This window comes from Carcharhinus amblyrhynchos, chromosome 13, assembly GCF_965287045.1.
Source record: "Carcharhinus amblyrhynchos chromosome 13, sCarAmb.v2.hapA, whole genome shotgun sequence".
Taxonomy (NCBI): Eukaryota; Metazoa; Chordata; class Chondrichthyes; order Carcharhiniformes; family Carcharhinidae; genus Carcharhinus; species Carcharhinus amblyrhynchos.
This window is the reverse complement of record NC_137336.1, coordinates 11,554,999-11,818,773: the sequence shown is the minus strand read 5'-3', so window position 1 is coordinate 11,818,773 and position 263,775 is coordinate 11,554,999. Positions and strand designations below refer to the sequence as shown.

Here is a 263,775-nt window from a genome sequence, read left to right as displayed (position 1 = left end):
AGCAAGATTGGTCTTTGAAGGAATGTGAGACCCATCTACCAAAACATAGCCAGGGCATCGAGAGTTAAATTATGGAAAGAGATTCCAGAAACCAGGCTTGTATTCGCTGGAATGGGGTAGCGAGGGGGTAGCTGCAGGGTGCAGTCAATGCAGGCCCCGAAGACCAGCCAGCCCAACTGGTAAAATCGACCAGGAAGGCAGTTCAGTGAAGGTTCATTTGGTTGACTGATGGGATGAAGGGGCTGTCTTATCAGGAAAGGCTGAGCATGTTGGCCTTTATTCATAATTTAGAAGAAGAGGTGATCTTATGAAGCCAACAAAATTCTGAAGGGACTTAACAGAAGTTAAAGGAAGTGGAAGACCTGTCTACATCAATGGGCTCAAAGTAGAAATGGTCAAAAGCTTCAAGTTTTTAGGTGCCCAAATCACTGACAACCTGTCTTGGTCCCTCTACACCAATGTGATCATTAAGAAAGCACTACCAACATTTCTACCTTCTCAGGAGGCTAAGGAAATTTGGCATGTCTGCTATGACTCTCACCAACTTTTACAGATGCAGCAATATGATGGATTCTTTCTGGTTGTAACACAGCTTGGTATGGCTCCTGCTCTGCCCAAGATTGCACGAAACTACAAAGGGCCGTGAACAAAACCCAATCCATCATGCAAACCAGTCTCCCATCCATTGACATTGTCTACATTTCTTCCTGCCCTGGAAAAGCAGCCAGCATAATCAAGGACCCCTCGTACCCCAGACATTCTCTCTTCCACCTTCTTCCATCAGGAAAAAGATAGAAAAACCTGAGGTGATGTACCAACCCACTCAAGAACAGCTTCTTTCCTGCTGCCATCAGACTTTTGAATGGACATTTCTCGCATTAAGTTGATCGTTCTCTACACCCTAGCTATGACTGTAACACTACATTCTGCACTCCCTTCTTTCCTTCTTCTCTATGAATGGTATGCTTTTGTCTGTATAGCATGCAAGAAACAATATCACTGTATCCCAATACATGTGACAATAATAAATCAAGTCAAATTTTTAAAAAGTTTTTCCACTCGTGAAGGAATCTAAACCAAGGAGCACAGGTTTAGAATAAAGAATTGTCCAGTTAAGATGGAGATTAGAAGGAATTTCTCCTCAGGTGTTGTGAATCTTTGGAATTCTCTAACCGAGAGTGTCTTGGAGGGGGAATCACTGAATATATTCAAGGCTTTAACTGTAAAAAAGTCAGGAGTTATGGAGAACAGACAGGAAAGTGGAGTTGAGGCTAAAACGAGATTAGCAATTAACTTATTGAATGTGGAACAGACTTGAAGGGCAGAATGGCCTCTCTTGCTTCTGCTTCTTATATCATTTGGCTTGAGGGACTGAATGACCGTCTCATATTACTAGGTTGTTATGTTCCCATTCAGGACTTGTCCTCAATCTGAAGTTTAGAAGAAAGAATCTCAGGATTGTTACAGCACAGGCGGAGACCATTTGGTCCACTGTGTCTGCATTTACTTTCCAAACGAGCATTCTGGCTTAGTGTCATTCCCCGTATCCTTGCATATTGTGAGCAATAGGTAAAGATGCTGTTAACACATATATTTGTAGAGCATAGAGAAATAGCTTAAAAGTTAAATAGATTGGATATAGTCAGGCACATTGATAACCCACTTTATGGAAACAACTGTGAGTTTAGTCACAAACATAGGACATAAGGTTCGATGCTGCTAACACAGCAATAATTAGGGATAATAAAAAGACTGCCTGTAATGTAGAGATAACATCAGAGATGTGATGTGCAGTGAAGCATACACCACATCCTGCAGGAATGTAAGAGGCCCACGTTATAAAAAGCAAATGGTCTGCAAGATGTGTTGTTTCTACAACTAAGCATAAAAGGGGAAAAGGTCACTGAGATAGTTGGGACAGCAGTGATTAAATTGGCAAAGGATTGATTACCGCCAATCTGAACTGGACATGTAACAGTATTGGATAAGATGGATGAGTTTGCTAATGCACTCTTGTGATAACAGGAGACATTGTTAGATGGGGGTAGAGGGGATAACACCTCAAGCCAATAGGGGAATGACAACACATAGATGGGACAGGGACCACCAATTAGGGGAGAACAACATATTGCAAAGCCATTACAATGCTTGTAAAAAAAGTATAAAATGTGCTGCCAATTTATGTAAAGTGTGCCTATTTTGTTGGACACCCAGTCTTGCAAGAACGTCAAATAAAATCTTGCTCCTTCAGAACTTGACTTGACTAAATTGTTTAACTGTGAGCTGTGTTTCTCACAATATTATTCAAGTAACCACCAAATGTCCATTTAATGCCTCAGTTGAACCTGCTTCCACCACATGTGCAGGCCCAAAGCACTCGTGAAAATGTTTTTTTCTTTTTTGCTTCTTTTGAAAATTATTTTAAGTTCGTGCCCTCTCATTCTTGATCCTTTAATAAGCAGAAGCAGTTTTTCCCTATCTACTTTGTCTAGCCTCCTCATAATTTTAAGCATCTCTATCAATCTCCTCTCAGCCTTTTTCCTTCCAAGGAGAACAGACCCAACCTCTCCAATCTATCCTCATCACTGAAGTTCCTCATTCCTGGAAACATTCTTGTAAACTTCTTCTGCGTTCTCTCCAATGCATTCATATCCTTCCCATAGAGTCATAGGGTAATATAGCGTGGAAACAGGCCCTTCAGTTCAACCAGTACATGCTGACTATGGTGCCATCCCACCTGGTCCCCAATTGTCTGCATTTGGCCTATATGCCTCTAACCCTTCCCCACCCATGTACTTATCCAAATGCTTTTTAAATGTTGCTATTGTATCTGCCTCAAGCATTTGCTGTGGCAGCTCATTCCATATACTCACCACCCTCTGTGTCAAGAAGTTGCCCCTCGGATCCCTTTTAAATCCCTGCCCCTCTCACTTCAAACCTATGTCCTCTAGTTTTCAATTCCCCTTCCCTGGGGAAAAGGCTATGTGCATTCATCCTATCTATGCCCCTCATGATTTTATACAGCTCAATAAGGTGTACACTTCATTCTCCAGCATTCCAAGGAATAAAGTCCGAGTCTAGCCACTCTCTCCCAATAACTCAGGCCCAATACTCCTGGCAACATCCTGATAAATCCTCTTTGCACTCTTTCCAATTCATCAATATCTTCCCTGTAACAGGGTGACCAAAAGTGTACACAATACTCCAAGTGTGGCCTCACCAACGACTTATACAACAGTAATATAATGGGTGGAATTTTATGGCTTCACTCGTCCTGGAACTCAAAAACCCGCCTCTGGTTAACGGACCTTTCCATTGTCCGAATGCCATGATGGGCAGGGCGGTAAACTTCCGGCCAACATCCCAATTCCTTTATCAAGGCCCTGACTGATGAAGACGAGTGTGCTAAATGTCTTCTTCACCATCCTGTATACCTGCGACACAGCTTTCAATAAACTGTGTACTTGTTTGTACTCCTGGATGCCTCTGTTCCTCAACACTCCCCAGAGACTTACCATTCGTTATACAAGTCCTACCCTAGTTTGACTTTCCAAAATGCAACACCTCACACTTATCTGTATTGAATTCCGCTTGCCAGTCCTCAGCTCGCTTCCCTAACTGATCAACATCCCTCTGTAATTTTTGATAACCTTCTTTGCTATCAACGATACCTCCTAATTTAGCATCGATCGCAAACTCACTAACCATGCCTTGTACATTCACATCCAAATCATTTATATAAATAACAACAAGGACCCCTGAGGTACACCACTATTCACAGGTCTCTTGTCCAAGAAGCAACCTTTGACTATCATGCTCTGCTTCCTACCATCGAGCCAATTTTGAATCCAGTTAGTTAGCTCTGCCTGGATCCCACGCAACCTAACCTTCCAGACTAGCTTGCCATACAGGATCTTGTCAACATCTACTACCTTACCCTCATCCATCCTCTTGGTTACCTCTTCAGAGAAAAACTCTGAAAGATTCATCAGACGTGACTTCCCACGCACAAAGCCGTGCTGCCTATCCCTAATTAAACCTTGACTATCCAAATGTTGGTAAGTTCTGTCCCTCAGAAGTTCCTCCAGCATCTTACCCACCACTGATGTCAGGCTTACCGGCCTGTAATTCATTGGCTTCCCTTTGCCACCCTTCTTAAACAACAGAATAACATTAGCCGCCTTTCAGTGCTCCAGAACTACGCCAGTGGAAAGAGATGAAGCAAATATCTCTGCAAGGGCCTCTGCAATTTCTTCCCTAGCCTCCCACAAGATCCAAGGATGCACTTGATCAGGCCTAGGGGATTTATCCACTTTAAGGTGCAAATACCTCCCACCTAGTAATACACATGTGACCCAAGACATCACCACTTGTTTCCCTTGTTTCCTGAGTACCCACAATACTCTCCACAGTAAACACCAAGGAGAAATATTCATTAAAAATCTTACCCACCTTCTGCAGCGCCACACACAGACAGCGACACTGATTTTTAAGGGGACCTATTCTCCCCCTATCCACCCTTTCACTCTTAATATAGCTATAGAAACCTCTTGGGATTTTCTCTAACCTTACCTGCCTGATCTATATTATACCCTCTTTTTGCCTTCCTGATGTGCCACTTAAGTGTATTCTTATACTTCTTATAGTCATTGAGGGATTCACTTGACCCTGATCGCTTAAACCCAATGTATACATCCTTCTGTAGTGTGGTGACAAGAACTGTCCACAATATTCCAGCTGAGTTCTAACTAGTGCATAACCTCCTTGTTCTTGCACTCTATGTCCCTATTAATGAAGCTCAGAATGTTATATGCATTACTAACTGCTCTCTCTAAATGTCCACCACCTTCAATGATGCCTGCACACATACACCCAGGTTCCTCTGCTCCTACACCAATTAAGGTTTTTACCCCTTATATTGTATTGTATCTCCATATTCTTCCTCCCAAAATGTGCTTTTCCATGTCAAACTCCATTTGCCACCTATCTGGCCATTCCACCATCCAGTCTATGTCTTTTTGAAGATCCACACCGTCCTCACAGTTTACAATAATTCCAAGTGTTGTTTCATCCACAAACTTTGAAATTGTCCCCTGCACATCAAGATCCAGATCATCAATATACATCAGGAAAAGCAATGGTCCCAATATCAACCCCTGGAGAACTCCACTACAAACCTTCTTCCAGCCTGAAAATGTCCATTGACTTTTACCCTCTACTTCCTATTATTTAGCCAATGTTGTATCCATGTTGCTGATGTCCCTTTTATTTCATGAGCTACAACTTTTCTCATGAGTGTGTGTGTGGCACTGTATAAAATTCCTTTTAAAAGTCCACCACTTCAACAGCATTACCCTCATCGACCCTTTCTGATATCTCCTCAAAAAACTCCAGCAAGTTAGTTAAATAAGATTTTCCCTTTAGATCCTTGCTGGCTCCTTCTAACTAACCCACATTTTTCCATGTGACTACTAATTTTATCACAAATTATTATTTCCTGATGCTTGCCCATCGCTGATGTTAAACTGACTGGTCTGTCATTGTTGGGCTATCTTTACAAACTTTTTTGAACAAGAGTGTAACGTTTGGACCTCTCCAGCCCTCTGGCTTCTCCTCAGATTCTAGAGAAGGCTGCAAAATTATGACAGGCATTTCTGCATTTCCAATCTCAAAGAACAGTACAGAACAGGAACAGGCCCATCGGCCCAGCAAGTCTGTGCCAACACAGATGCCTCTCTAATTCAATATTTTCTTGCCTCTACGTGGTCCGTACCCCTCTATTCCCTGCCTATTCATCTATCTATCCAGATGCTTCTTAAACATTGTTCTGGAATCTGCTTCCACCACCTCCTCCGGCAACACATTCCAGGCATTCACCACCCTCTGTGTGAAAAACTTGCCCCTTAAATCTCTTTTAAACTTTCCCCCTCTCACTTTCAATCTATGCCCCCGAGCAGTTGACCCTTCTACCTTGGGAAGACTCTGGCTATTCACTCTACCCAAGCCTGTCATAATCTTGTATTAGGTTCCCCCCTCAAACTCTGACACTCCAATGAAAACAATCTAAGTTTGTTCAACCTTTCTTTGTAGTCCATGTCCTCCAAACCAGGCAATGTGCTGATAAATTTTTTCTACACCCTTTCCAATGCATCAACATCCTTCCGATAGTGTGGTGAGCAGAATACTCCAATGCGGCCTAATCAAAGTCTTATACAGTTTGCAACACGATTTTCCTCCAATATCCTTCGACGTATCTCATCTAATCTTGGTGCCTCGGCAACTTTTAGTACTGAGAGTCTACTCAACACTTCCTCTTTATCAATTTTGAACCCTTCCAGGGACAGAATTTTCTTGATTGTCACCATGTCCTGAGTAGCTAATATGGAGACAGGGGTCTATCTGTAGAGATTGTCGACACGGACCTCCAGAAGGCATTTGATAAGGCTTCATACAAGGGATTATTGAAGTCAGTGTAGAGGAAAATCAAGTAGCGTCACGAAGACAGCACTTAACAGGAAATGTGAACGTGTAATGGGCGAGTGCATAACAGGTGGGATAGTGTACAACCACATGATCAGTAACAGGTGAATTTAGGGGTCACAGGGAGACATGACTTACAAAGCAGCCAATCCCTTGTTTCCACCTCCTCAGTAAAGATGAACATTGATTTTTTAAAATAATACAATGCAAGATTCTGAAACATAAGATTCTGAGTGGGCCTCACAGAGTAGATTCTGAATGTACCCCCCCTCCCCCGACGGAATCTAGAAGGCACAGTTCAGGATTTTCCCACTTACTCAGTGAAGTGGTAACAGCTTCATGTCACATCCAATCCAATAAAGCTTCCCACCTGAGGAAGGTGAAGATAGCCAAGACTCACAGCAGGAAATGAAGCCATGTTGCTGGGGAATAAGTAACTGCTCCAGGCTCTGGACACACTTGGGTTCCAGGTGCATTTGGAATTGCTCAGTCCTGTAAAGGTACAGAGTTACATACACACACACACTTACAAATTAGGAGCAGGAGTAGGCCACTCAGCCCCTCAGGCCTGCTCTGCCATCCAATAAGATCAGGGCTGATCTGATTGTAACTCCAACCCTACATTCCTGACTACCCATGATAACCTTTCAACCCCTTACTTATCAAGAATTTATCCAACTCTGCCTTAAAAATATTCAAAGATTTCTTCCACCATCTTTTGAGGAGGAGAGTTCCAAAGACTCACTGTCAGAAAAAAAAATTCTCCTAATCTGTCTTAAATGAGCGACTCCTTATTTTTAAACAGTGACCCCCTACAACAGGAAACATCCTTTCCGCATCTCCCTTGTCAAGATCCTTCAGGATCTTATCACTTTCAGCGCTGTCGCCTCTTAGTTTTCGAAACAGCAGCTGTTGCGGGATTAGCCTGAGCACAATCTTTCCTCATTAGCCTCTCCAATTCCAGTTATTAGTCTGGTTGCTTCAATAGATATAGATAGCACTGGTGGTGAAGGGGATCAAAGGAAATGGGAGGGAAGACAGGATCAGGCTGTTGGGTTGGATGATCAGCCATAATCATAATGAATGGCGAGCGAAGCAGGCTCGATGGGCCAAATGGCCTCTTTCTGCTCCTATTTTCTACGTTTCAAACCTTCTCTAAATTGCTTCTCTACCATGCATTTACATTCTTCCTTAAATAAGGAAAGCAATGCTATACACAGTGCGCCAAATGTGGTCTCAACAGTGCCCTATATAACTGAAGCACAACCTCCCTATTTTTGTATTCAATTCCCCTCATAATAAATGATAACATTTGATTAGCTTTCCTATTGATGTGCTGTACCTGCATACCAACCTTGTGACGAGAAGTTTTATGTAATTGACTTATGAAGAATTTTTTTTTGAGGGCGTCACTAACAGGGGCCTCTCTGTCTGCAGATGTTGCCGACATGGACCCCTGGAAGGCATTTAATAAGGCTTCACACGAAGGGTTATTGCAGAAGAAAATCAAGTGGTGTCATGATGTCAGTACCCAACAGGAAACGTGAATGCGTAATGGGCAAGTGTGTAACAAGCAGGGTAGGCGTACGACCACACGATCAGTAACAGGTGAGTTTAGGGGTCACAGGCAGGCATGCCTTACAAAGCAACCAATCCACTGCTTTTGCCTCCATCAAAAATGAATTAGCCTTTGTCCCTGGAGTTACTAGACTGAGAGAGGGGAGAGAAACCAGTCACAGGAGTGAGCCATGTTTTTCAAACCAATTGACAAATACAAAAAAAAACTTCATTGCAGTGTTAATGTAAGCCTACTTGTGACACTAATAAATAAACTTTTAACAATTCCAAATTGGATAGGCGAGGTCAGGCACTTAGCTAAATTATTGCTTCCGGAACATAAACTGAATTCCGCAGTGGATCTTGTTTACATCACAGATGGACTGATTCTTTAAGTTTATTTATGTGGCTTTTTTGAACAATGGAAACAACATAATCACTTTGTTCCACAGGGATTTACTGTGTGCTGACTGCTGTTTGTTGTGTGCAGTGTGTTCCAGTTCCCTGTGTATCGTGCAGACCAGGGGGAATTAGTGTGTTCAGTTGCTGTACACACCACGGAGGTGGACAAAACTTCCGTGTTTTGTTATGACCAAATCATAAGCCGTCTTCGGAAAAAGCCATTATTCCCAAATCAGATTATTCTGTCACCCTCACCTTCCTCATCACGTCTCCTCAAACCCACCTCGCCCTCTTCCTTCTTGACCATCTCCCTCAACTTCCCTCCCTCTCGTCTCACTCAACCCTGCCCCGCACCATATCCTTCAATGTAGTAAACTAGCAAAACCCTCTTCCCCTTTAGAATGTGAACAAGATACTCTCCCACAGAAGGGACTGCAGGCGATTCCAATCCTGATCTCACCATGCATCTACATTTTTTTAAACAGGTGTCAGCAGACAGTGGTCATGAGGAGACAGGGGAGGTGATGGCCTAGTGATATTATTGCTAAACTATTAATCCAAAAACTCAGCTAATGTTCTGGGGACCCGGGTTCGAATCCCACCACAGCAGAAGGTGGAATTTGAATTCAATAAAAGAAAAATCTGGAATTAAGAATCTACTGACGACCACGGAACCATCGTCGATTGTTGGAAAAAGCCATCTGGTTCACTCATGTCCTTTAGGGAAGGAAATCTGCTGTCCTTACCTAGTCTGGCCTACATCTGGCTCCAGAGCCACGGCAACGTGGTTGACTCGCAACTGCTGTCCAAGGGTAATACAGAATGGGCAATAATTGCTGGCTAGCCAGCAACACACATGTCCCACAAATGAATTAAAAAAAAAACCTGGCTGATTTTCATCCCTCTTAACCACAAAGCACAAAGACCACCTGTGAAAATCAACTAACTCTGCACAGGGCTGGGAATCGTGTGGTTAGTAGGAATGACTTACTGATCGACTCCAGAAGGTAAATTCATATGAAAGTTAAAACATTACAGTTCATTTTTATTATTCTGTAGAAACTCTTAACAATAATAATGTCAAACTTTTGTTGTGGCTTGCTTCAGTTTGACTTTAAGTTAGCTGTCAAATGCACTCAGCACTGAAGGAATCATAATGCATTAACAGGGACACATAATACACCTTTTATAAAAACAATAGGTACAAGCATGTTACAAAAATATATATCAAATAGAAAAATACAAACTGGACTGTTTTCACCTTGTCCCTTCAGGGTGTATTCACAGATGGAATTGAGAGTCCTAAAGAATAGGGATTGAATGTGGGGCCCGACAGAACTGGACTCACATTCAAAGCCAGAACTACACTTCAAAGTAAATCGAGGCAGAAAGTGTTGCCAACACTCAGGAGAGCAGGCAGCACCTATGGACAGAGGGACACATTGACATTTCAGATCGATGGCCTTTTGTCTCTCCATGAATGGATGCTGCCAGACCTGCTGAGTTCTTTCATAGAATCCCTACAAGGCAGAAGAAGGCCATTCAGCCCATCGAGTCTGCACTGACCACTATCCTACTCAGACCCTATTCCCGTAGCCCCACGTATTTAGCCTGCTAGTTCCCCTGACACTAAGGATCAATTTAACATGGCCAATCAACCTAACCTGCACATCTTTGGACTGTGGGAGGAAACTGGAGCACCCGGAGGAAACCCACACAGACATGGGGAGAATGTGCAAACTCACACAGACAGTAACCCAAGCCAGGAGTTGAACCCAGGTCCCTGGCGTTATGAGGCAGCAGTGCTAACCACTGTGCCGTTTTCTGAATTCTTTTCAGATTTCCAGCTTTTGCAGCATTTTGCTTTTCCTTGGCCCTTAAATTCTTGCCTGTGTTTACCAATATGCCTTACTCGATGAGAGCTAGTTGCCCTTCTCAATAGCAGAAACCCTGTCTGACCTTCGCTTCCCAGTCCATGTCAATGTGCTGACTGGAGATTTACTATCCCAGCCTAATCCATTCAGAGAATGTAAGAACAGGAGGCCATTCAGCCCCTCTCAAGCCTGTTCCTGCATTCAATAAGGTAACAACTGTTCTGTATCCTAACTCAATCTACCTGCTTTGGATCCATATCCTTTTATACCGTTAGTTAGCAAAAATTCTAACCAAACTCAGATTTAAAATTATGAACTGAGTTAAACTCTGCAGCTAATGCGGGACAGAATTCCACATTTCTACCACCCTTTATGTAAATAAGTTTTCCCCAATGTCCCTCCAGAATGGCCTGGCTTAATTTTAAATTTATGTCCCCTCATCCTAGAATTTCCATCTACTAATTCAATCCTTTCAAAATCCTCAATAAAATCATCCCTTAATCTTCAAGATTCTAGGAAATACAATCAAATAATCTTTCCTCGTAATCAAAGCCTGAGCCTCGGTAACATTTCACTCCAGCACCATCCGATGATATTGAGATTAAACAAAGCATCACTGGTGAGGAAAGATGATTCACTCTGAAAGGGTTGCGTTGCTTACTGAGATAATCCGCACTCACTGACTTTATGGGAGTGACTTAAATCAAAACACAGATAAGATGATTGAGAAAGGCCCTTTCCCCCTTTTCCTCAATTTTACCTCTCTCCCACCCATCCCACACATTTTCATCTGTCACAGTTTACCTTCTGATTTCAGTTTCTTTGTTGTTTGGCCACTTGCCGCTTCTATTCTCTCTATGGACTGCCATTAGCAGCTTTTCCCCTCATTTTTGTGGCTTTGACTGACCTTTCATTCCCTCACCCTCTGTCAAATATCTCTCTCTTTCTCTGCCTTTTAGCTTTGACAGAGAGTCAGCTGGACTTGAAATGTCATCTCTTTTCTCTCCTTACAGATGCTGCCAGACCTGCTGAGATTTTCCAGCGTCTTCTCTTTAGGTTTCAGATTCCAGCAGCAATTTGATTTTATCCAGTGAGGAGGCTGTATGGGTTAAAGCCCCACTCCAAGATTTGGTGCAGAGTCTCACAGCTGTGCAGTACGGAGGGAGCGCAGTACTGGTCAATGTCTTGGTCTGCGGGGCTAAGTCCAACTCTGGTTGGTGTTTTCCAATACACACGCACATGGATAGGGGGTCAGCAGCAACAACAATAGTTTAATCCTCCCTCCCTAGATTGGGGCATTGAAGTGAACATACACTGCCTCTTCGGTTGAGATGAGCTAACAGCATAGGGTGACCTGTTCATGAACTTGAACCCAGCCACGTGCAAGCAGTATAATAAAATCTGAAGATCAAACTTATTGACAAGAAAGTCAGCGAATTGTCTCTCATAATAAATGGGGGAATAAACTTATGGACTAAAATGGATTGGAGAATGGGATAATTTCACATGTAAGCTGGTTAAATCACACAGCTGCCCACACATCTGGCTACTTGTGTTTCTGGTCAGGTTGACAGTTCCTGTTCGAGTACCCAATCCTGTTCAGAGTCCAGAGTCCAGCTGATCATGGAGATAATTCCATTTGAAACCCATCCCAGATGCAAGGGGCCTTTGCCCTGGTTTTAAGAGGGTGTAAAGTGTTAAGAGGCATGAGGAAATTGTTCAGCTGATTCAGATTGTCATCTCCAGCCGCAACATGGGATTGGATAGGGACGGAATTGAAATCCTGTGGAAAGATCTGACCTTTCACCAGTGAAATCGCTGGGTCATTGGGCGCAGGTAGTTCACATGGTGAGAGGCTGCATCAAAACACTAAATAGTTTCACAGTTCGCCCAAGTCTGGCTCTCACAGTAGCACTTGTATTTTCGTGAAATTGCCTATAAACCTAAAACCTTCACCCATAAATAACAAAGACCCTGGGTTTCTCCTCAGTGAACACTGCATTGTCTGTGCTTTCTATAAGGATGTGCTTGTCATCTAACTTCAGCATAGGAGTGACGCAGACTCCCTCCTGGGCCCGCAGCACCGTCGGCAAGTTCTTCAGGCTGAAATTTAAGTCTTTAAAGACGTGAAGCATGAAAACACCAAGAATGATGGTTCCGAAGCCGGCAATTGTGCCCACAATGTCGATCACAGACATGCTGTACCATTCCTTGAACAGAATGACAGAGGTGGTGATAACCACAGTGGTGAAGAACACGTAGTAGATAGGGTAGACCACCGAGGTGTTGAAAATGTCAAGGGATTTGTTCAGGTAGTTGATCTGGGTGATGATGGAGGCCAGCAATGAGCAGATGAGGATCCAGGTTAATGGGTGTTTATACACTGGGAGATTGGCGAAGCATCCTCGGATGGCAATGTCAATCCCCTTCACAGAGGAGACAGAGAAAGCGCCGATGAGAGAACAGATGGCAATGTAGACCAGGATGTTGGTGTGCCCGTGCCTGGGGGCCGTGTAGAAGATGAGGAGGAGCACTGTGACCAGTAAGAGGCAAGCAAACACCAGGAACCCTGCAGGCACAAAACATTCATTCATTCATTAATCACTAGACTATTAATCCAGAAACTAACATTCTGGGGACCCGGGTTCGAATCCCACCACGGCAGATGATGGAATTTGAATTCAACAAAAAATATCTGGAATTAACAGTCTACTAATGACTGTGAAGCCTTTGTCAATTGTTGGAAAAGCCACCTGGTTCATTCATGTCCTTTAGGGAAGGAAATCTACCATCCTTACCTGGTCTGGCCTCCATGTGGGAGGTTGGAGGATTTGAGGAAAACCTTTTTTATCCAGAGGGTGGTGATGGGCTGGAATGAGCTGCCTGGGAGGGGGGTGGAGGCGGGATGCCTCGCATCCTTTAAGAAGTACCTGGACCTTCAAGGCTGTGGGCCAAGTGCTGTCAAGTGGGATTAGGTGGGTAGGTCAGGGTCTTTCAAAGTTTTAAAGTTTATTTATTAGTCACAAGTAAGGCTTACTTTAACACTGTAATGAAGTTACTATGAAATTCGCCTAGTCGCCACACTCCAGCATCTGTTTGGTTCACCTAACCAGCACATCTTTCAGAATGTGGGAAGAAACTGCAGCACCCAGAGGAAACCCATGCAGACATGGGAGAATGTGCAAACTCCACACAGACAGTGACCCAAACCAGGAATCGAACCTGGGTCCCTGGCGCTGTGAAGCAGCAGTGCTAACCACTGTGCTACCATGCCGCCCCTGTGCATTGGTGTGGACTCAATGGGCCATAGGGCCTCTTCTGGACTGTAGTATTCTGTGACACCTGTTGACTCCAGACCCACTGCAATATGGTTGATTCTCAACTGCCCTTGAGCAACTGGCAACGGGCAATAAATACTGACCAGCCAGCAACGCCCATATCCCATGAATGAATAAAAAAAATTGTCTGCTCCCAACCTCAGCTCTCCCATCCATCCGCCATCTCCTGTCCTGTGGTGAAATTGGGGCTTGAAAAATAGACTTTATTTTCGTGCTGAATCAGGAGTGTTTGGTGATTTGAATACCTTCAGACCCCTGGATGGGAGTAGCCGGCAGACCAGGTTAGCTGTCCCACAGGCCAAGAGCAAAGTAAGGAGGTCGAGTAGTGTCGTGGACTAAATTACTTCCAAAGGTTATAAATCTTTGGAATTTTCTGAGGAGTTGTGGATGTGCCATAGTTGAATCTATTTAAGTTTGGGATAGACAGATATTTGGTCTCTCAGGGAATCAAGGGATATGGGGAACGAGCAGAGAGGTGGTATTGAAGCCAAAGATTGGCCATTATTGCATTGGATGGTGAAACAGGCTCAATGGTCCATGTGGTCTACTCTTGCTCCTATTTCTTACGTTCTGATAATCCAGAGCAAGTAAATTCAAATCCTACCAGAACATTAAGAATCTGAACTCAATATTTTTTAATCTTGAAAATAAAAACCTGGTATTAGTAAAGGTGACCACAAAGTTGTTAGATTGTTGTTATAAACCCAATCAGTTCACCAATGTCCCTTTTGGAAAGGAAACCTACTGACCTTATACGTGTTTTACTCTTAACTGCCCTCTGAAGTGACTCAGCAAGTTCAGTTGGTATCTAACCCATTACGAGTGGTTTAAAGAGGTGACCTACCTCCAGGCAACTAGGGATAGGCAATAAATGCCTGTGACACCCACACCCATGCATGGAATTTAAAATAAGAACAAAGTACAGCACAGGAACAAGCCTTTCAGCCCTCCAAGCCTTTGCCAATCATGATGTCCTAATTAAACTTAAATGACCTTCCACCCTTACTCGGTCTGTATCCCTCTGTTCCTTCCCTGTTCATGTACCCATCCTGATGCCTCTCAGATGTTGCTAATGTGCCAACTTCCACCACCTCCTCTGGCAGTGAGTTCCAGGCACCCACCCCTCCCTGCATGAAAAATTGCTCCCGCACATCTCCCTTAAACTTTTCCCCTCTCACCTTGAACCTGTCCCCACTTGTAATTGACACTTCCACCCTGCGAAAAAGCCTCTGGCTAGCCACCCTCTCTATGCCTCTCATAATTTTGTAGACCTCAATCAAGTCTCCCCTCAGCCTCCGCCTTTCCAGTGAATACAATCCTCGTTTATTCAATCCCTCCTCATAACCAACACCCTCGAGATGAGTCAACGTCTTGGTGCACCTTCCTTGTACTCTCTTCAAAGCTTCCAGTCCTTCTGCCCACAATACTCCAAATGCTGTCTCACCAAGGTTGCAACATGATTTCCCAACTCTTGTCCTCAATGCCCAACCAATTAAGGCAAGCATGCCATATGCTTTCTTTACCACCTTGGCTATTTGTGTTGCCACTTTTAGAGAACTATGGACCCGCACACCCAGATCTCTCTGTATGTTAATGTTCCTAAGGTTATGCCATATAATTACATTTACCATATAATTTGCACCTGAATTTGATCTTCCAAAATATATCTTGCATTTGTCCGATTAAACTCCATTTGCCATTTCTGTGTCCAAGTCTCCAAACTATCTATATCCTGTTGTATCCGCTGATAATCCTCTGCACTATCAGCAACTCCACCAATCTTCATGTCACCTGCAAACTTATTAATTAGAGCATCCACATTTTCCTCCATATCATTTGTATAGACTTCACACAACAGACGTCCCAGCAATGATCCTTGCGGAACACCACCAGCTACAGATCTCCATTCTGAAAATCATCCTTCCACCCCTACACTCTGTCTTCTAAAACCAAAATGTGGAGATGCCGCCGTTGGACTGGGGTAAACACAATAAGAAGTCTCACAACACCTGATGAAGGGGCAAAGCCCCGAAAGCTAGTGGCGTTTTCTACCAAATAAACCTGTTGGACTTTAACCTGGTGTTGTGAGACTTCTTATTGTGTTCTATGACAAAACCAGTTCTGTATCCAGCTAGTCAGCCCATCCCAAATCCCATGTGATTTTAGTTTTTGTACAAGTCTGCCATGTGGAATCCTATCAAATGTCTTATTAAAGTCCATAAAAACTACATCCACAGCCCTTCCCTCTTCAATTATCTTTGATACCTCTTCAAAAAACTCAGCCAAGTTGGTGAGACGTGACCTTCCCCATACAAAACCGTGCTGCCTGTCACTAACTAGTCCATTTCCTCCAAATGTGCAGATATCCTGTCCCTCAGTATCTTCTTCAAAAACATCCCCACCACAGACATCAGGCACACCGGCCTATAATTTCCTGGATTATCCCAGCTTCCTTTCTTAAACAAGGGAACAACATTGGCTATTCTCCAGTCCTCTGGCACTTTGATTGTGGTCAAAGAGGAAGTGAAGAAACCTGTTCAGGCCCCAGCTATTGCCTCCCGCAGTAATCTGGGATAGGTCCCATTTAGCCCCGGGGACTTGTCTACCTTAATGCAATTTAGGATACCCAACACTTCCTCCTTTGATAAATTGACATTCTCTAGAGCATTCACATACCTATCCCTGACGTCAACATCCATCATGTCCTTCTCCTTGAATACCAATACAAAGTACTCATTAAGGATCTCACCCACTTCCTGTAGCTCCATGCATAACTTCCCTGCATTGTCCTTTAGTGGACCTCCTCTTTCCCTTGCTCCTAATATGTGCATTAAAAAGCCTTGGGATTCTCCTCGACACTGATTGCTGAAGATATTTCGTGGCCCCTTTTAGCCCTCCTAATTCCACTTTCAAGTCCTTTCCTACTCTCTATACTCCTCAGGGGCTTTGTCAGCTTTTAGATGCCTCAACCTATCTTATGCTTCATTTTCCTTTCGACTAAGCTTACAATTTTCCTTCATTTTTGCGAGATATGCCTGTCCTGCACTTCTATCAACAGTAAGTAGTCTCACAACACCGGGTTAAAATCCAACAGGTTTATTTGGTAGCACGAGTTTTGAGAGCATTGCCCCTTCATTAGGTCGTCTGATGAAGAGGCAATGCTCCAAAAGCTTGTGCTACCAAATAAACCTGTAGGACTTTAACCTGATGCTGTGAGACTACTGATGCTCACCGCAGGCCAATGCTGGCAACTCCACATCAGTCTATCGACTGGCCTTTAAAAGCTTCCCACATACCAGACGTGGATTTGCCCTCAAATACCCACTCCCAATCCCCATTCCCCAGTTCCTGTCTAATTTGGATGTATTTGGCCCTTGTCCAATTAACCACCCTCACCCAAGGACCATCTTGTCCTTATCCATAACTACCTGAAATCCTATGGAATGATGATCACTAAGCCCAAAATGTTTCCCCCACTGAAACAACAATCACTTGAAATTCATTCCCAAACTAACCTGGTTCCTTGAGTTTCAGTGCCATTTCTTCCAGTGTTTTGATCTCCTCCTCTTGAGGTGCATGGATCACCATGACGGTTGACCCCAGAATGCAGAGCACACATCCCATCTTCCCCAACAGGTTCAGACTCTCTTGCAGAAGGTAAGAAGACAACACAGCACTGGACATGGGAGTGGGGAGGGAGGCAGAATAAAGAAAGAAAATCAGCAACAAAAAGGGATTCCAAACATCTTACTGGAATAAACAAACATCAACTAGGCCATCTCCAGTTTGATTTGGGGAAGGGATGAGGTGGGAAGGGGTGATTGGCAGTGTAGAGTATAGTGTCAGAGGAGGAATTGTTGTGTGATTGGACTGCAGGATGTTTGGGGGTGGGGGTTGCTGTGTTGGGTCAGAAGGGAAGTTCTTGATAAAAGTACCCCAGGGAGAGTTTGACTTATTTGCTGCTACTCCTATCACTTCCAGATTAATCTGGATGAAGGGAAGAAATTGTGGGCTTTGGTATTTCACCTCTTTGTGGGCCCTCCCTTATTAGCCCAGTTAACCCCCTTCCTCTATATTTTCACCCCTCCTTTTGTGATTCACTCATCAGTTATGGGTACGCAGTGGCCTAGTGGTATTATCACTAGACAATTAATCCAGAAACTCAGCTAATGTTCTGGGGACTGGGTTCAAATCCCATCACGACAGAATGTGGAATTTGAATTCAATATAAAAGAAAACAGGAATTAAGAATCTACTGATGACCATGGAACCATTGTCAGAAAAGCCCACCTGGTTCATTAATGTCCTTTAGAGAAGGAAATCCACTGTCCTTACCTGGTCTGGCCTACATGTGATGCCCGAGCCACAGAAATGTGGTTGACTCTCAACTGCCCTCCAAGGGCAACTAGGGATGGGCAATAAATGATGGCCAGCCAGCGAACCCATGTCCCACAAATGAATAAAAAAAGTCTTTACTTTATGCTCTTTGTGGTTAATATTAATGTATGTTGAATGTTTGCAATTTTTAATTGATCCAATGCTGACATCATGCCAATGTGGTTCAGTTTTTGTGACATGAAGTGAATCTGCTGTAAGGGTCTTTTTTAACAGGTGTTTCTAAGAAACTAACAGGATTGAAAATTCATTTTGGAACGTTAAAAAGGAGTTGTAGCACTCAATTCTGCCTCCAGTTCCTGCATTTGGTCCTATTAGTTGGTTTAGCTCATTTAGATGGACAGCCGGTTCGTGATGCAGAGTGACAGCAACAGCGCAGGTTCAGTTCCCATTCCAGCCGAGGTTATTCATGAAGGCTCCACCTTCTCAACCTTGCTCCTTGCCTGAGGTGTGGTGATCCTCAGGTTAAACCACCACCAGTCAGCCTATGGTCATCAGAGACGATGGCGACTTTGCCATTTACCTCCTGGCGAACCTTGCCAAGTGCAAACTGGTTGTCAGAATTCCCTGCATAACAACAACTGACGACACAAGTACTTCACAGTAGCTGAGGGAAGCGCTTTTGTGACATTGTGAAAAACACTCGAGAAACCAATTGGCAAGCAAAGTGGGACCTGGGCCACACCATCAACTCAACGGAGGAGGGGTCAATACTGACTAAGCCACGGATGGTGGAGTAATTTCTTTGCTTGCACCATCATTACATCTCACACCATTCCAATTATCTCGTCTAGCTACAGGTTCAGGAGTTCATGGAATAATTTATATTCCTCTGACAAAAATCTTCCAATATATTGAGTCAATCTTGGCAATGCGACTGAAATAAAGCTGTGGAAAGTGACTTATAGCAACACTGAAGAAATCAGTATCCTCTCAGTTAAAGATTATTGTGCTTTCTCATTTATTAATGAAAGAAATATTGCTCAGCAGTAAGAATGAGTCGATATGCACTTGTCTAAAGAAATATATAGATTCACAGTTTAACATTAATTAGAGGAAAGTTTAATGTTTATAAAATGGTGGTTTTAACTCGTTTCATTACATTTAAAACAGATCCTACATCAGACTAGAACCTGTCAATAATATGGCTTAATTTAAGATTTATTTATTTATTAGTCACAAGTAGGCTTACATTAATACTGCAATGAAGTTACGGTGAAATTCCCCTCGTCGCTTGTTGGGGTACACTGAGGGAGAATTTCGCATGGCTAATATACCTAACCAGCACGTCTTTCGGACTGTGGGAGGAAACCAGAGCACCTGGAGGAAATCTGTGCAGACACAGGGAGAATGTGCAGACTCCACACAGACACTGACCCAAGCCTGAAATTGAACCCGGGTCCCTGGCACTGTGAGACAGCAGTGCTAACCACTGTGCCACCGTGCTGCGCTGAAGGATGCTTCTTTATGTGGTGAGTTGTAAAGAGTAAGACAACAATGTCAAAATTCTAAATGACCATTCATGTGGAAATAGTCAAAACTCAAAGCAGACTCTTCAGGCCAAGGGTGGGCTGCTGTGTTCAGGAAGGGCCAGGGTAACACCATTGTCCCGGAGTGGAGGGAGAGGGGGAAGGTTGGGAGTGACAAGAGCCAGGACCAGACCAATATCGATGGACTATGGAGAGGTCATGATGGACCAGGGGCCAAACCCACATTCATCATCCAGTTGAGGGAAGACTTGGAGGAGAGGATGGAAGGGAAGGGCCAAGGCTACGGACACCATCACCGAGGGATTTCAAGGAGAGGCTGGAAAGGAATGGCCAGGGCCAGAAACCGAAGGATTCAGAGGAGGGGCTGGGAGGCCAAGGGCCTTGTGGGTGTAAAGTAAACATAGAGGCACTTTGCCCTTTGCTTGATCTTACTCCCAGCAACCTCCAGCCAAGTCTGAGGAAGAGTGATGAAAGCAGCACCCAACAACACTCAGACAGAAGTCCCTGAGGTAAGCAAGAAAGGAGCAACAGGGATATCTAGTGCTGTTCAAAACAACAGCAAGCATTGGTGGAGTAATCCGTCAGTTGGGATGGTGTGCGCGCCAGATTGGCTTCTTCGGACTTGGGCAGGTTATTTGGCCAATGAGCCAGGGCCTCCCTGCAACATGGCCAATAGTGTTTTGCACTGAGCACACCTGCCTCTGCCGCTCTGGCCAGCACTGAGGGAGTGCCGTATGTCAGAGGTTTGTCTTGACTGTAATGGCTTCCACACTGGATTATAAGGACACAAGAACTAGGAGCAGGAGTAGGCCATCTGGCCCCTCGAGACTGCTCCGCCATTCAATAAGATCATGGCTGATCTTTTTGTGGACTCAGCTCCACTTACCCGCTCACCATTATTTTGCGGACGTGGGCAACACCAGAGGGGCAGTATTTATTGCCCATCCATAGCTGCACCTTGAGAAAGTTCAACCTCTGCAATCCATATGCTGTAGATAAATCTGCAACATTCACAGAGGAAGTTCCAGTGTGGAAGCCCGCTCACCATAACCCTTAATTCCTTTATTGTTCAAACATTTATCTATCTTTGCTTTAAAAACATTCATTAAGGTAGTCTCAACTGCTTTGCTTGCAACAATTCACAGTCCACTTGTACCTGCATGTTTTAACGTAGTAAAATGTTCCAAGTGGAGAATAACCAAACACAAATCGATATCGGGCCACTTTAGGAGGTGTTGCACAAGATTGGCTCTTTGAGTGCGATAGCAGATGCCAAAGTGCTGTAGTGGACCAGAAACCCAGCAAGAGGTCAGCACCATCTGGAGAGCGGGGAGGGCTGGAAAACTGAGACGATGAAGGAATACAAATGGAAATTCTGGAAAAGGCAGGATTGCGTTCACGCCAGATTGGTAGGTTGGACGTACCTGACCAGGACGCTGAGCGCTCCCAGTGGGGTGACAACTGTGGCAGGAGCAAAAGCATACGCTGCAAAGTTCATCGCTTCTCCAATACCCACTGGAAGAAACAAGACTCTGGATTAGTACATTGTCTGGAATCAAATATCTTTTTGAAAAAAAGCAGTGGATTCATTTCAGACGTGGTCTTGATCGCAGCCATTTTCGGGCTTTGGTAAAGGGGGAACTGGTGTGGAGGAGGGCGCGGACCGTGCTACTCATCTCATGCTCGACTTTACCAAGTTTTTATGCCTGAAAATGGTTAAAAATTAGACCCATTGGGTGGGATTCTCTGACTGCGTTCGCCCCAAAACCAGAGAATCTCGTCCGAAGTCAATGGAGCTTTGCGACCCACTAAGATTCCCGCGGCAATGGGAGAATTCCCCCCATTGACTGATTCTACAAGACAACTCTACCAGCTGTTAAGGCTTCCCTTTGGTTACCCAACTTTGTAACAATGGCCCTTTAGAATTTACTTTATAAACAATTTATGTTTATACAACCGTTTTAACATGATATTACATTCCAAAGTGCTACACAAAAGCAGCATCAAACAATTTGATACCAAGCCGCGAAAGGAGATAGGACCGATATCTGAAACTTAGTCAAACAAATAGACCTGAAGGAATATCCTGAAGGATGCGAGAGGTAAAGAGGTAGAGAGAGATAGGGAAGGAATTTCAAAACTTGGAATCCAGGCAGCTGAAGGCACAGTGAGACTGGTGAGGCCAAAATCGGGGATATATATAAAGCCAGAAGCAGTGCAGAGATTGGAGGGTTGTAGGGCTTAAGCAGATTGCAGAGATGGTCAGGGGGTGGGTGCAAATCCATGGAGAGACTTGAAAAGAAAGATGGGAATTTGGAAACCGTGATATTGCTGGGCCAAGAGCCAATGATCAGAGACCACAGGATTGATCAGTGAACAGGACTTAGTGTGAGTTAGGATTCAGGCAGAGTTTCAGATGTGCAGACACTGATGTAGGGTGGAAGAGGGGAGGCTGGCAGGAATTGTTAACTCTCGAAGCAATAAATGCAACACCTTAGCAGGATAATTAGCAATACGTGGAGTGTCTTAGGAAACCATAGGTACCGTAGAGCGCAGAAGGAGGCCATTTGGCCCATCGAGCCTGCACTGATTGACAATCCCACCAGGCCCTAACTCCATAATCCCACCTTTTTACCTGCTAATCCCTCTAACCAATGCATCCTGGGACACTAAGGGTCAGTTTAGCATGGTCAATTCACCTAACTTGCACATCTTCGGAACGTGAGAGGAAATCAGAGCACCCAGAGGAAACTCACACAGACCTAGGGAAATGTGCAAACTCTACACAGACAGCGACACAAGCCAGGAATTGAACCCAGACCCCTGGACCTGTGAGGCAGCAGTGCTAACCACTGTGCTACTGTGCTGCCATATTGTTGGTTACTAATGCAAGCAAAGGAACAAATTGCTAGAGCTAGTGACATTTGACAGATTTGTTTACCAATTGTTATCAACTGTGAATATTGAAAAGGATTTGTTGGTTCACTCTTATTCTGGCATTTACAGTAACCTAAACACATGCACCTTGCAACTTTGCATTGATTTCAAACTGATTTATTTCAGTGGTTTCCATATCAAGGTGCCTTGGATTGCAACTGAAAACAGTTGATGAGGATATTATTTCAACGGATGTAAGCACCTTTCCTTTAGCTATGTTTGCATTATGTTATATCTGCAAACCAGATGCATACACATCAACGCTTGATACAAATAATCCACTCGAACATAACAAATAATAAAAAAAAATCAAGAATTGCCAAGGTTTTAAAAGCCCAAATAAATCAATTCAACCAGGAAGTTTGTCTCACAATAGTGAAAATATGGAAATCTCATTCACGAACTGTGGTAGATGCTTTTGTTTATTCTTTAACAATCTATGCTAGTATTTATCACCCATTGTTAATTGCCGTTGAGAAAGTGGTGCTGAGACATCTTTTTCAATGGCTGCAGCCCATGTGGTAAAGGTACACCCACATGCTGTTAGGGAAGGATTTCCAGGATTTTGATTCAACGATATTGAAGCAACAGCAGTATAGTTCCAAGTCAGGATGGTGTGTGACCTGAAGGGGAACTTAATGATGTTCTAGGTGTTAGAAGTCATGAGTTTGGAAGGTGCTGTCAAAGGAGCCTCGGTGAGTTGCTGCAGTGCATCTTGCAGATGATAGATAGGTCATGGTTTGTCGATGGTGCAGGCAGTGAATATTTAAGGGATTGATAGTAGGGCGATCAAGTGGACTGCTCTGTCCTGGATGGTGTCAAGCTCCTCGGTGTTGTTGGGGCTGCACTCATCTTAACAAGTGGAGAGTATTCCATCACACCCTTGGCTTGTGCCTTGTAGATGATGGATAAGCTTTGGAGAATCAGGAGGTGAGTTATTCATTGTGGAACTCAAGGCTCTGACCTGCTCTTGTGGGCACAGTATTTATATGACTGGTCAGTTGAATTCCTGATTAGTGGTAACCTCCAGGATGATAAGAGTGTGGTATAGCAAAGGTAATGCCATTGAATGTCAAGGGGAGATGGTTAGATCCTCCCTTTTTGGAGATGGCCATTGCTTGGCATTTGTGTAGCGCAGATATTACTTGCCACTTATCAGCCCAAACACGAATGTTGTCAGCCTTTCTGCATAAGGACACAAGCTGAAGATGGTTGGGACATTGACACTATTCTGAGGAACTCCTGCATTGATGTCCTAGGATGGAACCCCCAACACCATAACCATCTTCCTTTGTGCCTGGTATGACTCCAGCCAGCAGAGAGTTTTTTCCCCATAAGAAATAGGAAGAGGAGTAGGCCATTTGGCTCCCATATTCAATAGGATCATGGGTGATCCAACATTCCTCATATAAACTTTCCTGGCCTTTCCCCATTATCCTTGATTCCCTTACTAATCTAAGATTTATCTCAGCCTTAAATATACACAAAGACTCTGTCCCCAAAGCTCTCTGTGGCAAGGAGTTCCAAAGTCTCACAACCCTCAGAGAAAAAAAATCCCTTCTCATCTCAATCTTAAATTGGCACCCCTTTATTCTGAAACTATGCCATCTGGTCCTAGACTCTCCCATGACAGGAAACATTCTCCCAGATTTACCCTGTCAAGCCCCCTTAAAAATCCAGTATATTTTAATGAAATCATCTCTCAATGAGTAGAGTCCCAACCTGTTTAACCTTTCCCCAAAAGACAATACCTCCAACCCGGGGATCATCTGAGTGAACCTTCTCTGAACTGCCTCCACTAAAACAATGGGTGGGATTTTCCAGCTGTATGTGCCCAAGGTCGGAAATTCCCGCCTGAGGTCAAAGGACATTTAAATGATCCGCTGAATTTTCTGTCCCACCCGTTATGATTCCTGTAGCAGGCATGATGGGAAAATTCCAGCCAATATCTTTCCTTAAATATGGGGATCCAAACTGCTCACGGTACTCCAGATGTCTACATGTCTACCTTTAGCAAGGCCTTTGACAGGGTACTGCAAGATAGGTTGTTGCATAAGGTTAAATCTCATGGAATCCAGGATGAGGTAACTAATTGGATACAAAATTGGCTTGATGACAGAAGGTGGCTGTAGAGGGTTGTTTTTCAAACTGGAGGCCTGTGACCAGCGGTGTACCTCAGGGATCGGTGCTGGGTCCACTGTGATTTGTTATTTATATTAATGATTTGCAGGAGAAGTTAGGAGGCATGGTTAGTAAGTTTGCAGATGATACCAAGATTGGTGGCACAGTGGACAATGAAGAAGGTACCTAAGATTGCAATGGGATCTTGATCAATTGGGCCAGTGGGTTGATGAATTGCAGATGGAGTTTAATTTAAATAAATGCGAGATGATGCATTTTGGTAGATCAAACCAGGGCAGGACTGTCATTTTCACCTCACCTCTGGAGTTCAGCTCTTTTGTCCATGTTTGGACTAAAGCTAGTTCAATTATTAATTAATTGATTAATTAAGTTAATAACTGGGACAATTAATTAATTGGGTTATTAAGGGAAGTGTTGTTAATATTGGTAAATGGAATGAGGTCACAGATCAGCTGTGATCTCACTGAATGTTGGAACTGGATTGATGGGCTGAATGGCCACCATCTATTCTAATGCAAACCTTAAGTTTATTCCAATTGTTCATAATACCCACAGGCCTTGCCCGCCAAACTGGGCGCCACAGGATTCCTCCCCAGCACCCCGCAGGCACACACAAAGCACCAAAGAACAAAAAAGAACAAAGAGAATTACACAGGAACAGGCCCTTCAGCCTGCACCGACCATACCGCCCATAATTGGGGTTAATCAGAAATGAGCCAATCGCCAGCAGGTAAGGCAAGGGGTTACAAAAGTAATAAAGAGACACAACTAAAAGGTGTGTATCTGAATGCACACAGAATTCATAACAAAACAGCCAATCAGTGCAGATAGAAAAGAATATACATGAGATATTACAGAGACATGACTGCAGGATGACAAAGAATATTTAAGGGTACATAGCATTTAGAATGGACAGGAAGGTTGGGAAAGGTGGAGCTCTGTTAATTAAGGACGACAATAGAGAGGTACGATAGAAAGCATGACTTTACTTGTGGAAATCAGGATGTAGAATCAGTTTGGGCAGAGAAGACGAATAGTAAAGGAAAGAAGTCACCTGGAGTGGATTATAGATCCCCCCCCAAACAGTAACCACATTGTAGGACAGGGTAAATAGAAAGAAATAATGAGGCTTGTGAGAAAGCCATCATCGTTAATCTACATGTAGTTTGAGCAAATCTGAATGGCAAAGGCAGACTGATGATGAGTTCATAAAGCGTTTTTGGAACAGTTTCTTCAAACAATGCACTCCAGTCCCAACCAGAGAGCTGGCTATACTATATTAATGTGCCACAAGATCGGACTAATTAATGGTATCTTAGTGAAGGTAGAAATGACCATTATATAATTGAATTTCATATTCAGCTTGACGGAACAAGGAATGGATCTAAGGATTTAAATAGTTTTAATCTGAAATGAGGGCATGAAGACACAGCTGACTAAAGTGAACTAGAAAATTGGCTTAGGGGATAGGTCAGTAGAGATAAAATGGCAAATTTTTAGGAGCTATTTCAGAATTCAGATAAGTACTTCCAGCGAGAAAGAAAGTCTCTGATGGATGACGCAGCATTCGTAACTAAATAAGGAAATTAAAAACAACATCAAATTGAAAGAAAAAAAATGTATAATTCCGCAAAGGTGAGTGGCAGGTCAGAAGATTGGAGAGAACCTGAAATACAGCAAAGGATAACTAAAGAATTAATGGAAGAGGAATTAAAAGTTATAGCGAAAGCTAGCTGGAAATATGAAAACAGATTGTAAGAGTTTCTGTGGGCGTGTAAAAAGGAAATGAGTCAGTAAAGTGAGCGTGGTAATTTAGCGTGAGACTCTGGGGAGTTAATAATGGAAAATAAGGAAAAAGCGAATGAACAGGTATTTTGCATCTGTCCTCATTGCCAAGGATACAAATAACATTCCAGAAATAATTGTGAATTGGGAGGTGAAAGGGAGGTAGGAACTCAAAACAATTACAAGTCATCAGGGAAAATTACTCAAACTAAAAGCTGAGAGGTCTCCAGGTCCTGATGAAGTCTTACAAGAAGTGGCTGCTAAGATAGTAGATGCTTTGGTCTTAATTTTCTAAATTTCCCTAGTCTGGAAAGGTTGACTAGACTAGAAAATCACAAATTCACTCTTCTATTCAAGAAAGGAGAGAAACAAAAATCAGGAAACTACAGGCCAGTTAGCTCAACATCTGTCATGGGGAAATTGCTGGAGTCTATTACTAAGGGGGGTTACATTGAGGTAGGTAGAAAATCTTAATGCAATCAAACAGAGTGGTTTTGTGAAAGGGAACTCATTTTTGGAGTTCTTTGAGGAATTAACAAGCAATATGGATAAGGGGGAACCGAGGGATGTGGTGTACTTAGATTTCCAGAAGATATTTAACAAGGTGTTACATCAAAGATTGCCACGCAATACAAGAGCTGAAGGTGTAGGTCTTAAAATTTTAGCAACGATAGAGGATCGGTTACCTAACAGGAAACAGAGAGTAGGTAAAAATGGATCAATTTCAGGTTGGCAAGGTGTGACAAGTGGAGTGTCACAGGGATTAGTGATGGGGTTCAACTATTTAGAACTTACATCAATTACAAATAACACTGCAATGAAGTTACGGTGAAAATCCTCTAGTCGTCGCACTCCGACGCCTGTTCAGTTACACCGAGGGGGAATTTAGCATGGCCAATGCACATAACCAGCACGTCTTTCGGACTGTGGAAATCGGAGAACCCAGGGGAAACCCATGCAGACACGGGGAGAACGTGCAGACTTTGCACAACCTTGCTGTCGGACTGCTTCGATCAACAGGCACAGGTGAGAAAAAGGAGTAGGATTTGATCGTGCAGGCTCCGTAGAGCTCTGCCCATTTTCTGCTCGGGTCATCCCATTTCTGCTGTTACAATGGAGAACCAGCAGCAGGAAGTCCGGACCTATCTGATTTAAAGTAAAGGGACTGTTCAGTCCCTTTTGTGGAGGTGAATCTGAATGCACCAGGTCACTATGCATCCAGGTAAAGCAAAGGTAACCAGCTTACAGTCTTCCGCCTGGATGAACACAGCTGCAAAACAACGCAAAAAAAATAAAAAAAAGGATGATTCACAATAACACAGCACAGGAAGAGGCCATTTGTCCCATCACTGCCCGTACTGGATTAAGGCCAGGAAGGAAAATGCTGCAGAATTACTCGGAGGAGGAATGCCAGGATGTAAAAATGGCAAAGTGACAAAGAAAAGTTTTGAGTTGAATTTGGCAAGAGAGGTGAAGGATAATAAAATTACATTAAGAGAAAGCAAAAATGAAAATGGAGGGTGGAGCGCAGCCACAGAAGGAAGGGCTGGCGAGTGAGCAAGACATCTACGGAGATGATGAAACACTAAATACGTTTTTTGCTTCAGTCCTAATGATTTCAACGATGCACAGGTTAGATGGATTGGCCATGCTAAATTGCCCCTTGGTGTCAGGGGGGATTAGCTAGGGTAAATGCATGGGTTTATGGGAATAGGACCTGGGTGGGATTGTGGTCAGTGCTGGCACAATGGGCCAAATGACCACCTCCTGCACTGTAGGGATTCTATGATTCTGTGGGTACAACAGAGATCTGGAACTAGAGTATCGTGCAGAAGTGAGTTGCTGCAGCTTTCATGTTGTGACAAGTGAGTTTGCTGAACAACAGTGCGAAATGTGGTAAATAAACCGCAGGGGCTGAAGTGGATTTAATCAAAAACCGTTTCGAATCCTACAATCCCTACAGTGCAGAAGGAGGCCATTCGGCCCATCAAGCCTGCACTGACAACAATCCCACTCAGGTCCTATCCCCGTAAGCCTACATCTTTACCTATCTAATCTTCCTGACATTCGGGGTCAATTTGCCATGACCAATCCACCTAACCCCCACAACTTGGGACTTTTTAGAGAAATTATCATAGAATCTTACAGCACAGAAGGAGACCATTCGGCCCCATGCTAGCTCTTTGGAAAAGCTTTCCAATTACTCCCATTCGTTTGTTGTTCCCTCACAGCTTCAAGCTGTGATCCAATTTGACTTTGAAAGTTACCATTGCGTCTGCTTTCACCATCAATTCAGGCAGCGCCTTTCAGATTTCCACAATTCACCTCCAGATACCTTTCCGAGGAGAGGCAATCATTGTCAGATCTGCCCTCTGCTCGAACTTGTCGACACTCCCCTGGCTTTACCACAAAGTGCACAGAGTCCCTCTGAGAGCTCCTATGCAGAGCTGCTGGGGCAGAAGGACTGCGCACACCCCCTTTTTTTTACAGCACTCGCTGCTATATGATAAGTTCAAAGGTCAAATATGAACGTCAGTGAACGGGTAAGTGAGTGTGTGAGGTGGCCAGGTGGGTGAGTGTGTGAGGTGGCCAGGTGGGTAAGTGTGTGAGGTGCCTGGGTGGGTATCTGGGTGGGTGAGTGGGTGAGGTGTCCGGGTGGTTGAGTGGGTGAGGAGTTAGGGTGGGTGCGGTGTACTGGTGGGTGAGGTATATGGATGGGGTGTACAGGTGGGTCAGTGGGGGGGGTATCTGGATGGATGAGTGTCTGGGTGGGTGAGTGGGTGAGGTGTTTGGGTGGGTGGGTGAGGTGTCTGGGTGGCTGAGTGGGTGAGTGAATGAGATGTACGGGTGGGTGAGGGGGTATCCAGGTGAGGTGTTTGGGTAGGTGAGGCAGCAGGTTGGGTCGGAGACTGCTGGGTTGGGTGGGGGCAGCCAGGTTGGAGAATCATCAGGCTAGGTCGGGTGATGGGGGTTACAGTCTGATCAGAAGACAGTGGGGTGGTCAGTGAATGGGAGTCAGGTGGTTAGTTGGAGAGTAAAGGAATACTCGGGTTGGGAGGGGGTCAGTGAATGTGACTGAGGGTCAATTCTGGAATTACCCAGGAGTTAATTAGGTTTCTCCGAGCTAATATTTCCTGGCTAACTACCTGAAATCCGACTCCAACCGAGTCAGAGACACTCGTGGCGGGGGTCTGGGGACTTCCTGTGCCCATGGAGGTCTGTGCATCAGGACTTTCACAGGATCCCAGTGAATGTCGTGGATCGTGTATCCGACAATCTGGAGGCCAGAAGACTTGGACCATTCTACAAATCTCTTTGGCATTAAAGTACAATATGAAGCATTGTACATGTTTACATTCAAACAGAAATACCTGAGAATTAATGGAATAATAAGCACAACCGTTCCTGATTACATACTGGGACATATTCCTGAACAGGATATGGCCTTCTCCTATTTCTGCAAACACTGAAGCTGCGGTCACCCATTCTCTAGGCTTGTTACTTACTTGTTAGAAGGCCGGCCCACCACATCCAATCCTTCAGGTAACCATGGCCACCGTCCCCTAGAACAGACAACAAGGAAACGAAACACAATGTCAAGGCACAATGTTTACACAACTGTGGATTCTGGAGCTGAGAAAATAGCAATTCAGAGACAGCCTCCTCTTGATTCAGGAACTTTTGTGAATCTGCTAATATTTATCCCCAGATCCACATTACTAATCTGATCATTGCTGATTCTGGAATCTTACTGGGCACAAATTGTTAACAGCCTTTTCCTACATTACAATATTGACCACACGTCATTGGCAATTTGGGTTGTTTGGAGGTGGCGAAAGATGCTTTTTGAGTTCAGGAAAAAAGACCCACCAAGGATTTCCCAACAATGGGCCAGCTCTGTGACGAATCACTCTACGCTAACTCGGGAATTACAGATTAATCTCCTGGACACGTTTGAGGAAGAAAACATCAGAATATTAATCAAATATGTGTTTTGTCAACCTTCTGTGAAAAGAGATGTGGGGGAAGGACATTTTTAAAATTTGTTCATTAAATTTGGGTAACACTGACTATGCCTGAACTTATTGCCAATTCCTAATTGTCCTCGAGAAGGTGCTCTGCCTTTTTCAACTACTGCAGTTCATGTGGTGTTCAGGAGGGAATTTCAGGTCTTTGATTTAGCAATACAGAAAGAATAATGATCTATATCCAAGACAGGATGGTGTGCAACGAGAGAGGGAAACTTGGTGCTAATGTTGCTTTTCCTCTGATTCTGCTGCCTTGACCTTCTAGATATTACAGTCAGGCGATCGGGTGAAGTAGCATGGACAAGTTGCTGCAGTGCATCTTGTGAATAATACACACCATAGCTATGGTGCACCGGTGGTGGAGCGAGTGAATCTTTAAGGTGAAGGATGCGATGCCAATTAGGCAAGTCATTTTGTCCTAGATGGTGTCTAATTTCTGGAGTGTTGTTGAAGTAACGCTCGTCTAGGCAAGCAGAGAATATTCCATCACACTCCTGACTTGCGACACTGGCGGTATGGTGCGCAGTAGTTAACATTGCTGCCTCACAGCGCCAGGGACCCGGCTCCGATTCCCGGCTTGGGTCACTGTCTGTGTGAAGTTTGCATATTTTCCCCATGTCAGTGTGGGTTTCCTCCGGGTGTTCCAGTTTTTTCCCACAATCTGAAAGACGTGCTGGTTAGGTGCATTCACCCGAACAGCCGCCAGAATGTGGTGACAGGGGAATTTCACATTAACTTCATTGCAGTGTTAATGTAAGCCTACTTGTGACTAACAAATTTAACTTTGCACACTGTAGATGGTGGAAACACTTTGGGGAGTCCTGAGCTGGCTTGTCACTGAATGGCCAGTCTCTGACCAGCTCCTGTTGTATTTATGTGACTGATCCAGTTAAGTTTCTGTTCACTGGCAACATGCAGGATGTTTATGGTGGAGTATTCAGCAATGGTAATGCCATTGGATATCCAAGGTAGATGATTAATTTCTCCCTTGCTGGCGATGGTATTACAATACTTGACCAGACTCCAGGTTGGGGAGGAGATTTTGTTAGAAACCAATAATGTTTTGTTTAAAGTAGATAAAGGTTGGGGCAGTTCTGTGGTTAGCACTGCTGCCTGACAAGCCCAAGGACCCAGGTTCGATTCCTGGCTTGGGTAACTGTGTGGAGTCTGTACGTTCTCACCCATGTCTGCATAGGTTTCCTCCGGGTGTTCCAGTTTCCTCCCACACTCTGAAAATTGAGCTGGTTAGGTGCATTGGCCAAGGTAAATCTACAGGATCCCTACAGTGCAGAAGGAGGCCATTTGGCCCATTGAGTCTGCACTGACCACAATCCCACCCAGGCCCCACTCCTGCAACCCCACACATTTACTCTGTTAATTCCCTGACACTAGGGTCAATTTAGCATGGCCAATCAACCTAACCCGCACACCTTTGGACTGTGGGAGGAAACCAGACAACCCAGAGGAAATCCACACAGGCGTGGGAAGAATGTGCAAACTCCACACAGACAGTGACTCAACGGCAGAATTGACCCCTGGTCCCTGGGTGTACCTGAACAGGCGCCAAAGTAGATAGTACACACTGCTGCTACTGAGCGTCGGTGGTGAATGTTTGTGGATGTGTTGCCAATCAAACAGGCTACTTTGTCTTGGATGGTGTCAAGATTTTTGAGTGTTGTTGGAGCTGCACGCAGGCAAGTGGAGAGTATTCCATCGCACTCCTGACTTGTGCCTTATAGATGGTGGATAGGCTTTGGGGAGTCAGGAGATGAGTTCCTTGCCACAGTATTCCTAGCCTCGGGCCTGCTCTTGTAGCCACTGTGTTTATCTGGCAAGTCCAGTTGAGTTCCTGATCAATGGTAACCCAAGGATGTTGGCAGTGGGGGATTCAGTGATGGTTGCACCATTGAATGTCAGGGGATGGTGGTTAGAGTGTCTCTTATTGGTGATGGTCATTGCCTGGCATTTGTGTGGCACTTGTCAGCCCAAGCTTGGATATTATTCAGATCTTGCTGCATTTGAACACAAACTGCTTCAGTATCTGAGGAGTCACAAATGGTGCTGAACATTGCACAATCATCGGTGAACATCCCTACTTCTAACCTGATGACAGAGGGAAGATCATTGATGAAGCAGCTGAAGATTGTTGGGCCTAGGACACTACTTTGAGGTACTCCTGCAGTGATGCCCTGGAGCTGAGATGACTGACCCTCTACAACCACAATCATCTTTCTATGTGCCAAGTAAGAGTCCAACCAACAGACAGTTTGCAACCCTGATACCCACCGATTCCAGTTTTGCCAGGGCTCCTTGATGCCACACCCAGCCGAGTGCAGCCTTGATGTCAAGAGCTGTCACTCTCACCTCATCTCTGGAATTCAGCTCTTTTTTCCCCATCTTGTGGTTTCCCTTGAACTCTCTTCTCAGCTCTTTCGAGCTAACAGTAGCACTTTTCCTGCTGGAGTTTTTGCCTCCTGCTCCTGACTGTCCCAAAAACTGACAGCCAATTGCTGTTCGCTGATTCCTGAACTGACCTGAGGACCTATCAAAACACTCAAGAGAACCCCACCCCTGTTACTAGGCACCAATGAAACAAGCATTGGAACATTCTGTGCCTTAAATACACCTCGATTGAAAGTTTAACATCCAGATACACAGTCAATTGAATTCGGAACAATGGTCATTACCTCGCTCTTGTGGGCAGTGCATCCTAATTATCATTTCTGAGGCCAAGGTTGGATGTTATCCAGATCTTGCTACGTACAGGCACGGACGGCTCCATCAGCTGAGGAGGTTCAATGGCACTGAACAGTCTGCAATCGTCAGCAAACATCCCCCACTTCCTGGGGGGAGGTCAGGTACGGAAGCAGCTGAAGATGGTTGGATGTAGGACACTACCATGAGCAATTCCTGCAGTGTCGCCTTGGGGAGGGGTAAGACAACTGACCTCCAACAAACACCAACCATTTCCTTCGTGCTAATGGACAGGCTCTCAAATTCCCATTAACTTCCACTTTGCCAGCTCTCCTCATGTCACAACAACAGAAAATGCTGGAAAATCTCAGCAGGTCTGACAGCATCCATGGAGAGAGAATTGAGCCAACGTTTCGAGCCTGGATGGCATCAAGAGTCAGAGCAAAAGGAAAAGAATCTTCATCAGAGAAAATAGGAGTTCCTATTTTCTTTGTCTTTTACTCTAACGAAGGGTCATCCAGACTCAAAACGTTGGCTCTATTCTCTCTCCACAAGCGCTGCCAGATTTTCCAGCATTTTCTGTTTTTGTTTCAGATTCCGATGTCCGCAGTATTTTGCTTTTATAACAATAAAGAATCATCAAGTTGAATAATGAGAAGTCTGTCCACTTTCCACTTGACTGTGGGGAGGCAGGGTACTAAGAAGATGGATGTGATGGGTAGCCAATAACGAGGGTGTGGGGACAGGAGGTCATGTAAGGAAACCTCCAAGAATTAGGTTCTTTACTCAGAGGGTAGTAAGGACGTGGAATGCCCTGCCTGCAGCAGTTGTGGACTCGCCAACTTTGAGGGCATTCAAATGGTCAGTGGATAGGCACATGGATAACACTGGAATAGTTTAGGTTAGAGGGTCATTAGATTGGTTCCACTGGTCGGCGCAACATCGAGGGTCGAAGGGCCTGTACTGCGCTGTAATGTTCTATGTTCTATGTTCTAATACAGGAGCATGACTGAATATTGGCAAATCAAATTGATCATCTTGTGCACAGACCTATCCCCATCCCTCAGTGAGTGTGAGCTTGGGGTGACACTTGTGGACTCTGAGCCAATAATCTGTTCTCACATTCCAGAATGTTGCACTGTCGGAGGGTCAGCACTGAGGGCGTGCCGCACTGTCGGGGGGTCAGCACTGAGGGAGTGCCGCACTGTCAGAGGGTCAGCACTGAGGGCGTGCCGCACTGTCGGGGGGTCAGCACTGAGGGAGTGCCGCACTGTCAGAGGGTCAGCACTGAGGGCGTGCCACACTGTCAGAGGGTCAGCACTGAGGGCGTGCCGCACTGTCGGGGGGTCAGCACTGAGGGCGTGCCACACTGTCAGAGGGTCAGCACTGAGGGCGTGCCGCACTGTCGGGGGGTCAGCACTGAGGGCATGCCGCACTGTCGGGGGGTCAGCACTGAGGGCGTGCCGCACTGTCGGGGGGTCAGCACTGAGGGCGTGCCGCACTGTCGGGGGGTCAGCACTGAGGGCGTGCCGCACTGTCGGGGGGTCAGCACTGAGGGGGTGCCGCACTGTCGGGGGGTCAGCACTGAGGGCGTGCTGCACTGTCGGGGGGGTCAGCACTGAGGGCGTGCCGCACTGTCGGGGGGTCAGCACTGAGGGCGTGCCGCACTGTCGGGGGGGTCAGCACTGAGGGCGTGCCGCACTGTCGGGGGGGTCAGCACTGAGGGGGTGCCGCACTGTCGGGGGGTCAGCACTGAGGGCGTGCCGCACTGTCGGGGGGGTCAGCACTGAGGGCGTGCCGCACTGTCGGGGGGTCAGCACTGAGGGGGTGCCGCACTGTTGGAGGGGGCCACCTTTGGGTGGAGACTTAGAGCAGACTGTCTCAATTTATCAAACGGATGTGAAGGAGCCACAGTCACCGTGTTGGAGAAAAGCAGCAGTGTTCTCCCTCGTGTTCAGAACCAATATTTATCCCTCAACTAAAATGACTCAGATGTTGTGGTTATTTGTCATTTAGTTGTTGCATTTCCTGCAATATAACCGTGACTACACGTTATAACGTCTACATAATTTCATGAGTCACTTTGGAATGGCTTGACATGGTGATCGATACTGTACAAATGCAAGTTCTCTCTGTTATGGTCCCAGCAAGGCGGGGAAACAAGGTCCACGTGTACCCTTCTATGGCTGATTGAAAGGGTAATGACCCAATTGATGGAAGTGAGAGGATCTTCCTCCATCAGCCCTGGGGACAGAGTGAGAACCACGAGAAAACTCCTCACCTGCTCTGGTGCCGCCATCTTGAGCTAATCGCAGGAGGCCTTTCTTCTTGAGAATGACGCTGATACCGATTAGACAGCTGGAGACGATAGCCAAGGCCAGGCCAATGTAAAAATCAGGAGATCTCCCCGCTGGGTCCTGTGCCAGAGAAGCATTCAGGGAAGAGTTGTCTAGCTCCTTCACGTGGACAATCTGACACAAGGCCTCGCAGGAAGTCGAAGGGCACACCAACGTCACATATGACCCTGTAGTGAGAGAAGTGGATGGTTGAGAAAGCCCAAATCTGAGAGGGTTTCTTTCAGACTCCTACCTTAATTTTAAGAATCCTCAAGCAACAACCCCCCTTCCCCCTCTCCCCCCTCCTCATCCCACTCCACTCTTTTGGCTTCTGATGCAGTTTCCCTCAACATTTAGATGGCTTTACACTCTGTGTCTTCCATCCTCTTACATGTTAACCTCTGGGTGCGGTGGCCAGCATTCCATTGGCCAATCTCATAGAATCCAGAAGGAGGCCATTCGGTCTGCACCGACCCCAATCACACCCAAGCCCTACCCCCACGTCCCCGTGCATTTACCCTAACTAGTCCCCCCTGATGCTAAGGGGCAATTTAGCACGTCCAATCCACCTAACCTGCACATCTTTGGACTGTGGGAGGAAACGAGAGCACACGGAGGAAGCCCACGCAGACACGGGGAGAATGTGCAGACTCCACACAAACAATGGCCCGAGGCCGGAATTGAACCCGGGTCCCTGGCACTGTGAGGCAGCAGTGCCACCTACTGTGCTACCGCGCTGCCCAATAAACCTGCTTATTTTTGTGGTTGTTAGTGACCCTTGAATGAGCTGTTTATATAGAAATGCCCCCACCCTCCAACCCCTCCACCCTCACCTCATTCCTAGCTTTTCACCCTATAATCACAATGCTGTGTACTGATTGACTGCCTCGTTTCATACAGCAGTAGCTAAACTTCAGACAGCACTTTGTTGGCTGTAAAGTGCTTTTCATGACCTCAGGATATCTGGCTGATATCCTGAGGCCATGAAAAGCATCGTCGGAATGCAAGCCTTTCCTTCTCACAATTCATTTCTCGAAACCTGTCAACACAGGCGCCAAAGAAGAAGATGCTGCCAAAGTTATTGTCACAGATTTGAATAGCATAATAGCGAAGGAGATAGTAATTTGATAAGGAGTAAGTGTTGGAAGTGGCTGGCTGCATCTATTACTGATAAGTCACCAGAATCGGATGGGATCTATCTGAGGATGATGAGGGGAGTGAGGGTGGAAATGGTGGTAGTTCACCCCGATCCAATCCTTCTTAGATACAAGGGTCTGAAGAACTGCAAATACTACATGCTTGTTCAAAAAAGGCTGTAAAGAGAAATCCAGCAACTACAAGTCAGTCAGTTTAACAAAGCAGTGAGAAAGCTTTTATAAACAATCTGTGGCAAAATTAACAAGCATTTAGACTAGTATGTATTAATATTAAAAAAACACTGACACATTTGATGGCACTCCAAAGATGTACAGGTTAGGTTGATTGGCCATGCTAAATTGACCCTAGTGTTGGCACAGTGGTGAGCGTTGCTGCCTCACAGCGCCAGGGACCCAGGTTCATTTCTGGCCTTGGGTCACCATCTGTGTGGAGTTTGCACTTTCTCCCCGTGTCTGTGTGGGTTTCCTCCAGATGCTCTGGTTTCCTCCTACAGTCCAAAGATGTGCTGGTTAGGTTGATTGGCCGTGCTAAATTGATCCTAGTGCCAGGGGGATTAGCAGGGTAAATGTGTGGGGTTACGGGAATAGGACCTGAGTGGGATTGCGATCAGTACAGACTTGATGGGCTGAACAGCCTCCTTCTGTACTGTAGAGATTCTACGATTGTATGTCAGGGGGATTAGCGGGGTAAATGTGTGGGTTACAGGTATAAGGCCTGGGTGGGATGTGGTCGGTACAAACCTGATGAGCCGAATGGTCTCCTTCTGTACTGCAGGGATTCTATGGTTGTCTGTCAGGGGGATTAGCAGGGTAAATGTGTGGGGTTATGGGAATAGCGCCTGGGTGGGATGTGGTCAGTACAGACATGATGGGCCGAATGGCCACCTTCAGTACTGCAGGGATTCTATGATTCTATTCTATGATTTGTATGAAGAACTCTAACATTTCACAGTCCTTGCTACTTGCTTTTGAACATGACCTCCACATTCAATCTATCCATGTCTCCTTGTAATGTTAAGCTCCGGTCCCTGACCAATACGTCCGTTAAGGCAGTCCAGTTTAAACTTGCTGCAGTCTGCATTAAATGAGCAGTTTCCATTCAACCATCTTCATGCAATAAACTACGACCAATACAACATGTAAGAGGGCAAATCTACCCACCTTGCCAGTGGTGGCTATTTCAAAGCGTTATCCATCAATCCCATCCCTCTTGTTCCACTGCTTGGCAAATATTTACTTCCCAAGTATTTATCGAATTTCATTTTGAATTTGATTATTGAATCTGCCTCTTTTCAGGCAGTGCCACCTAGACCAATTGGCAGCGGTTTATTTTCTCCCCACCATCCTCCAACTGAAAAGTTGGAAGCTTTTTCCCAGGGCAGAAATGACAATTACAAGGGGGTACAAGTTCAAGGTGAGAGTGGAAAGGCTCAATGGAGATGTGCGGGGGAAGCTTTTTTTTTACACAGAGGGTGGCGGGGGCCTGGAACGCGCTGCCAAGTGAGGTGGTTGAGGCAGACACATTAATGACGTTTCACTTATGTGGATAGACAGATGAACAGACGGTGAATAGAGGGATACAGGTGTTTGGACTAGACAGGACAACATGATTGGTGCAGGCCTGATGGGCAGAAGGGCCTCTTCCTGTGCTGTACTGTACTTTGATCTTTGTTTTATTCCTGGTCGTTTTAATTGGCATAGTTGCTGGATTCATCCTTACACCCATAGCGTGTGGCCAAATTCCCCTCCAGTTCGATTTTCAAGTTTGTGGACAACAGCACTGAAGTGGGTCGGATCTCAAGTTGTGGCAACACAGAGTACAGGATCGAGATAGAGAATCTAGTGAACTGGTGCGGCAACAATAATCTCTCCCTCAAAGTCAACAAAACGAAAGAGATTGTCATCAACTTCAAGAAGCGTAAAGGAGAACATGCCCCTGTCTACGTCAATGGGGACGAAGTAGAAAGAGTCGAGAGCTTAAAGTTTTTAGGCGTTCAGATCACCAACAACCTGTCCTGGTCCCTCCATGCTGACACTATAGTTAAGGAAGCCCACCAACGCTTCCACTTTCTCAGAAGACTAAGGAAATTTGGCATGTCAGCTACGCTCTCACCAACTTTTACAGATGCACCATAGAAAGCATTCTTTCTGGTTGTATGACAGCTTGGTATGACTCCTGTTCTGCCCAAGACCGCAAGGAACTACAAAAGGTCGTGAATGTAGCCCAATCCATCACGCAAACCAGCCTCCCATCCACTGACTCTGCCTATACCTCCCGCTGCCTCGGCAAAGCAACCAGCATAACGGTTGCTGGACATTTTCTCTTCCACCTTCTTCCGTTGGGTAAAAGGTACAAAAATCTGAGGTCACGTACCAACCGACTCAAAAACAGCTTCTTCCCGGCTGCTGTCAGACTTTTGAATGGACCTACCTTACATTAAGTTGATCTTTCTCTACACCCTAGCTATGACTGTAACACTACATTCTGCACTCTCTCCTTTCCTTCTCTATGAATAGTATGCTTTGTCTGTATAGCACACAAGAAACAATACTTTTCACTGTATGTTAATAAATGTGGAGATAATAAATCAAATCAAATATGAAATCCTATCCACCTGGATGGGGATGGGGGGGGGGTGGTGGGGGAGAGGAAAGTTTCCCTAGACCCTTCTCCAGCCCTGATGGGGGCTCAACGCATCCAGATAGTGACCTTCTCACCTTCTTGTCCCAGAGACCCAGTTAATAGCAATGTTGCTTTCATTAATGTTCAGCACTTGTCTGACTGGGTTTTTCTCAGCCCCTGCGACTATGAAATCCCACCACCGACCTACCCCTCCCACCCCCCCTGCAATTTACCCCCTCCTGCCCACCCAGTCTCACCCCTCCATCCTCCTGTTTAAACCATCACACCAAAACAGAAGACAAACAAAAAGTTTGGATACAATTGTTCGGGGCTCCAGAGCGATCATCACTTTGTGTGTCAGTTAACCCGATCAATTTGGAACAGCACAACTTTAAATAGAGTGAGCAGAAGTTCCCAATGGAGATGGTTTTAGCCCTGCTGAGATTTTCCAGCTTTTCCCCCCATGCCTAATCTGCTCAAAAATGCAAGAATTTGAAGGGTCTCAAAGCAACACCCGGCTCTCAGAACTCTACAAGACTTGCCAACCTTCCCACACACACACACACACACACACACAACACTGGCTGACTTGGACAGAGATTTACACAAGTGTTAACATGAGGTGTTGTACTCACCGTTGGAGCAGTTGTGTCCTGACATGACGATGGCTCCTTCCATCGTTTAAAGCCTCTGTACAGCTTCTCATGGAAACAGAAGCAGACAACAGGCTGAGTCTTTGCCCTCGAAAGCCGCTGTTGTGAACTCTGTGTGTGTGTGTGTTTCACCTGCCCGGTGAACCACCTCCCCCTTTGAGCTGATGATGTGTCACAGCAATCCTCCTTAAAGGAACACGATTCCTCTCCGCTGACACTCTCGGTGAGGACAGGGCATCAAATTTCCTCCAAACTGGTTTTGCAGCTGACGAAAGCCAGCTTCTTTTACGTGGGGAGAACACAACACCGAGGGAATAACCAGAAAAGCAACTTAAGGTTTTGTCCCTGAAAGTGAAATGTTCAGTCCGCCCTGGTACGAGGAAATGCAAATGCAAAGATTTTTTTAAAAAATGTGTTTCCTTTCGACAAAGCAGAACACACGTAGGGTGATTGTTTTTTTATAACTCCTGGGTCACATTTGCCGGGGGGGAGGGTGGGGGGTTCAGTGTTTCTAGAGGTTTAAATTTAAGAGGCACCTTATAGAGATTTGTAAATGAGACGTTGATAAGGTGAATACAGCAAGCAAGGTCCTTTCCTCAGGGTAGGGGTATCAAAACTAGAGGGGCAAAGGTTTAAGGTGAGAGGGGAAAGATTTAAAAGGGTTTGACAATTGGCTCGTTGGTCTAGGGGCATGATTTGATTTGATTTAATTTGATTTATTATTGTCTCATGTATTAACATACAGTGAAAAGTATCGTTTCTTGAGCGCCATACAGACAAAACATACCGTTCATAGAGAACGAAATGAGAGAGTGCAGAATATAATTTATTGTGGAGTCCAATAGGCATAGATAAAGGTCATGGGTAGAAGAGGGCACTCACAATGTTAAGATGGCGGTGCGGGCTTGTTGGGCCGAAGGGCCTGTTTCCTGCGCTGTGTTGTTCTTTGTTCTCTTTATAGTGTCACAGTCATAGCTAGGGTGTAGGGAAAGATCAACTTAATGCGAAGGTAAGTCCATCCAGAAGTCTAACAGCAGCATGGAAGAAGCTGTTCTTAAGTTGGTTGGTATATGACCTCAGCTATATGCTTAGGGTAACATTAACATGCAAGAGACCCCGGGCTCAAATCCCAGACAAGCCCAGGAATCAGGGATTTTCAGGACGGCACCGTGGCACAGTGGTTAGCATTGCTGCCTCACAGCGCCAGGGACTCGGGTTCAATTTCAGCCTCGGGTCGCTGACTGTGTAGAGTTTGCACATTCTCCCCGTGTCTGCGTGGGTTTCCTCTGGATGCTCCAGTTTCCTCCCACAGTCCAAAGATGTGCGGGTTAGGTTGACTGGCCATGCTAGATTGACCTAGTGCCAGGGGGGTTAGCAGGGTAAATATGTACAGTTAAGGGGATAGAGACTAGGTGGGATTGTGGTTTGTGCAAACTTGATGAGCCAAATGGCCTCCTTCTGCGCCGTAGGGATTCTATGATTCTATGACCCGAGGGGCAACTTTTTCGCACAGAGGGTGGTGACTATATGGAATGAGCTGCCAGAGGAGGTGGAAGACGCAGGTACAATTACAATATCCGAAAGACATTTGGACGGATACATGCATGGAAAAGGTTTAGAGAGTTACAGGCCAAACTCAGGCAAATAGGACAAGTTCAGGATGGGAAGCCTGGTGGACATGGGCGAGTTGGGCCGAAGGGCCTGTTTCTGTGCTGGATATCTCTGTGACTCTGTGAGTCAAAGGAGCTGCTAAAGACTGACAGGTTATTTACTCAGCTTGTTGTGATCTGGAATGCAATGTTGGAAAGGGTGGTGCAGGGCAAGAGTCAATCTTAGAGTTTTGGATAAATATTTGCCTGGCTGGATTTAGGGGGAGAGGGAAGTGGGGGTGTGGCACTAATTGAATAGTTCTTTCAAAAGCCTGCACAAGCACAGAAAGGCAGACTGGATTTCTTCTGTGTTGTATTATTCTACGATTTATGTTTAACTCTATGATTTAACACAGAAGCTTTTGATTTGATTCGATTTAATTTATTACTGTCACATGTACTGTGGTACAGTGAAAAGTATTGTTTCTTGCACACTATACAGACAAAGCATACCGTTCATAGAGAAGGAAAGGAGAGGGTGCAGAATGTAGTGTTACAGTCACAGCTAGGGTGGTGCAGAGTGTAATGTTAAGTCACAGCTAGAACAAACCTTGTTCTCACAGAGAGTATTTACCAGGCTGTGAGATTCATTCCCAGGTTTCATGGGTGGGGCAGAAACCGTGTCAGCTTTGAAGATTAGATTGCAGAGCTCGGTGAAGTCATTGGCAATGGACATACCCCAAGGCACTCACTTAGCTGGTCAACCTGTGATCCAGAGCTCCTTCCACCTGTCCGCCTCGCCCCTGTCACTAACTCCTGTTCCTCAAATGCCGTTTGACCATCCCTCACTCTAGCAACTATCTACAATCGAGCTGCTTGCAACCTCAAAACATTGGGTTTTGTCCGGAAATGAGTGGCACGGTGGCACAGTAGTTAGCACTGCTGCCTCACAGCGCCTGGGACCCAGGTTCAATTCCAGCCTCGGGTCACTGACTGTGTGGAGTTTGCACATTCCCCCTGTGTTTTGTCACAGGTTTCCTCCAGGTGCTCAGCTTTCCTCCCACAGTTCAAAGATTTGCGGGTTAGGTTGATTGGCCATGCTAAATTGACCCTAGTGTGGGGGGGATTAGCAGGGTAAATATGTGGGGTTATGGGAATAGAGGCTGGGTGGGATTGTGGTCAGTGCAGACTCGATGGGCCAACAGACGTCCTTCTGCACTGTAGGGATTCTATGGGCTTCTGACTACACATTCTTATTCTGACCGCGTTTCACCAAGACAGCCTACTCCCACCAATCAACCTAACCCGCACGTCTTTGGACTGTGGGAGGAAACCCGGAGGAAACCCACGCAGACACGAGGAGAATGTGCAAGCTCCACACAGACAGTGACCCGAGCCGGGAATCAAACCCAGGACCCTGGAGCTGTGAAGCAGCAGTGCTAACCACTGTGCCACCGTGCCTGCCCCATTGAACCAAGCTAACACCAACCCACTCGTGACAGGGCAGCGTCCCCTTTCCCACACTCTGTAGTGGAGGAGGGAGAAAAAAAACCAGGAGGTGATTCTGTTCCCAAAGGAATGAAGCTGATGTAGAAGGAGGAGTAACACACCTCCTGGAACTAGCACTGAGACAGTCAACAGCAAGACTTTCCAAAGCAATCCTGGGCATAAACATGACGAGTGCTGTACAAAATGCAGAGTATTGGAGATATTTCAATTTCATTCTGTTAATTAAGGAGATCTGCGTTTTGCAATGTACTTTAATGATATGTATAATGAAATATTCCTAATTGTGCAATTCTTTTATATTTTATTGAATGATTATTGGTATCGATATTATAAATTCTGATCACTTGTTTTAGTTCTATCATTATCATATTTTGACACCTGCTGCTCTGATTATTTGTCAATAAAGCAGTTATTCAAACAGCAGGTCGCTGGGATTGGTGAGGTCAGAACACCACCCCAAAGCACACAGTGCTCCGGGGAATATTATGCAGTAAACAGACTGCCACAGCTTTGTGAGCTTGTCTCAGCTCCTGCTCCTGCTCCCACTACCAGCAGGAACCAGCTGACTGTACGCTGGCCAATCCCCCACTTCTCATGGACAGAGGCACGAGGAGCTCACTAGGCAGCAACAAGGGGGAATCAACAGTCCCCAATCTATCACAGGTCAGACAGTGCTCCTGGAAACAGCCACGGTGACCTTCTTCCTTCTGAACTGAAAACTAAAAGATAAATACAGCACAGGGGAGACCATATTGTGAGAGAACACATAGGGGATACTTAATTCCCAACCCCATTCCCAGATCCTAGTGACCCTTCACTATTCCCATTCCCAATCCCACTCTCTGATCCCGATGACAAATCATTATTCCCAATCCTCATCCCATTCTCACAACCCATCATTACTCATAATCCCACTCCTACACTCAGCTCCTAGACACCTACTGCTGTTGCTAATTGTAATCCTATTCTATCCTATCTTGAGGTGAGTCTTGTCTCCTGAAATCTCTAATGCTCTGGCCTGAGTACAAATCTCAGTTTGATGTTGGATTTGTGTGCATTTGTACATGTGTGTATATGTGCTTATGCATGTATGTGTTTGCATTTGTGTGTTTGTTGGTGCACATGGGTTTCTGTGTGTGTGTATTTCGAGTTTGAGTTTATTTATTAGTGTCACACAGGCTTATATTAATACTGCAGTGAAGTTACCATGAAAATCCCCTAGTCGCCACAGTCCAGCGCCCGTTCGGGTACACTGAGGGAGAATTTAGCATGGCTAATGAACCTAACCAGCACATCTTTCGGAGGATACCAGAACACCCAGAGGAAACCCCATGGGGAAAATGTGCAGACTTCACACAGATAGTGACCTAAGCTGGGAATCGAACCTCTATCCCTGGCACTTTGAGGCAGTTGAGGATACAGCGTTTGCTGTAGAGCTGGTATATGAAGTAGCAGGATCACTGTGCCATCATGCCACCCCATTTCTGTGTGCATATCTACGTTTCTGTGTGTGTGTGTTTCTGTTTGTTTCTGTGTGAGTGCATGTTTTTCTATGTGTGTGTGTGTTTCTATGTGCGTGTGTGTGTGTATGTATGTATGTTTTTTTCTGTGTATGTGTCTGTGTGAGTATTTCTATGTGTGTGTATGTGTGTGTGTGTTTTTCTGTATGTGAGTGTGTATGTGTGTGTATGAGTGTGTGTGTTTTTCTGTATGTGAGTGTGTATGTGTGTGTATGAGTGTGTGTGTTTTTCTATGTGTGTGTGTGTCTGTGTCTGTGTGAATATGTGTGTTTCAGTGTGTGTGTGTGTGTGTGTGTGTGTTTCTATCTCTGTGTGTATTTTTCTGTGTGTGTGTGCATGTGTGTTTCTATGGGAGAGTGTGTTTCTATGAGTGTGTGTGTGTATGTGTGTGTGCTTGAGGAGACCAGTCAGACCAGCAGAATGGGTGATGGCCTGTACTCAGTGTGGAATTTCACTCCTTGCAATGAGTAATGGAGTGGAGGGGAGGGGATTGGGCCAAGGGAAAGATCACTCACTGTTAAAAACCTCCTTCCCTTACCCTCGGGGACTTTTCGTGTAATTGAGTTCCGTATGTTAACTTGTGTCCTGTGACAACAAACAACATTCCTTGTTGAAATGTGGAACAGTTTCCAGTGTTCCCCAGAGACGGGAGAGTTGTATCTGAATGTTTCCATCTAAACTGAAATATTGGAACCATTCCTCCCTCCCCTTCAGCCCTGATTTTAATATCAGTAGGTTTAGGCATCAGGTTCTTGTATCAAGCTTGGTGTGTTCCCAGACTGCCAGTGCAAAGATCCTGCCACCATGTAATGTGAAGAACCCTACGCACCACCTCTCCCCTGCCCCTGATCCCCCGACTGTCCTGGGCCAATAGCCCAGATCACTAAAATAGATGATCTGGTTATCACATTGCTGGTTATGGGATCTTGCTGGACCCAAACTGGCATTGCAAAAAAAAATACGAGGCTTGGAGAAGTGTTTCTGTTGGTCTAAAGCTCCCCGTGAATGATCAGAGAGAGCAGCTCATCCCTGTCACAGAGTGAACAGCTCAGTGTGTGACTCAGAAGAGGCGAGTCAGGTGAGATGAAATCATTCTTTCCCCGCCCCTGTCGACAGCTGTGCAGACTTGGTGCGGGAATGCAGTTCCTCACTCTCAGGTGACGCTCTTATGCAATAACCATCTACCTAGAGAACATTGCAGAACCCTGGTGCGATGCCAGGGTGGCATGGTGACATAGTGGTCAACACTCCTTACTGTGCCCCACAGCACCAGGGACAGGGGTTCGATTCCATGCTTGGGTCACTAACTGTGTGGAGTTTGCATCTTCTCCCCATGTCGATGTGGGTTTCGTCCCAGTCTGAAAGGCACGCTGGTTAGGTGCATTGCCATGCTAAACTCTCCCTCAGTGTACCCAAACAGGTACCGGAGTGTGGTGACAAGGGGATTTTCACAGTAACTTAATGTAAGATTACTTGTGACACCAATAGATAACTAAATAAATGCACACCTGGGTTCCTCTCTCCCTCTTTTTTCATCTCTGAGCCAAAATGTCATGGGTTCAAGTCCCATTCCAAAATCCTGAGCACAAAACCCAGGCTGGGATGTTCAGTGCAGTACTAGGAGTGTTGCACTGTCAAAGGGTCAGTACTGAGGGAGTGCTGCACTGTCAGAGGGTCAGTACTGAGGGAGTGCTGCACTGTCAGAGGGTCAGTACTGAGGGAGTGCTGCACTGTCAGAGGGTCAGTACTGAGGGAGTGCTGCACTGTCAGAGGGTCAGTACTGAGGGAGTGCTGCACTGTCAGAGGGTCAGTACTGAGGGAGTGCTGCACTGTCAGAGGGTCAGTACTGAGGGAGTGCTGCACTGTCAGAGGGTCAGTACTGAGGGAGTGTTGCACTGTCAGAGGGTCAGTACTGAGGGAGTGCTGCACTGTCAGAGGGTCAGTACTGAGGGAGTGCTGCACTGTCAGAGGGTCAGTACTGAGGGAATGTTGCACTGTCAGAGGGTCAGTACTGAGGGAATGTTGCACTGTCAGAGGGTCAGTACTGAGGGAGTGCTGCACTGTCAGAGGGTCAGTACTGAGGGAATGTTGCACTATCAGAGGGTCAGTACTGAGGGAATGTTGCACTGTCAGAGGGTCAGTACTGAGGGAATGTTGCACTGTCAGAGGGTCAGTACTGAGGGAATGTTGCACTGTCAGAGGGTCAGTACTGAGGGAGTGCTGCACTGTTGAATGATCAGTGCTGAGGGAATGTTGTACTCTCAGAGAGTCAGCCTTGTGGAATTGTGCCTGACCAGAAGTTCTTGAAAGGATCTCCTTAATGGACATTAAATGATCTGAAAAATTGTTTTTGACTCATTTGGTTGCATTCTGACTTCTGAATCACATGGTACTGAGGTCAAGTCCCGTGGCTAGAGCTGCAAGACATTCCTGTGTCATTGGGGGAAGTAGTGAACTGTCAAAGAATTGCTCTCTTTTGGATGAGATTTTAAATCAAGGCCCCACCTGCGTACTTGGGTAGATGTATCAGATCCCTCGGCGCTATTTTGAACAACATGGGAGTGGTCCTAGTGTCCTGGGCAATATCTATCCCTCAATCAACATCACACAAAAATTGATTAACTGCCCATTATTACATTGCTATGTATGGCAGGTTGCTGAGAACAAATTGGCTGTCATATTTCCTTCACTACAGCAGAGATAACACTTCTAAAAGGATTTCATTGTCTGCAAAGCAATTTGAATAGCCTTCATAGCGAGAGGATTTGAGTATAGGGATAGGGATGTTTCACTGCAATCGTATAGGGAGATGGTGAGGCCACCCCTGGAGTATTGTGTGTTGTTTTGGTGTCCTCATCCAAGGAAGGATGTTCTTGCTATAGAGGGAGTACAGCGAAGGTTTACCAGGTTGATTCCTGGGTTGGCAGGTCTGTCATACAAGGGAGACTAAGTCAGCTAGGATTATATTGACTGGAGTTTGGAAGAATGAGGGGGGGATCTCATAGAAACTTCTAAAATTCTCACAGGGTAGATTTAGAAAGAATGTTCTCTATGGTGGAGGTGTCCAGAACAAGGCGTCACAGTTTGAGGAAGAGGGGTAAACCTTTCAGAACTGAGGTGAGGAGAAATTTCTTCACCCAGAGGCTGGTGAATGTGTGGAATTCATTACCACAGAAAGTAGTTGAGGCCAAGATGTTGTGTGATTTCAAGAAGAAATTAGATACAGCTCTTGGGGCTAAAGGGACCAAGGGATATGGGGGAAAGGGGGTTCAGGATATTGAATTCAATGATCAGCCATGATCAAAATGATTGGTGGAGCAGACTCGAAGGGCTGACTGGCCTACTCCTGTTTTTAGTTTCTATATAAATGTCTGCAGGTTGTGAAAAGTAATACACAAGGGCAAGTTCTTTTTTTCTCTATGTAGAGATGGGGGTACAGGAAAGACCAGAATCCTCTTTGTGCTGCTCCTTACTACGCTGAAGTTGAAGTCTGTTGCTGCATCTCCCTTTCTCAATCACTCTCCATAATCATACTCCTTTCCCCCTACCAATTAATCACCTCCCTCCCCTTTCCAATTGCCCCTTCCCTCCTGAACCTCCACTCCCATCCCCATTCCCAGTCTGGGGATAATCAGCCGTCTCAAGCTTGAATGATGTAGTCAGAGGCAGCTCAAACCCTGACTGAAACTACAGAGAATGAGAAACACTCGGGGAATGCACCTATTTCCACATCAGAATTCCAAGGCTTAGTTCATCAGGGCCAAATTGGGAGGTCAGATTGCAGAAACCTGGCTCCTATTTCCTGGTGGTTAGAAGGTTAAGCAGTGAGCTAATCACAATAAAGGATAGGGTAATTCCAGAAAATTCCTTCCTCCAGTTGGGGAAGTCCAGGCGCCAGGGCACAAACTTAAAGACCATTCAGGAATGATGCCTTCTTCACACAATAGTTAGAGGTCACCTGGAACTCTTCCTAATCAAAAGGTTATTGAGTTGAGATTCCAGAACTGAGATGGATCGATTTTTGTTTGGTAAGAATGTCTCAGGTCAGCATTATAGACCAAGAACCATGAGGCAAAGCTTAAGAAGCAAGTCCAGCCAAGTTTTGTAGTTAATCATTCCAAGAATAAGTTCCCAATCTGGACTGTCCAGGGCCTTAGAATCATAGGAACCCTACAGAGCAGAAGAAGGCCATTCAGCCCATCAGATCTGCGTCTACTCTCCAACTGAGTATCTTAGCCAAGCCCTATCCCTGTAACCCCTTTGTATTCTGCCTGCTAATCACCCTAACCTACACACTTTGGGACAGTAATTGAGCAATTTAGCATGGTCAATGCACCTAATCTGCCCATCTTTGGACTGTGGGAGGAAACCGGAGCACCCAGAGAAAATCCAAGGGGAGAATGTGCAACTCCACACTGGCACCCAAGGCTAGAAGTGAACCCGGGTCCCTGGCACAGTGAGGCAGCAGTGCTAACCACTGTGCTGCCTCGTGTTAGCTGTGTGTGAGGCCCTTTACTGGACAGCATAGAATCCCTACAGTGCAGAAGGAGGCCATTCGGCCCATCGAGTCAGCACTGACCACAATCCCATCCAGGCCCGGGCAATTTAGCCTAGCCAATCCACCTCACCCGCACATCTTTCCATGTCTTTTGGACATGGGGTTAATACTCTTTAAAATGAAGTGGATAAATACTTGAGAGGGAAAATATGATAACAGTATGAGAATGAGAAAGTAGGGAGACAGATGGACGAGTATGGAAGTGTGGAACTGTTGTGAGGGGCCGAATGGACTGCTTCGGTACTATAACATTCTACAGCCCTGATTTTAACACCACTGCCCAGTGCCAATGGGAATGAACTGGGGGTTAAAATGGGGAATGGATTCCTCCACTCCCCATTCATACCGTGTTCCCTCTATCTCACAGATAACCCTGGGTAAGGTAGGCAGGGATTCACTTAAGCCCTGCCAGGGTGGTGAGGATCCTCACAGACACAGCAGAGAGGGAACAAACTCAACAAGGGAAGCACTTTGAAACTTTAGTAATTCCCTGGGGCGCTGGGAGGAGCAGGAATTCCTGCACTGGATTAGGAAAACTGTGGGTCTGCCAAAGTCTGATCTGTATCTGAACATAATTGAATGGCTCTGTGTACACAGGTAGCAGCCTGAGTTTCAATGCGAGGTGCAGTGGGGCTGAACTGGCTCCTGCCTCACCCGGACACAGCCTGGAATTTTGTTGACTGAGTTAAGATTGCGGTTTACGATGCGTGAAGAATCCTGTTCTCAATCTCTTTAAAAAGTCTGACAACACCAGGTTTTAGTCCAACCGATTTATTTGACAGTAAACTCACAAAGCTTTCGAGGTTTCCCTCTTCGTCAGGTGACAAGGTTTACTGTCAAATAAATCGGTTGGGCTAAAACCTGGTGTTGTTAAGACTTTTTACTGTGTTTACCCCAGTCCAACGCCGGCACCTCCACATCATGACTCAATCTCTTTGTCAGCTGTGATTTCACAGAATACTACAGAAGAGGCCCTTCGACCCATCGAGTCTGCAACATGAAAGGCCCTGACCTGCCCACCTAATCCCACTTGCCAGCACTTGGCCCGTAGCCTTGAAAATATTTATAGGATCAAGACAAACCAGAGTGTTCTTGAATGTTACGGCGTGCCAAGTGCTCATCCAGGTACTTTTAAAGAATGTGAGGCGTCCCGCCTCCACCACCTCCCCCCCCCCCCCCCCCCCCAGGCAGCGCACTCCAGTCCACTCTCTGGTGACTTGAGTAAGCAGCATTGTCAGCTCTGATGCTGGAGGTCATGGGTTCAAGTCCTGCTCCAGAAACTTGGGCTGATGCTCCTGGGGCAATGCTGAGGGAGCACTACGCTGTCAGAGGGTCAGTACGGAGGAAATGCTGCAACGTCACTGATGCTGAATTTAGACATTAAACCAAATCCTATTAACTCTTGGGTGGAAGTGAAAAGATATCATGGCACAATTCAGAGAACAAAACATTCCTCTTGATGTTCTGGCCCAATATTTCTATCTTAATCAAGATTATCTGGTCATTAGGGGGCGACACATTGGCACAGTGGTTGGCACTGCTGCCTCACAGTGCCAGGGATCTGGGTTCAATTCCAGCCTCGGGTCACTGTCTGTGTGGACTTTGCACATTCTCCCCATGTCTGCGTGGGTTTCCTCTGGGTGCTCCAGTTTCCTCCCACAGTCCAAAGATGTGCAGGTTAGGTTGATTGGCCATGCTACAAATGTCCCTTAGCATCAGGGGGATTAGCAGGATAAATAAATGGGGTTACAGGGATAGGGCCTGGTTGGGATTGTGGTCAGTGCAGACTCGATGGGCCGAATGGCTTCCATAGGGATGCTATCCTATGATTAACATAGAAACTAGAAGCAGGGGAAGATCATTTGGCCCTTCGAGCCTGCTCCGCCATTCATTTTGATCACGGCCGATCAACAAATTCAATATCCCAGTCTCCCCTTCCTCCTACGTCCCTTGATCCCTTTAGCCCCAAGAGCTACATCTAATTTCTTCCTGACGTCAGACAATGTTTTGGCCTCAACTACTTTCTGTGGTAGCGAATTCCACACATTCACCACCCTCTGGGTGAAGAAATTTCTCCTCACCTCCGTCCTAAAAGGTTTAACTTTTATCCTCAAACTATGATCCCTAGTTCTGGACTCCCCCACCATTGGGAACATTTTTATTTAACACATTGATATTAGTGCGATCCTGCAGTGCAAAAATTGTTTGTGGTGTCCAAATTGTTTACTTGGCTGCAAATGATTGGGGAGCTGAAAGGTACGAAATAAATTGAAGTTCTTTCTCCCTCTCTGAGATTCTCACTGGGAGGCAGTAACTTGTAGAGGCAGCAGGTTTAATATTCAAAGGGATTTTTTTTTTGACCTTAGTGACGGGATTTGATAATGATACAGCAATACACACAGTCATGGAGGTTAAACTGTTTACATTCCAAACAAAGACAACGGCATAAACACCAACTTACACAACCGCCTGCTGGCTCACGCAGAGTGACACACTATAGTGACTAGTATTCACGTCTGGCCCTGCTTACGGGTTTATAATTCATCCCCATTCACAGTGAAAGGCAGCAGCCACAAAAACTGCTTCACTTGCTGCTAAACCCCTGAGCAGGCGGGCAGCGGGGGCTCAGGTAGCTCAGCAACAATCAAACCCAAACCGACAACACCAAATCAGTACAAGCACCCACGGATTCTCAACATCACCGTTCGCCGAGAGCAGAAACCGCGGTTAAAAGGAAAGTACGTTCTTCCTCCAGGAATAACTTACGTTCAAAGCACAAGGGTTGTACGTCACACATAACTTAGTTCAGCTAGTCTTTGTTCGCTCCGGCACACGCGTCTCATTAATCGCTATCCACACTTTGATAAATATTTTATATATTTTGTTCAACAAGGACGAGATCAAGATCCTGAATCCTCTTGTTGCTTGGGGTATCTGCGAAATAATATGTCTGTGGTCGGAATTTTACCGCCCCTGCCCCGCGTCCCACAGGAATCGGATCGGGCGAGGGGTGGGGGTCCGCTGACCTCGGGTGGGATTTTGTGGTTTCGGGACGAGCGAGGCTGTCACATCCCGCTCGACAGACTTCTAACAAGGGGACTTGACTTGTTTGCCCTCGATCCCAATAGTTTGATGAGTACCTTTTCCCGATCGATAGACTTTTAACAGATAAATTGGACAGTCACAGAAGGGGGATCGGCCGGGGATGGAGAGGGAGGAGCCCTAGGGGGGTGGGGGAGGGAGTTGGGGGTTTGGGGCACAACTCAGGCTAAAGGGACCATCCTATAAAACAGAGATGAGGAGGAATTTCTTCAGCCAGAGGGTGGTGAATCTGTGGAACTCTTTGCCACAGAAGGTTGTGGAGGCCAGGTCATTGAGTGTCTTTAAGACAGAGATAGATAGGTTCTTGAATGACAAGAGGGGTCAGGGGTTATGAAGAGAAGGCAGGAGAAGGGGATGAGAAAAATATCAGTCATGATTGAATGGCAGGGTAGGCTCGATGGGCCGAGTGGCCTAATTCTGCTCCTATGCCTTATGGTCTTATGATATCTAGGCTGCTGCATTCAAACAACTTTCAAAAAGGAACTCTGAGTTTTTAGCTCCTTTTTTGAATGCGTTGCGTCACAGTTCCTGTTGCATCGCACACACATCTTTGTCCCTTCCCAATATGAGGAAGGGTGCAATGGAATCTACATCCCCAGGACTCTGTACCGTGTACAATGGAGTTAGATATTTAGCCCAGCCCCAGCCTCCAGCCAAGACCAGGAGCGCCTCAATGGGTCAGTCTGCTAATCAGGTCCAAAGTCATGAACCAAACTCCGTGTGTGAAGATTGCCCAAGAATGGGATGGCCAGAGAGAGCAAGGGTGGGGAGGGGAGAGCAGGAAGCCCAGTGGAATTCTCATCCAAACCCCATCCTCGGCTCTGTACGATGTAGCCAATTGTTTTCGCTTCTGTCTGCTGGGTTGGCACAGGGGGCCATGCCTGGATCAGTCTAACCCAGAATTGGGCCTGAACTGGGCTGGAGTGGATTGTGGAGGGGATAGAGAGGGAAAGAGGGGGCGTGGTTTGGTTGGGGGGGTGTGGAGGATGGGATAAGGAGGGGAATACACATGACTGTAACTGGGTTACAATTGCCCTGCACCAAGTGGTAATTCTGCTCAGTTTAACTACAGTCTGGACCTGTCAGAATGTAGAGGCTGGTTGGGTCCAGTGGGATTTTCCCACATTTACAAACACTTCTTTAGGGAGGGAGTTCCCTGGTCACCTCAATGCTTATTGGAATATCGGAAAACCAGACAGGAGAGAGCGCGTGCCTGTGGAAGGAGGCCAATTTTCCGATATTCCCTGTGCCCTGGTGATTGTTACTCATTTTTAATGTGCGCATCACTGACAAGAGTGACATTTATTATTCAGCCTGGTTGCCCTGAGGTGGCGATGGTGGGCCATCTACTGGAGTCACTGATAGCTGGTTCAATACAAACTGGGTGTCTAACCAGGCCACTTTGGTGGACAATTAAAAGTCAACCACTTGGATTTGAGATTGGAGTCAGTATTGGCCAAGAACAGAGAAGGATGGCTGGTTTCCTCCCCTAGCGAACCTGTAATTTGTTTTATTCTCTGGATTACTGGACTAGAAAAAAGCAGCGCACCATTGTATTTGATGGTCTGGCCATGCACAGGAAAAGCTCCCCTTTCTTTTTGAACTGTTATTTAATTTAATTATTATTTATTGGCAAGATGAAGCCACCTCAACATGAAAAGCTGTGAAGTGTAGGGGTCAGGAAAGGGTTAGCCACTGGTCCACATGTTGTTCAAAAACTGAGTGAGGACATCATTGTTCCAAATGCCACTTCAGGGTCCAGAATCCAGGCTGACATCCCTAGTGTGGTAACTGAGGGAGTACAGCACGGTCAAGGTGCCTGTATTCAGATCAGATATTAAACCATGACCCCTTCAGGTGGTCTTTCGGGTCATGACCCCTTCAGGTAAAAGCATTGTTTCTAAGAGCAGGGAGATTCTCCCTGGTGTCCTGTCCCAATAAAAAGTCTGACAACACCAGGTTTTAGTCCAACCGATTTATTTCATAATAGACTCACAAGCTTTTGGGGTTAGTCCCTTCGTCAGGTGACTAACCCCGAAAGCTTGCGAGTCTATTATCAAATAAATCGGTTGGACTAAAGCCTGGTGTTGTCAGACTTTTTACTGTGTTTACGCCAGTCCAACGCCGGCATACCCACATCATGAGTCCTGTCCCAAACCAGGAGCAGTAAAACAGATGGTCAATTGGGGTGCCACGGTGGCACAGTGGTTAGCACTGCTGCCTCACAGCGCCAGGGACCCGGGTTCAATTCCCGGCTTGGGCCACTGTCTGTGTGGAGTTTACACATTCTCCCCGTGTCGGCATAGGTTTCCTCCAGGTGTTCCGGTTTCCTCCCACAGTCCAAAGATGTGCGGGTTAGGTGGATTGGCCTTGCTAAATAAGGACTAGCTGGGCTAAATGTGTGGGCTTGTGAGGATAGGGCCTGGGTGGAATGGTGATGGGCTCAGACTTGATGGGCTGAATGGCCTCCTTCTGCACTGTAGGGATTCTATGAATAATTTCATTGCTGACTGTGGGAGTTTGCTCCAATACAGCTATACTTCAGAAAGTAGCTGGTTACTAATTGCATTGAATTGTATGAAATGGTGGGTAGGATTTGGGCATTGCCTCGAGTCCAGGTAAACAGACACAGACTGAAATGATAGTTGCTGTGTTAGGAGGTGTACGCATGTACTGTGCAACCGCTGTAAATAAATATTAAAGCGTGTAAAGGTTGGCTCCAGTTCTACCATTCACCAACTGACTTCCTGGACTAGAATGTTGGCTTCGCAATATCCCAAGGATTTGGAAGATGCTTCCCTCCAGGTGCACAAGGAGAAGGAGCTTTTCCAGGGGACGGTTTGTGAAGTGACAGGCCTCGAAATTCCACTGGGAATTTCCAGTGTGTTCAATATTTCTGACAACATTGCAGAACCCCCAGGGATTTCCCACTGCATTGTAACTCAGGCACGGCAAAGTGCTTAGATACGGCAGGTGGCGAGGTCTGGTGCCCAGGGAGCGTCAGGTTACAACAACATGGTATTAAACCAACCCAGGACACGCTGGGTGGGTAGGACAGCAGAAATGACCACTAAAAAAAAAACATCAACATCAGCCCTCGTCTGGGTCTTCTTATCAGTCATCTCAATTTCACCTCCGAGTGGCCTCCAAAAAAAAAAAGCAGCTCACGTTCCACTTTAGAACAGGCCGCAAAATTCAAGAGGTCAAGTAGACATTTTCACTTTATCTCCAAACGGCTCCGTGGAAATGAATTGGTGAAGAGAGGCTAGGAGATTAACCCGTCGGTCAGGGCTAGGATCACCAGCGAATGCAGATACTACCGAAACCACAAAACCAGAATTTGCTCCACCACAGATGTAAACTCAGCCCCACGTCTGGCTGATCCGGGGTTATGTCTAGCAGGTGGTGGCCAGGGATTGGTGAATCGGCGGCTGGAAGCAGCGCACGTGCTCCACCGTCGAGCTGTCATTCTCCACCGATTTCAGATACTTGTTCAACATGGCGAAAACCTCGTTATTCAGGATCTGGTACTTCCGGATCCGGTCCGCCATCTTCTTCAGGGGCTGGAGGAACACAGAACAAATGAGACTCAGACACAACCAGACTCTTGAGGTGCTCATAGAATCCCTACAGTGCAGAAGGAGGCCATTCGGCCCATCGAGTCTGCACCGACCACAATCCCACCCAGGCCCCGTCCCCGTAACCCCACATATTTACTTCGCTAATCCCTCTAACCTACACATCCCGGACACTAAGGGGCAACTTAGCATGGCCAATCCACCTAACCTGCACATCTTTGGACTGTGGGATGAAACCAGAGCACACAGAGGAGACCCATGCAGACACGGGGAGAGCATGGAGCATGGTAGCAAAAAATGAACTGGGGGTTTTGGTCTCTGAAAGTCCAGCATGTGGTAAATGGCCTACATCCTAAAACTCAACCAGTACCCAAGCCAGACTCACTGTGCGTCTTTGACCCTGAGCTGAACAGCATGTTGGTCCCAAGGGTGATACATAGGGTCAATGGGTCATCACCGTGTTGGCCATCTGGTGGTGGTACCGATTCCCATTGGAATTCAGATTGGCTCTATAGCTCTGGTATATTTACCACAAGCTATATTAGTGCATATTAGAAGGTTAAATCATGAGAATGGGATCCACAGATGAGGCTTACGTTCCCTTGAGTATGGTTTATTAAGGGGGTGATGATGAAGGAATTTGATAGGGAAGATAGTTGGTTCCAGAGTCCAAAACAAGGCAACACAATCTGAATCATGAAACTAAACCAGTGCCCACTGCAATGTGCATCAGGGTTCCTGTAGGGAACACAATTAACTCTCGAAAAGCTGTGATAGAGTGGACGTGGAAAAGAAAGTTTCCAGCTCAACAAAATCAGAGGCCCTGAATGAATAAACTCAGTCAAGAATTTGGGAGAAACGTCTTGACTCAGAGAATGGTCAAACTCATTAACACAAAGAGCAGCTGAGGGGAAAGTATAAATTCATTTAAGAAACTAGGTAAGGACATGAAGGAGAAAGGAGGGAGACAAAGAAGGTAGAAGCTGGTGTACCAGGATGGCACGGTGGCACAACGGTTAGCACTGCAGCCTCACAGTGCCAGGGACCTGGGTTTGATTCCCTGCTTGGGTCACTGCCTGTGTGGAGTCTGCACATGTTCTCCCCGTATCTGCGTGGGTTTCCTCCGGGTGCTCCAGTTTCCTCTGAAGATGTATATAAGACCCTTATCTGATCCCACTCGGAGTACTGTGTGCAGTTCTGGTCGCCTCACTACAGGAAGGATGTGGACTCTATTGAGAGGGTGCAGAGGAGATTTATAAGGATGTTGCCTGGATTGGGAGGCATGCCTTATGAAGATGGGTTGAGGGAGCTAGGTCTCTACTCCCTGGAGAGACGAAGGTTGAGAGGCGACCTGATAAAGGTTTATAAAATGTTGAGAGGAATAGATAGGGTGGATTCTCGGAGGCTATTTCCCAGGGCTGAAATGGTCGCTACGGGAGGACACAGCTTTAACGTGCTGGGAAGCAAGTACAGAGGAGATGTTAGGGTAAGTTTTTCACTCAGAGGGTGGTGAGTGAGTGGAATCGGCTGCCGTTGGTGGTGGTAGAGGCGAACTCGCTGGGGTCTTTTAAAAGACTTCTGGATGAGTATATGGGATTTAATGTGATTGGGAGTTACAGATAGTTCTATGGCCTGGTAGGTATGGATATGATCGGTGCAACTTGTGGGCCGAAGGGCCTGTTTGTGCTGTAGTGTTCTATGTTCTATGTGCAGGTTAGGTGGGCTAAATTGTCCCTCAGTGTACCTGAACAGGTGTGGCGATTAGGGGACTTTCACAGTAACTTCATTGCAGTGTTAATGTAAGCCTTACTTGTGACACTAATAAATGAAAACAGAAATACTAGTCGGAGTAATTGGGTTGAATGGCCTGTGCTGTAAAATCCTATGTAAATTAGCTGGTTTTAGGTCTTTAGGTGATTAGCTTCAATCATTCATTATCCTTTGCCTGGAGTGCTGAGATCAGGGAAACATGGATGGAATTCCTGAGCTTTTGTCCCGATGCTCCCACTTGGCACAAAGGGAAAGGGGAGAGGGGGGAATGGAGGATATCCTGCTCCTGCCCCAATGCTCATATACCGAGGCAGAAATCACACACATTCTGGGAACCTGAGTTCTGACTCCCCACTCTTCCCACTCCCTCCCCACCAACTCCCTTTCCTTCTGCAGACAAGTAACCAAAGCCACGGCCCCCTACTTTGCACTTTCAGTGGGTTCTGGGGCCCAGGTTGATGCCGGGGAGCAGGTACTAACCACGTTCTTTATAATCTCATCCTTTCCATCTTGCCTCTGAACCTTCAGTAAGTGGTAACAGAAGTCAAACAAGTCGAAGCGCCTCTGCTGTCCGAGAAGGACGATGATGGAACATCCAGCCCAGTTCAGACCATCCCCAAAACACTGCCTGAGGGAGGAAACACAGACAGTAAAACATAGCATTCCTGCATCATGATGTGGCGATGCCGGGGTTGGACTAGGTAAGCACAGTAAGAAGTCTCACAACACCAGGTTAAAGTCCAACAGGTAGCACAAGTCTACCTGTTGGACTTTAACCTGGTGTTGTGAGACTCCTTACTATTCCTGCATTAGACAGATTCCCCCTGAGCTTACCTACATTCCAACCGTGACTGAACACCTAAAGTATTGTGATGTCTGCAAAGTGCTGCGGGACATCTCTGAGGCGTGGGTTGTGCGAATAGGAGTGCAAGAATTTTCTTTGAATTCTGAAGCTTGTTCAGTCTTACCCGTGACTTAGGGTGAGCTGGTTTGATGCTGTTTGTGGGAGCCTCAGGTGTGAAAATTGACTGCCACGCTTCAGTAAGTTTAAGGTTTATTTATTAATGTCACAAGTAGGCTTACATTAACACTGCAGTGAAGTTACTGTGAAACTCCCCTGGTCGCCACACTCCGGCGCCTGTTCGGAGAATTTTTAGCATGGCCAATTTTTAGTCAGCACGTCTTTAGGACTGTGGGAGTAAGCTGGAGCACCCGGAGGAAACCCACGTAGACACGGGGAGAACATGCAGACTCCACACAGACAGTGACCCAAGCCGGGATTCGAACCTGGGCCCCTGGCCCTGTGAGGCAGCAGTGCTAACCACTGTGCCGCCGTAACAATGACTCTTCAGTGATCCTACAGAGAGTATATGACTGGCCGGGGTAGTGTCAGGTGCTATAGAAAGGTAGGCTTTTTGTGCCAGAGGACAGGAACCTGGCAGTTTTTCCAATTTGAGCTTTAATCCGTCAATCCCCAGGTAGGATGGATTTCAGACTGGATGAGACAAAATTCCTGGAGGCAGAGGGGTTGACGTGAGGAGGGATACGGGGATTTCTGTGATTGGCTGGAGTTACGCAGTGAAACTTTATAATTACCGCGTGAAGATAAAGGATTACAGCTATGAGTCTGACTTCCACCATGGGTATTTTAATCAGTTACTGAACAGGCGCCGGAATGTGGCGACTAGGGGAATTTTACAATATCTTTATTGCAATGTTAACATAAGCCTTACTTGTAACTAATAAATAAACTTTAACTTTAAAATTCTGCAATTAAAAGTTGTGCATCAGTGAAAATGACGATTTAGCTGTTGGGTTGTCATTAAAAACCCATCAGCCCTTTCTCAGAGCCACTACGGACTGGTAATAAATGCTGGCTCTGCTACTGAATCCTGGTGGGTAATAAATGACGGCATTGCCACCCAATCCTGAGTGATTAATTGTTAATTATCATTTTAACTGTATTCAGACAGCAGTTCTGAAGATGAGTGGGAGCAGTAAATACAGTAATTAGTGAGGAGCTGACACCGTGTTGGAAATCAGTCCTGGCGGGCAAAGTGGGAAATCTGCCTTTCGTTGTGGCTCTTGATTGTAAATTGGTGACACCTTGTGGGAAGAATGTGTGCAGTGTGACAGTGTACACGGGCCACGAAGGTGCAGCCAGCAATTAGGAAGGCAAATGGCTGGTTCCCCTTTATTGCATTATTGGAATTGGCTTGCTACTGGGCTTTAGTGATACCACAAGTGAAGTAGTGTGTGCAGTCTTTAAAAATCCAGTCTTGGGATGTAGGTGTCGCTATGCCAACATTTTAAGAACATAAGAAATAGGAGCAGGAGTAGGCCATCTAGCCCTTCGAGCCTGCCCCGCCATTCAATAGGATCATGGCTGATCGGAAGTGGATCAGTTCCACTTTCCCGCTTTCTCCCCATCACCCTTAATTCCCCTGTCTATCAGAAACCTATCTACCCGTGACTTAAATATATTTAGCGAGGTAGCCTCCACCACTTCAACGGGCAAAGAATTCCAGAGGTTTACCACCCTTTGAGTGAAGAAGTTCCTCCTCAACTCTGATCTAAACTGCCCCCCCCCAGAAATAATCTGCCTGTCCCTTGGAAAGGTGGTGATGAGATGCTTGCTTGAACTTTCTGCAGTCCCTGTGGCCTCCATGTTTAAGGAAGGATAGACTTCCTTGGAGGCAGTACAATGAGGGTTGACTAGCTTGGCCACTGGATGTCCTTTGCTGAGAGATTGAGTAAATTGGGTCTATATTCTCTGCAGTCTAGAAGAATGAAGGGCGACCTCATAGAAACCTCAAAGCTTCTGAAGGGTGTTGATAGGGTGGATGCTTAGAGATTGTTTCTGTGGGTTGGGGAAGCTAAAACGGGGACGGGTCCCAGTTTCCAGATGAGGATTGTTTAGGACTGAGATAAGGATGCAAGTCTTCACTCACAGTGTTGTGAATTTTTGGAAGTCTCTAACTCAGATGTACAAAGTCTCACAACACCAGGTTAAAGGCTAACAGATTTATTTGGAATCACGAGCTTTTGGAGCACTGCTCCTTCATCAGGTGAGTGACTCACCTGATGAAGGAGCAGCGCTCCGAAAGCTTGTGATTTCAAGTAAACCTGTTGGACTGTAACCCTGGTGTTGTGAAACTTCTTATTGTGCCCACCCCACTCCAATGCCGGCATCGCCACATCATGGCGACCTCAGATGGCCATCATTCAATATATTTCAGGCCAGAATCGAGAGTTTTGGCCTCTCAGGGAATCGAGGGGTATGAGAAGGGGGCAGGAAAGTGAATGAATGTCAGCCATGACCATACTGAATGGCAGTTCAGTTGGACATCCCGTTCCTGTGTATATGTGTCAGTGTGCTCAGCGAGTACATGGCTGTCATAGTTGTCCTATGGACCCAGCTCCTCCACCAGGCACTGGGCCGCTCCCTCCCTCCCTCCCTCCTTCCCTCCCTCCTCTTCACGCTCCAGCACTTACTCCGCCGTGAACTCATTCGTCCCCACGGGGATGCAATAAACGAACTGCATCGCACTCCACAGCCGATGGAACTCCACGCACTCATCTACATGCATGACGCCATTGGTCGCGGGAGGCCCCTTCCACACCGGGTCCTGCAGGTAGTTCCGAATGCGAGTCAGGATGACCTCAAACATGGATAGGCCGCAGCACAGACGCTCCTTGGTGAGCAGGTCCCCCTCGCGAGCGATGGCTATTTGCTGCAGACACGGACACACAACATGAACACCGGTAACACAGCGAGAAATCCAACTGTGAAATATTCTAAACCAGCACCACACATTCGCCCGATTACTGCTACACAACACAGTTAACAGATATCTTCCTCGATTAGATCAACTTCTTTAGCTCATCTGCTGAGTGCAGCTGGGAACAGCATTACCCACTCGCCCTGACTCTCTGTCTCAGTGCAAGGGGTGCATAGATCCCCAAACTAGATACCACGTCACTCAAAACTGTTAAGACATTCTTACTCCTTCATTGTCACTGACACGCAAGCCTAGTGCAAGGCTGCAGATTCCATCCATGGCAGGTTTCCTGAGGTCCCATCTTTCTTGCCCACCAGCTTCTGTCCTCCAATACTCTAGATTTCTCACTGGGTACGGGTTCTATACACACTGACTCTCACTGGGGTACGGGTCCCACACACACTGACTCTCACTGGGGTACGGGTCCCACACACACTGACTCTCACTGGGGTACGGGTCCCACACACACTGACTCTCACTGGGGTACGGGTCCCACACACACTGATTCTCACTGGGGTACGGGTCCCACACACACTGACTCTCACTGGGGTACGGGTCCCACACACACTGACTCTCACTGGGGTACGGGTCCCACACACACTGACTCTCACTGGGGTACAGGTTCCACACACACTGACTCTCACTGGGGTACAGGTTCCACACACACTGACTCTCACTGGGGTACGGGTCCCACACACACTGACTCTCACTGGGGTACGGGTTCCACACACACTGACTCTCACTGGGGTACAGGTTCCACACACACTGACTCTCACTGGGGTACAGGTTCCACACACACTGACTCTCACTGGGGTACGGGTCCCACACACTGACTCACTGGGGTACAGGTTCCACACACACTGACTCTCACTGGGGTACGGGTCCCACACACACTGACTCTCACTGGGGTATGGGTCCCACACACACTGACTCACTGGGGTATGGGTCCCACACACACTGACTCTCACTGGGGTACGGGTCCCACACACACTGACTCTCACTGGGGTACGGGTCCCACACACACTGACTCTCACTGGGGTACGGGTCCCACACACACTGACTCTCACTGGGGTACGGGTCCCACACACACTGACTCTCACTGGGGTACGGGTCCCACACACACTGACTCTCACCGGGGTACGGGTCCCACACACACTGACTCTCACTGGGGTACAGGTTCTAAACACACTGACTCTCACTGGGGTACGGGTCCCACACACACTGACTCTCACCGGGGTACGGGTCCCACACACACTGACTCTCACTGGGGTACGGGTCCCACACACACTGACTCTCACTGGGGTACAGTTCCTCACACACACTGACTCTCACTGGGGTACAGTTCCTCACACACACTGACTCTCACTGGGGTACAGGTTCTAAACACACTGACTCTCACTGGGGTACATGTCCCACACACACTGACTCTCACCGGGGTACGGGTCCCACACACACTGACTCTCACTGGGGTACGGGTCCCACACACACTGACTCTCACTGGGGTACGGGTCCCACACACACTGACTCTCACTGGGGTACAGTTCCCCACACACACTGACTCTCACCGGGGTACGGGTCCCACACACACTGACTCTCACTGGGGTACGGGTCCCACACACACTGACTCTCACTGGGGTACGGGTCCCACACACACTGACTCTCACTGGGGTACAGTTCCCCACACACACTGACTCTCACTGGGGTATGGGTCCCACACACACTGATTTTGACTGGGGTATATGACCCCCTTCACACCCTCCCCCAACCCCAAGGCTGATGTCTGCCGCAGCCCAGGGGCTACCTCGGCTGCGATGAGCTAAAGGTTTTATGGAGTTTACTTACACTGACCGGTAGATTGTCTTTCCATCGCTGCGAAAAGTTCTGGGGGGGTAAAACAATTTTTATTTAGGAAAGAAACTCGTTAGAGGCCAACTTTGTCCGCTGGTCACGGTGCTTCAGCTGCTGGAGATGCCTGAGGTCGCGGCTCGGGCAGGTCACAGGGCAAAGGTCAAGCCACGTCCTCAAGCATCGAAATGTACAGTTGGGTGGGGGGTGGGGGGGGGGGAGATTTCCTGGATAGTTCCACAGTTGTGTGGATGTAGAGCTCGTGGCTCAGCAGGGCAACCTGTGGGCACTCTGCCAATATTCAAAAGTCTTCGCAGAAACTAACCCCCCCCCCCCCGTCCCAACTGTTCAGTTTGCTTACGATCAGGCGACAACAACAACTTGCAATTACACACTGGCTCTAACATAGTCAAACATCCCAGGATGCTTCACGGGAGCGTCGGTCAGACAATTTCGCGCAAAATTACATGAAGGAGATAGCAGGAATGTTAACTAAAAAAACCTGGTCAGACAAGGAGTAGCTTTGGAGGAGTAGAATCAATGCAGGAGACTCCTTGACTCCGATCAGGTGGATAGGGATGGAATCCCATCCATCCGGATAATGGTGGAGTGGAGTTGGAGGAGGATGAAGTGGTAGCCCACGTTGACAGGTAGAGAAAGGCAGAGACGTTTACCTGTGTCACGGTCACAGGCAATGCCATTTGTGGCTTTGATATCAGATGCTTTGTTACAGTGACAGGGCCTGAAGCCTGATGAGAGTGACCCAGACATGGGAGCTACGGGAAAGGCAGGCACGGATGTGGGAGATCACGGACTTTGGAGAGGAACGGGAGGTTTGCAGGTATGGAGATATCAAGGGATTAGTGTTTTTTTTGAGGGGAGTGGTGACGAAGGCAGATTTGAAGGAGTTAGGAATGGAACTCATGGAGAGAGTACCGTTAACAATGTCAACCATGGTGGAGGTTGGGTGGAAGAATTGTGGTTTAGTGAGAATAGAGTCCAGAGAGGAGGCTGCGGGTCTCACATACAAGAGGTGCAAAATCATTGCTGTTAACTTGTAATATGTCAAATTCTGGCAAACTAGTAACTGGCCAAGGGGGCATGTAATGACTATTGCTGGGCAGTCATCCCGCTGGGTTAGTATCCCTCTGGGTGAGACTCCTCTGGGTGAGATTCCTTTGGGAGAGTCTCCCTCTGGATAATGCTCCACTGGGTGAGTTTTGCTCTGGGTGAGGTTCCCTGATTCTCCCTCTGGGAAGTCTCCCTCTGGGAAAGGTTCCTCTGGGAGAGATCCCCTCTGGGAGGGTCTCCCTGTGGGAGAGGTTCCTCTGGAAGAGGTTCCTTCTGGGAGAGGTTCTCACTGGGAAAGGTTCCCTCTGGGGGAGGTTCCCTCTGGGAGAGTCTCCCTGTGGGAGAGGTTCCTCTGGAAGAGTCTCCCTCTGGGAGAGGTTCCCACTAGGAAAGGTTCCCTCTGGGAGAGGTTCCTTCGGGGAGAGGTTCTCACTGGGAAAGGTTCCCTCTGGGAGAGGTTCCACTGCCAGAGTCTCCCTCTGGGAGAAATCCCTCAGGGAGAGGTTCCTCTGGGAGAGCCTACCTCTGGGAAAGGTTCCTCTGGGGGAGGTTCCTGAAGATATGTATCCTGCTGCCAGTCTCTACTCAGGAAAATGATCAAGTGATCTGGGGAACACAATGTTAACAGGATAATCGCTCCTTACCTGTGGAGTCCCCAGTCTTTCGATTAAAGGAACAAGATGGAGAGGAGCGTATTTTGCTTCCAAACGTTTCATTCGGACTTCTAAACGTTCGCCCTCTGTTAACAAAACACCAAACCACACTCAGTTTCACACCACTCACCACTCTGCCTTCTTGCACTCACCAGTTCAATCTTTCTTTCACCAGGATCTGTATCAATCCTTCATTTTCCAGCCAGATAGACCTGGTGTTGGCTTGCTTACTGATACAGTTCCACACCATTTCAGTCCAAAACCACTGACTGCATCTTTAATGAGTGACCCACTATCACTTTGCAAACTGTCCACAGCATGAACTGGTATAGCTGTGATCTACAGTTCTTGTTAACTTTGTCACTCTCCCTCTCAGCGTTCTTGGGAGTACCAGTCTTTTCACTCCGGGCATCCTCTCAGATAGCTTTTCTTTCCATTCATGCATCGATCTCTCTTTCCGAGATCATACATCTCATCCCTGACCTCCATCCTCTCCATGTTATCTTTCATCTTTTTTTTGTCTCTATCTTCTAAGAGGAGAAAGGAAATATTCCACTCCTTGTGCAATGATCTCATGAGGCCCATCAAGTTGGCCTCTTGAGTATGAGCTCCCTGATTGAGGTAACAATTGTCTGCCCAAACAGGGAGTCTCACCTGTGTATATATTGAGGGTGTCAGGGTTACTAACACTCGGGATTCTGACTCTGTACCTGCAATACTCTTAGGAGTGGAATTGAGTTTGGAAATAAAGGGAATCTGGGGAGTTCCTCGGAGGAGTTATTTCACATGGTTACCCCTGCCACAAAATGGCCAGAGGCCAAGGCAAATTCTAAACTTTGATTCACCTTTTCTTCCAGTCTCTGAACCACATGGAAAAGTGAAGTGGAAATGTGAATGTGGGAAGCAAGGTTTGGCCTTGTCATCATTGGGAAGATGTAAGATTGGGATTAAACTTTGGAGCATCTATTTCCACTGGGAGAGGCAAAGTTTGATCAGGGAGAGTCAGAGGGAGGCCATGCCTAGCAAATTTGATTAAGTTTTTTGAGGGGGTGACCAGGTGTGTAGATGAAGGTAATGCAGTCGATGTAGTCTATATGGATTTCAGCAAAGCCTTTGGCAAGGTCCCATATGGGATCCTTGTAAAGAAGGTAAATTCACATGGGGTACAGGGTAATTTGATAAAATGGATTCAAAATTGGCTCAGTTGTAGGAGACAGAGCGTGACGACAGAAGGCTGCTTTAGTGATTGGAAGCCAGTGTCCAGTGTCGTACCATAGGGGTCTGTATTGGGATTCCATTATTCGTCATTTATATAAATGACATTGATGACTCAGGGGGTGAGGGCAGGGTAGGATTAGTAAGTTTGCAGATGACACAAAGATTGGGCGGGTGGTTAAAGTGAGGTGGAGTGCCTTGGGCTACAAGAGGATATAGACAAAATGGTCAAATGGGCAGGTAAGTGGCAGATGGAACTTAACCCTAAAAAGAGTGAAGTGATACACTTTGCAAGGAGTAATTTGACAAGAAAGTACTCAATGAATGGCAGGGCACTGGGAAGTGGTGTGGAACAAAGGGACCTTGATGTGTTTGTCACAGCTCATGGACATACGAGAAATGAAAAAGGCATATGGGATGCTTGCCTTTATCGATCAAGGCATAGATTACAAAAACATTGTAACATTCAGGGCTATGGGCCAAGTGCAGGCAGATAGGATTAGATGGGAATCCAGATTTTCTAATGTGTTGGTGCAGACTTGATGGGCCAAAGGGCCTCTTCTGCGCTGTATCACTCTATGCTTTTATGAGAGTATGATCAGAACAGGAGATGGGTGGCTTGGATAGTGAGGAGGATAAACTCTTCTATTGCAACTGAAGAATAAGATTTATGAGAAAGATGATCTGTTGGAAGCTTATGAAGTGTGGTCAGCCTTTGATAAATTTAAGAAGATAGACAGTCAGTCCATGGAAGAATAAGTTATGGACTTTGATAGTTGTGTAAGAGATTGACAAAGTTTGCCAATGGTTGTGCTCAGATTTCACATAGAGACAAATTTCTGATATGAAAGGGGGTTCAATTTCACAGACAGGGCACCCTCTTAGACCAGATGGCTGCTTCCTGAAAAAAGATTTTTGGAAAAGCAGTACATTTGCAGCCACTTCCAAATCAAATATAGGTAATTCTGCAAAGTCTGGAGCTCTCCGCGGCTGCTGAGTTTCGAGATCACCTGAACATCAGGCACGGGCATCAAGAAAGCCCACCAATGCCTCTACTTTCTCAGAAGACTAAGGAAATTTGGCATGTCAGCTACGACTCTCACCAACTTTTACAGATGTACCACAGAAAACATTCTTTCTGGTTGTATCACAGCTTGGTATGGCTCCTGCTCTGTCCAAGATTGCAAGGAACTATAAAAGGTCATAAATGTAGCCCAATCCATCACGTAAACCAGCCACCCATCCACTGACTCTGTCTACACTTCCCGCTGCTTCGGCAAAGCAGCCAGCATAATCAAGCATTCCATGCATCCCGGACATTCTCTCTTTCACCTTCTTCCTTCAGGAAAAGGATACAAAAGTTTGACAACATGTACCAACCGACTTAAGCACAGCTTCTTCCCTACTGCTGTTGGACTTTTGAATGGACTTACCTTGCATTAAGTTGATCTTTCTCTACAACCTAGCTATGACTGTAATACTACGTTCTGCACTATCTCGTTTTCTTCTCTAAGAATGGTATATTTTATCTGCATAGCGCTCAAGAAACAATACTTCTCACTGTATGTTAATACATGTGACAATAATAAATAAAAACAAATCAAATCAAAAGACAGGGTTGCTGACTGGCATTCTGAAGATGATTGCACTTCTGGCCAATTTACGAATCAAGACCAAAAGATCTGGGAATATGGTGACCACAGGCACTTGAACCCAGGAAATGAACACAATAATTAACTGGTGTTATCGCTGTGAGGCTAAATATCAAAAATGAAAAAATGGTGTCTTTGAAGTAACGCATGGAACAGACAATTCTCACATTGAGAATGATGATGATAATTGTCCTGAAGGAATTTTACTGCTTACTAAGCTTGAGTTTAATGTTTATTTATTGGTCTCACAGGCAAGCTTACATTAACAGCCAATGAAGTCAATGTAAAAGTCACCACACTCCGGTGTCTGTTCGGGTACACTGAGGGAGAATTTAGCATGGCTAATGCATCAAACCAGCATGTCTTTTGGACTGTTTTGGGTTTCTTCTGGGTGCCCATTCACAAGAACGTGCAGACAGTGACCCAAGCTGGGAATCGAACCTGGGGCCCTGGCACTGTGAGGCAGCAGTGCTATCCACTGTGCCACCACACCACTCAATTTGAGCCCGGTGATGAGCGTTTTGGTCACTGATTCATTTAACTATGCGGTGCTGGATAGCGGGTGCACTTCTGCATTGTGTTTGGTGGATTGGCTCCATTGCTACTTGGAATCTCCTGATAAAGAAGATTGAAGTAAGGTTAAAGATTATAAAAGCTCCACTTGCTTTAGATTTGCAGACAGCAACACACTAAAGTCTTTCAAAAGAATAGTCATCCCTTGCTTGTTAGCTATCCTTCATTAGCTGAGGAAAATGGATAGGGAAGATGACAAAGCAATTTTATTCAGGAAAGTTGTGGATTTGTATTTTACACAATGCACAGCATTATGGAAATCAGATGTGTCTCGTCGAAAAGTTCTAGAATTATTGCTAACTTCAGAAGATAAAAGTTGGTGGACAAGAACATAATTATTTGGAAATTATGTAGAAAGTTTGTGCATCCTTTACCATAGAAATTAACAGCTCTTCTGAAGGATGGTGTAATTGACAGGGAAATGAAACTCTTATTCAGCAAGTTACGACTCAATGTGACATCTGTGTCAAATCCAGTGGATAGCAACATATCCCGCTCTAAATCTCCCATTAGCAGAGGTTTTAATGACTTGGCAGCAATGGACTCAAAAGTATACACAGAATTACACACACATGGAGTTACAGACATGGTGATACAGACATGCACACAGAGTTAGGCACATGGAGAGACAAACATTCACATGGAATTACACACATGGAAATACAGACATACACGTGGAGATACGGACATACACACAGAGTTGCAAGTACATGGAGTTAGACACACAGTATTACGCACTCAGACAGACAGAATTACAGTGTTACAGAAACACAGAATTACACACAGTTATACATAAGCAATTACGCACACGCATGCATGTGCACACACACACACACACACACACACACACACACACACACACACACGTGTGCATTCACACACGTATATCTGCCGTCTTCACCCGTGATTCCAGACCCACAGCAATGTGATTGACACTTAACTGCTCTCCGTAAATGACTCAGCAAGCCATTCTATTCTAGGGCAATTAAAAATGGGCAACAAATGCTGGTTTTACCGGCAATGCCCACATCCCATGAAAGAATTTTAAACATTACACACACAGAGTTGCACACATGGATGTACAGGCATACACAAACATGGAGTTACATAGACACACATACAATTTCACACCCACAATGGAGATGCAGACACATACACACATGGAGTTACACACAAGGCATTAAAGATGTACACACACACACGCACATACACACACATATATACATGGAGTTACACACACAAAGATACATACATGCACACATGGAGTTACACACAGGGAGGTAGAGACATACACATGCATGGACTTGCACGCTTTAAGAAACAGACATTTACACATACATGCACACATGGAGTTACACACAAACACATATACACACACACACACACATGAGTTATGCACATGGAAATAGAGACATATACACACATGGGATGGGATTTTCTGGCCTCACTCGTCCTGAAACCGTAAAATCCTGCCTGAGGTGAATGGATCTTTCCGTTGTCCACCCCTCACCCCCTCTGATTCCTGTGGTGGGCGGGTCAGTAAAATTCCAGCCATTGGAGTTACACACACAGAGATACAGACAGACACACGGTCATGGAGACACAATGTTACTTTGAAACTGCTGACCTTTGATGTAGACTCGGGGTAGAATGTTCTGGAAAGGTGCTGCATGCAGAAGATCACAAACCTCTTCCTGAGACTGGAATTAAGAGGAAATCTAATCAGGTCTTTGAACAAACTGAGGTCACAAATCATCACTTCCAATTTGCAAAACAGCAGAAACCCAACAGTTACCAACATCAAACCAACTGAGAAATTCAGAATCACAAAACTCAGAATGGCACCAACCAATCTCTACTGGCTAAAGAAGTGATTTGTCAATAAAAGCCCACTGTCAGCTTCCCTGGAGAACTAATAGAACCTTAACACTCCCTTCAAAACCCCTCCAATTCTATCACCTGGTGTAGACTGTGAGGTTCATATTTTTCTACAGTGCAAAAGGAGGCCATTCAGCCCATCAAGTCAGCACCAACTCTCCGACACAGCATCTTACACAGGCCCACAGCCCTGTCCTATCCCCATAACCCCATGCATTTACCCTGCCAATCCCCCAACCCACACATTTCAGGACACTAAGGGGCAATTTATCATGGCCAATCCACCTAACCTGCACACATCTCTGGACTGTGTTGACATCCTCACATCAAAGCCCATCTATCCAGTCCTACAACCCCTCCATCAAAGCCTACACCTCCAGTCCTACAACCCTCACATTAAAGCCTCGCCCTCCACTCCAATGACCCTCCCATTAAACTCATCCCTCCAGTATCCTAACTCCCTATCGTCCCATTTCTCTCACAATCTCAATGTTCCCATCTTTCCAGAGCCATTGAAGACCACCTCTTTGAGCCTGACTGAAGTTGTCTTGCTGCTCTCTCTATTTCACTCCAGTCACTCCTGAATGAATTTGCTTGAAATCAATCCTTTAAATTTTAAACACCCCGAAATGTAATGTTTAAAATGCTTTTGATCCGTATTTCCAAATGTTTTTGGAAGCATGGGAGGTTTTAAATATTGAATAGTACCTCACCCATCCTCTGGATCAGTAGCCCAATACTAATGTTACCACTCATCCTGGGAAGTGTGACACTGAGATTTTCTAGAGTATTTCACCCCGTTGTGCCTGTTTCTCAATGCTTACCAAGGCTTGCTCGATCAGCAAACAGAAAAGGATTGCATTGCCGACCTCCCGTAGACTTTGAAACACGTCAGTCTTCAGTTCTGCGTACTCAATGATGTCCTTGAGTTGGTGGTGGAAAAACTCCAGGATTCCTGCAATAGAGAGGTCATACACAGGTCACCGACTTCCCTGTCATCTCATTACATCTCTGAGTTTCACCATACTGTTCAAAACTCCCAATCGCACTGACCCTTAACGCCTTCAACACTGAAACCTGACCCCATCAACACTGACTCCTGACCTCATCATATTGTCCCAATCAAACTGACCCATCAAACTGACCAAATCACACTGATGTCTGATCCCATCAACACTGATCCCTGACCCCATCAATAGTGATCTCTGACCCCGTCAACACTGACCCCTGACCCCATCAACACTGACCAAATTACATTGATGTCCGATCGCATCAACACTGATCCCTGACCCCATCAACACTGACCAAATCACACTGACCCCTGAACCCATCAACACTGACCTCTGATCTCATCACACTGATCCAATCACACTGACCCCTGAACCCATTGACATTGACCCAATGACACTGACCCCTGAGCCCATCAGCACTGACCCAATCATACTGACACCTGACCTCAACAACAATGACCCAATCACATTGACCTCTGATCACACTGATCCCTGAGACCATCAAAACTGACCCAATCATATTGACTGCTGACCCCCATCGAAACTGACGCAAACACAATGACCCCTAACCTCTTCAACCTGACCCAACCACACTGACCCCTGACCTATCACACTAACTCCCAACCCCAACAACACTGACCCAATCAGAGCTGGCTCTGATGAAGGGTCGTCCAGACTGGAAACTCTATTCTCTCTCCCGCAGATGCTGTCAGACCTGCTGAGATTTTCCAGTATTCTCTGTTTTAAAGATTAGATTGGAGAGCTCGATGAAGCCATTGGTAACAGCCACACCCCTGGTCACTCACTCAGCCCCCTCCCATTGTATCCGTCGCCCTGGTTTGTGTGGGGGTTGCTCAGAGTTTTATGGTGCCAATTGCCAGGGGTTTCTGCTGCATGTTCTCTGACCTGGTACCCCAAACTCGCTGTTGACTGACCTGGGGATCCATACTCATGCCGAGGCAAGCGGCAGATCTTAGGCATCACCTCGATGAGGGTCTTCACGTATTGCAAGATGGTGCCCTGTAACTGCAAGAGAGAAGCAGACAGAATGCATTAAACACACTTGTAGCTTACTGTAAGATGCCCGTCCCAAACCTTATCTAGCCCTGCACTGAATCCATAAATCTTACCTTCCACAGTAGCTCCACCTCCCACTGCTCACCCACCATCCCACAAATCCACCCAGAAGGATAAGGGCAGCAGATGCATGGGAACGCCGTCACTTGTAAGTTCCCCTCTGAATCAAACACCATCCTGACTTGGAAATATATCGTCGTTCCTTCACTGTCACTGGGTCAAAACCCTGGAACTCCCTTCCTAAAGCACTGTGGGTGTACCTACATCATGTAGACTACAATGGTTAAAGCAGGCAGCTCACCACCACCTCCTCAAGGCAATTAAAGGTGGGAATATTGCAGGTTTGGAAGGTGTTGTCAAAGGAATCTTGGTGAGTTCCTGCAGTGTATCTCACTGCTGCCAGTGTGTGCCAGTGGGCTGGGAGTGAATATTCAAAGTGATGGATGGGGTGCCAATTAAACACACTTGCTTTGTCCTGGAGTTTTCTTGAGTGTTGTTGGAGCTGTACTCATCCAAACAAATGGAGATCATTCCATCACACTCCAGACCTGTGCCTTGGAAATGTTAGAGAGGTGTTGGGGAGTCAAGAGGTGAGCCACCTGTCATAGAATACCTTAACCTCTAATTCTCAGAGACACAATGTTTGTTAAGGAATTTGCGAGCCCCAAGTGCTGTGGCGGGACAAGGCTTGTAGCACTCCCTCATTACTGCCCCTCTAACAGTGCAGCACATCGTCAGTACAGCCCCTTTGCCAGAGCAACACTTCCTCCATACTGGCCCTCTGACAGCGCAGCACTCCCTCAGTGCTGACCCTCTGGCAGTGCAGCACTCCCTCAGTGCTGACCCTCTGGCAGTGCAGCACTCCCTCAGTACTGACTCCCTGACAGTGCAGCACTCCCTCAGTACTGTCCCTCTGACAGTGCAGCACTCCCTCAGTACTGACTCTCTGACAGTGCAGCACTCCCTCAGTATTGACCCTCTGACAGTGCGGCACTCCCTCAGTACTGACCCTCTGACAGTGCAGCACTCCCTCAGTACTGACCCTGTGACCGTGCAGCACTCCCTCAGTACTGACCCTCTAACAGTGCTGCACTCCCTCAGTACTGTCCCTCTGACAGTGCAGCACTCCCTCAGTACTGACCCTCTGACAGTGCAGCACTCCCTCAGTACTGACCCTCTGACAGTGCAGCACTCCCTCAGTACTGACCCTCTGACAGTGCAGCACTCCCTCAATACTGACCCTCTGACAGTGCAGCACTCCCTCAGTACTGACTCTCTGACAGTGCAGCACTCCCTCAGTACTGACCCTCTGACAGTGCAGCACTCCCTCAGTACTGACCCTCTGACAGTGCAGCACTCCCTCAGTACTGACCCTCTGACAGTGCAGCACTCCCTCAGTACTAACCCTCCAACAGCACAGCACTCCCTCAGTACTAACCCTCCAACAGCACAGCACTCCCTCAGTACTGACCCTCTGACAGTGCAGCACTCCCTCAGTACTGACCCTCTGACAGTGCAGCACTCCCTCAGTACTAACCCTCCAACAGCACAGCACTCCCTCAGTACTGACCCTCTGACAGTGCAGCACTCCCTCAGTACTGACCCTCTGACAGTGCAGCACTCCCTCAATACTGACCCTCTGACAGTGCAGCACTCCCTCAGTACTGACTCTCTGACAGTGCAGCACTCCCTCAGTACTGACCCTCTGACAGTGCAGCACTCCCTCAGTACTGACCCTCTGACAGTGCAGCACTCCCTCAGTACTGACCCTCTGACAGTGCAGCACTCCCTCAGTACTGACCCTCTGACAGTGCAGCACTCCCTCAGTACTGACCCTCTGACAGTGCAGCACTCCCTCAGTACTGACCCTCTGACAGTGCAGCACTCCCTCAGTACTGACCCTCTGACAGTGCAGCACTCCCTCAGTACTGACCCTCTGACAGTGCAGCATTCCCTCAGTACTGACCCTCTGACAGTGCAGCACTCCCTCAGTACTGACCCTCTGACAGTGCAGCACTCCCTCAGTACTGACCCTCTGACAGTGCAGCACTCCCTCAGTACTGACCCTCTGACAGTGCAGCACGCCCTCAGTACTAACCCTCCAACAGCACAGCACTCCCTCAGTACTGACCCTCTGACAGTGCAGCACTCCCTCAATACTGACCCTCTGACAGTGCAGCACTCCCTCAGTACTGACCCTCTGACAGTGCAGCACTCCCTCAGTACTGACCCTCTGACAGTGCAGCACTCCCTCAGTACTGTGGCTGTTGCTGGATTTTCCAGTCCTGCTGAAGACAAAGGCCATTTGTGTGGCTCCCCTGCCCTGTTGCCAGCGAAGCCGCCCTGAGTGGCTGCTTCCGATGGGATCTGCCGGTGGGAAGGGCTGGAAAAGCCCATTCAATATTTGGACTAAGTTTGCGGAGGTTTCCCCTGAGTCCTGATCAATATCTACAAAATGAACCAAGGTCATTATCACATTCCTGTTGGTGGGAATTTGCCAATTTCGGAGCACAAGTTGTCACATTTCCTACATTCCAACAGTAATTACTGTGTAAAAGTCCATCATTCAGGGTGCAGTGCTTAGGAGAGTCCTGTGTTCTCTGTACGAGCACGTTTATCCTTTCTTTAGACTCGCTCAGGTTGGAGACTGTCCCTTACCAGACTTTTGACGATTTTCAGCAGCTCCTCCATCACCACGGCGATCCCCTGGTAACCCAGCAGCCGGCAAATGGTCTTGAAGTGAGGAGGGCCCACAAAATTGCGGAAGACACTGTAGATGTGCGTGAAGGCGATGTTGAGGGGCTGAGGGGGGAGATTTTGGAGCAAACACACCGGTTAGCAAGAACAGAGCGGGGCCTGTGGCTTAAAATGTCAAAATTCACCAGTCTGAATCAATTTACTGAATGTGACTCTTGGGAAGTGGGGGGATTGAATCATTGGATCCTTACAGTGCAGAAGGAGACCATTCAGCCCACTGAGTCTGCACTGACTCTCCAACAGAGCATCTTAGCCAGGCCCGATCCCCATAACATCACATGTTTAGCACAGCCAATCCACCTAACCTGCATACCTTTGGCATGTGGGAGCAAACCGGAGCACCTGGAGGAAACCCATGCGGACATGGGGAGAATGTGCGGACTCCATACACACAGTCACCCAAGCCAGGAATCGAACCAGGGTCCCTGGGGCTGTGAGGTACCAATGCTAACCACTGAGCCACCATGCCGGGCTTGTGTTATTATCTGATGTGGAATGTTCCTTCCTGTCACAGACAACAAGAGCGCAAACTCAGCAATCCCAGACCCCTGGAGCTGCACAGGTTGGATGGAGACTGCGTGGCAGCCACAATCCGTCGACTTGCTCCCCCCGTTGAGAGTAGGGGGACTGTTCAACTCCCAATGGGATCTCCTCGATTCCAAATCCGTGTGGGAATGTATTTAAACCGCCGTGTATCATTACTGAAATTCACCCAGAGAGTGGCGAGAACGTGAAACCTGCTACCACGAGGGAACTGTCTGAGTCATGTAGCAGAGATGCTTTCAAGAGGAAATCAGGTCAGTAAGTAAATGAAAAAGGAATAGAAGGATTGACGACATGGTGGCACCGTGGTTAGCACTGCTGCCTCACAGCAGCAGGGACCTGGGTTCGATTCCCAGCTTGGGTCACCGTCTGTTTGCATGTTCTCCCCATGTCTGCGTGGGTTTCCTCCAGGTGCTCCAGTTACCTCCCACACTCCAAAGATGTGCAGGTTGGGTTGATTGGCCATGGTAAATTGACCCTTAGAGTTAGGGATTTAGCTGAGTAAATACGTGGGGATAGGGTGGGATTGTTGTCGGTGCAGGTTTGATGGGCCTCCTTCTGTATTGTAGGGATTTGATGATTGACAGGACTAGATGAACCAAGGTGCAAGGAGGTTCATGTGGAGCGTAAAGACCAGTTAGCCTGGCTTACGTCAGTGGTATAGATTCTAACTTTCTGCATGAATGGAGTGTTTATTTTCCGATTGTGGTGTGAGTATTTGCACGGGAGAATAACAAAGGTGGATTGTAGAGCTTTGGTAATGGACAATAGGCCTTTGCTCTCTGTAATCAAAGGACAAAGAAAATTACAGCACAGGAACAGGCCATTCAGCCCTCCAAGCCTGCACCGAACATGATGCCCGACTTAACTAAAGCCCACTACCCTTCCAGGGACCATATCCCTCTATTCCCATCCTATTCACGTATTTGTCAAGGTGTCCCTTAAAAGTCACTACCGTATCCGCTTCCACTACCTCCACTGGTAATGAGTTCCAGGCACCCACTACTCTCTGTGTAAGAAATCTGCCTCATACATCTCCTTTAAACGTTCCTCCTGGCACCTTAAACCTGTGCCCCCTAGTAATTGACTCTTCCATCCTGGGAAAAAGCTTCTGACTATCCACTCTGTCCATGCCTCTCATAACCTTGTAGACTTCTATCAGGTCTCCCCTCAACCTCAGTTGTTCCAGTGAGAACAAATCAAGTTTCCCCAACCTCTCTTCATAGCTAATGCCCTCCATACCAGGCAACATCCTGGTAAATCTTTTTTGGACCCTCTCCAAAGCCTCTACATCCTTCTGGTAGTGTGGTAACCAGAATTGAACACTATATTCCAAGTGCAGCCTAACTAAGGTTCTATAAAGCTGCAACATGACTTGCCAATTTTTAAACTCAGCGCCCCGGCCGATGAAGGCAAGCATGCCGTATGCCTTCTTGACTACCTTCTCCACCTGCATTGCCACTTTCAGTAACCTGTGTACGTGTACACCCAGATCCCTTTGCCTATCAATATTCTTAAGTGTTCTACCACTTACTGTATTTTTCCTATCTGTATTAGACCTTCCAAACTGCATTAAACATGAAAGGTAATTTCCTGATTCCGCACTCTCACAACTAGGGAGATCATATCAAAGCATCAGGAGAAATGCTGCAATTTTAAAGCAAAATAGTCAGGAAATTGCACACAGCGTGACTTTGAAATTCTGATACACGCCTCTGAGCCGTTCAACATTGGAAGACTGTGCGGAGAGCCACACAAACATTAGCCCAGGAAAAACCAATTAGCACATTAAGTCCACACTTTCCTCCACATATAGTCTGTTTCCAGCCTCCTGTTTCTCTACCTCTGTTTCCAGCCTCCTGTTTCTCCCCCTCTGTTTCCGGCCTCCTGTTTCTCCCACTGTTTCCAGCCTCTTGTTTCTCCCCCTCTGTTTCCAGCCTCCTGTTTCTCCCCCTGTTTCCAGCCTCGTGTTTCTCCCCCTCTGTTTCTCCCCTGCTGTTTCTCCTCTGCCGTTTCCTGCCTCCTGTTTCTCCCCGTCTGTTTCCAGCCTCTTGTTTCTCCCCCTCTGTTTCCAGCCTCCTGTTTCTCCCAGTATCCCGGCCAATGTTCTTCCCTCAATCAACACCACCAAGGGACTAACAGATTCTGCAGTCATCCATCTTGTGGCTGCTAGAGGGAGATGGCTGGGACAAAATGGCTGCCATATATTTGCCTTCACAACAGTGAGAGAGCTTCAAAGAGTTAAGTTCCACATTGGGTCCGTGAATACACCCACACTGACTGGTTAGAAAAAATAACTTTCTTCTTAAACAATATTCAGAAACATGTTACATTTAAAACTGAACAAATATTCCTCACAAGTTTCCGGATTGAGAATCCAGTAAAGGTGTGTATTTTTTCACAGCATCGCATCATTAACTTGCCAGTTAGTCAGCTCCCACTCACCTTTGACCCATACAGGTAATATGGCTGGACACTGGCGGGCTTATCCCTCTGTGGCTCATCTGTAAAGGGAATTGCTGTCCGAACAAACCTGGGTTTGCAAAGAACAAAATGGATGTTTCACTGCAACAGAAATAAACTTGACTCCGCGATGATTTTGCTCACTCAGGTTCAGATATCTCAGTGACAAACAGAACACATTGCAGTTCAGGTGCAGCATGTAGCACAGTGGTTAGCACTGCTGCTTCGCAGCGCCAGGTACCCGGCCTCGGGTCACTGTCTGTGCGGAGTCTGCACATTCTCCCGGGTCTTTGTGGGTTCCCCCCGGGTGCTCTGGTTTTGTCCCACGCTCCAAAGGTGTGCGAGTTAGGTGGATTGGCCATGATAAAACGGCCCCATAGTATCAGGGGGATAAGTGGTACAAATACATGAGTTTACTTGCATAGGGCCTGGATGGGATAGTTGTCGGTGCAGGCTGAATGGGCCAAATGGCCTCCTTTTGCACTGTTGGGATTGCATGATTCTAAGTTCAGAACATTAGAATCAAACACTCCCAGGACAGGTACAGCACGGGTTAGATACAGGATAAAGCTCCCTCGACACTGTCCCCATCAAACACTCCCAGGACAGGTACAGCACGGGTTAGATACAGGATAAAGCTCCCTCAACACTGTCCCCATCAAACACTCCCAGGACAGGTACAGCACGGGGTTAGATACAGAATAAAGCTCCCTCTACACTGTCCCCCATCAAACACTCCCAGGACAGGTACAGCACGGGGTTAGATACAGGGTAAAGCTCCCTCTGCACTGTCCCCATCAAACACTCCCAGGACAGGTACAGCACGGGGTTAGATACAGAGTAAAGCTCCCTCTACACTGTCCCCATCAAACACTTCCAGGACAGGTACAGCACGGGGTTAGATACAGAATAAAGCTCCATCTACACTGTCCCCCCATCAAACACTCCCAGGACAGGTACAGCACGGGGTTAGATACAGAGTAAAGCTCCCTCTACACTGTCCCCATCAAACACTCCCAGGACAGGTACAGCACGGGGTAAGATACAGAGTAAAGCTCCCTCTACACTGTCCCCATCAAACACTCCCAGGACAGGTACATAGAACATAGAACATAGAACACTACAGCACAAACAGGCCCTTCGGCCCACGAGTTGCGCCAATCACATCAACACCTATCTATAACCCCCAATCCCATAAAACCCCATATACTCATCCAGAAGTCTTTTAAAAGACCCCAGCGAGTTCGCCTCCACCACCACTGACGGCAGCCGATTCCACTCACTCACCACCCTCTGAGTGAAAAACTTACCCCTAACATCACTCCTGTACTTTCTTCCCCGCACCTTAAATCTGTGTCCTCTCGTAGCGACCATTTCAACCCGGGGAAATAGCCTCTGAGAATCCACCCTATCCATTCCTCTCAACATTTTATAAACCTCTATCAGGTTGCCTCTCAACCTTCGTCTCTCCAGGGAAAAGAGACACAGCTCCCTCAACCTAACTTCATAAGGCATGCCTCCCAGTCCAGGCAACATCCATGTAAATCTCCTCTGTACCCTTTCAATAGCTTCTACAGCACGGGGTTAGATACAGAGTAAAGCTCCCTCTACACTGTCCCCATCAAACACTCCCAGGACAGGTACAGCACGGGGTAAGATACAGAGTAAAGCTCCCCCTACACTGTCCCCATCAAACACTCCCAGGACAGGTACAGCACGGGGTAAGATACAGAGTAAAGCTCCCTCTACACTGTCCCCATCAAACACTCCCAGGACAGCTTGGCTATTTCACACACGGAATCAACTATGACAAATCTCCCATACCCTCCTCTGTAAGCCTTTCATAGAATCATAAGATAGAATCTCTACAGTACAGAAGGAGGCCATTCGACCCATTGAGTCTGTACCAACCACAATCCCACCCAAGCCCTATTTCCTGTAACCCTGCATTTACCCTGCTAGTCTGCCTGACATTAAGGGGCAAGTTAGCATGGCCTAACCTGCACATCTTTCAACCATGGGAGGAAACCGGAGCACCTGGAGGAAACCCACACAAACATGGGGAGAATGTGCAAATTCCACATGGAGAGTCACCCCGAGGCCAGAATTGAACCGGCTCCCTGGCACTGTGAGGCGGCAGTGCTAACCACTGTGCCACCGGACCGCCCATCGTTGACAAGAGACACAATCAGGTACAGGGAGCTGGAAGGATCATCAGGAGCAATCTCCAGGATTGGGAATGCGTAGGAGAGAGAGGAATGATTAAATGCAAAACCTGCCCCTCCCATCAAAATGTGAGACTGACCGATTGGTTGATCCATTGTAGCAGTAATTGGGCAGGAAGTCAAAGTTGAGTTCCCAGAAGACATGAAGAGTGATTCGTCCGTATGGGGCAGACACGTTGTGATTGGCCTCTCTGAACATGGCATCAAAGCTGTCCAGGGTCATGTGTTTGGAGAGGAGGCGGTGAGTGAGTCGATTTACCTCGAACAACCACTCCAGTTCCTGTAGGGTAGAAGTGAACAATTCATTCTAACACCCTATTCCGACAATCCTAATCCCATTTCTGTTCTCTTCATTTTTAAGTATTGTTTTATGGGATGTGGGCGCTGCCAGCAAGGCCGGCATTTATTGCCTATCCCTACCGGCCCACGAGAAGGTGACAGTAAGCTGGCTTCTTGAACCATATGCTCAAGTTGCGGTAGTAGGTACACTCATAGTGCTGTTAGAGAGGGAATTCCAGGATGTTGACCCAGTGACAGTGAAGGAATTGTGATATATTTCCAAGTCAGGATGGTGAGTGGCTTGGAGGGGAAGGTGGTGGTGTTCACATGTCTTCTGCCTTTGTTTCTCTAGGTGGTAGAGTTTGGGAGGTGCTGTTGAAAGAGCCTCGGTGAGTTGCTGCAGTGCATCTTGTAGATGGTACCACTTGGTGGCTTTACTATCAAATAAATTGGTTGGACTTTAACCTGGCGTTGTGGGACTTCTTACTGTGGTATCACTGAGCCAGTCTTGGTGATGGACATTGGAGTCCCCCCTCCTGGAGTACATCCTGGACCCTTGTCACCCCCAGTGCTTCCTCCAAGTTGTGTTCAAACATGGAGGGGTACTGATTCTTTAGTAGAGGTTTTGGGGGAGTGGAGGTGCATGCTAATTAGGAGGTTGTTTTGTTGCCCATGTTTGACCCAATGCCATAAGACTTTGTGGGATTCAGAGTCGACACTGTGGACTCTCAGGGTATCTTCCTCCCGACTATATCCCACTGAGCTATCACCTCTGCTGAGCCCATCCCTGCCAGTGGGATAGCCGACCGGCTTTTATTTTGTATCACGTGCAAAATTTCTCAATCACGGTCCTTAATTCAAGTTCAAATTGAATTATATCACAAAAGTCGAAGGACTCAATACCGAGATCCCGCAGAACCCCCGCTGGAATTTGCCTCTCAGTCAACTATCTGAGCCGTCACAAGCACGCCCAGGTTTGTTTCCACTCACACACAGATCAGATGTGAAGCAGGAGCCCAGGCTGGTGACCCATTGGTCAGTTCCAACAACCTCAATCAGACAGGGAGAGAGAAGACGGCAAACTTTAGCTTCCATATTCTTCACTGACTCCCCTGACAGTGCTTAAATACAAAGATGGTGTGGACATCCATGCAACCAAACAGCACAGGAGGAGGCCATTTGGTCCATCATATTTGTGCCAGCCCTTTGTAATGGTCAACCATTATTAGAATGGTTATTAATAATTTGCAAGGCTAGTGTGAAGTGTTCAAACGCTGCAGGGGGATCTCTTTGCTTCACTCTTAAGAGTCTGGTTCTCTTCACCATAACATCAAAACACATCAACACCCGCAAGCCATCTCCAAAAACAATTTCCCAGCTCTCAGACATTAATGACCTTACCACAACAGATGTCAGGTCCTCACTCTCGAACCTGCTGATGGCGTGATCCAGCGACTTATACATAGCAGCTGAAATCCTCTGGGTGATGAGCCTGTTCAGGTCGATGGACCTCCCCAAGAGCTGGAAGGGAAAAAATAAAACAATTGTAGGTTAAACCCGGCCAATTAGGCCATCAAATCCTTTGCCCCTCTCCTTCCAAAGGATTGCTCGGTAACAGTGCCACTGGGGGACAATGCACCTCAGAACCTCACCCATGTGACCACCGGACAAATATTAGCCCAGAGCGCACTCACTTCCTGACAATGCAGGATTTGAGAAGCCCATTTTGATTTGATTTGATTTATTATTGTCACATGTATTAGCATACGGTGCATTGTTTCCTGTGCGCTATACAGACAAAGCATTTGTGAGGAAGAAAAGGAGGGAATGCAGAATGTAGTGTTACAGTTATAGCTAAGATGTAGAGAAAGATCAACTTAGTGCAAGGTAGGTCCATTCAAATGTCTAATGGCAGCAGGGAAGAAGCTGTTCTTGAGACAGTTGGAAGTTGACCCCAGGCTTCTGTATTTGGCTATTGATGGAAGAAGGTGGAAGGGAGAATGTCTGGGGTGCATGGGGTCCTTAATTACACTGGCTGCTTTGCCAAGGCAGCAGGAAGTGTAGACAGAGCCAGTGGATAGGAGGCTGATTTGAGTGATGGAAAGGCTTCTGATGGTGGATTATCAGCCCAAAGACTTAAAATCCACCCTGGACATGGATGGTTGTTAAAGAGGCAGATTCTGGTTTGAAAAGCTTCTAATTCTTCATCTCATAAAGGACATTTCCTTTCTCCTTGGCAGGGGTCAGCAAGTGTTTCATACAGAGCAATACGAGAATGCAGAGGGATACGAGAATACTGGACTAATAATCTAGAGAACGAGGTTCCAAAGCCCACAGTGATCAGGAGAGGTGATGGCCTCGGGGTATTATCACCAGACCATTAATCCAGAAACTCAGCAAATGTTCTGGGGGCCCTGGATTCGAATCCCACCACAGCAGATGGTGGAATTTGAATTCAATGGAAAATATCTAGAATTAAGAATCTACTGATGACCATGAAACCATTGTCGGAAAAACCCATCTGGCTCACTCATGTCCTTTAGAGGAGGAAATCTGCTGTCCTTACCCACTCTGGCCTACATGTTACTCCAGAGCCACAGCAATGTGGTTGATTCTCAAATGCCCTTAAGCAACTAGGGATGGGCAATAAAATGCTGGGCAACCAGCGACGCCCACGTTCCACAAATGATTAGAAACAATTGAAGAAGTTTACATAAAAGCAAAATATCCAGGGAAGGAAACCTGCCGCTGTCAAAAACACTGGGATAAAATGCAAGTTAAGGAATCTAATAAATAGGAATTGGTGAGGTGACTGCCTAGCGACCCTATAAACAGCTATTTACCAAAGTGAAGTGGACAACAATAGAGCATGCGTTTTAGGAATTAAAATGAATAGTAAAATTTCAAAAGAGAAGATGAGGGTGAATTTTGCACTTACATTCTAAAAAGATGAGCCCATGTAAGAAATATTATTAAGACAAGTAGTTGAGATAAGAAAAATCAAAAGGAAAAACATTGCATCAGTAGCAGGGTTAATCCTATAAACGGAGATGAGTTGAGCTGAGCAGGGCTGCTCTAAGATTACAGCAGGAAGCTGTGTTCACTCCCAACAAGCCATTGTCTGGGGAATCATATTTGAACCACCAGTTGTTGCCATTCTAAACCAGAAGCAATCCCCAGAAGAGGTATTAGTGCCGGGTGTGGTAACTATTGCTGGATTTGCTTATAGTGTGAAAACCTATTGGATGATGTTTGGGGATGTTCAGCTCTGAGTTTAGGAAAATAGAGGGGTTTGGAACTGGGTTGAATTCATGATATTGTCTGTAGTCATTATTGTAGTTAAGTGTATGTTTTTAGTTGCCTTTTTTGTGTGTTTTGCTGTTTAATAAACATTTATTTTGCTTAATAATTGCAACAAGGTGGAAACATTCCTCACTCATTGCCACATCTTTCCTCACATCATACCAAATTGGAAAAATATACAGTTAGGAACCAGCATTTTGAGTTTTCTTTCTGGGATCACCCTTACCCCATCTGGGCCTAGATGTCCCACAACATTGTGATTGACTCTTAGCTGCCCTCTGAGGTGACCAGGCAAGACTCTCACTTTGTCCCAAACCCACTGTCAGTGCTTTATAAACACAGCCCACCATCACTTTCCCTGTCAACCTTACTCACACATCCTGAGAACGTGGGCGGCATGGACAAGTTGGGCCAAAGGGCCTGTTTCCATGCTGTAAACCTCTACGATTCTATCAAAATTGCCCCAGTTGTGTATGACCCAGATCTCCACACCTGCTCTTTCTCACATCTGCCAATGGATAAGAATCTGGATCGGGATCCCTGGTCAGGTTTATCCCTCTCCTGGGTGCACAGAGGTTAAATTTAGCAGAGATCTCAGGTCAGGGATCGAGACTGAATGTCAGTTTGTGGGGCTAAGTTTCACGATGAGCGGGGTGAGTTATCAGGACAGCTTCTAACTGGAGGGAAACCTCTGCGAACAGTACCTGTACGTGTCTCTGTTTCAGTAACGTCTCATAGCGATTGGACGGGGGATAGGGGATGATGACTCCATAATTCTTGCATTCCGCCCGAAATCTTTTATCCAACAATACACTTTAAAGGAGACAAAAAGAAATGTCAATACTTCATAACTTCATCCGTGACCATAGACGTTACAGCTCTGAGGTGATTCCAAAGCTCCAAACAAAACACAGAGGACGTAACAGGAACGACACATAAAGTGTATAAATTTAAGTACATAAGAAATAAGAGCAGGAGTAGGCCATTCAGCCCTTCAAGCCTGTCCCGCCATTCAATAGAGTCACACTTGTCTGAGCCCCACAGTCACTGCCTTACCCCCACCCCCCATCCTACACCTGACCCCCCCTAATTTCTATTGTTCAAAACTCTGCCTTGAATTTATTTTTAAAAGTTTGTTTATTTGTGTCACAATTAGGCTTACATTAACACTGCAATGAAGTTACTGTGAAAATCCCCTAGTCATCACACATCTGTTTGGGTACACTGGGGAAGAATTGAGCATGGCCAATGCATCTAACCAGCACCTCTTCCAGACTACGAGAGGAAACCGGAGCACCTGGAGGAAACCCACGCAGACACTGGAGAGCTCTAACCACTGTGCCACCATGCCACCCATTTAAGATGGAGATAAGGAAGGATTTTTTCTCTCAAAGCGGTTGGCCTTTGGAATTGTCTCCCCCCCTGTGGAGGCTTGGTCGGTATGGTGACACAGTGTTTAGCACTGCTGCCTCAACTGGGTTTGATTCCTGGCTTGGGTCAATGTCTGTGCGGAGCCTGCACATTCTCCCCGTGTCTGCCTGGGTTTCCTCCGGATGCTCTGGTTTCCTCCCACAGTCCAAAAGATGTGCTGGTCAGGTCCATTGGCCATGCTAAATTCTCCCTCAGTGTACCCAAACAGGCACCAGAGTGTGGCGACTAGAGGATGTTCACAGTAACTTCATTGCAGTGTTAATGTAAGCCTACTTGTAACACTAATAAATAAAACTAAAATAGATAGATGGGTGATCTCTAAATCTGAAATTATGCCCTGTGTTCCAGGTGCTCCAGGAGGTTAAATTTAAGGTTAGCAAGAGAAACAGAAAGAGAATTGATCATTACAACACAATGTGAAGTGATTAAATTTAATAGGAAGAATTATTAGAGGCAATATAATAATAATTAGAAAGGGGTGCACAGAGAGAGAGATCTGAGGCCTGTACTCATGTCTTGAAGGTAGTAAAACAAGTAGGGGGCGATGTGAGAAAGGACATGGGCTCCTGAGCTTTAGAAACAGAGACATGGGGCGGGATTTTCCATCCACGCTCACCCTGAAACTGGAAAATCCCACCCGAGGTCAATGGATCTTTCAATGGTCTGCCTCTCGACTGCTCCAATCCCTGTGGCCAGCAGAATGGGAGAATTCACCCCATTGAGTATAAAATGAAGGAATTTAGATGAAGAAACTGGTTAGATCCCAGCCGGAACAGTGTGTTCGGACACCACACTTTAGGACGGGTGTGAAGAGAGCAGAGGGGTTCACCATGATGGTGCCCAGGGATTCTAGTTACCATGGGAGAAGCTGCAGAGACTGGTTTTGCTCTGCTGAGAGCAGACAATCATAGAATCCTACAGTGCAGAAGGAGGCCATTTGGCCCATCAAGTCTGCACCGACCTCAAACCCACCCATCCCCGTAACCCCACATATTCAGCCTGCTAGTCCCCCTGATACAAAGGGCCCATTTAGCACAGCCAATCAACCTAACCTGCACAGTTTTGGGAGCATAAGAGATTGAAGATTGTAGATTGTTGAAGATTGAAGAGAAGAAGATGGTATAGAGGTGATTAAAACGGTGAAGGGATTTGATGGAGTGAATAAGGAGTGGCAGAAGGGTTGGAAACCAGGGGACACAGATTAAAGGTAATTGGTAAAAGAGGCAGAGGCAGGGTGAGGGGAAAGTAAACAGCAGTGAGTGGTTTTGATTTGGAATGCACCACAGGAAAGAGCAGGGGGAACAGATTCAATAATAACTTTCAAAAGTGAATTGAAAAACAGAAGGGGAAAAGACCAGCAGGGTCAAAGCGAAAGAATAAGAGAGGGGAGTAATTGGACAGATCTAGTCTAAAGAGCCAGTACAGACTCAATGGGCAGAATGGCCTCCTTCTGTACAATGTCACTCCACCATTCTACAAACATAGAACGCAATGTCACAAATGCCTATGGAATGGGTGCTGCCAATTCAGGAACAAAGAGGTTGATACTGTACCTGCCAGCCATGGCTTTGTAATAAGCAAAGATTTGATCTGCCAACTTGTAAACAAACTGGTCAAAGCAGAGATTCACCTGGAAGACAAGTGAATAAAGTTAAAGGTGGAACTGCTCGTGCAGTGACTCCCGACTCAATAACCTGAGACAGTGGGGTGTGTGTCACTGACGTTGTCAATGTATCAGTGAGTACACGTTGTGACAATTACATTGTGAAGCTCACTGCCTTACTAAAGGAAGGTAATGGCTATTGGCTCAACCTTCTAAAGAGTTTAAATGGACACGGTTGGGATTGTTGCTGTGGGTAATTACATGGAATTTGCAAAGTTTTCCTGTCCCGCCCGCCATGGGAATGGTAACAGGCAGGACAGGGCCATGGAAAGGTCCATTAATCTCGGGCAGGATTTTCTGATATTGGAATGCAGCTGGAGAATCCCGCCTTATATCTGTGCTGAGTTGGGAGCAGAATAAACTCGTTGAGGGTAAAAGACAAGTTGTCGTAATATTTCTCTGTCATATACTCACGGTAAGTAGTTACACACATTCCCAACACTGACACAGGCCGGGAGGCACCAGGGTGCGTGTAAGCTACCATTAGGTTACCGGTCTCCTCTCTGACCTGGAGACCCTGAGGCTATCTGAGGGGTTGGGATCTGCCAACTCAGTACGCATTCAGCTACCACAGCTGGGATCTTACGGGTCAGTGCAGCGCACAGCCACACCGAGCGGGGTTCATACAGAGGGGAAAGATCACTCACCTCTGCTTCAATCTCATCATACAGGAACTGTTTCTTGAACTTTGTCAGAGTGTAGTACGCACTGTCATTGTACAGATCCAGTGGGTACAAAACATATCTGGAAAGGCGAAAGTCAACAAAAGAATTAGAAATATCCGTTCCAATTATACTTTCATCATTTTCCTCAGTAACAATGCTGGGTTTCAAAGAGCAAAAAAAATTGCAGCACAGGAACAGGCCCTTCAGCTCTCCAAGCCTGCCCAACTTAACTAAAACCCCCCACCCTTCCGGGGACCATATCCCTCTATCCCCATCCTATTCATGTACTTGTCAAGATGTCCCTTAAAAGTCACTACCGTATCCGCTTCCACTACCTCCCCCGGCAACGAGTTCCAAGCACCCACTACTCTGTGTAAAATATCTGCCTCGTACATCTCCTTTAACCCTTGCCCCTCGCACCTTAAACCTGTGCCCCCCTAGTAATTGACTCTTCCACCCTGGGAAAAAGCTTCTGACTATCCACTCTGTCCATGTCCCTCATAATCTTGTAGACTTCTATCAGGTCTCCCCTCAATCTCCATCGCTCCAGTCAGAACAAACCAAGATCCTCCAACCTCTCCTCATAGCTAATGCCCTCCATACCAGGCAACATCCTGGTAAATCTTTCAGCACTCTTTCCAAAATCTCCGCATCCATCTGGTAGTGTGGCGACCAGAATTGAACACGGTATTCCAAGTATGGGCTAACTAAGGTTCTATAAAGCTGCAACATGACTTGCCAATTTTTAAACTCAATACTCTGGCCGATGAAGGCAAGCATGCCATATGCCTTCTTGAACAACCCCACATGATGAGTTTGGGGGTGTCATCGACACCAACCCAATGCAAGCAGCCTCCCATCCGCTGACTCTGTCTACACTTCCCGCTGCCTCGTTCTCCCTGTGTCTACATGGGTTTCCTCCCCAAAGATGTGCGGGTTAGACGGACTGGCTATACTAAATTGCTCCTTAGTGTCAGGGGGATTAGCCAGGGTAAATGCATTGGGTTATGGGGATACAGCCTGGTTGGGATTGTGGTCAGTGCAGACGTGATGGGCCGAATGGCCTCCTTCCGCACTGTAGGGATTCTATGATTGTAAAAAGCAAGTGAAGGTGCGTTTTCCCTGTAGCGGGTCGACGAGAGAAGCTGAAAAAGGCAGAAGGTAGGAAGTAAACTTTACTCCATCATGGACGGTTCTTTGGTCTCCAGAATGTGGTCAGTCAGGATCCACGGCATTGACATCTCAATGGGAAACTGGATGCGTCGGCCCATGGTCAGTTCCAGGAAGAACTCTCTAAACCAGAGCTGGGACAGGTCGCAACACTGCTGGAGCGATTCTGAAACAATGACAGCACATAACAAATCAGCACATAGCAACTGCATTCACCGGCCTGGGTATAACATCACTGAGGGGGACAGGACAGAATGAAAAGAGAGCCCCTAGCTTGTCAATCCCTCTCCTCCCAGTGTCCATTTACACTCTACACTATCATAAACTCTATCCATCTATTTAATCTTCCCCCGAGTCTATGTACACTCTACCCTGTCATAAACTCTACTCGTCCATCTCAATTCAATCTTAGCATTCATTTCTTGAGGGCTAGAATGCAAGAGCAAGATGTACTGAGGCTGTATACGGCCCTGATCAGACCCCATTTGGAGTACTGTAAGAAGTTTTGGGCCCCACACCTAAGGAAGGATGTGCTGGCCTTGGAGGGGGGTCCAGAGGAGGTTCACAAGAATGATGCTAGGAATGAAAGGTTTATCATATGAGAAGTGGTTGAGGAGCCTGGGTCTATACTCGATGGAGTTCAGAAGGATGAGGGGGATCTAAATGAAACTTACAGAATACTGAGAGGCCTGGATGGAGTGGCCGTGGACTGGTGGGAGAGAGACTAGAACTCGAGGGCTCAACCTCAGAGTGAAGGGACGCTCCTTTAAAACAGAGATGAGGAGGAATTTCTTCAGCCAGAGGGTGGTGAATCTGTGGAACTCATTTCCACAGAGGGCTGTGGAGGCCCGGTCATTGAGTGTCTTTAAGACAGAGATAGATAGGTTCTTGATCAGTAAGGGGATCAAGAGTTACGGGGAGAAGGCAGGAGAATGGAGAAGAGAATCATATCAGCCATGATTGAATGGCAGAACAGACTCGATGGGCTGAATGACCTATTTCTGCTCCTATATTTTGTGGTCTTATTTAATCTCCTCCAGTGTTTATAAAATATGTCCCACGAATTTAGCAAATCCTGTCCACCGGTAAACTTGAAAGATGTAATGCCAACCAATTTCATCATGTCCAAGGTTTACACTTTGTGAAGTGTGGGGTTCGGTAATCTACAATCAGCCTGTCTCAATCAGACACACTGCGATTCCTGAGATACGGCTCGCAGTTTTAAGCAGGACATCTCGAGACTCAAAAGGGTGTCTTGAGCTTCCAGAATCTTCCACCGTGGAAATCATTCTGCTTGTTTTCTTCCTCCCTCTCTCCTGTTTAGCAGGTGATACAGGAATAGTGACCCAGGCAACATTCTTTACAAAAACAAATTCGGTTTAGACTAGCACAGTGTTTTGTAGGCAGGATAGTTACTTGGTTACCGTAGTAACTATCTCATTTCCAAGCGACAATGCAATGTCATTACCGATGTGATATTTAGATTTTTCCTTTTTGATACTTTATTCAAGTCAGATTAAATAAAGCACTTATTGAAATTTCTCCCCTGTATCTTTGACAATGAGGTTCCAATTTAAATCCACACTAATGAGGCAATGCTAGGTTTCAGAGGGTTACATATAATTGGAAATTAAACCTTGTGAATCTCCTTAATTAGTCCATGAATGAGAATTCAGTATTCGGGACCTGTAATGAGGGAATGAGAGGCAGCCATTCAGCCCCACGAGCCTGTCCCACTATTCTGCCTGATCTGTATCTCACCCCTATTTACCCACCGTTGCCCCATATCCCTATATCGATATAAAACATATATCCCCAAATCCATCTATCCATACATCCCTACATATACATATACATTTATCCTCATATCCCCATCTACGTGCGCGCACACACACACAATCACACACCCATATCCCTATATATGCGTGCACGCACACACATACATACATGTATTTATCCCTATACATACACATATATATCTCCATTGTATGCATTCCGATTTCCCTATGTACATATATATATTCCATATCCATATCTTCTATATGTATTTATTGATATTCCTATATATATCTATCCCCATATCCCTAGAGATATACATATCCCCATGATCCCATATCCCTAGACTTACATACATTATATATCCATATTTCTCTATGCATATATATACTCCTATATCTATGTCTTATATATCCATGTTCCTTGTACCCCTTTGTATTGTATATGGGCAGCGTAGTGGCACACTGGTTAGCACTGCTGCTTCACAGCGCCAGGGAGCCAGGTTTGATTCCGGTCTTGGGTCACTGTCTGTGTGGAGCCTGCACATTCTCCCTGTGTCTGCATGGGTTTCCTCCAGGTGCTCCGGTTTTCTCCCACGCTCCAAAAATGTGCAGGTTAGGTGGATTTTCCATGCTCAATTGCCCCTTAGTGTCCAAAGATATGTAGGTTAGAGGGATTAGCAGGGTAAATGTGTGGGGTTACAGAGTGGGGGTAGTGGGCCTGGGTGAGATGTTCTTTGGAGAGTCAGTGCAGACTCAATGGGACGAATGGCCTCTTTCTGCACTGTATGGATTCTATGAGATATATTTTTTCCGTATCCATAACTCTCACCAATAACCCAGCAATCTCAGGCAAGAAAATTTCAACTGAACCCCAACAGTCACAGGCTTCTGGGGAGTGAGTCGCAGATTTCCACAGCTGTTTAGTGTGAAGACTTGCTTCCAAACATCACTGCTTGTTGTACCAACACTCATTCTAGAATTACCTCTCCCTGTTCTAGACTCCCCACACCGCAGGAAACATTTTCCCACCCTCAAGCCTATCGAATTCATTAATCGTCTTCCACACTTTCAATAAATCACCCTTCAATCTTCTCATAAAGTAATAATGAAGGGGATAGGTTGTGTCTGAAGGTTCAGGACAGCCACATGTATAAAGGAGGTCAGGGGTGACTCGGCTAGACGTCAGGAGAATGTTCTGTTCCAGACAGTATTTGAGCTTTGGAACTGGTTTCCATCTCACGTAGCCAATTCCAACTTAATACAAACCTTCAAAATGGAACTGGGCTAGTTCATAGCTGGGGGTGGGGGAGGAGAAACAATGCAGTTAAGGATCCGGAACCCAGTCTGTGATAGGATGGGGGAATGAGAGCCATGGGAAATTTGTAAAAGGCAATTGGACATATTCTCGGCAAGGATTAATTGACAGGGATATGGGGTATGGAGCTCAATCCGAAGCCCTTTCACAGAGCTAGCATGGGTATGATGGGCCAAATGGCCTCCTTCTATCAGATTCTACAAGTGTACAAAATAGTTGGAATAATAAGGCAAATAGCTTGCAAGCTCTAAGTGGATTAGGTGGGTTAGGTGGACTGACCATGCTAAATTGCCCCTTAGTGTCAGGGGGACTAGCTAGGGGGAGTGCATCAGGTTATAGGGATGGGATTGTGTCGGTGCAGACTCGATGGGCCGAATGGCCTCCTGCACTGTAGAATTTTATGATTTTAGTTTTGATTAATCAGAAAGGTTTTTTCTTCCTGAACCAATCAATGGGTTTTAAAATCTGATACATTTTTCCACTGCAGGGAATCACGCAGTGATGGGGAGTGCGAGAAGTGATGATGCTCTGGGATGGAGAGAGCAACGCCAACAGTGTGGGTTCAATTCCCGTACTGGCTGAGGTTATTCTCAACCGTGCCCCTGGTCTGGAGCGTGGTGATCTTCAGGTTAGAGTCATCACCGTAAAGGGCAGAGCAGTCTGCGGTCTGGGGGCAACCTCACCTCGACATGGCTGTGATGTGGGCCAGGTTGATTCGACAGGTCTCCTGGAATTCCACATTCTCCTGGCATCTCGATCAATATCCTCCACTTAACCCAACAAACACAGAGGTGGCACGGTGGTTGGTACTGCTGCCTTGCAGAGCTGGGGACCTGGGTTCAATTCCAGGCTTGGGTCACTGTCTGTGCGGAGTCTGCACGTTCTCCCTGTATCTGTATGAGTTTCCTCCAGGTGTTCCAGTTTCCTTCCACAGTCCAAAGATGTCTAGGCTAGGTGGATTAGCCATGGTAAATTGACTCTAGTGTCAGGGGGACGAGCAGGGTAAATGGGTGCTACAAGAACAGGGCCTTGGGTGAGATTGTGGTCAGTACAGACTTGAAGGGCTGAATGTCCTCCTTCTGTACTGTAGGGATTCTATGAGACACACAGCCTGATCACCTGACTCAGGTCTCAAACTCTGCCAAGTTCCACCCCCACATATTTCAGTCTGAATCTCTTCTGTCCTCTACCCAATTACACCCTTTGGTCCTGTCCTCCGCCCACTCCCCCCTCCTCCTCCTCCAGCCCCCGGCACCAACCCCCCCTCCCCATTTTCCCCAGCCGCAGGCGAGTCTAAAGATTCCTGGTTCTGACAAAAGACTTGAAGGGATAACTCTGTGTCAACTTTGACTTTGAACATCTATCTTATCAGGGAGAAATGCAAGTTACTCCCCACATCCCTCCCCCCCCATTCCTGCAAAGGTTGGTGCTCAGTTCAAGTTAACTCTGAGGTTCTGGGGTCACGACAAACCGCAAATCTGTCACGCTGGAGATGGTGAGAGGTTGGGAAGGAGGTACTTACCACTGAAGTTTAAGAGGTGGGTGTGGAAGAAGGACTGTTTGTGGAAGTCCTCGATTGCGATCACAATCGGGCCATCAAGGCTGCTGCGGAGGGTCTTCTTCGAACCACTCTTGTCAGCGATGAGTGACTCCAACATTGTCCTCACCATGTACAGCTAGAAATACAGACAACAGTCAATAGGGGCCCCAGAGAGGCAGCGAGCCATTAAGAACATAAGAACATAAGAAATAGGAGCAGGAGTAGGCCATCTGGCCCTTCGAGCCTGCCCCGCCATTCAATAAGATCATGGCTGATCTGTCGTGGCTCAGTTCCACATTCCCGCCCTCTCCCCATAACCCTTAATCCCCTCTCTTATCAAGAACCCATCAACCCGCGTCTTAAAAATATTTAGCGAGGCAGCCTCCACCACTTCAACGGGCAGAGAATTCCAGAGATTCACCGCCCTTTGAGTGAAGAAGTTCCTCCTCAACTCCGTTCTAAACCGCCTCCCCTTTATCTTGAGGCTGTGCCCCCTAGTCCTACTGTCTTTTTTGAGCGGGAAGAGTCTCTCCACCTCTATCCTATCCATCCCATTCATCATCTTATACGTCTCAATGAGATCTCCCCTCATTAAAAGCAGACACTCGCCCCACATGAGAAGCTTCGACATCATTTTAATGTCGGACAGGCAATTTGTGCACAGCAAGATCCCACAAACAGCAATATGACGATGGCCAGAAAATCCGTTCTCTCAGTCCACAGAAACCATAGAAAATTACAGCTCAGAAACAGGCCTTTTGGCCCTTCTTTGTCTGTGCCAAACCATGTTTTGCCCAGTCCCACTGGCCTGCACTTGGAATAGAAAGTCAAGGGATCAATATTGATTCCAGACACCAAGGAGACGCCATTAGTCTTCCGAGAAGTACAAAAAAGAGACAGAGAATCTGGTGAACTGGTGCGATGATAATAATCTCTCCCTCAGTGTCAACAAAACGAAGAAGATTGTCATCGACTTTAGGGAGAGTAGTGGAGAACATGCCCCTGTCTACATCAATTGGGGTGAAGTGGAAATGGAGAGCTTCAAGTTTTTGGGCATCCAGCTCACCAACAGCCTGACCTGGTCCCCCCCATGCTGACACTAACGCCTCTACTTTCACAGAAGACTAAGGAAATTTGGCATGTCAGCTACGACTCTCACCAACTTTTACAGGTGCACCATAGAAAGCATTCTTTCTGGTTGTATCACAGCTTGGTATGGGCTCCTGCTCTGCCCAAGACCACAAGGAACTACAAAAGGTCGTGAATGTAGCCCAATCCACCAAGCAAACCAACCTCCCATCCATTCACTCTGTCTACACTTCCCACTGCCTCAGAAAAGCAGCCAGCATAATTAAGGACCCCACACACCCCATACATTCTCTCTTCCGCCTTCTTTCTTCAGGAAAAAGATACAAAAGTCTGACGTCATGTACCAACCAACTCAAGAACAACTTCTTCCCTGCTGCTGTCAAGACTTTTGAATGGACCTACCTCACATTAAGTTGGTCTTTCTCTACACCCTCGCTATGACTGTGACATTCTGCACTCTCTCCTTTTGGGAAGCACATTGCTATCTCACAGCGCCAGGGACACAGATTCGAATTCTGAGTTGGGTCACTGTCTGTGCAGAGTCTGTCTCTGTGGGTTTCCTCTGGATGCTCCTGTTTCCTCCCACAATCCGAAAGAGATGCTGGTTAGGTGCATTGCCCGTGCTAAATTCTCCCTCACTGTACCCAAATAGGTGCTGGAGTGTGGAGACTAGGGGCTTTTCACAGTGGCTTCATTACAGTGTTAACGTAAGCCTACTTGTGACAATAATAAATAAACTTTTTTCCTTCTCTATGAACAGTATACTTTGTCTGTATAGTGCGCAAGAAAAAATACTTTTCACTTATGCTAGTATATGCGACAACAGTAAATCAAATCAAAATTAAAATCAAAGAGAAGGTTCCAAGGTTTCCATCTAAACAAAGGATTATAAAGGGTTATACAGACTAAAACTGGTGTTTAATCTCAGTGATTGGGCCTGGTATAGTGCTGCCACTTGGTGGCTATCCTAGGAACTGCAGCAATAAAGAGCTCACGTTGAACCTCGTGTCAGCCCAGCAGAGCCCCCAGGTGTTCCTCAGCCTGAACTACACAGTGGTGGAGAACCTCACCTCCTCTGCTGAATGAGGTGAAACAGATTAAATTGTGGCCTGACTTCATCCATTTCGCTTCTGTTTGTCAGTGTCTCACTTTGCACTTGCTGTCTCCATTGTGCAGGTTCGGGGGATTGGCCATGGTAAATACGTGGGGCTATGGGGATAGGGTGGGGAGAGGGCCTGGGGGGGAGGCTCTTTCGGAGAGTAGGTGAAGACTCAATGGGCTGAATGGCCTCCTTCTGCACTGGGGGATTTTATCATTTTATACACAGGGTTATGGAGAAAAGATGAGAGAATGGCACGAGATGCATTGCTCATTCAAAGGGCCAGTACAGACACAGTGGGCCGAATGGCCTCCTTCTCTGCTGCAACCATTCTGTGGAAAGTTCTCAATGTTTGTGCCACTCACTTACAAGATGGGAAGCACAGGATCGCGTGTCAGGGAGTTCAGCACAGGGATCCTGCCTTTGGGATTGATTATCCATCTACCCCATCCCGCTATCCCCTGGTCACAGATCTGGGAAGTGGAATCCTTCTGCTGTTACCGAGATGCTGCTGGCAGCTGTGCCTCTCACACACAATCTTCGCTCAGTTCCAGCAACAAGTCCCACATGAAGCAAAAAAAAATATTCTGCTATATAACAAATTTGTATTAAAGGAACCTCGATTGTGCTCCAGACTGTCACAAATTTCTCTCTTCTCTCTCTAACTCAGCAGCACAATGGTTCAGAACAGTCAACACCTCCAACAGTGCAGCACTCCCTCAGTACTGTCCCTCCAACAGTGCAGCACTCCCTCAGTACTGTCCCTCCAACAGTGCAGCACTCCCTCGGTACTGTCCCTCTGACAGTGCAGCACTCCCTCAGTACTGACCCTCTGACAGTGCAGCACTCCCTCAGTACTGACCCTCTGACAGTGCAGCACTCCCTCAGTACTGACCCTCTGACAGTGCAGCACTCCCTCGGTACTGACCCTCTGACAGTGCAGCACTCCCTCAGTACTGTCCCTCCAACAGTGCAGCACTCCCTCAGCACTGACCTTCTGACAGTGCAGCACTCCCTCAGTACTGTCCCTCCAACAGTGCAGCACTCCCTCAGTACTGTCCCTCCAACAGTGCAGCACTCCCTCAGCACTGACCCTCTGACAGTGCAGCATTCCCTCAGTACTGTCCCTCCAACAGTGCAGCACTCCCTCAGCACTGACCCTCTGACAGCGCAGCACTCCCTCAGTACTGTCCCTCCAACAGTGCAGCACTCCCTCAGCACTGACCCTCTGACAGTGCAGCATTCCCTCAGTACTGACCCTCTGACAGTGTAGCACTCCCTCAGTACTGACTCTGTGACCGTGCAGCACTCCCTCAGTACTGACCCTCTGACAGTGCAGCACTCCCTCAGTACTGACCCTCTGACAGTGCAGCACTCCCTCAGTACTGACTCTGTGACCGTGCAGCACTCCCTCAGTACTGACCCTCTGACAGTGCAGCACTCCCTCAGTACTGACCCTCTGACAGTGCAGCACTCCCTCAGTACTGACTCTGTGACCGTGCAGCACTCCCTCAGTACTGCCCCTCTGACAGTGTAGCCCTCCCTCAGTACTGACCCTCTGACAGTGCGGCACTCCCTCAGTACTGACCCTCTGACAGTGCAGCACTCCCTCAGTACTGACCCTCTGGCAGTGCAGCACTCCCTCAGTACTGACCCTCTGACAGTGCAGCACTCAGTACCCTCAGTATTGACCCTTTCACAGCACTGGGACTGTCAGCCTGAATTTGCTGCTTTAATCCGTAGAGTTGGATTTAATCCTTTGATCTTTTGAACTCCATGGTGTGAACTCAGCACCCACTGAGCTAAACCAGAGGAGGAGCTTAGATAGTGATCTCGAAACGAACCCTACCTGTGTACTGGAGGGTCCAACCGCACGCCGAGGGACTTTAATGTCGAAACCACCTTTGGGATCCTTGTCCCCCTTCAGACAGGGATCATTTGGAGGTTCCCTCCCACTTTCCCAGTCACAGATAGTCTTTCTGATCGCCTGAAGGACACTGGAGGGGGGAGGAGGGTGGGTGGGGGGGGGGGGGGTGTTAAATGGGAAACAGGTATCAGTCACAGCAAACACTGAGCGTCCTAAACACAGCCCGTTCCCCAGTTTGAACATCTCACACCCTGAGTTGGAGCCAAACTCAGAGTAAGGTCAAGCAGTGGGTCTATTTCCCAGCCTGCCCCAGGCAGACAGTTTGTAATAATTCGATATCAAAATAATTCATACAAAGAAAAATCACACCAAGAGCTCAATTATACTTGGGGACACCTCAACTATAAATAGATTGTGTCTCTCTGTTCTTTCTCCTTTAACTTTCTCTCTATCCTTCCACTGTCCTCATCTCCTCCCCTCTTGTCCATCACTTTCTCTCTTCTTGTCCGATCCTTACTCTCCAGCTTTGCTCTGCTTCCTGCTCTGACCCTCACTCAGTCCAAGCCTCTCCCTCTCTTCCCGTTGCTCCGTTCCGCCTTCCATATCCTTCTTCACACTCTCTCCTATTCTTCTCCCTTGCCCCCGTTATCCTCCCTTACCCGGTGTTGTGCCCACTCCTCAAGCCACCTTCCTCATCCACTTCCCCTCTGTTGACCACCACCCTCCCTCTCTGTCCCCCCTACCGACTGCCCACTCCCTTCTGACCCTCCCCTCCCTACTCCCCATCGCCTGCCTTCCTCCCCCCCGCCAAGCTACCCCACTCCTGACCCCACCTCCTGCCCTAATCCCCATCACCTCCTGCCTCACTTCCCCTTAAACCCCATTCCTCAGTCCTGCGCCACTTTCCCTCCACTTCCCTCCCTCCCGACTCCCCGCTACACCCCTCCACTCCCCACCCCCCCATTCCCCTCCCTCCACATCCCACCTCTCTCCAGCCACCCCACTCCCCGCCGTGGTCCCCCCCCGCCGGGTACCTGATGAGGACGTTTTTCTTCTTCCTGGTGGCCTGTCGGAGTGGCTCTCTCAGGGTGACCTGGGCAAAGTCCTGCAGGGCGGCGTAGATGGTGTTGCGAATCGCCTGGTTGAAGACACTCTCCATCCTGCCCATCAGAACCTGCAGCCCTTTAATCATCGCGATAACCTGCAGGGGACAAGCAGAGCCACAGCCCGGTGAGCGTCCCCCACCCAGGAAACCTTGCGTGGTGCCCCACACCCCTGCTCGTGCTCCCCCCCCCCACTTCATCCCCCTCCCCCTGCAGACTGAGATAGTGAGGGGATCTCCCCCATTACCCGAGGATGAACCCTACAGTGCAGTAAGAGGCCCTTCAGCCCATCAAGTCTGCACCGAACACAATCCCACCCAGGCCCTACCCCCCTATCCCTACATATTATACCCACTAATCCCTCTAATCTACGCATCCTGGACACTAAGGGGCAATTTCTTAGCACGGCCAATCAACCTAACCCGCACATCTTTGGACTGTGGGAGGAAACCGGAGCACCCGGAGGAAGCCCACGCAGACATTCTCCTCGTGTCTGCGCGGGTTTCCTTCAGGTACTCCGGTTTCCCCCCACAGTCCAAAGGTGTTTTTGCGTAGCACGGACTCTGGAAAAGCTCAGCAGGTCTGACAGTATCTGTGGAGGGAGGGACAGGGCCGGGATTTTCCAGCCCCGACGCCAGCAGCCATCACTGCAGGCAAGATGGGAAAATTGGGAGAGCCGTAGACTTTTAGCCGGTCTACAGAATTTCCCATCCCTCCCGCGATGATGCCCGTGTCAACACCGGAAAGTTCCGCCCAAAGTTAACACTTCCAAACTTCCAAAGAAGACTCGCATTGGACGAGCAGTGTTAACTCCGTTCCCCTCTCTCTCTGCAGCTGCTGCCGGACCTGCTGAGTTTTTCCCACATTTGCTGCTTTTGTTGCAGCATTTCCAATGTGTTCTAATCTCATCGTCGAACAGACAGGGGTGAGGAAGTGAGACTTGGCAATTTGGGCAAGTGTCTCAATACTGACCCTCTGACAGTGCAGCATTCCCTCAGTACTGACCCTCTGACAGTGCAGCATTCCCTCAGTACTGACCCTCTGACAGTGCAGCACTCCCTCAGTACTGACCCTCTGATAGTGCAGCACTCCCTCAGTACTGACCCTCTGACAGTGCAACACTCCCTCAGTACTGACCCTCTGACAGTGCAGCATTCCCTCAGTACTGACCCTCTGACAGTGCAGCACTCCCTCAGTACTGACCCTCTGACAGTGCAGCACTCTCTCAGTACTGACCCTCTGACAGAGCAGCACTCATTCAGTATTGGCCCTCTGACAGTGCAGCATTCCCTCAGTACTGACCCTCTGACAGTGCAGCACTCCCTCAGTACTGCCCCTCTGACAGTGCGGCACTCCCTCAGTACTGACCCTCTGACAGTGCGGCACTCCCTCAGTACAAGCAGTGAGAATATCAGGCCAGATTATGAGCACACAATCCAGGTTGATAATCTGACTGCCGCACTGAGCGGGTGCTACACTGCCCCCAGAGCGGGGCTCCAATTTCCTGCTTCACTCGTGCTATCCACTCAGCCACAACCATGATAAAAAGTGGGAAAGCAGAATCCTGCTGCCAGGCGTCTGCCAATCGCTCCGAGTTACCTCGACCAGGGCAAACTTCTCCTCACTCGTGTAGTTGTACCGTGTCGCCCTCTCGTACTCCTCTGCAGTCCCCGGGCAATCCTTGTTACAGAATTTATCAGTGGGATGAACCAGCTTCCAGGAATACTAATAAAAACAAAACGCACTGTTAAATGTGGACATTCATCTGAGATTCTTATTTATTTCATAGAATCCCTACAAGTACAGACCGAGGCCATTCGGCCCATCGAGTATGTACTGACAACAATCCCACCCTGGCCCAATTCCCATCACCTTCATTTACTCTGCTAATGTCCCTGGCATTAAGGAACAATTTAGCATGGCCAATCTACCTAACCCACACCTTTTTGGACTGTAGGAGGAAACCCATGCAGGCACGGGGAGAATGTGCAAACTCCATACAGACAATGATCCGAGGCTGGAATTGAACCCGGGTCTCTGATGCTGTGAGGCAGCAGTGCTAACCACTATGCCACTGTGGACTTGACACCGTTGCTGATGCTGGCTTTTATTGCTTGTCCCCCGATGCCCTGAGAACGTGCTGGTGAGCCGTCTTCTTAAACCACGGGTGGCAGCTTTGACACGAGTAGGTCGTCTACAAGATGCACTGCAGCCACTCGCCAAGATTCCTTCAACAGCACCTTCCAAATCCACACCTTTACCATCCAGAATGATAAGGACAGCAGGTGCAGTGGGAACACCACTGTCCCCAAGACACAAAGCCTCCTGACTGGGATTAGATTGGCTGTTCCCTCATCACCAAAGCCTCGGAACTCCCTGTCTAACAGCACCTTCACCACACGGCCTGCAGCGGGTCAGGAAGGCAGCTCACTGCCATCTCAAGGGAAACTGGAGATGGAGAATAAACGCTGGCCCCGCCAGCGACTCCCACATCCAAGAATGAGGAACTTGATGGGATTGAAGGATATTGAGGAATATTGAACTCCTACAGTACAGAAGGAGGCCATTCGGCCCATTGAGCCTGCACTGACCACAACCCCGCCTAAGCCCTATCGCCGTAACCCCAAGTATTTACCCAGCTAATCCCCCAGATACTAGGGGGCAATTTAACATGGCCAATCAAACTAACCCACACATCTTTGAACTGTGGACATGGGAGACGGTGAAGGTATTTGGGGAAGAAACTGGTTCCCATTGAAAAATATAGTTTTAAAATTTAGCACTTTTCATGAGTGACATCAAATGTGGTTCATCTGTGTGGTTGGCTGGAAATCTGTAACACTGACCACTCTAACACTGACCCCTATAACAATGACCCCTCTAACACTGACCACTCTAACACTGACCCCTCTAACACTGACCCCTCTAACACTGACCCCTCTAATACTGGCCCCTCTAACACTGACCACTCTAACACTGACCACTCTAACACTGACCACTCTAATACTGACCCCTCTAACACTGCTCCCTCTAATACTGACCCCTATAACACTGACCCCTCTAACACTGACTGCTCTAACACTGACCCCTCTAACACTGACCCCTCTAATACTGGCCCCTCTAACACTGACCACTCTAACACTGACCACTCTAACACTGACCACTCTAATACTGACCCCTCTAACACTGCTCCCTCTAATACTGACCCCTATAACACTGACCCCTCTAACACTGACCGCTCTAACACTGACCGCTCTAACACTGACCCATCTAACATTGACCTCTCTAACACTGACCCCTCTATCACTGACCACTCTAACACTGACCACTCTAACACTGACCCCTCTAACACTGACCACTCTAATACAGACCACCTAACACTGACCCCTCTAACACTGACCACTCTAACACTGACCCCTCTAACACTGACCACTCTAATACAGACCACCTAACACTGACCCCTCTAACACTGACCCCTATAACACTGACCCCTATAACACTGACCCCTCTAACACTGACCCCTCTAACACTGACCCCTCTAACACTGACCAGTTTAATAGACTGGTTGATGTGAACAGATATATTATTGTTCCACACTCACCACCTCCATGACGTGCGTGCTCCATTTGGACAAGAGCTGTAACCCTCGCAGTGCCAGATCGAAGAGCTCTCGGTATTCCTCATCAGATTTCTGACTGTCCAGTCCCGATCCTGTAACGACCTGCGCAGTGAGGGAATCAGGTCAGTAATGGGCAGGAGGCCAAGCTGAGAGACAATCTCCCGGTACCACAGCAAAGTGCACAGAACAAGAGGTCCCAGCCTTTGACGGGCAGCGCTGAACATCCAGCGCTCCCCGTACCCCCTCACCAGCTCAGGCTGAAGAACGATGGTTTGGGTGAAGTCCCAAGTAGGTGCCCAAATCCCAGCCATCCTTGATTCCTTGAGGAAGGGCAGCTTAATAAAATACAGGTTAGACTTCAACTGGGACATCGGAACCAATTCTGGGTGCCACACTTCGGGAAGACTTACCAGAATGGGTCCATCAGCCGTGCGGGGAGACTGGGATCATTCTCTCCAGCAGAGAATGTGATTGAAGAGGTGAAAATCACAAAAGGTTTTGATTGAAGTAACATTAAGCAGATTCCAGAGGCAGAAATATCTTTAACCAGAGGACACAGATAATAATTGGCGAAACAAGTCAAAGGTGACGAGAGGAAGCATTGTTTATGCAGCGAGTTATGACCTACCGGTCACCGTGTGAAATAATGAGGAGGCCAATGCTATGGCATCATTCAAAATGGAATTGGCTTAAATCTCATTAAGATTGGTTGGGGGTGGGGCAAGGGTTGGGTGGGTGGGTGAGGGGGGATGGTGGTGTTGGTGTGGATGGTGGCAGAGTGGGAATGTCGCTGGTCTGGTAATCCAGAGACCCAGACTAATACTCTGGGGACATGGGTTCAAATCCCACCACCACAGAAACTGGTGGGATTGAAATTCAATTCGTGAGATCTGGAATTGAAAGCTTGACTCAGAAATAGGGATCTTGAAATTGTCATCAAACGTTGTTACTCATGGTTCTTTAGGGAAGGAAATCTGCCGTCCTTAGCTGGTTGGGCCTACATGTGACTCCAGAGCCACAGCGATATGGCTGAATCTCAACTGCCCTCTGAAATGGGTGAACAAACAACTCAGTTTAAGGGGCAATTAGGGACGGGCAACGATGCCAGCGATGCCCACACCCCAAGAATGACTTGGGGTGAAAAGCTTGAAGGGAAAACATTCCACAGTCTTAATGGCACAGAAAGAGATAATGGAGTTCATACTAGAATTTGCTGGGACAAAGATAGGGAGGATAGCTCTTTCTAAAGCAGGATGTGAGCTGAATGGTCTGTCTGTGTGCCGGGAGATTCTACGGTGTTCAGCAGGCTCTGTCGGACACTCACCTCACTGTTGCTGTAACGGGCGAGTTCAGAGATGAAGCGAATGTGATCATCTCGGATCTGCACCATCTGTTCACAGATGTTATACTGTGGGCTGCTGCTGCTCTGGGTGCATGTCCACCTGTGTGAAGAGACAGAGTGTTAAACACACAGACAGTGTGTGTCCTGGACTGGGAGAGGCACCAGCCACAGACTCGATCCGGGCTGAGCCGGTCAGCAAACAGAAAGACCACCCACGACGGAATTTTAACCCGGCTCAAAGGGGGAGCCACTAAAACCGCAGTGATATACGGTTAGGATCCCATTGCCCCAAGTTCCCGCTGCGGCCCCTCGCTGGAATCTCCCCATTTTCCCAGTCGGAATCCAGGAAAGCCACCCACCTCAGGAAGACCAGGACCTAATTAAATGGGACAACCACGGGGAATCGCTGCCATTGGCTTCACAACTCTACCTGCCAGGATCCACGCTGAACTGGTCAATGCTACATCAAGGCAGGAGAGGCTGGGTAACCCCGGTTTGATTTTATATTTCCTGAAGGTTCCATGTGTTGTGGGAGGAATGGGCATGTACCCCCACTAATCCAACAAGAGAAGCCTAGGGTCTCCGCTCCTTGGGGGTCCACCTTACCCTCCTTATTACCTTAATAGGGTTATATTTCTCACCCTCCTCCCTGACACCATTTTCTTGCAACTCAGTGAGAACTTGTTCTCAGGAGATTTCCATACTTAGTTTATTCATTTTTAATATCAGTATCACAAGTAGACTTCCAGTCACACTGAAATGAAGTTACGGTGAAAATCCCCTTGTCACCACACTCTGGTACCTGTTCGGGTACACCGATGGAAAATTTAGCATGGCCAATGCCCTAACCAGCACGTCTTTCCGACTGTGGGAGGAAACCAGACCACCCAGAAGAAACCCACTCAGACACAGGGGAGGACGTGCAGACTCTGCACGGACAATGACCCAAGCCGGGAATCAAACGCGGGTCCCTGACACTGTGAGGCAGCAGTGTTAATCACTGTGCCACTGTGTCACTCACTCATTCACTCAAGTAATAGTCAAATGCATGTAAGAGTCGACCTCTGACCTTTGGCCTCCAAAATCCTTTCATAAACCTTGTGTTGGATTTTGGGAGCAGGGTTGATGGGAGCAATCCAGTGAGTCTTTTTCACAAAGCCTCTTTTAACCAGCAGAAATGGGAGAATCACATTGGACTGGAAGTGTTAACTCTGTTTCTCTCTCCACAGATGCCGAGTTTATCCAGCATTCTCTGGTTTTTATTTCAGATGTCCAGCATCAGCAGTATTTTGGTTTTATTTGAGCCTGATGCAGATCCTGTGCTGAGTTCAGGACCATGGACAGCAACCTCTGAGACAGCAGAGCAGGTCGTTCCCACAAACTGGCCCAGATTTCAGCCTCACAATAATTATTCAGGTGGAAGTCGACTCCCTGCCTTATTGTCCAAATATCTGACTTTATATCAGGTAAAACCACTCAATGCCAGGAGCTCACAGTAGGGTGGCGCGGTGGCACAATGGTTAGCACTGCTGCCTCACAGCACCAGGGACCCGGGTTCAATTCCAACCTCAACTCACTATCTGTGTGGAGTCTGCACATTCTCCCCGTATCTGCTTGGGTTTCCTTTGGTTTCCTCCCCCCTGTTCCAGAGATGTGTGGGAGGGGTTGATTGGTCATGCTAAATTGTCAGGGGGATTAGAAGGATGCATACGTGGGGTTACAGGGGATAGGCCTGGGTGGGATTGTTGTTGGTGCAGCATCGATGGGCTGAATGGCCTCCTTTTGCACTGTAGGGATTCTATGATTCCAGCTCGAATTTCTGATTCCTCCCCTCCCTCTGTCTCCCCCTCCCCTTTAGTTCCACTCAGCCCATCTTGAGAGTTATCTCCAATTCCCGCACTCAGCTACAATAGATTTGCATCTCTGATTGTCTTCACTGGGGCAGGCCTGAAGCCCGTCACCACTAACTATTGCAATTTTGTATTTTGCATCTAATTTCCGTTCTGCTTTGATTAAAATTCAAAGTCATTTTATAATTTCGCACTTGACATATTAATCTTCACCCAGTTATGTTTGAGTTTTAATTAACTCATCTATAATAATGAGTGGTGACCTGTTTTTAGACATTTTGTTCTCTCCCTGGCCAGTACAGCTGATGTTCATAAATTTTTCTTTCTCACTTTGTCAAGCTAGAATACTAAAATACATTATTTTCGTATATATTCTGAAGTACTGTTCTACTGCATTCTGTGAGCCTTGAACTGCTGGCCGGGTGCTGAGTAATCTTATCTGGTGTGGTCACCACAAGCATCAGAAGATCATAGAATCCACACGGCGCAGAAAGAGGCCATTCAGCCCATCAAGCCTGCACCAACAACAATGCCACACAGGCCTCTTATTCCCGTAACCTCATGTATTCAACCCTGCTAATCTCCCTGACACTAAGGGTCAATTTAGCATGGCCAATCAACCTAACCTGAACATCTCTGGACTGTGGGTGGAAACCAAAGCACACAGAGGAAACCCATGCAGGCATGGGGAGACTGTGCAAACTCCACACAGACTGTAATTGAACCCCGGGTCCCTGGCGCTGACAGGCAGCAGTGCCAACCACTGCTGAAGTTTAATTGATGGATGCAATGCTGGATTGAGTTAGTCCCAGATTTAATTAAATATCATATACGTGTTGGACAATTATAAATCGAGTTCCTGAGGGGGTTTTCTGTTTCTTGTAGAATGGTGTAGTTCTGTAGTCGGAGATGTTTCTACAGGATCAACATTAACAGGAATTGCAATAATGGGAAGCTCTTCTGGCACAGACAGTTCATTACTGCTCACTTCCATAGAGACATCCATTACATCTATAACAAGCTGATCGGGTACTTTGGTGCTACGGGTTTGAAAACATTTCTTGACAGCAACACTGTCTGGAGTGCCTCTCTCCTCCTCAAATGGGCCATGTGTTTATGAATGATCCGTCGCTCCATACCTCCTGGGTAGGACAGGAGCCTGGTCACAGGGACAATAATTCCAGGAATCTGACTTGACCCACCACCGAAGTTTCATATCATGACACCATGTTATATTATGCATTTAATAAGAACATAAGAACATAAGAACATAAGAAATAGGAGCAGGAGTAGGCCATCTGGCCCTTCGAGCCTGCCCCGCCATTCAATAAGATCATGGCTGATCTGTCGTGGCTCAGTTCCACTTTCCCGCCCTCTCCCCATAACCCTTAATCCCCTCTCTTATCAAAAACCCATCAACCCGCTTCTTAAAAATATTTAGCGAGGCAGCCTCCACCACTTCAACGGGCAGAGAATTCCAGAGATTCACCACCCTTTGAGTGAAGAAGTTCCTCCTCAACTCCGTTCTGAACCGCCCCCCCTTTATCTTGAGGCTGTGCCCCCTAGTCCTACTGTCTTTTTTGAGCGGGAAGAGTCTTTCCACCTCTATCCTATCCATCCCATTCATCATCTTATACGTCTCAATGAGATCTCCCCTCATTCTTCTAAACTCTAACGAGTACAAGCCTAGTTTATTCAGCCTCTCCTCATAGCTCAACCCCCTCAACTCCGGTATCAGCCTAGTAAACCTCCTCTGCACTCCCTCCAAGGCCAAAATATCCTTGCGCAGGTGCGGCGCCCAAAACTGCACACAGTACTCCAGCTGCGGCCTCACCAATGCCCTATACAGCTGCAGCAAGACCTCCCTACTTTTATATTCAATCCCCCTCGCTATGAAGGCCAGCATCCCATTCGCCTTCCTGACCACCTGCTGCACCTGCAGGCTGGGTTTTTGCGACTCATGCACAAGGACCCCGAGGTCCCTCTGCACCGTCGCCTGCTGCAGTTTTTCGCCACGTAAGTAATAGTCCTTCCTACCATTCTTCCTACCAAAGTGGACCACCTCACACTTGCCAACATTAAATTCCATTTGCCATTTCCTGGCCCATTCGCCCAGCCTATCTAGATCCTTCTGCAGACTCTCCACACCCTCCGCACAATTTGCCTTTCCCCCAATCTTGGTGTCATCAGCAAATTTCGACACCCTACACTCGGTTCCCTCCTCCAGATCATCTATATAAATGGTAAATAGCTGAGGCCCCAGCACCGACCCCTGGGGCACCCCACTAGTCACCAACCGCCAATCCGAATAGCACCCATTGACCCCCACTCTCTGCCTCCTATTTGACAACCAATCCTCTATCCACGCTAACACCCTACCCCCAACTCCATGTCCTCTGACCTTCTGCAGTAACCTCTTGTGAGGTACCTTATCAAACGCCTTCTGAAAATCCAGAAAGACCACATCCACCGGCTCTCCTCTATCCACCGCCCTAGACACATCCTCATAGAACTCCAGTAAATTTGTCAGACACGACTTCCCTTTAATGAAACCGTGTTGCGTCTGCCCTATCAAGCAATTCCCTTCAAGATGCCTCGCAATTTCCTCCTTAATGACGGATTCTAACATTTTACCTACCACAGACGTTAAACTAACCGGCCTGTAATTCCCCGCCTTTTGCCTGGCACCCTTCTTAAACAACGGCGTAACATTAGCCGTTTTCCAATCCTCCGGCACTTCCCCGGAATCCAGCGACGTCTGGAAAATAACCACCAAGGCATCCACTATCACCTCCGCCATTTCTTTCAGAACCCTCGGATGCATTCCATCCGGTCCTGGGGACTTGTCCACAATCAGCCCCTCCAGTCTGTCGCGCACCACCTCTCTAGTAACAGTAATGTCATTAAGACCCTCCAGTCCTACCACCTTTCCATCGCTAACACCCGGCAAATTATTCACGTCCTCCTCCGTGAAGACAGAAACAAAAAAGTTATTCAAGACCTTAGCCATATCCCCATCCCCTACCACTAGGTCCCCTTTCTCATCCGCTAAGGGACCAACGTTCACCCTAGCCAGCCTCTTCCTTTTTATATATTTATAAAAACTCTTGCTATCCTTTTTTATATTAAGCGCTAGCCCAGCTTCATAGCTTCTTCTACCCTCCTTTATCAACTTTTTTGTCAATCTTTGTTGACATTTAAACCTTTCCCAATCCTCTTCTCGCCCACTGCTCTTAGCTACTCTAAATTCAAGAATTCTTTTATGTAGCTGTGGTGATGGCTCATTGATAAAATCTTGAAGCTTGTGAGTTTAAACACAGTAAGAAGTCTCACAACACAAGGTTAAAGTCCAACAGGTTTATTTGGAATCATGAACTTTCGGAGCGCTGCTCCTTCAATCAGGTGAGTGTTTCTTCGCACTACTCCCTCATCAGGCCCTCACCTGATGAAGGAGCAGGGCTCTGAGAGCTCGTGATTCCAAATAAACCTGTGGGACTTTAACCTGGTGTTAAAGAACAAAGAAAATTACAGCACAGGAACAGGCCCTTCGGCCCTCCAAGCCTGCACCAACCATGCTGCCCGACTTAACTAAAGCCCCCCCATTCTTCCAGGGACCACAGCTCTCTGTTCCCATCTCACTCATGTACTTGTCAAGACGCCCCTTAAAAGTTACTACTGTATCTGCTTCCACTACCTTCTCTGGCAATGAGTTCCAGGCACCCACCACTCCCTGTGTAAAATATCTGCCTCGTACATCTCTTTTAAAACTTGCCCCTCGCACCATAAATCTATCCCTCCCAGTAATTGACTCTTCCACCCTGAGAAAAAACTTCTGACTATCCACTCTGTCCATACCTCTCATAATTTTATAGACTTCTATCAGGTCTCCCCTCACCTCCGTCGCTCCAATGACAACAAACCAAGTTTCTCCAACCTCTCCTCATAGCTAATGCTCTCTATACCAGGCAACATTCTGGTAAATCTTTTCTGTGAGACTTCTTATTGTGCCCACCCCAATCCAATGCTGGCATCTCCACACATCTTTAAACATAAACATCTTTATTGGTAGTTTTTAATGATGTATTGTCCCAAATATGGTCTTGCTGTTCCATGCAGGTTTGCTGCTTTTCATTTGTGTGACCAGTCTTACTCTGGCATTGTAATCTCAGTTTCTTTCTCTGTCTGAATTGCTGATTCTGCTTCAATTTCAATGTTTTCACCTCTTCGGTTAATTTCTCATCGCCAAGCTTCCCTTCTTTATTCAGAGAGTAGTGAGGGCGTGGAATGCCCTGCCTGCAGCAGTAGTGGACTCGCCAACTTTAAGGGCATTCAAATGGTCATTGGATAGACATATGGGTAATATTGGAATAGTTTAGGTTAGAGGGTCATTAGATTGGTTCCACTGGTCGGCGCAACATCGAGGGCCGAAGGGCCTGTACTGCGTTGTAATGTTCTTCAATCTCTTATTCTCCCGATTCCATTCTTCACTGTGCTGGGTTCTTATTTTCTCGTTGCTTTTTCATGGTGTTCAGCTTATTCCACATCGTCTCATTCCTTTCTCCTTTTCACTTCATTTTGTAAATTTCTTTTCTGGAACTTTTTTTTAAGGTTTGCTGTCAGTGCTTTCATTATGTTGTTTTAAGGCCTTCTCGAGAGCTTTAATTCTATCTGCCGATTCCTCTTCACCTTTAATGGTTTTATTGTTTCTTTTGAAGTATTTAATTTCTTCTGAGATGAATCCATGATGTTCTGACTGGACGTAGACATTTACAAATGGAATCTTCATTCTTACTTAGATAGAACATAGAACATAGAATGCTATAGCACAAACAGGCCCTTCGGCCCACAAGTTACTCCGATCATATCCATACCTACCAGGCCATAGAACTATCTGTAACTCCCAATCCCATTAAATCCCATGTACTCATCCAGAAGTCTTTTAAAAGACCCCAGCGAGTTCGCCTCTACCACCACCGATGGCAGCCAATTCCACTCACTCACCACCCCCTGAGTGAAAAACTTACCCCTAACGTCTCCTCTATACTTAATTTCACTTCAACCAAACCCTTTTTAACTTCATAAAGAGTAAATGCTGGAAAATCTCAGTGGGTCTGGCAGTATCTGTGAGGAGGGAATAGAGCCAACGTTTCAAGACTCGAAACGTTGGCTCTATTCTCTCCCCACAGATGCCGTCAGTCCTGCTGAGATTTTCCAGCATTTTCTGTATTTGTTTCAGATTCCAGCATCCGCAGGATTTTGCTTTTACCTTTTAGCTTCATTATTGGTGGGGTCGGTCTCTGATGATGTGTTGACTTGTTTCCATTCTGCAATTCTCTTGTTGGCCTTCATTTGGTTATTCGGTGTCTTCCAGTGCTCCCCTTACAAGGTCTGTCATTCCTGTCTTTCTGGGGTTTTCTTTCACCCACCTTCTGGGTTCTTCCATTGCTTCCACTGAAGCCTTCCGTCATTTTTCCCTTGAGCTCTTTGTTGTTTATGGGTCTTTTATGGGGTGGCCCTCTATCTGGCGTTTTCTCCAATGCTCCTATCCATTGCTGAGTGTTTCTTCTTGTGGTTGCTGCTTTAAGTGCGTTGCCACTTTAAATGTATCAGCTCTTTAAGGGCATTTCTGCTTTAAGACTGTGTAGCAATTTTTTTTGCCTCACCCAGCTTGTAGCTGCTTGGATACAGTTGGTTTCTATTTTCAGGTCTATCTTGCAACAAATGAATCAATGCAGGTGCAGAGTGTCTCTGGCTGTTTCATTTTTTTTAACTCTTACATCTGCAGCACTGCTGCCTGAGGCCAGCTTTTTTTTAATCTTTTGAATTCATTTGACTGAAGCAATTCTTTGCCTTTTTTCCCCAAAATCCTACTTTATAAATTTGAAGCCTAAGCTTTTCTAGCTCCCAGCATCCTGGGACATATCTCTCTTTCCATCCAAAACACTGCTTTGTGTTCTTTTGACTTCTTTAGAAAAAACTTTGCAGCTTTAATTTTAAACTTAAGTTCCACTTTCCCTTGAACACGAAATCACAGCTCTTGCTTCTAAGGGTTATTTTCCGTCCGTTTTAATTTTCTATATATTCCTAAATTCTTGACTGTATCGGCCTACCCAGGCTCGTTTCGTGTCCGTCCCTCAGTGCCTGGCAATATTTCAAATGGGTCTATTTGTTCAAAGACAGGCACTTGGGTGAGTATCTTTTTGCCCCAGACATTGATTGAAATGGGATACTCAAACGTGTCGGTCCACAAGCAGTGATCTCATGATCCATGCCATCCTCGTTGCCAGTGTAATGATGAATGCTTACAGATTTGGTCAGGAATGCAAAGGGTATTTATGAACAAGGAAAAATTGCACAGAGGCCAACACCCCTCCCCAACCAACCCCCTCCCCCCCTCCCCTACATGCCTTCTGCATCTGTTCTACCCAAGGAGGGACTCCACTTCCTGGGATGAATACCCACGTTCAGTCCCAATTGGTCCCTCTCCCCCCAAACCAGGTAACCTTTTAATGCTATTGTTTTTAAAGAGTCAATCACAACAAATCACCACAACGTTATTTCAGCACCTTCCTGTGTCACAATACTTGTCATGAAGATATGTTTTGCTTTGCTCTTCCAATCAAAGATCTTTGTTCTTCACTACCAAATTCAATATTCTGAAAGAGGATTCAATTCCGCAATGTGTATCACAGGGTAAATCAGTGAGTGAAGTGCACGACAGGGGAAGGTGGACACGGGCTACGGAGGGATATTAAATGGATGGAGATTGTACAATGTTGTGAGGGGATTTGTCTTGTCTTGTGCTCCCAGGTGATGGGCGGTTTTCCAATATTTCTGCTGGGAGATTTTGTTGTGGCAATGCTTCACCAAATGGTGAGCAGCACGCCCTCAGTACTGACCCTCCGACAGTGCAGCACTCCCTCAGTACTGACCCTCCGACAGTGCAGCACTCCCTCAGTACTGACCCTCCGACAGTGCAGCACTCCCTCAGTACTGACCCTCCAACAGCGCAGCACTCCCTCAGTACTGACCCTCCGACAGTGCAGAACTCCCTCAGTACTGACCCTCTGACAGTGCAGCACTCCCTCAGTACTGTCCCTCTGACAGTGCAGCACTCCCTCAGTACTGACCCTCTGACAATGCGGCACTCCCTCAGTACTGACCCTCTGACAGTGCAGCACTCCCTCAGTACTGACCCTGACAGTGCAGCACTCCCTCAGTACTGACCCTCTGACAGTGCAGCACTCCCTCAGTACTGTCCCTCTGACAGTGCAGCACTCCCTCAGTACTGTCCCTCTGACAGTGCAGCACTCCCTCAGTACTGTCCCTCTGACAGTGCAGCACTCCCTCAGTACTGTCCCTCTGACAGTGCAGCACTCCCTCAGTACTGTCCCTCTGACAGTGCAGCACTCCCTCAGTACTGCCCCTCTGACAGTGCAGCACTCCCTCAGTACTGTCCCTCTGACAGTGCAGCACTCCCTCAGTACTGTCCCTCTGACAGTGCAGCACTCCCTCAGTACTGTCCCTCTGACAATGCAGCACTCCCTCAGTACTGACCCTCTGACAGTGCAGCACTCCCTCGGTACTGACCCTCTGACAGTGCGGCACTCCCTCAGTACTGACCCTCTGACAGTGCAGCACTCCCTCGGTACTGACCCTCTGACAGTGCGGCACTCCCTCAGTACTGGGATGAAAGGACTTGAACAGCCTTTTTTCAGTTGAACCCCCACCTTGCCGTGAACGGAGTGAAGGATGTGGAGAAAATTTCTACCTGTCCTTTCCGATTCCCATTGGGCCGCAACAAACCCACCTGCTGATCTCAAGTGAACCGTGTTCCGACATCTCCCGGTCTGGACGGAGGAGGGAGGCAGGTATGTCTTGGATGCGGCTGAGCTCCGAGCAACTTCCCACCTGGAAAGTTGAGGTTTTGGTAAGAAGTTCTAGGAGCTTGAGCTCGCTTTCCTCATTCCGGCCTTCCTCCTCTCCGCGTCCCCCTGCCGACCGGTTACCCCTCACCTCCAGGCTTGCGACTGGCCCAGGCTACATTACGGCTCGCACTCACTTGGATTTGTTCTCCTCATAGTGAGCACTGGTCTTAATGTATCTGGCCAACTCTATCTGCATGTCTCCAAATAGGGGCACCACCTGCAGTTGCTGCAAGAGAACAGAGACAAGGTGTTGATCGCAATGGAAACCCTTCAGCTCACACACAACTCACAGGTCTGTCTACACTCCAAAGATGTAATATAAAAGTAGGGAGGTCTTGCTGCAGCTGTGTAGGGCATTGGTGAGGCCGCAGCTGGAGTACTGTGTGCAGTTTTGGGCGCCGCACCTGCGCAAGGATATTTTGGCCCTGGAGGGAGTGCAGAGGAGGTTTACTAGGCTGATACCGGAGTTGAGGGGATTGAGCTATGAGGAGAGGCTGAATAAACTAGGCTTGTACTCGTTAGAGTTTAGAAGAATGAGGGGAGATCTCATTGAGACGTATAAGATGATGAATGGGATGGATAGGATAGAGGTGGAGAGACTCTTCCCGCTCAGAAAGGATAATAGGACTAGGGGGCACAGCCTCAAGATAAAGGGGAGGCGGTTTAGAATGGAGTTGAGGAGGAACTTCTTCACTCAAAGGGTGGTGAATCTCTGGAATTCTCTGCCCGTTGAAGTGGTGGAGGCTGCCTCGCTAAATATTTTTAAGAAGCGGGTTGATGGGTTCTTGATAAGAGAGGGGATTAAGGGTTATGGGGAGAGGGCGGGAAAGTGGAACTGAGCCACGACAGATCAGCCATGATCTTATTGAATGGCGGGGCAGGCTCGAAGGGCTAGATGGCCTACTCCTGCTCCTATTTCTTATGTTCTTATGTTCTTATGTCCAAGGGGAGGCGATGGCCCAGTGGTATTATCGCCTATTAATCCAGAAACTAACGTTCTGGAGAACTCGGGTTCAAATCCCACCACGGCAGATGGTGGAATTTGAATTCAATAAAAAAATTAAGAATCTACCATGAAACCATTCTCGATTGTTGGAAAAACCCATCCGGTTCACTAATGTCCTTTAGGGAAGGAAATCTGCCGTCCTTACCCGGTCTGGCCTTCATGTGACTCCAGAGCCACAGCAACGTGGTTGACTCTCCACTGCCCACCAACAGTAGTTAGGGATGGGCAATAAATGCTGGCCAGCCAGCAACACCCATGAAGTTAGGGTGGATGATAAATTGCCCCTTTATATCCAAAGTTGTGTCGGTTAGGTGGATTGGCCGTGGTAAATGCCCAGGGATTGGCCCGAGTAAGATACTCTTTTGGGGAGTGGGTGCAGACTCGATGAGCAGACTGGTGTCTTTCTGCACTATAGGCATTCTATAACACACTGCGTACGAGCAACAGAGGGCACCCAAATCGAGCTGTGGACAGAAATGTAATCAGGTTTACAGAACAGAAACAGGCCATTCAGCCCAACATGCTGGTGTTGATGCTGTGAATGAGATTCATGCTACATCATCTCCACAGTCCCCCCACCCCACCCCACCATCCTTCTGTACCTTTCTCCCTCATGCCTTTATCTGTCTCACTCTTCAATGCTATTCACCTAAACTCTTTTATGTGTCAGCACAGCAAAAGGCCCTTTGGCCCATCAAGTCTGCGCCGAACAACCCTAACTATTCTAATCCCATTTTGTAGCGCTTGGCATCGCAAGTGCATATCTAAATGCTTCTTGAATATTATGAGGGTCTCTGCCTCCACCATCCTTTCAGGCAGTGAGTTCCAGACTCCCACCAATCTTTGGGTGAACAAGTTTTCCTCACATCCCTTCTAAACTTCTTGCCCCTTATCTTAAATCCCTGCCCTCTGGTCATTGATCCCTCCACCAAGAGGAAAAGTTTCTTCCTGTCTACTCTATCCAAACCCCTCATCATTTTATACATCTCAATCATGTCCTCCCTCAGTCTCTTCTGCTGCAAGGAAAATAACAGCATTCGGTCTAATCTCTCATCATGACTAAACCTCTCCATGGCTAAACCTCCTCATGACTAAACCTCTCCAGCCCAGGCAACATTCCACTAAATCTCCTCTGCAACTTTTCCAGTGCTATTCTCGCCACTCTCCGGTTAAAGACATTTCTCCCGAATTCCCCATTGGATTTTTAAGGGATTATCTTTCATTGATTGTCCAGGATCCCCCACCCAGACAAGTGGAAACATCTTCTCCACATGTGCCGTAACAAACTGTTTCATAATCTTAATGAATTATCATGCCATCCCTCAGCCTTTTCGTTTCTAGAGAAAAGAGCCCAGTCTATTCAATCTTCCCTGATAGATAGATCTTCTCGTTCCTTCTCCAGTGTTCTAGACGCTGTTGGTAAAACCAGGAGCAGGTGAGGGGGCACTTTACAATCTCCAGTTCCCTGCCAAGTATTGGTGGCAACTTCCTTGATAATGATCTAACCAAACTGCCACATCCAGTAAAATTCAGAGAACCTCCTCCAAACCCACCCTGATCGTGGTTTAGTCACGACGTTGAAAGTGGCAGAACGTTTGAGATTGTGGAGTGTGGACTGAGGTGTGAATGAGCCTGCTGTACAATGTTTAGCGAGTTAGGAAAAAAAGACTTTTGTCAAAGCTTTTCATCTCGACTCATCAGGACATTTTGCAACAATACAAAGGCAAGGGAGAGAATAAATTGATACTGAATGAGAAGAGGGTGCTGATTGGTGAACAATGGAGCACAGTGTAAGTTTTGTCTCATTTACTTGTCCTGAAGGGAGTACAATGCATATTTAATAAACTGATACCTGATATGAGGGGATTGTCGTATCAAGAGAGATTAAATAGACTAGGCCTTATTCATTAGAGCTTAGCAGAAAGTGAGGTTATTTCATTGAAAAATATGAAATTTTTAGCAGGCTTGAGGGGATATTTCCTCTGGATAGAGAGCCCAGGTCTCGGGGTCAAAACCAGAGGATAAGAGGTTAGAAGTCAGACATTTTAGGGCCCAGGATGAGGAGAAATCTCTCCACTCAATGAGGTTGTGAATTGTGAGAATTTGCGACCCCAAGAGAGCAATGGGTGCTCAGTTATTCAGTATATTCCAGATTGAGATCGATAGATTGTCATGAAACATGGAAACATAGAGGATAAGAGCAGGAAGAGGCCATTTGGCCCTTCAAGCCTGCTCTGCCATTCATTAAAATCATGGCTGATCATCCAACTCAATATCTAATCCTGCTTTCTCCCCATAACCTTTGGTCCCATTCATCCCAAGTGCTATATCTAGCTGCCTCTTGAATACATTCAATGTTTTGGATCAACTACTTCCTGTGGTAATGAATTCCACAGGCTCACCACTCTGTGGGTGAAGAAATGTCTCCTCACATCCATCCTAAATGGTCTATCCCAAATCCTCAGACTGTGGTCCCTGGTTCCGGATACCCCACCATCAGGAATATCCTCCCTGCATCTACCCTGTCTCATCCTTTTAGAATTTTATAAGTTTCTATGAGATCTCCCCTCATTCGTCTGAACTCCAGCAAAAACAATCCTAACCTAGTCAATCTCTCCTCATACATCAGTCTGCTAAACCTGCACTCTCTCGAGAACAAGAACATTCTTCCTCAGAAAAGGAGGCCAAAACTGCACACAATACTCTAGGTGTGGCCTCACCAAGGCCCTGCAAAGTTGCAACAACACATCCCTGCTCCTGTACTCGAAACCTCTTGCAATGAAGGCCAACATACCATTTGCCTTCTTTACCACCTGCTGCACCTGCATGCTTACTTTCAGTGACTGGTGCACAAGGACACCCAGGCCCCCCTTGCACTCTCCCCTCTCCCAATTTACAGCCATTCAGGTAGTAATCTGTCCTCTTGGTTTTGATTCCAAAGTAACTAGCCTCACATTTATCCAAATTATGCTGCCTCTGCCATTGATTTGCCCACTCACCCAACCCGTCTGGATCATTCTGAAGGATCTCTGCATCCTTGTCACGGTTCACCCTCCCACCCAACTTGGTATCATCTGCAAACTTTGAGATGTTACATTTTGTTCCCTCATTAATATGTATTGTGAATAGCTGGGCAGATTTTAATTCTAAAGGAACCAAAGGATGTAGGGCTTGGATGGGATGTGGAGTTGAGGTCAAAGGTCATACTGAAGATAGTAGCAGACTGAAAGGGCTGATTGGCCTGCCCCATTATGATTTCTTATGTTCTAAAGAAATATATCTGCGAACTATAATTCCATTCTGTCAGGAGATCATTTCACTTGAGGCTGACGGAATAGAAATGGAAACATTCTGTCTGTGCTAGGCAATAATTCCCTGACCTCCTTGGGGGGATCTGGCTTCTTACCCGGAAAAACTTGTCGATCTTACTGAGGTTTATCCGCTTCTTGGTGTCCAGTTTGTAGATGTTGCTTACGTTCCCATCCATCAGATACAAGCCGAACCCCATCACCTGTCGATATAGAATAAACAAGGTTTAGTGGATAGGGATATAAAAACACAAAGGCTACAAGAGCAGGTCAGAGGCTGGGAATTCTGCGGCTGGTGACTCACTTCCTGGTTCCCCAAAGCCACTGAACCATCTACATGGCACACGTGTGATGGAATACTCCCTACTTGCCTGGATGGATGCAGCTCCCACAACACTGACGAAACTCGACACCATCCAGGACAAAGCAGTCCGCTTGACCAGTACCCCATCTCCAATCTTAAAACATTCACTACAACTCTCAAAGACACGCATATTCTGAATAATCCTGAATGTGCTAACAACTACACCATCAAGAACTTTAAGATAATCTGTCATGCTCATGCTGTGGGTCATTTACACTTGCTGGAAGTGTGAGGAGACATTTCTTCACCCACGGAGTGGTGAGCCTGTGGAATTCATTACCACAGGAAGTAGTTGATCCAAAACATTGAATGTATTCAAGAGGCAGCTAGATATAGCACTTGGGATGAATTCATAAGCTGTGACCCATTCTCTGCATACTAAAGGAATACGTTCAGGCCTTGTACCTTGAAATACCCGGAAGCTTGGGGACCAGTAATACACCCCATTGCTTTTCAATGGCCATGCCTCAGCCAATCAGAGTAGACTTGAACATTTATGGAAGTGAGCTGCTTTGCCCTGGATGGTGTTGAGCTTCTTGAGTGTTGTTAGAGCTGCCCTCATCCAGGCAAGGGAGTATTCCATCACACTCCTGATTTGTGCCTCGTAGATGGTGGACAGGCTTTGGGGAATCAGGGGGTGAGTTACTAGCTGCAGGATCCCTAGCCTCTGACCTGCTCAGGTAGCCACAGTATTTATACGGCTTGTCCAGTTCAGTTTCTGGTCAATGATGTTGAAAAGATGTTGAAATCAAAATTAACTACATCTACTGGTCTCCCTTTATCTACCCTGCTTGTTCGGTCCTCACAGAACTCTAATACATGTTTTAAACACGATTTCCTTTTCTCAAGCCAGGCTGACTCTGTCTGATTGTGTTGTGATTTTTCGACACCATCTCCTTAATAATGGATTCTAGCATTTTCCCAATGATAGACATTAGACTAACTGGCCTGTAGTTTCCTGCTTTCTGACTCTCTCCTCTCTTGAATAGTGGTGTTATATTTGTGGTTTTCCAATCCACTGGGACTTTTCCAGAAATTGGGAAGCTTTGGAAGATTATAACAAATGCGTACACTATCTCTTCGCTTAAGACCCTAGGATCCAGACCATCAGGTCCAGGGATCCTGTCCGCTGTTAGACCCATCTGTTTTCCCAATACTTGTTTTCTAGGGTTGTAATTGTGTTAAAGTTTCTCCCTCCTTTCAGCCTCTGCTAATTCACTGTTGTTGAGTTGCTTTTTGTGTTTTCTACAGTGAAGACAGAAACAAAATATTCATTCAAACTCTCTGCCATCTCTTTGTTTCCCATTATTCACTCCCTGAGTCACAGCCTCTCAGGGATCGATGCTCACTTTAGCGACTTTTTTCCTTTTTAGATATTTTTCGAAGCTTTTGTTGTGTGGATGGCACGATGGCACAGTGGTTAGCACTGCTGCCTCTCAGCACGAGGGACCTGGGTTCAATTCCCAACTTGGGTCACTGTCTGTGCGGAGTCTGCACATTCTCCCTGTCTGCGTGGGTTTCCTCCAGGTGCTCTGGTTTCCTCCCACAATCCACAAGATGTGCAGGTGCATTGGCCGTGTTAAATTCTCCCTCAGTGTATATGAACAGACCCCAGAGTGTGGCGACTAGGGCCTTTTCACAGTAACTTCATTGCAGTGTTAATGTGACAAATAAATAAACATAAGCATGTTTTTATATTTCCTGCAAGTTTTCTCACACTCTCAAATTTTTCCTCTTCATTTTTTTTTAGTTATCCTTCACTGGCTTTAAAACATTCTCCAATCTTCTGGTCTATCACCGACTTTGCACAGAGTTGTACATTTTATGAATTCAATTCGATACCCGCCTGATTCTCAAGACTGTGCGTTTGCAGCCTCACTCAAGAGACTGATACAACACCGAAGGAGGCCATTCAGCCCATCAGACATGTACTGGTTCTTTGGCAGAGCTATTCAATTAGTCACCATCCCTCTACTCTTTCCCCATCATCCTGCCACCCTCTCAGTAGCGATATCTAATTGATTCTCTGGAGCTTAGAATCAGTTCCTGTCGAGGTTAATTTCATTTGCGAGGGGGACATTATGAACTTATGAAGGCAAGGAAATGGGGATGAGGAGCATACCAGCCATGATCGAATGGCAGAGCAGACTCAATGGGCTGAATGGTCTAATTCTGCTCCTACATCTTATGAATATAGGAAAGATGTGCGACAAAGGGCAGAGAGACAGTGATTATCCCACCCATCCTGTACATTCCTGATACACAGATAGCGGAGACACACCTGTAACACGCGTGAATGAATTGTGAGCTGTGTCCCACTGTGTGACACTGAACAACCACCATTACCTTCAACAGCATGTGTTTCTCGCTGGGGGTCAGGTACATCTTATTCTCATAGTAATCAACGCAGATATTGACGATATCGGCTAGAAGCTCCTCGTATCCTGGGATCACCTCCAGTTGCTGGTGAAGACACTGAAACACAACATGTCTCCGTCAGGGACAGAACAACCTGGCCTTCCCAAACCCTGATCTCTGTTGGAACCCCTCCCCACGCAATCCCGCAGCCCACGGTCTTCCCCACACCCTACTACTGTGAGCCACCCACCCACAAGAGGCCTGTGATGAGACCAGGCATCGTATGAAGACAACAAGATGTTCAAACTGAACCATTTCTATTCTCATAAGATAAAGGCAAAATACGGCTGATGCTGGACTCTGAAACTAAGAAAATGCTGGAAAATCTCACCAGGTCTGGACAGCATCTGTGGAGAGAGACAACAGAGCTAATTCTTTAAAATCTTAGCTCTTCCCACTTTTTAAAAAATATTCATTCAAGGGACATGGGCGTCGCTGGCTAGACAGCATTTACAATCAAAGAACAAAGAAAATTACAGCACAGGAACAGGCCCTCTGCCTCCGCAAGCCTGCACCCACCATGCTGAACTAAAACCCTCTCCCCTTCCAGGGACCATATCACTCTATTCCGTTCTAGTCATATATTTGTCAAGATGCCCCTTAAAAGTCACATCTATTTATTGCCCAAAGGCAGTTGAAAGTCCTCCACATTGCTGTGGCTCTGGACTCATATGCCGGCCAGACCGAGTAAGGGTGGCAGATTTCCTTCCCGCAAGGATGTTAGTGAACCAGATGGGGTTTTCTGACAATCGGCAATGGTTTCATGGCTATCAGTAGATTCTTAATTCCAGAAACTTTTTCACTGAATTCAAATTCTACCACCTGCTATGGCGGGATTCGAACCCGGGTCCCCAGAACATTAACTGAGTTCCTGGAATCAATAGCCTAGCGATGATACCACTAGGCTATCGCCTCCCCGTGGATGCTGCCAGACCTGCTGAGATTTTCCAGCATTTTCTGTTTTTGTTTGTATTCACATCCCAGGCTATCCGGCTCCTGGTACAGAGTTTAACAACTGCGAACATTATCTCCCAACTTTATCATCATATTCTTCCAATATGGATCATCCCGTTCAGATATTGTCCCCCTTCCCACGATGCCCCCCCCCCCCCCCAACCCCACTCCCCTCCTCCCCTCCGCTCTTTCCCACTCTTACCTGTGTTATTCTGTTGTGATTTGCCAGGAACATGGAAAGGTTCTGAGATTCCTGGATGGATTGGGGATCGGCCATTTTCCGTAAGAATTGCGCGGCCCTGGAATGGTTCAAGGCTCAGAGTGGGTCAGTCATTCCCAACACAATCCCAGAGAGCTGAACTGGGCAACCTCACAGCAAAATCCCACATTCAGAGCAGATATTTCCTAAATCAATTGGAGTATTTTAATCCACGTCTCCTATTTTGTTTTTGCTCTCACTGAGATGGAGTTCCCTCCCTTCTCGAACACACTGACCCTCGCTGGGGTTCAACTCCCTCCCTGCCTCCCTCTGATCACACTGACCCTCACTGGCCCTCACTGGGGTCCAGTTCCGTCCCTCCACCTCCTAACACACTGACCGTCACTGGGGTCCAGTTCCCTCTCTCCTGCTCCAAACACACTGCCCTCACTGGCCTTCACTGGGGTCCAGTTCCATCCCTGCAGCTCCTAACACACTGACCCTCACTGGGTCCAGTTCCTTCCCTCTTGCTCCGAACACACTGACCCTCACTGGGTTCGGTTCCCTCCCTCTTGCTCTGAACACACTGACCCTCACTGGGTCCAGTTCCTTCCCTCTTGCTCCGAACACACTGACCTCACTGGGGTTCAGTTCCTTCCCTTCCTCCCTTGAAAACACTGACCCTCACTTGGGTGGCATGGCAACACAGTGGTTTGGGCGGCACGGTAACACACTGGTTAGCACTGCTGCTTCACAGCTCTAGGGACCTGGGTTCAATTCCCGGCTTGGGTCACTGCCTGTGTGGAATTTGCACATTCTTCTCGTGTCTGCGTGGGTTTCCTCCGGGTGCTCCAGTTTCCGTCCACAGTCCAAAGATGTGCGGGTTAGGTTGATTGGCCATGCTAAAATTGCCCCTTAGTGTCTTGCGATGAGTAGGTTAGAGGGATTAGCGGGTAAATATGTAGGGATATAGGAGTAGGGCCTGGGTGGGATTGTGGTCAGTGCAGACTCAATGGGCCGAATGGCCTCTTTCTATAATGTAGGGTTTCTATGGTTCACTTGGGTTTAATTACCTCCCTCCCTCCCACCTGGAAGTGGAAGAGGGGTTGACTTGCACTCCCATAACTGAGATTGAACTTTCCTGGATAAGGATTTACAGCAAGTAATTGGGGTCATGAGACAAGCTCATTGCATGGAACAACAGGCTAGAGGGGCTGAATGGTCACTACCTGCTCCTGTGTAACAGGCTTGATCTGCTGAATAATCATCTCCTGTTCCCTTGTAATCAGTGTAAGAGGTGGGAGGGGCTGAATGGCCTCCTCCTGTTCCTGTGTAACAGGTTAGAGGGTCTGAATGGCCTGTCCCTGTGTTATTCGGTGTGGTGCTGCACTGACCTTTTGTACGCAGAGTGGTCATTCTTGACGCTGCATTTCATGTTCTTCAGCTCGTCCAGCACAGCAAACATGTTGATGAACTTGCCGAGGGTGAGCAGGTAAGCCTCCGACACAAAGTCCTTGCGTCTCTCCGCGTGACACAGCCTCTTCACCTCGTTACAGAAGCGTTCAATCGCCTTGCGCTACATTCAAACAGCAGAGAAAAGAAACCTGTGTTAAACAAAATATCACAACATCAGGTTAAAGCCCAACAGGTTTATCTGGAATCATGAGCTTTCTGAGCGCCGCTCCTTCATAACTGACTCACCTGATGAAGGGCAGCGCTCCAAAAGCTCTTGATTCCAAATAAGTCTGTTGGACTTTACCCTGGTGTTGTGAGACTTCTTACTGTGCCCACCCCAGTCCAACGTTGGCATCTCCACATTACAAAATAAATCAAGCAGAGCTCTGTATGTTCATGATGCCTGAGGTAATGACCCAGACCACAGCTAAAACTGTGGGAACAAGAGCAAGGGGAGGCCATGAGGGGGGGAGGTGGGCGGGCGGGGGGAGTTTTGGAGGGGGGGGGAGTTGGGGGGGGGGTGGCGACGGGGGAGTGGGGAGGTGGGGGGAGGGAGGTTACCAAATGGGATGGCAGATTGTGCAGTTAGATTTTTTTACAGTTTATCTATTAGTGTCACAAGTAGGCTTACATTAACACTGCAATGAAGTTACTGTGAAAATTCCCCAGTCGCTCCACTCCGACGCCTGTTCGGGTACACTGAGGGAGAATTTAGCACGGCCAATGCACCTAACCAGCACGTCTTTCGGACTGTGTGAGTAAACCGGAGCACCCGGAGGAAACCCATGCAGACACGGGGAGAATGTGCAAACTCCGCATAGTGACCCAAGCTGGGAATTGAACCCAGGCCCCTGGCGTTAAGGCAGCAGCGCTAACCCCTGTGCCACCATAAAGATCGAGGTGGGATTACTGTCAGTGCAGGCTCGATGGGCCAAATGGGCTCCTTCTGCACTGTAGGGATGCTATGATTCTATAAGCTCAGCACACCATCTGCAGGAAAGCAGGACACCATGAATGAGAAACATTTTCCACATTCTCTGCTAACGCTGGGGTCGGGGACCGCCCGCGACCCTGTTTCAATACCTGGAAATACATGAACTTCATCAGCTTAGTAACCTCCGGTTCCAGAACCTCCACAGTCTTCTCATAGATCTCCACACGGTTTGGCTGTTCATTACACTTGACCTGAGGGTTTGAACAGACATTGTAATTATCCAGCAGACTGAATAGTGGGACAGCAGAGCGAACAACGTGGGGTGTAACAAGTTACTTCATCCATGATCCTTTCCCCTTGATAATGCCCGAGTATTTGACATTTTGGAAAACTGAAAAGGAGAAATGGGTGGCCCTGGTAACGAGGGATGAAACAAAGATAGTAGTGAGGTGGAATCTTGCTTTGAAGATCAGTATTAGTATGGGTGGAGATAAGAATGAGCCAAGGACAGAGAGCACTTGTGGGAGTAGTTTACACACTCCCTAGCAATAGCTATACTACTGGACAAAGTAGCAATCAGGAAATAATGGGAGTTTGTAACAAAGACAATGCGGTCGATGTGAGAGACTTCGATCTTCACAGATTCATCGAATTGTTAAAATGCAGAAAGAGGCCATTGGGCCCATCATGTCTGCACCATTCTTCAAATCAACTATTCATCTCCTACTAAACCCCTGCCTTCTCCCTATAACCCTGCACCTTCTTACTTTTCAGATTACACTCCCTTTCCAATGCCTCACTTGAACCTGCCTCCACCGCAGTCTCAGGCAGTGCATGCTATACCATAGCCACTCCCTGGGTGGGAAGGTATTTTCTCATCTCGCTTTTGCTTCTTTTACCAATTACATTAATGCTGTACCCTCTTGATCTCCATCCTCTCAGCAATGGAAATGTCTACTCTGCCTGGACTCTTGATTTGGAATAGCTCTATCAAATCTCCTTTCAGTCTTCTCTTCTCCAAGGAGAATAGTCCTAACTTCTCCAGTCTATCTTCGTAACAGAAGTTCCTCATCCCTGGAACCATTCTTGTGAATCTTTTCTTCACTCTCTCAATGCCTTCGCATCCTGCTTAAAGTGCAGCACTCTGAACTGACACAATACCCCAGCTGAGGCCAAACTATTGTCTTACACTCATTCACTATAACCTTCTTACTCTTGTACCGCACATCCCCATTCACAAAATCCATCATACTGTTTACTTTATTAACCAATCCCTCAGGCTGTCCTGCCACCTTCAATAATCTATACAAAATACCCCCAAGTCCCTCTGCTCTTGCATCCCTTTTAGAGTTGTACCTTTGCAATGAGTTTAATTAGGCAATTGAGGTTGGCTTGTTAGAATATGAACTCCCTGATTAAAGGCCAATCAGGGGGCCTCTTGCTTTGTATTTAACCAGGCGTGTCAGTTCCTCTGGCACTCCTACTGTAGACTGCTAACTGGAATCACTCCGTATGCTGTTGTCAGACTTGTAAATAAAGGGATTTTGGTGAAGGGACTTCTGCCTCTGAGGATTTATTACAATCTTTTATTTCAGGTTGTCTCTCCATGTTCTTCTTCCCAATCTGCATCATTTCACATTGAATCCTTTATCTGCCACCTATCCAACCAGTCCAACTTGTCTATGCCCTTTTGAAGTTCTAAGCCCTCTTCACAATGCTGCCAAGTTTTGTATCATGCACACATTTTGAAATGGTGCTATGTACACCAAGGTCTAGGTCAATATACAGTCAGGAAAAAACAAGGGTCCCACACTGACCCCTGGGGAAAGGGAGGTCAAAGCAGATTCAAAAGAAACATCCAAAAGTTAAATGCTTTGCAAGGCTGCAGAGAAAGACCTCTTTCAAAAGGGCCATCACTAGCTCAGTGGGTTGAATGGCCTCCTACTGCACTGTATTCTGCTTCTCCAGTTTTGACCTCTTGCACATCCCTGGTTTTCCACCATTAATAGTTGTGCCTTCAGCCTCCTAAGACCTGAGATAGGAATTTCCTCCCGTGACCTCTCTCTCTGCCTCTAGCACACTCCTTAAATCCCAGCCCCTCGACCGAGCTTTTGGCCACCTGTCTGAATATCTCCTTGTGCATCTCCGTGTCAAACTATTGTTGAGGCAATTTGTTCCTGGGAGATATCTGGGGATATTTTACAAGGTCATGAGGCGCTATGTGAACGCAAGCTGTTGTTGTGTCAATCTCTTGACCGTGGGTTGAATGTTAATGTTACCTGTGGAATGGCTCGCGAGCAGCTCCTCCACGTGTAGAGCATCACTGCGTATTCATGCCCCTCCTCCAGCATCTCGTTCTGTCAAAGGAAAGGTTGTAATCCCATTAACAATGCTGCTAACTTTTTCCAATGAAGGTGCAGCAGGTAGTGTTGGGCTGGTGATGGCCAGAGAGTGACGGCAGGGCTGGACCTACCGGTGCCAGACAAAGTGATGTTAGGGTTGGATCTGCCAGTGGCAGACAGAGAGTGACATAGGGTTGGATCAGCCAGTGACAGAGAGAGAGAATGATGATAGGGTTGGGTTAGCCAGAGGGAGACAGAGAGTAACATAGGGTTGGGTTTGCTGGGCAACTCTGGCCTCTGTTTGATAATGGGGATCTTCCGAAAGTGGCTGAAAAATTAAACCTCCCGAGAAAGAAACTAAAACCCAGCTGCCCTTTGCTGAAACCATGGTAACATTCAGCCTTGCATGGTCAATTGAACCAATGTTGATTACTGTGGCCTTTCCTTAGTAGAATTCAATGCTGGGCTCTAGATGATAAAAAGCAAAGAGGGAGACACTGGAGAAAATGAAAAAATGTTTTACGAGGGAAGAGTTTATAACCAGTAAAATTGAACAAGCTTTTTTTCCCCTCTCTCTGGAAGAGAGAACGCTGAGGGAGTGACATGATAGAGACCTTTTTGATCATGAAAGGGTTTGATAAGGTAGACACAGGGAAAATGTTCCCTTTTGTGGAAGAGACCAAAGCCAGAGGCCAGAAATATAAGATAATTCTGAATAAATCCAATGAGGAATTCAGGAAAAAAACTTAATTACCCAGAGTGCTGAGAACCTGGAGCTAAGTATCACCGTGAGTGGGTGAGGTGAATAAGATAGAGGTATTTAAGGGGATAAACACGGAGCAGGGAGGAATAGGAGGAGATGATGATGGGAGGAGCGTGAGAAGGCACGTGTGGGGCATTGGCACCAGTATGGACCTTTTGGGCTGAATGGCCTGTTTCTCAGTTGTAAATTCTGTGTGATGTGATATTCAGTGTGTTGCTGATTCAGTTCACAGGAGAGGAATATAGACCCCCACCAAAATGCTAAACAGGTGAAGGAATTCTAATTGGTCATTATTCAACAGGTTATGAGCATGTCATTTTAGAATGGCCATAATAAAGTTCACCGTCAAATCACATCGCTGACAGAATCGGCAAAACAGTCTGGCGATTGTGTAACTAATCATTCAGTTAAAAAGCTGTCAGATTGTCATCAAAACCCAACTGGTTTACTAACGTGCCTTTAAGGGAAGCAAACCCACTGACCTAATCCAGTTTGGGCCTCCAAATGGGTCTGGTCTCAATGTGGTTGACTCTTAATTGACCCCTGATACGATCTAGGGAATCACTCAGTTTCTATTGCTCTGTTTCAGTTCCCCATTGGGGTTGAGGTTGGTTTATACATTTTTGTGAAGAACACCATTACAGTGCTAAAGGGAGATAGGGGATCGACAATGTTCTTCTCCAACTTGTTCCAGATCAGCATTCTGCACAAGAGCAAAACAGCCCATTTGATTGGCACCCCATCCACCACTCCTTATGCACTATCAGTGCACAATGGCAGCTGTGTGTACCATCTACAAGACGTATTGCAGGAACTCAACAAGACTCCTTTGACAGCATCTTCTAAATCCAGAACCACTGGCCTAACCAGTGATGCCCACACCCTATAAAAGGTAAATAAATAAATAAGAGAGGGTGGAATAAGCTACATGTTATTCAGTATTAAGAAGGACAATAGCAGCAGCTCCATGGGAAGACCATCACCTGCAAATTCCCCTCCAAGTCACTCACCATCCTGACTTGGAAATATATTGCCATTCCTTCACTGTCGCTGGGTCAAAATCCTGGAACTCCCTCTCTAAAACTGCACTGTGGAGTGACATGGTGACACAGTGGTTGGCAGTGCTGCCTCTCAGCGCCAAGGACCTGGGTTTGATTCCGGCCTCGGATGACTGCCTGTGTGGAGTCTGCACGTTCTCCCCATGTCTGTGTGGGTTTCCTCCAGGTGCTCCGGTTTCTTTCCACAGCCTGAAGATGTGCAGGTTAGGTTGACTGGCCATGCTAAGTTGCCCCTTGGTGTCACGGGGATTAGCAGGGTAAATGAACTAGGGGACACAGCCTCAAGATAAAGGGGGGGCGGTTTAGAACGGAGTTGAGGAGGAACTTCTTCACTCAAAGGGTGGTGAGTCTCTGGAATTCTCTGCCCGTTGAAGTGGTGGAGGCTGCCTCGCTAAATATTTTTAAGACACGGGTTGATGGGTTTTTGATAAGCGAGGGGATTAAGGGTTATGGGGAGAGGGCGGGAAAGTGGAACTGAGCCACGACAGATCAGCCATGATCTTATTGAATGGCGGGGCAGGCTCGAAGGGCTAGATGGCCTACTCCTGCTCCTATTTTTTATATTCTTATGTTCTTATGTTATGTTCTAAATACTGAGAGTTACAGGGAGAGGGCCTGGATGGGATGGTTGTCGATGCAGACTCAATGGGTCGAATGGTTTCCTTCTGTACTGTAGGGATTCTATGCAGGAAATCAAGAAGGCAGCTCACCACCACCGACTTGAGGGCAATTAGGGGTGGGCAATAAACGTTGGTCTAGCCAGTGATGCCCACGTCCCATGAAAGGGTCAATAAATAAATAAAAGAGGGTGGAATAAGCTACGGTTATTCAGTGTTAAGTTGAGAAGCACAGGAAGGTGATGGTGCAGATATCAGTGTGTGACATTGCACTGGTGCACTGGGGCCTCATACTGTTTACCCAATGTCCCTTAGCCTCACGGACCCTCTGCAAAGTGGTCAGGGCTCCACCCAGCCCACTTTGAAAGCGTTGTTAACAGAGGGAGAGCTGGTTGCAGACAGAAGCAGAGTTCATTTTGGACAGAGCTGAGTGGTGGAGAGTTACTCACCATGCTGGAGTGTACAGTAGCCTGTTCGATGTACCTGGCGATCCCAGTAACAAACGCGTTCCTGTCTTCAAAATTGGTGTCAAAGTTGGCCTGAGGATGAAGGATAAATGCGGGGTTTTATAGAAAAGTGAAATGTGCTCATTCTATGGTGTATGAATAGAACATTCAACATAACCTGAGCACAATGGGACTCTGCCATACTCTATCACCAGAAACCCAACAATCATTTGCCTCATTTGTAATAGCTGAATCAGGTTCCCTGTCAATACTTGCACCAGTTCACTCTCTTCTGAGAGAGGAGTCACACCAGAGCACAGTATAACATCAGGGCCTTGTACAACAGGTTAGTAACGTCAGTCATTATTTCATTCTTTATGGATTGCTAATTCACTGGTCGTGGTGAATAACCAAGAACAAAGAAAATTACAGCACAGGAAAAGGCCCTTCGGCCCTCCAAGCCTGCACTGACCATGCTGCCCGACTGAACTAAAACCCCCTACCCTTCTGGGGACCATATCCTCTATTCTCATCCTTTTCATGTATTTGTCAAAATGCCCCTTAAAAATCACTATCATACCCGCTTCCACAACCTCCCCCGGCAACGAGTTCCAGGCATCCACCACCCTCCGTGTAAAAAACTTGCCTCATACATCTCCTTTAAACCTTGCCCCTCACACCTTAAATCTATGTCCCCTTCTAATTGACTCTTCCACCTGGGAAAAACTTTCTGACTATCCTCTCCGTCCATGCCCCTCATAATCTCCATACGATTGGAGTATTGGTTGGGTGTCCATCAGTTCAACGTCTTGGAGTCTCTACAACACAAACCTACCTGGTACATGATGGAGGAGGGAGGTGGTTCAATGCATGGTTGTTGGTCTGGGAGGGGCAGCTCCTCCAACAGGTCCACATTGGACAGAGCATCCTCCAGCGTCACGTGCGTCGTCATGGCTGCGTCCAATCAAAACCTGATAAGATTAATCTGGGGGTGGAAATATAAAAATCAAGGAAGATCATTTAGAATGAGTGTCACAGAGTGGCAATGGTCCCAAACCGAGAGAGACAGGAACTCTCAAAACCGACTTCAGATCTATTTAAATTGTAATTCTCCCTAAATGTTTCTCATTCCCTTTGTTTCTCTCTCTTCCTCTTTTCCACTGGCTATCCTGAAGGTGCCGACTCTCTCTGGGTTTCAGTCCTGAAAACCGCTCCTCCACCCACGCACCCCGTCCCCCCCACCACCACCTCCCCCGCCTCCCCCACTGCCATCCCAGTACCTCACTCAGTCCAACTGTGGAAAAATCCAGAAGGTGAGGAGGCCATTTTAGCGGAGTCCATCTGGTCTGAAGGGTCACATTCCTGGTACACATTTGCCCCTGTAATACCCTGCATCAGAGCCGCCTTGATCAAACCCCCCCCACCCCCCCCCCCCCCCCCCACCTCAGGCCTCTCCTTTCTAGGGGGCACTTTACAATTAGAAGTCACCCAATTAAGGTGAGAACGGGGAGACATTTCTTCTTGCAAAAGGGTCTGAAATTCTCCACCCCAAAAATCAAAGGGGGCTGGACCACTGAATATATTTAAGGCTGAGTTAGGCAGATGCTTGATTAACAAAAGAGCCAAGGTTTACAGGGGATTGGCACGAAAGTGGAATTGAGACCGCGATCAGAATGAGCCATGATCTTATTGAATGGTGAAGCAGGCTCGATGGGCTGAGTTTCTTCCTTGCATTCTTGTGTGGTTAACATAAATGAAACCCAAAAGTTCTCCACCAGCAAGTACATAGCAAATGGGCAGCGAGTGGCAGGATGGGGCCTACAAGGGACAGAGACGGTGAGATATGTCGAGAGGCACAGCACCAGGTTTGAATATTTAAAGTGCATTATTTTGTATCGGTGTCTGCTCGGAAAGAGGACACCAACAAATTATCTGAGAAGTGGAGATGGTCGGGGTAATGGATGAAGTGAAAATTACAACCAGGAGGTATTGGAATAGCTACATTTGGAGTGGGTAAATCACCTGCTCCAGATGGCTGGCATCCAAGGTTTCTAAGGGAAGTGAGGTGGGAGATAGAGGAAGGAATTGCCATAATCACCCAATTCTTCCAAGATGGAGGACTGGGTAGGGGTGTTAAAGGATTAGGGAGTGTTATCTTTATTCAAGAAAGGGTACAAGAACATTTCTGGTAACTACAGGCCAGTCAGTTTATAACCCCTACGTACGTGTGTGTGTGTCTGTGTGCGTGTGTGCGTGTGCGCGCGAGAGGGAGGGGGAGAGTGTGGATAAGACAGAGGGATGGAGAGGCTGAGGGAGACAGACAGAGAGTAACAGTGAGGGAGAGAGAGAGAGCGTGAGGGAGAGAGAGAGAGCGTGAGGCAGAGAGAGGGCAAGGAAGAGAGAGCTCGAGAGTGCAAGGGAGAGCGGGAGAGTGCAAGGCAGAGAGAGGGAAAGGGCAAGGAAGAGAGTGGGGGAGAGAGAGCGAGAGGGCAAGGGAGAGGGTGAGGGAGAGAGTGAGAGGACGAGGGAGAGAGTGAGGAAGAGAGAGGGAAGAAACCAGAGCACCCGGAGGAAACCCACACTGACACAGGAAGAACGGACAGACAGTCACCCAAGGCTGGAATCAAACCTGGGTCCCTGGTACTATGTGGCAGCAGTGTTAACCACTGTGCCACCGTGGCGCCCCACTCAGATTGTCAATGGTGGTGAAACTGTTGGAGCAGGGATGGAGAGGTCAACTGTGTGAGAGAGTGCAGACAGGTCAAATAGAATGGTGATGGATAGTTTGCCAGGGTTACAACATATAGGATGAGAACAAAGCACAAAGAAAATTACAGTACAGGAACAGGCCCTTCGGCCCTCCAAGCCTGCACCAACTATGCTGCCCGACTTAACTAAAACCCTCTACCCTTCCAGGAACCAAATTCCTCTATTCCCATCCTATTCATGTATTTGTCAAGGCGCCCCTTAAAACTCACTACCGTATTCGCTTCCATGACCTCCCCCTGCAGTGGGTTGCAGGCACCCATAACAACGTAAGAAATAGGAGCAGGAGTAGGCCATCTAGCCCTTCGAGCCTGCCCCGCCATTCAATAAGATCATGGCTGATCTGCAGTGAATCAGTTCCACTTGCCCGCTTTCTCCCCATAACCCTTAATTCCCTTGTCTGTCAAAAACCTATCAACCCGTGTCTTAAATATATTTAGCGAGGCAGCCTCCACCACTTCAATGGGCAGAGAATTCCAGAGATTCACCACCCTTTGAGTGAAGAAATTCCTCTTCAATTCCGATCTAAACTGCCCCCCCCCCCCCTTATCTTGAGGCTGTGCCCTCTAGTCCTGCTGTCCTTTCTAAGCAGGAAGAATCTCTCTATCTCTACCCTATCGATCCCTTTCATTATCTTATATGTCTCTATAAGATCCCCCCCCCCTCATCCTTCTAAACTCCAATGAGTACAGACCCAGTCTATTTAGTCTCTCTTCACAGTCCAACCTCCTCATCTCCGGTATCAGCCTAGTAAACCTCCTCTGCACTCCCTCCAAGGCCAAAATATCCTTGCACAAGTGCGGCGGCCAAAACTGCACACAGTACTCCAGCTGTGGCCTCACCAGTGCCCTGTACAGTTTCAGCAAGACCTCCCTGCTTTTATATTCTATCCCCCTCGCTATAAAGGCCAGCATCCCATTCGCCTTCTTGATCACCTGCTGCACCTGCAGACTGGGTTTTTGCGACTCATGCACAAGGACCCCCAGGTCCCTCTGCACCATAGCATGCTGCAGCTTTTCACCCTTTAAATAGTAATCCCTCCTACTATTATTAATGCCAAAGTGGATAACCTCACACTTGCTAACATTATACTCCATCTGCCAGGTCCTCGCCCACTCGCTCAGCCTATCCAGATCCCTCTGCAGACTTCCCACACCCTCCGCGCAATTTGCTTTTCCACTCATCTTCGTGTCATCAGCAAATTTCTTCACCCTACACTCAGCCCCCTCCTCCAGATCATCTATGTAAATGGTAAATAGCTGAGGCCCCTGCACCGACCCCTGCGGCACTCCACCAGTTACCAAACGCCAATCAGAATAGCACCCATTGATACCAACTCTCTGCCTCCTATTAGACAACCAATCCTCTATCCATGCTAACACCTTACCCCTAACTCCATGCATCCTAACCTTCTGAAGCAACCTTTTGTGAGGCACCCACCACTCTCTGTACGAAAAAACTTGCCTCATACATCTCCTTTAAACCTTGTTGTTTGCAGCTTAAACCTGTGCCTCCTAGTAATTGACTCTTCCACCCTGGGAAAAAGCTTCTGACTGTCCACTCTGTTCATGTCCCTCAAAATCTTGTAAACTTCTATCAGGTCACCCCTCAACCTCTGTTGTTCTAATGAGAACAAACCAAGTTTCTCCAACCTCTCCTTATAGCTAATGTCCTCCATACCAGGCAACATCCTGGTAAATCTTTTCTGTATCCTCTCCAAAGCCTCCACATCCATCTGGTAGTGTGGCGACCAGAATTGAACGCTGTATTCCAAGTGCGGCCTAACTAAGGTTCTATAAAGCTGCAACATGACTTGTCAATTTTTAAACTCGATGCCCCTGCCGATGAGGGCAAGCATGTTGTACGCCTTCTTGACTACCTTCTCCACTTGCGTTGTCGTTTTCAGTGACCCGTGTACCTGTACACCCAGATCCCTCTGCCAATCAACACCCTTCAGGTTTCTGCAGTTTACGATATATTGTGTGTGTTGCAAGTTTGATAAGAATCGTTTCAGTGTTTTTGTGGTAGGGGCAAAAACCTGATTGGAGGGATTTAAACATGGAATTCTGGGATGGATGGACATGAATTTTGACGGAATGAGCATGTCCAACAATTTTGGAGAGGAAAGGGAGGTTGGAGGAAAGGGGGGATCAGGAAGAGCAATCATGGCTATTCTCTTTTACGGAAGGGGAGGAACCATGGGGCGCATGGTGGCACAGTGGTTAGCACTGCTGCCTCACAGCGCCAGGGACCCAGGTTCAATTCCGGCCTCGGGTCACTGTGTGTGTGGAGTTTGCACATTTTCCCCGTGTCTGCATGGGTTTCCTCTGGGTACTCCCACACTTTCCTCCCACACTCCAAAGATGTGCGGGTCAGGTTGGCTGGCCATGCTAAATTGACCCTAGCGTCAGCTGGACTAGCAGGGTAAATATGTGGGATAACAGGAATAAGGCCTGGGTGGGATTGTGGTCGGTGCAGGCTCAATGGGCTGAATGGCCTCCTCCTGTACTGTAGGGATTCTATGATTAACAGCATCAGCTAACGTGGAAGCCAGGAGCACAGGCTAGCTGACAGATCAGTGGGAATGGGTTGGCGAATGCATGAGGTGTGCCTCATGGACAAGACGAAAAGGAGACATGATGGAAGGATGGTGAGAAAACAGGAGGTGGAGACCTGCTTCCAAGTTTCACTCGCTGGGGTACGGGAGAGGACAGAAGAGGCAGAGGGAACCGAACTATCCTCGTGTCAAAGTGAACAATGAATATCTCCGTTATGGGCACATGTACTTTACACAATCCATCACTTCCAGAAAGAGGCTTCTCTCCTTCTGTTCAACCCAAAACCTTCATAAACTCAACACCACCTTTCTCTTTGGACTGAGGGCTGTCCCCAGGGTCACTCGCTGCCCTCCCACCCACTTCCCCCCTCCGAGGCTGCGAAGGGTAGAATTGGGGCCAATTTTTATACACCTGCAAGCTTCTCATTGACAGAGACACATGTTATTCCCTTCCAAACAATCCACAGAGATTCTGCTTGGTAAACATGAGCACAAATTAATGCACAGCACCTAATTAGAATTAAATTCCCAATAAAAATACAGTTAACAATCCCTCCCCCACAGTACCCAACAAACTCCGAGCACCCAACAATCACCCAGCACCCACCAAACACCCAGCACCCACCAAATCCCAGCACCCATCAAACCCCAGCACCCACCAAACACCCAGCACCCACCAAATCCCAGCACCCATCAAACCCCAGCACCCACCAAACACCCAGCACCCACCAAACACCCAGCATCCAACAAATACCTAGCACCCAACAAACACCCAGCATCCACCAAACACCCAGCACCCAACAGACACCCAGCACCCAACAGACACCCAGCATCCAACAAACACCCAGCACCCAACAGACACCCAGCACCCAACAAACACCCAGCACCCAACAAACACCCAGAATCCAACAAACACCCAGCACCCAACAAACACCCAGCACCCAACAAACACCCAGCACCCAACAAACACCCAGCACCCACCAAACACCCAGCATCCACCAATCACCCAGCACCCAAATACCCAGCACCCACCAAACACCCAGCACCCAACAAACACCCAGCACCCAACAAACACCCAGCACCCAACAAACACCCAGCACCCAACAAACACCCAGCACCTACCAGACCCCCAGCACCCACTAAACTCCCAGCACCTATCAGAACCCCAGCACTCGCCAAGGCTCCAGCACCCACCGAACACCCAGTACCCTCCAAGTCCCAGCACCTACAGTAATCTGGAAGGTTTTTGGATTTCACAGGGCAGGATTTTTTGGATAATGGGGTTTCACGTTCTGACGTCCAGAGTCGGTATGGAACACATTACTGCCATTATAGGCTGTCTTTAGGCCAGTTAACATCTGGCAGGTCATTTTCATTGGTGAAGGATGAGATTTCCACTTCCTTCTGGAGAGGACATTCCACCTGAGATCAGACTGGCCGGCAGCTCTGTCATCCCAGCAGCTCCAGGTTCGAGCTGTGGCCTCTGCTGGAACTACAGCCAATCCCTGGAGAAATGGCCACTTTCTACAGCGTAGGGACTCTATGATTCTAACATGGGGGCTGGGGAGGCCGGAAGGCTGGTCTGGGCTATCGGCGAGACCTGGCTGGCAGGCCCTCACTGTGGAGGGGTGAAAGGGATGTAGAGGGCAGGTTTGAGATACCAGGGAGTAGGGTTGAACACGACCTGGGGGAGAGGGATACCTCCGACGGGCACAGAAGACCCCGAAAGGAGGATGGGGGCAATCCTTCCTTGCCTGACACTTGCTCACCCAGTACAAGTAGCTGAACTTCCCGCCTGGAGCGAGTCTCCCACTGCCACAGATAAAATCACAGGGGGGCTGGGCGAAGGCACTCAAAGTGACCACATAACTGGTCACTTAAAGGCTTCAGTAGGTGTAAGGAATGGGAAGGCCACCAATCCCCCTCCAGCATGCCCCGTAAAAATGACGTTTGGGTGGGTGGTGTTTAGGCCATTTTATGAGACCCTGCCTTCAAGCTCACCACATCATTCCTGCCCACAGAGATACACAGGATGGATGGCCCAGAAAGGACCTAACCCAGCACTTAGCATCTTTGCAAAGCTCTCCCTTTCCAACTCTACCCAGAATAGCCCTCTCTTCTCTTCTCCCTCATAGCTTCCCTCGCCTCTGTCTTTCAATGCATCAATACCCTGAGGGCTTCACGTGGTTTTATCAGAGACACCACCCGACTTTATTTACAAAGTAAAGCTGAATTGCAAAATTTACCGCGTTAAAGGTCGAGCTGCCTCAGCCTCTTCCAACTCAGCCCCTCCTCAGGGCGCCACGGACCTGAGCTTCCTCAGTCCTTACAAGCTACAGCCCTGGCCTTACCCAATTGCCGGCTGCGCCTTGCGTTACCTCATCTCCTCCCCTACCTCTCTTCAAATGAGCCCAATGTCTCGGTTCCTAACCTTGCCGGTGAGCTTGGCAACCCAACTCAGCGGCAAATTTACATTCTGGTTTTCCTCCGGCAACTACTTGCTCTCACCGCTCATCGCCACGGTGACGCCTTTTCCTGGGGTAGGTAAAGGAAGAGATTGAAACGCACTTTGAACTCAGCTTCTGACCTTTGCAGAAAGATGCAAGAAATGAAGAACAGGAACAAGAACAGGAAACCCGTTTCCTGCTGTGTAAAACCCGTTTCCTGCTGTGTAGACACTGCCTTTTGTAAAGCAAAGTGTGGGCAGAGGTGTGTGTAGAAACATTGGGGCTGAGACACTCGCTCCTATTATCATCGCAACGTCTCCATAAGGGGCCTCTCGCTCAGAATAAAGAACTTTAAAAATAAACTCCGACCACAGATGAATGAAGAATACTGTCCAAGTGATACTCTGCCGGTGTCTCAACCAGACAAAACAGCTGTGATGGCTGGGGCACTGTGACTCAGAGGGAAGCCCACCGTTCTGCCATCCACAACCCAAATCAGGAATGTGGGCATAGCTCAGTGCCCAGAAGTCACACAACCCAACGGCACATGGAGCTGAGGGGCTCATTCACAAGATAAACTGTGCTCAGCTGAGCCTTATTCATCCAGTTATACATCTCCCCAAGCCAATCTACCTCTTAGCCAGCCCTATATCCACTCCCCCCTGCAGAAAACCTACTTCTCGAGAGGAATTCTGGCCTCATGCACATCCACACCATCATCGTCAGCTGTGTCTTCAGTTGCCTAGGCCACAAACATCTGCACTAGCTGAGGTTATGGAGCTTAATTGTCCTTTCTGGCTTCTTAGGCCACAGCATTAGGCAAAAACCCAATAGGAAGGAACCAGTTTGGATCATTATTCTTATTTACCAGCTTTTACTGCTTTATCCCTCTAGGACCTACTTAGCAAATAATGACGAATGTTTCTGCATCTACCTTATTTTGAAAGGTTAGTCATGGCACAAATCAATTCCTGCTTCCCAGATTGCCTGGATCCACTACTGTTCGCCTATAGCCACCACAGGTCCAAAGCAGATGCCATCTTCCTGGCCCTACACTCAATCTTCAAACACCTTGATAACTAAGGCACTTACATCAGGCTCCTACTTATTGACTACAGCTCAATCTTCAACACCATTATTCCTACAAAACTCATCTCCAAATTCTCTGGATTGGGGCTCGGCTCCTCCCTCTGCTACTGGATCCTAGACTTCCCAATCGACAGACCACAATCAGTTAAGGATAGGCAATAACACCTCCTCCACGATCACCCTCAACACCAAAGCCCCACTAAGTTGTGTCCTCAGCCCCCTACGACGCTCCTTTTACACCTATGACTGTACAGCCAAATTCCCCTCCAACTCAATTTTCAGGTTTGCTGATGACGCCACCGTTCCAGGTCAGATCTCAAACAATGATGGAGATGGAGTACAGGAAAGGGATAGATAATCTGGCGAACTGGTGTGATGACAATAATCTCTCCCTCAACATCAACATAACGAAGGAGATAGTCAGCAACTTCAGGAGGCATAATGGAGGACATGCCCCTGTCTACATCGACGGGGATGAAGTGGAAATGGTCAAGAACTTCAAGTTTCTAGTGTCCAGATCAACAACAACCTCTCCTGGTCCCTCCACAGTGATGTTATTGTTAAGAATTCCATTCTACTTTCTCATGAGGCTAAGGAAATTTGACAAGTCAGCTACGACTCTCACCAACCTTTACAGATGCACCATGGAAAGCATTCTTTCTGGTGGTCCCTGCTCTGTCTAAGACAGCAAGGATCTACAAAGGGTCATGAACAAAGGCCAGTCCATCATGCAAACCAGCCTCCCATCCACTGACACTGTCTACACTTCCTATTGCCTCGGAAAAACAGCCAGCATAATCAAGGTCCCGATGCATCCCAGACATGCTCTCTTCCACCTTCTTCCATTGGGAAAATGATACAAAAGTCTGCGATCATGAACCAACCGACTTAAGAGCAAAGCTTCTTTCCTGCTGCCATCAGACTTTTGAATGCACCTACCTCATCTTAAGTTGATCTTTCTCTACACCTTAGCTATGACTGTAACACTATATTCTGCACCCTTTCCTTTCTTTTTCTATGAACGGTATGCTTTATCTGTATATCATGCAAGAAACAATACTTTTCACTGTATACTAATACATGTGACAATAAAGCAGCTCTCCAAAAGCTCGTGATACCAGATAAACCTATTGGACTTCAACCTGGTGTTGTGAGATTTCTTACTGTGCGGGTTGATAGGTTTTTGATAAGAGAGGGGATTAAGGGTTATGGGGAGAGGGCGGGAAAGTGGAACTGAGCCACGACAGATCAGCCATGATCTTATTGAATGGCGGGGCAGGCTCGAAGGGCTAGATGGCCTACTCCTGCTCCTATTTCTTATGTTCTTATGTTCTTATGTTCACCCCAGTCTAACACCGGCATCTCCACATCAAACCTTCCTAAACTGCGACCATCTTCTGAGTGAAAACATTCCTCTTCAACTCCTTTTACCAATTATTTTACACCCATCCTAGCCTCATCCCCTTTTGTTTATTGATCTCTCTGCTAATGGGATTGGTTCTTCCTGTCCACTCTTGCTTAGACCTCATGATGTTATTGGGAAAGTGTTGGCGGTGGTGTGGGCGGGGGGGGGAGAGATGCGGGAGGGGTTGTGGGGCTGGGGGAGTGGGGAATGTCCTGAGCCAATATTCATCCTACAGCTAACACTGCTGACAGAGAGAGATTTTTCGATCATCATTCTCATTGCTCCTTGTGGGATCTTGCTGTGCATACGTTGGCCACAATTTTTCTCATCTAGGAGATGTGGCCTGGTTTCAAAGGTCTCTCATTAACTTAAAACTCTCCTGATACCCTGAGCGCGCCGTGCAAACTCAAGTCTATCTTATCCCGCCACGAGAGTTAAGTCCTGTGGGTCAGCACCCACCCCTCGCCGTGCCTCACCACTGCACCCCACCCACCTCTTACCTCACCTCGTCCACAGACAGACTATCTCCCTGGGATCTTGCTCAGAAGCCTCAGATCACAGGCCCGTGACAGTGGGATCTGAGACCAAAGCTAACCCAGGTAAGGAGCTTTACGGAGCATCTGAGAGACACCAACTCCACAAGTGGTTTGTGTCAGGGTCAAGCGCTTCCGGGTCAGGGGCAGAGGGACCCCACCTGGGTACCTGAGAGCTGGCCTCAATCCGGCGTTTTCCAATCCCCACCCCCCCCCCACCAACCTCCCAGCCGCCATCCTGCAGATTCTCTGAGACAATTAGTTAACTGGCGCCGCCAGGGCTTTAGAAAATAATCCTGATTACTCACCTCACTCGATATCCTCGGGTCGACTGTTTAAAAAGGAAACTGGTAACTGGATGAGGACCTCTGCGGTTGGAAGTTTAGACTCACTGGCCATGCAAAGGTAAATATCAAAACATACGCACCCACCAATCACACAATCTGCCTGACTGATCACGTGGGCTTACAACATACACAAACATGACACGTTTCACTGACCTGGCTAACCTTTGACCCAGACCAAGTGGTTCACACTGACCGAATGAGTCAATTTCCAACTCTATTCTCGTCATTCTTTTGGAGAGTGGTGAGGGGTGTGAGGGGGGTGAGAAAATCACACTGTACAATTCCCAATAAAGTGCAAGATCAGAGGCCTTGACAAAACGTGAGAAGAAATTAAACTTCTAGGCTCATTGGCTGAGCTCCGCACACGGCCTACACACCCCCACAGTCCTTTCATAGACATCCCCCCTATCCGTGGAGGACAATAATGCAGACGTGCAATTATATAGCACCTTCTGTAAAGTACAGCACCGGAACCTGCCCCCACCCCCCCCTCCCCACCACCACCAAACCCGTGCCGATCATGATGCCCTAGCTATTGCCCTAATTTGGTCCATATCCTATTCACGTACCCATCCAGATGCTTCTTAAATGTCGCGAATGTGCCTGCTTCCACCACCTCTTCTGGCAGCACATTCCAGGTACCCACCACTCTCCGTGTGAAAAACTTCCCCAGCACATCTCCCTTAAGCTTTCCCACTCTCACCTTGAACCTGTGCCCCCTTTGTAATCAACACTTCCACCCTCTCTATGCCTCTCATAATTTTGTAGAACTCTATCAGGTCTCCTCTCAGCCTCCGTCTTTCAAGTGCAAACAATCCTAATTTATTCAACCACTCCTCATAGCTAACACCCTCGAGATCAGGCAACATCCTGGTGAACATTCTTTGCACTCTCTCCAAAGTTTTGATGAAATTTTGGAAATAACGCAGCACCATTCGCAGTCGCTGGGTCAAGATCCTGGAATTTCCTCCCTAACGGAATGTGCCATGGACCAAACTCCAAGCAACCTAGAAGGAGTCCAGTGCTACTTACATGATATCTTAGTTATTGTAAAGAATGAAGAAGAACATCTTCAAAATTGAGAAGCTACACTGCAGAGATGAGAAGATTACAGACTATGAGTAAGGAATGATAAATGTGAATCCTTCAAATCTTCTACTAAATACCTGGGGCATGTTATAGATGCAAAGGGGTTATACAGATCGCCTTTAAAAGTTAAAAAAAAACTACAACTGAGGCAATACACGAATCAACTTTGATCATTCTTGGGCTTGTCCCTAATCTAGCAACTATCCTTCACACAACTTGTGTCAAAACAGGAAATGGGTGGATCAGTGCATACAAGCTAAAGAGGCATGATTAAAATCAGAAGTACTGACACATGCTGATCAGAAGTTACTCTTGCAACTGGCTTGTAATGCATCCCCTCACAGGGTGGGGGTAGTGGTTCCCCACATAATGACCAACATTGAAGAGAAGCCAATAGTGTTTGCATCAAGATCCTTGAACGAAGCAGAAATTAATCATGCATAGAAAGAGAAGAAAGATCTAGGGGTGGCATGATAGCACAGTAATCAGCACTGCTGTCTCATAGCGCCAGGGACCCAGGTTCAATTCCCGGCTTGGGTCACTGTCTGTGTGGAGTTTGTACGTTCCACACTGTCTGCATGGGTTTCCTCTGGGTGCTCTGCTTTCCTCCCACAGTCCAAAAGACGTGCTGGTTAGGTGCATTGGCTGTGCTAAATTCTCCCTAAGTGTACCCGAACAGGTGCCGGAATGTGGCGACTAGGAGATTTTCACAGTAACTTCATTGCAGTGTTAAGGTAAGCCTTCTTGTGAAACTAATAAATAAATATAATACAAAGTAGGAATCATTTTCGGGATCAAATGTTTTCACCAATATCCACACAGAAAGAAATTTACTAACGGATCATCGATCACTCACAGCAAGACTCGGGCTTCATGCTGGGATTCCACCTCTAGCAGCGAGCCAGATGCAGAGACGGACTTTGCTGCTGTCAGCCACGCACATACACGATAAAATATCATCAATCAAATCTCCATGGGAATGCTGCTGGACTCTCAGATTATCCTTACCCAGTGATGGACAATGAATAGTTTGAGTGGTAATACTTCCTATTTCCAAGAGGTCAATAACATGCCTGTAACCGCAGGACAACAAGTATACCAGGAATGATCCATTCCTGTCAGAAATTATGGACATGGCGTTTCATGGCAAGACCACAGGAACAAGCCCAGAGTTGAAGCTATATGTTACCCAAAGAGTCGGACTCTGCGTACAGACTGGTTGTCTCCTTTGGAGAAATAAGAATGCTCATTCACAACTGGTAATGAAATGTGTCCTAATCCAACTTCATGAAGGTCATTGTGGGATGGTGAGGATGAGGGAGATAGCCAGAAGCTACTGTTGGTGGCTCAGGCTCGATAGCGAAATCGAGGAGAAGGCTTGTGCAAAAGTTAGAAACCTGCTGCACCCATGGGAATGGCCAGAGGGACCATGGCAAAGGGTTCATGTAGATTTCGCTAGATCATCTGATGGACAAATGTTTTTCATTGCGGTAGATGTGCACACTCGATATAGTCCGAAGTCGCCATTATGAAGACCACATCCTCAGAGAGAACAATGGGAAGGCTGGGCGAGATGTTTGCAAGATTTGGTTACCCTGAACAACGGGCTAGATGTTTGCAAGATTTGGTTACCCTGAACAACTTGTGAGTGACAATGGGCCATGGTTCATTTTGCAAAAATTCATCATTTATCTAAAGGATAACAAATCCTACCCATTCCTTATTACCCTGACACAAGTGGGCCGGCTGGAAGATTTATTCGGACAATGAGAGATTTGTTGAGGGTAACTTGTGAGCACGGATCATTCTGAGCCAATTCCTGATGACATTCAGGAATACAACATATTCAACAACCCAAAGTTCTCAAGATAAAATGTTAGTTACGCACAGCTTTTGATTTGCTGAAGCTGCCTAAGACAAAAGAAATTATTGAGAGGGAACAGCAAAGTCAGGTTTTGTGACCTGAGGATTGGGCTAAACGTCATGTTTTCAGAAAGGTCAGGATGTGTTGGCAAGGAATTATCCCAGCAGTGAGAAGTGGATGCTTGCCATTGTATTGGCACAGATTGGACCGTCCCCCTGTACTGTTTAAAGATGTAATCATGTAAGGTGGAGAAGGCACATTGATCAACTTTTAGCAACAAGAACTAGTTTGCCAGAGAAAGAGTTGAAGAGTCCACAACATACTGTGCCAAGTGAAGACCTCGGCTTTCCTGAGAACCTGACAACACCAGGAACAACTGTGGGAGGCAATAACTCAGCTGAGGACAATTCAACACTGAGTCAACCTCCAAATCCTACATCGATTAACTAAGTACAGATAACACCCAAGCTTAACCAAAAACACAGAAGCTGCAGATAATGTGAAAAAACAGGAACCTGAGGTTCGCCAACAGTAGCTCAGGGATCAACATCCTCCAAAACAGCTAATTTATTGACTGTTATTGACTGGATTAGAGTCATAAAGGTTTACAGCATGGAAGCAGGCCCTTCGGCCCAACTTCTTCATGCTGCCCTTTTTTTTAACCCCTAAGCTAGTCCCAATTGCCCGCATTTGGCCCATATCCCTCTATACCCATCTTACCCATGTAACTATATAAATGTTTTTTAAATGACAAATTTGTACCTGTCTCTACTACTGCCTCTGGCAGCTTGTTCCAGACACTCACCACCCTGGGGTAAATATGAGGGGTTACGGGAATAGGGCCTGGGTGGGATTGTGATCGGTGCAGACTTGATGGGACGAATAGTCTCCTTCTGCACTGTAGGGATTCTTTGATCATGTTACATTGGGCAGGGATTTTACAGCCTTGATCGGGCGAGGCTGGAAATTCCCTCTCGAGGTCAACAGCTATTTCCGTTGTCGGACCCTCCCTGCCGCTGATTCCATACTGGGTGAGGTGGTAGAATTGCGGCCATTGTGTTTCACTGCAGGAACCTCTGATGTAAAGAGGGAGGGAAATGTTGTGTATTCACGTTTGTTCCTAGGTGGATCAAGGTCACTTTAAGAGTCCGATCACTCTTGGCCGTGATCAAGATGTAGTGATAACATCATCGGCCATTTTCACCGGTAAATGGGCAGTCTATCCCAACAGCCCGTAGAGGAAACACCTTTCCACTAAAGCTCTTGTTTGTTTGTACCTACGTGGTCTGCAAATCTATCCCTTAAAAACAACACAACCCACGCAAGCCTCAGCCTAAACTGCGCTTGGGTCGCGATCCGAATCTTTAAACGGGGAATTCCTCCTTCCTGCGGACTCCACCAGCTCAAAAGATTAGGTTAATCCCGGGCCATGATGAACAGATAATAACCATTAATCTACCGGTTTCTTCAAATCTCTCACTCCCATACTCCCCAAAACAAGATTCACCCACCCCCGGGAGTGATGTGAGGAGATTAGAGCGTAAGGGACGGTGATGAGGTGAGTCGTAGATTTGGATTCTCTGGCTTCCTGTCATCAGCTTTGCTCCGTGCCAGCTGTCTCTTAGTGGATTAAAGCTGATAGGTGGCTGATTCAGCAACCCTAGCAACCAGTTCAGCGGCCTTAGCAACCATCATCATACACTCACTCTGACCAATATGCTCACAAAATGCACACATTTTAGTCTAAAATAAAATCACACAGGAAATCATTATCAAACAGAACAATGTCCTGCCACACAAACCCTTTCAGCGCTGGATGCTTTATTTCTTAACTTAAGTTCCTTCAAGAGGATCACAGAAATCATAGAAACTCTACAATGCAGAAGGAGGCCATTTGGTCCATCGGGTCCACGCCAACAATAATCCCACCAGGCCCTATCCCCTATAACCCCACCTATTTACCAGCAAATTCCTCTAACCTACACATCCCAGGTCACTAAGGGGCAATTTAGCGTGGCAGATGTACCTAACCCACACATCTTTGGAAGGAAACCGGAGCATCCAGAGGAAACCCACGCAGACACAGGGAGAATGTGCAAACACCGCACAGGCAACGACCCAAGCCTGGAATTGAACCAGGGTCCCTTGCGCTGTGAGGCGGCAATACTAACCACTGTGCCACCATGCCACCCACAACAAAGGACAGCACGGTGGGCATTCTTGATAAGTTTCAGACAGCCAGGTTGCCTCAAGGGCAAATGATTTTGTTCATTAGCTTTTATTGCAATAAAAAAATCAGACTTGCATTTAATTAGTAGCTAATCACATCCTCTGGATGTCCCAAAACACTTTGCAGACAAAAATGTGACTTTAGCGTGTACTGTAGATAAAATGTGCAAAGCAAGTGAACACATTTAGCTACGAGATAAGTGACCTGCTTCTCCTGACCTCCAACTGGTATCCCCGACCTCATTCCTGTCCAATATTCCAGCGTCCACATTCCTCTGCTTGCAGCTGGGATTCAGTGGACAGAGATCAGGAGCAGAGGCGAAACATAGAAGATAGGAGCAGGAGAAGGCCATTCGGCCCTTCTAACCTGCTCCGCCATTCGTCACAATTGTGGCTGATTGTCCAACTCAAAGCCTAATCCTGCTTTCTCCCCATAACCTTTGATCCCATTCGCCCCAAGTGCTATATTCAGCCACTCCTTAATACAGTCAATGTTTTGGCATCAACTACTTCCTATGGTAATGACATCTTTGGATTGTGGGAAGAAACTGGAGCACGTGATGGAAACCCACGCTGACACGGGGAGAATGGGCAAATTCCACACAGTGACCCAAGCCGGGAATGGAATCCAGGTCCCTGTGCTGTGAGGCAGCAATGCTAACCACTGAGCTACTGTTCCACATGGGGTAATGGCTCATCACTCTTTGGGTGAAGAAATGTCTCTTCATCTCCATCCTAAACGTGTACCCTGAATGTTCTGACTGTGACCTCTGGTTCTGGACTCCCCCACCATTGGGAACATCCTCTCCGCATCTACCCTGTCTAGCCCTGTTCGAATTTTGTAAGTCTCGATGAGATCCCCCTGTCTGAACTCTCGCGAAAACAATCTTAACCTAATCAATCTCTCCTCATACATGAGTCCCGCCATGCCCGGAATCAGCCTGGTAAACCTTTGCTGTACTCCCTCGAGAGCAAGAACATCCTTCCTTAGAAAAGGAAACCAAAACTGCACACAACATTCAATCTGGGTGTATTTCTCGCCACCAAAAACGAAAGCCAAATCTAACATCCACACCACTGTCCACCAACGGCCAACTAATGGCAGAGACCGGCTGAATTGGAAGTATTCCTAACCTGTATGCCGCAGTGTCACATCGATCAGTGTGTTCACTCACTGAGCCTTGGCAAGAGGGACCCATCAGAAAGGGGGTAACACGTGACTTGCAAATCTGTGTTTTGCAACAGGTTACCTTGTTGTGGGGCACAGAGTGATCGATGAACTAAATGCTTCGTAAAAAGAGGGCTAATTTCAAAAATTTGGGAATTTCGGTTCAAGGGAGAGGGAGATGTTGCTTTTTACGCTTCCTGTTTTACCTCCAGTAATTGGTGAGTCTTTTCTCCTGGTCTCTGCGCGAGGAAACTGTAGCCTCCTATTACCCTACTGAATTAGTAACTGCTTAACTAATCAATTAAATAAATAATTAACGTTGCCCAGACATGGCAGGGCAGATGGCGTGCCGTCACTGCAGCCTGTGGGAGCTTGTAGGCATCATTGCAATCCCCGACAACCTCATCTGTGGCACATTTAGCTCCAGAGATCCTGAGCTGGAGTCAGAATTGCAGATGTTGTGGGGCACCAGGTGGGGGGTGAGTTACCTGGGCACTTTGTTCCAGAGGCAGTCATATCCAGTGTCAATAAATGTCTCTTTGTGTGCACACAGATAATTATTCAACGAGTGTGCCCAACCTGTATGCACTTAGCCTTAATTTATGTAATTAAAAGATTTCCTTCTGTCATTTTAGAAGCAAAGCTATATAATATTCACAAACAATATTCCAAAGTAAATTGAAAGAAAAATGATTTTCCACATGCTCTATAAAGTATCATAATGCAAATCACCGCTCGACTAAAATCTTGAATATTCCTTTGGCACAAGCACTTCGTTTCGTGAAACAATCAGTTTTCTTTTGGAGTTTAAAGTTTATTTATTAGTATCACAAGCGGGCTTACATTAACACTACAATGAAGTTACTGTGCGAATGGTTAGCATTGCTGCCTCACAGCACCAGGGACCTGGGTTCGATTCCCAGCTTGGGTCACTGTCTGTGCAGAGTTTGCACATTCTCCCCATGTCTGTGTGGGTTTCCTCCGGGTGCTCCGGTTTCTCCTCAGAGTCCAAAGAGGTGAGGGTTAGGTGGATTGCGGGTTAGGCCATGTTAAGTTGCCTCTTAGTGCCAGGGGGACTAGCAGGGTAAATTTGTAGGATTACACCTGGGTGGGATTGTGGTCAGTGCAGGCTTGATGGGCCAAATGGCCTCCTTCTGCACTGTAGGGATAGTACGATATCTCAGTTCTAAATGGCCCTCCTTTTCCTGAGACAATGACTGCTTGTTCCGGGTGTCCAGCCATGGGAAATCGTTCTTCCCAATCACCCCTTGCAACACAGCCTCTCAATCTAGTAGACCTTCATTCCTCCCACTCCAAGACCTTCAGGATATCCTTGATGACTGAGAAGGGAGTGTTTTGGATAATGATGAGGAAGCTGCAGGAAGGAGTTATATTCAGGGCAAGGAACCCAAGCTCAGAGCAGTCGCTGTCCACCTTTCCCACTACTTGACCCCAGCTAAAGGCTCTTGTCACTGGACTTGGAACAGACCCCAGGCCACGGTGACCCCCAGGTCACAGTCACTCATCAGGTTAAAGCTACCAACTGACAACACCAGCCATCCTCACGTGCTGTGTGAAAACGTTGACAGAATGAAATGCAGTGAAAGGGGAAGTTTGAGTTCTGTTTTCCGAAAATAGCAATGTTGCATTTTATTTTTGTCGTAATAAACTGATCGGTTCTCTAATCGTCAGAGATAGAAAGAGGCGTTGACCATACAGCTCCTCGGGTGTGCTCGATTAGCATGATCATGGCCAACTCCCTGCCTGAACTTGATTTTCCTGCCTGTTGAGGGATTAAAAATCTGTCCAGTTCAGTCTTAAACGTACTCAATACAACAATGTCCACAAGGTTCCGGATAAAGAATTCTAAGGATTCTTCTGATTGAAGAAATTGCCCCTTATCTCACTCCTAAATTATCATCCCCTTATCCCAAGACTGTCCCCATGTTCTAGATTCCCCAACAAGGGAAGCTAGAACATATCAAGCCCCTTCAGAATCCCGTCGGTTTCAATGAGAAAAACATAGAAAACATAGGCCCAATTGACACAGCCTCTCATCAGAGGCCAACTCTCTCAACCCAGAACCATTGCCAATGCAGGCATCTCCTTCCTTAGATCTAGAGATTAAATCTGCACACGCTACTGTTTAGCTCAGATGACTAGATGGCTGGTTAGCAGTAAAGAGCCAACACCAACAGCGTGTGTTCAATTCCCACACCGGCTGAGGTTGTTCATGAATTCTCATCTTTGGATCATAAATTCTCCCTTGGTGTACCTGAACAGGTGCTGGACTGTGGCGACTAGTGGATTTTCATAGAATCCTACAGTGCAGGAGGATGCCATTCAGCCCATCGAGTCTGCACCGACCCATGTGTTTACCCTAGATAATCCCCCTGACATTAAGGAACAATTTAGCATGGCCAATCCACTGAACTCACACATCTTTGGACATGGGAGGGAACCGGAGCACCTGGAGGAAACCCTCACCGACATGGGGAGAATGTGCAAACTCTGCACAGACAGTGACCCAAGCTGGGAATCGAACCCAGGTCCCCGGTGCTGTGAGGCAGCAATGCTAACCATTTGCACAGTAACTTCATTGTAGTGTTAATGTAAGCCCGCTTGTGATACTAATAAATAAACTTTGATGTTCTTTTGTCCATTGGCAGACGTTCCCACTTCATCTGTATCTTCAGCATGGGAACTTGTTGTCTATCATGGCTGGAACCTTGGGCAAGGTGAGTACCAGCTCATTGTAGAATCCACTCTCCTCTCTTTCTTCATTCCTTTGGAAATCTTTCTCTTCCAAATATTTCCTCAATAAGTTTTGGAAAGTTACACTGAATCCTTTTCAGACAGTGCATTCCAGATCACAACAACTTCTTCATCCTTTCCTCACAGTTCTTTTACTAATCGCCTTCAATCTTAGCCATTTGGCCTATCCAATCTGCTCCACCATTCAATCATGGCTGATATTATTCTCGTCCCCATTTTCCTGCCTTCTTCCCATAACCCTTGATCCCCTCATTAATCAAGAACATGTCTATCTCCGTCTTAAAGACACTCAATGACCTGGCCTCCACAGTCCTCTGTGGCAATGAGTTCCACAGATTCACCACCCTCTGGCTGAAGAAATTCCTCCTCATCTCAGTTTTAAACGAGCGTCCCTTCATTCTGAGGTTGTGCTGTCAAGTTCTAGTCTCTCTCACTACTGGAAACATCCTCTCCACATCCACTCTATCTACACTGTTCAGTATCCTGTAAGTTTCAATTAGGTCCCCCCTCATCCTTCTAAACTCCATCGTGTACAGGCCACACTCAAACAACAAAGATCAAAGAAAAGTACAAGCACAGGAACAGGCCTTTCAGCCCTCCAAATCTGCGTCGATCATGATGCCTGCCTAAACTAAAACAGTATGCACTTATGGGGTCCATATCCTTCCATTCCCGTCCTATTCATGTATTCATCAAGTTGCCTCTTAATTGCAGCTATCGTACCTGCTCCCATCACCTCCCCAAGCAGTGCGTTCTAGACATTCAACACTCTGTGTGTAACATACTTGCCTCACGCGTCTCCTCTAAACTTTTCCTCATACACCTTAAACCTATGTTCCCAGTGCTTGACTTTTCTATCCTCGGAAAGAGCATCTGACTATCCACTCTGTCCCTGTCACTCATAATCTCATAAACCTCTATCAGGTCACCTCTCAACCTCTATCATTCCAGCGAGAACAAACTGAATTTATCCAACCTCTCCTCACAGTTAATACCCTCCAGACAAGCAACATCTGGTAAACTTCTTCTATAACCTCTCCAAAGCGTCCACATCCTTTTGGTGGTGTGGCAACCAGAACTGTACACAATATTCCAAGTGCTATACTAAGGTTCTGTACAGCTGCAGCATGACCTGCCAATTTTTATACTCAATGCCCTGGCCAATGAAGGTAAGCATGCCATATGCTTTCTGCATTACCTTATCCACCTGTGTTGCTACTTTCGGTGATCGGTGGACATGTATGCCCAGATCTCTCTGCCTGTCACTACTCCGAAGGGTTCTGCCACTTACTGTATAATTCCTCCATGCATTGGACCTTCCGAAATGCATTATCTCACACATGTCCGGATTAAACTCCATCTGCCATTTCTTCACCCAAGTCCGTATCCTGCTGTGTCCTCTGATAATCCTCTTCACTATCTGCAACTCCCTCAATTTTTGTGTCGTCTGCAAACTTACTAATCAGACCAGCTACATTTTCCTCCAAATCATTTATATAAGCTACGAACAACAAAGGTCCCTGGACTGATCCCTATGGAACAATGCTATTCACAGTCTTCGATTCAGAAAATCACCCCTGTCCTGCTATCCTCTGTCTTCTATGGCCAACACAGTAAGAAGTCTCACAACATGAGATTAAAGTCCAACAGGTTTATTTGGTAGCAAAAGCCACTAGCTTTCAGAGCGCTCTCTGCTCCTTCATCAGGTGAGTGCGAGTTCTGTTCACAAACAGGGCATATTAAAACACAAACTCAATTTACAAAATAATGGTTGGAATGCGAATCTTTACAGGTAATCAAGTCTTAAAGGTACAGACAATGTGAATGGAGAGAGCGTTAAGCACAGATTTAAAAGATATGTATTGTCTCCAGGACAGTTAGTGAAATTTTACAACCCCAGGCAAGTCGTGGGGGTTACAAATAGTGTGTCATGAACCCAAGACAAGTATGAGGAAATGCATTTTGGAAGTTCCAATGCATGCAGGAATTATACAGTAAATGGTAGAATCTTTTGGAGTATTGAAGGGTAGAGAGATCTGGGCGTAGATGTCCACCAACCATCAAAAGTGGCAACACAGGTGGATAAGGTAGTCAAACAACCATTCAGCATCTGGGTTCATGAACCCAAGATTCCACATCTGACCCCTGTAAACTGCAACTCATCCAAAACTCTGCTACTCGTGTCTTAACTCACATCTATGGCCAAGCCAATTCTGTATCCATCTTGCCAGTTCTCCTCTGGTCCCGTGTGACTTCACCTTTCGTACCAGTCTACCATGAGATACATTGTCTCTTCATACGATAAACCCTTCATTTCTGGGATCATTCTTGTGAGCCTCCTCTGGACCCTTCTCCAAGGCCAGCACATCCTTCCTTAGGTACGGGACCCAAAACTGCTCACAATATTCCAGTCTGACCAGAGCCTTACACAGCCTCAAAGTACATCCTTGCTCTTGCATTCTAGCTCTCTAGAAATGAACTCTAACATTGAATTTGCCTTCCTAACTGACCTGACTGCCACAACAAACAGACTTTTATTCATTGGGTCAAAACCATAGTAGGACACCTCAGCCAAATCTCTCCTCAATTCAGGCCCATAATCTAGGCTGACACACCGGAAGTGCTGCTCTGGTGGAAGTGCCAACCTTTGAGTTGGATTGTCTGCCCATTCAGGTGGGCATTTGAGGTTCCAGAGCACAAGAAGGGCAGGAGATGACTCTTGGTGACTCAATCAAAGTTCGTTCTCAAAAACTGCTTCATCTCCTCTCTGCTTTCTAAATACAGCTAAAAAAGAAATTTCAAGGTCATTGGAAGAGATCAAGGAAACATAACTAATTGGGTAATAGCTCAGGGATAACAAGCCATTCATGCCCACCCCTCAGTTGCCCCCTGAGAACAGGGTGCAGAACAGCCATGTTGAATCACAAGTTTAAGAGAAACTGATTGTCTTGGTTTGACCACTTCAATGTCAGTTAAGAGTCAGCCGCATGGATGTGGCACACATTGGCCAGACCAGGTAGAGAAGGACATTATTGAAGCAGTGGTCTGAATGACCAATCTCAGGCTTGCTGAGGCCAGCTTCTTCTTCACAGAGCAAAGCAGGATTCAGATTTCACCAACACAATGGGATTCAAACCCAGGTTCACTGGATCAATAACTTAGCAACGAGCAAAGCATCATTGTCAACTTGGAATGCATCACAATAATAGGAAAATGGACCATCGATAATCTTCCCACCAAACAATACTGCAAAGCAGAAGAGTGCTCTTTATACATAATAAGCACACGCAGGGGTGTATGGGAGTCAGTAAATATTGGGAAGACTGTTCCTTTTCCGTTCTCACTCCAAATCCCAATCCTTAACAATTGGCTTCATCCCTATCTCAAACAGCAGTCTCAGATTAAGCCAATCCTTTTGCATATCAGGTGTCACGTATGATTCTGGGGTGAGTTTTTGATCTCGTAGCATCTCTCAGACCGCCTCCGTCACATTGCCCGACTTCAACCATTTCAGCTCATCAGCTACTGAAGCCCTCATCAGGCCTTTGCAGCCTTTAGACGCGGCCCTTCTAAAGCACTCCTGACTGACTTCCCACATCTGACCCCTGTAAACTGCAACTCACCCAAAACTCTGCTACTCGCGTCTTAACTCACATCAAGTCCCATTCCCCTATAACCCTCCCAACCCCACCTGCAGTGCTTTCTGACCTACGTTGGCTTCCAGTCAAGCCATTTTTTTAATTCATTCGTGGGACATGGGCATCGCTGGCTGGGCCAACATTTATTGTCCATCCCTAATTGCCCATGAAGGGCAGTTAAGAGTCAACCACATTGCTGTGGCTCTGGAGTCACATGTAGGTCAGACCGAGTAAGGACGGCAGATTTCCTTCCCTAAAGGAACCAGATGGGTTTTTCCAACAATCGATAATGGTCATCAGTAGATTCTTAATTCCAGATTTTTCTTTATTGAATTCAAATTCCACCATTTGCCGTGGCGGCATTTGTTTGAAAATTCTCACCCTTGTTTTCAAATCTCTCCATGAGCTTGCCCCTCCCTATCTTCGTCTCCTCCAGTCCCTCAAACTGCCAAAAGGAATCTGAACTCTTCTGATTCTGCTTCATGTATATCCCAGTTTCCAATCCTCACAACATGACTGGCCATGATTTCAGTGTGAGAGGGTGAGGGGATGAGGCGGGGAGATCTGGGAAAGTGAGTAAGTGAGGGGGAATCCCAGAAGGAAATAAAGTTTGGACCAGTTGAAACTTGAACTGTCATTAACTGGTCTGATTTGGCCTTCCTGATCTCTCCTGAACTTTGTTAGAAATGTTTAATAAACTGGCAACTTTACTGGAGGGTTTGGGAATCTAGTAGGGGTTTCTATTTGACAAGTGGGCATTGGCACAGTCCCCAATACTTATCAGCCGATTCCAACAAGTACAGACAGCCCTGTGCATTCTATTGAACTCAAGACAGTACAGGGTGCCTCCCTTCACCTGTCTCTATGTAATAATCTCAATCACTTTAATTCATTTTAATTCCATTAATCCTCAACTATGAGTTTATCACCATGCCACTGGGTGACTTCATTCTGCATACAACCATGCAGGAATGTCTCTACCCACCCCACCCATGTACAAATATCTCCCCTACCCCACGTGCTCCTCTACCAGATAGCACTCACCCCCACCTGCTCTTAGGATGTAACATTGGCATGAATTCTCCATGCCTCTCCCCTACCTCCAGCTGCTCCCAACCTGCTCCCAGCTCCATGTCTCTGAATTCCTCACCCACCCACTGACATACTCACTCACTCATTCACTCACTCACTCACCCACTCACTCGCCATCTCACTCACTCACTCACCCACCCAGTCACTAAGGCACTCATCACTCACCCACCCACCACCTCACTCACCTTCCAACTCACTTACTCATTCACCCACTCGCTCACTCAGACACTCACTCACCCATCCACTCAGTTGCTCAGTCACTCATTCACTCACACACTCATTCATATATCCACTCACTCACTCATTCCTCCTGCATCTTAACCCTTACCATTCTCCCCAGGTGATTTCTATTGTCTTGGGACATTCAGCCAAGGTGTATGTTGAATTTTTAAATTTTTTTGTTGCAGGACAATATTGGAAATGAGGCCTAAATAAATTCCTAACAATTTCACTGTAGATCTGATGGTTTTATTTTCCAATCATTCTCTTTGCCTGTTTATAGAGATTGGATATGTCAGGAAGAAACATTGGCATGTGGAAATCAGAAAGACAATAAGCGGATTTATTCATGGCACCAGTCACAGTTTTTGTTTCATTTTCATTCCAATTCCTGAGGACAGTATTCGCTCTTGTACCCCCCCCCCCCTCACACCCCTCCCCCCCCCCACCCCTGCCACCGCCCCCTCCCTGCTCCCACCCCCAGGCATTTTGGGTGTTGGATTCCCTGCTTGTCCCAGTGGGTCTGCCCTTGTCTCACTGTGATTTTAATTATAAAACGCTGGCTCCCACACCACAGTTATTTCAGAGAATAACTGGAAAATAAGCATAGGCCTAGGTTAATGCCAAGTGATTTGGAAAGTCTGCAATTTATAATCTGTCCCCAACTCCATTCTAACACAAGGCTCCTACACTGCCTGGGTGTCGGGAGAAATTCCTGAGCAGATCCGTGGATATGCAACACATCCTGTTTCCAGGTCCTGAAATGGAACAATTGTTCTTTGACAATCACAAGGCAATGACCTTGAAACATGAAGATAATCTGTAACTCTCCAACTTGTTTGTTGAGAGATGAAACAATAAAGTTATTTATCTGCATTGTTTCAGCTCTGTACTGTGGTGAATAACACTCAGATTTGTGCATTCTGTGGTGTACACAAGACATTTCATTCCCAATGGTGTAGAATTTCAGGGAGAAATTAGATATAGCTTTTGGGCTAAAGGGATATGGGGGACGGGGGGAGATCGGAATATTGAATTCGATGATCAACCATGATCATAATGAATAGCAGGGCAGGCTCGAAGGGCCAAATGGCCTACTCCTGCTTCTGGTTTCTATGTTTCTGTGTGTAGCCACTTCCAGCTAAAGCTGGTATATCCTGAGGATTAAAGTTTTGAGGGACACCCTCGCTAAAAAGGCCTTCACTCCTCCTTGGGCTTCACACGCACTGTCCCCTTCTCCCTTGGGGCTTAGCACAGCTGAATCTTCCAATGAAAGCTGAGCTTACAATCCCTCCCCATGGAGGGGCAGACTCGACACGAGGAAACACTAACGTTCTGGAAGGTCACTCCACAACATCCTTTGTGTTGTTACTGCAGCCGCCTCCCCCCTCAAGGGGAAGCAGGAATGAGTCCACTTGGGAACCCGGAGAGGGGGAGAGAGATTGGGGGAGAGGAAAGACGGGAGAGGGGGAGAGGAGAAAGGGAGGGGGGGGGAGAGGAGAAAGGGAGGGGGGGGGAGAGGAGAAAGGGAGGGGGGGGGAGAGGAGAAAGGGAGGGGGGGGGAGAGGAGAAAGGGAGGGGGGAGGGAGAGGAGAAAGGGAGGGGGGGGGGAGAGGAGAAAGGGAGGGGGGGGGAGAGGAGAAAGGGAGGGGGGGGGAGAGGAGAAAGGGAGGGGGGGGGAGAGGAGAAAGGGGGGGGGGGAGAGGAGAAAGGGGGGGGAGGAGGAAAGGAGCGGGAAAGGGGGAGAGGAGAGAGATGAGGGGGAGAGTGGGGGGGGGAGGGGACGAATAGAGAGGGGGAGGGGGAGAGGAGAGAAAGGGGGAGGGTGAGAGGAGAGAAAGGGGAGGAAGGGAGGGACAGAGAGGAGGAGGGGAGAGGACAGGGGAGGGAGGAGGGAGGAGGGGGAGGGGAGAGGAGGGAAGGGGGAGGGGGAGAGGAGGGGGACGGGAGGGGGGAGAGGAGGGGGACGGGAGGGGGGAGAGGAGAGGAGGGGAGGGGGAGAGAGGGGAGGGGGAGAGGGGGGAGGGGAGGGGCAAGGAGAAGGGGGAAGGAACAGAGGAGGTAGAGGGGGAGGGGGAGAGGAGGGGGAGAGGGAGAGGAGGGGGGAGGGAGAGGAGGGGGGAGGGAGAGGAGGAGGGAGAGGAGGGAGGGGGGGAGGGGGTGGGAGGGGAGAGGGAGTGGAAGGGAGAGGAAGGGGGAGGGGGAGAGGAAGGGGGAGGGGGAGGGGAAGAGTGAGGGGAGGGGGAGAGAGGGTGGGGAGGGGGAGAGAGGGTGGGGGAGGGGGAGAGAGGGAGGGGTAGGGGGAGAAGGGGAGGGTGAGGGGAAGGGGGGAGGGTGAGGGGGAAGGGGGAGGGGGAGAGGGGAGGGGGAGGGAGAGGAGGTGGGGAGAGGAGCGAGGGGGAAGAGAGAGAGGGAGGGGGAAGGGAGGGGAGAGGAGAGAGATGGGGAATTGAGAGATGGGGTTGGGGGGGTGGGGAGGAGAGATTTGGGGAGGGAGCGATTTGGGGATGGGGAGATTTAGGGATGGGGAGATTTGGGGATGGGGAGGGGGAGAGCTGGGGATGGGGAGGGGGAGAGTTGGGAAGGGGGAGTTGGTCTGCCTCGTGTCCAACGAGGGGCATACACGCGATGGGTCGTACTGGGGCTGCTCTTGGTAGTTCGAGATTGGCCTAGTGCTTCATGTCGTTAGTGTGTGCCTAAACTGGACCAGATACTGGGCAAGACGACAGCTCAGTGACTATCACTGGTTGCTGTGCAGACACATGGATTTGGGCCGGTGTCTGTGGGAGTTTGCGCATTCTCCCCGTGCTTGCGTGGGTTTCCTCCGGGTGCTCCGGTTTCCTCCCACACCCCAAAGATGAGCTGTTAGGCTGATTGGCAGGAATAAATTGTCCCTAAATCAGATTCCCTCAATCTGGATGGCCATAAAACATTAGACAGGGGTCGTGGGTGGAGGGGGGGACTGGTGGGGTTGAGACGGCGGCGCGGGCTCGTTGGGCCGAAGGGCCTGTTTCCCGGGCTGGTTTTGTTCTTTGAGAGTTGGGAAGGGGGGGATGGGGAAGGGGGGGAAGGGGGGAAGGGGGGGATGGGGAAGGGGGGGAAGGGGGGGATGGGGAAGGGGGGAAGGGGGGGATGGGGAAGGGGGGAAGGGGGGGACGGGGAAGGGGGGGAAGGGGGGGACGGGGAAGGGGGGGAAGGGGGGGACGGGGAAGGGGGGGATGGGGAAGGGGGGAAGGGAGGGAGGGGGGGATGGGGAAGGGGGGGAAGGGAGGGGGGATGGGGAGGGAGAGAGGTGGGATGGAGGGGGGAGAGGTGGGGAGAAATGGGGGTGAGAGATAGGGATGGGAGAGGGGCAGAGATGGGGAAGGGGGAGAGATGGGGGAGGGGGAGAGATAGGGAGAAATGGAGAGTGAGGGGGAGATGGGGAGGGATTGAAATGGGAGAGATGGGGAGAGGGTGGGGGGAGAGGTAGGGAAGGGGGGGGGGAGATGGACTGTCGGGGGGTAGGGGGAGCTGACAGAATCTTCCCAGTTTCGGGGCAGAAGCGGCCCCGCAGCATTCAGACAGAATGACAGTGAATCCCGGGTAAAAATCAATCCCTTTCACCCAGTGGATTGGCCGCGGCTGGGAATGGAGAATGGAGGCTGCAGCTCCGTGTCCCCACCCTGAGCCAGTGAGTGTGGGGTGGATTATAATTACACACAGCCTGACACACAATGAGCAGAGACACTGCACTCTGGATCCCTGGCTGATTCTCTGTAATCCCCACTGTGTCCGCCACCTGCCTCTCTCTGAGTGCTCAGACATTTCATATTTTTGCTGCAGATTCGAAATATTCGCTTCAAACGGGTTCAGAGAAATGATTTCACTTACCGGAGGAACACATCACAGCGGAGCCAGGAGCTGAGAGAGTGAGGGCTGCAGAGGGATCGCAGAGAGCGGATTCACACACACACAGAGACAGGGACACAGAGAGAGGGACAGAGACACACACACTTACAGGCTCTCACACACAGAGACACAGAAAGAGAGACAGAGACACACACAGAGACAGGGACAGACCGACAGACAGAGGCACAGAAAGACACAGACACACACACTTACAGTCACACACACAGAGACACGCACAATTTTAGACACACACAGAGACAGAGACACACACACTTACAGACACACACTGAGACACACACAATTATAGACTCACACACAGAGACAGAGACACACACACTCACAGACACAGAGATGCTGTAACACTAGCTGTCAGCTCCAGCACCCACACAAAGCTGCACTAACATGGCTGCAGTGTGCATCCTTAAAGTGACACAACTGCTCAGTGATGTGTGGCCCATTCAATACACACCTCAGCAAATCAACAAACCCTTCCACCCTCTACAGGGACACAGCATTCACTGAGGCTGAATCTCTCAAAACCAGGATTTCTGGGAATTGGACCAGGTTATTTACACAATTAAACCCGAGGACATTTATTTTTTTTAAAAATATCAGTGGTTATCAGTATCTGTCTCTGAGGTTTACTTACTGCTGTGGGTTTAAGACCCCCTCCTTTCACCATCTGCCTGCACCTCAGCTATCCCAGTGTTATCATTCACAGTTCAAGCCATCCCTTATCACACCTTCCTGTCACCCTGAACTTGTTATCTCCTATTTCCCGTGCCCCTCGCCAACAAACCTCTTATTCTCTCTTTCCACCTTCTTCCTTCGGGAAAAAGATACAAAAGTCTGAGGTCACACACCAGCCGACCCGAGAACAGCTTCTTCCCTGCTGCCGCCAGACTTTTGAATGGAACTACCTCACATTAAGTTGACCTTTCTCGACACCCTAGCTGTGATTGTAATACTACATTCTACACTCCCTCCTTTCCTTCTCTATGAACAGTATGCTTTGTCTGTATAACGCGCAAGAAACAATACTTTTCATTGTAGACTAATACATGTGACAGTAATAAATCAAATTAAATCAGGGTAGCGCAGTTGTTAGCGCTGCTGCCTCACGGCGCCAGGGACCTGGGTTCGATTCCCCACTTGCGTCGCTGTCTGTGCAGAGTTGGCATGTTCTCCCAGCACCTGCGTCGGTTTCCCCCCACAATCTGAAAGATGTGCAGGTTAGGTTCATTGACCTGAACAGGGACTAGGGGAATTTCACAGTAATTTCATTGCAGTGTTAATGTAATCCTTACTTGTGACTAATAAAAAAACTCATTTTAAAATCTAGTTCTGCAGCGTCTTCCGCTGGACTAAAAGCTATCCTCCCCCATTTGCTCCAATGTTTCTGCAACTGCTGATTTGCTCAATGCATCCTCACCTCCTGTCACATTCAAAATACAAGTCAGTGTTATATTTCAGCTGTCAGGGGGGCAGTACTGAAGGAGTGCCGCACTGTCGGAGGGTCAGTACTGAGGGAGTGCTGCACTGTCAGAGGGTCAGTACTGAGGGAGAGCTGCACTGTCAGAGGGTCAGTACTGAGGGAGTGCTGCACTGTCAGAGGGTCAGTACTGAAGGAGTGCCGCACTGTCAGAGGGTCAGTACTGAGGGAGTGCTGCACTGTCAGAGGGGCAGTACTGAAGGAGTGCTGCACTGTCAGAGGGTCAGTACTGAGGGAGTGCTGCACTGTCAGAGAATCAGTATTGAGGGAGTGCTGCGCTATCAGAGGGTCAGTACTGAGGGAGTGCTGCACTGTCAGAGGGTCAGTACTGAGGGAGTGCTGCACTGTCGGAGGGTCAGTACTGAGGGAGTGCTGCACTGTCAGAATGGTACTATTGATGTTTGGCACTTTGGAACTCATATTCCAGTGAGAGTCAGTGAATGTGGAACCCATATCTCAGTGAGAGTCAGTATGTTAGGATCTGTGCTAGAACCCCAACTGTTCACATTATTTTAATGTATTATCTCCAAATTTGCAGATGATACAAAGTTGGGTGGGAGGGTGAGCTGTGAGGAGAATGCAGAGTTGCTACAGCGTGATTTAGATAGGCTGAGTGTGTGGGCATGTGCATGGCAGTTGCTGTATAATGTGAACAAATGTGAGAGGTTATCCACTTTGGTAGTAATAATAGGAAGACAGATTATTATTTGAATGGGTGTAAATTGAGAGAGGAAGAAACTTAGCGAAACCTTGGTGTCCTCGCACATCAGTCGCTGAAAGTAAGCGTGCAGGTACAGCAGGCAGTAAAGAAGGCAAATGGTATGTTGGCCTTCATAGTGAGAGGGATTGAATATAGGAATAAGGATGTTTTGCTGCGATTGTATAGGGCGTTGGTGAGCCACACCTGGAGTATTCTGCAGTTTTGGTGTCCTTTGCTGAGGAAGGGTGTCCTTGCTATAGGGAGAGAACAACAAAGGTTTACCAGGCAGATCCCTGAGATGGCAAATGAGGAGTGAGTAAGTTGGATAGGATTATATTGACTGGAGTTTGGAAGATTGAGAGGGGATCTGATAGAAACTTATAAAATTCTAAAAGGGTTAGACAGGGTAGATTCAGACAGAATGTTCCCGATGGTGGGAGAGTCCAGAACTAGGGCTCGTGGTTTGAGGATAAGGGGTAAAACTTTTAGAACTGAGGTGAGGAGAAATTTCTCCACCCACAGGGTGGTGGATGTATGGAATTTAATACCATAGAATGTAGTTGAGGCCAAAACAAAGAACAAAGAAAGAAAGAACAAAGAAAATTACAGCACAGGAACAGGCCCTTCGGCCCTCCAAGCCTGCACCAACCATGCTGCCCGACTTAACTAAAACCCCCTACCCTTCCAGGAACCATATCCCTCTATTCCCATCCTATTCATGTATTTGTCAAGGCCCACTCTTAAAAGTGACTACCGTATCCGCTTCCACTACTTCCCCCGGTAATGAGTTCCAGGCACCCAGTACTCTCTCTGTAAAAAATCTGCCTCATACACCTCCTTTAAATCTTGCCCCTCGCGCCTTAAACCTGAGCCCCCTAGTAATTGATTCTTCCACCCTGGGAAAAAGCTTCTGACTACCCACTCCATACCTCTCCATGCCCCTCATAATCTTCTAGACTTCTATCAAGTCACCCCTCAACCTCCGTCATTCCAATGAGAACAAACTAAGTTTCTCCAACATCTCCTCATAGCTAATGCCCTCCATACCAGGCAACATCCTGGTAAATCTTTTCTGTACCCTTGCCAAAGCCTCCGCATCCTTCTGATAATGTGGTGACCAAAATTGAACATTATATTCCAAGTGTGGCCTATCTAGGCTTTCTATGAGTATGTCAGGAATAAAAGAATGACTAGGGTAAGATTAGGGCCAGTCAAGGACATTAGTAGGAAATTGTGCGTGGAGTCTGAAGAGATAGGAGAGGCGCTAAATAAATTCACACAGGAAAGAGACAACGTTGTCGAGGAGAATACTGAGATACAGGCTATTAGACTAGACATGATTGAGGTTCATAAGGAGGAGGTGTTAGCAATTCTGGAAAGTATGAAAATAGATAAGTCCCTTGGGCTGGATGGGATTTATCCTAGGATTCTCTGGGAGGCTAGGGAGGAGATTGCAGAGCCTTTGATTTTTAGGTCATCATTGTCTACAAGAATAGTGCCAGAAGACTGAAGGATAGCAAATGTTGTCCCCTTGTTCAAGAAGGGGAGTAGAGACAACCCTGGTAATTATAGACTGGTGGGCCTTACTTCTGTTGTGGGCACTGTTTTGGAAAGGACCATAAGAGATAGGATTTATAGTCATCTAGAAAGGAATAATTTGATTAGGGATAGTCAGTACGGTTTTGTGAAGGGTAGGTCGTGCCTCACAAACCTTATTGAGTTCTTTGAACAGGTGGCCAAAGAAGTGGGTGAAGGTAAAGCAGTTGATGTGGTGTATATGGATATCAGTAAAGCGTTTGATAAAGTTCCTCATGGTAAGCTACTGCAGAAGATATGGAGGCGTAGGATTGAGGGTGATTTAGCGGTTTGGATCAGGAATTGGCTAGCTGATAGAAGACAGAGGGATGGTGGTTGATGGGAAATGTTCATCCTGGAGTTCAGTTACTAGTGATGTACCGCAGGGATCTGTTTTGGGGCCACTGCTATTTGTCATTTTGATAAATGACCTGGGTGAGGATGTAGAAGGATGGATTAGTAAATTTGTGGATGACACTAAAGTCGGTCGAGTTGTGGGCAGTGTGGAAGGATATTGCAGGTTATAGAGGGACATAGATAAGCTGCAGAGCTGGGCTGAGAGGTGGCAAATGGAGTTTAAAAGTGTGAAGAGATTCACTTTGGAAGGAGTAACAGGAATACAGAGTATTGGACTAATGGTAAGTTGCTTGGTCGTGTGGTTGAGCAGAGAGATCTCGGTGTCCAAGTACATAGATCTGTGAAAGTTGGCACCCAGGTTGATAGGGTTGTTAAGAAGGCGTACGGTGTGTTAGGTTAATACGTTCCAGGCCCCTTAGCCTCTCCCGTCCGCAAGGTATGTTTCATTCCAGCAAGGTTTACAGTAGCTCCAAACTTGCGGGGAGCTGGTGGCTGGACCCCACTGGAGAGTGGGGAGGCCATCGAGGCCCCCCCCCCAGAGGGTCAGGTGCTGGAAGTGGGCCACCTTGGCTGTGCCAGCCTGGCCCTCCAGCACTGCCCAAGGGGCAAAGTGACAACACCCAGGGTGTAGCTTGGCACTGCCCACTGGGTATTGGGCAGTGCCAAGAGGGCGAGGCCTAATGGGCTGGGGCCTCTGGGGTGGGAGATTGGTGGGGGTGGGGAGGGTCTTGCTGCCACTCTGCGTTCAGTGGTGACAGAGGGAGGGAGGCCAGCTATCGGGGCTGGACATTGGGGTGGGGGGGGGGGGCAGGGGGAAGGGGGTCTGGATGGGCCCGGACAAGTTCAGGAGGCCAGTGATTGGGCTGCGGTGGGGTCGGAAGGCCAGCCATGTGGAGCTGGTGGGGCTGCACAGCGATCGGGAGGCCGGCAGTGTGGGGCTGCTGTGCGTGCGCTGATCTCGGCGCTGACAGATCGGTGCACGTGCAATGGCCCACTCAGCACTATGCTGCCGGTCTCTCCAGCGGGAACGGGCTCCATTCCCTGATTATCAGCATGATTCACACTCGTGCACTCTGCAGTGCACAGAGATTCATTTTGAAAAATAAAACAGGATTTACTCCAGTTTTTACACAAATTCGACGTTCAAAATTTTTTGGGAGAATCGTCCCCATGGCGTTCACATTTGCTGCTTTTTTCCCTACTTTTTAACACAGATTAAACTTCAAATCTACTTCCTTTGGCATCCTGAGATTTGAAAGTTGCTACAGTAACGCAAGTTCCTTCTGTTCCCTGTGTTGGACACATCTGCCTCTTGTCCTGTGAGGCTTCAGAGTTCTGAATCCAATCAGTTCGGGTCCAGTTTCAGTCAAGTTGTTAATCTGGATCCCATGCTCCAGGTCGCTCCTGAATTAGATCCTAAATTTATCCCAGAGCTTCTACATATTAATCAAAATCTTGGATGGTGTGTGTGGGTGTTTGACTGCATGTGTCTATGTGTATGTACTTCACAATGTATGTTTATGTGTTTGACTGTGTTTGTATCTGTATGTGTATTTTTCTGTGCCTGTGTCTGTGTTTGCGTATTTGTCTGTGCTTGTCTGTGTACGTGTCTGTGTTTGTGCCTGTGTGTGTTTGTCTGTATTTGTCTGTGTTTGTGTAGGTGTGTGTTTGTCTGTGTGTGTGTGTGTTTGACTGTGTTCTTGTCTGTGTGTGTGTGTGTGTGTGTGTGTGGTGTGTGTGTGTGTGTGTTTGTTTGTCTATGTGTGCGTTTGCATATTGTCTTACAAATCTTACCGTTCCGTCTGTAAAAATCACACTCAGCCACGATGACAGAAAGGGAGCCTCTGTTACTGAGTACAATGTGCGGTTGTGTTGTTCACAGGGCCGGTGGCAGTTTGTTTGACGAACCCCTTTGCCATCAGATTGAAAAGAGCAATCTAATGTACAAGATCTTTGGAAATTACAAAAATAGACTAGATTGAGAAAAATAACCATAATTAGACTGGGAAAGGGGCTTTAAACCCCTACTTACCCATTAGAATATCATCCTAGTTCCAAATAGTTTAACCAGGAATAATATATAGGACAGATATTTATAGTCAATGTTCTCATCTGAAATGTGAATTCATTTCAGTCTGTGTGTTTTCCCATTTTGTTACCATTTATAAAAAGACACATTTACAGCTTTTTATCTGTCCATCCAATCATTTCCATACACAGTGTCTGTAGCTTACTATGTTCTGTGTCTGTGAATTTCTTTATTTCATTTGAATTATAAAAAACAAACATTTTATAACTTTAACTCCTATTATACATCCACAAAAATTCTGATTTTTTTTGTACAAAGGGGAACAGAAATCTGTCATTCCCGTTCCCAAAGGGATTGTTGTGGCTGGCAACCAGTTAGAACTACAGGCTGAGAAGGTGGGAGTGAGGGGTATGGGGAGACAGTGAGTAGGTGTGGGTGAGGGGAATGGGGAAACGGTGGTGGTGAGGGATATGGGGAGACAGTGAGTAGGTGTGGGTGAGGGGTATGGGGAGACGGTGAGTAGGTGGGAGTGAGGGGAATGGGGAGACAGTGAGTAGGTGTGGGTGAGGGGTATGGGGAGACAGTGAGTAGGTGTGGGTGAGGGGTATGGGGAGACAGTGAGTAGGTGTGGGTGAGGGGTATGGGGAAACAGTGAGTAGGTGTGGGTGAGGGGTATGGGGAAACAGTGAGTAGGTGTGGGTGAGGGGTATGGGGAGACAGTGAGTAGGTGTGGGTGAGGGGTATGGGGAGACAGTGAGTAGGTGTGGGTGAGGGGTATGGGGAGACAGTGAGTAGGTGTGGGTGAGGGGTATGGGGAGACAGTGAGTAGGTGTGGGTGAGGGGTATGGGGAGACAGTGAGTAGGTGTGGGTGAGGGGTATGGGGAGACAGTGAGTAGGTGTGGGTGAGGGGAATGGGGAGACAGTGAGTAGGTGTGGGTGAGGGGTATGGGGAGACAGTGAGTAGGTGTGGGTGAGGGGTATGGGGAGACAGTGAGTAGGTGTGGGTGAGGGGAATGGGGAAACGGTGGTGGTGAGGGATATGGGGAGACAGTGAGTAGGTGTGGGTGAGGGGTATGGGGAGACGGTGAGTAGGTGGGAGTGAGGGGAATGGGGAGACAGTGAGTAGGTGTGGGTGAGGGGTATGGGGAGACAGTGAGTAGGTGTGGGTGAGGGGTATGGGGAGACAGTGAGTAGGTATGGGTGAGGGGTATGGGGAGACAGTGAGTAGGTGTGGGTGAGGGGAATGGGGAGACAGTGAGTAGGTGTGGGTGAGGGGTATGGGGAGACAGTGAGTAGGTGTGGGTGAGGGGTATGGGGAGACAGTGAGTAGGTGTGGGTGAGGGGAATGGGGAGACAGTGAGTAGGTGTGGGTGAGGGGTATGGGGAGACAGTGAGTAGGTGTGGGTGAGGGGTATGGGGAGACAGTGAGTAGGTGTGGGTGAGGGGTATGGGGAGGGGGTGGGTAGGTGTGGGTGAGGGATATGGGTGATGGTGTGGGTGAGGGATATGGGGAGATGGTCGGGGTGAGGGATATGGGGAGATGGTCGGAGTGAGGGATATGGGGAGATGGTCGGAGTGAGGGATATGGGGAGATGGTCGGAGTGAGGGATATGGGGAGATGGTCGGAGTGAGGGATATGGGGAGATGGTCGGGGTGAGGGATATGGGGAGACGGTCGGGGTGAGGGATATGGGGAGATGGTCGGGGTGAGGGATATGGGGAGATGGTCGGGGTGAGGGATATGGGGAGACGGTCGGGGTGAGGGATATGGGGAGATGGTCGGAGTGAGGGATATGGGGAGATGGTCGGAGTGAGGGATATGGGGAGATGGTCGGGGTGAGGGATATGGGGAGACGGTCGGGGTGAGGGATATGGGGAGACGGTCGGAGTGAGGGATATGGGGAGATGGTCGGGGTGAGGGATATGGGGAGACGGTCGGGGTGAGGGATATGGGGAGATGGTCGGGGTGAGGGATATGGGGAGACGGTCGGGGTGAGGGATATGGGGAGATGGTCGGAGTGAGGGATATGGGGAGATGGTCGGGGTGAGGGATATGGGGAGACGGTCGGGGTGAGGGATATGGGGAGATGGTCGGAGTGAGGGATATGGGGAGATGGTCGGAGTGAGGGATATGGGGAGATGGTCGGAGTGAGGGATATGGGGAGATGGTCGGAGTGAGGGATATGGGGAGATGGTCGGGGTGAGGGATATGGGGAGATGGTCGGGGTGAGGGATATGGGGAGGGCGTGAGTAGGTGTGGGTGAGGGATATGGGTGATGGTGTGGGTGAGGGATATGGGGAGATGGTTGGGGTGAGGGATATGGGGAGGGGGTGGGTAGGTGTAGGTGAGGGATATGGGGAGGGGGTGGGTAGGTGTGGGTGAGGGATATGGGGAGGGGGTGGGTAGGTGTGGGTGAGGGATATGGGTGATGGTGTGGGTGAGGGATATGGGGAGATGGTGGGTAGGTGTAGGTGAGGGATATGGGGAGATGGTGGGTAGGTGTAGGTGAGGGATATGGGGAGGGGGTGGGTAGGTGTGGGTGAGGGATATGGGGAGGGGGTGGGTAGGTGTAGGTGAGGGATATGGGGAGGGGGTGGCGTGGCCTTGGTAAAGGCTGAGGTCAGTTATGTCGGATCACCTGTTCCTGATGTTAAAAGCATCTGAAGCCTCTTTCCTGACTGCAGCCTCTCATTGGCTGTGCATTTACTGGGATGGGATTATGTTTTTATAGATCCTGTCCCAGACAAGACTGACCTGTCACAGCAACATGTGTGTGTGTGTGTGTGTGTGTATGAGAGAGAGAGAGAGTGTGTGTTGTGTAAGTGTGTGTGTGCATCTTGCTGCAGCCATATAGGGCACTGGTGAGGCCGCAGCTGGAGTACTGTGTGCAGTTTTGGTCGCCGCACTTACGCAAGGATATTTTGGCCTTGGAGAGAGTGCAGAGGAGGTTTACTAGGCTGATTCCGGAGTTGAGGGGGTTGAACTATGAGGAGAGGCTGAATAAACTAGGCTTGTACTCGTTAGAGTTTAGAAGAATGAGGGGAGATCTCATTCAGACGTATAAGATGATGAATGGGATGGATAGGATAGAGGTGGAGAGACCCTTCCCACTCAGAAAGGACAGTAGGACTAGGGGGCACAGCCTCAAGATAAAGGGGGGGCGGTTTAGAACGGAGTTGAGGAGGAACTTCTTCACTCAAAGGGTGGTGAATCTCTGGAATTCTCTGCCCGTTGAAGTGGTGGAGGCTACCTCGCTAAATATTTTTAAGACGCGGGTTGATGGGTTTTTGATAAGAGAGGGGATTAAGGGTTATGAGGAGAGGGCGGGAATGTGGAACTGAGCCACTTCAGATCAGCCATGATCTTATTGAATGGCGGGGCAGGCTCGAGGGGCTAGATGGCCTACTCCTGCTCTTATTTCTTATGTCCTTATGTTTTGTGTGCGTGTGTGTGTGTATGAGAGTGTGTGCATGTGAGTGTCTGTGTGGCGACAGGTGCAATGTGTTCCCTCAGCAAAATGACCTAATCGTAAAGGCACAAGGAAATGAAGGAGGATTCAGGTACACACGGGGTCAGACATTCCCAGACATTCTATATCGGTGTCTCAGTCTCTGAGAATTAGAAAATGACACAGCTCCTTTGAATTCAGTCAATACTGGAGTCAGAATACAACAGCTGACCTCAGTACAAGCCAGGTTTGCAGGGAGACAAGTGCTGAGGACAGGACTGGGCTGAGCTGTGAAGCCTCTCTGCTCAAACAACCAAGGTGCACACCTCAGCCAAGATCTCCAGAGAGTTCTGCTGCCACGGGAGTGTGTTCCAGCGAGGAGGATTTCCATTACAAATAAATAAATATTTAATAAACAGTGCACTGTATACAGAGTTCCCGAGTCTCACACTGGGCAGTTGTGTTTGAAAGGTGTAGCATCTCTGTGTGTTCACAATTCCCCAGATTCGGAAAGCTCACTCAATTCATTCCAGAGCTCAAAAAAGGATGGCCTTTCCTCAGGTCTCTGGGATGGGAAAAATAGGAAAGATTTTGTTATTCCTTAAATGTTTGTTCAACATAAAACAAAGAATGTTGAATAATCCTTGTAAGAAGTCTCACAATGCTAGGTTAAAGTCCAACAGGTTTATTTGTATCACAAGCCACTAGTTTTCAGAGCTCTGCCCCGTCATCAGGTAAGTGAGAGTTGTGTTCACAAACAGGGCATATAAAGACACAAACTCAATTTACAAAATAATGCTTGGAATGTGAATCTTTACAGGTAATCAAGTCTTTAAGGTACAGACAATGTGAGTGGAGAAAGGGGTAAGCACGGATTAAAGGTGTGTGTATTGTCTCCAGCCAGGACAGTTAGTGAGATTTTGCAAGCCCAGGCAAGTTATGGGAGTTACAGATAGTGTGACATGAACCCAAGATTCTGTTTGAGGCTGTCCTCATGTGTGCGGAACTTGGCAATTAGTCTCTGCTCAGTGACTCTGCAATGTCATGTTTCGTGAAGGCCGCCTTGGAGAACGCTTATCCGCAGTTCTGACTAAAGAACACAGCCGTCAACTCAACTGACTGATCAAGAGCTTTGATCCGGACCTTCAGAGTAACCTCCGTGCTCTCATCCCACGTGCCCTCTGCGTTGGAGATCACTATTGCCTTTCGAAGATACACAAGGCAAACACATAAGAACATAAGAAATAGGAGCAGGAGTAGGCCATCTAGCCCTTCGAGCCTGCCCCGCCATTCAATAAGATCATGGCTGATCTGTTGTGGCTCAGTTCCACTTTCCCACCCTCTCCCCATAACCCTTAATCCCCTCTCTTATCAAAAACCCATCAACCCGCTTCTTAAAAATATTTAGCGAGGCAGCCTCCACCACTTCAACGGGCAGAGAATTCCAGAGATTCACCACCCTTTGAGTGAAGAAGTTCCTCCTCAACTCCGTTCTAAACCGCCTCCCTTTTATCTTGAGGCTGTGCCCCCTAGTCCTACTGTCTTTTTTGAGCGGGAAGAGTCTCTCCACCTCTATCCTATCCATCCCATTCATCATCTTATACGTCTCAATGAGATCTCCCCTCATTCTTCTAAACTCTAACGAGTACAAGCCTAGTTTATTCAGCCTCTCCTCATAGCTCAACCCCCTCAACTCCGGTATCAGCCTAGTAAACCTCCTCTGCACTCCCTCCAGGGCCAAAATATCCTTGCACAGGTGCGGCGCCCGAAACTGCACACAGTACTCCAGCTGCGGCCTCACCAATGCCCTATACAGCTGCAGCAAGACCTCCCTACTTTTATATTCAATCCCCCTCGCTATGAAGGCCAGCATCCCATTCGCCTTCCTGACCACCTGCTGCACCTGCAAGCTGGGTTTTTGCGACTCATGCACAAGGACCCCGAGGTCCCTCTGCACCGTCGCCTGCTGCAGTTTTTCGCCACGTAAGTAATAGTCCTTCCTACCATTCTTCCTACCAAAGTGGACCACCTCACACTTGCCAACATTAAATTCCATTTGCCATTTCCTGGCCCATTCGCCCAGCCTATCTACCCATCGTATTGGGCAATGAGACCCTGTGCGAGAACCTCTCCAGCTACGTCGAGGGCATCCTGAAAAGCATTGTACAAAGAACCCCCAGCTTTAGTCGCGATACTATGGACTTCCTACAGAAACTCAGCACTCATGGAGCAGTTGAACCAGGAGCATTCCTTGTCACAATGGACGTCTTGGCGCTCTACAACAGCATCCCTCACGATGTTGGCATTGCTGCAACTGCCCCAGTGCTCAATGCTGACAACTGCCAATCTCCAGATGCAATTTTACAACTCATCCGCTTCATCCTGAACCACAATGTCTTCACCTTCAACAACCAGTTCTTCATCCAGATACACGGAACAGCCATGGGGACCAAATTCGCACCTCAATATGTCAACATCTTCATGCACAGGTTCGAACAAGACCTTCAACTGACTCCATACATAAGATACATCGATGACATTTTGTCCCTTTGGACTCATGGCAAACAATCACTGAAACAACTATATGATGACACCAACAAGTTCAATCCCATCATTAGACTCACCATGGACTACTCTCCGGAATCGGTTGCATTCTTGGACACACCCATCTCCATTAAGGACGGTCACCTCAGCACCTCACTATACTGCAAGCCCACGGATAACCTCACAGTGCTTCACTTCTCCAGCTTCCACCCTAAACACATTAAAGATGCCATCCCCTATGGACAAGCCCTCCGTATACACAGGATCTGCTCAGATGAGGAGGATTGCAGCAGATACCTCAGACGCTGAAAAATGCCCTCATAAGAACAGGATATGGTGCTTGACTCGTCGATCGACGGTTCTGACGCACTACAGTGAAAAACCACACCAACCTCCTCAGAAGACAAACTCGGGACACGGTTGGCAGAGTACCCTTCGTCGTCCAGTACTTCCCTGGAGTGAAGAAGCTACGACATCTTCTTCGGAGCCTTCAATATTTTGGCCTTGGAGGGAGTGCAGAGGAGGTTTACTAGGCTGATACCGGAGTTGAGGGGGTTGAGCTATGAGGAGAGGCTGAATAAACTAGGCTTGTACTCGTTAGAGTTTAGAAGAATGAGGGGAGATCTCATTGAGACGTATAAGATGATGAATGGGATGGATAGGATAGAGGTGGAGAGACTCTTCCTGCTCAGAAAGGACAGTAGGACTAGGGGGCACAGCCTCAAGATAAAGGGGGGGCAGTTTAGAACGGAGTTGAGGAGGAACTTCTTCACTCAAAGGGTGGTGAATCTCTGGAATTCTCTGCCCGTTGAAGTGGTGGAGGCTGCCTCGCTAAATATTTTTAAGACGCGGGTTGATGGGTTTTTGATAAGAGAGGGGATTAAGGGTTATGGGGAGAGGGCGGGAAAGTGGAACTGAGACACGACAGATCAGCCATGATCTTATTGAATGGCGGGGCAGGCTCGAAGGGCTAGATGGCCTACTCCGGCTCCTATTTCTTATGTTCTTATGTTCAACATGTCATTACGAAGATGAACATTTCGCCAAGGCCATCCCCACACTCCCACTTCTTGCCTTCAAACAACTGCACAACCTCAAACTGGCCATTGTCCACAGCAAACTACCCAGCCTTCAGGAGAACAGTGATCACAACACCACACAACCCTGCCACAGCAACCTCTGCAAGACGTGCTGGATCATCGACATGGACGCCATCATCTCACGTGAGAACACCATCCACCAGGTACATCGTACATACACTTGCAACTCAGCCAACATTGTCTACCTGATACGCTGCAAGAAAGGTTGTCCTGAGGCATGGTACATTGGGGAGACCATGCAGACACTACGACAACGGATGAATGAACACCGGTTGACAATCACCAGGCAAGAGTGTTTTCTTCCTGTTGGGGAACACTTCAGCGGTCATGGGCATTCAACCTCTGATCTTCAGGTAAGCGTTCTCCAAGGCGGCCTTCACAACACACAACAACGCAGAGTCGGTGAGCAGAGACTGATAGCCAAGTTCTGCACACATGAGGATGGCCTCAACTGGGATCTTGGGTTCATGTCACACGATCTGTAACCCCCATGATTTGCCTGGGCTTCCAAAATCTCACTAACTGTCCTGTCTGGAGACAATACACATCTCTTTAACACGTGCTTAACCCTCTCTCCACCCAAATTGTCTGTACTTTTAAGACTTGATTACCTGTAAAGACTGGCATTATGACCATTATTTTGTAAACTGAGTTTGTGTCTTTTTATGCCCTGTTTGTGAACAGAACTCCCACTTACCTGATGAAGGGGCAGCGCTCCGAAAGCTAGTGGCTTGTGATACCAAATAAGCCTGTTGGACTTTAACCTGATGTGAGACATCTTACTGTGTTTACCCCAACACCGGCATCGCCACATCATGAATAATCCTTGTCCAGAGGAAATTGAAGTAATAACTGACCTGGATTAGGACACATACCAAATCCCACCAAGCCCAGCACTAGGGGCAGTGTGACTCATAGAAACATAGAAACTCTACAGTACAGAAAGAGGCCATTCAGCCCATCAAGTCTGCACCAACCACAATCCCACCCAGGCCCTACTCCCATATCCCTACATATTTACTGCTAATCCCTCTAGCCTATGCATCTCAGGACTCACGCCATTCACTCAGCCCAACACTGGGGGCAGTGTAACCACTCAGCTCAGCACTAGGGGCAGTGTAACCCCCTCCAGCCTGGCACTGGGGGCAGTGTGACCCACTCTGTTCAGTCAGCCCAGCACTGGGGGCAGTGTGACTCACTCTGTTCTGTCAGCCCAGCACTGGGGGCAGTGTGACACACTCCATTCACTCAGCCCAGCACTGGGGGCAGTGTGACTCACTCAGCCCAGCACTGGGGGCAGTGTGACACACTCCATTCGCTCAGCCCAGCACTGGGGGCAGTGTGACTCACTCCATTCACTCAGCCCAGCACTGGGGGCAGTGTGACTCACTCCATTCACTCAGCCCAGCACTGGGGGCAGTGTGACTCACTCCATTCACTCAGCCCAGCACTGGGGGCAGTGTGACTCACTCCATTCACTCAGTCCAGCACTGGGGGCAGTGTGACTCACTCCATTCACTCAGCCCAGCACTGGGGGCAGTGTGACTCACTCCATTCACTCAGCCCAGCACTGGGGGCAGTGTGACTCACTCTGTTCTGTCAGCCCAGCACTGGGGGCAGTGTGACTCACTCCATTCACTCAGCCCAGCACTGGAGGCAGTGTGACTCACTCCATTCACTCAGTCCAGCACTGGGGGCAGTGTGACTCACTCCATTCACTCAGCCCAGCACTGGGGACAGTGTGACTCACTCAGCCCAGCACTGGGGGCAGTGTGACCCACTCTGTTCAGTCAGCCCAGCACTGGGGGTGGTGTGACTCACTCCATTCACTCAGCCCAGCACTGGGGGCAGTGTGACTCACTCAGCCCAGCACTGGGGGCAGTGTGACCCACTCCATTCACTCAGCCCAGCACTGGGGGCAGTGTGACTCACTCCATTCACTCAGCCCAGCACTGGGGGCAGTGTGACTCACTCCATTCACTCAGCCCAGCACTGGGGGCAGTGTGACTCACTCCATTCACTCAGTCCAGCACTGGGGGCAGTGTGACTCACTCAGCCCAGCACTGGGGGCAGTGTGACTCACTCAGCCCAGCACTGGGGCAGTGTGACTCACTCCATTCACTCAGCCCAGCACTGGGGGCAGTGTGACTCACTCAGCCCAGCACTGGGGGCAGTGTGACTCACTCAGCCCAGCACTGGGGGCAGTGTGACCCACTCTGTTCAGTCAGCCCAGCACTGGGGGTGGTGTGACTCACTCCATTCACTCAGCCCAGCACTGGGGGCAGTGTGACTCACTCCATTCGCTCAGCCCAGCACTGGGGGCACTGTGACTCACTCCATTCACTCAGCCCAGCACTGGGGGCACTGTGACTCACTCCATTCACTCAGCCCAGCACTGGGGGCAGTGTGACTCACTCAGCCCAGCACTGGGGGCAGTGTGACTCACTCAGCCCAGCACTGGGGGCAGTGTGACTCACTCAGCCCAGCACTGGGGGCAGTGTGACTCACTCCATTCACTCAGCCCAGCACTGGGGGCAGTGTGACTCACTCAGCCCAGCACTGGGGGCAGTGTGACTCACTCCATTCACTCAGCCCAGCACTGGGGGCAGTGTGACTCACTCAGCCCAGCACTGGGGGCAGTGTGACTCACTCCATTCACTCAGCCCAGCACTGGGGGCAGTGTGACTTGATGGTGACACAACAGTGCAACTGTTCCTCCCACGAAGCGAGCCTGCAGTGTGTCAGCAGAATATTTAAACCACAGGAAGTATGACAACAGAGAATAAGAATCCTGTCACTCACACACCGAGTTTGCAGCAAGAACCACTGGCTCAGGAACCCCACTGCGCCCAGGCTCGTGCGTGTAGGAGGCAGGTTCTGCCTTCCCTGTGTGTTCACTCAGGCTGCAGACAATATTCCCGCTGCCTCATCATGTCCGTCACACAGGTTTGGAATCCGTTGGGTGGCAGAGAGAGGGCTGACTATCAGGCATCTCAGGGCTTAAAGGGAGCCAGCAACTCTTAAAGGGACGCACACACTGACTACCTACACAACAACAACTTGTATTTAGGTAGCACTATTAATGAGGGCGGTTGTGATTTAGTGGTAATGTCAATGAGTTAGTAATCCAGAGGCCAAGGCTAATACTCTGAAGACCGGCGTTCAAATCCCATCACATCTGTTGAATCGCTGAGTCACCCCCACCCACCACCCACACTCAGGAAGCTTGGCACCATCCAGGACAAAGCAACCCATTTGATCGGCAACTCGTCCACACCTCCAACATCCGCTCCCTGCAACACTGACACACAGTGCCAGCCATGTGTGCCACAAGACGCACTGCACCAAGGCAGCACCTTCCAAACCCAAGATCACCACTATCTCAGAGGACAAGGCCAGCAGATACATGGGACCACCACTTGCAAATTCCCTTCCAAACCATTCATCGTCCTGACTTGGAAATATATCGCCGTTCCTTCACTGTCGCTGGGTCGAAAGCTGTTCGAGAAGGCAGCTCACCACCACCTTCTCAAGGGGCAATAGGGCTGGGTAATAAATGCTGGTCTACGCTGGTGATTCTCTGGCTGCCTTTCCAACAACGCTCCCACGCCATCATTAAAACCATCGATTTCCACCTTCCTCAACCAACTGCAGCTCTGCCCCAGCTCGTTAGCTGCTGAAATGCTCATCCATTCCGTCCTTCCCTCTGGACTTGATCCTTTCAACGCACTTCCAGCTAGTCTCCCACATTCGATCCTCCAAAGCCTTGTGATCATCTCATAGTTTCCTGTCTTGTTCTAACTCACACCAAGTCCTGATCAGTCATCACCTCTGCGTTTGTTCATCTACAATATTTCCTGGTTAATTAATGCTTCCTTTTTATAATTTTCATCTCTGGGTTCAAATCCCTCCATGGTCTTAGAATTACAAAATCCTTACAGTGCAAGGAGGCCATTCAGCCCATCAAGTCTGCACCGACTCTCTGACAGAGTATCTTACCCTATCTCTCCCACCCTGTCCCTGTAGCCGCACACATTTATCATGTCTACTCCATCTCATCTACACATCTTTGGACACAAAGGGGCAATTTAACAAGGCCAGTCCGCCTAACCTGCACAGCTTTGGAGTGTGAGAGGAAATCCATGCAGACATGGGAAAAGGTGCAGACTCCGCACAGTCACCCGAGACCGGAATCGGACCAAGGTCCCTGGCACTGTGAGGCAGCAGCGCTAACCACTGTGCCTTGCCACTGCTCATCTCCAATCTCCTACAACCCACAGTATCCTCACCCCCCCCCCACCACCATGAGTTGTGTACATGGGCAGCGTGGTGGCACACTGGTTAACACTGCTGCCTCAACTCCAAGGACCTGGGTTCGATTCCCAAATTTGGTCACTGTCTGTGTGGAGTCTGCACATTCTCCCCGTGTCTGCGCGGTTTTCCTCCCAGTGCTCCGGTTTCCTCCCACAGTTCGAAAGATGTGCTGGTTAGACGCATTGGCCATGCTAAATTCTTCCTCAGCGTACCCGAACAGGCACTGGAGTGTGGCAACTAGGGCATTTTCACAGTAGCTTCATTGCAGTATTAATATAAGCCTACTTGTGACACTAATGAATAAGCTTTAAAACTGGGTGCTTACTCACCCAAAGATCCTGGTCCCACGACACCATTTAGAAAATAACCTGACCTCTCTCTCTCTCTCTCTCTTTTGAATCAACCTGCCACAGTTTTGCCCATTTGTTTACTTAATCCAGACCCCTGAGTAACTTTCTGCTCCATCTCAATTAGGTACTGCTGGCTCTAACATCATCCCCTCTGCAACCTTGGGTGTACATCTGATGAATCCCTCTCTCCAGATCATTAATACCTGTGATGAAAAGCTGAGACTCCAGGACAGGACTCTGAGAGATAACACCAGCCACATTCAGTAGGTGTTACCGAGGAGAGGGAGGGGAAGGGCAGGATTATTTGCGGGTGAATCTCTCGAATGCAACACAAACCTCCATCCAGCAGCAGCTCATGATTTTGTAAATTAAAGGCGAAGCCAGTTTGGGTTTGTGAAGACGAAATCCGGCTGCCAATTCTTCGACTACTTCGGAGTTCAGCCGGTTTTCGTATGGCATCCTTCCCTCGGAGAACACTTCCCACATCAGCACCCCTGCAGGGAAACCAAGAACACAAGGAGTGACTCCCTCATTATCCAACACAGATTCTCATCATTGTTCTTAGTTAGAGTAAGAAGTCTCATAACATCACATCTCCGCACCATGGTTTTTGTTCAGAGTCATAGAGTTTTACAGCACCAAAAAGGCCCTTCGGCCCATTGTATCTGTGCCAACCACCTACTTATTCTAATCCCTTTCTTGTATGCTATGGTGTTTCAATTTGACAAATCAGTCTCATGTTCCTGTCCTCTGGATATCTACATCTTTCCCATATGTTGAGAGAGTTTTTCTCATCTGTGTGGCCACACTCTCTGTGTTTTTGAAACCTTGGATCATACCCCCCTTCCCTGCACTTTGATTTCATTGTGAATAAACTGGTCTGAACACTTTACCCTTCACATGATGTATGCAACATTCCAGGGATTACACTGGAAGGAGGCTATTCAGCCTATCATATCCGTGCCAATTCTTTGGATTGCTATCCATCCAGTCCCATTCTCCCCTTCCTTTCCCTTCCCTTTACAGCCTTGGAAAACGTTCCCCTTCAAGTTTTTATCCAACTCCCTTTGAAAAGTTACCATTGAATCTGCTGCCATTGCCCTTTCAGTAAGAAATCTCACAACACCAGGTTAAAGTCCGACAGGTTTATCTGGGGCTTTCAGAGAGCTGCTCCTTCATCAGCTGAGTGCTCACCTGATGAAGGGGCAGCGCTCCAAAAGCTCGTGATTCCAAATAAACCTGTCGGACACTAACCTGGTGTTGTGAGACTTCTTACTGTGCCCACTCCCGGAATGTCCACATCACGATCACCCTTTCAAACAGTGCATTCCAGAATGTAAGAACCCGCTGTGCAAAAAATTCTCCTCACGCCACCTCTGGTCCCTTTTGCCAACTATCTTGAAGCACATGAGAAGGTTCCTCACCAAATGACCAGACATCGGACTTGCTGCTGAACTTGGAGTATCGGAAAACTTCAGGAGCTGACCACTTGACTGGGAACTTTGAACCCGAGGAGCTGGTGTACTGGTCATCAAGGACAAACCTTTCGCCCGCCACACAGAGGGAGAGAAACAAGACGTCAGTCTCCATCACAGACAGAAGTGGGCAATGTGCTCTGTACTGTGAGTTTAAATCCAGGGAAGTTCTAATTCCCCCTTACTGTAATATACTTGAAACCAGAACTAAACATCAGGGGAATATTTCTAACCATAATACACTTAAATATGGGAATAGATTGGCTCATAAATACGAGGGGAGCTGGGAAAAGTGGTAATGTGGATTGGTAACCCAGAGGCCCACGTTAATGTTCTGGGGACATGGGTTCAAATCCCACCACAGTAGCAGCATGGTGACACAATGGGAAGCACTGCTGTCCCACAGTGCCAGAGACCGGGGTTCAATTCCGGCCTCGGGTGACTGTGTGGAGTTTGCACATTCCCCCCATGTCTGCATGGGTTTCTTCCGGGTGCTCCGGTTTCCTCCCATAGTCCAAAGATGTGCAGTTAAGTTGATTGACCATGCTAAATTGACCCTAGTGTCAGGGGGTTTAACAGGGTAAATACATGGGGTTAAGGGGACAGGGGCGGGTGGGATTCGATGGGCCAAATGGCCTTGTTCCACACGCAAAGATTCTGTGATTCTAGCTGGTGGAATTTAAATTCAGTTAATAGATCCAGAATTGAAAGCTAGTCTCAGTGATGGTGACCATGAAACTAACATCAATTGATATAAAAACCCATCTGGTTCACTGATGCCCTTAAGGGAAAGAAATCGGCATCCGGTCTGGCCTACGTGTGACCCCAGAGCAAAGTGGATGATTCCTAACCGACCTCTGAAGTACTCAGTTCAAGAGGCAATTAGGGACGGGCAATAAATGCTGGCCTTGTCAGTGGTGCCGGTGAGTCTAGACCCAGGGGACAAAGGCTGGGATTTTACAAAGGCCGCCAAGGGAATCAGAGTGGGTGAGGGGCTGGACCATGGAAAGGTCTGTTGACCTCGGGTGGGATTTTACAGTTTCAGGATGAGCGAGGCCATAAAATCCCAAGGAAGGCAAAAAGACTACTCAAGAGGCACGGACCATACAGACATTGGCATTACCTTGTCATTCCAAAATCAGACACCTTAACTGACAGCGAGTCTCCCACCAAACAGTTCCTTGCTGCCTGTAAGGAAATGGCAAAAGTTTGAGATGTCGGGACCGATCCGATCTGAACAGCGTCAAAAGTAGCAAAACACGGCTTCGGGATTCCAATTCCCCAACAGTCCACATCCCAGTGTCAGGCCCGGGAGGGAACAGTTTCCAGATGAAGGGTACAAGACAATAGGACACGGGAATATTCAGGATAACAGCAGGCCATTCAGCCCCTCAATGCTGTCCCACCACTCAATCAAACTACAACTGATTCAATTCGGAGCCTTTGTTCCCTATACCTCGCTACCCCTTACTGACCCCCAGTTTGGAAGTTGTAACTTACTCCGAGCATCAACAACAGGGGGGTCAGATTTCCAATGATATTTTGTGAGAACTACCCACTCGAATGGCCAAGATTTAGTTTTAAGGTCGTTCTGATGCTGGTTAGGTGGATTGGTAATGCTAAATTCTCCCTCAGTGTGCCCCAACAGACGCCAGAGTGTGGCAACTCAGAGAATTTCACAGTAGCTTCATTGCAATGTTAACGTAAGCCTACTTGTGACACTAATAAATAAACTTTCGTCTCCTGGTCATGGATAGAATTCCTCCTGAGTTTGAGAAAACTGATTTTCTCGAGTTTTGAAGAGGGAGAGGTGAACTCACTGACACTTACAAGATCCTTACAGGGCGTGACAAGGTGGGTGTAGCTCGGATGTTCCCTCTGGCCGGTGAGTCTAAAACCAGGGGACAAAGTCTGGAATTTTACTGTCCTGCCTGCCAAGGAAATCAGGAAGGGCGAGGGGTGGACTTGGAAAGGTCTGTTGACCTCGGGTGGGATCTTACAGTTTCAGGATGAGGGAAGTCCCACCCAAAGTCTCAGGATAAGGGACAGCCATATAAAATGGGATGAAGAGGAATTTCTTCACTCAGAATCTTTGGAATTCTCTATCCCAGAGGGCTGTGAAAACCCAATTATTAAATATGTTTCAGACATTCTGATTGATATCAATGGATATGGGGATGTGAGAAAAATGGCATTTAGATGGATAATCAGCCATGATCTGTTTGAATGACGGAGTAGGCTCGATGGGCTGAATGGTCTACTCCTCCTCCTATTTTCTCTGTTCCTCTAGCACAGCTTATTGGCACAACAACAGTTTTGCTTAAAACAATAATTGAGCTTTGATTTAAGAAAGATAAAAATCTTTACCAGGTCCCGATGGATGAATTTGTTGCTCTCCAGATAGGCCATCCCCTCACTCACGTCCTGGCACATGCCCAGGAGGGTTTCCTTGCTGAAGGCCCCACGGTTCACCCTGAGGTAGTCGGACAGGCTGCCAAGTTTCATGTACTCAAAGACCAGGTAGATGGGGCCACCCTGCGTACAGACACCGTACAACTGCACCAGCTTCTCATGAGAGAGCTTCCTAGTAACGGGAAAAGAAAGGGTTTGCATTTATATAGCCTTTCACATCTTCAGGCTGCCCCAAAGCCTTGCACAGCCAATGAAATGCTTTGTGAAGTGCGGTTACTGTTGTAATTGTAGGAAACATGGCAACGTCAGCTCACAGCAAGATCTGATAGATAGCAATGAGACGCTAGCTGAAGGATCAATAATGGCCTGGGACAGTGAGGAGAATCACTCTAAGCTTCTTCAAATAATGACATGAACTTTTGATATAGAGTTAGAGAGTCCTATAGTGCCAAAAGAGGCCATTCGGCCCATTGAGTCTGCACCGACCAGGCCCATAACTCCATGCATTTACCTTAGCTAGTCCTCCTGACACTAAGGAGTAATTTACCCTGGCCAATCTACCCACCCGCACATCTTTGGAGTGTGGGAGGAAATCAGAGCACCTGGAGGAAACCCGCGCTGACACGGGGAGAATGTGCAGACTTCACACAGACAGTGACCCAATCTGGAAATCAAACCCGGGTCCCTGGTGCAGTGAGGCATCAGTGCTAACCACTGTGCCACCGTGCTGCCCACTGAACATCTGCTGGACAGAATGGACAGGACTATCTGCCACCCACCTTAATATTCAACCCCAAGGGTGGAAAGACTTCACATGGGGCATAATCACCAGCATGGTCCAGTTATGCCATGTGCACTGTAGGTTCGATGTGTTGAATAACATGGGGGGAGTTGGACTAGACAGGACACACCGAACCCGCCCCCCCCCCCCCACCCGAAAACAATGTTGGCCTGGAGCAGACATTCTCTAAACGAGGGCCAGAGGGCCTGTACTGCGCTGTAATGTTCTAAACCACCCCATCAACAATAAAACACCAACTGATGAGGGTGATGAGACCTCCACCCTCTCATTAGGGCAGAGGTCCTACCCTCGAGAGCCGTCAGCCAATCCAATTGGCCTGGAGCTCCATGGCAGCTTTGGGGAACCACGGGAAGAGAGGGTGATCGTGGATTCCGAGAGGTAGATAAGGCTGGCAGGTTTGGGGCAGGGGGGTTTGGTAAGGTCAGGGAGAGGGATAGTGAGGGGAGCTGGGGAGGGGTTGGGTTTAAGGGAGGAAGAAGGTTGGAAGGAAGGAGGGTTCAACGTAAGTGGGGGCCAGCCCACTTGGGCAATGGCGAGGAGATGCCCCCAAAGAGTGTGTCCCCTCTTCTTTCCTGTCCTTTAAGCCCACACCAAGCGTTTTATCAAGGGTAATTGGCAGAAAGGCAGTGGGACGGCCGGTTAGCTGGAAAGCAAATGATCAGAAACCACTGGAATCATAGAATCCCTACAGTGCAGAAGAGGCCATTCGGCCCATCGAGGCTGCACTGACTCTCTGACAAAATATCCAGGCCTTTTCACCTGCCCTATCCCTGTAACCCCACACATTTCCAAGATGTGTAGGTTAAATGGCTGATCCCCCTAACCTACACATCTTGGACACTAAGCGTAAATTTAACATGGCCTACTCACTCAACCTGCACATCTTTGGAGTGTGGGAGGGAACCGGAGCACCCGGAGGAAACCCACTCAGAGACGGGGAGAATGTGCAGATTCCACACAGACAGTCACCCGAGGCTGAAATTGAACTTGGGTCCCGAGCACTGTGAGAGAGCGGTGCTAACCACTGTGCCACACCAAATTCTAAATCTGGCTTTGGTAGATCTGGAGACCTGAGGAGCATTAGGGGAACTGGTCGCTGCAAAAGAGGAAAGAAAACTGTGGAGGTGGAAAGGCCAAACGGCTGCCGAGAAGGCTCTGCCAGCTATTTAGCATTCCAACAGCAGATATTAAAATGCAGAATGAACAATAATTCTCCTGGTTTGTGCAGTTGGTGGAGAGATTGTTATCATCAATCCCATTGTAAGGTCTAACATCATTGCTCCAGTGTTAATGTCCAATCTGCACACTCGCTCTCTCCTTTTCTCTTTCTCTCATCTTTGGGGACGCAGAGAGTGGTGGGAGTGTGGAATGAGCTGCCGGATAAAGTGGTAAATGCGGGGTCACTTTTAACATTTAAGAAAAACTTGGATGGGTTCGTGGATGAGAGGGGTGTGGAGGGATATGGTTCAAGTGCAGGTCAGTGGGACTAGGCAAAAAATGGTTCGGCACTGACAAGAAGGGCCAAAAATGTTCCTTTTTACTTTGTATCTGAACCTGGCAAGGTCATCCAAAATGTACCGTGGTACTGTTACACAAAATCAAACTTTAACTCTGAGTTGGCATGGTTGGTGTTTGACTGGTGTGATACAATTTTAACTCCATTACTCCCATTCGCTTCAATTCTGTTACTCAACGAGCTGTAATTTTCTATGGTTCTATGGATCCCAATCTCACATTAGAGTAAATCATCTGGTTATCAGTTAATCAACTTACATCATGATCTGAGCTTCCTCGATGAAGTCTTCCTCAGACATGGCTCCTTCACGTATCATTTTGATGGCTACCTGGTACTTATTCTTCCAGTAACCCATGTGCACGACGCCAAACTGACCACAGCCGATCTCCTCAATAAAGGTCAGTGAAGAAGCTGTGATCTCCCACTCCCCTGTTTGAAACCAGAGAAAACATCAATGCCAGACCTTCAGGTCAAGCTATCTTCTACGTCCTTTTCCACTTTGCAATAAGATGCCTTTGCAGTTATATCTCTAACTTTCCCTGCATCAGCTCACCTGCTCCTGAAATCCTCAACCATTTCTTTGTTTGGTTAGGTGCATTGACCCGAACAGGCACCGGAGTGTGGTGACTATGGGATTTTCACTGTGGCTTCATTGTGGTGTTAATGTAAGCCTACTTGTGACTAATGAGTAAACTTTAAACTTTTATTTTGACTATTCCAATGGAAAACATGTTGTAAGCCTTAATACTTCCAAAACTCTGCTGCTCATGTTCTAACTCACATCAAGTCCTGTTTGACCATTGCCCGCACTTGCTGACCCACTCCTGGTCCAACAGCATCTCGATTTTAAAATTCAGATTCTTATTTTTAACTTTCTCCTTAGCCTCCCTTTCCCATGTATCTGTAAACCCTTCTAACCCAAAGACCCTAGTGGTCTGTGTGTTGAGCATCTCTGGCTTCCTAGATGTTGGAAGGGTGTTAGTTACAGAATGGTATGTCTTAAAGGTACCTTCGTATTCTTCTGTAGATTAACTACAAGTATTAAACCATATGCCTTCTAATGTCATGTGTGGCTGGTATTGCACCTAGTTTCACGTTAACCCTATATGTGTCAAATCCTTATACCACATCTCCCGCAAGTCTCTATCCAATACATTTGGAATTATATTAGTTTACATTATGTCTTAAGTTGTTATTGGTCCTGTACAGTTACATTGTTGTTACTGCACTATTACTGTATTAACAACATTACCTTATTAACAATGTTATTACAATAACACAATTATTGCATTAACAATATTACTGCATTATCACTTTACTGCATTAACAATGTTAGTACATTAACAATATTACTGCATTAACACTATTACTGCAATAGCAATTTTACTGCCGTAACAATATTACTGCATTAACAATATTAGTAGATTAACAATGTTACTGCATTAACAATATTACAGTAGCAATACTACTGCATTAGCAATATTAGTACATTAGTAATATTACTATAGCAATATTACTGCATTAGCAATATTAGTGCATTTACACTATTACTGCATTAACATTACTGCAGGAGCAATATTACTGCATTAACATTATTACTGCATTAATAATATTACTGCATTAATAATATTACTGCATTAACACTATTACTGCATTAACACTATTATACATTAACAATATTACTGAATTAGCAGCATTGCTGCATTAACACTATTACTGCATTAATAATATTACTGCATTAATAATATTACTGCATTAACACTATTACTGCATTAGCATTATAACTGCATTAACAACATTATTGCAGGAGCAATATTAGTGCATTAACAATATTACTGCACTAACACTATTACTGCATTAACACTATTATGCATTAACAATATTACTGCATTAGCAGCAATACTGCATTAACACTATTACTGCATTAACAATATTACTGCGCTAACACCACCCGAATGCCTGCCTTCAAACCCTTGAATTGAAAGATTTGGACTGTTTGGAAGTATTATAATGCTTTTATATCTAGTTTGCAGTTCTGCTGGGAGAGTGCTGGGCTTTGTCATTGTTTGTTCTGGCTGTTGGACTGGAGGTTGAGCTAACATCTGGCGATGTTTTCACTCTTTTCCTTGGTGTTAAACCTCACTTGTTCAGTCCTGCTGTTTTGATGATTGGTAGTTGCTGCTGCTCTGAATCATTTCTTGCGGGGTAGACAAACATTGTGTTAGTCTCCTTGTCATTCCTTTCACTATTCCTGTCACTGTGTGTGTCAGCTCAATGTTCCCTGTGGCTGAGGAAGAACATTGCTGGGGCGAGGAGAACGTTTGGTGATACACTCGCTCTGCATTATCACTCTGCTCAGTCATGGATAGCTACTACCCAGGTTCCAGCATCTCTTGTGGCTTTGGCTGGGAATTGCAGTGTTGACCTGCTGTACCATTGTCGGGTGGGAAAGTAGGAACTTCTCGGGGTGCTGATCTCTCTCTTTCATCTCATCCACTGGAGGCATTGTGGCTGTCTCACAGGTGGCTGGCTGTTTTGGCCGCTGGGGGATTTTCCGGGACCTGTAACGAGAGTGGATGAGCCCGCTCCACAAAGGGAAACAATCTAGAGCTGAAGTTCCACTTTCGTTAGTTTCACTTCTCAGGGGTGTGAGGTTCTGTTTGGTTATCTTGACATCAGATGCCATCTTGAGGAGGTCCAAGACTCTGCAGGCCTCCAAACTCAGGACAGAGAAAGGCTGGTGAGAGATGATGTATGTTGGCTCAAGAACCTGTTTTCCACTCAATGCTTCCAGGATCCATGACTGGAGGTTGGATTCCTTTTCTCCTCTTGAAGTGGTGTTTCAAGCCTGAGTTTTTTAGCCAATGGCTCTTTGTCCAAAAGGACACTGGCTTCTGTAGCTAATTTAAAATCTGCCATGAACAGAAATTTCCACATTTCAAAATAAGAAGGCAAATTCTTTGACCTCACCCAAAAAGCACAGCTGTGAGTCTTTTCTGGGTTGGTAATCTCGACCTTAAGAATCACCTTAGGGCCTTCTGTGCATTTCGGAGTTCTTATCCTGCACAGTTTGCATTTGCCTGTAATTCTGGTGTGTTGGGAATATTGGACTGAACCTGCAGGATATTGATCTGGCCTTCGAGGGCAACTCGCTCCACAGCAATGGTCACTCTGCTGGTCAGTTTGGAAATTGCTTTCCCTGACCTGTGTCTTTGTGAGCTGAGAAACTGGCCTGAGAAGTTGACCTCTGCAACATATTTTGTTCTCTCCCCTGAAGCTTGTCCCATGCTACTCATAAGGTTCTGACTGTCTAAGTATCTGGATTGCCCTTATCAGGGTTAGATCTGCTTGAGTCAGACTGTACACGGACTGTTACTCCCACCACTATTCTGTCGCCAGTGAGTTCAGATTTTAAATCTCCATACTCACAACCTTCTCTCATTCTCTACAGGTCATCGGTAAATGAATCAATGCGGGCAGCACAGTGGTTAGCCCTGCTGCCTTAAAGCTCCAGAGACCTCAGCTTGGGTCACTGCCTGTGTGGAGTCTGTACATTCTCCCTCGTGTCCGTATGGGTTTTCTCCAGGCGCTCTGGATACCTCCCACAGTCTAAAGATGTGCAGGTTAGGTTGATTGGCAACAGTAAATTGCCCCTTAGTGAACTGGGATGTGGATGTTAGAGGGGTTAGCAGGGGAAGTATATGGGGTGTCGGGGATAGCGCCGGGTGGGATTGTTCTCGGTACAGAGTCCAAATGGCCTCCTTCTGCACTGCAGGATTTCTATGATTCTTTCTCTGATTCTATCAACTGGTCGTCCTGCCAATTGGACTCATTCATTGAAATTCAGAGAATTTTATTGCTTCTTAGATTGAAATAAATGTCAAATGATTTTATAACCTCTTTGAACTTTGCAGATGATTCATCAATTTCCTTTCTTACAATGACGTTGTCTGCAATCGGGTCTATCAAATAAAGCAGCATGTTGATCTACTCTTCTTCTGAACTTTTATTTAAACCTGAAGTGTTGCTGTGATGCTATGACTGTTTTCCTCCAACGCTCCAATTTTGTGATTGGTCTGAACCTTGGAATTGCCTTGGAAGTGTAGAATTGCGATCCACGGTCATTTAATATATTTTGCAGGAATAGTTTTAAATGCTGCTGGTCTTGTAAGAATGTCAGTACAGCAATGGTTTCTTTCTCTTTCTGCTCTTCTTCCCCAATTTCTGCTGACAGGGAAATTTCTTTTTGAACTTATTATCTGCATAATCTTCAAAGGTAATAGTTTTGGCCAACGATTTGCTCAGCTAAGCTTTTGAACTCCATTTCTCTTACTCTGTCTTCGGTTTTTTCTTAAACTTCTTCTGGAGTTTTTTTTAGGTTTAAATTTAAAGTTTATTTATTAGTGTCACAAGTAGGCTTACATTAACGCTGCAACGAAGTTACTGTGAAAATCCCCCAGTCGCCACCCTCCGGTCCCTGGTCGGGTACACTGAGGGAGAATTTAGTACGGCTAAAGCATCTAACCTGCACGTCTTTCGGACTGTGGGACGAAACCAGAGCACCCAAAGGAAACCCACAGGGAGAATATAAGAACATAAGAAATAGGAGCAGGAGTAGGCCATCTAGCCCTTCAAGCCTGCCCCGCCATTCAATAGATCATGGCTGATCTGAAAGTGGTTCAGTTCCACTTTCCCGCCCTCTCCCCATAACCCTTAATTCCCTTATTGATCAGAAATCTATCTATGCGTGAACTCCACACATAGGGTCCGATTTTCTCAATCTTCCAACATTTTACTGAGGTTCTGGCTTTTTACCACTTTGCTGAGTGTTTGTTATAGATCAGTGTGGTTAAAAGAAGGCACAGAGTTACCTGTTAGTTTCTATTAGCTACTAAAGCTATAGTAAAGGATATAAGCTGGATGCTGTCTACATGCTTAGGTTGATACACATCTCTGCTCAACACCAACCTTGGATCATGTGCCTACTTGATTTGAATTGATTTATTGTTGTCACATATATTGGGATACAGTGAAAAGTATTGCTTCTTGCTCGCTCTACAGAGAAAGCATACCATTCATAGAGAAGGAAATGAGAAAGTGCAGAATGTAGTGTTACAGTCATAGTGAGGGTGAAGAGAAAGATCAGCTTAATGCGAGGTAAGTCCATTCAAAAGTCTGATAGTAGCAGGGAAGAAGTTGTTCTTGAGCCTGTTGGTACATGGCCTCAGACTTCTGTATCTTTTCCCCACAGAAGATGATAGAAGAGGGAATGTCTGGGGTGTGTGGGGCCACACTTCATCTTCATCGGTGTAGACAGGGGCATGTCCTACCATTCTTCCTGAAGTCAATGACCATCTTCTTCATGTTGTTCACATTGAGGGAGAGGTTATTTGTCATCGCATCAGTTCAAATTCTCTATTTCTTTCTTGTACTCTGTCTCGTCATTGTTTGAGATCTGACCTACTATGGTGGTGTCATCTGCAAACTTGAAAATTGAGTTGGAGGGGAACTTGGCCGCACAGTCAGAGGTGTACAAGGAGTATAGTAGGGGGCTGAAAACACAACTTAATGGAGCACTGGTGTTGAGGATGATCATGGAGAAGGTGTTGTTGTCTGTCCTCACTGATTGTGGTCTGTGAGTTAGGAAGTTCAGGATCCAGTTGCAGAGGGAGGATCCAAGATCCAAGCTACAGAGATGGTGTTGAAGGCTGAGCTGTAGTCAATAAATAGGAGTCTGACATTGACTCCTTTCTAGGTGTTACAGGGTTGAGTGCAGGGCTAAGGAGATGGTGTCTGTATGGACCTGTGGCGGTGACAGATGAAGTGTAGTGGACCCAGGCAGTCTGGGAGGCAGGAATTAATTTGTGCCATGACTAACCTTTCAAAGCACTTCATAATGATGGACGTCAGAGCCACTGGACAACAGTCATTAAAGCACGCTGCCGTGCTTTTCTTTGGTACCAGGATGATGGTCGTCTTCTTGAAGCAGATAGGGACCTCAGGTTTGTGTAAAGAAAGGTTAAAGATCTTAAAGATCTTACATCACTTAGCGGGTGGTACTGTACTCCATCTTACATTAACCCTATATGTGCCAGACCTTTATACTACATGGAACAACCCCAACTTAAGGCATTCCATCATTGGCAGCCAAGCCGTCATAGACAAATAGAAACATAGAGACATAGGAAGATAGGAGCAGGAAGAGGCCATTTGACCCTTCAAGCCTGCTCCGTCATTCATTACGATCATGGCTGATCATCCAACTCAATAGCTAATCCTGCTTTCTCTCCATAACCTTTGATCCCATTCACCCCAAGTTCTACATCCAGCTACCTCTTGAGTATATTTAATGTTTTGGCATCAACTACTTCCTGTGGTAATGAATCCCGCAGACTCACCACCCTTCGGGTGAAGAAATGTGTCCTCACCTCCGTCCTAAATGGTCTACCCTGTATCCTCAGATGGCTGCCTGGGTCCTAAGCTCTGGAACTCCTTCCCTAACCCTCTCCCCCACTCTTCCTCGGTCTCTGCTTTGTGAAAACAAGTACTCTTACCGTAACTGAATCCAGCTGTTGAGGGAGCTGTTTCTCGCCACGAAGACACTGGGTATCTCAGCCGGGTAACCAGACCTGATAAAGGCAAGAATCCAATTAATTGGCAAATCCAAGGGTTCATCTCCACACATAACACAAGGGCAGTCCTATTAGAACACAATATCACTGAGGGAAAAGGAACTGCTAATGTCCATATATTATACAAGTCTCCACTTTGGAGGTCACACCTTCTTCGAGTTGGGAAAGCAGTCTTAACCATCTGAAGTATTTGGACCTGTTTACTGAGTGAACTTTTAGCTAAGTTATTTGCTGTCTGCGATCTGGAATCAGGGCATGAAAGGGCAACTGAATGAGTCATAGAATGATTGAGTCATAGAGTTTACAGCATCCAAACAGGCCCTTCGGCCCAACTTGTCCATGCTGTCCTTTTTTTAACCATTAAAATAATCCCAATTGCCTGCATTTGGCCCATATCCCTCGATACCCATCTTACCCATGTAACTGTCTAAACACTTTTTAAAAGACAAAATTGTACCCACCTCTACTACTACCTCTGGCAGCTTGTTCCAGACACTCGCCACCCCCTGTGTAAAAATATTGCCCCTCTGGACCCTTTTGTATCTTTCCCCTCTCACCTTAAATCTATGTCCTCTAGTTTTAAACTCCTCTACTTTTGGGAAAAGATGTTGACTATCTAGCTGATCTGTGCCCCTCATTATTTTATAGACCTCTATAAGATCATCCCTAAGTCTCTGATGCTCCAGAAAAGAAAGTCCCAGCCTTTTCTTATAACTCAAACCGTCAAGTCCTAGTAGCATCCGAGTAAATCTTTTCTGCACGCTTTCTAATTTAATGAGACTGAATAATCATTTTCAAAAGGGAATTGGAGTGATATTTGACAAGGAAAGAAATGATGAATCCATTGGAAAATGGCATGAGAGAGTGGGCGAAGACAGCCAGCCCAGATCTGAGCTGTGCTGTATGGGCTAGACTCACACACGGTTAACCCTGCCCATTTCACCGAGATATTTCAGATGGTGGCGTTTCTCGTTCTGCCATCTGAAAATCACCGGGAAACACTTTCCGGCAAATTTTCCCCAGCCCGCAGCCATCTCACCCTCCAATCAGCATCCACTGTCTACAGGGGCAATCTTCACCCCTCACTCAGCAGGAAATACTGTGAGATCTGAGCAACTCTTTGGTCTCTGTGGTCACGGAAACTATAGTGAACAGATGTGGAAGTTCATTAGAGGTTTAGATAGGGTGGACAGTGATAGCCTTTTTCCTCGGATGGAGAAAGCTAGCACGAGGGGACATAGCTTTAAATTAAGGGGTGGTAGTTATAGGACGGATGTCAGAGGTAGGTTCTTTACCCAGAGGGTGGTGAGGGATTGGAATGCCCTGCCTGCTGCAGTTGTAGATGTGCCTAGTTTGGGGGCGTTTAAGAGGTCCGTGGATAGGTTTATGGATGGAAAGGGATTGGTTTAGGTTAGAGGGGCAGTACTTTTTTCTTAATTGGTCGGCGCAACATCGTGGGCCGAAGGGCCTGTTCTGCACTGTAATGTTCTATGTTCTATGACACAGCCTAAATTACCAGGAGTGCACCAAAGGATGGGTTTTTGGGACCTCAAGGTTGGAAGAGTAGGGAAGACCTGGCGGGAGTTGGCAGGGATGGGGGGATGGTGGGTGGACAGGGCAGGGGGATGGGATATTGGAGAAGAGGCCAGGGTGGGGAGAGAGGTCCAGTGGCCACCAGACCACCGTGGAAAGGGGGTTGTGGGGAGATCACAACATTAGGAGGGGCTTCTGATAGAAGAGCCTCCACATTCTCAGCTGAGGTCTAAACCCCATCATTTATCGGCTGTCCCCACATCTGGGGAATCCTCCCACCTGCTTTAAACTTGACTTTGATTGGTCAAGAAGGGGTCAATAACTGAGGGCCTCACTTGGAGCAAGGATGGGAAAGGTCCGAGGTCTTTTCTTTCCCAGGATAAAGTCACTGTGAGGTCAGGGTGGGCAAGAACCTAGCGGGAAGCACCCCTGGGCCATCTGCGCTATTTAATGCTCACCCCCCACTCCCACCCACCAACTCCTCCTCCTCCCCCCCCCAATTCCCAACAACCACCTTCAACCCTGGCAAAAACTGACTGGTGGAGTATCATAAAATTCAGGACATGGAGTCCCTCGCGTAACCATGAATGTCCCTTTTACCTGCTGCGTTGTGCTGGTGATAGGTGATCAGCTCTGGAATGGAATCAAAGATATGTTTCTCTGCCAGATAGTAACGTTTGAGAGTGTCGTCAATTTCCTTGATGTGGTAATGTTTGACCCCGGCATTGCTCTCGCTGTGAGGAGAAACAGAGAGCTTTCATTTGTAGAACACATTTCACACCCTCAGGCAGCTCAAAGTGCTTCACAACCAATGAGGCGTAGTCACAGTTATAGTGTCATGGAAGGCATCCACCGCCACCTCCCAACTCTCCCCCACCCCCCCCACCCCCTGCAATCTGTTTTAAATCTTTCTCAACAGAAGAAACTGGTGTGAGAAATAAACTTGAGATTTACCAAACCAACTGTTAAAGAAAGCAAGCTGGCCCAGAGATGTCAGAGAAACTGAGGGAGCCCTTTCGCTTTTGATCTGAGGCCACGTGTGTGTTCTTGGCCATATTCGCACCCATTCATTTATACCCGCCCCCACTCCCGCACTCTCACCATCTCTCCATCTCTCCATCTCGCTGTCTCACTCCCTTTCTTTGTCTGTCTGTCTGTTTCTCTCTGTCACTCTTCATCTGTTTTTGCCACTCTCCATCTCTCACTCTGTTCATCCCTCCATTTCTCTTTGTTCTCTCACTCTCTGCTCTCTCTCACCCTGTTACCCTCACTATCTCACCGTCTGTGTGCGTGTGTGTGTGTGTCTCTCTCTCTCTCTCTGTCTCTCTCTCTTGCTTTCACTGTCTCTCCTTCAGTTCTCTAACTCTTTTACGCTCAATCTGTCTCACTTTATATCTCTCTCTCTCTTTCTCACTCACCGTCTGCCCCAGTCAGCGAATGATAAAATTAAAGACACTAAGATTGGAGGAATGTGTGCGAGGGGATTGTGGAACACACGGATCGGCAACCTATCTGAATCTATGATCTCATCAAAGTAGGCCACAATTTTACAATAAAAATAAGGACGGTTTTCTAGATCAGCACAAAATATGGACTTGGGGGTGGAGAGTGTGGGGTTGGGGGAAGAGAGAACCAAATTATCCCAACTCACTGTCTGTACCACCAGGAGAATTGGATTGGGCTGGACTGCAATGGAGGTGGGCTGTTAACAGAACGCAGGGCAGCAGGACTGAGCAACACAGATGCTGATTCTGAATTTTAGATTAATTTTTAAATCTTATTTCTCAGAATATAACCTGATTAATTTTCGCACATTCGGTGGCATGCGTCGGAGAGCTTAGCTCAAAAGGATGTGGTCGACGGCTCCCTTTATGTGTTAGATCCGTGCAGCCTTTGCTGCACCTAACACACATCAGGCAATTCAGGTGGAAATATCGCACACCCTGTTCACATTTCATTTGCAGAACAATAAACTGGCAATCAGACTCCGAGAGGCTTCTGTGCCTTGGCTGTGTTGGAGCTGATAAAGTGTCCAGTGTGGTCACGTTTTTTTATTGATTCATGGGACGTGGGTGTCACTGGCTGGGTCAGCATTTATCGCCCATCCCTAGTTGCCCATGGAGGGATGTTGAGAGTCAACCACATTGCTGTGGCTCTGGAGTTACATGTGGGCCAGACTGGGTCAGGATGACAGAATTCCTCTCCTAAAGGACATTAGTGAGTCAGGTGGGTTTTTCTAACAATCGACATGGTCATCAGTAGATTCTTAATTCCAGACATAAAACCATAAGGCACAGAAGCAGAATTAGGCCACTTGGCCCATCGAGTCTGCTTTGCCATTCAATCATGGCTGATTTTTTTCTCATCCCATTCTCCTGCCTTTTCCCCATAACCACTGACCCCCTTATTAAACAAGACTCTATCTATCTCTATCTTAAAATGACCTGACCTCCACAGCCTTCTGCGGCCAAGAGTTCCACAGATTCACCACTCTCTGGCTGAAGGAATTCCTCCTCATCTCTGTTTTAGCCTGAGGTTGTGCCCTCTGGTTCTAGTTTGTCCTACTCATGGAAACACCTTCTTCACATCCACTCTATCCAGGCCTCACAGTATCCTGTAAGTTTCAATAAGATCCAACCCCCCCCCCGCCGCCTCATCCTTCTAAACTCCAATGAGTACAGACCCAGAGTCCTCAACCGTTCCTCATACGACAAGCTCTTCATTCCAGGGATCATTCTTGTGAACCTCCTCTGGACCCTTTCCATATTTTTTACTGAATTCAAATTCCACCATCTGCCATGGGGGGATTCGAACCCGGTTCCCCAGAACATTAGCTGAGTTTCTGGATTAATAGTTTAGCAGTAATACTACTAGGCCATCACCTCTCCTTCAGATATGGCTAGAGTCATATCCCATCAGGCCATAACTCAACCTGCAGTCAAGGAACAAGATGCCATCATGGACATATTTTTGATTTGGTTTGATTTATTCTTGACACATGTATTGGGATACAGTGAAAAGTATTTTTTGTTGTGCGCCACACAGACAAAGCATACCATTCTTTGAGAAGGAAGGGAGTGCAGAATGTAGTGTTATAGTTATAGCTAGGGTGTAGAGAAAGATTAACTTAATATGGGATAGGTCCATTCAAAAGTCTGATGGCAGCAGAGAAGAAGGTGTTCTTGAGCCAGTTGGTACATGACCTCAGATTTTTGTATCTTTTTCCCAACAGTAGAAGGTGGAAGAGAGAATGTCAGGGTGCGCGGGGTCCTTAATGATGCTGGCTGCTTTTCTGAGGCAGCGGGAAGTGTGGACAGTGTCAATGGATGGGAGGCTGGTTTGCGTGATGGACTGGGCTTCATTCACAACCTTATCAAGCCTGCCCATAACCATTTCTCCCCTTGCTCAGCAGAAAAGTTGATAGTCTGGTGGGTAATTCTCCTGAATATTTTCACTTCACTTTGCCTTCTCGGGTTGTGAAATAGGGTGAGCTACATTGAGTTTAGAGTGTTGAGAGTGTGAGAGAAGGTTCACTGTAACCAGTGCACTGTGTTGGAGTGTGAGAGAGGGTTAGCTGTATCCAGTGTGGTATGTTTTAATGTGAGGGAGGTTTCACTGTATCCAGGGCGGTGTGTTTTAATCTGAAGGAGGGCTCACTGTATCCAGTGCAGTATGTTTTAATGTGGGGGGAGAGTTTGCTGTATCCAGTGTGGTATGTTTTAATGTGGGGGAGGGCTCACTGTATCCAGTGCAGTGTGGTTTAATGTGAAGGAGAGCGCACTGTATCCAGTGCAGTATGTTTTAATGTGGGGGAGAGTGAAGGAGGGCTCACTGTATCCAGTGCAGTATGGTTTAATGTGAGGGAGGGTTCACTGTATTCGGTGCAGTATACATTAATGTGAGGGAGGGTTCACTGTATCCAGTGTGGTATGTTTCAATCTGAAGGAGGGCTCACTGTATCCAGTGCAGTATGGTTTTAATGTAAGGGAGGGTTCACTGTATCCAGTGTAGTATGTTTTAATGTGAGGGAGGGTTCACAGTATCCAGGGCAGTATGTTTTAATCTGAGGGGGAGTTCACTGTATCCAGTGTGGTATGTTTTAATGTGAGGGAGGGTTCGCTGTATCCAGTGTGGTATGTTTTAATATGAAGGAGGTTTCACTGTATCCAGTGCAGCATGTTTTAATGTGAGGGAGGGTTCACTGTATCCAGTGCAGCATGTTTTAATGTGAGGGAGGATTCACTGTATCCAGTGTGGTATGTTTTAATATGAAGGAGGTTTCACTGTATCCAGTGCAGCATGTTTTAATATGAGGGAGGGTTCACTGTATCCAGTGCAGAATGTTTTAATGTGAGGGAGGATTCACTGTATCCAGTGCAGAATGTTTTAATGTGAGGGAGGGTTCACTGTATCCAGCGCAGTATGTTTTAATGTGAGGGAGGGTTCACTGTATCCAGTGCAGCATGTTTTAATGTGAGGGAGGATTCACTGTATCCAGTGCAGAATGTTTTAATGTGAGGGAGGGTTCACTGTATCCAGCGCAGTATGTTTTAATATGAGGGAGGATTAGCTGTATCCTGATGATACAAGGAATGAGCTTGTACTTTTTACGGCACCTTGCCCACCTTTGTATATTTCCAATTGTTTGCCCATTACCGAATTACGTGTTAGTGTAGTCAGTATTGTAATGTGGCAAACCTATCTCGGGTTCGAGCTTTGGCGGATCCCTGCGTTGTACTGAGATAATGAGTAAATGATCTGTTTTTGTGATGTTCTCTGAGGAGTGGATAATGCCTTGGGGATTTGGGGGAAATGTTAGAAATATTGCTTTGTGTTATTTTTATTCAGTTTTATCTCCCCGAGTAGTGTTTACTTTTGAAGTAACCTCACACACAACCCCACGACCACCCCCTCTCTCTGTCTGGGTCAGGTGTTACAGAAATTATGCAGGAATGTAAGACTGGCGCAATGGGTTCGAACCCCCTCACCTGGTAGCTTTACTGAACACCGAGACCGTGTACATCCCAGCCTGCCTGGAATCCCTCACCATAAAAGCTCCTTGTTTACCCTGGAACGAGGATGAATAATGATCAGAATCACAGCATCACACAACCAAAGGACAGAGACTGATAGACTATCCAGACTAATCCTGATCTTTCCATCACTTTAAGATAAAGCTGCTCGATTTATACATCGAGGCATAAATTCATAAGATGTAGGAGCAGAATTAGGCCATTCGGCCCATCGAGTCCGCTCCACCATTCGATCTTGGTTGATACGCTCCTCATCCCCATTTTCCTGCCATCTCCCCATAACCCTTCAACCCATTACCAATTAAAAATCTGGATTAAAGCAAATTGCAACTGACGCTGGAATCTAAAACCAAAAGAAAAAATGCTGGAAAATCTCGGCAGGTCTGGCAGCATCTGTAATGAGAGACAAGAGCTGACTTTTCGGGTCCAGATGACACTTTGAAAAGCTTTGACAAAGGGCCATGCGGACTCAAGGCGCCTTCTCTCTCCTCGCAGATTCTGCCAGACCTGCTGAGATTTTCCAGCATTTTCCCAACAAAAAATCTCTCGAACTCCTCCTGAAACTTACCGTTCCAGCCTCCACCATTCTTTCGGGTAGCGAATTTCACAGATTCACAGCCCTTCGGGAGAAGCAGTTTCTCCCCCGGCTCTGTTGTGAATTTGCTACCCCTTTATCCTACAACTAATGGACGAGGCACGCTTTTCAAATACTCGACCGGGGCCAAGTAAAAAATTTGAATCAACCTCTGATTGACAAAACCACACAGGATGTTTGTATCTGAATTGAGTTGCCTGCTCGCTCTTTCAATCCTTGACCACATTCAGCCCTAAACACCAGAGTTCTGCTCACAGCAAGTTCGCAAGTGGATGTGCCCCCACATTTTTTGCCAGCCTCGAGTTTCTGACGTGCGCTAACAAGGGCTCAGAGGGTGCAGCTTATAAAGTCACTCCAACCATTTACATTGCAGGGGTAGCATGCGCTGGTGGGGATTGGGAAACACCACTAGACTGAGCGGTGAGAGGAAGAAGCAGGCTAAGGAGAAAAACTGGCACTCATTGGATTTCCAAGAGCTGGCATGGGTTCGAATCATCATAGAAACCCTACAGTACAGAAAGAGACCATTCGGCCCATCGAATCAGCTCCGACCACAATCCCAGCCAGGCCCTACCCCCATATATTTGCCCGCTAAACTACGCATCTCAGGGCACTAAGGGGCAATTTTAGCACGGCCAATCAACTAACCCGCACACCTTTAGACTGTGGGAGGAAACCAGAGCACCCAGAGGAAAACCACGCAGACACGAGGAGAATGCGCAAGCTCCGCACAGACAGTGATCCAAGCCGGGAATCGAACGCAGGTTGCTGGAGCTGTGAAGCAGCAGTGCTAACCACTCTGCTACCGTGCCGCTATGGTGCTGTATCATCACAGTAAGTGCAGTGATGTAGGGATTTTATTAATAACTCAGAGAACCATGAGTTCAAAACCACCTAGAACGGTTTGAAAATCATGAATTCAGGTCTTAAAAAACAATCTGGAATAAAAATCTGTAATCTGGGCTCCTCAGTACAATTGGCCATAATGTTTTGGGACTGAAACAAAAGATCCGGGGTGGGATTTTCCGGTTGTGCTCGCTCCAAAACCGGAAAATCCTGCCCGAGGTCAACGGACCTTTTCACTGCACCCCCCCTCCGCCCCACCAACCCTCCCCAACCCGCCACGATTCCCATGCCAGATGGGATGGGAAAATTCCATCAGTGTCACCAATGTCCTTTAATGAATGACTCGTGCTTGTCTGAGCCTCTGTGTGTTCTTTTCACTCACTCAAGGGTAGGTGGTTTTGAACTCATGGTTCTCTGAGTTATTAACAAAATCCCTGCATCACTGCATCTACTGTGATGATACAGTGCCATAGCGGCACGGTAGCACGGTGATTAGCACTGCTGCTTCACAACTCCGGGGTCCTGGGTTCGATTCCTGGCTCGGGTCACTGTCTGAGTGGAGTTTGCACATTCTCCTTGAGTCTGCGTGGGTCTCCTCCGGGTGCTCCGGTTTTCTCCCACAGTCCAAAGATGTGCGGGTTAGGTTGATTGGCCATGTTAAAATTGCCCCTTAGTGTCCTGAGTTGCGTAGATTAGTGGGTAAATATGTAGCGATATAGGAGTAGGGCCTGGGTGGGATTGTGCTTGGTGCAGACTTGATGGGCCAGATGGCCTCTTTCTGTACTGACCATGCCGGCATTAATTCCCACCCCTAATTGCCCTTGAGGAGGTTATGTGAACCACAGGGGAAATTGCCTCCTCCAGTGCCACAAATGTTCCAAATTTCTGTGAACAAAACACAGAGAAAATATGCTCATCTTCGCCTCACACTTCAGGAAGAACTCCCCTTCTCTCCATTCCAGGGAGAGATTGGGATCCCTACAGTTATACCACCCTCTCTGTGTCGAGCCACAGCTTCCCCTTCGCAGACGCTGGCCAGAGGAGCCGTGGACGGAGTATTGAGTCCCCTCACCTCCTTCTGAAGTAGCTGCTCCGCTTTGCTCCGGCTGATGTTCTTATTGTACCACCTGCAAGAGAAGGGAAGAACATATTTCACACGGGCTAAACACAGAACCAGCTGGAGCGCACATCCAGTCCGGGAAATCCTTTCTGACTCCCACCCTGCCATCGCTGGCTGGACCCAGCACTTATTGCCCATCCCTAACTGCCCTTCATTTCAGAGGGCATTTGAGAGTCAACCACATTGCTGTGGCTCTGGAGTCACGTGTAGACCAGGTAAGGACAGCAGACTTCCGACCCTGAAGGGTCATTAGTGAACCAGGTGGGTTTTTCTGACAATCGACAATTGTTTCATGGTCATCGTAAGAATTCAAATTTCACCATCTGCTGTGGTGAGATTTGAACCTGGGTCCCCAGATCTTGCCCTGGGTCTCTGGATTACTAGTCCAGTGTTGATATTACAGTGCCACTGCTTCCCCTTAGGTTATAGATTCCCAGAATGATTTTCGTGCATGTCCTGTCAATATACAAAAATTCCCATCATCAGAAAACAGAAAATAGAAGCTTCTTACTCATAAGCCTGTAGATTCTCTGGACTCTTTTCCACCACGTAGCTGCTGGGAATATACCCGGTTATTCTGCATGGAGTCCAAAACAAACGCCATGTTATTACAGGAATAAGTCTCTCCCTCTTCCTGTCTCTAACTTCTCTCCCTCTCTCCATCCAATCCTCTCTACTCCCTCTCCTCCCCCTCTCTCTACCATTCCCCTTCCCTCTATCTTTGCTCATTTCCCTTCCCTCTCTCTCCCTTTCTCTTCCCCATCTACCATCCCCTTCTCCTTTCCCTCTCTGCCTTCGCTCTCCTTTTCCTCGCCCAGATCTCTCCCTCTCTCCTCCTCTGCCCCTCACAGCTGGATTTAACATGGATGCCAATGGATGGTTAGCAACTCGACCATTAATAAGCAGCTCCAACAGGGCAACTAGATCCATTTCTCCTCTGGTTGCTCTGCCAGTTACGTTAAATTTGTGTCCTCTGGTTAGCCACTGCTAATGTAATAGTTTCTCTGTGCTTACTGTGTTTGATTTTAGACATGGCTATTAAATCTGATCATAATCCTCTCTGCTCTAAGGAGAGCAATGCCCATTTCTTGAGTCCTCATCCCATTCCTCATCCCATTCCTCATCCCTTTCCTCATCCCGTTCCTCATCCCATTCCTTGTCCCATTCCTCATCCTGTTCCTCGTCCTGTTCCTCGCCCCATTCCTCATCCCATTCCTCATCTCCTCCCTCGCCCTGTCCCTCGTCCTATTCCTTGCCCTGTTTCTCGCCCCGATCCTTGCTCTGTTCCTCTTCCCATTCCTCATCCCATTCCTCATCCTGTTCCTCGCCCTGTTCCTTGTCCTATTCCTCGCCCTGTTCCTCATCCTGTTCCTCATCCCATTCCCCATCCCATTCCTCATCCCGTTCCTCGCCCTATTCCTCTTCCCGTTCCTTATCCCATTCCTCATCCCATTCCTCACCCCTTTCTGGTAAATTTCCCTTTAACCATCTCTACATCCAGGTTCTGACAAAGGGCCATTAAGTTTATAAGGGTGTTTCTGGGACTGGAAGGTTTGACTTATAAGGAGAGGCTGGATAAGCTGGGATCATTTTTCCCTGGAGTGTAGGAGGATGAAGGGGTGGCCTTACAGAGTTTTATAAAATCATGAGGGGGTTGATAATATGAATAACCAAGGTCTTTTCCCCCAGGGAAGGGAAGTCTAAAACTAGAGTGGCATAGGTTTAAGGTCAGAGGGGAAAGATTTAAAAGGGGCCTGAGGGGGATCTTTCTCATACAGAGGGTTGTGATTGTGTGGAATGAGCTGCCAGAGGGGGTGGTAGAGGCAGCTACAATTACAACATTTAAAAGACATTTTGGATGGGAAAGGTGTTGCCCCAGCTGGGGTCCTATCCGCCCACATTTGTGCCTCCATTGTAATTGTATCAGTGGCAGGGGTGCTATCAGATGGCCAATCCCCCAGTGAGCTAACTGGGGCCTTTGCATCAGTAATTAATGCCCATTCAAGGCCTTTTCCTGTCATGGCTAAGATTTTTAAGCAGTAGCGGAAGCAGATACGATAGTGACTTTTAAGGGGCGTCTTGACAAATACAGGAATAGGATGGGAATAGAGGGGAATGGTCCCCGGAAGGGTAGGGGGTTTTAGTTCAGACGGGCAGCATGGTCGGTGCAGGCCCGGAGGGCCGAAGGGCCTGTTCCTGTGCTGTAATTTTCTTTGTTCTTTGTTCTTTAACCTGGGGATGAGGTGGGGAGGGGCTTGCTCCATGCCCCCCGTCAGACCACCAGCCTTGCCCCTGTGGGCTGGGAGCAGAGATTGACCGTACCCATTTTTGTCACGAGCGTGCCACCAGTTTGCGTCGCTCTTCTCGATGATGACGTACTCCTCGCACCTCACCAGCGACAGGTCCTGCGCGCTCTGGCCGTGGAAGTCGTACAGAGCCACCACCACCACAGGCTCCGGCTCCAACTCGGGTTCCAGCTCCACTGGTTCCGGTGGCAAAGGTTTCCACTGAGGTTGCAAAGTGAGAGTTACACAGTGAATTGGGAGAGACCCGAGAATAATCTGCGAGAGGTCGAATATGTGAGAGACTCACCTTGTTCAGTTCCGGGGTTGGGGGGAGAGGTTTCTTAGCTGAAAAGTAAAGAAAATACAATTTTTGGCACTTAGAATATTTGGCAATCTTCACTTAGTGAAGGAGAAACAATGGTTTTCCTGTGCTTGAGAATTAATGACTTAGGTTCTCCTTGGGCCACTGCATCCTGGGAGGGGAGGGGGATGGTGACCCTATTAGAAGGTCATCCTCTGAAGTGGAGGTAGAGTGTGTCCTTCCTCTCTCCACTCTATCCAGCAGCCTGGTGAGGGCCCATCCCCTTCCAAAGAGCACGGTGCTGGCTTCTTGGCTGCTATTCCCTGCAGTCGTTGTGGAACAAGAGCTAGGGAGCCATTTATATGGAGTTCCCAAGTGCTGACAGCAGTTATGTTGTTGTGGGCAAGGGAATCAGAGAGAACACGCCGCAATGTGAAACTTGCGGGCATACGGATGACACGGTGGCACAGTGGTTAGCACTGCTGCCCCACAGTGGTTAGCACTGCTGCCTTACAGTGCCAGGCACCTGGGTTCGATTCCCGGCATGGATCACTGGACTTTGCACATTCTCCCCGTGTCTGTCTGGGTTTCCTCCAGGTGCTCCGATTTCCTCCCACAGTCTGAAAGAAGCGCTGGTTAGATGCATTGACCCGAACAGGCGCCAGAGTGTGGTGACTAGGCAAATTTCACAATAACTTCATTGCAATGTTAATGTAACCCTTACTTCTGACCAGTAAATAAACTGGTACTTTTTTAAAAAGTATCACCAATGAGGCATAAGATATAGGAGCAGAATTAGGCCATTTGGCCCATTGAGTCCGTTCTGCCATTCATTCATGGCTGATATCCTCCTCAGCCCATTTTCCTGCCCTCTCCCCAAAACCTTTCAACCCATTACCAATTAAAAATCTGTCTCACTCCTCTTTAAATTTATTCACTGTCCAGCAGCCATCATGAGTTGGGGTAGTGAATTCCACAGATTCACAACCCTTTGGGAGAAGTAGTTCCTCCTCAACCCTGCTTTAAATTTGCTACCCCTTATCCAAAAATGATGACCTCTCGTCCTAGAATACCCCACACAAGAGGAAGCATCCACTCCACATCTACTTTATCCATACTTTTTATCATCTTGTATACCTCAGTTTGACCTCCCCTCATTCTTCTCAATTCCAGAGAGTTTAGGCCTAAACTGTTCAATCTCTCTTCATATAACAAACCCCTCATCTCTAGAATCAATCTAGTGAACTTCCTCTGATGCCACTACATCTTCCCTCAAGTAAGGGGACCAGAACCAAGCACACTACTCCAGGTGCGACCTCACCAATGCCTTGAGGCATAAGATTCGATCCAAAAACACGCCCACACTGGTTATGTGTCAGAACCAATACTCTGCTATTTTTTGGTATGATATTGCCCCTTGGCTCAGTACTCAATACAGTCCACGCTACCACGCCTTCCACGCACTCTACCATGCACTCCATGCACCCAGTTAATTTAAAAACATAAGACATAGGAGCAAGATTAGGCCACTCGGCCCATCTGCCATTCAATGATGGCTGAGATTTTTTCTCATCATGTGGAGATGCCGGCATTGGACTGAGGTAAACACAGTAAGAAGTCTCACAACACCAGGTTAAAATCCAACAGGTTTATTTGGTAGCGCAAGCCACTAGCTTTCGGAGCACTGCCCTTCATCAGGTAAGTGGGAATTCTGTTCACAAATGTTTGTCATCAAACGAAGGAGGAGCCATCGTCATACTGAACAGAACGGACTACTGCAAAGAAGTGTACCGACAACTGAATAATGAGGAACACTACAGACAATTACTCGCAAATTTGACCAAAGAACACAACCGTCAACTCAACAGACTGATCAAGGCCTTTGATCTGGGTCTTCAGAGCACCCTCCATGCTCTCATCCCATATACTACCCGCGCTGGAGATCTCTACTGCCTCCCGAAGATACACAAGGCAAACACACCTGGCCATCCCATCATATCAGGCAATAGGACCCTGCACAAGAACCTCTCCGGCTACATCGAAGGCATCCTGAAACCCATTGTACAAAGAACCTCCAGCTTTTATCACAACATTACGGATTTCCTACAGAAATGGAGCACACATGGAGCAGTTCAACCAGGAGAACTCCTCGTCACAATGGACATCTCGGCACTCTACACCAGCATCCCCCACGACGATGGGATTTCTGCAACTGCCTCAGTACTCAATGCCGACAACTGCCAGTTTCCAGATGCAATTTTACAACTCATCCACTTCATCCTGGACCACAATGTCTTCACCTTCAACAACCAGTTCTTCATCCAGATAAATGGAACAGTCATGAGGACCAAATTCACACTTCAATATGCCAACATCTTCATGCACAGATTCGAACAAGACCTCTTCACCACACAGAATCTTCAACCGATGCTATACACTAGATACATCGATGACATTTTCTTCCTTTGGACTCATGGTGAACAATCACTGAAACAACTATATGACGACATCAACAAGTTCCATCCCACCATCAGACTCACCATGGACTATTCTCTGGAATCAGTTACATTCTTGAACACACGCATCTCCATCAAGGACAGTCATCTCAGCACCTCACTGTACCGCAAGCCCACGGATAACCTCACGATGCCCCACTTCTCCAGCTTCCACCTTAAACACATTAAAGAAGCCATCCCCTATGTACAAGCCCTCTGCGTATACAGGATTTGTTCAGATGAGGAGGATCGCAACAGACACCTCCAGACGCTGAAAGATGTCCTCATAAGAACAGGATATGGCACTCGACTCATCGATCGACAGTTCTGACGCCCCACAGCAAAAAACAGCACCGACCCCCTCAGAAGACAAACATGGGACACAGCGGACAGAGTATCTTTCACCATCCAGTACTTCCCCGGAGCAGAGAAACTACGACATCTTCTCCGGAGTCTTCAACATATCATTGATGAAGACGAACATCTCCCCAAGGCCATCCCCACCCCCCCCCCACTTCTTGCTTTCAAACAACTGCACAACTTCAAACAGGCCATTGTCCACAGCAAACTACCCAGCCTTCAGGAGAACAGTGACCACGACACCACACAACCCTGCCACAGCAACCTCTGCAAGACATGCTGGATCATCAACACAGATGCCATCATCTCATGTGAGAACACCATCCATCAGGTACAAGGTACATACACTTGCAACTCGGCCAACGTTGTCTACCTGATACGCTGCAGGAAAGTTGTCCTGAGGCATGGTACATTGGGGAGACCATGCAGACCCTACGACAATGGATGAGTGAACACTGCTTGACAATCACCAGGCAAGAGTGTTCTCTTCCTGTTGGGGAACAGTTCAGTGGTCACAGGCATTCGGTCTCTGATCTTTGGGTAAGCGTTCTTCAAGACAAAATAACGCAGAGTTGCTGAGCAGAGACTGATAGCCAAGTTCTGCATGCATGAGGACAGCCTCAACTGGGATCTTGGGTTCATGTCACACTATCTGTAACCCCCCATGACTTGCCTGGGCTTGCAAAATCTCACTAACTGTCCTGGCTGGTGACAATACACATCTCTTTAACCCTTTCTCCACTCACATTGTCTATACCTTTAAGACTTGATTATCTGTAAAGACTCACATTCCAACCATTATTTTGTAAATTGAGTTTGTGTCTTTATATGCCTATTTGTGAACAGAACTCCCATTTACCTGATGAAGGGACAGCAAGTGCTCCAAAAGCTAGTGGCTTATGCTACCAAATAAACCTGTTGGACTTTAACCTGGTGTTGTGAGACTTCTTAGCATTTTTCTCATCCCCATTCTCCTGCCTTTTCCCCATAGCCTCTGATCCCTTATTAATCAAGAACCTAACTATCTCTGTCTTAAAGACACTCAATGACATAAGGATTCCCTGCCAAACCAATGACCTTCACCACTTGGGAGAACACTACCATCCGGAAATTCCCCTTCAAGTCACTCACCATCCTGACTTGGGAATATATCGCCCATACCTTCACTGTCGCTGGGTCAAAATCCTGAAACTTCCCCCCTAACGGCACTGTGGTTGTACCTACACCACATGGATTGCAAAGATTCAAGAAGACAGCTCACCACCACCTTCTCATGGGCATGGGGTGGGCAATGAATGCTGGCCATGTCAATGACACCCATACCACATAAATGAATAAAAAGGTTATTTAAATTTTAGCTCCCTCTCGTTCACCATGATCCAGTAATCAAATATCCCTGGGTAGCATGTTACATAAGTAACAGGAAACGTGTACACTCTATCCTATTACAGACCTTACCCATCCGCATCATAGAATCCCTACAGTGCAGAAGGCGGCCATTCGGCCCATCAAGCTAGCATCAACAACAATCCTACCCAGGCCCTATCCCCATAACCCCACATATTTATCCCGCTAACCTCCCCTCACTAAGGGGAGGCCAATTAACCTAACCTAACCCGCACACCTTTGGACTGTAGGAGGAGACAGGAGAACCCAGAGGAAACCCATGCAGACAGGAGGAAAATGTGCAAACTCCACGCAGGCAGTGTGAACCCAGGTCCCTGGGGCTGTGAGGCAGCCACACTAACCACTGACCCTCTGCGGCACCCTATTTAATCTCTATACACAGTCCTACAAGTGAATTTCTTCCCTTGGTCCCTATTTAGAAGCTGAGACTGGCTGCACTCCCTAAGTGAGGCTTGTTGAGTATCCCATATGTTGGCTGGGATTCTGCGCTGAGCAAGGATTGAACCTGGAGCTGTGCTTACCGAGGTATCGAGGGGTGAGGGAGCGAGTTAAACCTGCGGTAAATGCAGGAAGCGCTGCCTCTTAATGATTCATTGCCCTGTGGTGTACGACAGAAGTAAAAATACAACTTACAGTCCCTGTTCGGATCATATAACAGGCACCCCATAGCCAGCTTATCCAGCTGGGCACAACAGCGCCAGTGGCCTTCAGTCCAGAAGTTTGGGTGATATTTTGGGATCAGGATGTCGTTGTTCTTCGTTTCTGAAAGATAAAATAACACAGAAAGTGTAAATTTAAAACTGTACCAATTACGGCTGGCTCTGTGTACTGAATTCAACGTGTAACTCCACTGGATAACATTTAGGAGGAGGCCATTCAGCCCCTCAAGCATGTCGGGCCATTCAATCAGATCATGGCTGATCCCAACCTTAGCTCCATTCACCGACCTTAGCTGCATAACACCAGCAGACAAAAATCAATCTCAGTTTTCCTACTCACCCATCTTCACTCCATACCCCTCAATCCTACCCACCTACCTTCACTCCATATCCCTCAATCCTATTCACCCACCTTCACTCCATATCCCTCAATCCTACCCACCCATCTTCACTCCATATCCCTCAATCCTACCCACCCATCTTCACTCCATACCCCTCAATCCTACTCATCCACCTTCTCTCCATATCCCTCAACCCTGTTCATCCACCTTCTCTCCATGCTAAATTCTCCCTCCAGGGTGTGGCGACTGGGGAGCTTTCACAGTAACTTCACTGCAGTGTTAGTGTGAGCCTACTTGTGACACCAATAAATAAAGTTTAGACTATATTCCTCAATCCTACTCGCCCACCATCTCTCTGTATCCCCTCAATCAACTTCTTTTCCCTCCACACCAGGTAGTGAGACAGCTGTTTGGTTCTTTCAAAGAGCCAGTACAGAGACGATGAGCCAAATGGCCTCTTTCCCCAGCTGTATGGTTCTATGATCAGCTCAGTCTATTTCTAGGCTCACGAATCCCGCGTCTTTTCGATATTTCCCTGGGTCTTTTCTGCTCACCTTCTTTCAGAGCGCTCACCCATTTCTGTCGACTCTCTTTACTCGGTGAAAACACATACAGAAAATAATTCTCGTGAACAACCTGGAAGAAAGGGAGTTAAGAAAGGTGTTTGTATTACTCATGGAGTTTAGATATATTATTATGAACCTGTACTTACACCCTTTTCCTGCTGTCACCAATTTTGGTCACACTTTTAACATTAGAATTTCTGATGTAAACAGTTGCCTGTAACGGTGAAGTTATGCGCTTTGGCCAGTAGGCAGCACCATAGAGCAGACCTCTGATGTCTCACTTCCAACTCCATCTCAATCTTGCAGATAAAAAGGTTATGAACTGAATGTGGTCCCTTCCACTCGAGAGGAAGTCCACCCAAGGCAAGTCAGAAACTGCACAATAAATATATAGCCAGCAGAACACCGGCAGATGGAATTTAAAACAGGGGATTAAGCAGTACACATACTTTGTTATCAGTGAGGGATAGGGAACTGTGGAGGAGGGGAGGGATACATAAATCATTAAAAACCAGTGAGAAAACAGGTACAAAAATCACTTAAAAAGCTGCATTGAATATTGGTCTTTAACATGAGGGGGTTGAAATACAAAAAGTAAGAAAGTGATGCTTCAGAACCCTGGTCAGACCCCATCTGATTTGATTTGATTTATTATTGTCAGGTGCATCAGTATACAGTGAAAATATCGCATACCGCATTGAATTCTGGGCACCACAGGCCTGGCCTTGGAGGTGGGGCTTTGCTGATTCACTAGAATCTAAAGGGTTAAATAATGAGGACATGCTTATAGAACCCTACAGTGCAGAAGGAGGCCATTCAGTTCATTGAGTCTGCCCTGACTCTCTGACAGAGTACCTTACCCAGGCCCTATCTCCACAACCCCATATATTTACTCCACTAATCACCCTAACATGCGCACTAAGGGGCAATTTAGCATGGCCAATCCACCTAACCCACACATCTTTGAACTGTAGGAAGAAACTGGAGCACCCAGAGGAAACCCATGCAGACACAGGGAGATACATGCAGACTCTGCACAGACAGTGACCCAAGCCAAGAATCGAACCTAGGGTCCCTGGTGCTATGAGGCGGCAGTGCTAACACTGTGCCACTCATAAAGTGACCTCGCAAAGAAATATCATGTTATTCAAGGTGTCTCTGAAGTTAAGCTGCAGGTAAAGATCTGGGCTTGGGCAGTGCAGCCACAGGATAGAGTAACTAACAATTTCAGAGTTGATATCAAGAAATCATTCACATGCAGTGAGTAATCTGCTTCTGCCTGAAGTGCTGGAAGAGGAAGGTCTGACTCCTTTAGGAAATAATCGATTGTCTCAAAGGGCCAGTGTTAGAATCTACAGGTGGATAAGTGACAATGAGTCAGATAGTCTCTCCTTATCCGTAATTATTTTGCGAGCTAGCGAACCTTTATGAGTCTGCACCAGTTCAAGGTGGGAAGCAGAACCATCGTCAGAACTGATACAGTTTTTATACACGAACGTCAGCCTTCTTTCTGGTTTCCTTGCTGGAGAATTTTGTGGCCACATTTGCAAAATACACGAGCAGACAGAAAATTCTAGCATTCACGCAGAACCTTTCACAACCTCAGGAAGTGCCAAGGTACGTGCACATGCAATGCATTACTTTGCAAAGTATCGCAAAGCATTTACCGCACACGATCAGGTCATTCAGCCCAGTTAGTCCTGTGCCAGTATTTATGCTCAAGATGGCACAGTGGTTAGCACCGCTGCCTCACAGCGCCTGGGTTCAATTCCCGGCTTGGGTCACCGTCTGTGTGGAGTTTGTACATTTTCCCCATCTCTGCGTGGGTTTACTCCGGGTACTCTGGTTTCCTCCCACAGTCTAAAGATGTGCAGGTTAGGTGGATTGGCCATGCTATATTGCCCTAGTTTTGGGGAGATTAGCATCGTAAATATGTAGAGTTATGGGGGTAGGGTGGGATAGTTGTTGTTGCAGGCTTGATGGGCTGAATGGCCTCCTTCATGATTCTATGATAAGTCTCCTATTCCTCTATATTGAATGCTATCAGCATGTCCTTCAAATCCTTTCTCCCTCATGTTTAGCAAGCATGCCCTCAATAAACTCAACCACTCCCTGTGTAGAAAGTTGCACATTTTCCCCACTCACTGGTTAAGATGTTTCTCTAACAGATGTTACTGACAGAGGAGATACATGAGTAATTTTTAGGTTGGCAAATGGTGGAATGCCACAGGGATCAGTGCTGGGGCCTTAACTTCACACAGCCCAACATTGATGGTAAGGACTGAGGGGGCAATTACATTGTAGCCAAATTTGTGGATGATACAAAGATAGGTAGGAAAACAAGTTGTGAGAAGGATACAAAGAGTCTGCAAAGGGATACAGGTAGCTTAGGTGAGTGGGCAAAAATTTGATTGATGGAGTATTGAGTGGGAAATGTGTTTTTGTCCACTTTGGCAGGAAGAATAGAGAAACAGTATGTTATGTAATTGAAGAAAGGCTGTGGAACATTGCACTACAGAGGGACATGGGTGTCTTTGTACATGAATCACAAAATATTAGTGTGCAGGGACAAGTATTTAAGCAGGCAAATAAAATGCCAGTCTTCATTATGGGGGTGGGGGGCTGAAGTAATTTTTTAAAATTCATTTATGGGATGTGGCCATTTATTGCCCATCCCTCGTTGCCCTTTAGAAGGTGGTGGTGAGCTGCCTTCTTGAACTGCTGCAACCCTTGAGGTGTAGGTATACCTACATGTTGTTGGAGAAGGAGTTCTGGGATTCTGATCCAGCAACAATGAAGGAAGGGCCGATATATTTCCAAGTCAGGATGGTGAGTGGTTTGGAGGGGAACCTCCAGGTCGTGGTGTCCCCAGGTATCGGCTGCCCTTGTCCTTGGTGGCTGTGGGTTTGGAAGGTGCTGCCTAAGAAACCTTGGTGAGTTCCTGCAAAGCACCTTATACCTGGTGCACACAGCTGCCACTTTTGGTGTTGGAGGGATTGAATGTTTATGGAAGGGGCAGCAATCAAGTGGGCTGCTTTGAGCTGGATGGCATTGAGCTTCTTGAGTGTTTTTGGAGCTGCACCCATCCAGGCAAGTGGAGTATGTAGAACACAGAACATAGAACATTACAGCGCAGTACAGGCCCTTCGGCCCTCGATGTTGCGCCGACTAGTGGAACCAATCTAATGACCCTCTAACCTAAACTATTCCAATGTCATCCATATGCCTATCCACTGACCATTTGAACGCCCTTAAAGTTGGCGAGTCCACAACTGCTGCAGGCAGGGCATTCCACGCCCTTACTACCCTCTGAGTAAAGAACTTACCTCTGACATCCGTCCTATAATTACCACCCCTTAATTTAAAGCTACGTCCCCTTGTGTTAGTCATCACCATCCGAGGTAAAAGGCTCTCACTGTCCACCCTATCCAATCCTTTGATCATCTTGTATGCCTCATCACACTCCTGACTTGTGCCTTGGAGATGGTGGACAGGCTTTGGGGAGTTGGTAGGTGAGTTACTCGCTGCAGGATTCCCAGCCTTTGATCTGCTCTGATATTTATTAGGCTAGTCCTGTTCAGCTTCTGGTCAATGGCAATTATCCCAGGATGTTGAAAGTGGAGGATTCAAAGATGGTAATGCCATTGAATGACAAGGGGAGATGGTTAAGTCCTCTCTTGTTAATGTATACAGGTGGGGAAGTCTTGCTACGACTGAAGAAGGTTTTGATGAGACCACAGTTAGAGTATTGGATATAGGGTGGAATCTTGTGTCCTCCATCATTGCAGGCTTGGTGACAATCTGATTGGGTAGCTGGGTTGCCAGGATGGAACTGACCACTTTCTGCCTCCACCCCGATTAAGTCCATGATGGGGAGGTTCATGAACGGCCTCCTTACCCTGCCGCCACTTGGGTCTGTTAAGTAAGCAATTCATGCCCATTTAAGGGCATCAACCCTTATTTTTCACCAGTGCTGTGATGGCCGAGTGGTTGGACTTGAAATCCAACGAGGTCTTCCTGCGTAAGTTCAAACCCTGCTCGCAGTGATAAACATTTAGGGGCAGCACGGTGGCACAGTGGTTAACACTGCTGCCTCACGGTGCTAGGGAATCGGGTTCGATTCCCGGCTTGGGTCACCGTCTGTGTGGAGTTTGCATGTTCTCCCCGTGTCTGTGTGGGTTTCCTCCCAGATGTGCTGGTTAGGTGGATTGACCCGAACAGGTGCCGGACTAGGGGAACTTGCAGTAGCTTCATTGCAGTGTTAATGTGAGCCTTACTTCTGACTAATAAATGAACTTTAACTTTTAACCACCAGTCACTGGTGATCTTAATCTAGCTGTGGCTGGGGTACTGGCAATGAGAAACACACACGTTCATATGGTTCTGCCCAATATTTTCAGTCTCCTTATTTAAGGACGGATATACTTGGAGGCATTTCAGAGAAGATTCACTGGACTGATTCCTGGGATGAAGGGGGTGTCCTATTAGGAAAGGTTGAACATATTGGGCCTATACTCTTTGGAATTTGAAAGAATGAGGGGCTTGACAGGATGGGTGATGAGAAGATAATTCCCATCATGGTGGAATCCAGAATTAGGGAACACTGATGAAAAACAATCGGTCTCCCATTTGCAAAGGAGATGAGGAGGTTGATGATCCTGGAAATTCTGCACATCAGAGGAAAAGGAGAAGGATTCAGGCTGGGGTGGATAGATTTTTGATCTTCTGTTATGGGGGGGTCAAGGGTTATGGGAGGGGCAGGATGTTGGAGTCTGCAGGGAAGCAAGAAAGTGGAGTTAAGACCACAGTCAGATCAGCCATGGTCTTACTGAATAATAGAGCAGGATTGAGGGGCCGAATGGACTACTTCCACTCCAACTTCTTGTGTTTTTATGCAGTGGTTCAAGAAGGCAGCTCACCACCACCCTCACGAGGGGCAGTTAGGGATGGGCAATAAAATGTTGTCCTTATCAGTGATGGCCACAGATACGAATGAACAAAAAACAGGAGTAAGGCTGATTGGATTTACTTTCACTCGTGAGTCACGGTCTACCTGGGCCTGAGACAGGACAGCAGTTAAAACGATGTCACTGGGATGTGATTTGTCATTAAAAATGAGAACTCTGACCCTCTGTGATGGGTGGCCTTCCCATTGCCTGAATTCAAGCAAATAAAAACAGCGAGTGGCCATCCGAACTTTCCTGTCCCCCCCCATCCCCCTCCCCTTCGTCAACTTTACCCCTTCCCCCTCAAGCTTTACTACACCCACTTCCCCTCTTCCTCGCTGCTTATCTTACACACCCAGCTGTTTCTGCTGGGCAATGGTGATGGTTGGAGGCAGTGGTGGGAGGGGGTGGGGGAAGGGGCAGGGGTGGGGGTGGGGAAGGGGGGTGAATGTGAGGGGTTAAAATCAGCCCTTCAGGGAAGAGCTGCTTGTGGCAGGAACCTTCTTGGACGGTAAGTTAGAACTTCCTGCTCTGCCCAAGACGCAAGGAACTACGAAGGCCGTGAACGAAGCCTAATCCATCACGCAAACCAGCCTTCCATCCATTGACTTTGTCTATACTTCCTGCTGCCTCGCCAAAGCAGCCAGCATAATTAAGGACCCCACGCACCCCGGATATTCTCTCTTCCACCTTCTCCCATCGGGAAAAAGATATAAAAGTCTGAGGTCACGTACCAACTGACTCAAGAACAGCTTCTTTCCTGTTGTCATCAGAATTTTGAATGGGCTTACTTCACACTAAGTTGGTCTTTCTCCACACCCTAACTATGACTGTAACACTACATTCTCTCCTTTCCTTCTCTATGAACAGTATGCTCTGTCTGTACAATGTGCAAGAAACAATACTTTTCACTATAATAATACATGTGACAATAATAAATCAATTCAAATCAGTTGAATTGTAAAGCGGCCCAGTTAAACCTATACAAAATGCCTTAATGAAGGGAAGGTAAACCTATTCAAAGAGTGATTGGTAGTGCCTTACCTGGAATGGATACTTATAGCTGCAAGGGAAGCTGATATCACTCAGCACAATCTCCACACATTTGATTTTGGAGATTTCGATTGATCCTTTCATGATGAACTTCTTCTGCAAGGCACAAAATTCACCATTAATTCTTGCAAACCAGGAAACATTCTGAGTTTGTGGAACCAGCCATGAGAAACCCCACTCAGAGATTTGAGCATGTCAAGTTCACTGATCCAGTACAACACTGAGGGAATGCTGCATTGTCAGAGATTTCACCAAGTAAGTCCCCACTGGACTATGCTGATGAACCCTGGACCTGGAGAGAACACAGTAAGAAGTCTCACAACACCAGGTTAAAGTCCAACACTTTAACCTGGTGTTGTGAGACTTCTTACTGTGTTTACCCCAGTCCAACGCCGGCATCTCCACACCTGGAGAGAACGACCATGAAAGATACCAATAAAACCTCTCCAAATTGGACTTTTATACCTTAAATGGAACTTCAGCATCACTGGTACTGCTGATTTTTACAGGGATTTAAACATTTTGAACTGTTTTTTGCCCCTTCTGATGAGATGAGATTTACTAGAATGGCCCCAGGAGTACGGAAACAGGAAGGTGTTGAACTGTTCTGGTATTCGAAGAGATTTTGGCTGACTTGTCTCTTAATAGCATTGGCGGGAGACTGATAATGTTAGCAAGGCAAGCAATCCAGAGATCTGTACTAGTGCTCCGAGTTCAAAACCTATCATGAGGAATTTGAGGTCAGTTAAATAAATAAATCTGGAATGAAAGAACTTAGGGAGGTCTTGTGGCACAGTGGATAGTGTCCCTGCCTCTGAGCCAGATGCTCTGGGTTTGAGTCCCACCCAAGGGCTTGTTAGGCAAGGATAGTGCATCCATAATTCAGCCAAACAGCTGAATATCAATCTTCGAATCCTTCCAAACACACCAATGCTGGCAGCAAGAGTGGGAGAGATTCCTGGTCAATGTGCTTGACGTGGAGTAGCATCCCTCAAGGTATAGGTCCCTGACCACAGACTAGCGACCTCTTCCAGGAATTGCTGGCTATGGAAACAGGCAAACATCTATCTTAGTGCATCACTAGGTGTGGAAAGAGAATTGGAATGGAAATGGGTTAGCGATAACCATCAAATTATCGGTAATGTTCTAAAAACTCACTTGATTCACTGGTGTCATGGAAGGAAGGAAACTTCTCATCCTTGCCTGCCTATGGTTCCAGACCCACAGCAATGTGGCTGATTTTCCTTCCAAAATGGCCTCTCAAACCCCGCAGAAGATACACTGATGCCAATTCTCTGTTTCCTGTTAGTTGGTCAATCTTTAATCCATGCCAGTTATCTGCCTTGGGGGGGCAATGGCCTAGTTGTATTATCAATTGGTTATTAATCCAGAAACTCAGCTAATGTTCTTGGGGACCCGGGTTCGAATCCTGCCATGGCAGATGGTGGAATTTGAACTCAATAAAAATAATCTGGGATTAAAAATCTGCAGATGATCATGAAACCATTGTCGATTGTCGAAAAAAGATCCATCTTGTTCTCTAACGTCGTTTAGAGAAGGAAATCTGCCATCCTTATCTGGTCTGGCCTACATGTGACTCCAGAGCCACAGCAATGTATTTGACTCTTAACTGCCCTCCAGGGGCAACTAGGCATGGACAATAAATGCTGGCCAGCCAACGACACCCATGCTCCACAAATGAATAAAAAAAAGTTACCCCTAACCCATGAGCTTTAATTTTACACAATAACCCTCTGATGTGGCAACTTATCAAATGCCTTAAAGACATTACATCCACCGGTTCCCCTTTATCTGACTCCTTCAAAGAGTATCAATAAATTGGTTCAATGTGATTTTCCTTTCACGTGCCTATTTAATTACTTTGTTCTCTACCGGACACCACATTCCACCGTTCTCTGAACGATGGCTCTTTAATCACTTTGGACCTCAACTTCTTCCTAGCTTTTCACTTTTGTTAATTTTAATGTCTTACAGTAAGTGGCCACAGAGATAATGGAGACATTGGTGGTAAGATTTCAAAATTCCCTACATCCTGGAAAGGGTACAGCAGATTGCGAAACCACAAATGTAACATCTCTGTTCACGGAAGGAGGAAGGCCTTTTTATTATATTTGGTGAGTAGACCACTTTCCCCTTCGGGGTATACCCTGATTATACATTGAGGGACAGGAAGGCGCTGTCCGGGAAAGTGCTGTTTTCAAGCAGCAGGAAGTAATATCTCCTCGGTGGTTCGACACAGCTGTCTGAAAGCACTTGCACTGATAACACTATCGGCATTGCCTCACATCATTTCGCAGCTCTTTGCAACCAATGAATAACTTTATCACGATTCACTGAAATGTAGGCAAATACAGAAGCCGTTCAATACACGGCCTGACCCCAAAATCAGTGGTGAATTTTGTCATGGTGTTTGGCTGAAGGAGGAATATGAGCCAGGATCCCTCCTGCATCTTCATGTACCACACCGGTCGTTACACCCTCTGAATAAACACATGGTACCTCCAACAGTTGTGCGTCCCTCAGTACTGACCCCCTGACAGTGCGGCACTCCCTCAGTACTGACCCTCTGACACTGCGGCACTCCCTCAGTACTGACCCTCTGACAGTGCAGCACTCCCTCAGTACTGACCCTCTGACAGTGCAGCACTCCCTCAGTACTGACCCTCTGACAGTGCAGCACTCCCTCAGTACTGACCCTCTGACAGTGCAGCACTCCCTCAATACTGACCCTCTGACAGCGCAGCACTCCCTCAGTACTGACCCTCTGACAGTGCAGCACTCCCTCAGTACTGACCCTCTGACAGTGCAGCACTCCCTCAGTACTGACCCTCTGACAGTGCAGCACTCCCTCAGTACCGACCCTCTGACAGTGCAGCACTCCCTCAGTACTGACCCTCTGACAGTGCAGCACTCCCTCAGTACTGACCCTCTGACAGCGCAGCACTCCCTCAGTACTGACCCTCTGACACTGCGGCACTCCCTCAGTACTGACCCTCTGACAGTGCAGCACTCCCTCAGTACTGACCCTCTGACAGTGCAGCACTCCCTCAGTACTGACCCTCTGACAGTGCAGCACTCCCTCAGTACTGACCCTCTGACAGTGCAGCACTCCCTCAATACTGACCCTCTGACAGCGCAGCACTCCCTCAGTACTGACCCTCTGACAGTGCAGCACTCCCTCAGTACTGACCCTCTGACAGTGCAGCACTCCCTCAGTACTGACCCTCTGACAGTGCAGCACTCCCTCAGTACCGACCCTCTGACAGTGCAGCACTCCCTCAGTACTGACCCTCTGACAGTGCAGCATTCCCTCAGAACTGACCCTGTGACAGTGCGGCACTCCCTCAGTACTGACCCTCCAACAGTGTGGCACTCCCTCAGTACTGACCCTCCGACAGTGTGGCACTCCCTCAGTACTGACCCTCCGAAAGTGTGGCACTCCCTCAGTACTGACCCTCTGACAGTGCAGCACTCCCTCATTACTGACCCTCTGACAGTGCAGCATTCTCTCAGTACTGACCCTCTGACAATGCAGGACTCCCTCATTACTGACCCTCTGACAGTGCAGCACTCCCCCATTACTGACCCTCTGACAGTGCAGCATTCTCTCAGTACTGACCCTCTGACAATGCAGGACTCCCTCATTACTGACCCTCTGACAGTGCAGCACTCCCCCATTACTGACCCTCTGACAGTGCAGCACTCCCTCTGTACTGACCCTCTGACATGTAGCACTCTATTAATGCTACTTCTCCCTCACTACTGCACTGGGAGGGTCAAGCTATATTACCAAGTCTCTTGAGTTGGAATTTAACCGGGAACCAAAAACCTTCCACACAGCTGACGAAGGAACACCATTTCCGAAAGCTTGTGTGATTACTATCAAATAAACTGGTTGGACTTAAACCTAGTGTTGTGAGACTTCTTACTGTGTTTATCCCAGTCCAACGCCGGCATCTCTACTTCACGTCTACTCCAATTCCCTGCCAGGGAATCTGACACAGTGAATGGCAAAGAGGATTTCAGTGCAGCCTATTCATCCTCAGGGTCTGGGCGACATTGACAAGGTCAGCATTTGTAGCTGGTCCTTTATGACCCAGAGAACATGTTGCTGGGATTTCTTTATAAACCAGTGGGATGGTATCATCCCGCATATTGTTAGCCATTTCCAACAGTGATTCAGCCTCAACCAGATTGGTGTGGGTCTATTGTCAGGTATAGGAGTGGCCAGGTTAAGAATGGCAGGTTCCTTCTCAGAGGCTGAATTTGATGGTAATCTGCCGGCTTTATGGTTACTTTTATTGAGGCCAAAATCATATTTCCAGGTCTTTTAAAGATTTTCAAACTGCGTATGTTTTGATTTTCTGCTCCTGCTGTCTGAGTTACGAGTCCACTGACATAACCACTGCTCTACAACACAGCATTTGCAATACTCTATTTTCCGATTGGAATTGATCTTCCTTTGATCATAGAATCCCTGCAGCGCAGAAGGAGACATTTTGGCCCTTTGAGTCTGCACCCACCCATCATTTTATCTTACACTATCCCTGTAACCCCACTTATTTACCCCACTAATCCCCTAACCTACACATCTCAGCACACTCTCAAGGGCAACTTGGGATGGGTAATACGTCAGCGACGCCCATGTCCAATGAATGACTGAAACAAAAACTCAAGGACAATTTAGTATGGTCAATCAACCGAGCCCGCACATCATTTTATTGTGGGAGGAAACCGGAGCACCCGGAGGAAACCCTCGCAGACATGGGGAGAACGTGCAGACTCCACATAGACAGTGACCCAAGCCAGGAATCCAACCTGGGCCCCTGGCGCGTGAGGCAGCAGTGCTAACCACTGTGCCACTCAGTTTAAGAATGATAGAAACCCTACAGTACAGAAAGAGGCCATTTGGCCCATTGAGTCTGCGCTGACCACAATCCCACCCAGGCCCCACCCCCATATCCATACATATTTTACCCACTAGTCCTCTAACCTATGCACCCATGGTCAATATAGCATGACCAATCAACCTAATCCGCACACCGTTGGAGGAAACCGGAACACCCGGAGGAAACCCACGCAGACATGAGGAGAATGTGCAAACTCCACACAGACAGTGACCCAAGCCGGAATTAAACCAAGGCCCCTGGCGCTGTGAGGCAGCAGTGCTAACCACTGTGCCACCATGCTGCTCAGTTTAGTTGCAAGGGTGCACTGAACTGGAGGGAGATATTACGAGATGATTCACAGCACTCGTTGTAAACAGCCTCGGTTGATCTGTTACTGGTGTGCTTGTTGTTCTCTCATTTCCCACGAGAGAACCTGCAACTTTGAGCATCTGGTCACAGCCACAGGATGTCCCCAGGCTCTTCACAATTAACAACACCTTGATTCTGAGTTCCTGTGGCTGTGATGTGTGAGGAGCCAACTAACATTCAGCCAGAGGCCAAAAGCTGCAGGTTTGATGGATTATCAATAAATCTAAATGTTTTAATATTGGTATTGGTGGAAGGGAGAATTCTAACAGGTCACTCGGAGGAAATCTCCCTGCACTGTTTCAAATACTGTACTGGGATACTTCCCGTGAGCAAGTAAGTCAAAGGCCTCAATTCAATTGAAAAGGACGGCACCTCCGACAGTGCAGCACTCCCTCAGTACTGACCCTCCGACAGTGCAGCACTCCCTCAGTACTGACCCTCTGACAGTGCAGCACTCCCTCAGTACTGACCCTCTGACAGTGCAGCACTCCCTCAGTACTGACCCTCTGACAGTGCAGCACTCCCTCAGTACTGACCCTCTGACGATGCAGCACTCCCTCAGTACTGACCCTCTGACAGTGCGGCACTCCCTCAGTACTGACCCTCTGACAGTGCGGCACTCCCTCAGTACGGACCCTCTGACAGTGCGGCACTCCCTCAGTACTGACCCTCTGACAGTGCGGCACTCCCTCAGTACGGACCCTCTGACAGTGCAGCACCCCCTCAGTACTGACCCTCTGACAGAGCAGCACTCCCTCAGTACTGACCCTCTAACAGAGCAGCACTCCCTCAGTACTGACCCTCTGACAGTGCGGCACTCCCTCAGTACTGACCCTCTGACAGAGCAGCACTCCCTCAGTACTGACCCTCTAACAGAGCAGCACTCCCTCGTAACACCATAAGACCACAAGACATTGGAACAGCATTAGGCCCATCGAGTCTACTCTGCCCTTCAATCATGACTGTTTTTTTCTGATTCCCAATCTCCTGGCTTTTCCCCATTACCGCTGTTCCCAAAATTAATCAAGAACCTATCTATCTCTGTCATAAAGGCACTGAGTGACCTGGTCTCCGAAGCCCTCTGTGGCAATGAGTTCCACAGATTGTAACATTCCCCGACTTCCAATCAGTGGAACTCCACATTTTCCTCAATCTTTCCTTTCAAATCCACCTCTTATTTATTGTGACATGATTTCCTTGCTCGGTGCTAGGCTCTGAATTGAATTCCTGCAGTTCATCGCAAGAATTGAAAGGCAGGTTTGGGAGTTTTTTAAACCGGATCATCATTCAGGTTGCAGCCAATGGCGATAACATCATCCCGACTAATGATGGTCACATTGTGGCGGTATTTGGAAATAGTGCGCAGACTAAGCCCAGATTTATTATGTAATACTGCCATTGACATAACGGCAATTGGAGTAACAAGACGTTCAAGATTGTGAGAGGCATGGACAGAGTGGATAAGGAGCAGCTGTTCCCCTTAGTTGAAGGGTCAGTCACGAGGGGACATGGGTTCAAGGTGAGGGGCAGGAGGTTTAGGGAGGGAAGGTGAGGCAAAACCTTTTGACCCAGAGGGTGGTGACAGCCTGGAAGACACTGCCAGGGAGAGTGGTAGAGGCAGGTCGCCTCACATCCTTTGAAAAGTACCTGGATGAGCACTTGGCACATCATAACACTCAGGGCTATGGTCCAAGAGCTGGAAAATTCGATGTGGTGGGAGTTCAGGTGTTTCTCATGTGTCGGTGTGGCCTCGATGGGCCAATGGGAAATCCCTGCGCTGTACGGTTCTATGAAACTCACAATTATTTCATGATAGCCCTTGGGTAACCACATCAAGACTCCTTCCGTCGTTATTATTATACAACAACAACTCCTGCAACATAGAGCACTGGTTCCCAAATTGTGGGTCGCGATCCTCTTGCGAAATGTGTCAGTGTGGCTTTTGAGGAAAATTCCATCAGGGAGGAAGCAAAGTGTTTGTCGAAATTTCAGATTGACGGTAAAATGACAATCGATACATTTTTTCGCAAAGTATAAAGGAATTTGCTGACACTGCCCACACAATCGATTTGATACATCTCTAAATAAATAACCAAACAGAATCAAGGAAATACAAACCTATTAGAAGCAGCTCCAGCATAACTAGAATAGAAATAAAGAATAGAATAGAATCCCTACAGTGCAGAAGGAGGCCATTTGGCCCATCGAGCCTGTACCGACAACAATCCCACCTAGGCCCTATCCTTGTAACCCCAGTTACATAAGAACATAAGAAATAGGAGCAGGAGTAGGCCATCTCGCCCTCCGAGCCTGCCCCGCCATTCAATAAGATCATGGCTGATCTGATCTGCTCTGATCCAATCACACAAAGGGCCCATTTAGCATGGCCGATCAACCTAACCCACACATCTTTGGAGTGTGGAGATGCCGGCGTTGAACTGGGTTGGACACCATAAGAAGTTTCACAACACCAGTTTAAAGTCCAACAGGTTTATTTGGTATCACGAGCTTTCGAAGCACTGCCCACTCACCCGATGAAGGAGCAGCGCTCCAAAAGCTAGTGATACCAAATAAAACTGTGGGACTCTATCTTCGGAGTGCGGGAGGAAACCGGAGCACCCGAAGGAAACCCATGCAGAAAAGGGGAGAATGTACAAACTCCACAGAGATGGTGACCCGAGGCCGGAATTGAACCCGGTTTCCTGGTGCTGTGAGGCTGCAGTGCTGCCCACCTGTGCCACCAGACCACCCACTAACTGAGCGACACGGTGTTTAGTTGTGTTATTCAGAAAGTCGGTCTGGCACCCACCAAACGAGCGAATATACGTGATAACAGACGACTGTTCTGATGCTTTGTCTATCACAGCTAAGGTTATTGCAGCAGCAATACAGTGTCTCAGTCACTCTGGGGACTGTGCTGCTTTGCTCCAATGATGTGGAGATGCCGGCGTTGGACGGACTGGGGTTAACACAGTAAGGAGTCTGACTTAAACCTGGTGTTGTCAGACTTCTTACTGTGTTTGTGCCAATGAGACATAAGTGAATGTTCTCATTTACTCGTTCATTCGCTTGTTAGCGCAGGCAATGTGTTAATTTTTATTCTGACAGTTTTACGTGATATGAGTTATGACAGTGAAATATTGGAAAGTGTTGCTGTTTTCATAATGTAATAAAATTAATCATGTAATGATTTACAATGTAATTATTAATAGCATCGTAAGAAAATAAATTTCAAATCTCCAAGATCACTGCTTTTATCATTTATACTTCATTTTAATTTGTAATTAATTAAGAGAGAAAATCTCTGCAGGGTGTGGCATTTTCATGGCAGCTGTTCACGGGATGTTAAAATTTGGGAATCACTGACTTAGAATGAAAGTCCCGAGACACTTCACACAAACACAGGCTCACACACATTCACACTCACACGTACACACAGGAACACAGGTTCACACTCGCACACACACACACACACACAAACACAGGCTCACACACATTCACACTCACACGTACACACAGGAACACAGGTTCACACTCGCACACACTCACACACACATACGCACAAACACAGATTCACACACATTCACTTTTACATTTGCGCACACACACACAAACACAGGCTCACACGCATTCACACTCGCACACACTCACACAAACACACGCTCACACACATTCATACTCTCACACACACACACAAACACAGGCTCACACGCATTCACACTCGCACACACTCACACAAACACACGCTCACACACATTCATACTCTCACACACACACACACAGGCTCACACACATTCACTTTCACACTTGCACACACACACACACACACACACACACACAAACACAGGCTCACACACATTCACACTCATACACACTCACACACACAACCTCAGGCTCGCACACATTCGCATTTGCGCGCGCACACACACACACACGCACACACACACACACACACACACACAAAAGCACAGGATCACACACATTTGCATTCACACACATACAAACATAGACACACACATTCACACTGGCACAAGCACACACAAACATAGGCTCACACACGCACATACACACAAACACAAGCTCACACACATTCACACTCACACACACACACAAAACACAGGTTCACATACATTCACACTCATACACACTCACACAAACACAGACTCACACTTGCACCACCCACACAAACACAGGCCCACACACATTTAAGAACATAAGAACATAAGAAATAGGAGCAGGAGTAGGCCATCTGGCCCTTCGAGCCTGCCCCGCCATTCAATAAGAACATGGCTGATCTGTCGTGGCTCAGTTCCACATTCCCGCCCTCTCCCCATAACCCTTAATCCCCTCTCTTATCAGAAACCCATCAACCCGCGTCTTAAAAATATTTAGCGAGGCAGCCTCCACCACTTCAACGGGCAGAGAATTCCAGAGATTCACCACCCTTTGAGTGAAGAAATTCTTCCTCAACTCCACAATTGCACGCACTCACATATCTTAGAAACACATACGCAACTGATGTACACTCACACAAAACAAATACAGAAAACAGGCAACACACAAACCCAGACGCACAAGGGCACAAAAACGCACAGATAACACTATACCTGCATACACTTAACTTCTCAACCTCAATGCAACTACACTGGACTTGTACAGTAGCCCTATGGCTACTGGTCTGGATCATGGTATTTGCAAATACATATCTGTGCTACTTCGTGAGTTGGTAAATTCAACAATTGGTATCCAACAATTTGTTGTAGAACAAACTTGAATGCAGGGGTCAACAGTAGGGTTCTGAGGAACGTGGAGGAATAGAGAGATCTTGGGGTTCATATCCAGAGATCGCTAAAGGTTGCCAGTCAAGTGGATAGAACCGTGAAGAAGGATTATAGTGCGATAGTGTTTATTAACAGGGGGTTTGAGTTTAAGAGCCGTGGGTTATGCTGCAACTAAAGAGATGAGACCACATTTGGAATATTGTGTGCAATTCTGATCACCTCACTCTAAGGATGTGGAAGCATTGGAGAGATGCAGAGGAGATTTACCAGAATGCTGCCTGGTTTGGAGGGTAGGCCTTATGAGGAAAGATTGAAGGAGCTGGGGCTTTTCTCTTTAGAGCGGAGGAGGATGAGAGGCAACTTAATAGAGGTTTATAAGATGATGAGGGGGATAGTTAGAGTGGACATGCAGAAATTATTTCCTCAGGTGGATGCAGCTGTTACTGGGGGCATAACTTTAAGGTTCGTGGTGGGAGATATAGGAGGGATGTCCGAGGTAGATTCTTTACTCAGAGAGTCGTTGGGGTGTGGAATGGACTGCCTGCTGTGATAGTGGAATTGGACACTTTAGGGACTTTCAAGCGGTTATTGGATAGGCACATGGAGCACAACAGAATAATAGGGAGTGGGATAGCATGATCTTGGGTTTGGACATAGCTCGGCACAACATCGAGGGCCGAAGGGTCTATATTGTGCTGTACTGTTCTATGTTCTATCCAAGAACTAACCATCTTCTGCTGCTTCATCGGAATATAGGAGAAAGAGTAGCCCTTTGTGCCTGCTCTACCATTCAATAAGATCATGGCTGTTGTAACTGTGGCCTCAAATCCACATTCCTGTCTGTCTTCCATCTACTATCTCTATCAAAAAGCTATCTAACTTGGACTTGAATGAATTTAATGACTCAGCCTTCATTGTGTTCTGGGGAAGAGGGTTTCACAGACTTATGACAATCTGAGAGAGAACTTTCACCGGAAGTTTAATTACTCCCCCCTAGATCTAATCTCCTCACAAGTGGAAACATTGTACTGGTTCCTACTTCCCTCAAAATCAAACACGCTCCAGTAAAATCAGCCATCATTCTTTTAAACTCCAGTGGGTTTATCCATCAATGGTCTTCTCTCCATCATAAAGTATAAGCAGTGGGGATGATTGCACACTGTTCAGCACCATTCATGACTCCTCAAACACTGAAGCAGTCTGTGTCCAAATGCAGCAAGACCTGGGAAATGCTCAGGTTTGGGCTGATAAGGGGCAAGTAATGTTCATGCCACGCAAGCGCCAGGCAAAGACCATCTCCAACAGGAGAAAAGCTACCCATCTCCCTTGTCAGTCAATGGCACTAACATCGCTGAATCCTCATCATTAACATCCTGGGGGTTACCATTGAGCAGAAACTGAACTGGACCAGCCATATAAATTCTGTGGCTACAAGAGCAGGCCAGAGGCTGAGAATTCTTCAGCGAGTATGGGTGGCATGGTGGCACAGTGGGTAGCACTGCTGCCTCTTAGCACCAGTGACCTGGGTTCGATTCCCCACTTGTGTCACTGTGTTTGTGGAGTTTACACGTTCTCCCCGTGGGTTTCCTCCAGATGCTCCAGTTTCCTCCCACAATCTGAAAGATGTGCTGGTTAAGTGCATTGGCCGCGCTCAATTCTCTCTCAATGTACCCGAGCAGGCGCCAGAATGTGGCGACTAGGGGATTTTCACAGTAACTTCACTGCAGTGTTAAGTAAGCCTACTTGTAACACTAATAAATAAATTTTAATGGGCGGCGCGATGGTAAGTGGTTAGCATTACTGCCTCACAGCACCAGGGACCCGGGTTTGATTCCCAGTTTGGATCACTGTCTGTGAGGAGTTTGCACATTCTCCCGGTGTCTGCATGGGTTTCCTCCAGGTGTTCGAGTTTTCTCCCACAATCCAAAAATGTGCGAGTCGCATTGATTGGCTATAGTAAATTGCCACTTAGTGTCAGGGAGACTAGCAGGGTAAATACGTGGGGATATGGGGATTGGGGTTGGATGGGATTGCGGTCGGTACAGACTCGATGGGCTGAATGGCCTCCTTCTGCACTGTAGGGATTTTATGATTCTAAGACAAACTCATCTCCTGACACTCCAAAGCGTGTCTATCATCTCCAAGGCACAAATCAGCAGTGTGATGGAATAGTCTCCACTTGCCTGAATGAGTGCGGCTCCAACATCACTCAAGGAGCAAAACACATCCTGGTCAAAGCAGCTCATTTGAATGCGCCCCATCCACCACCTTAGGGGTGGCATGGTGGCACAGTGGTTAGCACTGCTGCTTCACAATGCCAGTGACCCGGGTTCGTTTCCCGACTTGGATCACTGTCCACGTGGAGTTTGTACGTTCTCCCCGTGACTGCGTGGGTTTCCTCCAGATGCTCTGGTTTCCTCCCACATTCCAAAAGACATGCGGGTCAGATACATTGACCTGAACAGGTGCCAGAGTGTGGTGGCTAAGGGAATTTCACAGTAACTTCATTGCAATGTTGATGTAAGCCTTATTTGTGACTAATAAATAAACTTTAAACATTCATTTCCTCCAAGACTGATATATAATGGCAGCCATGTGTACCATCTGCAAGATGCACTGCAGCAATTCACCAAAGATCCTTTGACAGCACCTTCCAAACCTGCGACCTCTACCACCTCAAAGTACAAGGGCAGCAGATACCTGGGAACACCACCACCTTCAAGATCGCCTCCAAGTAATCACCATCCTGGCTTGCAAATAGATCCACTGTTTCTTCATTGTCGATGGGTTAAAATCCTGAAACTCCTGCGCTAACAGCACTGTGGGTGTACCTACACGGACTGTAGCGATTCAACAAGGCAAATCACCACTACCTTCTCAAGGGGCGATTAGAAATGGGCAATAAATGCTGAGATCCAATGTGCAAATAAGAAATATTACCTAGCACTGTAACATGTTCCAAGGTGCCTCGTAGAAACCTCTGTCATCGAGAGAGGTTGTGAGCATCTTAAAGGAGAAAGGTAAAGGGGTCAGGGGGTTTAGGGAGGGAATTTCAGAGTTTAATGGCTAGATAGCTAAAGGAACAGCCTCCAGTGGGACTATGGAAATGGCTGATGTATAATTACAGCCTGAATTGGGAGAGTTTACTGATATCTGAAGGTTGTACAGATGGAAGTGATGACAGTGAAAGCAAGGGGCTTGAAGACAAAGATAAGAATTTTGAAACCGAGGTGAGGTCGGATCAGGAGTTAATATCAATAAACAAACACAGAGATGATAGGAGAACAGAATTTGGCACCAGACTGGATGCACTTGTTTGGATGAGGATGTATGAAGGGTGGAAGATAGAATGTTGGCTGAGAGAAACGTTAGAAAGTAAAGTTCATTAAAGCTAATTTATTAGTGTCACAAGTAGGCTTACATTAACACTGCAATGAAGTTACTGTGAAATTCCCCCAAGTGGTCACACTCCAGTGCCTTCGGGTCAATGCCCCTAACCAGCATGTCTTTCAGAATGTGGGAGGAAACCGGAGCACCCGGAGGAAACCCACGCAGACACGGGGAGAACCTGCAGACTCTACACAGAAAGTGACCCAAGCCGGGAATCGAACCCAGGTCTCTGTGAGGCTGCAGTGCTAACCACTGGAACATGCGACATGTAACACAGAACAACTTGATATCATGCAGAGTACACACCTGATAGTCCTCCCGGCTGGGTGGATGAGGTAGAACACCCGGAGGGAGCTACATTTACACGTATCGTGTCACAAGCCACCGTACACAAACACTCAAGATAAGTACTGTGCCAAGTGTTGACACTTTGGTAACCGAGAGATAAATTCAATTTCACACTTTTATCTCTACCTCAGTGAGCAGAAATCAGTTTGTGCTTTCACAAGGACTGTACGGGCTCAAGGCTCAATGGAACCCATTGGGGCTGCCATATTGGCACTGAGAATTGACAGAACTTGGGCAGGCGAGACGCAACTCCTAAGATCTTCACCAACGTGCAAGCATGCCAAACAACGAACAAGATCATAAACCCCTGGTGAGCGTGAAAAGTTTTCTGGAGACAGAGTCGCAGGACCATAGCTAATGGAGCGTGCAGGACTGCTATTAGGTGTTGGCATACACTGCAATGAATGAGTAGAGAAAGTGATCGAGAGAGAGAGAGAGAGAGACATACCCCTGTACGACATTCATAGTAGGCCAGCCTGGATTTGGTCAGAATGAAATATCGCTCCTTGTAGTTGGAAGGCGAAGTCCTTCGTTTCTGCTGTGAGCGTTTGATGAGAAACTCCTCAAGGATGGAGTTGTGATCCATTCTAATTGCGAACGTCCCTCCCCATTGAGAGAGACAGAGAGACAGAGAGGAGTCTCAGTGAGTGTCACTGTGTTAAGGGGGAGCGTAGGTGCAAAGTTACTGATAGCTGAGAAACTGTCAGGAAAACGTTCTATGTAGCTTCAGCCTCTGATGAAGGTAAAATGTGAAACCACTTCCTTTGCAAATCCTGCGAACAGGCAGATAATGAAAAAACCCAGAGTGTACCGCGCCAAGTTTAGCACAGGCCAATCATTGCCACCAAGTAAAAATACGAGAGACCGGTTAATCCAATGAGAGGCAGATTTTGGGCAGATAACTCGTTCTTTGTAAGTTCACAAGTGATCAGGGGCCCTGATAAAGTCATTAGTGAGAAAGAATTTCCGTCAGGGTGTGAATAATCTGAGGGAAGTTATTCAATCTCCAAACAAACAAAGGCAGAGATGAGTTTGGTATGTTTTTGACAGAAGGTGGGGAATGTTTAAAGGCCAGAAGCGACCAGAGGCCCAGAATCTACAGCCCATCGTTGAGTAGGGGGTAAAGATGTGATAGAGAGGAAAAGGAAGTGGGGGTGTTTCTGGAGGATGTTGTGCTGAAGGAGCAGGTGGTCTCCCCTCAAAAATAACAGGTACCAGACTGAACCTCGCTGCTTTGAGAGAGCTGTAAAATGATAAAGGAAAATTGAAGCTTCTGATAATCCATATTCTCTGGATTATGGATAATCCGTAACCCATATTGTTTCGAGGGAAAGGATGGTGTGCTGCACTGTCAGAGGGTCAGTGCTGAGGGAGCGCTGCACTGTCAGAGGGACAGTACTGAGGGAGTGCTGCACTGTCAGAGGGTCAGTACTGAGGGAGTGCTGCACTGTCAGAGGGTCAGTACTGAGGGAGTGCTGCACTGTCAGAGGGTCAGTGCTGAGGGAGCGCTGCACTGTCAGAGGGTCAGTACTGAGGGAGTGCTGCACTGTCAGAGGATCAGTACTGAGGGAGTGCTGCACTGTCAGAGGGTCAGTACTGAGGGAGTGCTGCACTATCAGAGGGTCAGTACTGAGGGAGTGCTGCACTGTCAGAGGGTCAGTACTGAGGGAGTGCTGCACTATCAGAGGGTCAGTACTGAGGGAGTGCTGCACTGTCAGAGGGTCAGTACTGAGGGAGTGCCGCACTGTTAGAGGGACAGTACTGAGGGAGTGCTGCACTGTCAAGGTTACTATGTAAAATAAGAGCTCATGGTGTAGGGGGTTAACATACCCACATCATAGCTAACAGGAAACAGAATAGGAATAAATGTGTCTTTTTCAGGTTGGCAGGATGGTACAAGTGGAGTGCCACAGGGTTCAGTGCTGGGGTCTCAACTAGTTATAATTTATATCATTGATTTGGAGAAAGGGAACAAATATATAGTTGACTCTCCTCATCTCCCTCTTAAATGGGAGATCTTTATTTTTAAACCTTGTCTGCTATATCTTTTCTCTCCCGCAAGGCAAAACTTTCTTTGGGCTTCCCCAGTGCTCTCAGGATTCTGCACGTCTCACTAAGTTCACCCCTTATTCTTCTAAACTCCATCGGATACAGGCCCAAACCATTCCAACCTTTCCTTAAAAGACAATCCCTTCATTGCAGGAATTAGTCCGAGTGAACCCTCTCTGAACTGCGATAACATCTTTTCTTCAGTAAGGAGACCTGAATTGTATGCAATACCCTAGATGTGCGCTGGAATTCTGCCGCCTCACCTTCCACGCAATCAAAGCGGTCAAGGGATGGACGACTGTTGATCTCAGGCGGGAATTTCCAGCCTTGCTCGAGTGAGGTTGTAAAATCCCACTCGCTGTCCCCCCAGTGCCATGTACATTTGTAACAAAACATCCCGACTTTTATATTCCATTCCTCTTGGATTTCACACCACCATTCCATTTGTCTTCCTGATCACCTGCTGTACCTGCATACTAACTATTTGTGATTCCTGTGTCAGGACACTCAGATCCCTCAGTATCTTAGTGTTTTGTAATCTCTCTCCATCTAAATACTATACTGCTTTCCTATTCTTCCTGTCAATGTGGACAAGTTCAAATTTTCCCACGTTCTACTCTGTCTGTCAAATTTTGCTCACTCACTTAACCTGTCTATGTCTCTTTATAGACTCTTAATGTTCTCTTCAGAAAATACTTCCCCACCTATCTTTGTATCATCAGCAAATTTAATAACCGTACCTTCGATTCCTTCATCCTGGTCATTGATATAAGTTGCAAATAGTTGAGGCCACAGCACTGATCCTACATATGATAATTCTATGATATTGATATATTTTATGTTTAAAGGGACAGTTTTAGAGTTCAGTTTTTCAGTCAGTATATCTGGAGGGTATTCAGCTCAGGTGCTGGACAAACAGGATAATTACTCATTTTAGCAGTGTGGTGTTTACTTGGGAGAGGACAAATGGATTTCTGCTTTCAAAAAGAAAAGGCCCCCCTTTTTAATTGAAGGAATGATTTGGGTTATGAGATAATGTGGTTAATGGGAGGAACTAGGTGTGTAGCAGAGAGAGAAACAGCTTTCTGTTCAGTTTTCTGGCTGGTGTTGTTTAAAGGCAGAAGTCTGCAAGCTATGTTGAAAATCAAAACCTCTCTGAAAGCTTCAAGATGTTTATCAAATTTATAACAAGTATGCCTGGCTTTGTTAACTGTATTCAATGTGGCATTTGAGTCTAAAAGGACTGTTGCTTACTTGGAACTGAAAGTGTGATAAGTTAGAAATTAGAGTTGTTTCTTTTCACTTTTTAACTTTGTTCAACAGTTAAAAGTTAAGCTGCTTCATTTTGTTAGAGTTAGATTCAAACTGTATATATAAAGCTTGTTTTGATAAAAGATCCCTAATGTGTCAGTAGAATTACTCCTGGAGCGAAAGAATCCTGTCCTGGCAATTATGCCAAAATAGGAAAATTGCTGCGGTTTAGTCTCGCTTCTTGCTAAACCATGGGGATACTGGTCCAGGACCCTAATACACAACACTCATGGCAACTGAATAAAGACCCATTCATCCTTACTCTCAGTTTCCTGTTAAGTAACCAAACTTCTCTTCATGCTAATATGTTACCCTCTACATTACAAGTTTTAATTTGTTTAGTAACCTTTGATGTGAGACCTTGTTCAATGCCTTCTAGATATCTAAATAAAGGTTCCCCTTGATAGATGTTGCTTCTTAATGCCTCAAAGAACTTCCACGAATTAGTCAAACATGATTTTTCAACAACAAAACCATGTTGACTCTGCCTGATTCCAATGAGATTTTCTAAATGTTCTACTATAACTTCCTTAATAAAAGATTCCAGCAATTTCTCCACCACAGATGTTAGACTAAATGGCCAGTAGTTTCCTGCTTTCTGCCTTCCTCCCTTCTTGAATTGGAGAGTTCACATTCTCTATTTTCTAATTTGATGGAACTTCTCCAAAATCAAGGGAATTTTGGAAAATTAAAACCAGTGCATCTAATATCTCAGCAATCACTTATTTTCAAAATCTGTCAGGACCTGGGGACTTGTCAGCTTTTAGCACAAATAATTATTCCTGTGCCCTTTCCAAGGTGATTTGTGACTGTTTTAAGTTCCTCCCTCCCTTTCATTTCCTTATTCACAATTATTCGTACCCTTTACAGTGAAGACAGATGCAAAATATCTGTTCATCTGCCTTTACCTCATTTGCTTATCTATAAGTATGTCAATGGGAAGAGGATAACCAGGGAAAGAGTAAGGTCCATTAGAGACCAAGGGGGCAATCTATGTATGGAGCCAGAGGATAACCAGGGAAAGAGTAAGGTCCATTAGAGACCAAGGGGGCAATCTATGTACGGAGCCAGTGGAGTGCTGAATAAATATTTCATTCCCGTCTTCATTCAAAGATTGAGGATGAAGGTATGGAATTCAGGGAGAGAGACTGTGAGGTTCTTGAATATATTGACATAGGGAAAGACAAGATATTGGCGGTGTTAGCAGACTTAGAAGTGGACAGATCTCCAGGTCTGGATGAATTGTGTTCCAGGCTACAGTGGGAGGCAAGGGAGGAGATTGCAATGGCTCTGACACAAATTTTTAATTCCTCTCAAGCCACAGAGGAGTTTCAGAGGACTGGAGAACAGCTAACGTGGTTCCACTATTTAAAAAGGGTTGTAAGGATAAGCCAGGGAACTGCAGACCAGTGAGTCTCATGTCAGTGATCGCGAAATTCAAAAGGAGAGCATCTATCTCCATTTGGAGAGGCAAGGTTTGATCAGGGATAGCCAGCATGGCTTTGATAGAGGGAGATCATGTCTAACAAATCTGATTGAATTTTTTGAGGAGGTGACCAGGTGGGTAGACGAGGACAGTGTAGTTGATGTAGTTTATATGGATTTCAGCAAAACCTTTAACAAGATCCCACATGGGAGACTTATAAAAAAGATAAATGCACATGGGATACAGGATAATTTGATAAGGCAATGATTACCACCTCAGTATAAAGAGAGGAGGAAGCGGCCCTGTCTCTATTAGTAACCCAATTTATTATCATTGTTAGGCAGCTTACATATAAATCATGTACCTGGTTAGAACATAAGCACGCAGTTTGTATCAAAGCTATGCAGTCTAAATGCAGTCCCACTGGTTTCCATAACAATCCCTGAGTAATTACAGAATATGAGAGATAATATCCAATAAAGGAGAGCCAACGCTGGCCAGGCATTTGTCTTGCCTCTGGGGTGCTGTCTCCATATCATCAATGCAGAGTCTTCCTCTTCTGCGTGGTTAATCTCCGGAGTTTCACTGCAGCTAATCCAGAATCTCCATTCTCATCTTGTCCCTTATCTCTTCCAAGATATGCTACCTCTTCATTGTGGATTTAAACTTCCTTGCTTATTTCATGTTTTCCCCTCAATGGCCCCAACCCAAGGTCCTGGGAAGGATTACCTCATTGTTCTCTGTAAGGATGGATGCCTTAAAATATTTCCTTTGTCTTTTTTATAGAACTGAGTAAGTTTCACCATTTCAAGCCAGTTTCAGGTTACTGCAGTTCAAGCAGACTTTGCAGACTCTATCTGCCCCTTTCAGTCCCTGGGCCAACACCATGCAGATACAGGGAGAACATGCAAACTCCACACAGCCAGTGGCCCAAGGCTAGAATCGAACTCAGGTCCCTGGCGCTGTGAGGCAGTGGTGCTAACCACTCTGCCACCATGCTGCCCTCTTAACCAGTGCCACTTTGTCTGTAACCAGCAGCCCCTGTTGTTACTGCAGCAGCATAATTGATCCTAAATGCTAGAATGTTTGCCTTAATCTGGAGTAATGCAGTTCTGTTATTTTAGTGCTTTTCCCTAATGTTTTTCAGAGTGGAGCTTGATTAGGTTGATTAAAAGGCAAAATCATGTGATGGCTTACACAGAGAAATAAACTCAGTTGCTGGTTGGGATCTTTAGAGAGAAGTAGATGTCTCTGTGTCTTCGTTTCTACCTGGATTGTGAGACTGGGATCTGCCAGAAAATGGGTCTCTTTCTCTGAGATTCCGCTGGTTGAAGATAGATCTTCCTCTGGAGGCTGCTGTATGGGAGTCAGGTGACACATCTTTCTGTATCTGTCCAGGGAGGCTAAAAGGCTGGAAATCCAGTGTTCACACAAACCAATTTTGTTTTGTTCTAACCTATTCCGAAGAGGAACTTATATCTGTGAGGATATTGCTTACATTGAAATAGAGAGAAAGCTAGGTGTTAGGAATCATGCCTTATCCTGTTTAAGTATTTCAACTGATAAAAGTTATGCTTATTCTTTTTGTAATATTCTAATTGTTGTTAAATAAAGTTTGTTTTAATAAAAGCTTCCTAGTGAGTCAATCAAATCATACCTGGAGTAAAACACCCTATACTCACCCTAATGCCAAAATCAAAAAAAATGGGGTCTAGGCTAACTTCATAACATATCTTGCAGTTTCTGATCTGGTCCCTAACAATGAAAAACTATGAACATCAGACAGGGTTATTGCCCAATAATTGAGGCAGATGAAGACACATTTTTGGCCATGTAAAGGTTCACAAGACTATCGATGCATGTCCAAAGAGAAGTCTCACAATACCAGGTTAAAGTCCAACAGGTCTATTTGGAATCACAAGTTTTCAGAGCAGTGCTCCTTCATCATGCAAGTCACCTGATGAAGGAGCAGCAGTGTGAAAGTTTGTGATTCCAAATAAACCTGTTCAACTTTAACCTGGTGTTGTGAGACCTCTTACTGTGCCTACCCCAGTTCAACACTGGAATCCCCATAAATCATGTCCAAACATAGAGAGAGAGCATCTGCGGTTTCAGGAGATTTTAATACAAAGTCAGGAGACATGACCCAACATCAAACTGGCAAGTATTGATTTGATGCAACCAGCAAAAGGAGATTAATATTCCTTGTTTGGTTAGAAGACTACAAGTTGCTTGCCCTGAATACATGCTTCCACAATAGAGATAGTCAGCACTATTGATGGGACTTCCACTGGTAAATGTCACAAGGACCAATTTGCTTAAATCATAATCAGGGGAAGAGATGAAAGAAAAGGACAAGATCAGAGTCTTGTCGAGTGCTGAATGTGGTTCTGACCATCGACTGGTACTGACAAAGATCAAAGGCAGAAGCTGACATCATTAGCTAAAGAATGGTGAAAAAAACCTTCAAAGAAAACTGGAATTCATCCTGAGAAAGTTCGTAAGCAAAGTAAAAGAGATGGCCATCATTGTCAACAGCATCAGATGAACTCTGTCCAAAAACATTAAATGCAAAACAGTCAGTTGAAAATGATGGAAAGATCACTGGTGTACAGAATACCTCAGATTGCGTGCTGATGTGAAGAAAGTCTGTATAAAAGCCAAAAACAACTGGCTGAGCTAAAGGGTAAAGAAGCAAATGAACTTTCAACAAAATGGTTACACTAAAAGAACATGTTCACTGGTCAAGATCGGAGCTGGAAGGAAGTATGTAAACCCAGCAATAGGTAATAACAAAGAACAGTACAGTACAGGAACAGGCCCTTCGGCCCACCAAGTCTGTGCTGACACTAATGCCTCTCTAATATTATCTTGCCCCTACACGGTCCAGATCCCTCTATTCCTTGCCTATTCATGTATCTATCCAGAGGCCTCTTGAACATTGTTATACAATCTGCATACACCACCTCCTTCAGCAGCATGTTCCAGGCATTTCCCACCCTCTGTATGAAAAACTTGCCCCTTACATTTTTTTAAACATCACCTCCCCCCTCCCCACCTCATTCTCAACCTACGCTCCCCCCGCCCCCCCCCCCCCCCCCCCCCCGCCCTGAGTAATTGACTCTTGACCCTGGGAAAAAGACTCTGACTATCCATTCCATCCTGGCCTATCATAATCTTGTCAACCTCTATCAGGTACTTCCTCTCATCCTCTGCTCCAACAAAAACAATCCAAGTTTGTTCAAACTTTCTTCATAGTCCATATCCTCCAACATCCTGATAAATCTCTTCCCTTTCCAATGCATCAACATCCTTCCAGTAGTGTGGCGACCAGAATACTTCAAATGCAGCCTAACCAAATTCTTATATAGCTCAAGATGATTTTCTAATTCCTATACTCAACGCCTCGACTGATGAAGGCCAGCAAGTACCTTCTTGACTACCTTGTCCACCTGAGATGCCACCTTCAGAGAACTGTGGATCTCCACATCTAGATCCCTTTCTATGTTAATATTTCTAAGGGGTCTACCATTTACTGTATCCTTGCCTTCTGCAGTAGAACTTCCAAATTGCATCACCTCACATTTGCCCGTGTTAAATCCCATCTGCCATCTTTCAGCCCAGGTCTCCAGCTGATTTATATCCTGCTGAATCCTTTGACGATCCTCCTCGCTATCCGCTACTCCCCAAATTTTTGTATCATCTGCAAATTTACTAACAGACCTTCTACATTTTCCTCCAAATCAATTATATGTTACAAACACAGGCCCTAGAACTGATCCTTGTGGAACACCGCTTGTCACAGACCTCCAGTTAGAAAAGTACCCTTCCACTGCTACTTTCCGCTTTCTATGCCCAAGCCAGGTTTGTATCCATCTCACCAGCTCACCTCAGATCCTATATGACTTCACCTTCTGTACAAAGCTAACATGCGGAACCTTATTAAAGTCTTTACTGAAGTCCATGTAGACATCTATTGCCCTGGTCAATTTTTCTTATCACTTCCTCAAAGATCTCAATCAAGTTTATGAGACAGAACCTCCCCTTCACAAAACATGCTGCCTATTGCTAATAAGGTGATGAAGGGGCAGCGCTCCGAAAGTTCATGATTACATATAAACCTGTTGGGCTTTAACCTGGTGTGTGACTTCTTTCTGTGCTCTCCTCCTTGTGGAATGTGCCTTTACAATGAAGGTCTGGAGAGAAATGAGGTTCATCCTGAGCAGCTCCATGTTGCAGGACTCTGTGCTCTACAGGCTGTTCCCAGGGATGCAGGGCTCTGTGCTCTATGGGCTGTTCCCAGGGACGCCTGTTTAGGTATACTGAGGGAGAATTTAGCACAGTCACTGTACCTAACCAGCACTTCTTTCAGACTGTGGGGGGAGGGGAAACAGGAGCACCTGGAGGAAACCCACGCAGACACGGGGAGAATGTGCAGACTCAGCACAGGCAGTGACCCATGCCAGGAATCAAACCCAGGTTTCTGGCACTGTGGGGCAGCAGTGCTAACTATTTGCTACTGTGCCACCCAATAAAGTTTATTTATTATTGTCACAAGTAGGCTTACATTAACACTGCAATGAAGTTACTGTGAAATTCCCCTAGTCGCCACACTCCGGCGCCTGTTCGGGTACACTGAGGGAGAATTTAGCATGGCCAATGCACCTAACCAGCACGTCTTTCAGACTGTAGGTGGGAACAGCACAATTTGTCAGCGAGATATGTGGACAGGTGATCAAAACCTTGGTTAAAGAGGGAGATTTTCAACAACATCTTAAAGGAGAACGCGAGATACAGAGGCAGAAGGGCAGAGGGAGGGAATTTCAGAAGTCAGGGCCAAGGCAACTGAAGGCACAGCCACCAATGATGGAGCAATTAAAATCAAGGAAGAGGGCGTGGGACCTGAAAGTTTCGGCTAGACGTGGGACAGCAGGATCTTCTGGATGGAATAGAACTTTCCGGATGGTTATGGAACAGGGGAACATTCCAGATAGATTAGAATAGGAGAAAGTTTTGGATGGAACTGGAGGAGGAGAAAGTTACGGGTGAATGTGATAAGCAGGATCCAGGATAAACCCCTTACAGTTATCAGAAATAATATTCTTGCACTGGTTTACTTTCACCAGACAGAGCAAATGAAAGTGAGTGGAGATAGCATATTATCTGCAGGCAGGACAGTAAATGGAGACAATACACATCGGCGCAGGCTCATTGGGCCGAAGGGCCTGTTTCCCGTGCTGGGTTGTTCTTTGTTATCTCTTTAACCTATGCTTAATGCTATCTCCACTCATGTTGTCTGCACCTTTACGACTTGAATAGCAGGTTAGCTGTAAAGATTCACATTCTAATCAGCATTCTGTAAACTGTGTGTGCCTTTATATGCCCTTCTCTGATCAGAACTTTCCACACACCTGATGAAGGAACAGCGTGTTCTGAAAGCTCGTGGCATTTACTATCAAATAAACCTATTGGACTTTAACCTGGTGTTGTGTTCCTACTGTGTTTACCCCAGGCCAATGCCAGCATCGCCACATCATACCTTTTGACTGTAGCCACCCTCCCTCCGTACTGACCCTGCGACCATGCAGCGCTCCCTCCGTACTGACCCTCCCTCCGTACTGACCCTCCGAACCTGCGGCGCTCCCTCCGTACTGACCCTCCGACCCTGCGGCGCTCCCTCCGTACTGACCCTCCGACCCTGCGGCGCTCCCTCCGTACTGACCCTCCGACCCCGCGGCGCTCCCTCCGTACTGACCCTCCGACCCCGCGGCGCTCCCTCCGTACTGACCCTCCGACCCCGCGGCGCTCCCTCCGTACTGACCCTCCGCCCCCGCGGCGCTCCCTCCGTACTGACCCTCCAACCCCGCGGCGCTCCCTCCGTACTGACCCTCTGGCCCTGCGGCGCTCCCTCCGTACTGACCCTCCGCCCCTGCGGCGCTTCCTCTGCCAGTCAAATGATAAAAATTGATCCCTGAGAGTCATTGTCTTTCCATGGGATGAATCATTCCTCCGGACAGCAGAGGGCAGTGCCTCCAGATTCTACATCGGTGTGTATGAACAGAGCAGTGAGTGAAAAAGAGAGCGAATCTGTGCTTTAATGGAATTTAGACAAATACAAACATATTAGCTGCAGTAGGTTTTGCTCAAAGAATGAACATAGGGGAGGGGAAAGAAGATTGCATTTCACTGAACAATGGGCAATATTGCCTTTATTTTGAGACAGAATTGTTTCCTTTAAGGTTACAACGAAGCACCAATTTCCAGCATTTGATAAATCCCAGTATGACTGTAACTGCAAATCTCACACGCACCAGGCCAACAGGGCTTTTTATCTGGACCCTGCACTTGGGTTTTTGTCCTAATCTTCTGCAGGTTAACCACAAACCCAGTGCCCCATTGAGTTGGCCCGGGGGGGTGCCCCTGGAATCCTGCACCCATTTAAGGACAGTCTCAGGGTCAGGAGCCCATGCTTGTGGAACCTGACTTTACAGCCAGGTGAACACAGCACAAACATTCAGCCAGTTCGCGCACACAACGTCCGTAAGGGTAAGAGCGACTTTCTTCTGGCACGACAATCACTTTGATTCCCAGTGTGCCCATTGAACCCACCATGCTGCAGTCAGGTGTCCACACTGTTTCCCCTCCACTCGCCTCCAGCTCATACTCTCATGTTAGAAATACCTCAAGGAACCTGTGAACAGGCAATGACTGAAGCAGTTACTCGAAGCCACAGATTCTCAAACAGGGTAACATCAACCCCCAGGAGGAGGGGGAGAGAATTGGGGTGGGATGGGATTGCTGTGGCAAGGTTAGCAGAGAAGAAGAGGGGGTGGGGGTGGATGAGGACACGTAGATTCCTCTTCTCAAATCCAAAGCATCATCAGCAAGTTGGTCACTCCAGGGCAGCGCTGCCTCCCGCGTGATATGTAACACCGAGAGTGCGATGTTCAGTGTTTGACACTCAGGGAGCAAATCGAAACGGAAATATGAACCGGGAAACACTCGCCCGGCACACGGCTCCTTACCGCTTGGCATGTGCGGGGTCTTCGAAAGGTGGGAGTGGGAAATAAGAAGGACAACTATCTCCGGAGGCAAGGAAATGAGGAAAATCAGGATGTAACATTTCACTGAGGGGATGTGGAATGCACAAGATTGTAAAAGGATTAAAGCAAATTCTTTAAGTCAACACACATCTGTGCAAATTCATTCCCTGAAGTCATGGGCACCAATCATTCCAGTACTTACTCACCAGATACAATCTGCATCTATAATCCTACTATGGTTGAAGGGGAGAGACTGGAATGAGAATTTCTCATACCCACGAGTAACTATACTGAAATCCTACCAGCTCTATCAATACCATCTTTTTCTCAGTCTGCTCAGTCAGTGAAACCATGTCTATGTCATATCGTCAATGATGGCGCACATGGCTGCATCTTTATCACTAACTTGCTCATTCTTCGACAAAGTCTCCACCTCAGTTTCTGCCTGCCCACAGGCAACCCGTTCATCCACGTCCATGGGCTCGGCCTTCACCTTGGCCAACAGGCCCCCGGCCTCGGGCAGGTCGTCGGGCAGCGAGGACAGGCTGCTCTGGATCAGCTCCACCACCCGGTCCAGGTGCTTCTGGAAGCGCTCGGCCGTCTCCAGTCGCTGCCTCTTCTGCACCTCCATCATGACGCGCAGGGTCTCCCTGGCCTGGTGGGGGCGGTACTCATTAATCAGGTGATGCATGTGAACAAAGAGGAGTTTGAGATCCTCCAGCTTCTCCTCCCGTTTGATGCTGCCGGGGCTTTTGATCAAGATGTCCAGGAGGTCCAGGAAATTCACCAGGATGGACATGTTGAGCTTCTTAAGCTCTTTCTTGTGGTCGAACTGCGAGGGGTGCAGCCTCTCAATGCCCTGGCCCTCCAGAGGGCGGATTATCAAATCGTCACACTGGAACTGGTTGCCAAACATGGTGTAGCTGTCCCTGATGGGAGGTGGGGGCTTAGGGGCAAAGCCTTTGCGGACATTGTCATCTGTGTACTCCTTGTAGTACTGCGCCGGAGGCAGGGGCAACGCACTCACCTGCTGTGGCTCACCCATTGCACTCAATGGAAGTGGAACTACAAGAAACAAAAAGTGGAATGAGCTGAAGGCTGTTGCTTCATTGCTTACCCAAGGCCAGGCTGATGTTTCACTGTCCATCCCCTCGTTCAGAGAAACCGGTGAATGTTTCCATTTTAAAATTCTGATCTTCGCTTTTAAATTCCTCCTTGACATTCCCCTCGTCTATTTCTGTAAACTCCTCCAGCCCTAAAAGATCTCTGCATTCCTCCAATTCTCAACTCTTTTCATCCCCAATTTTCACTGGTGGTCATACCTACCCTGAATGCTAACATTTCCATCCTAAACCTGTCTTTCTCCTTAAGGATATTTCTTTAAATCTCTCTCTCATTGATTCAATATCTCTTTGTATGGTTCAGTGTCAAATTTTGTCTGATAGCCTCCCCTATGTACTGAGTTGTTTTAGGCACCATATAATTTTTATTTTTATTAGTGTCACAAGTAGGTTTACATTAACACTGCAATGAAATTACTGTGAAAAATCCCTAGTCGTCACATTCTGGGTACACTGAGGGAGAATTTAGAATGGCCAATGCACCTAACCAGCACATCTTTCGGACTGTGGGAGGAAACCAGAACACCCGGAGGAAACCCACGCAGATGCAGGGAGAACGTGCAGACTCCACACAGACAGTGACCCAAGCCAGAAATTGAACCCGGGTCCTTGGTGCTGTGAGGCAGCAGTGCTAACCACTGTGATGCTCTTCCTTGTTGCAGTGTTGAGCTTTCCTCCTGAACCTCTGCCATGTGTGTACGGCTCTGTTATTCTGTCTAGTGACTTTGAATCGAGTGACTTACTGGGTCACTCATACTAATGTGGAACAGAAATTATAACAGACTGATCTGCACAATGCAAAGTTTAAATCTCACCATGCAGCTTGGGAATTTGAATTGTTTAATAAAAATAATTGGATACCAGGAGCCGCACAGTATGTAAGACTCCAAAGCTGTCAGATTCTCAGAAAAATCCAACTGGTTTCTTCGTCTAAGCCCCTATTACTTCCAGACTTTGACTATTTTACTGCACTCCTGGCTGTCCTCCCAGCTTGCAATCTCCAAAAACTCTGCTGCCCATGTCAGAACTCACTCCCAGTCTGGGTTCACATGTCACCTCCTGTGCTCTTTGGCCTACACTGGTTCTTGGGCCACTAGTGCCTCATTAAGATTTTCGCTCCTGCGTTCAAATCCCTCCTTAGGCCTGTCCCGCCCCATCTCTGTAATCTCCTCCAGCCTTGTAATTCTTGGAAACCTCTGTGCTCCTCTAATTCCAGCCTCATGAACAGCCCCAGTTTAATTTCATCGCTGTTGGTGGCCAGGTCCTAAGTCCAAAGCCAGAACTAGCGGATTCTGATGAAGGGGCAGCAATCTGAAACGTTAACTCTCTATACATGCTGCCAGAACTGCTGAGTATTTCCAACATTCTCAACAAATGTATTTCAGACTTGCAGCTTCCTCAGAATTCTGCCTTTCTCCGATGCTCCAAATTTCCCTCCCTAAACCTCTCGCTTCTCGTTTAAGATGTTGCTTAAATCTCATTGCCCACATTTTTGGTCACCTAATACCTCCCCATGTGGCTCAGTGTTAATCTGTTTGATAATTAGTCCTGTAAAGCTCTTTGGAAGGTTTTCCTAATGCTGCAATAAATGCAAGTGGTTATCGTTACACCAAAAGGGCAGGAAACAGCATCCTTTCCAGTCTGGGCCCACATTACTCCAGCCCACACCAATGTGTTAACAGTCATTGAGTCATAGAGGTTTACAGCATGGAAACAAGCCCTTCGCTCAACTTGTTAACACTGCCCTTTTTTAAAACCACTAAACAAGTCTCAATTGCCCTCATTTGGCCCATATCCCTGTATCCCCATCTTGCCCATGTCTGAATGCTTTTAAAAGGCAGCACGGTGGCACAGTGGTTAGCACAACTGCCTCACAATGCCAGGGATCCAGGTTCAATTCTGGCCTCAGGTCATAGAGGTTTACAGCATGGAAACAGGCCCTTCGGCCCAACTTGTCCATGCCACCCCTATGGGACAGCACAATGGCCCAGTGGTTAGCACCGCTGCCTCACAGTACCAGGGACATGGGTTCAATTCCAGCCTCGGGTCACTGTCTGTGTGGAGTTTGCACATTCTCCTATGTCCGTGTGGGTTTTCTCCAGCTGTTCCAGTTTCCTCCCACAGTCCAAAGGTGTGCGGGTTAGGTTGATTGGCCATGCTAAATTGACCCTAGTGTCAAGGGGAATTAGCAGGGTAAATATGTAGGGTTACAGCAATAGGGCCTGGATGGGATTGTGGTCAGTGCAAATTCAATGGGCCAAATGCTGTTTTTCTGCACTGTAGGGATTCTATGAAAAGACAAAATTGTACCCGTCTCAACTACTACCTCTGGCAGCTTATTCCAGACACTCACTACCTTCTGTGTGAAAAAAAGTGCCCCTCTGGACCCTTTTGTATCTCTTTCCTCTTACTTTAAACTTATGCCCTCTAGTTTTAGACTCCCCTACCTTTGGGAAAAGATATTGACTATCTAGCTGATCTATGCCCCCATTATTTTATAGACCTCTATAAGATCACCCCTAAGCCTCCAACATTCCAGAGAAAGAAGTCCCAGTCTATCCAGCGTCTCCTTATAACTCAAAGCATCATATCCCAGTAACATACTAGTAAATCTTTTCTGCACTCTTTCTAGTTTAATAATACCCTTTCTCTAATAGAGTGACCAGAACTGTACACAGTATTCCAAGTGTGGCCTTACTAATGTCTTGTACAACTTCAAAAAGACTGGGGAAGAGGGTTAATTAATGACGCCCCCCCCAAAAATCTTTGGTGGCGTCTGTGAAGATAGTCCAGCAAGGCACAAAGTTGTTTCAAACCACCACCAGGCAACTCGAGGTTGGACAAGAAACATCAGCCTGTCTGCAACTGGAAGAAAAAATCCCAGCAAATGTAGACCCATGTCAGTAGGAATGTTCTCAGCCAAACATTAAAGTTAAAAGCTCCTATTCAACATTGTTCAACTTCCCCAATCCCACAGACATTTAAATTGCAACCCACCCCAAACCCAGACAGTGAGACTGAACTCCTCAGATGGGGGGGATTATTATAATCCACTTCTTAATCAGCCCCCAATAGAGGAATTAAACCAAATCCTTTCCCCCTGTGGGGAATAACTGCCACCACACACACAAATTAACACTGTCCCCCACCCCACCCCACCAAAGACAAGACAAGGATGCTCAAACCCACTGTGCCCAGGCTGGGGTGTAAGATGCCCCAACTGAGGGAGGACAAATTGCCCCCACATAGGCAGGGGAACAAACCCTGCCAAATACAGGAGGGTAAATAACCTCCCCACATCAAAGATATTAACCCCCAACCAGCCCCAGGGGGCATTTACCCTCCCCTCCAGACCCAAGGACAATTACCCCCCACCAAAACCCAAGGACAATTACCCCCCCAACCCAGACCCAAGGGGCAATTACCCCCCAACCCAGACCCAAGGGGCAATTACCCCCCAACCCAGACCCAAGGGGCAATTACCCTCCACCCAGACCCAAGGGGCAATTACCCTCCACCCAGACCCACGGGGCAATTACCCCCAACAAAACCCAAGGGGCAATTACCCCCCACCCAAACCCAAGGGGCAATTACCCCTCACCCAAACCCAAGGGGCAATTACCCCCCACCCAGACCCAAGGCCAATTATCTTCCCCCACCAGACCCAAGGGGCAATTATCCCCCTACCCAGGGGGCAATTAAACCCCCACGCAGACGGGGGCAGACATGAACCCGGGGATGTTGCGGTGATTTTCCCCGCGGCACTGAGCTGCGGCCCGGGAGCGTCACCTGGACTTGGAACGGGTAACCAAAACCGAAACCCGAAGCTCAGACCCTAGACCCAGGCCCCCCGGACACTCAGGCCCCAGGCCCGAGCCACATCCTCGGCCTCTCCTACTCACCGCGCCGCCGAAGCCCGGCTCCAGATAGCCTGTCCTCCTATTGGCCGTCAGGTAGGTGATTGACGGCCAGGTTCAGCAATCGATTGGACGAAAGCCCTGCCAATCGCGGCATCGTCATAGATCCCGCCCACAGGCCAGGGGGGCGGGGCGGGGCTATAGTGCAGACATGCGCACTGGATACCACACAACTCTTAAAGGCACAGCTTCCAAAGATCACATCTGAATTTGATTTGATTTAATTTGTTTTATTATTGTCGCGTGTATTTGTGTACAGTGAAAAGTATTGTTTCTTGAGCACTATACTGACAAAGCATACTGTTCATAGAGAAAGAAACGAGAGCATGCAGAATGTAGTGTTACAGTCATAGCTAGACGTACAAAAGATAGGAGCAGGAGGAGGCTATTTGGCCCTTCGAACCTGCTCCACAATTCATCATGATCATGGTTGATCATCCAACTCAATAGCTTAATCCTGCTTTCTCCCCATAGCTTCTCCACCTCTTCCTAAGGTGTAGAGAGAGATCACTGAACCATCACTGAATCCCTGACTGTTAACATCCTTGGGGTGACCGTTGACCAGAAACTCAACTGGAGGGAGGTCTTGCTGCAGCTGTATAGGGCATTGGTGAGGCCGCAGCTGGAGTACTGTGTGCAGTTTTGGGCGCCACACCTGTGCAAGGATATTTTGGCCCTGGAGGGAGTGCAGAGGAGGTTTACTAGGCTGATACCGGAGTTGAGGGGGTTGAGCTATGAGGAGAGGCTGAATAAACTAGGCTTGTACTCGTTAAAGTTTAGAAGAATGAGGGGAGATCTCATTGAGACGTATAAGATGATGAATGGGATGGATAGGATAGAGGTGGAGAGACTCTTCCCGCTCAAAAAAGACAGTAGGACTAGGGGGCACAGCCTCAAGATAAAGGGGAGGCAGTTTAGAACGGAGTTGAGGAGGAACTTCTTCACTCAAAGGGTGGTGAATCTCTGGAATTCTCTGCCCGTTGAAGTGGTGGAGGCTGCCTCGCTAAATATTTTTAAGAAGCGGATTGATGGGTTTTTGATAAGAGAGGGGATTAAGGGTTATGGGGAGAGGGCGGGAAAGTGGAACTGAGCCACAACAGATCAGCCATGATCTTATTGAATGGCGGGGCAGGCTCGAAGGGCTAGATGGCCTACTCCTGCTCCTATTTCTTATGTTCTTATGTTCTTATGTTCTTGCCACATAAGCACAGTGGGTACAAGAGCTGGAGATACTGTGGCTGGCGATACTGCAGTGAGTAACTCACCTCCTGATTCCCAAAGCCTGCCCACCACCTACAAGGCAAAGGTCAAGAGTGTGATGGAATACTCCCCACTTGCCTGGATGGATGCAGCTCTAACAACACTCAAGAAGCTCAACACCATGCAGGATAAAGCAGTCCACTTGATTGGCACCCCATCCACAAACATCCACTCCCTCCACCATCAGCGCTCAGTAGCAGCAGTGTGCACTATCTATAAAATGCACTGCAGCAATTCACCAAAGATCCTTGGACAGCACCTTCCAAAAGCACAACCACTTCCATCTAGAAGGGCAAGAGCAGCAGATACATGGGAACACACCATCTGCAAGTTCCCCTCCAAGCCACTCACTCACCGGGGGCTCTCTGTAAATACTGACACACCCCGTGAGGACCCCCTGTAAATACTGACACACTCCACCTGGACCCCCCTGTAAATACTGACACACTCCCCGGGGATCCCCTGTAAATACTGTCACACTCCCTGGGGACACCCCCCCCTCCGTAAATACTGACATTGCAGAAACCAACATGGACAAAATGGGCCAAATGGCCTCCTTCTGTTTCATAACCATTTTACATTAGTGCTTTTTCTTTCATCTCAGTTTGACCCTCTCTCGGGAGAATTTGTCACTATAAGAATGGCACCAGTACGGGAGGCCACGGACACACAGCCTATTTCATTCTGTATATACAATGAATGGGGGTGGGTAATAAACTTTTACCAAACTGGGCAGGGTTACTGTGAGTGTGTCTTTAATTTTGCTTATGGATTTGAGCACGCACCCAGGGAATCAGTCCCAGCAGCAGGTTGACTAATAGACATTCCTGCTGACAAGATTTCATTCAAATCACCATCATCGAAAAGGCTTCACAGCCACTGACATATTTTTGAAGTGCATTCACTATTGTAATGTAGGGAAGGTGGCAGGAAATTTTCCCTGCTGCCATCAGACTTTTGAATGGACCTACCTTGCACTAAGTTGATCTTTCTCTACACCCTAGCTCTGACTGTAACACTATATTCTGCACTCTCTCCTTTCCTTCTCTATGAACAATATGCTGCGTCTCTATAGCGCGCAAGAAACAATACTTTTCACTGTTACATAAGAACATAAGAAATAGGAGCAGGAGTAGGCCATCTAGCCCTTCGAGCCTGCCCCGCCATTCAATAAGATCGTGGCTGATCTGAAGTGGCTCAGTTCCACTTTCCCGCTTTCTCCCCATAACCCTTAATCCCCTCGCCTACCAAAAACCTATCTACCCGTGTCTTAAATATAGTTAGCGAGGTAGCCTCCACCACTTCAACGGGCAGAGAATTCCAGAGATTCACCACCCTTTGAGTGAAGAAGTTCCTCCTCAACTCTGTTCTAAACTGCCCCCCCCTTATCTTGAGGCTGTGCCCTCTAGTCCTGCTGTCCTTTCTGAGAGGGAAGAACCTCTCCACCTCTACCATATCCATCCCTTTCATCATCTTATACGTCTCAATAAGATCCCCCCTCATCCTTCTAAACTCCAACGAGTACAGACCCAGTCTATTCAGCCTCTCCTCATAACTCAACCCCCTCAACTCCGGTATCAGCCTAGTGAACCTCCTCTGCACTCCCTCCAAGGCCAAAATATCCTTGCGCAGGTGCGGCGACCAAAACTGCACACAGTACTCCAGCTGCGGCCTCACCAATGCCCTATACAGCTGCAGCAAGACCTCCCTACTTTTATATTCAATCCCCCTCGCTATGGAGGCCAGCATCCCATTCGCCTTCCTGACCACCTGTTTGTCAACACATGTGTCAATAATAAATTAAATCCAATCAATATGTGCACAGCAAGATCCCAGCAACAGTAATATGACAATGGCCTTGTAAATACTTTTTTAAACCATCTTATTTTAGTGGTGTTGTTTGGGGAGGGGGGTACATGTTGGGCTCAGGTCACCGGTGAGAGAAAGGTGCCTGGGTGTGGTTAGGTCAGCATGGGCATGATGGACCAAATGGCCCCTTCTCTGTGGTTCTAACTCCATTGCTCTTTTGCTGGTGCTGTACAATGTTCCACCTCCAGGGGGCAGGCAAAAAGCTCTAAAACTTTACTAAATTAAAAAACATAAAATTTAACATCCCTTTTCTTTAATGGAACATGATTAGTATCTGTGACTTTTTTTATACTCAGGATCAAACACGGATCATTCTGTGAAATATAAACAATTATACAGCGATAGATAATGATTGAACAAAAGAATCCCAGCAGTTCCAGCACTGTAACCTGATTGAATCACAATTGCTGAAGGTTTATTGAAACAGGAATGTAGCAATGGGCTTTTCATTGAGCCGGAAGTGATTGAGTGAATTCAGCATTAATTAAACTGCAAAACGTTTATCGCTGCGAGCAGGGTTCGAACCTGCGCGGGGAGACCCCATTGGATTTCAAGTCCAACGCCTTAACCACTCGGCCATCACAGCACACAGGCAACAACCGGCATCGGCTTTACATCCGCGCACTGGCGGGGCGGGGCTCGGACTCCTATGGGCGGAGCTGAGCCTGTGAGTGACAGGGCGCAGGGAAGGAGGCGAGAGGGGGCGGAGCTGAGCCTTTGGCGAACAGGACAGGAGAGGGCGGGGCCAGAACTCTGATTGACGGGGCCGGAGAGAGAGAGAGAGAGAGAGCAGGGCGAAGGGGCGGGGCGTGCCTTTGATTGACATGCCCGGGGAGGGGCGGGGTTTGGGCTTTGATTGACATGACGCACACGGCGTGTTCTGGTAACGCTCCCGGAAAAGCCAGACTTGCATTCCTGTAGCGCCTCTTCTTCAAATGAGTTGCTTTTTATTGAACTCAAACTGGCAACGTATCATCCGTGGACTTTAACACAAAAGAATTGATTGCCAGAAGGCGTTTGATAAGGTGCCTCACAAGAGGTTATTGCAGAAGGTCAGGGGACATGGAGTTGGGGGTAGGGTGTTAGCGTGGATAGAGGATTGGTTGTCAAATAGGAGGTAGAGAGTGGGGGTCAATGGGTGCTATTCGGATTGGCGGATGGTGACTAGTGGAGTGCCCCAGGGGTCGGTGCTGGGGCCTCAGCTATTTACCATTTATATAGATGATCTGGAGGAGGGAACCGAGTGCAGGGTGTCGAAATTTGCTGATGACATCAAGATTGGGGGAACGGCAAATTGCGCGGAGGGTGTGGAAAGTCTGCAGAAGGATCTAGATAGGCTGGGCGAATGGGCCAGGAACTGGCAAATGGAATTTAATGTTGGCAAGTGTGAGGTTGTCTACTTTGGTAGGAATAATGGTAGGAAGGACTATTACTTACATGGCGAAAAACTGCAGCATGCGACGGTGCAGAGGGACCTCGGGGTCCTTGTGCACGAGTCGCAAAAACCCAGCCTGCAGGTGCAGCAGGTGGTCAGGAAGGCTAATGGGATGCTGGCCTTCATAGCGCGGGGGATTGAATATAAAAGTAGGGAGGTCTTGCTGCAGCTGTACAGGGCACTGGTGAGGCCGCACCTGGAATACTGTGTGCAGTTTTGGTCGCCGCACTTACGCAAGGATATTTTGGCCTTGGAGGGAGTGCAGAGGAGGTTTACTAGGCTGATACCGGAGTTGAGGGGGTTGAACTATGAGGAGAGGCTGAATAAACTAGGCTTGTACTTGTTAGAGTTTAGAAGAATGAGGGGAGATCTCATTGAGACGTATAAGATGATGAATGGGATGGATAGGATGGAGGTGGAGAGGCTCTTCTCGCTCAGAAAGGACAGTAGGACTAGAGGGCACAGCCTCAAGATAAAGGGGGGACGGTTTAGAACGGAGTTGAGGAGGAACTTCTTCACTCAAAGGGTGGTGAATCTCTGGAATTCTCTGCCCGTTGAAGTGGTGGAGGCTGTCTCGCTAAATATTTTTAAGACGCGGGTTGATAGGTTTTTGATAGGCAAGGGGATTAAGGGTTATGGGGAGAGGGCGGGAATGTGGAACTGAGACATGACAGATCAGCCATGATCTTATTGAATGGCGGGGCAGGCTCAAGGGGCTAGATGGCCTACTCCTGCTCCTATTTCTTATGTTCTTATGTCGCAAACCTTTCAGTTTTATTCTGTAAATGAAGGAAACCTGCACAGTAAGATTGGTGGCATAATGGACAGTGAAGAAGGTTATCTCCAATTGTAATGGGATCTTGATCAATTGGGCCAGTGGGCTGACGAATGGCAGATGGAGTTTAATTTAGACAAATGCAAGGTGATGCAATTTGGTAGAGTGAACCAGGGCAGGACTTACTCAGTTAATGGTAGGGCGTTGGGGAGAGTTACAGAACAAAGAGATATAGGGGGTACAGGTTCATAGCTCCTTGAAAGTGGAGTCTTCCCAAAGATAGGGGAGTCTAAAACTAGAGGGCATAGGTTTAAGGTGAGAGGGAAGAGATACAAAAGTGTCCAGAGGGGCAATTGTTTCACATAGAGGGTGGTGAGTGTCTGGGAGAAGCTGCCAGAGGTAGTAGTAGAGGCGGGTACAATTTTGTCTTTTAAAAAGCATTTAGATAGTTACATGGGGACAATGGGTATAGAGGGATATGGGCCAAATGTAGGCAATTGGGATTAGCTTAGGGGTTTTAAAAAAGGAAGGGTGGCATGAACAATTTGGGCTGAAGGGCCTGTTTCCATGCTGTAAATCTCTGTGACTCTATTTTGTATTGTAATGATCTGGATACTGCAATGTTAATTATTGTGTAATCGTTTTATTATTTTATACCCTAGTTTTAACGCAATGATTGTCGATAACTAATTTGGTGGCAGAATTAAAGGTCATGGAGATAAGGCAGGAAAGTGGACCTCGTGAGTGTTAGATCAGCCAAGATCTTATTATGCAACAGTATATTTCTTTCTCCCCTATGTGTAATTATGGAATCATACAGTGCAGAAGAGGCCCTCTGGCCCATCAAGTCTGCACCAGCCCATTAGAAACACCTGAATTCCCACTTAATCCCATCTACCAGCACTTGGCCCATAGCCCTGAATGTTATGACGTGCCAAGTGCTCACGCAGGTACTTCTTAAAGGATTTGATGCAACCTGCCTCCACCACCCTTCCAGGCAGCACATTCCAGACCCTCACCACCTTCTGGGTAAAAAAGATTTTCCTCACACCTTCCCTAAACCTCCCGCCCCTCGCCTTGAATTCTATGAACAGTATGGTTTGTCTGTACAGCTCACAAGAAACAATACTTTTCACTGTAACCAATACATGTGATAATAATAAATCAGTTAAAATTAAAATTAAATGGCGGAACAGGGCTGAATGACCTCCTCCTGTTCCTATTTCTTTTGGTCATATGTTATGAATTATGATTACTTGTTTTACTTCCACATCATCAACAGTTGCCATATAATAGTTTATGAATAAACCAGTAATCTTCCTATATCTGTAACCTTCAGAAGTTCAAAGATACTTTTCAAAGCTTTGTCATATTATGTTTTATACAACTCCTATAAAGTACCTTGTGATGATTTAATTTTTTTGCAGTTTCATAGAAATATAAGTTGTTGTTCTATTCAATCTTGTCAGAAGGAACAACCATTTGTTATTATACAGCGCCTTTAACTTTGCAAAAACCTTCCAAGGCATCCTAGGGGCCGTCAGTCGGACAAAACTTGACACTGAACCATGAGTGAGGAGTTGCTTAGAACGGCGGGGAGTTTTAGAGAGGGAATTTCAAGAGCTGTGAGCCTGCGGGATGTGGAGGTGCCGGCGTTGAACTGGGGTACACACAGTAAGAAGTCTCACAACACCAGGTTAAAGTCCAACAGGTTTATTTGGTCGCAAAAGCCACTAGCTTTCAGAGTGCTTGCTGCCCCTTTGTCAGGCGAGCGGGAGTTCTATTCACAGGCAGGGCATGTAAAGACACAAACTCAATGTACAAAAAGCCCAGAGGCACAGCCGCCAATGAATGTCAGAGTGTTTAAAATGAAGGAAGCTCAAAAAACTGGAACTGAGATTGTGTAGATTTTGCAGGGCTGGAGATGGTTCAGGGGTGGGTGGAGACGATCATGCCATAAATATGCAATAATCCCCATTATTTGAAAGTTAACATCAGAAAATCAGAAGTAGGAGGGGAGGAGAGGCTATTTGGCCCTTCTAACCTGCTCCACCATTCAATAAGATCATGGTTGATCTGACTGTGGCCTTAACTCCAATTTCCCACTTGCCCCCCCCCCATCTGACCCTTGACCCTTCCCTCCCTTGTCAGTTAAATTGACCTAACTCAGTCTTGAATATATCCAGCCACCCAGCCTGCGCTGCACTCTGGGATAGAGAATTACAAAGATGAATGACCTCTCAAGAAGAAATTCCTCCCCATTTCTGTAAGGCCCCTCATTTTGAAACTGTGCTTCACAGTTCAAGATCCCCTTCGAGGGGAACCACCCTCTCAGTTCTCAATTCTGATTCTTCAACTATGTGACACTGCCTTTAGACTGAAAGTTGTAAATAAAAGCTAGAAACTCCATTTCCTCCCAACTGATTAATTTTTCATTATCTGCTTCCTGTTGGAAAGAGACTCCTTTCTGAGCAGTTGATTTTCCCGATAAGGTTTTATTCCCAACAATAAAACTGTCCAATCCATATCAAGTTCTTCATGGATTGGTGATGAGTTGCACAATGCATTTTATTTGTTGCAGAGGGCAGCAGAATAGAATTGAATGGAAACAGAATGTCCCAAAACTCTTTAGTCACTGCAGGACTTTGAAAGTGCCGTCACTGTTACAATATTTAGCTTACTTTGAAAAGTTCATTTATCAGTGTCACAAGTAGGCTTAATTAACACTGCAATGAAGTTACTGTGAAAATCCCCTAATCGCCACATTCTGGCCCCTTTTTTTGGGTACAAGGTGGCACGGTACCTCACACTGCCAGGGACCCAGATTTGATTCTCGGCTTGGGTCACTGTCTGTGTGGAATCTGCACGTTCTCCCCATCTCTGCGTAGGTTTCCTCTGGGTGCTCTGGTTTCCTCCCACAGTCTGAAAGATGTGCTGGTTAGGTGCATTGGCCGTGCCAAATTCTCCCTCAGTGTACTCGAGCAGGTGCTGGAGTGTGACGACTAGGAGATTTCCACAGCAACTTCACTGCAGTGTTAATGTAAGCCTATTTGTGACATTAATAAATAAACTTTTACTTTACTAAGGGAGAATTTAGCATGCCTAACCAGCGCGTCTTTCGGAGACGTGAGAGAAAACCAGAGCAGACACGGAGAGAACATGCAGATTCCGCACAGACAGTGACCCAAGACAGGAATTGAACCCAGGTCCTGGCCCCGTGAGGCAGCAGTGCTAACCGCTATGCTACCGTGCCACCCAGCAGGTGTTGCAGCAGCCAACTTACACACAGCAACATCCCACAAATAACATTGTTACCCTGACCAGATAACGATGTCAAGTGGGGGATAAATATTGTCATGGGGATCCCACCTCGGAAGGCAGATAGGGCCTCAGAGTAACATGTAGAAGGTGGTTTCGCTGACTTTGCAGCCTTCCCTCAGGACTGCCCCTCCCACAGTACAACACTCTCTCAATACTATCCCTCCTATAGCTCAGCAACCCCTTAGTACAGCCCCTACAACAGTGCAGAACTCCCTTAGCACTGACTTTTGACAACACAGTGCTGCCTAAATACTGCCTCTCCAAAGAGTACAGTTTCCTTAGTATTGTCCTTATGACAGTAAATACTCTTATCAATACAGCCCTACTAACAGTGCAACACTTCTTCAGTACCAGCCCCCCCAAACAATGCAGCACTCCCTCAGTACCACCCCACCAGCACTGCAGCATCCTCTCAGAAGCACACTACCACAGTAACTCCCATAGAAGGGGTTAATGTAAACAGCCTTGATTTCTCCTCTCACTATCCATGGTAAACAGAAAGGTGTTTAGATTTGCTTCCCTCTTTATTAATGGTGGTGTGCCCAACCTCCCCGCAGTATTGACGCAATCCCAATTTTTATCAATAACCCCACAGGAAACTCAGTAGAGAATAAACTCAGAGGGTTACTTTATTTGCACACACTCAAAAAGAGGGAGATTCACAACACCTGTGCAATCAGACAGTAGAAGAGGGATGGAAAAAGAAAAATGTATAAAGACCATGGAGAAAATTATTATTGCTTCATGTAAATTCAGAGTCCAGATTTAAACTCCAAAGGTATATTCCTTCACAGAGGTGGGCAGGTCGAAAACTAATGCTGGATAATACACTTTTCCAGTATTGATGAATTGCACAATGAGATAGGCAAGCAGGGATGCATCAGCCTTGTAGACAATGGTATAAAAGTATAACTTTACTTTATAAAGTAGAATTTTATAGTTTGGGACCAGATATTGATGTGGGCAGAGCAACTTTTCTGTGTTGCTGCTCGATAGGTGGAAAAATGGCAGCCTGAGCTACCTCAGTTCCACGAGGCAATATTACTGGTTCCACTAGCCAGGGATTCATGCCACATGACTCCCACCTCTCCACACTGGCTTTGTCAAAGGATGTATATTTTCTTTCCTGGAGATAATGTTCTAACCATTAAATCTTAGTGGGAGGCTGTACGATCCTTTGTCCTAGCAGATGAAGGCAGTTGGTCAGGTCAGGCTTACGAAAAATAGATGACCTTTGTATAGATTCCTTTGAATTTGGTCTCTGCAGCACATAGGAGGTCATTAGGGTCTCGTCAGAAATAACGAGGTGTCAGTTTTTGCAAAGCTGGTGCTGCACTGTCAGGGAGTCAGTACTGAGGGAGTGCTGCACTGTCAGAGGGGCAGTACTGAGGGAGTGCTGCACTGTCAGAGGGGCAGTACTGAGGGAGTTCTGCACTGTCAGGGGGACAGTACTGAGGGAGTTCTGCACTGTCAGGGGGACAGTACTGAGGGAGTGCTGCTCTGTCAGAGGGTCAGTACTGAGGGAGTGCTGCATTGTCAGAGGGTCAGTACTGAGGGAGTGCTGCATTGTCAGAGGGTCAGTACTGAGGAAGTTCTGCACTATCAGAAAGTCAGTACTGAGGGAGTTCTGCATTGTCAGAGGATCAGTACTGAGGGAGTGCTGCACTGTCAGAGGGTCAGTACTGAGGGAGTGCTGCACTGTCAGAGGGTCAGTACTGAGGGAGTTCTGCACTATTAGAGGGACAGTACTGAGGGAATGCTGCACTGTCAGAGGGTCAGTACTGAGGGAGTGCTGCACTGTCAGAGGGTCAGTACTGAGGGAGTGCTGCACTGTCAAAGGGTCAGTACTGAGGGAGGGAGTGCTGCACCTACAGAGGGTCAGTACTGAGGGAGGGAGTGCTGCACTGTCAGAGGGTCAGTACTGAGGGAGGGAGTGCTGCACTGTCAGAGGGTCAGTACTGAGGGAGTGCTGCACTGTCAGAGGGTCAGTACTGAGGGAGTGCTGCACTGTCAGAAGGTCAGGGGAGATAAAGTAATAGAAAGCTGCAGAAATCCAATTTGGAGAAAAGGAAGGAAATTCACCATCCCCTGAAGGCTGGAGAAAATAGAAAAAATATGTCAACAGGAAGATGTGTTAAATCATCTCTCTTTGTACAGAGACAGGACAGTGAGTCTGAATTGGACGGAGAACCTGGAATTGTGAATATGTTCCAGTCTGGGGGGATTTTCATTCAAGGGTTGTGTTTAATAGCTTACTGTGTAACCAGGATGATTTGTTTTCTCCTGAAAGAGTATGATTTTGTCAGCTCCAGCTCTGTTACTGGGTTTCAATGACATGAATGTGACCAAGCGTGTGTGTGTGATGTAAAGGCCACACTGCGATTGACACTGTCGGGCGAGAAGGAAAGCACACGCTGTGGCATTGGTTGCCGTGGCCAATAAGGCCTCCCTTTGGGGAGGGAGAGGACTCAGCTCTGATCTACGACCCATCTCAGGATTAGTTTTACATATTTCTTTTCAGAGTGAGGACATTCAGCCAGTGTCACCCAGAGCACAGGGGTGATGGGGAAATCGGTGCAAGTTGGGACCCAGGCCGCAGACTTCAACAGAGGGAAGGTGGGCAGCGGGATAGAACATAAAACATTACAGCGCAGAACAGGCCCTTCGGCCCACGATGTTGCGCCGACCAATTAAAAAGCAATGACCCTCTAACCTAAACCAATCCCTTTCCATCCATAAACCTATCCACGGATCTCTTAAACGCCCCCAAACTAGGCGCATTTACAACTGCAGCGGGCAAATGGGCAATGGCTGCGCCGTGTAACTCACTAGTACCAGCCACAGGGCACACCAGTGCAAACCCTTGCCCCCCCCCTCTCTAAAAACAACTACCCTCCCCACAAACCCCAGCTTCCCCCTATGTCCCTGCACATGACCTCCCCATCTACCCAACCCCCCCCACTCCAAGGTGTCCTGGTCAACATTCAACCCTGCAGCAATACCAAAAAAAACAGTTTAGCTGGCCATATCACATTGCTGTTTGTGGGATCCTGCTGTGCACAAGTTGGCTTCCTCGTTCCCTCCACTACAACAGTGAAGACATTTCACAGACTGTGAATCATGTCGGGGCATGCTGAGGGTTTGAAAGACACTATTGGAATGCGAGCTTCTCCAGTGTCATTGAAAACAAGGACTGTGGTTTGTCATTGAACAGTGAGAAACTCCACTTCAGGGAGCTGGGAGAGAGTGGAAGGATCCTTGGACAGAGCTTCTGTTCCTCCCCAGATCTCTGAGTTGGTGCTTCCACTCCAGCCAAGCGGCTGAAACTGAGTGGCATAAATAATTGACTCTCTCTGAGATTCAGAGTTAGCCCCGGCCAGCAGTTAATGCAGCTCCTGGATCAGAATCAGCAGCAATTTCATCTCGAGAGAGAGAGAAAGTCAGTGCTACATCCCTGAAATGAAGCTCCTCACTGTTGGATCACAAAATGCAGCACTCCTTCGGTACTGCCCCTCTGACAGTGTGGCACTCTTTCAGTACTGACCCTCTGACAGTGCAGCACTCCCTCAGTACTGACCCTCTGACAATGCGGCACTCCCTCAGTATTGACCATCTGACAGTGCAGCACTCCCTCAGTACTGACCCTCTGACAGTGCGGCACTCCCTCAGCACTGACCCTCTGACAATGCGGCACTCCCTCAGTACTGACCCTCTGACAATGCGGCACTCTTTCAGTACTGATCCTCTGACAGTGCAGCACTCCCTCAGTACTGACCCTCTGACAGTGCAGCACTCCCTCAGTACTGACCCTCTGACAGTGCGGCACTCCCTCAGTACTGACCCTCTGACAGTGCGGCACTCCCTCAGTACTGACCCTCTGACAATGCGGCACTCTTTCAGTACTGATCCTCTGACAGTGCGGCACTCCCTCAGTACTGACCCTCTGACAGTGCGGCACTCCCTCAGCACTGACCCTCTGACAATGCGGCACTCCCTCAGTACTGACCCTCTGACAATGCGGCACTCTTTCAGTACTGATCCTCTGACAGTGCAGCACTCCCTCAGTACTGACCCTCTGACAGTGCAGCACTCCCTCAGTACTGACCCTCTGACAGTGCAGCACTCCCTCAGTACTGACCCTCTGACAGTGCAGCACTCCCTCAGTACTGACCCTCTGACAGTGCAGCACTCCCTCAGTACTGACCCTCTGACAGTGCGGCACTCCCTCAGTACTGACCCTCTGACAGTGCGGCACTCCCTCAGCACTGACCCTCTGACAGTGCAGCACTCCCTCAGTACTGACCCTCTGACAGTGCAGCACTCCCTCAGTATTGACCGATTGCTGCTTTTCACCTTTCCCCGTGCGACAAAGATGTCAATTGCATCCTTGATATGCACGTGTGAGACACTGGCATGGGAATATTTGTTACCCATACCTAATTGCCCAGAGGACAGTAAATCTCAACAACGCGATGGAGTCATGGTTCAGAGTGCCAAATGTGTTCCTTGACATTTTATCTCAAATTGCCCTTGTTCCAGCCATAGAGTTTTACAGCACAGAGAGAGGCCCTTCAGCCCATCATGTCTGTGCCAATCATCAGGAACCTATCTATTCTAATCCTATTTTCCAGCACTTGCTTCATGGTCTTGTATGCTATGGTATTTCAAGTGCTCATCTAAATGCTCCTTAAATGTTATGAGGGTTGCCGCTTCTATTACCCTTCAGGCAGTGAGTTCCAGATTCTCACTACCCTCTGGGGTGAAAAAGCTTCTCCTCAATCCCTTCTAAATCTGGGCCCCCTGGTTATTGATCCCTCTACTAAGGGGAAGTTTCTTCCTATCTATATTCCTCATCATCTTGTACACCTCAGAGAGGCCTCCCCTCAGCTTTCTATGCTCCAAAGAAACACAATCCCAGCCTAACCAACCTCTCTTCAGAGACATCATCAGGGTGGCACAGTGGCACAATGGTTAGCACTGCTGCCTCACAGCATCAGGGACCTGGATTCAATTCCAGCCTCAGGGCACTGTCTGTATGGACTCTGCACTTTCTCCCTATGTCTGCGTGGGTTTCCTCCAGGTGGTCCGGTTTCCTCCCACAGTCCAAAGATATGTGGGTTAAGTGGATTGGCTATGCTCAATTGCCCCTTAGTATCAGGGGGAATTAGCTAGGGTAAATACATGTGGTTACAGGGATAGGGCCTGGATGGGATTGTTGTTGGTCCCCGGCTTGATGGGTCGAATGGCCTCCTGTGCTACGGGGATTCTACGGGTCATTTGGGACACATCTACCTATAGAATGGTGCTGCTTAGGCAAGAGGAATGGAATGTAAAAGTAGGATTTTTTTGCTGTAGTTGTACATGGCTCCAGTGAGGCCACATCAAGAGTACAATTTTTGGCACCTTATTTCCAAAATGTATTAGAAGAAGCTCAGGAAACTTTCCCTTGACTAATATGTCTGAAAGGCGTGCTGGCTAGGTGCATTGACCCAAACAGGCACTGGAATGTGGCAATTTGGGGAATTTCACAGTAACTACATTGCAGTGTTAATGTAAGCCTTACTTGTGACTAATAAATAAATTTTAGAGTCATAAAATCATAGGGTCCTCAAAGCTTACAGCATGGAAATAGGCCCTTCGGCCCAACATGTCCATGCTGCCCTTTGTTTTAAACTCCTAAGCTAATCCCAACTGCCCGCATTTGGCCCATATCCCTCTATACCCATTTTACCCATGTAACTGTCTAAATGCTTTTTAAAAGACAAAATTGTACCCGCCTCCACTACTATCTCTGGCAGCTTGTTCCAGACACTCACCACCCTCTGTGTGAAAAAATTGCCCCTCTGGACCCTTTTGTACCTCTCCGTTCTCGCCTTAAACCTCTGCCCTTCAGTTTTAGACTCCGCGACCTTTGGGAAAGGGTATTGACTATCTAGCTGAACTATGCCCCTCATTATTTTATAGACCTATTTTACTTTACTTTACCTGGGATTCGGTGGGGCGGGGGGGAACTTAAAAGGAAAGATTGGACAGGCTGGGCCTGTATAAAATGGAGTTTAGAAGAATGAGAGGTGATCTTGTGGAAACATAAGCAACCTTCATATTCCAAGGTAATAGTCACCAGCCACATGTGGCAAATTGGAAAAGCATGGGAAAATTCCAGCTGAGTCTCATTGCTTTCCTGATGAGTAAATAACAACTGAGTGATTCAACGATTCTGTCGTTAGACACTTGACATCAATCCCCATATTCTCATGGTGTGTTTGTGTGAGCTTTTAACCTATTAGTGCCTTAGTTGATCAAATGTCAAGACGAAAAGCAAAGTGTGTGAATGTTTCCTGACCATTGCGAGACCTTTGCTTCTCTAGTAACTGAACGGTGAGAGGTGTTTGCTCAGTAAAGGTACACGTGCAGAGTAGGTTTACCTGGATCGTGTACCAGCACTTTTCAACTAAAACCCGTGCTTGTGGTTAAAACAGTGTTGCCATAGCAATGCCTGTGATGAGTCAACAATATCTGTTGGACAACACTAGAGGAGAGTAGGTAAAGTGGAAGGTCATTTTCTGATTAGAGGTTGGGTTGCTATTAATATTCGGTCATCCTTCATAAAATCAGGCAATGGTATGGAACAGAAGAAGGCCATTCGGCCCATCATGTCTGTGCCCGCTCTTTGAAAGAGCCCTCAATTTAATCCCACTCCTATTTTCAGTTACTAGCCCTAATTCACTGAATTTAGCTTCGCAGTACTGTGACTTAAAGTAGCAAGGCAGCTGGATAAGGTGGTTAAGAAGGCAGATGGTATACTTGTCTTTAATAGCCGAGGCATAGAATGCAGGAGCAGGGAGGTTATAGTGGAACTATAAAAAACATTGGTTAGACCAAGGCTAGAAAATTGTGCGAAACTCTGAAACCCACATTATCGGAGGGATGTGATAGCATTGGAAATGGCGCAGAGAAGGTTTACCAGAATGTTTCCTGGGCTGCAAGGTTTTATTTATGAAGAGGGATTGGATAGATTGGGGTTGTTTTCCTTGCAGCACAGGAGACTGAGGGGGGACATGGTTAAGATGTATAAAATTATGAGGGGCATAGACAGAGAAGACAGGAGGAAGCCTCTCCCCTTGGTGGAGGGATCAATGACCAGGGGGCAGAGATCTAAGGTAAGGGGGCAAGAAGTTTAGAGGGGTTGTGAGGAAAACTTGCTCACCCAGAGGGTGGTAGGAGTCTGGAACTCACTACCTGAAAGGACAGTGGAGGCAGAGACCCTCATAACATTTACGAAGTATTTAGATGTGCATTTGCGATGCCAAGGCTACGGGTCAAGTGCTGAAAATTGGGATAGAATAATTTGATGGTTTGTCTTTGACCAGCGCAGTCGCGAAGGGCCAAAGGGCCTTTTTCTGTGCTGTTGATGCTTATGACTCTGTGACCGGGAGGATTTGAACTCACTTCCTCTGGATTCCCAGTCTGGTCCCTGAAGTGACCCCGAGAGCTGTGGCATATTTACTGATAGTTCACGGAGCGTTTGAGATCTCAATAAACAGCGCCTATAGCACAGAAACAGGCCATTCAGCCCAACACAATGGACTTGCTGTTGACGGACTGAATTCTATTCTTACTGCCTCACGAAATATGATAATGCAATGGTTTTGTTAAGGGACCAGACATCCAGAGGATTCACAGAACATGGCTTCATAACTCAAGAAAAAAAATTCTGGCCTCAGTAAAACCAATCAAGAAGCTATTGGATTATCATAGAATTCAGAAGGTTCACCAACGCCCTTGAGGGAAGGGAATTTGCCATTCTGATGCAGCCTGGGTCTATATGAGACTTCAAACCCATTCCAGCATGATTGGCTCTTTAACCATCCTTTCAAATGATCAAGCAAGTACTCAGCTTGTATCAAGCCGTTGCCAGTGGTTCAAGAAGCCCGCCCCCACCCCCCCAACCCTCCCCACCCCCTCACCTCCTCAGGGTGACTCATGCTGATCCTATCATAGAATCACAAAATTCCTACAGTGCAGAAATAGGCCATTCAGCACACCGAGTTTGCACCTACTCTCTCTGACAGATTACCTTACCCACGTCCTTTCCCCCACCTTATCCTCATAGGCCCAAATACTTAGCATGGCCAATCCACACAATGTGCACATCTTTGGACTGTGGGAGGAAACTGGAGCATCCGGAGGAAACTCAGGCACGTGGGGAGAATGTGCAAACTCCACACAGACAGTTGTGGGAGAGGAGAACTGAGCTCAGCAGGAAGTTGGCCAGGGGGCCAGGAAAATTAGCAACATCCTCATTGTGGACTGGTTGTCTCTGCATATACATGAAATAGTCGGCACAGACAAAGGGGATGTTTCGCATATCTATCAACAGGACACAGCTGAATATTCTTGCTAATAGCACTGAAACAGTGATTAAGGCATGATTTAATGACCATTGTCTGAATGGACATCCTATCCATCTACCACTAAAGATTATGACATTACCAATGGGATGCGATTATACAGCGATTGTCTCGGGCCTACCTCTTTGTATCATATGTAAATAATTTACCGGTGTGCATGAGGAGAAATAATTATTTTTACTAGAAGTTGTACCCTATAGAAAAGTTGATTGTACACAATTGAAGAGGGCAGACTAAGGGAGCCTTAGGAATTCCTCAGTTCTCTCCTTATTGATGAGAAGGGAATACAGGATCAATAACTTGCAAACGCTGTGTCTGAATATCTTTTTAGCTCCGACACAACCGCCCAAGGTCAGAATAGAACCCCGGGTTCCTGGCGCTGTGAGACAGTAGTGCTAACCAATGTCACTATGCCCCCAATGTGCTACCAATGACACCCCCGCACCAAGAGTGTATTTTCAAACACAGATCACCTCATGGGTCAGAGGGTACACTGACATTAGCTCACGAACAGGCGAGTCAACAAAACAGGTGAAAGGACCATTGATAAAAGAGCCATGGAACAGTGGGAGAGTTGGTTTCTCACACTGTTTGTTATGTGAGTAAGAATGTCTGAACGTTCTCAAATTATGCTGAATAAGAAAGGATCACACTGTACTGTCAAGCCAATGATTTGTGAAGTGAATTTCACACATGGGGATCTCTTGCAATGAGTCAGGAATTGTTAGAATATCCATTGTTCACAGCACAAACAGCACATCACCAACTGTGCATAAAGCTAAAGGAGGGAATAAAGTCTTTTAACTAAATAGAGCAAGTGAATGTTTCTTTAATATTACATGTGGATGTAAGGACACCATAGAAAGCATTCTTTCTGGATGTATCACAGCTTGATATGGCTCCTGCTCTGCCCATGACCACAAGAAACTACAAAGGTCGAGAATGTAGCCCAGTCCATCATGCATACCAGCCTCCCATCCATAGACTCTTCCATTACCTCAGAAAAACAGCCAGTATAATTAAGAATCACACACCCCACCTGGACATCCTTCCACCTTCTTACATCTGAGGTCATTTAACTGACTCAAGAACAGCTTCTTCCCTGCTGCTGTCAGACTTTTGAATGGACTTACCTCGCATTAAGTTGATCTTTCTCCACACTCTAGCTACGACTGCAAAACTACATTCTGCACTCTCTCCTTTCCTTCTCCCCTCTATACTCTATGAATGGTATGCTCTGTCTGTATAGCACACAAGAAACAATACCTTTCACTGTACCCCAATACATGTGACAGTAATAAATCAAATCAAACCAAATAATAATAACACAATCAGGGTTCAGCCCAGTAGCCACTCATAAGCACAGGTTTCACCAACACTTCATGTGATCAACTGAAAGAGCTTGCATTTTGATAGCACCTTTCACAATCTTTGGCTGTCGCAAAGCACTTTACAGCTAATGACTTTATGTCAACAACAGCAATAAAGTGGCAATAGATCCATAATTGATACAGAAAATTACTGGAAATACTCGACAGGTTTCTGTGGAAGGGAAAACAGATTGGATATTTCACTAGGGGACGTGTGAGAGTAGTAAAGGAACGGGGATGTGAGAGGGTGGCAGGCAGGAGACAGGAGATGACTTTGAAATGCACTCGTTGTTGTAATGTAGTTTGCACAGCAAAATCACACAACAGTAAGGTGATAGTGCTCACAGTGCAGCAACTCGCCAAGGTTCCAGCACCCTCCAAATCCATAACCTCTACCACCCAGAAGGACAAGAGCAGCAGCTACCTGGGAACACCACCACCTGGAAGTTCCCCTCCAAGTCACTCACCATCCTGACTTGGAAATACATCACCGTTCCTTTGCTTCACTGGGTCAAAACCCTAGAACTACCTCCCAAACAGCACTGTGGATGTCTCTACACCACATGAATTACAGCATTTCAAGAAGGCAACTCACCACCTTCTCAAGAGCAATTAGGGATGAGCAATGAGTAACCAGTCAAATCAGTGATCTAAAGATCTTCTGAAAGGATATTTTTAAAAGTGATCTCGGTTGAGGGGTAAATCCTGGCCCAGGATACTGGAGAAAATTCCCTTACTGTTCTTCGAAATAGAAGCCACAGGATCTTTCATATCAGGGCCTTGGTTTAACATTTTATCCAAATGATGCATCATTCCAAAGTGCAGCACTCCCTCTGACTGTGTTCCTCTGACAGTGCGGCACTCCCTCAGTACTGACCCTCTGACAGTGCAGCACTCTCTCAGTACTGACCCTCTGACATTGTGACTCTCCCTCAGTACTGACCCTCTGACAGTGCGGCACTCCCTCAGTACTGACCCTCTGACAGTGCGGCACTCCCTCAGTACTGACCCTCTGACATTATGACTCTCCCTCAGTACTGACCCTCTGGCAGTGCGGCACTCCCTCAGTATTGACTCTCTGACAATGCAGCACTCCCTCAGTACTGACCCTTTAACAGTGCTGTAATCCTTCAATACTGCTCCTTTATCAGTCAGCACTCCCTCTGACAGTGAAACACTCCCTCTGAATATCAGCCTAGATTTTGTGCTCAACATTTGGAATAGGATTTGAACCGAGCTCCAGAATCAGATTGCTAAGATTGCTACCAATGAGGCAGCAGCACTGGAGGAAGCTTCTTCAACCAACTGATAAAGAGTTATCCTTCCAGGAAAGACTATGTATCATTCATTCAAAAACTTATTCCAGGATAAATTAATAATATAAAACTATTGGAAGTTGTCCCCAAAATATTTCCTGTCCCCTCTTTCCTGATGTAACATCTCTTTTCATTCATTGATCTGGTTGATTTTCAGATAGTTTTAGATATTTTTCAAAATTGCCATCACTGGAATTCTATCGCCCTTTTCTGTCTCGTAATATTTCTCTCATCTTCTGTTATCCCTCTTTCGCAGACTCAGGTTATCACTTGATCTAGTCCCTCTCCCCATCTCTCTCTCTCTCTCTGGACTCCGTGTCACTGTTAAGCTGCCTGTTCTATATCTACAATCAGAGTCTCGCTGCTGGAATTACTGTCAGGCTTTAAAGCCACAATCAAAGGCTGGGGGGGTCGGGGTCCCAGTGACAGTTATACAGTCATTTGGGCCCCCCCCCCGTCACTATGCAGCCACTAACTGCACTCAAACCTGCCCTGTGTTTCCACTGCATTGGTACACACAGGACTAGCCTCTGAGCAGACTGGGGTCAGGGCTGCATGTGGGTGGTGAGAACACTTCAGCATCACAGTGACACATTCACAAGGACTCCCCAGACAGTGGGGTCAGGGTGCTGTGCTTGGTATCAGCACTTCATGAAGTTATATTCTCTCAGTTTCCTTTCTCTCATTCTGGGGACAGTAAGGGAGAAAACCAGGAGACGAGAATGAGTGAGAGATGAGAAAGCATGAGACACAGAAAGGGTGACATGCTCTCTATCTCCCCTTCCTCACTC

At 47.2% G+C, this 263,775-nt stretch overlaps 4 protein-coding genes and 1 non-coding gene across 6 annotated transcripts; all 5 read right to left on the bottom strand.

The window, feature by feature from the left end:
* Positions 1-11,053: 11,053 nt before the first annotated feature.
* On the bottom strand, positions 11,054-40,052 carry LOC145351714 (magnesium transporter NIPA2-like). Its single transcript, XM_080201290.1, has 6 exons — positions 39,874-40,052; positions 35,404-35,646; positions 29,907-29,963; positions 20,961-21,051; positions 17,167-17,327; positions 11,054-12,882 (listed from the first exon to the last, which is right to left on the bottom strand). The coding sequence occupies exons 1-6, from the start codon at positions 39,914-39,916 to the stop codon at positions 12,266-12,268; spliced, it is 1,212 nt and encodes a 403-aa protein (XP_080057416.1). The 5' UTR covers positions 39,917-40,052; the 3' UTR covers positions 11,054-12,265.
* Positions 40,053-54,251: 14,199 nt separating this feature from the next.
* On the bottom strand, positions 54,252-158,681 carry cyfip2 (cytoplasmic FMR1 interacting protein 2). Of its 2 annotated transcripts, XM_080201291.1 has the most exons (32): positions 158,258-158,681; positions 130,002-130,151; positions 129,170-129,259; positions 126,220-126,297; positions 124,090-124,191; positions 122,946-123,127; positions 121,555-121,651; positions 120,327-120,455; positions 117,715-117,819; positions 113,437-113,528; positions 103,507-103,624; positions 102,165-102,284; positions 100,163-100,288; positions 98,495-98,661; positions 97,443-97,590; positions 93,388-93,541; positions 88,782-88,938; positions 87,585-87,681; positions 86,828-86,904; positions 84,548-84,656; positions 81,942-82,061; positions 80,342-80,541; positions 78,019-78,106; positions 74,932-75,075; positions 72,132-72,222; positions 71,011-71,141; positions 69,936-70,008; positions 64,860-64,954; positions 63,142-63,180; positions 61,013-61,251; positions 57,998-58,145; positions 54,252-55,732 (listed from the first exon to the last, which is right to left on the bottom strand). In XM_080201291.1, exons 2-32 carry the CDS (start codon positions 130,116-130,118, stop codon positions 55,565-55,567), a joined length of 3,801 nt encoding a protein of 1,266 aa, XP_080057417.1. In that variant the 5' UTR covers positions 130,119-130,151; positions 158,258-158,681; the 3' UTR covers positions 54,252-55,564. The 2 variants fall into 2 exon arrangements, with proteins under 2 accessions (XP_080057417.1, XP_080057418.1); XM_080201292.1 differs by lacking the exon at positions 63,142-63,180.
* Positions 158,682-167,906: 9,225 nt separating this feature from the next.
* Positions 167,907-227,035, bottom strand: LOC145351448 (tyrosine-protein kinase ITK/TSK-like). The gene is made up of 17 exons (XM_080201041.1): positions 226,809-227,035; positions 212,554-212,658; positions 206,552-206,633; positions 205,631-205,759; positions 200,742-200,779; positions 200,472-200,656; positions 198,661-198,726; positions 198,102-198,156; positions 195,544-195,623; positions 191,156-191,289; positions 188,945-189,019; positions 182,648-182,819; positions 180,028-180,244; positions 178,784-178,848; positions 177,610-177,728; positions 176,522-176,679; positions 167,907-168,442 (listed from the first exon to the last, which is right to left on the bottom strand). The coding sequence occupies exons 1-17, from the start codon at positions 226,944-226,946 to the stop codon at positions 168,368-168,370; spliced, it is 1,893 nt and encodes a 630-aa protein (XP_080057167.1). The 5' UTR covers positions 226,947-227,035; the 3' UTR covers positions 167,907-168,367.
* Positions 227,036-237,223: 10,188 nt separating this feature from the next.
* On the bottom strand, positions 237,224-243,270 carry med7 (mediator complex subunit 7). The gene is made up of 2 exons (XM_080201040.1): positions 243,213-243,270; positions 237,224-239,254 (listed from the first exon to the last, which is right to left on the bottom strand). The coding sequence occupies exon 2, from the start codon at positions 239,232-239,234 to the stop codon at positions 238,545-238,547; it is 690 nt and encodes a 229-aa protein (XP_080057166.1). The 5' UTR covers positions 239,235-239,254; positions 243,213-243,270; the 3' UTR covers positions 237,224-238,544.
* Positions 243,271-246,860: 3,590 nt separating this feature from the next.
* Positions 246,861-246,942, bottom strand: trnas-uga (transfer RNA serine (anticodon UGA)). Its single transcript has one exon. It is a non-coding gene; the product is annotated as a tRNA-Ser (tRNA).
* Between the last annotated feature and the right edge of the window lie 16,833 nt (positions 246,943-263,775).

Bases quoted from the DNA above. Each gene is read 5' to 3' on its own strand.
- LOC145351714 (XM_080201290.1), bottom strand. From the start codon at position 39,916: ATGGAAGGAGCCATCGTCATGTCAGGACACAACTGCTCCAACG. The intron at 21,052-29,906 runs GTAAGTAACAAG...TGTTTCTTCCAG, and splicing joins GTGGGCCGGCCTTCTAACAA to TGGGTATTGGAGAAGCGATG. The intron at 17,328-20,960 runs GTACGTCCAACC...TCCCATGTCCAG, and splicing joins GCGCTCAGCGTCCTGGTCAG to TGCTGTGTTGTCTTCTTACC.
- cyfip2 (XM_080201291.1), bottom strand. From the start codon at position 130,118: ATGACGACGCACGTGACGCTGGAGGATGCTCTGTCCAATGTGGACCTG. The intron at 126,298-129,169 runs GTGAGTAACTCT...TTCCTTTGACAG, and splicing joins CTACTGTACACTCCAGCATG to AACGAGATGCTGGAGGAGGG. The intron at 93,542-97,442 runs GTAGGGTTCGTT...CTGTATTTCTAG, and splicing joins TTGGACCCTCCAGTACACAG to CTGTACATGGTGAGGACAAT.
- LOC145351448 (XM_080201041.1), bottom strand. From the start codon at position 226,946: ATGGATCACAACTCCATCCTTGAGGAGTTTCTCATCAAACGCTCACAG. The intron at 180,245-182,647 runs GTAAGTTGATTA...TCCCGTTACTAG, and splicing joins GAGGAAGCTCAGATCATGAT to GAAGCTCTCTCATGAGAAGC. The intron at 176,680-177,609 runs GTGAGGAACCTT...GTTTCCCTGCAG, and splicing joins GTCCGATGTCTGGTCATTTG to GGGTGCTGATGTGGGAAGTG.
- med7 (XM_080201040.1), bottom strand. From the start codon at position 239,234: ATGGGTGAGCCACAGCAGGTGAGTGCGTTGCCCCTGCCTCCGGCGCAG.